This window comes from Ips typographus, linkage group LG16, assembly GCF_016097725.1.
Source record: "Ips typographus isolate SLU linkage group LG16, UJ_Ityp_2.0, whole genome shotgun sequence".
Classification (NCBI taxonomy): domain Eukaryota; kingdom Metazoa; phylum Arthropoda; class Insecta; order Coleoptera; family Curculionidae; genus Ips; species Ips typographus.
The window spans coordinates 5,112,073-5,400,430 of NC_138437.1; the positions used below are offsets into that span (position 1 = coordinate 5,112,073).

At 33.0% G+C, this 288,358-nt stretch overlaps 18 protein-coding genes and 2 long non-coding RNA genes across 39 annotated transcripts; 8 read left to right on the forward strand and 12 right to left on the reverse strand.

Annotated features, from left to right (window-relative positions):
• Positions 1–12,340: 12,340 nt before the first annotated feature.
• On the forward strand, positions 12,341–23,182 carry LOC145739138 (IDLSRF-like peptide). Its single transcript, XM_081994525.1, has 4 exons — positions 12,341–12,533; positions 19,687–19,804; positions 19,913–20,079; positions 21,113–23,182. Exons 1-4 carry the CDS (start codon positions 12,398–12,400, stop codon positions 21,304–21,306), a joined length of 615 nt encoding a protein of 204 aa, XP_081850651.1. The 5' UTR covers positions 12,341–12,397; the 3' UTR covers positions 21,307–23,182.
• A 1,870-nt stretch (positions 23,183–25,052) lies between these two features.
• Crk (Crk proto-oncogene, adaptor protein) lies at positions 25,053–30,942 on the reverse strand. 3 transcript variants are annotated; one of them, XM_081994522.1, is made up of 6 exons: positions 30,520–30,942; positions 30,061–30,183; positions 28,129–28,333; positions 27,946–28,074; positions 27,809–27,895; positions 25,053–27,756 (listed from the first exon to the last, which is right to left on the reverse strand). In XM_081994522.1, the coding sequence occupies exons 1-6, from the start codon at positions 30,552–30,554 to the stop codon at positions 27,553–27,555; spliced, it is 783 nt and encodes a 260-aa protein (XP_081850648.1). In that variant the 5' UTR covers positions 30,555–30,942; the 3' UTR covers positions 25,053–27,552. The 3 variants fall into 3 exon arrangements, with proteins under 3 accessions (XP_081850648.1, XP_081850649.1, XP_081850647.1); XM_081994523.1 differs by lacking the exon at positions 30,520–30,942 and adding an exon at positions 30,346–30,423; XM_081994521.1 differs by lacking the exon at positions 30,520–30,942 and adding an exon at positions 30,253–30,412.
• Positions 29,511–30,296, forward strand: LOC145739139 (uncharacterized). Its single transcript, XR_014180902.1, has 2 exons — positions 29,511–29,711; positions 30,134–30,296. It is a non-coding gene; the product is annotated as an uncharacterized LOC145739139 (long non-coding RNA).
• A 1,327-nt stretch (positions 30,943–32,269) lies between the features above and the next one.
• On the reverse strand, positions 32,270–42,654 carry LOC145739135 (uncharacterized). Of its 2 annotated transcripts, none has more exons than XM_081994518.1 (5): positions 42,512–42,654; positions 36,265–36,694; positions 34,090–34,465; positions 32,849–33,089; positions 32,270–32,792 (listed from the first exon to the last, which is right to left on the reverse strand). In XM_081994518.1, the coding sequence occupies exons 1-5, from the start codon at positions 42,549–42,551 to the stop codon at positions 32,641–32,643; spliced, it is 1,239 nt and encodes a 412-aa protein (XP_081850644.1). In that variant the 5' UTR covers positions 42,552–42,654; the 3' UTR covers positions 32,270–32,640. The 2 variants fall into 2 exon arrangements, with proteins under 2 accessions (XP_081850644.1, XP_081850643.1); XM_081994517.1 differs by lacking the exon at positions 42,512–42,654 and adding an exon at positions 40,825–41,100.
• On the forward strand, positions 38,067–52,282 carry LOC145739140 (uncharacterized). Its single transcript, XR_014180903.1, has 2 exons — positions 38,067–38,296; positions 52,043–52,282. It is a non-coding gene; the product is annotated as an uncharacterized LOC145739140 (long non-coding RNA).
• On the reverse strand, positions 45,131–114,935 carry LOC145739134 (lachesin-like). 3 transcript variants are annotated; one of them, XM_081994513.1, is made up of 10 exons: positions 114,792–114,935; positions 112,462–112,528; positions 75,754–75,883; positions 59,757–59,896; positions 58,835–58,858; positions 55,627–55,812; positions 55,243–55,567; positions 49,014–49,133; positions 48,790–48,960; positions 45,131–45,920 (listed from the first exon to the last, which is right to left on the reverse strand). In XM_081994513.1, exons 3-10 carry the CDS (start codon positions 75,830–75,832, stop codon positions 45,703–45,705), a joined length of 1,263 nt encoding a protein of 420 aa, XP_081850639.1. In that variant the 5' UTR covers positions 75,833–75,883; positions 112,462–112,528; positions 114,792–114,935; the 3' UTR covers positions 45,131–45,702. The 3 variants fall into 3 exon arrangements, with proteins under 3 accessions (XP_081850639.1, XP_081850642.1, XP_081850640.1); XM_081994516.1 differs by lacking the exon at positions 58,835–58,858 and having other exon boundaries at positions 59,784–59,896; XM_081994514.1 differs by lacking the exon at positions 58,835–58,858.
• Positions 114,936–125,420: 10,485 nt separating this feature from the next.
• Vdup1 (arrestin family protein Vdup1) lies at positions 125,421–129,521 on the forward strand. Of its 2 annotated transcripts, none has more exons than XM_081994519.1 (6): positions 125,421–125,625; positions 127,260–127,376; positions 127,986–128,203; positions 128,441–128,570; positions 128,630–128,883; positions 128,934–129,521. In XM_081994519.1, the coding sequence occupies exons 1-6, from the start codon at positions 125,505–125,507 to the stop codon at positions 129,105–129,107; spliced, it is 1,014 nt and encodes a 337-aa protein (XP_081850645.1). In that variant the 5' UTR covers positions 125,421–125,504; the 3' UTR covers positions 129,108–129,521. The 2 variants fall into 2 exon arrangements, with proteins under 2 accessions (XP_081850645.1, XP_081850646.1); XM_081994520.1 differs by having other exon boundaries at positions 128,456–128,570.
• Positions 129,522–130,381: 860 nt separating this feature from the next.
• On the reverse strand, positions 130,382–134,015 carry Shark (SH2 ankyrin repeat kinase). Its single transcript, XM_081994512.1, has 11 exons — positions 133,770–134,015; positions 133,511–133,651; positions 133,304–133,457; positions 133,054–133,252; positions 132,556–133,002; positions 132,361–132,501; positions 131,676–131,931; positions 131,338–131,622; positions 131,054–131,189; positions 130,842–131,001; positions 130,382–130,789 (listed from the first exon to the last, which is right to left on the reverse strand). The coding sequence occupies exons 1-11, from the start codon at positions 133,840–133,842 to the stop codon at positions 130,592–130,594; spliced, it is 2,190 nt and encodes a 729-aa protein (XP_081850638.1). The 5' UTR covers positions 133,843–134,015; the 3' UTR covers positions 130,382–130,591.
• Positions 134,016–135,294: 1,279 nt separating this feature from the next.
• Positions 135,295–138,727, forward strand: LOC145739017 (solute carrier family 41 member 1-like). 2 transcript variants are annotated; one of them, XM_081994295.1, is made up of 6 exons: positions 135,295–135,565; positions 136,616–136,925; positions 136,977–137,156; positions 137,208–137,499; positions 137,559–137,742; positions 138,091–138,727. In XM_081994295.1, the coding sequence occupies exons 1-6, from the start codon at positions 135,501–135,503 to the stop codon at positions 138,614–138,616; spliced, it is 1,557 nt and encodes a 518-aa protein (XP_081850421.1). In that variant the 5' UTR covers positions 135,295–135,500; the 3' UTR covers positions 138,617–138,727. The 2 variants fall into 2 exon arrangements, with proteins under 2 accessions (XP_081850421.1, XP_081850422.1); XM_081994296.1 differs by having other exon boundaries at positions 135,297–135,552.
• Positions 138,728–138,906: 179 nt separating this feature from the next.
• On the reverse strand, positions 138,907–142,236 carry Alg10 (alpha-1,2-glucosyltransferase Alg10). Its single transcript, XM_081994297.1, has 5 exons — positions 141,948–142,236; positions 141,697–141,858; positions 140,539–140,698; positions 140,338–140,480; positions 138,907–140,283 (listed from the first exon to the last, which is right to left on the reverse strand). Exons 1-5 carry the CDS (start codon positions 142,104–142,106, stop codon positions 139,537–139,539), a joined length of 1,371 nt encoding a protein of 456 aa, XP_081850423.1. The 5' UTR covers positions 142,107–142,236; the 3' UTR covers positions 138,907–139,536.
• A 321-nt stretch (positions 142,237–142,557) lies between these two features.
• Positions 142,558–147,663, reverse strand: LOC145739012 (BOS complex subunit NOMO3). The gene is made up of 13 exons (XM_081994283.1): positions 147,450–147,663; positions 147,251–147,350; positions 146,918–147,201; positions 146,696–146,861; positions 146,404–146,640; positions 145,668–145,833; positions 145,358–145,613; positions 145,126–145,301; positions 144,892–145,070; positions 144,121–144,837; positions 143,656–143,849; positions 143,352–143,604; positions 142,558–143,289 (listed from the first exon to the last, which is right to left on the reverse strand). The coding sequence occupies exons 1-13, from the start codon at positions 147,584–147,586 to the stop codon at positions 142,669–142,671; spliced, it is 3,486 nt and encodes a 1,161-aa protein (XP_081850409.1). The 5' UTR covers positions 147,587–147,663; the 3' UTR covers positions 142,558–142,668.
• A 248-nt stretch (positions 147,664–147,911) lies between these two features.
• Positions 147,912–159,925, forward strand: LOC145739015 (rho GTPase-activating protein conundrum-like). Of its 8 annotated transcripts, XM_081994292.1 has the most exons (14): positions 147,912–148,196; positions 152,762–152,913; positions 153,082–153,323; positions 154,016–154,143; positions 156,142–156,394; positions 156,450–156,629; positions 156,684–156,834; positions 156,889–157,233; positions 157,290–157,491; positions 157,545–157,755; positions 158,075–158,148; positions 158,205–158,893; positions 159,275–159,520; positions 159,573–159,925. In XM_081994292.1, the coding sequence occupies exons 2-11, from the start codon at positions 152,817–152,819 to the stop codon at positions 158,087–158,089; spliced, it is 1,824 nt and encodes a 607-aa protein (XP_081850418.1). In that variant the 5' UTR covers positions 147,912–148,196; positions 152,762–152,816; the 3' UTR covers positions 158,090–158,148; positions 158,205–158,893; positions 159,275–159,520; positions 159,573–159,925. The 8 variants fall into 8 exon arrangements, with proteins under 8 accessions (XP_081850418.1, XP_081850412.1, XP_081850411.1 ...); XM_081994286.1 differs by lacking the exon at positions 158,075–158,148 and having other exon boundaries at positions 147,913–148,196; positions 159,242–159,520; XM_081994285.1 differs by lacking the exon at positions 158,075–158,148 and having other exon boundaries at positions 147,913–148,196.
• A 340-nt stretch (positions 159,926–160,265) lies between these two features.
• LOC145739020 (venom protease-like) lies at positions 160,266–162,490 on the forward strand. Of its 3 annotated transcripts, XM_081994303.1 has the most exons (9): positions 160,267–160,615; positions 160,700–160,855; positions 160,911–161,051; positions 161,106–161,272; positions 161,363–161,472; positions 161,534–161,781; positions 161,841–162,016; positions 162,068–162,251; positions 162,434–162,490. In XM_081994303.1, the coding sequence occupies exons 1-8, from the start codon at positions 160,543–160,545 to the stop codon at positions 162,233–162,235; spliced, it is 1,239 nt and encodes a 412-aa protein (XP_081850429.1). In that variant the 5' UTR covers positions 160,267–160,542; the 3' UTR covers positions 162,236–162,251; positions 162,434–162,490. The 3 variants fall into 3 exon arrangements, with proteins under 3 accessions (XP_081850430.1, XP_081850429.1, XP_081850428.1); XM_081994304.1 differs by having other exon boundaries at positions 160,266–160,615; positions 161,537–161,781; positions 162,068–162,490; XM_081994302.1 differs by having other exon boundaries at positions 160,268–160,615; positions 162,068–162,490.
• Positions 162,491–162,660: 170 nt separating this feature from the next.
• Set (NAP domain-containing protein SET) lies at positions 162,661–165,253 on the reverse strand. 2 transcript variants are annotated; one of them, XM_081994306.1, is made up of 5 exons: positions 164,861–165,253; positions 164,609–164,795; positions 163,408–163,592; positions 163,208–163,355; positions 162,661–163,052 (listed from the first exon to the last, which is right to left on the reverse strand). In XM_081994306.1, the coding sequence occupies exons 1-5, from the start codon at positions 165,107–165,109 to the stop codon at positions 163,024–163,026; spliced, it is 798 nt and encodes a 265-aa protein (XP_081850432.1). In that variant the 5' UTR covers positions 165,110–165,253; the 3' UTR covers positions 162,661–163,023. The 2 variants fall into 2 exon arrangements, with proteins under 2 accessions (XP_081850432.1, XP_081850434.1); XM_081994308.1 differs by having other exon boundaries at positions 162,661–163,158; positions 164,861–165,250.
• Positions 165,254–165,494: 241 nt separating this feature from the next.
• Positions 165,495–175,381, forward strand: LOC145739016 (dual specificity tyrosine-phosphorylation-regulated kinase 2-like). Its single transcript, XM_081994294.1, has 4 exons — positions 165,495–166,833; positions 167,420–167,741; positions 168,261–168,481; positions 169,642–175,381. Exons 1-4 carry the CDS (start codon positions 165,886–165,888, stop codon positions 169,756–169,758), a joined length of 1,608 nt encoding a protein of 535 aa, XP_081850420.1. The 5' UTR covers positions 165,495–165,885; the 3' UTR covers positions 169,759–175,381.
• Positions 175,382–175,481: 100 nt separating this feature from the next.
• On the reverse strand, positions 175,482–180,197 carry Wsck (tyrosine-protein kinase Wsck). Its single transcript, XM_081994284.1, has 9 exons — positions 179,893–180,197; positions 179,686–179,828; positions 178,219–178,515; positions 177,938–178,164; positions 177,498–177,887; positions 177,212–177,449; positions 176,486–176,733; positions 176,220–176,433; positions 175,482–176,158 (listed from the first exon to the last, which is right to left on the reverse strand). The coding sequence occupies exons 1-9, from the start codon at positions 180,054–180,056 to the stop codon at positions 175,869–175,871; spliced, it is 2,211 nt and encodes a 736-aa protein (XP_081850410.1). The 5' UTR covers positions 180,057–180,197; the 3' UTR covers positions 175,482–175,868.
• A 303-nt stretch (positions 180,198–180,500) lies between these two features.
• Positions 180,501–182,542, reverse strand: LOC145739021 (mitochondrial import inner membrane translocase subunit TIM50-C-like). Its single transcript, XM_081994305.1, has 5 exons — positions 181,892–182,542; positions 181,535–181,839; positions 181,326–181,479; positions 180,947–181,273; positions 180,501–180,892 (listed from the first exon to the last, which is right to left on the reverse strand). The coding sequence occupies exons 1-5, from the start codon at positions 182,025–182,027 to the stop codon at positions 180,696–180,698; spliced, it is 1,119 nt and encodes a 372-aa protein (XP_081850431.1). The 5' UTR covers positions 182,028–182,542; the 3' UTR covers positions 180,501–180,695.
• Positions 182,543–182,684: 142 nt separating this feature from the next.
• LOC145739019 (uncharacterized) lies at positions 182,685–184,624 on the reverse strand. Of its 3 annotated transcripts, none has more exons than XM_081994301.1 (3): positions 184,494–184,624; positions 183,900–184,211; positions 182,685–183,845 (listed from the first exon to the last, which is right to left on the reverse strand). In XM_081994301.1, the coding sequence occupies exons 2-3, from the start codon at positions 184,197–184,199 to the stop codon at positions 182,889–182,891; spliced, it is 1,257 nt and encodes a 418-aa protein (XP_081850427.1). In that variant the 5' UTR covers positions 184,200–184,211; positions 184,494–184,624; the 3' UTR covers positions 182,685–182,888. The 3 variants fall into 3 exon arrangements, with proteins under 3 accessions (XP_081850427.1, XP_081850425.1, XP_081850426.1); XM_081994299.1 differs by having other exon boundaries at positions 184,458–184,612; XM_081994300.1 differs by having other exon boundaries at positions 184,462–184,601.
• Positions 184,625–197,664: 13,040 nt separating this feature from the next.
• LOC145738878 (zinc finger protein basonuclin-2-like) lies at positions 197,665–240,142 on the reverse strand. The gene is made up of 3 exons (XM_081993994.1): positions 239,992–240,142; positions 205,778–206,013; positions 197,665–202,126 (listed from the first exon to the last, which is right to left on the reverse strand). The coding sequence occupies exons 1-3, from the start codon at positions 240,140–240,142 to the stop codon at positions 198,974–198,976; spliced, it is 3,540 nt and encodes a 1,179-aa protein (XP_081850120.1). The 3' UTR covers positions 197,665–198,973.
• Positions 240,143–260,309: 20,167 nt separating this feature from the next.
• LOC145739244 (uncharacterized) lies at positions 260,310–282,757 on the reverse strand. Its single transcript, XM_081994698.1, has 3 exons — positions 282,289–282,757; positions 269,280–269,480; positions 260,310–260,479 (listed from the first exon to the last, which is right to left on the reverse strand). The coding sequence occupies exons 1-3, from the start codon at positions 282,322–282,324 to the stop codon at positions 260,333–260,335; spliced, it is 384 nt and encodes a 127-aa protein (XP_081850824.1). The 5' UTR covers positions 282,325–282,757; the 3' UTR covers positions 260,310–260,332.
• Between the last annotated feature and the right edge of the window lie 5,601 nt (positions 282,758–288,358).

The window sequence follows — 288,358 nt, forward strand, 5'->3', positions numbered from 1 at the left end:
GTCTTCGTAGAGTAATCATCTTTGTTTTTCTAACTTCTATTTGCATACATTCATCTCATTTTCTAGTTTTGCTGCCTCAATTTGCAATGTACTGCCTTTGACATTTTTAAATAACAACTTAAGCCGTTTATGATTTTTGTAGATGATTTCCGCAGCATTTGAAAACTGTTTTAACTTTTCCGATATTTATTAAACAGTTTTCAGTTTTGCAGGCAATTTAGAAGTTAGTAATAAAGTCATTAAATGTATGAAGATGTTTCTGTGGTGTGATTAGAAGCAATAATGGAAAAATCCTGACTAATTTTGGGTGTTATGTATATTAACATATGAATTGTTTTGAATTTTGATTACAATATCAGGCATTCAGCATTATCATTCTCTAATAATAAGGGAAATAAGTTTGTCATGTTCCCTTCATCATCTTCAGTGTTGTCAAATGGCGCTAGAACTTCTATAACAAGTCAGAAGAAAAGAGGGCAAGAATGTCTTGAGCTGGCTAATTGCCCAGAAATTTTGATAGGTGACCAAAAGCTAAATATATTTTAAAAAAGAGTTCATTTTGGTCCATCCATTTCACCATTTTTCAGGACTTATTGGTAGCCACATCACGTCATCAATCCACTTGCCATATAACTGACACTAAAACCAGATAATGCCTCCACAAAGCCATTTTTGACAGTTCTGATGTTAGATTTAAGGGATTGTTCTGTGTCTAACCAGCTGTCACAACTGTCAAACATAATTCCATGGAGTTGTTAAATGTACTTATTGCCTTGACTGCTATTGGTAATTTACTAAAACCTGTAAAATGCACTTATACCACCATGAAGATAATTTTGAGAATTTTAACGTTAGACTGGGGATTTAAGAAGGGTGTGTACGTGTATCCACCTCTCACAACTGTCAAACAGAGATCCATGGAGTTGTTAAGTGCACTTATTGCCTTGACTTCTAATGAAAAATTACTAAAACCAGTAAAATGCACTTATACCTCCAAAAAGATAATTTTGACAGTTTTGACGTTAGACTGAGGATTTAGGGCGTGGTTGTATGATTAATGACCTTTCACAACTGTCAAACAGAATTCCATGGAGTTGTTAAATGCACTTATTACCTTGACTTTTATTGGACAATTACTAACACCCAAAAAATGCACTTTATACCTCCAAGAAGCTAATTTTGATCATTTTAAGGTTAGACTTGATAACAATAAGAAAATAATTACCAAAACTGTTTACACTCAATATAAGCTGAATAAATACTAGCTATTTAGTTACTTATTAAAAATACGGAAAAACTAATTCACTTACATTTTTTCGGTAAACTAACTTTTAGAACACGTACCATACTCCCAGTAGTTTTCAACCTACCAGAATTATGGACTTTTAAATTGGAAATTGTTGAATTCAGTTTAATATGTTTTTAATACGAACTCAGTTTTTAGATATTTCCACTACTGGGTACTAAAAAAAAATCACGTGTCTCCTAGTAATGGAGATTTGAGTTAAGATAACTTAGGAAGGTCCTGAGACTCTTATACTTTAGATGTCAATGGAAATTTGTTTCCTAGTAATGGGAATTTAGGTTCATGTGACTTGGGAAGGTCCTGAGACTCTTCTACTGTAGATGTTAATGGTAATTTGTCTCCTACTACCCTACTTAGGAAGATCCTTAGACTATTCTACTTTAGATGTCTACTGTATTTGAATAACCTTGGTGCTCTCAAAAATAACTAACAGTCCAATATATTTTATGATTATAACTACAATCCAACTATGTCATGAGAAAAAGTAAGTTTTTCAACCAAAATCATAAAACCATTTTTCCTGCAAAAAAAGGTATGTTGAATATTCCATAAGACAAATTAACATACAATTTTAATAAAAGTAAAAGACAAACGTAAGAATAACTGTAACTGTTTACAAATTCAATCGAGCAGCCTACGCTTTGTCGATATGTCAGAAAATAAAAGAAAACCTCAAAAATATTTTCCTTGAGGGGAAAGTTTATTCAGGTTAATTCTGTGAATTGTAAAGGGTTTGCCCTTTATACACTATTTGTTAACCCACTCATTCCTTAATCTCCATTGAGGGATTATATCTACGAGGATCTGTTACTTTCACTTTGTAGTACAAGTTTTGTCCAAAATTAAAAAAATAAATTCTAATTACATTCTGTTGGTAGAACCATGACAGTTAATTGAAATGATTACAGTACAAACTTCACGTAATGAATCATTTTACTTAATGTTATTACCAAAGGATAAAATAAATGAAGGGGAAAGATGAAAACTGAAGTGTAGCACAATAAAGTTCGTTAATATTTTCAGATAACCCATTTAGACTGTATGTATAGGTACAGAAAATGATTAAGAAAACTCTCATAGACGTGGACTATACAACTACAAGGAGGATGATTGATTATTCGGATGGTAATGATTTTGCGTCCAGGGTTAAGCAAGAAACGAATTATAAAAGAAAAATAAAATTGGTCAGTATTATGAAGTGGGAAAAAACATCTGAAATACAGGCCGAATCTCGACAGAGACGAATTTATTTTCTATTAAGATCATATTCCCTAATTTATCATCTAGTTTATAGAAGTTTTCACGCATGATATTTGATCTATATTGATCGCTTTATTTGATTAAATGTTTCATTTGACCGAAGGTAAAATGTTAATGTTGTGTCAGCTGTAAGGACAAAGTTGGTTAATGTTAAGGACAGATAATTTGGAAAACATGCCACGTAGAGAGGGGAATAGTCCAAAACAGCACCATGGGGAAAGTGGTAAATTTGTTTCTATGCAATATTCAAATAAGGGATATTTTTCGGTATAATCAACATGAATATTCCGACTAACCCAAACTGGACGCTAACAATCTTAATAAAGGGATAAACCTAGACTAAATTTGAAACTATATTTAGTCAGTTGCGGCCTGGGTACAAAGAGTTTGAAGCTAATAATTAAAATCATCCACTTCAAAAGCACGTTCAAACAAAATGTGCTTTAGCTCGTTGTGAATGTTGTGTGAATATGGGATTAAATTTTGATTAAGTTTGAAATTGTCCCTCTGTTACTGATGGAACTCAATGTTACTTTCAATAGAGCAAAATTCTTTTTTCTTTGTTGTTTTCTAGTGCTAGTCGTTAAAAGTTATTTTGTTAATTTGAAGGCTTTGATATTACTATTGTTCAAGAATAATCAGTCTGATTCAAATCAATACTGATTCACTTTTTACCATACCTTATCAGACCTTGGTTGAATTATCAATTAAAAAGAAAATCCTATTAATTTCAGGAAGGAATGAATATACCCAGCAGGCAAACTTTGGACAAAAGCCTGAGAGTTAACAAAATTAATTGGAATTTTACTCGTTACGGCAGTGATATGTAAGTGAGTACTTCAAGTGTTCATTTGCCTGTCAGAATTCACATTTCTGTTAATTACTTTTATTTCAAAAGCGTACACATACCGGCAAACACAATGCGTGTCATACTGAGACAACAAGAAGTTTTATTACATTATTTCAATTTTACGACCTGTTTCCTGAATGTTGTTTAACATGCAAAACTTTTACAGGTCTGGTTTTACCTCAAACTGGAATGCTTACAAGGTTAAGGCTAGTTTACTGCATTATAATTTTACATTCATGCTAGAGACAGGATTTTCAATTTACCTAAATGTCGTTTTATGTGACGGTTTAGTCTCTAAAACTTGCTAAAGGCAGGTATGTATTTCAAAAATATAAATGTAAAATATCTACTATTTTGTAGTAAATTGTTATTAATCTATAATTAATTGAATATTCTATGGTGGTGCATTTTCAATCGTTTGTCATCCAGAGCAGGTAAATAAAGAAATATAATGCCACTCCACAAAAACAGTAATTTATTACAGAAATGCACAGATGTTATAAATATTATCCCGGCAAACGCATATAAATATAAGTCATGAAATCCAGCAATTTTATCCCTGCCAGGTGAAGATATAATACGTTTATCATGTTTATAAATCTGTCACCAATTTATTGATTTGTATTTCGGTCAAAATTTGTCGATCAGCTTATAACTGTGAACATAATACCACAGCGTTGAAACAAACAAAATTTGCTGAAGCTGGCAAAATTTTAAAATATCGCAAAGTTCTTCTCTTCAGTATTCCTACCTCAAATAATACACATTTGAAAAGATCAGCAGTTTTCTTTAATTAAGACAAACTCGGTTTTTAAGAGGGAAATCGCAATTAATTGTATTAATGTATTTCTTCAAATTTTCGTTCAGCGGTTAGCTGTTTATTAAACAAAATTTTTATTTTGATTTATTGCTCTGGTTAAAACAATTTACGACGTGAGAGTTTTATTGTTTTTTATACATTTTCTGTCCATTAACATGTTTTTACAGGAGACAAAAAATTATTTTACACCACAAAGGTAGGCATAACCAAATGGAAAATAATATCCAGTTAACCATCACTGGCATATTATACCTGTAATTTTGAGGTCAAGTTATTAATTATGATTAAACTGAAAAAACTTGCATTTTATAATTCCTTAAGAAACATTCTTCGAATATGCTTTATCTAGCAAGAAATGAAAGAAAGAAAAATGATAAGTCACAAAAAGTCAATAACAAGATTTTTTTAATGAAGCAGCATTTCTTCTTCTTTCCTTTCTTATTCTTCGTAGAGCACATGAACTGAAACTTAACTATCATTACTACCTTTGACTACTTAATCTGGCTATATTTTTAGTACATAAAAATCTTCTTATCCTTTTTTAAAACTAGTCTTATCCGTATGGATAATTCCTAATCCAAGAAAGTTATATAAATTGCATTTAGCTTATACATGACAACATATTGCCTGTTAAAATTCAAATCTTTAGAGTTAATGGAAAGACACGTTGACAAGATCAGCGCTGCTCGCTATTTATCTCAGCTATTTTTGCGAGATCACTTTATTCTGAGACAATATTATCATCCTCCCCTTTTGGATGTGTATCATTTTCGTACTTTGTTGCATTGACTTAGTTGGTGCACATGGAAATAAACATCAAAGAGATTAAAACCGTGGATTGAACAAATTAAGGCGGCTAATCTTTGAGTCGAGCGATAAAAAAAATAATGAAAGATTTTCAGTTCTACGTTTTGCTGCTCTTTGAAACCAAAATAAAGCGCCACGAGACAGATGCGGCACTTGGAGTGCTCTTGAATACATCAAAATCGTCGAAAGCCCTACTTTTCGCGGGCTATGTTTGCTCTCAGAGACTTTTAACGCAAAGATGCGATATTTTGCTTTTAAAACGCGAAATTTACGCCCTTTTGATGACGCACTCAACTGCAGGGACATAAAAAATAAGTTTAAAGTGCATTCGCGCGTATAATGTAATAGTATCTATATTTCTGTTTTACGAGCTTTACATGTAGCTTTTGCAGGTCTATAACGTAAACCATCATTATTACATGACTTCTCTCGAAATGCCAAGACAAATTTTTAATATTTCATTTACGTATAAGCTTCACTCGCGTTCAATTTGCATCTGGTTACAACTGGAAAAGAATAATCTAATTTGGGCAAAGACAGACTGAAGAAGGAGAGAAAAGCATTGCATGTCTTAGAAATGCTAAAATAATTGGCACAGTTACTCATAAAAAATTTAGGAAGCATTAAGATTTAATCTTCTTTCTGAGACATTCAGTTTGCAGTGTCGGGAGTTACAGCCGGTCTTAAATTGGCATAATTGAACTTAAAACCCGTAGATTCGTTGCTTTCAAAAACTTTTTTAGCGAAGATTATAAATAATGCATTGAATCGATCACTTAGCTTAGTGATTTATTTTTCTATTGCCGTCTGCAAGTGGCCTCTTCCAGGCACTCGAAAATTGCGATGGAAAGGAGACTAAAATAATTTTTATTTAGTTTGCGGACATTGGATTTAATGGTTTCACAGGCCTAAAATTAATTTTTGAAAAATTGATGGAAAAAATGTTCAGTCACCCTAAAGGGTAGTTTACATATCATTCATCATTTGGTGTAAAACCTGTAATTTTAAAATCGTTAATGGTGTATACCAGAATAGCACAACAAAATTTTGTCTTAACATTGCTTGAAATATCATTAAGTACAAAAATAATATTGTTGTTGCCTAATAAAAAAGCGCCCACTATCAAAACCCATTTTCAATAGATTATTATAGATTTTGAATGCAGCTGGTGTTAATATTTTATCATTATATCGCGCCGGTTTAATTAAAACTAAATTAATACTAGAGAGCATTTGGCTAAATAACATTATACTCCAAATTTCATTTCATCGAAAACAATTTATTATTAGCGAAAGCGATTGAAAAACCAATTAAAATTTTATACAGCTTCTATAAAATAAATCGAGTAAATTAATAAACACAGAAAGCCGAATGAAAGTCTGTGCAAGACAAGCAAATACACTACACAATCAAGATATAATATACACCAATTAGTCAACCATTATTTCATTACCACTCTATCATAACGTTCGTGATATTTTGGACAATTATTTCAATACAACTTTGAATAAATTCATTTCATCAGAGCGATAGCCTCATGTTACTTAGCTAAGATCACTTTATCCAAGTTTCCAACACCCGATCTTCCATAATAATGCCAATCCGGCAGATATTAGATATTTACCGTTAAACCAACTCCGCTTGCAACTATTTAGCTCTTCACTGGAGGCTTTTACCCTTTATTGATGTAACTTAATATTGAGTGCTCAATGGGTCTATCATTTTAAAAGGCATCAGTTTGCAACAAAAGCGTTATCAAGATATTTTTCAAGTCAAAATATGAATTTTAATATAGTAAAGTTGCTCTACCAAGAGACAAAATCTCATTTTTGCTAAGCAAATACTGTGTTTTTGTGTGTAATGAATATACAAAAGAGACAAAAAAAAAACATATTTTTCTCTTTTTCAAAGTAGTGTAGCCTTTTTATTTCGGTTGTTTTCTATGGTATTCAATTTCCTCTTCTTGTTTAGTTTTTTGACTACTTCTAAATAATCGTAAGTAGCTTTGGCCTTAGTACTCTTCATTGGCTCTTTCAGTAGATTTATTTTCTACTTAAAAAAATTTGACATTTTTTTCATTATTATTAATGCATTTTGATTTGGTTATGTTTACTTGGACATTTGACCTGCCAGTCAATAATATCTTTGTTTCGTAATTGTGTAGGGCGTGATTTCACTTTTTACTACCGTATATACCAAATGTATAGCAAACGTAAGTAATTGATTGTTTTCTATACAATATTGGGTGTAAATGTGATCATTTCGTATGTCATGGACATGTTTGTATTTACCTCAACCTTAAATTTTTTGCATTTTGACGACCACGTTTACATAAGTTAAAGCTGATCTCAAACTACAATTTATTGTGTTCTTTTTTTGTGGTGGTGTTAGATCATAAAGACAATAGTCAATTTTCCATGTCACGTGATTGTGTTTTTGAGAGATGTCAACTGCCTTTCACGGTATTGCAAGCTTAAAATTGCATTATCAACGTCACGTGGCATGGCTCTTGCAATTTCAGCTTTCACAACTGTTCAAATTTGATTTACCAAATTTTCAACGTTTCAACCACATTTTAAAAGTCACGTGACTGTTTTTGGGAGATGTCAACTAGATTTTACAGTGCTGCAAGTTGAAAATTGCATAATGAAAGTCACGTGACGTGTCTCTTACCATTTCAGCTGTTACAACTTTTTAAATTTGATTTACCAAATTTTCCGAAAATTAAGCTGTTTCTTTTTATGATCACGTGATTTATTTTGCCAAGTGTCAACTGGCCTTTACAGTGTTGCAGGCCGGAAATTGCTGTGCCAACGTCACGTGACATGGCTCTTACAATTTCAGCTTTCACAACTGTCTAAATTTGATTTACCACATTTTCAACGTTTCAACCACATTTTAAAAGTCACGTGACTGTTTTTGACTGGTCTTTACAAGTTGCAAGTTTATAAACTAGATAATCAAAGTCACGTGACATTTCTCCTTGCAATTTCAAAATTTGCTAAGTGCTTATTGGAAGGTTTAAAACTTTAAAACATTAACGTCAAAATATCAATTCATAAAGATAAAAGGAAAAGAGCCACCAAATTAACTTTTGTGACTTTGTGGTTTATTTGCTCATAATGACCATATTTAGAGTAATAGTTAATCTAATTTTCCCAGCTAACTTTTCTTCTTTCTTCAGCAAAACTAAAAAAAATATATATAAAACTTTATTTTTTTAGTTTGTTAAAAGTTTCCCTCAACTCTAAGCATTAAGAAAGTGTTATTTTGGCGATAAGATCGAGTCACCGTTAAGAAGATTTATTTAGATCGAAAGTGCAAATGTACTTGGTTTTTTCAGCATCTGTAAAAATTCCCAGTTTAATTACGTTACAAGAACTCTCAAACAAGCAATTATATTTTGAAAAAAGTAATATTTTTAGAAAGCTGGACAGTCTACTAATTCAAATTTTTATCAAATTGCCCTCGGTTGTCATATTTTTAAAGCAGAAAGAGCAAACTAGAAACCTACGTAGAGACTTAGTTTCACAAATTAATCAATACAGCTCTAAAGTACTTTATTGAGCGTGATGCAGATGGAGCTGACCCTCAAACATTATATCAATATGAGGGTAATTTGCAGATTTCTTTTTTAGAAAACATTGAGTTTTTCTGGGTTTCTGTAAGATGGACTTACATATTTCAAACTGTGTTTTGTTTACTTGACTAAATTATTCTTAAGAGTATATTTATTTTCTTTGTATGCAATCTGATTGGGGTTATAATGATCAAATGTCATAATGTTTATAATATGTGGTTTGCTCAATGGTTAGAGCCAAAACTTTGAGGCAGATTAGATTATCTCTGACCGTTTACTACGATATTTATCATCAAAAGGGCCGTACTTAGTTGAAAACAAGTTACCGTTAATTAAAAAAGTACAACACAAGAAAATTGTTAAATAATTACTGACTGTCCAATTGAAAATATGTTTTTAAGTACAGATTTCTGGGTCAGTATTTTTGCCAAACCTAAGACGGACCTGAAAGGGTTTCTGCGGATTATTAAGACAGACAGATGAAATTTCAAGCTTTCAAAGTTATACTTTAGGGACGTTTAACTTAGAACAGTTATCGTCTTACTACTCCAGTACAGCATTACTTACCAAAGTTTTCTGTAAGGTGTAATAATGATGTTTGTCTTTGCTGTCCAAAGTTATACCTCGTTGCATTATCCAAATGGGTTGAAGATTAATTATTTTAACTTTATCCCTGGCTGTTTGAGTTAAAGGAGTTTATTAATAATTCTTAATTAACTCCGGTATAGGTTACAGATTCCCAAGGGTTGATTATTAAACCCTTTGATCTAATAACCCAATAAGAGCAAAACCTGGTTTGCAAACTTCGATTAGTCCTTAATAATTTCCTAACACCTTTACGCATTTACTCAGGAAAAAACTTGGTTTACATTAATTTTAATTAAATTCTCCATTCTCTTATCTTTTAAAAGGTTTTTTTTAAATTCGGTTTAATCAAGGTGCTGTAAGAGTTTCTTTTACTTCTTGGAAAAAATATCCAGACTTAAGAACTGGACTTTAGTATCTCGTTTTATTTTTAGACGGTCGATAAAACTGGTGGGAAGTTTTAACTTTGGCTATTTTTCCAGGCTGTTATTCTTAACACGTCAATGATGTAAGTAGTTTAATTATGGAACTCGATATTTAATTAAACTCGCCCATTGTTTAATAAGGGATACTGAACCAGTAATAAAGAGCTGAAAATACAAACCATGAAATTTTATATATTTCTACTTGATATAGTTTTTAATTAAATTATGTATGGCGCATGTTTTGTCTATTTTGTTAATGAAACAGGTCTTATAAGCTTTGCAGCTTTTGTCATATTAGGAGGGGAAACGTTTTCTTTTATCTAAAATTTCATTACTTCATCCCCTTTAGATTTATTAAACCTTCGTTGTGGTTGGTGAGGTTTTTTTAACGATATTATCTGGCAGAGCCTTGCGCAACCCAGGAAAGTAAACACTTCAAAATTTACTTTAACTTAATGATAACCGCAAAGTTACTGTTTTGTTAAAAGCTTCTTTTGATTTGATGTCTCCACTGGTATTTTGTTGTATTACTTAGTGGAAAACGTCATCTGAAAGATTTTCTAGTAGTTTCATCTTTTGGATATGTTAGATGTGTAATTTTTCACTATATTCAAGCTTTCCTACTTTTTCCTATATGTGATTGTGGGTTCATTCAAAAAAAGCGCTGGTATATGGAGAGTATCAGTTCTGGTAATCAACATTTATGTTGAATAACTTACATACAATACTTGAAAATCACTTCAGCTGACCTTTAATTATCTTGTGCAATTTACTCATTTTTAGCACTGCCAGTGTACATTTCTGTAGCTGACCTTTAAATATCATTTTCTTAAGCCACGCCACGTGACTTAATAATGTTTGTATAATAGTCATGTGGAGAGTGTAAAAATAAAACGAATGGCAGTTATAACTTCATTGCAAAACAAAGTATTTCAAAGAGAATTGTATAAAAATCACAGTTTAGTTTCATATTACAAGGTGTATTCCAAGTTTAAATAATGGCACTGTAAATTTTGCCTATACGATTCACTTCTTTTGTCGTTTATAGCAAAAACGATAGAATTTAGACTGCCAGACATTGTGAGTGGCAAACTTATTTTAATCTCTAAATAGCAAAACAATACAATTTTTAGAACCAAAGAGTAACATCATTTCATTAAAAGACAACGTTTTGTAATTCTGACACACAGTTTTTAGGAAATATCTCCCTGAGGAGCCAGTTTAGGGCAAAAGTGCTCTAATGCAATCTTGTAGAGGATGAAAAATGGAAATTCCCTACAAGTTTCCCTTTTAACAGTTTTTTGATATTTTGTCAACTAACCTAGTTACACTTAGCTGAACTTGAACCTCTCCCATTAATTCTTTCAACCAGGTTTTGACTTCTAACCAGTTTATTGGTAAGATCACGTGACATTTCTGTAATTTTTGCTTTTTTTTTCTTTTAAGGTCACGTGGCTTACTCCGTCATTTTGACTTGTTTTAATTTTTTTTATTTTAACCAATTTCACAACTTTTCCTCCAGTCATCTTGAATGATGCCTTTTCTCAATTTTTTTTCAAAGTCACGTGAACACACAATTTTGTGTCACGTGACTTTTGGCGGTCATTTTGACGTTGTTTTTTTTATTTCAAAGTCTAGTCACCAGATTTTTTCCATCATTATTCGATCATTATTTTTCTTTCCACGTGTTTTACTACGTTTTGCCAATTATTTTTTTTATGCACTCTTTTATTCAATCGTGAATAACTAACTCATTTGACACATAATGTATGAACTTTTATATGTCTATGTATAGCCAATAAAATGAGCTTTCCAACGGTATAACTACTTTGCTTCTCCGGTTGAATTGTTTTGCCGCTAGAGGGCGTCAAAGTTGACCAATATTTTCTGTCATGCATTGTTTTGTTTCAGCCTAAAGAACTTCTTTATTTGATTGACATGGTAAGGACTTTAATATGTTGATGGAGAGCCAATAAAATGAACTTTATAACTAATATGTATACTGTTTAAATATTTATTTGAGATCTACCGATACTAATTGCATATGTCTTATTGTGTAAGGTCGAAACGTCATAATGTACAACCTTTTTAAAAAAAGGAGTGTATAAAAGTTAAATAAACAATACTAATACTAAAAACCAGCATAGATTTTCATAGTGTAAGGAAGAGAAGCAAAACAATTTTTAACCTAATGCGTCCGCTAAATGTAGTACTTTGTACCAAAGTCCAGATGTTTTACTTTTACTTGAAAATAAACGGACAATCATACCATCATAAGTTATGATAAGAGAAGAAGATGTGAATCCCTGCAATCTTGCAAGTTTTTTGCAAACACTTTCAATAATAATGTCAAAGACAATGTAATGATAATAATAAGTCTAAGGTTTTGGAATAAAATATAGTGCACACACGAAAGAAAATAAAAACATATTCCTTCATGCTGTCTTATTCTTTGCAGGCACTGTACAAGACAGTAACTAAAGCACGTGTAGGAGTGATAATAGAAACGTTGAAAAGAAGAAGCAACAACGTTTGTATAACAATCCTAATTGGAAAAAGCTGCAGATAAAGATTGTTGTCTTTCTCCAAGTAAATTTTTACGAGTGGGCACAAGTTGGAGGTTTTGGGGCGCAGCGCCGCCCCCAAAACCAAATAGAAAAAGGTCGGCAACAGCGCATCCTCCTGTATAAAGCAACTAGGTGAAACTGCACGAAGCCGCAGTGCTCAGTCGGCGACGGTCTTTTGGGCCCCAGCCACGGTCAGGATGGCAAGGGTGAAGTTTGCGTCTCCTCATCCTCTCTTTTTGGTGCTGGTTATTCTCACTATGGTCGCTGCCATCCCTCATGCTGCTATGGCCATCGATCTCAGCCGTCTTTATGGTCACGTAAGTTCGAAACGCGGTAAGTCACTTTTTGTTTACCATAATTTTCAAACTTAAATAGAACTCATTATTGCACGTGGTATAAAAGAAGCAATATGATACGCCAAAGCACAAAAAAAAACGCTTTCACAAAATGACTACAACTGCTCTAATTATAGGTTTTCCTTACGAGGGGGTAAAAAAGCTATTAGGTGTTTTTTACCCTCTTTTATATTAATGCTCCAACTTGTTGGGTGTCTGCATCAACAGTTGTGTCGCAGTATGCGATCGATATCGTTAATAGTATTCGTTTCCATTTTCTGGATTACAGTTGATGTTTACAACCTATCTCTCATGTGCTTCACATTAAAAAAAAAACCAGTAAATGTAAGCAAAACAATGAGAGACGACCTACTACAGGAATTTCTTTCATAATTTACGTGAGCTTGACACACCATTTAATACAATTTGCTTCAGAAATGAAATACTCTTATCGACTAAATTAATCGTCTCGTACCCCACTAAATTATGAAAATGAACTAAACGTAATCGATATGCTACGCTATTCTACATAGCGTTTCCTTTCATGACAATATTGCTCATTATAATTGAGGAATAGATCAAAGAGAATGACGCAAATGTGGGATGGTAAGATGTCACAAAAGTGTGATAATACAAAACTACTAACTACTACTATCAAATTGTTTCGTTACTTTGTTATAACATCTAAATTAAATGTGGTTTCCCAGCTAAAAACATTGCTGTGTGTTCATACTAAATCGGATGGTTCTTAGGGTGTGGTTTTTGAGTTAAAAACACTTGAAAGAGATATAAGGTTCAAAACTGTAATAATGGTTATATGTAAAGTTTTGAGTGTCATGAAGCTTCTGGAAAACAACATTCAAACTTACCACAGATATCAAACTTAGAATTTAAGCTTACCTCCACCTCATTACAAACTTACTTTAAAGTTTTTAAAATACCGCTGCAAACTCTAACTTTTCACTAATTCCAGTTAAAAATATATAACATCTTACTTTAAACCAAGTTTTAATAGCCAATTTCAAGTTTACCAGATTAAATATTTATACATTTTACTTTCCAAAACTTTGTCCAGACCAATTATTTCATTAAATTGTGTAAATTGTCTCGCAACCTTATTTTGTGAAAGTTTAAAGTTATTAGAATCCTGATACCTCTCTTGCAATATAAATTTAAAATGAAAATTTTCTTGCCACAATTTCCCGCCATGACAACCCACTGTAAATTAAATTGAAATGCAAATTGCCTTCCTAAACATGCACAGCAGTATCTCATATCCTATTAAATTATGAAAATTTAACTTAATAACTATATTAACAAAACCAGTTTTTGTTAATTTTGTTAAATCTATTTTTTTTTCTCATTCAATTCAACAATTTGTTCTAAACCTTTGCAATTTGTTTTTGTCTTGTTTGTTACATTTTGTAAGTATGTCTGTATTTTGACGATTCCAAAATGTGTAATCTTTATTATTTGAACATTTATATGAATAAATAAACCTTTTTCAAAAGCACGTATAGCAAGTGCCCTTCCAAAACAGAAAATACATCATTTTGCTCTATTTTCAAGTTTGACAAATACGACCTAAATTTGAAGTTCTACTGGAATAGGGGGCACGTAATTACCTAAGCAATTAAGTTATGAAATTGACTTAATTAATCCTCTACATGACTTGGTATCGAAGTTCAGGTCTTTTAATTTTACTTGAAAATCAACGGACATTCATACTGTCAAGGACAGTCATACCCTCATGAGTTATGAGAAGGGCATTCTTATATAAAGAAGTGAAGTAGCAAAAAAGGAATTTTTGCAGTAATTGCTATCACAGGGCTTTAGGCATAAAAGCTCCTGTACTTGTTTAAGGTAAAAAACTGAACTAAAGATTTCTAATTAACTAAAGTGGGTACACTAATCAATAAATACAAAAGTGAAGCATTCATGCATCTCTGTTTGTGCGTTTTAATTGATTATTGTTTGCGTGTCGTATTAATCCTATTTTTTCTATTGACTCATCACTGTATTTTTGTTTCGTTAACTGAACAGCCCTCAATTCTTGTTCGATCAGTGCGAATTCGGGAAATTAAGCTTCAGAGAACGGATTTGACATTGAATTGACCAATTAACTGATTCCCTGTTATTATTAGCTACCAGCACATACGCAATTTGCAGCTATTGTTACGATAACAATTCGAAATAACAGGGCTAGTTTAATCAGTTGGATGATTTCCTGTACCAATTGCAGGGCATAGAAAAAAAATGTGTGTTTATTTCCATCCACAAAAAGACTAATAAAGTGGGAATTGAAAAAATCTCACCACTGAAACACTATATTTACTTTGGCGCTAACAATTATGATTTTTTAAGTAACTTAAGGTAGGTAGGTTTTCAATTTTTTACGTTTTACATTACTTTTTTCTTTACGGTCAGATGCTTTCAAAGTATTTGAAAAATGTAACCTTATTTTACACCTTCACAGTTTTCACCTTTTACCTTTACCTACTCAGGTGCCATATTGAATATATTACGGTTAATAATGTAAGAAGGTTTAGGATTACTTTGTTCTTTGTCTATTGAAAGGTCTTTAAGTATTATACTGAAAGTCTTATCTAAAAAGTATATTAAAGATATTTCTTTCACTTATGCAGTCTGAACACATCCCAACATCATCACATTTGCTAATGGATTTTTTATAATCACATTGCAAATATATTAAATTCTGGCAACCAGCAGAAACACCGAAATCAAAGCTTTCATAAAGAAAAATTGCTTTTTCAAGAAAAAAAATTCAATTGGTGAAATTTAAAGACACTTAATACACACAGCAACAGAAACAGCAAAATGTTTTATTAAGTTTGAGTGGCATTTCAAATTTAGAGGTGCTAAAAGCATTTTTCGTTTACGTGGTATAAGCTACGTTCTCACTTTTATTTTACTTCCTGAATAAGCCATAATTGCTTCAGACATTTTGAACCACGTTTTGGTATTGATTTAAAAACAAACTGGAAATTAACTCCCTGCATTTAACTCGTATATCTTATTGTTATTTTGTAATAGAAAAGTTTAAACTACACAACACATATAATTATAATACAGAAAGCGATAAGGAGTTTTGCAATCCAGAGTTATTAAAGTGTAATTAATAATATTCTAGAAAACTTGATAGGATCAGATCAATACTACATTAAGAACTCCCAAGCTAGTAGTACATTTGTAAAACAAATATTTGGAATAAATTTAAATAGAAATTGGACAAATTACACAAAGCATTGTGATTCCCAGAGCACGTAAACTGGAAACAAACCAAGTTTAAATTTATTCAATAGAAAAGCACGAATAGTTATTATGTGTGTTTATCTTTCATTTACGGTTGAAATATGCTTTTATAAAATTCTGTAATGTTAAAAAATAATTTAATTTCCTTATTAGATTAGGAAGTTACAGATAATCCTGACACTAAAAACGATAAGAGGTAAAATCATATAATTTTGCAGGGTTTATCAGAATGGCACGAAGCTTTTGTGCTTTTTTTGCGCTGTCAGCTTACTGCAAGTAGAAAACGTAAACCCGTCCTCAAATACCGCATTTTCATAATTTATTCTTTTATTTTCGAACCCAGCACACTTTAAATAATGATTTCCGCTTTTTTACTTTTCCGGAAAACTAGAGCTTACAACGTGCATCACCAGCGAGTTTAATCCTAAAAACTCCTATCAGATCGTGTTTCCAGCTCGTTCATTTCAGCTTTGGAATTTAACTTTTTAGTCCTGTAATCGCTAAAAATAGAAAATAGCCACTTGATACGGTAACATTCAGTAGATTTTGTCGTAAAGGGTTTTATCAGTCATCTGTCAAATTCAGTAATACGGTGCATTTCTTATTTATGCCATACATACAGAAATTTTGTGGATTTCGTATTTCAAAGTAAATGATGTATAGCATTTGGTTTGACAAGTCCATTATTAAAAATTCGTGGAATTGAAAATGTATTCACGAAGTTTATTTCCGTATTAAGGATTTGTCACTCCATGTCCACGAATTGAAAAATAACTTCCTAGTACAAATACGTGTAGTAGCTATTAGAGCTCAATTAATCTTTTTAGATAAAGCTACAGCTATAATTCATGGAACTAGGAAGTAGGTCATTGAAACGCTAAAATTAGCAACTTTGAACTTCCGATCAGTAACAGTTGCAATCAAGTCTCACTGCAAAGTTGAATTACTTTGTGTGTAAATACGGTTATAGAAATTTCCTTTCATTTTGTTTATCTCCGATCTGTAATTAAATTTTACCGTTTCCGAAGATAAATATTTTGGCCCGAACCCCCAAATCAAAAGTAAACCGATTACAGGCTTAAGAGGTTTTGCTTGACGATAAAAAAGCTTTTCATTTTTGATTTTCAGAGAAAGAAAAATGGGGACTTGTGTAGCCAACCTTTGAATATCGGTTAGGATCTATGTATTTTACATATTTGTTCAAAAAACTTATTAGGGGAAGCAGGTTTCAGGGGTATTGTTAGTCTGAGTGATTTATTATTCATTGATTTGGAAGTTCTGATACATTTGGTTCTATTCAGTGAAAATACAAGACGGTTACAATCTCATTATTGTGTTTGTTTTCTGTCAGACCAATTAATTTTCAAATATGATTCATGGTAGGTTGCCTCTTTCACATGTGCTAATGATTCTTGCATCATCAATATGTAATAATACATACACTAACATGTTGAATGTAAAATCTACAGGCAGATGTTCCTTTTCTCACTATCATAATTTATATTTGTTGGAAAGTTTTTAATGAAGTAAAGACGGAAGTTTATATCTTTATTGGCCACGTGTATCGGATTAACATCTGACGATATTTGTTTTGTTATGTTATGATTATCAGACAAATATTTTAAAAAGGTCCATAGCAACTAAACTATTCCTGTAACTTTTTATTATCGATTTCATAACTATAAATATTTGATATGTGTGTGTTTGTGTGTAAATGTAGTAAAGGTTTCTCTTTCCCAGTTTTTTTGCTTTTACCCCCATTTCTTATCTCCATAAAACTTGGATATCATTATTTTATATCTTTTTCTGTTTCAAGTTTCAAGATATTCGAAACTATTCGATTACAATTCTTCAAGTAATCCTGTATAAGAAATACAATTGGATAAATCAATCAATCAGTCAATTTATAGAAAGTGGGGGTTTTGGGAATATTCTAGTTTGTGTAGTTTATAGAATATCATATTCTTATATGAGTGTATGCCAATATGAGTCGTCACAAATGTTCTGTCATAACTAACCAGAAAGCAATTATTTTTTATTTTTGTTGTTGTTCTTTTCCCACAAGATATTTGTTCAAAGTATAGTGTTCTTGCTTCTCTATAATCGTGCTAATAACACGTGTCTAAACGCTGTATAAGAATACCTGTTTATGAAGGCGTTATAGGATAGTATTGTAAGGCTGAACTGAAACGTTTTAAACCGTTTTCTACAGCATAGCTACAACCATAAACCTAGTTTTATAACGTTCTTTGTACCCCTTTTTACATATGTGTAATGGGCATCATATTATATCAGTACTAAGAATAATGTTGTATTTATACTTAATCATTTGAGGAGAGATCACATATCCATTACCAAATCTATGATGATAGAGTTGAATGGAGACTTTCTCACTAAAATGTTGTTTAAGTTTTCTTTATTTTAGAAAATATCTTCTAGAAGCAAGCTAACTTTTACCAGAACAACTCTTCCAACAGAGTTCTGGATATTTTTCTGCAAACGTACTTTGTTATTTAAGTAATAAAAACCTGAACTGAAATAATCAGTAAATTAACTTAACGAACACACGGTTATTAAAAAGTAAACATCAAACCAAAGTAAACATTATAGACCCAATACTACCAAAGTTTCTTCCCAGAAGATTTAATACATAAAATCTTAATAGAAAAAGTTTTAATAAAACTCGGGTCTTTCCCAGAACAAAAGGTGTTTCAATCATTTCGGCTAACCTGCTTTCCTCTCCATTACCTATTCAGAAGTCAAGGAGAGCTATTCTAACTTTATCCGCTTTCAGAAGTCATTTTTATAGTTAAGAGCATTCGTGTTCGTTTCGCTATAAAAATGAACAGTATCCTCTTTTTTATGTTTGACACAGTCCTTACTTCTTATTTATCTGTTTTTTAATGGTTATTTAATGTCATATTACTCCCTATTGCGGTAGAAGGCATAAAAGAAATATTAGCAAAAATATTTTATATAGTCGTGTGTAAAATGCAATTAGTAAACCAGTTAAACATAATTCTCTCAATACAAAACTTTAACGCTTAATTGCATTTTTATTTTATTTATTTCATTATGTTTTAACTAGGAATGTGTGTAAATAAACTAGAATTTAAATTATTGCAAAAATTCAACAGGAATAAATCGTGCCATAATTTGCAATTTACGAAACGTCAAGCAAATCGAACAAGGTTTTCGCTTTATTGGAATTTATTGCTATACCACCTGAATTATTTGGAGGCTGTCACCTCTCTTAATAAAACCACGTTCATAATTTCTGGTTAGAATAAGGTGTTGCTGAAAGGTTAATCCCATATATTTTATGGTTGAAAAGCACTTCAGCACATAAATATTCAAAATGTACCTCGTGTTTTAAAAGGTTAATTAGGGTAGGTGACAGCAAAATACTGTTTGCAAATTTGCAGATCTTTTATTGTTCTGGATTACAATAAATTAGTACACTTCAACCAAGCAGATTCAGGAAAGTTTCATATTGCATTGCTTGCTTGCTTATGAAATACAGAGTTAGAGTAACTCGGCAATATTTGCCATTAATTTGCTTACATATTAGAGAGCAAATTCTACTTTATGGCAATTGTGTGTTGTTTCACGATTAAGGTCAGCCAACTGTGTTTGTTTTACCATATACATTTAAAGTACTTCCCATCACGAAAGCATAATTGAAACCCTTAGTAATTACTAGAAGAGAATAGAAGTTTTTGACCTATTATTTTCATTATTTCTTTGTTGTTGTTGTTAAATTGATACCGGTAATGTTTTATAACTCTTTTTACTAGAGAAAAACATTTTACTGAAATTGGTGTGAAATTCAATTTTCTGCAATAACTGAACAATAAACTGACAAATCATTGTTTCAGGTGACGCTTGCCACCCTTACGAACCTTTTAAATGTCCGGGAGATGGAAACTGCATATCGATTCAGTATTTGTGCGACGGAGCTCCCGATTGTCCTGATGGATACGACGAGGATTCCAGGCAAGAACAATTAATTCCCAATTCACTCCATTATACATATATTACTAGAGACATTTAGTGTATAATTAATATACCGCGTAATTAATTTGAGTAATTTAATACGTGTAGATTGTGCACTGCAGCCAAAAGACCGCCAGTTGAGGAAACTGGAAGTTTCCTCAAATCCCTTTTAGCCAGTCACGGACCAAATTACTTGGAGAAGTTGTTTGGAAGTAAGGCCCGAGATGCACTTAAACCTCTTGGAGGAGTAGACAAAGTGGCTATAGCCCTCTCAGGTGAGACTTTATCTTTAATTATCGATACCAAAAAATTTCATATTACTTAATAGGTTTTGATTGATTTGAGTACTTTAAGACACAACTTCTGCCGAAGGGGGATGTGTCATATCTCTCAATAAAGTAATGCTTCTATGAAGCAAGAATATAAAGTGCAGACTAATATAAGGTTGCTACGTGATAACGTTGCGTCCTTCTTGGACCAGATAGACTACAAATGTGGGTAGGTTCTTGGGGTGTGGTCCGTAGTAAAACAAGGATCAAATTGCTGCACTTGTAGTGACGTTTCGAAGCTGACTGGGCTCTTCACCAGAAATTGCAAACGAGAGACACAACCTAGGATTCCTATCAGAAACCAAAACATCCTCAGGATATCCTCAGTCACACAAGTAACTATATGTTCAAGGGTGTCGGGTACCCCCCACAGTACTACCAAACATCCCCATCGAAATCCCAGGGATGTTTAGCAGTTGCATTTTTGACGCGGAACCTACGATCTATCGGATTCCGATGGGGATATTTGGCAGTACCGTTAGGGGTGTAACTCAAACATTTTTCCCCCGCCCCTCTGGAGGCCTACGTGGCACACCTACACACACCCCACATTCATTTTTTCGCTTGTAATTTCTAATGAAGAGACAAGTCAACCTCGAAACGTCAAGACAATTGCTCAAGCAATTTGATCCTTGTTTTATTACGAACCACACCCCAAGAACCTACCCACATTTGTGCAAAATAATACCACAAGAAAATAGCGACATGTAGTAAATGTTTGCATAACTTTAGGAAGAAATTCTTTATTACAAAATCCAAAAAATTACAAGTGAATTTCAATTTTCCTTACTTAAAAATTGACTAAAAAATACTATATCCCCCAAGACTCTTTAAATGGCTAACGCTATTAGTTGAAACTAGTTCCCTAATAGAAAACTCTGGTCCTTGAAATATATATGAGCTCCGAATATAAAGTGCTAACTTTCCCGAACAGCTTCAAATCCAATTGACAAACTAAATGGTTTTTTTTGTGTTTTAGAATCGCAAACAATCGAAGATTTCGGAGCAGCTTTACATCTGATGAGGGCTGATTTGGAGCACTTGCGTTCTGTGTTCATGGCTGTGGAAAATGGCGATCTTGGAATGTTAAAATCTTTAGGGATTAAGGATTCCGAGCTTGGAGACGTGAAATTTTTCCTGGAAAAGTTAGTTAACACGGGATTTCTGGATTGAGGTTGGCTTGACCCTGCTGCTGAAGTTGTTTATGCCCATCCGCAACCGCATTTGCCGTTGAGCAAACATTTTTACTCTTATCTTCATAAGTAAATGTCTGCTCGTAGGGTTGGTCATATTATAGGAGTCTTCGCTACGTCTTATTTCTTACCAATGAGGAATTAAGACGTTGTGTAATTGTGTCAAAAATTGGCGACCAACTAGTTGAACACCAATAACAGAATTATTGTTTAGTAACGTGGATTGGGCAAAGACTTTTATATTGCACAAGGACAAGCCATACATTATACTTAAAACACCCGGAATTTGTTAATATTAAGTTATTATTAGTAATCATTACAACATGAACAAGGGAAAGGAAATGAAAAGAAAACTTGACACATTTAATTGTTGAGCTCTCTGCTATGGTGGAACAACCACCTTGGTCACCTTTTAACATATTGTCAGCAGCAGTGTCAGTTTCAACAAATTTCCGTCCCCCTTTGACTTTTCGCAACTGTTTAGAGGGATGAAAATATACTAACCATTAATATTAGTAAATTGTAGCCAAAAACCCCTAAAATTTTTTTGGGGTGTTTAAGATGCACTACAACACAAAGGCATCCTTAGAAAGAGTAGGGTTAGAATTGTAGTTTTAGTAATGACAACATATCAAAGCCTTCAAATGTGGCATATATCCAAATGAAGCATTTAAGGCTTGACAACAATACATATCAATCGTAATTATATCACCTCTTAAATGGGTATTTTTGTATATTTTTTGTTTTCTACTGGCACTTTCTAAGATGTGGTTACACAAATATTTTTGACAAATAAGAGTTTTTTAGAATCGACTTCAAGCTTCAAATTGATTGTCTAGATGGTGTTATATAACTTTGACTCCCAATACAATTACTATCCTTGTTCGCACTACATATATTATATAATCTTAAGTGACAAACTGATGATATATTTGCAAAACTTCTACAAGTTTGGCATTTATACTGAAGCAAAACTTGGAATCGTTTTAATGTGATCGATGTGAAAAAATGTCAGTAAGACATGCCCTTTGTCAAGATAACGACCTGATTAATACCTACTTACACCATCTTAATAACAAAAGGCATGTCTTATCCCATTTTGAAAATCTCAACAAAGCACAATCATTTGGTGTACCGCACGGAATATATATCCAGATATTTTTAGTCATGTTACAAATATATATTTATCTCTATCTAAGTATTAAAGATATATATCCAAATGTATTTCTATTTTCTATCAAATTATTGACTTGGTATATTTTTTCAACTACCCTGCAACAATCGTTTTTAAAAGTAGCAACAAATCCTAGCCCAAATCGCCGTATCAAACCAAACAAAAACTACTTACCAATAATTGTTACCAAGTTCTGCTATACGCCAGAATGACGACCTTTTAACAATATTTGACGTATAGTAAACTACTTAATTAACTTTCTTTATGTATATTCCATTAAAGTGTTAATAAAAGCTCCAATTTAGCAGTTTTGTGAGCTCAAAATCAACATCCAACAGTTTTGTGGAATATTATTGCATCCTGCTAATCTTACGCTACTTAATTTTTGATTTGGATGCGATGGCTTGAAGTAACTCTAAAAGTCGGTAAAGTATAGTAATTTTTGTATTACTTATACATATCATACTTTTGTAACACATTATATAATGTATGATCGTACATAGAATAATTATTACGACAAAAAAGGGTCGGTCAAGTGTCATTAAGGCCTATTTGAATCATCGATTCGGGGATTTGGTAGTACTGAAATTCTTTTCGAATTTCGACTTGACCGATGCTTTCGATCCGGTTATATCGAGTTATAAAAATAAATTTTCTTATTAAATAAATATAATTCGTGAGATTTTCTGTTTTATTTCACATTTTTCCTACGTGGTAAAAAAACTTGTAATTTAAAAGCTGTACTGTGTTTGCTTTCTTGTAGTCCTAAATCCGATTATCTTATTGTATATCATATCAATAAGTTTTTAATGATAAGATCAATGCATAGCTATAATAAGTGCAAAATTGGAAGCTAATTAGATAAGGTGTTTCCTCAAAACATTCTCAGTCGATGTAGACAGGTTAGTATGTACAGAGAATTATTTAGCTTAATACCGTCGTGTATTATTACTGATTATGGTTTGATTAGTTTCAGTTTAGAGATGTTTTGTGTTAATAATCCGTTTATCCTATGAGATATTAATTTCTTACAGGCTTTGAAATATGTGTAGTGACTATATCACCAGTGGCTTTATAAGAGAAAAATTATTAGCAAAAAAGTATACAAGGTAATGTATGTATTAGTCATTGCTTCAGATACAGTTCTAAGACTAAATTCAATTGAAGAATTCATCATACCTTCTTTATTATTTTCATTCACTTTGCTTTATTCAGCACTAGTCAGAAAAATCAAACATTCAGCTTATCTCTATATTCTAGCATATTGCATATTTCCAGTTGAAAACAAATTTTAACCAGGACAGTTTTCATTTTCTTAAGTTTGTTTTTGTTATCTAATTGTCCTTCGTTCCAGGAAAGGCTTTTATTTCCTCTAAGGAGTTTAAATCGATTAGTACGCATCACAAAAGGGCAAATCTACTACCTACTGGTCGGACGTCTCTGATGAGATTTTAACTTTTTTAGAAAAACCTTTTCAATGAACCAAACTCTCAGGAACATGCAACAGACTAATGGCTGAAACAGTTTAACAAGTTAACTTACAAATACGACATAAGAACAAAAGAAAAAATAAATTTAATTTCAAAACATCAAATTATAATAATATAATATAATATAAATAATATTTATTTATGTTATATTATATTATTATTAGCTCCACTGCTAACAAAAAAATGTTTTCTTCACATACCTACTTTTTAGTTGATGTGTGTTTTGCTGAATTCTATAGAAATCTGAAATGTTTACTCCGTCAGTGTACTACCAAAACTTGAATGTTGCTAGCTAGAAACAATAATTATTGTAGTGTTTTGAAAGTGTTGATGTCCAGTGTCGCTTTTTTGAAGTAGTTTAGGTTAGGTTAAGTGAAAAGATATTTTTAAAGGCTGCAGACATAAAACTTTCGATGAGAAGAATAATTGATATTAAAAGTAATTATCAACTACGTTGCAGGTATGTCCGTTTTTAATATGATAATTATATCTTCTAGACCACATTTTGTTCCTACTTTCCTTTTAAGATTTTAAGTAAAAGAACTTTAATAGATAACAAGTGTCAGATTCAACTTACTAGTTAGTTATGTTATAGGTAAAATAATAGTAATTTACTTGTAAAAATGTACTTTTCATTACAAGAGCAAACTTCTTAATTGATGAACCGCAAGTAACTCCATATTTTGTTACTTACCAAGGTTCTGGTGCACTTTAGGTGCCACCGTATTTTTAGTTCTTTTTTGATGAAATCGATGTCAGATTGTTTATTTAACTTACTTTTACTAAAATAAGGTTGGATGAATCACTTTTTCGCAGGAAAACTCATATTTTACGTTATTTCCTTTCTTATGGCATTCTCCATACTAAACATAAATGACTTGTTTTTGATCGGTACCAGCACCACCAGCGTGAACATTTTGTTTGTTGTCTAGCAACCATATCAACGTTGTCAAACAGAACTGCTTTTCTGTTCAAAATTAATAAAATCATTCTAAAAAAAGCCATGCATCTTTTTCAATACATTTTTACTCTTGTACTAATTGTACTAAAAAAAATTAAAAATCAGCGTCATATATGTGTTTTATTATAATACACAATAAAACGTATACAGATATTTATACATATACACTTTTAAAGCGACAAAATATATATATTCTATTATGTATAGAATAAAACTGATTGAAAAAATAGTGAGATATGATATGTACTTAAATAATAATATGTTTCATACAGATGCGTGAGCGACAATACGCATATTCGAGGAAGCTAATATACTTATTATACTTAATTCCGTTTAGAATATTGGAACAGCCATTACAATGTTATAAATCAACGAAAACGCCTCCATGACTATTCTGGTTTGGGCATTATATTCTCATATATTATTCAACCATATCATACAATAAAATTTACTTAACTTCTATATAGAGAGCCCAAATAGATAACTAAACAAAAATTTAATTTTTTTTTACTATTAAATGAGTAAATTATTAGAAACCCATTACTAAGTTATGATCAAAAATAAAATCTTCTTCAAAAAATTACTTCATACGCAGTCTATAAGCAAGGCGAACGTTCTAATATACTGGAGGCAGTTGATTATTTCATTAAGTATACATCCTATAGAAGCTTATAGTCACTGGTCGTTTATGTTTTTATTTATTATGTTAGATTGAAAGTACTTGATGAATTCTTGGTAAGAAATATTGGTAAACAATAATAAAAACTCATTAACACTTTTGATTCAAATTTACAGTTTTTTAGGACCATTTCTGTATAAATCACATGAAGTCTATTGTCATTGCAGTCTTGAAAATTAAACTGAAATTACCCAGAAGAAGATATTTTTTACGACTCGATCATTATCCAGTACTCCCAACCAAGTAAATGTTAAATAAGTACTTAAACATTGAAAGCATATAAGCATCTCTGCCTACTCCAGGGTGCCACAAATTCGTGTGCAAGTATAGGGATCTCGAAAACGGTACGAGATTAGCTAAATTATGACAAAATTGCGTCTTATGAAAACTGGTGAAGATGTAAAGATAGAAAAGTGAGTCGTGGATGTCAGGAATTTATTTTATCTGCCTACTGAGGAACTTAAGGGCCAAATATCTCTCTAAGGTTTTGGTAGAGGATAATTAAACTAGCTACAATTTATCCCTTTAAACCTTTGCTGAATTCGGTCAAGGAAAAGACAATACAGAAAGTTGAAAATGTTTTCCAGGGACTCACAAGTATTGTCCCTTAATAATTGATATTTAAGAATATAAAAATAATTTTAAGGCATGAAAAACTTAATTAAAACAAAAATAAACCCTTTCAGTTGAAATAAAGTTACTGAATTACTTTAAAGTAATTTAACTACTGAAGAAACTGTAAAAGTAATTCAACTACGGGGAGCTCTGGACGACTCATCACTTTCATGGAAAAACACACTTTTTGAATTTGTGAAATATTTTGAAAACTTAAAAACAGAGGGAAAATTACAATTTTGTAATTTTAAAGTTATCAATTAATAATGTTAATTTTGTTATAATAACTTGGGAAATCTCAGTTTTTTTAGAATTCTAAACTCAAAACAGACAAACCACTGTTGAACATCTCAAACATGAAGAAGAAGAAAAGTGGCAAAGTGTTATTTATTTTCAATTATCTCATCAAATAAATGAACAAAAAAAAAATAAAAACTTATTTCCAGAATTCAGTTTTTCTCGGGTATCTCCGCAAGTAATCGAAATTTTAAAACAGCATATTATTAAAATCTCAATTTCCCAATTTTGCCATAATTTAACCAACTTTTTAAGATCCCCATTCTTACACACGAATTTGTGCCACCCGGTAAATTAAAATAGATTCATAATACACAACTATTTATCCTGACCTACATTTACAATTCGTTGGTTAATCAATCAAAATTTAGTCAGTACTATATCTACATGTTTTTTAACCATTTTATTACCGTCATTATTTGAACGAAGGATAAGATTATTGCCAGAAGTTTCAACAAATTTGGAGAAAACCTGAAATTACAACACTGAACAGCGCACACTTTTTCCAATTTCAACTAATGATTAATTAGTCTACAGGGTGATTCAGAAAGTTTAATACAACAAAAGAAAGATTTAAATATATTACCCATGGCTGTAAATGTAATTTTATTTATTATTTTTAATCAGTTAAATAAACATACAATAGAATATAAAATTTTAAGTTCATACTTACCTACCTTTTCAGTGACCTGTAGAAATATGTTAACTAATTAATCATTAGTAATACATTTGAAACAAAATTGCAGCAATAACCTCATCCTAAACATTTAAAATTATGACTGCCATACAGAGATACAAACCAAATACACTATTAAGTTTAAATATTCCATGCATTTCCTGATAGAAAGTATGTAAAGCATTAGAAATGCCTGGAAAACAATTTGTTACTCTAAAGCTAACCCTACTTTGAAACGGGAAGTAGTAATACAATCCGATAATAGCCGGCATTTTGATTATCTATCGGTTAAACACCGATTCATATACAGTTCTTACATTTATAAGTTAGATTACTAACTTATATCATCGTCCTCCAGAAACTCTACATGCGTGAAAGGGAAATAACCCACTTTGCCGTTGAGTTCTCCTTCCCATTGTCCATTAATGTTAGTTTTGAGAACTGTAATAATATCGCCTATTTCTAGTTTCAACGCAGTGTCATCGTAAGCGTTTGGAATTTTTTCTTGTTTCACTCGAGCTTTGGCAGGCAATTTTCGCTAAAATTTCCTAAGTAAATAACTGAAATTACAAGTTTCAGTATTAAATTACCTGTTTTGGTTTGGGTTTTGACTCAGGAGTGCTGTTTAGCTGTCCTTCTTGAGTCCTTGGAGCTTCAACTGGTGAACTTTCATCAATCTGGAAAACCCTGCTTAGTTCTGTCAAACTTACAAAACAAAACTACTTACTCTTTGGACATAAGGTACAGGAATGCATCCTTCTTCTCCATGCTTATTTCTGGCTTTCCACCATTGCTCCTCTTCTTTAAAAAGGACAGTTAAAATATCACCTTTTTTAAAACTTAAATCATCTTTTTCCTGTAAGCAAACACAACATTATTTTTCTTCCTAAAAATATTAAAACACACTTACTGCACTATCAAAATCAAACTTAGCAATCACTTTTTCTAATTTCTTCTTTGCAGGCCTGATAAGTGGTGTTGTATCCAAATAATGCACCTTATAGAAGCAGACTAGTTCTGGCAGACTTCTGAATAATTGATCCCCAATTCGGTAGTTGGTTTGATCGTTGTTGTGCATTTTGTTTATAATATAATGACTTACTTTGTTGTTTTCTCTGAAATTAATCAGAAAAGTTATATCACATCAATTTTTAACACACTGTATCTCGGAAGTGCTTCAGCTGAATTTAATATAAAGGTTTTAAAAGATCGTTTTTTATTTTGACTCACTGTAATTACTTCACGGATATACAGCGCAAAGAAAAATGTGCTGCAAGTTGTTATTTCGGGACATGTTTGGGGATTTTTCAATTTTTGGTTTACAAAAGGAATTACAGGGTGTTTTCAAAAAATACACACTTTTTTATAAATTACTCTGTATCTCGGGAATGTCACGACTAATTTGAATGAAATAAATCAACACTAAATGATTACTGACTATAAAGTCAGTAACATAAAAGACAACGCAAGGTAAAAATGTTACAAATACCGAACGTTTGCATGTTCTTATATGTTACCCTGTACTGCAAGAATACTGAGGATAGTTTTAGTAAAAAGAATTATATTTAAAAGTTTATTAAAACTTAAACTAGGGACTCTTCTGGAAGTACCCCATAAAAAATGGTGTTTTTTCTGAAAACATTCTGTAATTCCTTTTGTAGACCAAAACATGTTCCAAGATATCAACCAAACCCATGAAATGACATAAGAAAGAATTTTCTAAAATTATCTCAGCTATCAAATGCACTGGATTGAAGTTTAAAAAATTTGCAGCACATTTTTCTTTACTCTGTATATCTGTGAAAAAAATCTTTAGCCAAAATGAAGGATGGTCCTGATTCTCGAAAAAACGGTCTTTCTAAACCTATTTTGTTTATTAAATTTGGCTGAGGCATTTTGGAGAAACAGGCAGTTAAAAATTGACACATTTAAGTTAATTCAGTATTAACTAAAAATATGCTTATTCAATTTTCAGACACCCTGTACAACTAAAATGCGAGTTGTGTCTAACATAAGAGCTGCAAACATCTCCTAGTTGAGTCAGATATTTAATTTTATTATTTTTTGATTTCCTTTTTTGTAAAGTTGGTTTTTGAGTATTTACCAGGTAAATAACAAATATTTATAATGCTACTTTATATTGTTATACAATCTATTAATAGGTACTTAACTTAAGATAAGATAAAATTGAAACAAGACCATATAATCTCCAGAAATAAATTTCATCTGTGCAAAATTATAGTATATACAACCTTATTTTGACTAGTGTGATTAAAATTGTCCTCTATTTTTGCAAAGTGTGAACCTAAAAATGTCTTCTTAGGCTTCAATTTATATTGTCAATATAGACAAACAACATTTAAAAAATGCAAATAGTTAATTAAAATTATGAAATTATTATGTCTAATATATGTATGTTTTTAAAGACAGTGAATATTTTTATTTACACTTTTGATAACAGTTTTGGCATTGGTATGTTGACACAATACCAAAGTGAGTACACAATTTTAAGCAAAGCATTCTTTTTATTCTAGGCTAACCAATTCTTACCACTAACTTTTAACTGTAAAGTCATAACCAGAGAACTAATTATAACTATTCAAACCAATACTGTAAATGAATCTGCATGCATATCAATAGAATTTTCATTATCCTGTCAACAACACCAAACTTAAAAGTAATATATGACAAAATTCAATCATATATGGAATAATTGATAAAGTGTTATCAAATAATCTTGATATATGTATTGGCAAAGAGGTTGTAAAAATTTATATACTTATCAATAATAGTAGATAATCCCACAATTGATGTAAAAAAGGAAAAATTGAGGAATACTTACTTAACACACAAAACATAATCACCAGCACAAGTTATACTATCCCTAACTAAGAAAACTCCTCCTTCTTTTTCAGCCATGAGTAGATCTTGGGCTTCTAGTCGTGTTATGGCACCAAAGTACCAGCTGGAAAAAAATTATTTATCATGTAAAAAATACATATTTTTAGTTGATATATAAAATTGTGCTAGTTACCAAGGACGTGAGCAAGAAATATATGCATTTTTATTGTCTATAAACCAGTTATCACATTTAAAACACATAATGTTGAAGACAAACTAGACTTACAGACAGTTTGACTAGTATCTATACAAGCTTGGATAAAAGCATTGAGGTGACTGATTAGAAATGAAATTTTAGCTAACTGTAAGCACCCAGTTCTAAAATTGATTAGAATTTATGTTATTTGTTTATCAAACTCATTAGTACCTCAAACACTTTAAATTCAAATTAAGTACATACCTGGATTCATCCTCAGGATCAAATAAGTTATTCATCTTGTAAAAATATATACAACTTGATAAAAAATATATACAACAATACTATCACTTAAGAAATTGAACTAAAGGAACATGTTTGACCGAATAATTGAACGATCAAAGACATTTAAAAAACAAGTGTTTCTATTAATATAATTATTCTTAATTAATTTTTAATTTGGAGTTGCTCAACTAGCATTTTTGGTGGACATAGACCCCAACACCAACTAAATGGACACTGATGGCGGCCCCGCCAAAACATTTCATATTAATTTCACAAACGCACAATAAACAAAGAATATTAATTACTCGGATAAATCTTAACAATAATTATAATGTAGGATCTCTAGAAATTGTTAAAAACCAAAAATAACAAAATCAGTCACAAGTCACAACAATGGCGACTTTTCTACTGTCAAATATCAAGCAGTTGGTCTTTGTCAATGTCAATACCTTCGTAAGGCATTATGTAATCAAGTAGAGTTAGGTGCAGCGCCCCCTATAGATAAAAGTATTAAGATCAGAGTAACCTAGTAAATAGCCATGATTTCATTTACAAGTTGTCAATTATTACCATTCTAACACATGTTTAGATTGAAGTTCTATAATTTTTCTTCAACATCAGTTGGGAAACTTAGATTAGTGGTTTCCCAATTCCTCAGATGAACATTACGCAATTATCCAAAAAAAAAAAAAAGAAATGATCATAGTATTATCAAAGTTGCAGTGCAATGAGACAATTTGTAATAATAATATATTCCAGAATTAGTCAATTACAAACATTCAAGATCATTTTCTCATGGAGTTCTGGTCATATTTAAGAAAAAAGTAAAAAATTATTTAGCAGAACCAGAAGGCAAGAAATACAAAGAGTCGTTTTAGGTAGATAATTAAGTTAACTTACCTATCTACTAGTTAAGTTAAGTGATGGTAGGCAAATAAGCGTTTTGGGTGGCTCATACAATTCAATTTTGATGGACTATTCAGAGAGAAAGTTTAATATCCAGAGAGAAAATAAAAATTAGAAAACGGTCTTGCTGGATAACAGATTGGTTTTTCCAGTCAGAAAGGACAGAGGCAGATACACCATTATTCTGGAAGTTGCTATAGATAGTTAGAATGCATTAAAGGACACTGCATGAGAGAAGAATCGAAGTATACTTCTTACTTCTAGAGAAACCAAAGTAGTTCTGAAATGAAATTAAAGTGCTATTTACTTATTATGGATGGATCGATGACGTAGCCGTCTAAAAAACTAGCAAAACTATTGGAACCGTGTCCCATGCAATCCGAAAACTACTATTAAAATTTGATTAATATGGGTTCTCAAAAATAGGAAGGAATAAATTCTGATGATAAGCTATACCTATTGTTCCGTCTGTTTCATCATTTCAGCCTTGCTTGAAATATCAATTGCATAGGAAATGTTTCTTCTTTCTTGATGAGGAACCCACCTTTACTATTATTATGTACAGTTTTTGCTTTTTTATTACCAACATTATTACAATTTTCTATTATCGTTGCTTAGCACCAGTCTACAGAGCGATTAGGTTTATCCTTTACTAATTATGCAAGTTTGCAAACACACATTTCTAGAAATAATTAAATTATTTACTTAAGAGCTTATCGCAATGCACTTTTAATTTATATTAGATATCTTATCATTCTTTCATCATATCATAAACTGGTTCAAAACACATTTTACAATTATTATTGTAAAAAGAAAACTAGTATAGAGAGACACGCTTTATTAAAAATATGATATAAAAGTATCACATTTGAATTATGGTTTGAAGTATGGAAATAGTACAGAGGATTAGCCTCAAAAAAGCATTCACATTCACGTTGCGTTCATGAGGTTACGAGTTATAATATAATAATTATTATAAATAGAGCAATAATATATATTCAAATCTGTCATGGACAAGTTTAGTGTACTTTGAAGTTTAGTTGGAAGGTTCGTTTATATGCTAATGTAATAAATTCCTTATAGCTACAAACAATAAAACATTTTCAAACTACTAAAATGTTCAATCTTTGGTATATAAATAAAACTTAAAGGTTAACCATAAACAAGTAAAACAATGCCGCTTCGAAGATATTTTTACTGCACCAGTCTTTCCCTCTTGTTCTTATTAATTCTGCGCCCTATGTGGAGTAGCACAGTCCCGGACTTGATTTGCTTGAAAACATTTATTGCCTCCTTATGCGATGCACCATGCAACGGCTTATTATTAACTGCCAAAATTTCATCACCTATAAAAATTAAATATGTAAGTTTGTTTGCTTAGAAAACACAGAAATACACCAACCTTCTCTTAAAGTACCATTTTCAGCTGCCTGACCATTGGGGAAAATTGTCTTAACGTAAATCCCAATGCTTCCTTTAGGAGAATCACGTCCTCCAACTATACTAAAACCCAACGGTTTGGAGTTGTGGCCTTTTTGGAAAATCACCTGCCTTATAGTAAAAGTGTTACCACCTCTGGGTAAGGTGCAAAATTTGCTACTTTCTTCTTCTTCTAGGATTTCTTCCAATTCTTCTATCGAATTCTGTGAAAGAAAGTCACTGGTTAGTAAAATAAGAGTTGTAGGAGAGAGTTGAGAATCTTTCAACATTGGTATAGAAAGTTTTCAGTTCTTTTGAAGAACTTTGAAGTAATGCCTGTACAGAATTGTTAGTAAAGTAGTAACATATTGGTTGGTATGAACGTCAACATGACAATCATCCAGGAAAATCAACAGACTCTGGATGAATGATCTAGATAGACTACGTCATAGAAGTAACTGTAATTACTTCCTAGATATAGAAATGGTTTTTTAAAACCACTCCTGAACTCATTCTATTGCAAGATGAGTGAGCGATTATTACTTTAGGAGACAAAAACGCAATTATTGCCTGAATAACACTCTGTTTACTTGGCAACAGTGACCAAATACGAAAAAGCAGGTGTTTGAGACATGTAACAAAAGTGTAACCATGCGTTAAAGTATTGGTACTGTAGGTACTATACTAAATGAAATAACAGTGAACCCCTATATGCTGAATTTTATGTGTCATGCATTCTGCATTGTCCGTTTACTTAACTGGAACCTAAGGTTAAAGGTTGATAATTAATTACGAAACAACTCGTATATATGTATATCTACATTAAAGAATTTAGACTACCTACACACCATATTTTTTCTTCGTATTGTTGCATAAAGATGCGGTGCTAACAACCGTAATAGTACAATATTGCGTTAGGTGATTTTGAGTGTGGTTTGTGTGGGATGGTGTGTGGGGTATGCGGCTCTTTAGAACGATAATGGATGACTTTAGGTCTAGTTAAATGAATTCCGTCAGTTAAAGATAAGTTTGTTTTTATTTAGCACCCAATTAAGTTAATTGCAATATCTGTAATTTCAAGATGTTTTACATATTGATTGGTGTTGTTGTGTAGTGAACCAGGGCAGGAGTTGGGAAATTTTAGTGTAATAACAGGATTCGCCTAATTAAATAAAGTGGAAAATAATGTATCTAAACTACGGGAAACGAAGAACAATTGCATACCTGGTCACGTTCAAATTTACCGTCCGACGGTACTTCCGGTTTTTGCCTGACGCCTCCCAACTCGTAATAGCTTCTCGAAGTGGCCACTTTGAACCTGGTTTGTTTTTCCGCCTTGGTGCCTACAGTCTGTCTTTGGTTCCAACTGGGTGATTGTGACCTTGCCCGATTCAAATGTTGCTTCTGAAGCTGTGTTTTTGGTATTTTTATGTCGCAACTTTCGATGATGCTTATGTTTTGCGTTTTTGTTGGATGGGTGTGAATTGATTGGGAAAGGTTCAAGTTATGTGTGGGATTGGCTGCTACCGACCATCTGCGGTATTTTGGTTCCACATCGTAGTCAGGTGGAGGCTCGTAGAAGTATTCAGCACCTGAAAGACTAATAAATCACCTTTTATTTATTAAATTATCTGATACGATGGTTTATTCCTGCATACCATAAGAAAGTAATCAACATAAAGAGAAAACTGATTTTTGGAATTTCAAAACCACTAGCAAACATATAACACAATCTATAGAGTGTAAATTAAACAGTATTGTGACAGTGCTGTTTCATAGGATTTCAGTGGCAGTTAAGTTGTTTTGAATAACCTGCATATTGTCCAGATTTAGTAAACTTTATCTTTTAGCAAAAGAGAATAAATAAGCATTCCCGGCATATGCGAGCAGATTAAGTGATAATTTTGACAGCTGTCATGAAACGTCCAAAACTGTCAAAACCAGAGCAAATGTCAGTGTCTAGAACAGTTGTCTTGCAGTTCCAACAACAAAATGTCTTTTACAGCTTCACGGTCAGAATTGTGACAGCTGTCACGTGACCGTCCTACTCACCTGTATTCTTCAGTCAACTCTAAGTCAAAATTATTGTTTAAAGCAGTTTTCTTGTGGTATTTGAAATAAGACGCGTTTTTGAGTTTCTTGACAGTTATTTTGACAGTTGTCACGTGATTGATTGCATAGTATCCTAAAGTCACGTGACAACTGTCGTTAACGTCAAATTGAAATTCTCAATGTCAAAATAATTATCTCTTCCAACCAAAACTAATTCATCATCAATTATTACATTTGAATGGTGAAACCACTTAACTAATCAACTAAAAGTTGCTCTCTCACTGTGAACAGTGTGAACTATCTTTTTGCTTCAGTGACATTTTCTCGTCAACTGTCAAATAAACGAGTTATACAAGGTCAAAGAGTAAAAATTGTAAAAATATTACTTTAGTAAAACTTGCGTTACTTTGACGCCCTTTAGCAGCCAAACCACTTAATGTAGAGAATTTTTGGAAAGCTCTCATTGTGGACTATCTTTTGCTTGAGTGACATTTTGTCGTCAAGTGTCAAATAAGTTAGTTAATCAAGGTCAAACCCAAAACTGTCAATTTTTGACCTAAAACCGAGTTTTTGGACTTTTTCTTGTTATTGGCATTCTAATCAAGACTTTTTATATATCGTTGGAAAGAGGATAAAAAATGCTTTTCAAAAAGGATTTTCTAGTTTTCTCAGTTTTTTAGATATTTGAATAAATAAATAAATCAAAAAATGGATTTAAAAGTGTCAAAGTCAAAAAAATGTATTTGAAAGTGTCAAAATAAAAAAAAAACACTAAATAGTGTAAAAAGCTAAAATTTACACTTACAATAATTGTCAGAAGTAAAAAAGTTTCTAATCACTTTTAGGAGAATCAGCATTTCATGAATATTGCACGAAATCACCCAAATTACTAATGCCTTGTTTCTGAACATCAAGCTCTATCAGTACAATAGTTATCGGTCCCATATAGGTATTTATTTATTTCAACAACTTTAATTCGGTTTCCGACCTATAAAATTGTGGAACGGATAAGAATCGGACAGATATTTTTGTGGTTAGTATGCTGAAAACGATTTGGCCGCTTAATAGCATGGACAATTTCCATGACTTCTTCATCAGAAGAAAAGGAAACACTGAAACATCCATTTGATAACAAATTAACAACACAGAAAACAACAAATTACTAGAACTTTCAAAGTTACGTGAAGGTCCGTGACCGTCTGTCATATCTGTTAGGTTAGCCATGATTTTAACCGTTAAATACTAGAATTAAAGAAGAAGAAGTATAGAACAGGTTTGTTGAATTGTAGAATATAAGGAGTTTTTGGTAACACCATTTGTATCTAGTTAAACCTAGTATTTACTTACCTAAGATTCAAACTGTCTCGATGTCGGGACCTTGGTTTTCTCTCTGAAGCTGAATGGAATGATCTAGATAATTTCTCTCCGTTTGAGTCATCGGGAGGAGGAACGTAAAATGCAGTCTTTTGCTGATTATTGGATTCTTTTTTAGTACCATTTCCTACGTTATGAAAGAATTCCTGGACAGACAATGCTCGTCTTCTTCTTAGGCCTACGTGGATCTGGCTGAACTTCGCCCTCAAAACGTCCTGCACGGTGCTCTTCTTTGTGTTACTAGGCAGCCTTAAGGAGGAGGTAGTGTGAGGAGTGCTCACTAGGATGTGAGGACTACTTTGTTCGAGCAAAGCGTTTTTCGATGTTTCGGTGTTGTGACCACGCAAAGAGGCGCAGCATTGACGCAAACGTTTCCATTTTTGGGATATGCTGCCATTTAGATCTGAAATAAAAAAAGTATATTTTATACTTTAAATTGTCACTAATGTCATGCTTGAATTTCAACATTGTCCCACAATTTTTGAAATTCAGGCATGACATTTGTGATTTATTTTAACTGTCGATACCACAACAATGAAGGAACTTCCTATAAGTGTAGGTCAGTTCACATTTTATTTTCGGTACTAACACTAACTAAACTGCTCATCTTTAAAAACATTGTTATTTGGGAACTCAAAAACAAATTAAATTAAATTATCCCGAGATTCAAGACAAAGTACAATTGGTCTCTTATATAACACAAAACTTTAATAAATAATAAATACCAAGTGTGTCTGTTGCTAGGAAAATACACACCAAAGATAACATGGATATGTTTAGTAATCAAACCAACAAAACAAAGTAAACAATAAGAATATATGAGTAAACTAAACAATATGAATAAAACCAGGCGGGATGTGTAAAATGATGCAGGTTTCCTCATTGAAGATTAAATGAATAAACTCAACTGAAGCCGATGGAAAATAAATCCAGGCTTATACGTTATAGGAAAACATAATATTATAATCTAGCGAATCTATAAGATGTTATGAACTATGACACAAAGCTGGTTCAACATATTCAACCTTCTTTCCTTATTAAATATTATGATTTTCTGTTTTTCCTCATACAGTAGGAGTATTCTAAGTACTGTCTACTTAGTGCCATATTATTAAATTGATGACCAATTATTAATACAGTCATAAACAAATTGCGCACTCAATCAATCATAATTATACTACCTATTAACAACAAAACTTCAATACCTTTAGTAGTAATGAAAAATCTTACGTGCCTGGTAGCAGTTCACGGTCACGAAACCTACTCCACAATTCTATATTTATACATATAATGTAAGTTAATGAATAAGTCAACAACAAAATTATTAAATAATAATTAAGTAAAATATGTTGCAGGTACACAGACTGACCTTGTCTAGTCATAAATGTTTTTTTACTTTAGCGCATCTGTTAGTCATAAGGCTAGGTTTAATGTATTTAAATGGATTCAAATTTCTAAGGAGGCTTTATAGCTTTTATACATACCCCAACGTCAATATTTCGCCTGAAGGTAAATTCAGAAAATCAATCCGTTACAGACTTTATGATAAATTTCAGCTGCAACAAACAATGTAGGACTGTTAAATAGCTTATAAAGAAGCTTGAAGATACATTTACAAAGCAAACATGAAGAAATTTTACGCATATCGAGGAAGAGTCTTTGTTTGTTTGCATTTACGTTAAGCTAAAATTAAAACTCTGCTAGAGCTAGTTTGCAGTTGCAAAGCAAAAGCTCTGTAGTAAAATTAAAAGCTTTAGTCAAGTGGGCATATGATGGATTGAACAACTTTGCTTTGAGAGTTATTGTTAATAGGTGCAGTGGATGATAACTATATTGAGAAATTGAATAAAGTAGCACAAAAGAACAGGAAACGTTCAATATTACAATATCAGATTAAAGGTTATCCGTGCAGCAAAGTGTGAAATTGATAAACGAGTAACCTTTCTTTTGTTTCAAATCCACTGTCAAAGCAAAAGGTTAAATTGGTTTGCAACAGAATAATACCGTAAGTATTGACGTTGAAAGAAGAACTTGAATTTGTTGTCGCATTAAACTTAGTTTTTAACACACTTTAAAAAAGTTCATTCCCATGACACATATGAAATCGTAAAATGTTCACGTCCGCTCATTTGCTATTGTTTTAAAATACCATATGAATATTATAATATAATATCCTTTTCCGGTGGTATTAAAGGTAACAAAAAAAACTATATTTTCAAAGTGAAACCTTGTGAAATAATTACTAATAAATAACGTCCATTTCATTACAAAATTCAGCAGCAAGAAAAAATATGCAACTGAAAACCAAAAGTTAATTCATTCAGTAACGGTGTTATTAAATCTGGTAATCTAGACGTCATTAAATGGAATTACTCATCCCGTAATGAGCGGCATGGTAATGGTGATTAAGTACATCATGCATGCATGTCAAGTTTCTTTTTTGGACAGTCGCAAGCTATTTTTTCCCGTTGAATATTAACAATATTACCATAACAAAAGAATTCAACTCGATCTTAATCGGAAGTTTTTGATTTTCTCTATTTTTGCTATAAACTACTTAAGAGACAATCAAATTATCATTTTATTTTGGTATTGTTCAAAGTAGGAATTTGCACGTTTTAGATTTCTCACCACATATGATACTTGATATAATACATGATATAATATATAATCTACATATTCCAGGTATATACTCGGCATTTTTCTGTGAACTATACGAAATAATAATTCGTCTGGCATATGACAGGCAGCACTTAAATGGCATATACCTTTTAGAACATGAAGGATTTATATCTTAAATATGAGTATACTTTCTGTGCAATGCAGTATACGTTATTCAAGCTTAAAAACGAAGTATCTAGACTTTATTTTCTAGGAATGTTTGCTTTCTTACAGTTGAAATCTTTTTGAGAATATCTGTTAACTTACTGACTTCTTTTTGCACTTTCTTAAACACTCAACAACTAAAACAAAATTGAAAATGACTGTTCTGGTTTTACACAGAATTTAGATGTTCTAGACAACTTAAATTCGTCCAAAGTTATATTGAGAATCAAAGACTCAAACTTAGAATTTCACTGTAAGTTCGTTTTGAACAGGGTTGCCAGGTTAGGGGATTTTCCCGAAACCACCCCTTTTATTACTTCAACATTTCTAGTACAGTTTTACTTTGAATGTCAAATATCTCTAAAGAAAATTGTGTTGAGATAAAAGAAAGCTGAAACTACTGGTTATATTTTAATGTTTGAACAAACTTAATAAGTAATAGTAACTAAATTAGGAGCTGTCAAATTGTGACCCCTTCAATATTTCTAGTACAGCTACACTGTAGTATTTCATGTGAAATATCTCGGTTATTTGTAATTTCTGAAAGAAATTGTATTCAGGTAAAAGAAAGCCATTTTGACGTTTGAACAAACCTTGCAGCTGTCATGTTAGCTCGTCAAATCACACCTGTCATCTTAAAAGAAACAGAAAAAGTTTGGGGAATTTTTTATTTTCTCTGGGGGGAGTTGAGTTTACAGATGTGGCAACCCTGGTTTTGAATTTATGTAGAATTTTGATTCTGATACCCAAATGGGAAATCCAGCAAAGAATTAGACAAGCGCAACAAATGTAAAATAAAATTAGTGTCTAAAAAAAGTAGTGAAAACCAAAAAAAGAGCATGTTTTAACTAGAACTCACTGTAGTGGTACATTTACTATTTTTTAGTTATATATTTATATATCTGTTATTAACATTATGTGACTAACAAGTATAGTCTGAGGCATTTAAGTACAAAAAGTCTTATATAAATATGTATATAAGGGGCTTGGGCAGTCCAGAGTGTTTATTGACCTTTTAAATACAATCATGTGGTGGTTAATCACCCACTACTGAAATACGATCAGTCTGTGGTTTAACAAACTTTGGTTAACAGATATTTCTTGTATACTTTTAGGTAAAAGCAAGAATAAGCAACTGACGACCCTTTTATGACACAGTAAGCTGCAATTTATTAAATCTGCTCCTGGAAAGATAAGCTGATTGACAGCTAAGTAAACTAAAGCCATTTTACCGAATTACACAAACGTGAATGTAGAAATTGAAAAGCTTAGTCATATTTCAAGCCATTATTTCAGTATCATACCAAGCCTGTTCCAGTTCCTAGAATAACTTCACAATACATGTGTTTTGAATATGTATAAGTTTTTCGATTTTTGCACCATGTTGATAAGAGGGTAATTCTTCAAAGTTTTTTGTCGGTTTATGTTGCCCTGTAAATTAGAGGGTAGATAAAACAGGCTTTTATAGAGGAGGTATAATAAAGTTTTTTATTTGAACTTAAAAAGATCAGAAATTCCTTGAAGGAAGGTGCGTCTGTCTGGGTGTGTTGTGTTAATTCCCCTAAAGTACTTTTGTTTCAGTTTTCTTAGTTTTGTGTATTAAAAATAAAAGGGCGCAAAACACTGATGATTATAGTCTAGTGCATAGAAATGTTATTCTTCTAATGCGTGTTACAGGAATAAAATACAATTATAGGTACTGCTTACCGATATCCGAAAAGTCATTAAATAGGGCCTTAGAACACATAAAACTAGTAAACACCGCAGAACCGACGTTATTTGTTGAACCACTCTTTGAAGACTCGACGATACGCTAGCTGAGCCTAAACAGTAAGTCAGGCTCGTAATGGGTAAATTTAGTTTATTAACGGTACCCTGCGGGCATTATACCGGGTTCTTATCATTCGTAGATTAGTTTAGGCGTACAGGGTTCCTTGTGCGGGTACCCAGAAATTTGTGAAAACGTACAGTCCTGACCCTGGAGACTATGTCAGATCACACAGTAAAATTGTTTAACATTAACCAACATATCATGTCGATAACAAAGCTCACAGTGTGATTTCAACGTTATCAGAGAATCGAATATCCTATAAAACGTTCTAAATGGGTAATATTTAATGGTAAACATGAAGGACGCTTTTAATCGAAATAATTGCTAATTTTATTTAGTACATAAGTTACATAAACGTGTTGCTTCATATCAGAGTTTCAAGCTTCAAGAATTTTTTGGTAACTTTTCATTCAGCTGGAACACATTCTCTATTCCATTGATATCCGTTAATAGGTTATTGGAGTGGTAAGGGACTGTATTAACTAAATTTTAAATTTAAATTTCAAATGAGTTATAGATCTATTTACCAAAGGTTTTTCTTTAATTTGAGACAGTTGTTTCTACTGAAACATAATGCTAGTAATACTATTATCTACCTTTTTACATGAATATGTATTTGCAACACGACAATATTTCCCAACAGTTCAATATGTGTGTGTATATCCTACAAACTGTAATAATCTGACAAAAGTCAAAATGTCCCTGTTAAAGAACATAAATAAATGCAACTTTTTTTATTAATATTATAACTAGAGTTGTATTTATTATGTGTAATAATAGAGAAAGTAATTATAGTAGCAATAAACTTTTCTGGAAAGAAGAAGGTTTTTCCTTTAATTCCAGAATAAAATTTGTATAACTAGAATATTAAACATTGGATGAATTATATACCCTAACTTATATTATTACATAGTTTTTTTTTTCTTCTGAATCTCTAAGATCAACCATTTTTGAGATACCTAAAAAAGGTTTACTTTTTTACAAAGAATTTCAAATCCTTCCATCACCTCTTAAAATTTATTGCCATATTATGAAAGACCCTTTTGAGGAAAAAGTTTTTATAAAAGTCAGCTGGCCACATTATGGCGACAGCCAAATTTTATGACTTTATTGTATTAAATTTTACGGTAAATGTTCTTCTGGGCTGCAAGCCTTCTCAATTTTCAAGGAGATCTACTTATATTGAATTATATTGAAATCATTTGATCTTAAAGGAAATTTGTTACATAATTTGTTCCCTTTTCCTTACAAACAGTATAAAGTTATTAGCTGTAAAGAATGTGTATAGTGACATCATTCGCCTTTTACAATATGCCAATCACACTTACTCTTCATTTCCGGTTGACGGCTTAACATAAACAAGCATATTTCCTTAGGAAGTCCTGTTAGAACGATTTAAATAAATACCCAGACGAGAAACCACACTAAAGGGGAATTGTATAATCCGCATTGGTCAGGGGTGACTGGCACCCTCAAGTTGTGGTTTAGGGATTAAACTATCGGTTATGTTGCACCATGCAAGCCAAACTTCACTGGGATTCTACTAAACCAAACTAAACTTACCGGGTCCAGGGCAAATCACATTAACTGGGCAACTGTCCATATATGTATCACTAATTTTTTAAGTTGTCGTGTAACTGGGCTATACTTTTCAACCCCTATACGTTGTTTTACCCTCGCAGATGCGGAGGATGCTGTGTTCTGTTAAGAGTGGCAAAATATACTGCACAGACGCAACGGCCGTAAACAAGCACTTGAACACATCGAATCAATGAAAACCGTAAGGGCACTAAGGTTGAGAGAAGGGATGTTTTTCAGTTTACTTCTGGCTTTTGCTAATCTAAGTTGTTCTACCGTAATTCTTGTTTATTGGATTTATTTAGGGTGTTAATTAATTTTTTTGAGACAACAGTGAAAAACACTCATGCATGTACTTGTATTCCTTATCCAGTATATTTCAGATTTATTATGAAAAAAAAAGTTTTTTAGATTAAATTAATTAGTTTCCCAGAAATGTCAACCTTCTCAATAACTAAAATAATTCTCATTTTTTACTGATATGAACTATACGTGTTTTTGTAATGAGCTAGCTTATGTTGCATCCACCATACATCCAGATTAATTTGTACACACTAACACAAGATAGTAGACATTGATATTACAGATTTAAATCAATGTTCAATAAAATAATCGAAATTATGGTCACACGTCACTGTTGGTTAAATAACAGTTTAAATATTAGGAGATATTAGACTTAGATTTTAGAGAGTCTACTGCCGATCTTATATGAGCAGATCTATCCCTCTTGCCCTTCAGTAACTTTCTGGTTTGTGGCAAACTCAAAGATTGAATCATTTGAAGTTGTTCTTTAATTCTCTTATACTTTGCAAATCCTTTAAGTCTCCAATTGAATGCTATTATTACGTCTACTTAACTGGATTTGCTGCTCTCAAAACAAACAAGTTATGGACCTATTTACTTAAAAAAAGATTGGAACTGTATTGCTTTTAAGCATGATTTTTTTACTTTCATAGCTTGGAATACTCCAAAGAAAACAGCTTCACGTTACTTCTGTCTAAATTATTGCTCAAGGAGCTCTAAAAACATTTAATGTGAATTTAACTGATTGTGTACAGGCTTTAAGCAACTTTTCATAGTTTGATAGCTTCATGGAACAGTTACCATCATTGTGATAGCTCGAAATACATACGCAATAGAAATATATATAAATACAAAATACAAAATAATATAATTTAACACTGGTTGTATTGCTTTTATACTAGTTTTGTAAGTTTATAGCTTCATGGAGTGGTATATCCACAATAGACAGTTGTACGTCACCACTGACAAAATATAACTCATAAAACTATTAAATGCATAATAATATGATTTACACTGATTGCTTTTAAACAAGTTTTGTAATTTTATAGCTTCATGAAGTGGGACTAGACAGTTTACAAGGTTCTGACAAATTGAAATATGCTAAACAGATGCACGTCACAATTAACTGTCCAATTTCTATTCATGGACCTATAAACAGTATAAACAAGAATTAAATATGATTTGTACTGATTGTACTGCCTCTGGTACTGCCTTTAAGTAATGTTTTATAGTTTGATAGCTTCATGGAGTGGTATTTGGCAGTTACCACCATTGTTAGTACATTAACTCAGGTTTCAAAACGAAATGTGTTTCCAAATATCCAAAAGCAGTTAGTTATTGATTTGCTTATTATTGATTGAACTAACTCTGCACTGGAAAAATCGATTGGATACTACTTTCAGGGTTCTTGCATAGAGGACGCTGTATGTTGCATTAATCAAAAATCAAATTGCCAACACCACACACATATTTAAAAATTCAGGATATGTTAAGTGTTTTTTTACGCATAGATTATAGTTTCAGAAAAAAAAACAAAATTTTTCAGTAATTCAGAAAACTTCAAATTTATTTAATGGATGCTTGAGGGAAGCAGTATTCTTGATTCTCTGGTGGTTGAAATTCGCCCATCACCATTATGATGAGTTATCTGGTACCTAATCACTACTCAGCCACACAGGACACCATTAAAAAAATTGGTAAACTTGACATAATATGAGTCCATCAACGAGAAAGACCAGTCATGCCAGGCATACATTTGGGGGATCCCATTAAAATTTGCACAATTCTCCGATAAGATCTTCACCTAGAATGATTTTTAGCCGCCGATTTAAATCCTGCGGCAATCGAATATAAAATTGGACTAATCAGAGACGTTTCCCATTGAAATGTGATCAACTCCCACACTTAAAACTCCCGAAACCCATTTTTGTATACCGTATAATAGTGCATTGGAGTTTAACTAGTAAAATTGTTTAGGTCTGCCGGGTGATTAAGTGGTTAGGGTGGGTTGACTGGGGGTTAAAACGCAATTTTGCTGAACGCCACTGAAAATATTTACGTGGTGTAAACTTTCCCCTTTGACAATTAATTTTCTGGGGGGTGTTTGTTGAATACAAAATCAAGCGCGTTTTTTGCAAAGCGAGTTTCCACATTTTTATACTATCACTCGACATGTTTCAATTTTTCACGCGAAAAACGAACTAAAAAAGAAAAAATTTCGTTATAACATTCCGGAAATTTTTGTTCTACATTTAACATCGATTTACGAAGAGTAGAACTAAAACAAACCACTCTTACAGATTTAAAATAACTTTATTTCGCTTAAATATATCATATGTATATATAAACATTTTTCTGTGGTTTGAAACAAAAACGGAAAACAACAAAGAAACTGGGAGTTAAACAATTTTTACTCCCTTTTAAGATACCAATAATATTAATAATTGTTATTGTTACAGAAAGTTCATACGCTTCAATCGCAACTATTTGCAGCAACAAATACAGTTAACACGCATTTATAATTGATTTATTTGGTTTGTTACTAATCCTATAGTTATTGTACAGTGAACTAAGTCCCCAAAAAAGAATATTACAAATAATTACTCGCCTGAATTTTTTTGTGTTGTTTTGATTACAAAATTTTTTGGGGTTGAGCTGCTGAGACGTTATGTAACAAAAGTCACCCTAAAGGGAAACGTGGATAACAATTTCCACACACAATAATTAGTCTAAATGAGCAGTCTTCCTTACCTTCGAATTACTGATATTCTACCAAAAAGTCCCATTTAGTTTTTCTTTAATTAGAGCGAAAGCAAATCCATTTATTTGGCACATATCACACAAGTTTATTCACAGTGTTTGATTAATAGCTGTCAAAATTGGCATGATAATATAAAAAGCATCACGTAAACATAATTTAAACTAAACGCACTGGCTTTTGATTGGGTGTTGTTCACCCCCAAGTGGTTGTTTTCTATAGTGGAGGGACCGTGATAGTCGTTGTAGAGTCGTTTTTCTGTATTCTCCATTTCTTCAGTCAGTTCCGGTTGGTCGTATTCTTGGCTGTCTTCTTTTTCACGCAGTTCCATTTCTAAAATTTAAATTATTTTTTACAGTCGTGAAATCTCAAACGACTGAACAAACAATTTTAGAAGGAAAAAACAACTTAGAACGAAACCTAGCAAACTGGATAAAGAAGAATGTTTGGTGTTTTTATATTAAACCACGATAATAACTAATTCCGGATGTTTAAAGTTTCAATTGAGAAACTTGTTCCCATGATAGAAACTATATCAAATGTTAAAGATATTACCGTAAATGCTTCTTTAATTTGGTATTTTTTTGAAAAAAATTTGGACACCCTTGAAGAACAAAAGGTTTTAGAGGTATGCTCTAAACACTGTAAAATGTATGCTTGCTTTCGATTTTTTTGACTAGTTGCAGAGCTACAGGAAAAAAAACTGTTATAAAAAGCTGCCCAAAAAATTGCTAGAAAATACGGAAAATGTCCACAAGTGGGAGTAAAAACAAGTTTATTTAAAAAAAGTGCCATATCTCTAGTACTTTAAATAAAATAGCACTTTGCAAAACGAAGTGAAGTTTACTAGTAAAAACTTCAAAAGTCAAAAGTGAGATAACTTTGAAACCCTTTGAAGTAAAGGATTTGAGTTTGGCACCATTGAAAAGAGCAGGGGTTTTTCTATCAGATGCAATATAAATAATTGTTTAGACTTGTAATTCGTTGATAGGTGGTGCTTTTTACAAAAAATACTATTTTACTCCTTAACTCAAGACTTCATTAATGTCAAGATGAAGAGAACTGAATAGAGCAGATAGCAAAAATTGCTAGCGTTCTTCTAATTGAAGTTATTCACACAAAAAGCTATTTTGAATGATTTGTCTTTACTATCAAGTGCGCAAAGCATAACATGACATTCTTAAGCATGTTATTTAACACCCAATGTGAAAACATATCACGTGACTGCTTTCAAGTTTAAACTACACATTTTTAAAATCAATTTCTAATTTAATTTTAATTTTGCAAAGTTACGTAATTATTTTCAAATTTAAACTACAAATTTTCAGTCATGTGACCGTTTTCATGTGGCTGTTGGATGCCTATTTAACTTTTTCAAAAATGTTAGCTAAATATGAGAGCAAAATGCTAAATATTATAAATAAAGAAATGGAGAAAAATTGTTTTATACAAAGTTGTTATAGGTAAATGCAGCTTCCTTTAGCAGCACATTCAATGTGCTGTTGTATATGAAATTTTGAAGTAATGCACTTTTTTAATTAATTTTGTTGGTATTCTTCCTTGTGGACATTTTCCTAAACTGAAAATATTTTTTAGCGATTCTTTGGACTTGCAGAAGCTCTACAATTAACCGTTTAGTTAAAAAAAAAGTCTAGAAAATTTAACTTTAGTATTGGTATTAAGAATAAGACTAGTGGTTTTAAATTGTGGTGTTCATGAACGAAATTTAACTTTAAATTTAGCAGGAACTACTGACCTTGATTGTACATAAAATTCTAAATTTTCTTACAGCTAATACTAAAGTTAAATCTCGAATGTTTAATCAGCCTGTTAAAATTTAATTCGTGCTTCATTTATTGAAATTAATAAGCAGAAATTAAAATAATATATTTTTGCTATTAGGGCAGTAATGTTGGGTTAAGCATAAAAATTTGAGAAAAATTATATTAAAGTTTACCTTTCAGAAAACTGTATGGTTAAATTAGAAGTTTAATAAACACCCTTCTTTTTTAAGGTTATTAATACTAAATGTATTGGTAATGATTAAGTTACAGCTAGAGAGTTAAAATGTCTTTTATAAACTAGGCTGTGAATTAACAGTAAAATTTCTGCTTTTATTTGTTGCACTCTACCTTTTCCATTTTTTATCCTTTCATCTAAACTGCCGATTTTTTAGTATTCCCTCCCTGTCTTTGACTTTCATGCTTATTATCAGTTGAAACCAATACAAAGGTTCCTTTTTTATTTTTATTTCACAATGCAATATTTCCTTCCGCCTTTACAACTTCAAAAACTGCTTAGTACGATTACCTTTCCGTTTGGGTAAGAGTTGTGGAACGAACTGCTACAGTTTACGACTTATGGAAAAAAGTCCTGGAGTGTAATATAAAAAAAATAAACTTCCTTAAGTTTTAGAAACACATTAATTTGGGTTATAAATTCGCCTTTCGGATTCATTGACCCGAATTTATTTTTTAAATTTAATCGCAAAGTCTACTGACCTTTTGATGCGGTTGGAACAATCGAACGATTCCTTTTCGGGTAAGGACCCTCTTTAGGTTGTGCGAAAATTGATGTCTAAGTTTTAGCGAAAATTCGTTTTAAATTGTTAGAAAAATTGCGTGGATCTGACGATTACACCCCTGTATCCTGTCGATAACTCGCGATACATAAAGTAGTTGTTAAGTGAAATTTTCTCAACTTTTCTAAAAAATCCAATTTTATTTTATTGTAGCCAATTCCAAGAGGAAATCTCATCAACTTTTCATAGTTCCGACCCTATAAATCTGACTGTGAGTTCAACTTACCGTTGAGACGAGCGAATACTCCATTCGTTTTTGGATACTACCGAGTTTTCTTATGTTACTCTCTAACTTTACGCTTTAGCTATGATAATTCTGTGAACTGTTAAATCTGTTACAATATTTTTAAACTTTAAGTTGAAAACTAATTGCACTTTATTTCAAAATGGTTTGAATGTGCAAGTATTAATGGAATATGTGGAGTAATTAGTGGTGATTTAGCAATTTGTAACGGGGATGCAAACATATAATCTTAAGGGATTCTCTTTGAAGTTAAAGGTAAAGAGCTCTTATAATTTGAATCTCGAACCTTGATGTACTATTGAATCTAAGAGATTACCTTGTTGCTAGGCGAGGAATGGACGTTGTAACTAATTAAACGTGATAAGAGTCAAACTTACCGTATAACCGGATGTTGCTTTCAGCGTCTCCAATCGAATTTTTTGAAATACACTTGTATCCTCCTAAGTCAGATTTGTGAATGCGACGTATAGTAAGCATCATTTGGACACTGTAGTACGAGTTGTTAATCTCGGTCATATAATACTTATCATTGGAAATGATCATTTCACCTGCAAGAAATGTTTAGCAACGTTTTTGAGTGGGTTTCGTATGTCAAACTCACCGCTTTCTCTTGTCCAGTAGTTAATTGCCTTTGGAGAAGCTTCCACATGACACTGAAGTGTGACATCGGTATTTACAGGTGCTCCTACTAACTGGTTTGGCACTTGTATAAGGGGATGGACTGGAAGAAAGTTAACTTTTTTCAGGAAGCTTAAAAGTTAAATCGGGTTCACTGATTAATGTTTAAATAAACGTGTATGCTTAAATCAGCCAGTCAATAAAGCACTGATAGCGAAACACTTGGTATTGGCAAACGGAAACATACATGATTAAGGCAGTCTATTTAAAGGGTAAACATGTGCCTTCAACCATTAATTGCCTCACGGGTAGGGCTTCTAAACGTAAATGTAGCCTTTCATGCTTAGGCGGCACTGATAAGATGCAGGAATAGAAAAATAGTCTCTTGGTTTTGTAATGCAATTCCCAGTGACTTTAAAAAAAAAACTATTTCTTTTTCAATTTCACATTAACGATATAGAAGAAAATCTATTGATTCACTTTGTGGAAAATCGAAACGTTGAGGTCTGGTTTGTCAGCGGCTTTGTACGTGTATATATTTGCACTTTACGCAGTACGGTCTCTCGTAATTTATGCATTACATTAAATAAATAAATGTATGAAGTGTCCCTGGACTGAACACTCGCTAAATTGCCGACGGCTGTTAATAAGCTATTCAAATATCCAACATACTATTATGGAATTTTGTGGTGCTTTTATATTGTTTTTCCTGTATGTCTGTAATTTAATTCAATGGTAGATTTTAGCCATTTTTTTCTTTGAACTAAATATTCATAAATGATTGACGATTTGGTTATGTACAGAGTGGGCCAAATTGAAAAGAAATTGGAAAAAAAATGATCGCAAACATTGTGGTAATTTTGAAAATGTTATGAATGTTCTGTACTCGAGTTTATAGAAACTATTCTGAACTTTTAAAAATATACAGGGTAAAAAGTCCAATTTTAGCAATTTTTAGTTTTGCTCCAGGAGGGTTCCAATGCACATCAAATAGCATATTTATACCAAAGAACCTTAAATTAACTAAAATAAGAACAAAAAGAGCACTTTAAAAATTTTCATTTTTCAAAAAAATTTAAAGAATGGAGAAAAGATACAACAAAATGAGTCAAAACTTGGCAATTTTTAAAAAGATGACATTTTCCTGTTCACATGATTGTTGTTGACAGATGACAGAGAGTCAATTTTAACAGTGTTGCCAGCTGCAAATTTACATTGTCACGATCAGAAAACGTGCTTTTACCATTCCAGCTTTCTCAACTGTTTAAATGTAATTTATAGACTTTCAAGAGTAAATATGACATTTTCTTGGTTACATGATGTTTTTAGACTGACACAGTAGAGAGACTGTACATAGACTGATTTAGGAAAAGCCGTATAACTTTTGTATTAACAGTTTTTTTCTATTTGCAAAAAATAAAGTTGCCCTGTACAAGTACATGTTTTGAATGTGACATTTGCTTCTTAATTTTTCACATTCAAAACATGTGCCTGACAATTACATTGTTACAACATTTTGATTTTGGTTGATTTTTTGAGGAAAAAATAATTTATGTCTGGAACTATTCACTTTTCAATCAAGAGTAAATGTGCAACAGTTTCTTTGAATTATTGAAAGGTTAGGTTAGGTTTGTCTAAAAGACTGGAAAATTCTGGAAATCACTAAATTATAAACTCATTTTTGGATTTTTGGGATGGTTTCATTTTTTAAAAAACAAAGTTAGAAATATAGAGTTGTAGAATTTTCAATTTTAATAAGAAATGATTATACCCCCCATTATTAAACATGAACCATCTTATTGTATATTTTGATTCAATCTATATAAAATGTTTGACTGAGACTAATCATAGCTTATTTATTCAAAACAATTTATTTGTGCACAGAAATAGCCAGCGTTATGAAAATTTGTAAAAATCTAAAAAACCTTGTTGTCATAGTTGTGAGTGTAATGAATTTAGGTTTGTAAGTAAAACAGAGTTTGAGCCTATAACTTGACTGTTTGTGCTAATTTGATTCTAAGCAGGTAAAAATGTGAAGGGAATACTAATCAGCTATTGAAACTTTTCAGGAGCCAGTATAAGTCAAAGTTACTTCTGCTATTAAAAAGCCATTGGGGGCAATTATATACATTGTAAGTTTCGAATATGGAGATTTTTATGTAACTTGAGCCCTTTAATTTCTTGAAAAAGTATATACAGTTTAATGTGATATAGTTGTTATAGTTGAGTCGTTCATACAGCTTTGGCTCAAAGTCATCGTTACAAGCAAGCAAAACACAAAGCAAGTAGCGTTAAACCTCATTTAATAACATTTTTCAAAGATGCACGTGAGTTTTTGTTTTTGGTTTCCTCAATCAGGAAGTAAAAAGATAACGTTACAGTGTTATGGGTCGGATCAAAAGAAGGAAAACCTTCAAGCTTTACTTGATTTAAAATTAATTAAGCTCTTAAGGCTAAGAAGCGTGTCATGTTATGAAGGTAAGTCACGCAGTGGCGGTTTAATGAAAACCGCGTTGCTTCTTTCAACGAACTGTAATTAAAACATCCTTCGGGTGTCGACAAATATTTGTTAGGAAATTTTATTTAATGGCTAATCGTTTATCATACTTTTACCGTACATGTTCCACTGTTATATTCCGGCGATAGGATCAGTAAATCCAGATTTGCCTGGACCAGCTGCAATACTGATCAGTCCAAAAGCACTGATGAACAAAACTTGATTTAAATCGATTATTTTAATCCACCAAATGTTATTCGACTCTCTGAACAACTGAATAACTGCTACAAAACATCATATCATGAATATGGATGTACAATAGGTTGGGCTAATATTTCGCCGCCAAGTACACAATGGCTCATTATAAATGAAACCATAAATACAAATGTTGGCAACTTCAATCATATTCTGACACGTTTTATTCACTGCTGCGTGTAAAACGTTGCACCTCTTTCCAAATCACTCACCCTGCTGCTTTTGTTTGTAACCGGATTTTTTTTTTGTTTTTCTTTTAGGCCTGTGCATAACTTGACATACGAGATGATATGTGCTAGTTACACAATGGTTATGTCCAACTTATTGTCTCAGAACTCTTCATGTATATACAGGATGGTTTACCAGAAACTTCTATGCAATTTTTTTCAACTAGTAGATGTAAAGTAGAAAATGTAAAACTACTATATTGATAGTCTCTGTTTGCAAAGATGCTTAACAGTGTATTCTGAATTAATAGATTAAATAAACAATTATTCTTAGAGTAGGAAAGTAAATATTTATTAGCTATTTCCTGAAATGAGCTTTACGTCAATAGAAAGCACATTTTATTGGCTATCTATTGACATATTAAAGTTTATAAAAAGTGTTGCAAATAAGCAAGTTATTGATGATTGAACGGAAAAATGCACCAAAAAAGTGATGAAAAAATTGGTCAACTTTAACGCCTTCCAGCGGACAAACCATCCAACCTATCAACCCAAGGGGGGCATTTTTAGAAAGCTCATTTTATTGGCTATCCACTGACGTATAAAACTCAACCAAAGGTAGTGCAAATAACGGAGTTATTGAGGATAAAACGAGCGAATGCACCAAAAAAGTCAACCAAACCGTCCAACCTATTAACTGAAGTTGAAATATTTTTAGAAAGCTCGTTTCATTGCCTTTGACGTGTAAAATCCTACCAAAAATAGTGCAATTAAGCGAGTGGATTAAATGGATTAAACACCAAAAAAAATCGTCAACGTTGGCGCCCTCTAGTGGCCAAACAGTACCACTAACCAATCAACTTTTATACGTCAATGGAAAGCTCATTTCATTGGATGTCCATTGATATATAAAAATCTATACAAAGTGTTACAAATTCGCGTGTTATTTAGGATTTAGTGACAAGGTGCAGCAGAAACACTTTTTGACTGGTTAAGGGCAAGTTTAACCATGGAAGATTAAGTTGAATGACAATTTTTGTAAGAGTCAAATTTGTCTGAAACGCCGCCACTATCCTAAAGAGTTTTACGTTATGTTGGCCACTTAGTACAAGCGAAAAAAGACCGTAATGATTTTATTTCTACAGATTAATCACTGTTTTATGTTTGTGCTAAATATCAGGGCCGTACCTGTCCGATTTAAAAAAAAAAACTCAAAAGGAAAATATTTAGTTAGCTTTGGAGCCCTCTGGCGGCCAAATGAAGCAAAATATCAACACAGGCGGTCATATTTTTGGAGAGCCCATTTTTTTTCCATCCATTGACATATAAAAGTCAAAGTGTTGCAAATAACGAGTTATTTGACAATAAAGACAGTATTGACTGAATTTGACACACTACTTTCAAAAACTCGGTTATTTTCAGAGTTTAGTCAATTTTTTAAATAAGTGACCTAATACAAACTTGATGATAATCTAATGTTATAGGAATAAGGAGTGTTTTATTTGAAAAACTAGACTTTCTGTCCTTTTTTAGAACTGATTTTTTGATCACCCTGTATAATTTATTTTGACTTTTTTTGCACCTACTCTTAGAACAGACCTTGTTTAACACGACAATACACAAAAACCAATTAAAATTGTTTTGGAGACTAAAAATATCAAATTTTATTAAAATACTATTTTCAAAAAATTAAAACAAATAGCTTAGAAACAGCTACATATAGGTATATGACATAAATACACGAAATAGGTCTAGAATTTGACGTAGAATCAAAAAATCCAAAAATATACAGGGTGTCTCATTTAAAATAAGCAGCATTGATACCTACTTCCGGTTAAATCGTTGCACGCATATTTCCTTGTTTTTAATTAAAAAGGTTATTTGGATATTGTTGGGAATTACTAGGCATTATTGGCATATTAGGATACTCCTCGGGCAAATACATTTACTTTTCACTTAATACAAGGTGGCTTTTTGATTTTTAAATGAAAATCTACTATTTATATGTAATTATCGGATTCTGTCTAAATTTTGACTATCTTCGAAGGTATTGATAAAATTTGAGAATCTTGATCTTCTTTATAAGTTACCATTGGTAGTAAATCCACTGGGACCATTTGAAAACACTAAAAAGTGAGAGGGAATATATTGTGGGAACAAACAATCTAACGTAGAACTTCTGGAAATGGACAATTATGGTATTTGCGAAGTTGGGAAACAATTTCAATTCATGGCCGTTTCGGAAAAGTCGGTTACTTTTGGGGAAGTCAATCAATTCGGTTCTCTTGTTATCAGTTTCTGTTAGGCGAGCAACAATATGGTGAATAATTTGATTGCGCCCTAAAGTTTTATCGAGCAAGGGGAATGAATTTCAGCCACACACCCAGCCAAATCGGAACCGGTTCTATAAATATATTATGTGAAATCTGAAATTGAAAGTCATCTTTTAAAGAGCTCTAATGGTAGATATTTCCGTGTCCCGTTAAAAAGCGTGAGAATTTTTAATTCAACTGTGAGCACTTTACAGACTTATCGGATTATTGTTATGAATCACTGGCTTCGACCAGCCGAATATCATTTAACGTTTGGCGCGTTCATTTTCCACTGCTATAAAAAAAGCACCCCGCTTCTTGGATAATACCTCCTTTTTCCATTTTTCATCAATAATTTGTCTTGATCGTTTACCAATCATTTTATACTTAGATCATTCAGATATCAATGCAATTTAAAAAAGTGAAAGGAAAAATAAAACGTGGAAATGTTTAATTTTTTTGGAAAAAGACCCTTTCGACCATATATCAGTTCAGTTAACGTTGACGGTTGCAAACAAAAGGTACATCACATTAATCGTGAGCGATGTGTCGTGCGGCAAACAGAAACAAGGACAATAATTAAAATAGACACAAATATTATTTTGTAATGATGGATTTATAATCTGTTGTGCTGTTAGCAGCCGTGTTTTGCCATTCATTGTAAACTGCTGTTGTTTGACCCTACTGCTGCGTCTGCTATTTTGGCAAATGACACATGAATTAAAAACAATTGCCCGCGCCCATTGTGAAGATTTTATAACTGATTTGCCAAAGTGGGTACAAATGAATTATTAAACTCAGTGATACTCTCATTTCCTAATGTTTTCAAACTTGAAACTAACTCCTACACTCTGTTGTACAATCACAGTTGATTATCATATGAAATGCATTACTGTCAAAGTGGCGTTTCTGACTTGAACCAGGTTCAAAGATTGTACAACCGGGCTTTAACAACACAAAAAATGAATATTTAAAACTTACAGTGTACGTGTAGCATCATTCTCTTACTAACAGAAGGTGGAACTCCATTGGCGGCAATACAAAGGTAGGCTCCCATTTCAGACCTAGTGACTTTAGTCAGAGTGAGCACTTCACCATCAGAAGCATTGACTCTCTCCTTTTTTTCAGGGTGATTCCCTCTTACAAGAATAGTGCCTCCATCTTCTCTTCTCCATGTTACCCTCGGAGGGGGGTGACCTCTGGCCTTGCAGACAAGTTTAGCAGAACCGCCTTCAGGTACCATCATGTCTCCTGAGGTTTCTTCGTATATGATATCCGGAGGAATAACTACTTCCAAGAAGGCCGTCTAGAAATTAAATTATAGTTTTACCGTTTATATGTTTTCTCAAAGTGATATATTCTTGCCTGCATTTTCATGGGATCAGTGTTAACTTGACACATATACTGCCCCCTGTCCTCTCTTCTAACATTGCGAATATTAAGAGTCCACGTATTAAAATCGTTGTGTGTCACTGACAATCTTGCGTTGTTGGTTATGACGCTTTCGTGAATGGCTAATATGGCTTTGGTGTCTGCCTTTATCCAAGCGACCTGTGACATAATTTAATAGAGAATTATTACAGCTTTACTCATTTGTTTACGACCCCTTTATTCCCTTTTGGCTGTGGGCTTACAAAAAGCTCCATCGAGTAATTGAGGCCTTAACAGATCAACCTTCTTTCTGAGGTATAATTGAATATACTGAAGATGGATTTAGTGAAATGTTTTCACATGCAATGAAACGTAATCAGTCAAACCTTCCTTTTTATAGCTTTTGTATGTGAAATCTATTAACTTACAAATTGCACATTGCTCATTAACGTATGGATAAATTTATTTGCTTTGGTAAAGCGTAATCTCTATATTTGAGGTAATTCAGTAAGTATCATATTCAGTAATAAACGTTTAAACAGAACATTAATTCCACCATACGGGACGATTAATTAAAATATTATTATGAACGTTATAAATTGAAGTCGCATATTTCTTGACTCATTAATTAAAACCAGTGGAGATTTTGTTATTTAACCCCTAAAGGCTGATACTAAAAACTCCAACCTGGCAAAATTTGCTTTATAATGAACATGTACTAAATTACAGTTGACTGCCATATCCAGCATATTTAATGACCAGATTAATAGTGGTCTCATTACTCTTAAGTGGTCTCTAAACAGCGTATAATACTGTCACTAATGGTAACAAAATATTGCCATAAAGTATCAAAATTGTAGAAATGTGAAATCGAATGGTTAAATTTAAAATATGGAAAATGCAAATGTATGTATGCATGGATCTCTTGGGATTCAGCTAAAAGCCTTAAAGTACAGGATATTTAGCTTGACTTAGTAGCAGCATATATATTGAGGGAAAATCAAAAAGGTAAAGAGCTCATGCATATTTAGGGTGGTTGACATTTCATTCGGGGTTAGGTAAGAATGTGCCCTGTGTTAGAAAGGACCAGAAACATCGAAGGTGAATAATGGTGATCTTGTTTACATATGAAAGCTTTGCTGCTCGTCATATCCAGTTGATGCGAAACCTAGAGGCACAAATAAGATCACTTCAGCCTCTGTGCTATTCGATGTTTTCCTAAAGGACCGTATTAAAATATTAGAGGAAAATTTCGAGACAGTTTTACGTCAGTGGTGGGTTAGGAAACCCCCCTTTAATCTCTTTAATATAACTTTTTCAAATCTATATTTTCTTCTGAAAGCAAAACAACTAGATAAAAACAACCAAACTCCAAAAAGGAAATTCCTATAAAACAATTGTGAGACGAGCAATGTGGTGTGCACGCGCAGCAATCTCAGATTTCAGCGGCATGCTACCCTAGGCTATAACCCAGATGGGACAATAGCTGTAAAATTGAAACTTAATGAGGTGTGAACAGTTTAAATTGATATTTAAAAGAACCGAGATAACTTAGACTTGAACGGCAATCTGATTTAAGAAACAGTCTTTTCTGTAATGACTTCACAGTCTCAACTTTTTTCTGCTATTCAAATCAATGATTCGATAAATTATCGTAAGAATAGCGCAGAGAAATTACTTAAGTTTTTTAAAACTATTTGTATAATTTTACAATGACTTTATAATAGTTTGTACCACGTATTTTTATAAGTCAAAATTTAAGATAATTAATTTGAAAAGCATAGCGTTAGTGGTTCTGTGGGTTTCATGGAACCCGGACCCGCAATCTTAACGAACCCCCGAATTGTTTTATAAAATAATTACATGCTGTGAATTAATAAAACTAATACAAGTATTATAGGAAATATACTTCTTTCTGATGGATTTGCTTTTAGAAAAATTAAGTTCTAAGTACGGTGAAATTTACCTAGAAGATACTCACCAATTTGCTTATTTTAAACGAAACAACCATGCACCTTTTAAATTATTAAATTTCTTATTACTCCCGACTGTTTTAAGTATCATAATCTATATCTATATTCAGAATTTGACAGCTCCTAATTTGGTTTCTACGACAGCGAGGAAGTTCGCTCGAACGTCAAAATGTAACTTGTAATTTTGGTCTGAATACAATTTTCTTTAAAAAATCACAAATAACCGAGATATTGACCGGGGAATAAAGAACAAGTGAACAAGCTTTTTAAAGATGCCACAATTTGACAGCTCCTAATTTGGTTCCTGTGACAGTTAGGAGGTTCCTTCTAATGTTAACTTGTAGTCCAAAACTTCTCTTTGATGAGATATAGTTTTTACGAAAAATACACTAATAATTGAGTAAACCGACCTAACACTGTTGTGCACGTCAAATATAGAAAACTTTTTTGGTATACTCCCTTTTTCCACAGATTTTTAAATTATTTTGTGTTTTCCTACTTTCTTTAACTTTTTCAAGGTGTGTAATAACGTAATCATTTATACTATTGGGAAAAAAATTGTGAAGGTCACGTGACTATATTTAAAGTCTTCTGAAAGTCAGCTGACCATTTTTACCAATAAAAGACATTCCTGAAGGTCAAGTGATGTTTTCAAGTATCAAAGTCACCTACGAAGGTCACGTGACTCTACTAGAATAGTATCCTTGCAGTCCCGTGACCAGATTTAAAGTTAAAATGTTGTTCTGAAGTTCACGTGACTGTTTTCAATGACCAAATAGCAGCTTTAAGAACACTGTAGCATTTTTTAACGATTAAAAGAGATCCCAAAAAAAGTCACGTGATTGTTTTCAGTTATCAAATTTACCTACAAAGGTCACGTGAATATTTACTTAATACTTTAAAATTTTTTCATTTATGGAAATTTTTAACGTAAAAGAAACATCAAATCAAATACGAGGACAGATCATTAAGTTTGTAGACTTTGCAGTGTTTTATCAGTAATGGAAACGACGTTGGGGTTGATCACCCCTTATAAATAAAAAAAATATTTCAGTTGTTTTTAGTAAAATTGTTTCGGCCTATTTCTACGTATTGGAAAAATCCTCTTAGTTATTTAAACATTCAGTGTAGCATAAAAAACGAAACAGCTTTGTCAAAATTGTTTTACAAAGATTTGTCAAAATTGACATGATGATTATGGAGATGTGAAGAAAAGAGATGACACTTACCGAGGTTGGCGCTAATCCGCCTCCCTACAACGAAAAAGAAAATCTTCTTTTAATGTAAATTTGAGTTAGGGCAATCAAAAGACTATAAAAACAACTGCTACACCTATTTAACAAGTATATCGCTGCGATAAAATTATTTACACATCAACAGGGTCCATGCTACAATATTTAATTTCAAACTCTTTAAAACTTTTCTGTGCACTTATTTCATTCTTTAATTATTTCCAGAGTTTTTATAAGTCTCGGAAAGCTTTTTAAAACTTTTAGGAAATAGGTAGCAACACTGTGATTAAGTTAAAAGTTCAGAGGTTTGAAAGTGTGAACGTATATTACTAATGAGATTTGATACTATACACAAAACAACAAATGTTATTAAAATATAGAAATGTCTCGTTTTCTCGCTCTGAAAGAAAAACGTGCTGGTTACAGGAAGTTTTGTTTACCCTACTAAACATAATTCAATTTTTCGAATATAAAATTCTATATATAACATGCAAAGAATTTTGCAGGGTCATAACAGTCTGTCAGTCGATGCAGGGATAACAAATATACCAACTGACATGTACTGTAATTGAGTTCCTGTTTTTACGTTACCGAACAGATTATAGGTGCAGGTAAAATTTTATGTTTTGGTAGTCTTACCTTAAGTAAATAGAAAAAGGAAGATTTGACAGAAATAAACTCAAACACTATGTTAAGAAGATAAGTAGTGCAATGGTGCTTTTTTAATTACGTGCTTGGTGCTGGTGCATCGGTGCTTCAGTGCTCGGTGCTGGCGCTATTCAGCTCATCAGTCTGCTTTTAACACAGTACCCACAATAAAATAACAAAATAGTAACAAAAGTACTGTTTTAAAAGCAGTCTGAATTAACAGCCTTCAGCGCAATGGTGCATGAGTAATTATATTTGAAAAGATACACACCCTGGCTGTTGCGGAATCCCCACTCACCCTGTATCCTCCCAAATTATTAACTACACAAGTAAAAATGGCATCTCTCCCTTGAGGTACCGTCAAGTTTTCTAAAGGGTAAAGGAAGTCCGGTTCGAACCCCAACGTGGATTCTGAAACAACACAAACTTACAATTAACAATAGAACGGAAGCTGAAACTAATATTAATAATAATAATACCAGTTGTTTTCTCTTTGCAAAACTTTACTCTCCTCCTGATCTCATCCATTTTTTTTCCAGGAAAATATTTTTGTTTAATTTGTCAAATCTAATTAGGAAGCCTCCGAAGAAGGTTGGTAAGAGCGATACTTGTTCCATTATACTTTAGAATAACATTTCCAGTACCATGCCTGTTTGCATTGCTAACGCCGAGCACACAGAAAAGTAAAAATGTTTACTTATACTTCCTGTAATAGATGATAAACGGCAGCTTTTGGTAAGTGCAGGAAAGAAATGGACTCCCTTGCAAAGGGAGGTTTACTTTTTTTGTAAATTTTGATAGTTTCAGGGGGGGAGGGTTAGTTACCCTATCAAAAGTTTTATTCAAAAAACTTTAATAATTAAAAAAATCTCTTTCATTTTTAGAGATCACTTTTTATTTATTTTGTAATTACCAATAACCACTATTTTACGTGAATACCTGTTAGGCGTAAAACAAATATTAACAACGTAAATTACAAGCGCTGATTGCGGTTCAGCCTAATGTTCGCTTCTCTAAGTGCGTGAAATATAGAGCCAAACAAGTTTGGCTAAACTAGATGATAGCTAGGGAGCTGACAAGAAAAATTTCACTCACAATAAAATATCATTCCAAAAACAAAAATTATATTGAAAAATACAGCCAGAACTAATCGTGCCTTACTGGTTAGTGTTGTAGCTCTATTATTTTACGGGCTTCACTTCTGCTTAAAGCAGTCTCACAAACTGTAAAATGAAGGTATTAAAGGTAATGTATTTGTTATATGTTGCGGAAGTTTAGGTGGCGTAAGTGTAAAGAACTGGAAAATCCTTTAACGCAAGTAAAGTAGTTAATTTTGTGCCTTAATTTTTTGAGGTTTATTTTCTGGGATAAATTGTACCTAAGCGTAATCAAAATTTGTGGAATATTAACCCATTAACAGTGCAAACCAGTCTAATCAGAATATTTCTTTCAATATTAGAATATGTAGCTTTTTAAGGACATAGATTGAAAATTTACTGGAACATTTGATAGTTTGGATCTTTATTGTCCTGAAATCAACACAAAGGCCTTTCAGAAAATATTATGGAAAATTAATGATTCTGTACTATTCATACTAGAAAATCATTATCATATCTGTCAAAAGTCACTTTCTTATTTGACTGACAAGGTAAGAACTTTAACACGTCAATAGATAGCTAATTAAATGGGCTTTGTAAAAATATGACAACTTTGATTAATTGGTTTGACAGCTTGGCCGCTAGAGGCCGTCAAAGTTGACCTTTTTTTTAACTTTTTTGATGCAGTGTTTTACTCAATCGTAAATAACTCGCCAATATGGTACACTCTATGTAGACTTTTATACATCAATGAATAGCTACTAAAATGGGCTTTTCAAAAGATATGGCAACATTGGGTTGTTGATTTATTGGTTGGGCCAATAGAAGGTGTCAAAGTTGATTATTATAATATTTTTCACTTTCTTAGTGCAGTGTTTCATTATATGAACGTCAATAGACAGCCAATGAAATTGGATTTCTAAAGATATGACAACACTGGTTAATAATTTTCACTCATCCTAGAGAATCTAAGCAACTTTAAACAGTTTTCAAACTTCTGGTGACATTTTAAAGGATCAGAATCTACTAATGTTATTTTGGTATTTCTGACCTGCAAAAACCGTTAGAGAACCTCTTGTAATACTTTTAAAACTCTGCTTTACAGAAAAACACTGGTGTCTTTTTGATGTTTCTGAGCTGCAAAAAAAAAACTTCAAAACCAATGCAGTTTTTGTATATTTTGCTCTAAAATTGGTAGATTGCAAATAGAGCATTGCACACCATTTTACAATGTAATATACACTAATTAAATGCATGTTATAGTGGACTCAATGGTGGAAATCAAATGAAATTTTCAGTTTTGAATCAGGACCCAGTATTATTAAGAATTAAAGTAATCATGCCAAGCTAAATAAATAAACATTATTATCATTATTGTAGCTTATATCTTTGTGACAACTGCCTAACCATCTGAATATTGTGGCAAAGTTGGCTTATAATTTAAATAAAGATTTTAACAATTCCCTTCTGAAAAATTGACTTTGTCTAATTAGACCTATTTTACTATCAAAGAAGCAAGTATTTCAAAACCTTTGAAACAATCAATATGTTGCCTCCGGCACTTCTTTTGTAAGATTATAGCAAATTTAAACTAAACTGCAAACCTTTAAACTGCCAGTACTAACTAGTTAACTTGAAAATTTTAAACAATTTTTTTTTAATTATTGGAATATTGGCTTTGTTCGGTTAAGTTCAGGTCAAAACTGTAATTACTTTAACAGGCTGTTTTGCTAAGTTAATAAAATTTAAGCGTAATGTTGCACTACGTAATTACAAAGTTTTCTTGACGAATTTGTCCTTGATCCTTTTAAACAGAAGTTCTCCAGCGAAGCCTCGGAAATATTTTAATAAAAGTTTTTCTAATGAAGTATTTGCGAGACATAATTTCGAAGGAGTCACAAATATCGTCAAAGCTTTGCTAGACAATTTAAGCCGACTTAATGTCCGGGTGACGTTTACATAAATTTAGATAGAACCAGAGAGAAAAGGCATCAATATTATAATTTCTTTGGTGTACTGGGAGGCGGGCAGAACGAGCCTTCAGAGTTTTCCGAAGGAAAAACTTAGACGTGAAAAGTTTGGCTAGAGCAGGTTTTACAGGCTCGTTGCCTAAGAGGAAAAGTTTAGTTTAATATTGTTTGGTTTGACGTTAAGCCCGGCTCCTGTCACTTTCATCCTGACTGTTCTTTGGAGCAACGCGAGATGTTTTCTATAATATTTGCTTTGCTTTAGTATTTTAAAGTTATTACATAGTTTCGCGTATCTTTTTGAACTTCCACCGCTATCTAAAAGCATATCAATTTTTTTACATTGCAAATTATTTAGAGTCTGACCTACCTCAATTCAAAAGGCCACAATGTCGCATTATTTATGGGTGGCATAGTTGTGGAGTAGTAGTAGGAAAGCGTGAAAGTTATTTTTCCGTTATCTGTATAGAGGAACTATTTGTCATTGTCAAACGACAAAAAGCATAATGCTATTAACACCAAACGTTGTGACACTGATTATTTATAAGTAACTAATGAACAAAAATGTAGGTGGCAATTATTCTTTTATATTTACAATTATAATTTATAAGGTATTAAATGGGTCTGTGAAACCAAAGTTACCATTAAACACTTCAGTAATTATGTTTTTATTTAAGGTTTTATAGTACTCTCTAAGTAACATTTCATATTTTTTACTCTCATTGTTAGTCTTTACTAATGACAAAAATCTTCAAAAAACTTTCTACTAAAGTATTTTCAACTTAAGTCTAAAATTTGTTACGTGAACAAAACTTATGCCAATTACGAAGATTACATTTACATTTTACAAAAAATCATACCTTCTTATTATTTGGTTTTGCTGTGTTAATTTAAATTTCAAAGCCTTTAATCTTCGTTTAGTAGAGAGAATTTTTTCTTTATAACATGGAAAGAGAATTTAAGAGAATGATGAAAAAAAGGCTAATAAATGCACATCAAAAGCAATAATGAAGGAATTTGAACTGTTCGCAAATTATAAAATGACAAATAAATGCGTTTTTTTGGTATAAACAAGTGTTTTTTTAAAGTTCCATGGAGCAATTCTACAGTTCTGACGAAAATACAGGGTGGTCCAGTTTTAAATGTCAATAATTCACCAATCCATAGCCAATTAAAAAATAAGTTGACATTCATTATGTCATTTTCCGGAAAATAGGAAAATACAGTCCTTCAAATTTCTGTTTAAAAAATCGTTCTTTTTGTCATAACTGTCAGACCGTTGGAGCAATATTGATCAAATTTGGAACAAGCACTTTATTACACGTTATTACGGTCAAAGACCCAAAACTAACCCAACCCAACTTAAAAATTGTCTTGGAACCGGAAAATTCACTTAAGAAGTTTAAAAAATATTATTTTAGCCAGTTTTCATAGTTTCCAGACAAACTAAAAGACTTTAGTTTTGAAAATTGAACTAAAAAAGATAAAAATTTCAGAAGCTTAAAAGTTAAAAGTAACCAGTTTTCATGCAAATCGAGAGACTTTAATACTAAAAATTGACTTTTTATAATAAAAACTACTTTTTCAAGAATTTGTTACTACAAATTCATACATTTAAACCTTAAAAATTGACTTGAACCCCAAAATGTAACTGAACTAATGAAAAGTGACATCAGAAGCTTAAAATTTGCATTTGAAGTAAGTTTTCATAATTTGAAGGCAAATTTCAATATTTTAGTCTTGAAAATAGTCTTAGATGCAGGACATTAACATTAGATTCATGAAAATTGTCTTGAAAACGAACTTTTCGTGCTTTTTACTTTGCTTTTCATTTTCTTCGAATTCTGGACTATTTTTAGTGCTTCAAAACTGCTTTCAGCTTGGAAAATCGAGTTTCAAGACTATCTTCACCAAGTTATTGATATAGCAAACTTAAAAAACAATTTTTACATTCTTCATAGACTTAAAATGGCATTCCAAGCTTTGTCACTATTAAATCGACTTCTAGACACCTCAGTGCTAAAAATTCGAGTATTTCTTAATAAACTAGACTGTTTTTAGTGTTTTAAGACTGTTTTCAGTGCCTCAAATCGACTTCCAAGACTATCTTTACAAAATTTTTGACTTATCAGGCCTAAAAGCCAGTTTGTCCACTGACCATAATCTTGAAAATGTTATTTCAAGCTTCTTCACTATTAAATTGACTTCTACACTCATAGGTGCAATAAATTGTAGCATCTCTAAGAAATTCAGACTGTTTTTAGTGCTTTTTAAGACAGAAAAATCGAGTTTAAGACTATTTCCAAAAGTCAAGTTTCTTCAGTAAAATTAAAATAAAAGTAAAAAATTTTGGAACCAAATGCTACAATAATATTCTAGAGAACTAATTTTTAGAAATAAAATAGTCCGAAAATTTAATTTACTTCTAGACTTGTTGTCCAGACCAGAAAATTGAGTTGTACACCAATTAAAGTCTTGAAAATATACTTTTGGACTCTCTTTAGTCCTAGTAAGGTCCGTTCTAGCATTAAAAGTCAACTTTTATACTATTTTTAGTAGTAAAAAATGACAATACAATCTTTGTCTTGATTTCCGGACTTTTTTTAGTTCTTGAATGCCAGTTTCAGACACTCAACCAGGATGGCAGTCTGAGAAAGCGAATCATAAGACTATTCCTAGTAGTAAAAAAGTTTTTAGACTATTCAGTACAAATTTGGAATTTCACATGTCTTGAATGTTCAGTTTTAAACTATGAAACGATTTTTTAAATTGAAATTTGGAGGACTGTATCTTCCTTAGGAAACGTTTTTCAGAAAAATGACACAATGCAAGTCAACTTATTTTTTGATTGGCTATCAAATGGTGAATTATTGACACTTAAAACTGGACCACCCTGTATATCAAAGTGTCACTATAAGCCACGCTGTGAAATGTCAAATTATTCGTACATTTTTTTGAAAAAAAAAATTTCAGCTGTTTCTATGGTTTAGACAAGTAATCTTTGATGTTCATGTCGATTTCTATGGTAAAGTAGTTCAATATGATGAATTTTAAGATTCTTGATTTGTAAGTACCACTTACTTCTTGAGTAATTGCTTTTTAGACTGGATTGTACTTTGTATTTTCGACGGAAGTTTACTGTAGTGTCGAGCTTTTTTGCTTGAAGTTTTCGTCAGACGTCACATACTTAGTTTTGAAGCTTTTTCCGTGGGTAATAACTTGTGATGAACTATAGCAAAAATGTTTAAGCAAAAACCATAAAGTTCTGAATTTATGAAAGTAAAGAAATACGTAAAGTCGCGAAGAGGTGGTGGACAAGCTGACGATAAAGGTTGTCGCACTGAGTGTGCCCTTTTGCAAACGGGGCGCCGCTCGCTAGTCCTAGTTAATCTTTTGGGGGATATGATTCAAAGTGTATAAAGGGGAAGGTGGAGACATAGGGGGATGGAGACGTGGGTAGCTTGACCTTAACGTTATCGTGATAAACGCAGGGAACGCGTACTGACCGGCTAGCTTTATTGCCGACGTGACTTTCGCGCTTTTTCAATTTCGAAGCCGTGAGAGAATGATTGGCGCTCGGGGTGTGATTGCCACGATGACATATCGAATGGACAACCCGCGTTTTACCGACCGGTCTTGTTGACAAATGTTTGCCGATCTGGACTTCTGCTTGAGAATTGTTCTTTCTGTAGCCGCTCAACTCAAATCGACCGTGGAAATTGCCTTAGCGTTCGACGCGTCCAAAGGACAAACTCCTAAATTATAGAAAATCAAACTCATAAAATATGAATACAGATACATTTTCATGTTTCTACTATCCTAGATATTGGCTAAAGCTTGTTTTTGATCCCATTAAAAATAACTTAGTAGAAATTTATCTTATCTGCAGGAACTGAACTGAACATCTTTGTGAGGGATGTTGCATCCATTCTAATGACAAAAATTATTAAATAGGTGTTACTCACATTGGTAACTTAGTACATTATTAGGATTTACAGGGTGAGAGAGCATTATTCATTTTCTGTGTTAAGTTCTGTTACCCTTTCATCGCTGCTGAAGAATACTCAAAGTCAACAAATCTGGAGTTCGGAAAGTTTCCAGAGTTGTGACAGTTTGATTTTCAAATAGCTATAGATTATTAAGAGTGAGCATTGTTTGTACTAAAAATACATTTATCAATGTGTCATACATGTTAAAAATTATGAAAATTTATGCAGCACACACGAAATCATACGAGAACCAAAGGGAATACAGACATTCTGATTTTTGTAGAATTCATCAATTCAAAACTGGGATATCCTATTACGGTCCTAAATTCTTCAATCTGCTGCCTCTTACCTTTCCTGCAATTTAAAACTAAAATAAAAAAATATTTGATTGTTAAAACATTTTACTCCATCATTGAATTTCTTATTTCTTTATTAATGACTTTTCTGAAAATTGTTATAAAACGGTGCATTGTATAGATTTAATATTATTATATTATTAAATTCAGTTACTATTTTGACGTGTGTAAACCTTTTGTTGTAAGCACGAATAAACATTGTTTGTTTGTTTGTTTGATACCAATCAAAATTTTGACCGTTATAGACTATGTGAACTTTTAGCGGTTCTCAAAAGACAATCTTAAAACCCACATTTTGATCAAAACTAGAGTGACGTAACTGTTAAAATGTCAGAATTACCAGCTGTCAAAGTGAACCAAGTCGAACAACACCATCAAGTGGAAAGTTGTCTTTTATGTGTATAGAAACTTTTCTCATATTTTTGTATCTGCTTACTGTCTGTGACAGCAATTCAGATATAAAATATGTATCCAGACCAGTAAGCAATACATACCAAGTGATTTAAAATGCCTTAGTGGAAGTGCAGATCGAGTAATAAAATTATGAACGCGTGAAATTGTAACATAGGTGTAAGCAATGTTATTTAATATAGAGTTGTATGTGGTGGGTTAACGTGTGCATCCCTCACCGCATGCAGTAGAGACTGGAAAGGGTATTTAATTATGGTATAGCATTTATGGGTTGCGGCAATGTTCACAATCCCTTGCAGGATGATTTTGGGTCCGCGACCGGCCATTTTTTTGACGCAATTTATAAAGGTCCGGTTAATTGGTCCTAGGAAATTGCCGACTACTTTATAGATTACCTCGGTTGATTTTACTTGCCCCCGAGCAGTATTTTAATTTTAAAGACAGTTTAAACTCCGGTTTTGGCTTTATTGCAGCTCATCTGTAAAAACTTAAATTAATTTGAATACTCCGAGTTAAATACGAGACTCAAATTTTCCGCACATGTCTGCATGCTCTAAGGAAAAAGTTAATAGTTGCAATTTCTCTTAATGAATTTCTATTATTTTTAAAGTGCTCCACTCTGTAATTAGTATAAAACTACCACCTTAGTTTGCTTAACAAGCTTCTATTTTGATTTATTACTTTTCTATACAAAGCTCAAGAATTAAAAGATTTAATTATGACAACGTAGCAAGTTCGGTGATTACATTAGGAGTTTCGGGGCAATAAAGCAATTTATTAAAGGGGTGGAGTTTAAATCCAGGGCTGTTATGATTATGAGGAGCTAAAACAAATCGTGTGTACGTACTATGCAGCGACGGGCTCGTATTATTCACATTAAACTCTCTTTGCGGCCCCGTTTCCATTATGAAATTGTTTTAATTTCTAGCTGCATGTAGGCTGTTCAACGTTTTTGTTCCAACGATCTGAATAATTAACTTACCACCTCAGAATCACAATTTCACTACGTGTGCCACACATCAATGAGATCTTACCCTTTTAAGTTCTCACCTCGGCTCTTAATTAGCGAGGCTTATATTAACCGCCTCTACGATATTTGCCAAGCATTTATAATACTGATTTAGGAAGTTAGTCCTCATCTCTTTGCATTTTTTTATTACCTACTAATGTTTAAAAAATTTTATGTTTTATTTAATTACTTATCAATGTTATAACCCAATTCTTAATTGGAACAATGGAAAGTAATTAACTCTAGGTTCTTATGTTTGATGGAGTGTTTACTTTAGTTCCACTTATTTCAACTTGCATGCCACAACATTTATCATGGGGTTGCATATTTTACCTTGCATTGTGCACTTTAAACAATTAAAACTGATGATTTAAGTTTGTTAAATTTATAATGTTAGTGAAGAAATTTTAAGGTACTTAACCACCAATAGTTATGAATGTCCCGGGAATTTATGTGGGCGTTATCTAATATGCAGATGACACAACACTGAATGTGTAGCACCTCTAATGGGCCAATGTATCAGAGTGTCCTTAGAGTGTCCAAAATTTCCTAGAATTTAACTCTGATACGACTAAAATGGTATAGTTGGACATTCTGGACACAAGGTAGTCCTTTGGATTCACATTCCTGAATTGAATAAGGCATTTTGTACTATTGTTGGTATTCCACAAAGGATAAAAAAATAGGCAGATGAAAAGCAAAACACTTTCAGTATACACTATTTTTCAGTGCTTCATATATCCTAGGAAACAACTAAGCATTTATAACTCGTAACCTGCATAGTTATGAAACTACATTTGTAGATATTTGAGGTTAGGTACCCTGTACAGTACCTACTTGTATAATATGTGATTTATGTCAATACAGTGTGTTGAGTTTGCTGACTGATGTTCTGCCTTCACATTGTCTGAAGAAATATTTTGAGGTGTAAACCGATATCTCAGGAATGTGCTTTGGATCTGGTTGGTAAAATATCTTCACATTTAAGAATATAGAGAGAGGAAATTGCAATTTACAAAGTTCACAGTCCTACCAACTTACCCTTTTTGGCTCAGGGGAGTTATCAGACGTGTCAATGGCTCAACAGACCCTTACCATGTGATTAAAACAAGTCACATTTGTATTCGTTAACCATTTAAGTCACATTATTGAAATCCTGTAGAAAAAGTACAAAATACAGTAAAACAAAAATTTATGGAGGGAAATTTATTTTCTGGGACATGGGAGGAAAACTGAAGATACGCACAGACCAATTTTTAAGACAGTTTGAGAACCACTGAAGACACTGAGGGTTATCTCACTGATTTCTCACTCATAAAATGCAAATTAACCTTATTTTGTATTAGAACGATTTTCTTCCAAAAATGAGGGGTTTAAGACATTTTGAGAACCACTGGTGACACTCTGAGGTTTTCTGAAAGCTAAAATGTCAGAAAACAGTTTCAGAACCACTGATTTCTCACTCATTTCACTCATAAAATGCAATTAACCTTATTTCGTTTTAGAACGATTTTTTTTCCAAAAATGAAGGGTTTAAGACATTTTGAAAACCACTGGTGAGACTCTGAGGATTCTCTGTAAGGTAAAATGTGAAAAACAGTTTGATAACCACTGATTTCTCACTCATTTCACTCATAAAATACTAATTAACCTTATTTTGTATTAGAACGTTTTTCCTTCAGAAATCAGGGAATTAAGACAGTTTGAGAACCACTGATGACACTCTGAGGGTTGTCTATAAGCTAAAATGTCAGAAAAAAGTTTGATGATCACTGATTTCTCACTCATTTCACTCATAAAATACTAATTAACCTTATTTAGTATTAGAACGTTTTTCCTTCAGAAATTAGGAAATTAAGACAGTTTGAGAACTACTGGTGACACTCTAAGGGTTGTCTGCAAGCTAAAATGTCAGAAAACAGTTTGATGACCACTGATTTCTCACTCATTTCACTCATAAAATGCAATTAACCTTATTTCGTTTTAGAACGATTTTCTTACACAAATGAAGGATTCAAGACAGTTTGAGAACCACTGGTGACACTCTGAGGGTTGTCTATAAGCTAAAATGTCAGAAAACAGTTTGATAATCACTTATTTCTCACTCATCAAATGCTAATTAACCTTATTTTGTATTAGAACGTTTTTCCTTCAGAAATGAGGCAATTAAGACAGTTTGAAAACCACTGATGACACTCTGAGGGTTGTCTATAAGCTAAAATGTCAGAAAATAGTTTAAGAATCACTGATTTCTCACTCATATCACTCATGAAATGCTAATTAACCTTATTTTGTATTAGAACCTTTTTCCTTCAGAAATTAGGAAATTAAGACAGTTTGAGAACCACTGGTGACACTCTGAGGGTTGTCTATAAGCTAAAATGTCAGAAAATAGTTTAAGAATCACTGATTTCTCACTCATATCACTCATAAAACGCTAATTAACCTTATTTTGTATTAGAACCTTTTTCCTTCAGAAATTAGGAAATTAAGATAGTTTGAGAACCACTGGTGACACTCTGAGGGTTGTCAGCTAAAATGTCAGAAAACAGTTTGAGAATCACTGGTTTCTCACTAATTTCACTCATAAAATGCTAATTAACTTTATTTTTTGATAAAACGCTTTTTTGTGCACAAATGAGAGGTTTAAAAATGCGTTAACAATTTGTGATAATAATTTAAATTAACAAACAGGTAATAGTGGTAAGATTTTGTAAAGTTATTGTTCAACTTGACAAAGACATTGTTACGTTAATAAAATGTCACAATGGTAAGACCTTTTGTATGTCTAGATTATCATGATACTCTGTGCCTTAATAATCTAGATTACTAAGAGTATGAAGCAAAAATTAAGCATACATATACCTCAGATATGTACAAGTTTGAAACATTACAAAAAACATATATTTTACCGTAAAATAATTAGTTAGGTTAATCAGGGTTCAGTTAGGTATAAAATTATAAAACTCGCATCCGTTATCACTTTGTTAGTAATTAAACCGTGTCAAGAAAGATTTAAGCTAATACGTAGTAAGCATCATTCTGTGTTCACTGTAGAATTTTAAATGCAGAGAATTTCTAATTTGAAACAAAAGCACAGTCCGGTAAAGATACTGCTCGTAGTTATTTGGCCATTTCTTAGTTAATTAAGTTTAATGCGGTTATTTCTATTTTAAAGTTATAACATAGTTCGCATATTCTCGGGAACTTATTGGGGCTGGTTGGCTTGCTCAGCCATAACAAGTATAAAGAATCCAGCTGATGCTAAATTAATCTTAACTTGATTTATGCGGAGGGTTGAATCGTTTAACTTTCTCTTGCCTGTTTGCATTATATTCGGCCGCTAGAACTGTCATCGTTGTTTATGTGTGGTATTGCATTTAAAAATGAATTTTGTTAATAAACAAAAACTGCTCCTTTACTTCCTCTACTGACAGGACAAACAATAAAATTGAACTTTTCAAAGTTGAGTACTTTTTCTTAATTAATTATGTTTGCTTTGCGGGTTTGTTAGGGGTGACTCCAAGGCAGACTAGGGATAAGAAAATGAGCTCGTGTAAATGACACAGGCGGTCGGCCGCAATGTTACTCTGGTGTCACTCGCAGAGATCGTGGTAGACATCCACAGGGTCGGATTAAAGTTCGATGTCTTTAGGCTATACGGCCACCACCTGTCTTAAAAGTTTCACATCCACTCACCATGTGATCCTTATACTATGAAAGCGGAAGCATTTATGCTTATTAAGAATAGCTTTGATCTCTAATTTTCCATAAACTTTCATCAAATAAAAGGCGTAACTCTGTATTGAACTCTGCTGAATTTAATACCCAACATGGCATATAAAAAATTGGGATAACTTAGTAACCTAAATCTTGTAAACTATTGATTATTTTAATTTAAATTAACGAGTTTCTTTGCTGTGTTTAATGTAATCAATTTTTCTAGATCGACTAACGAATGTTTTAAATTTGTTTGGTCCATTACCGAGCCACATACACTGCTAAATGAGCGTGTTTTGTTGAACTAGAGTAATACGCGTCATTCTAGTGTCCACAAGGAATTTTATTTATAGTGGGTTTACAAATGAGTACCCCTCCGTAAAATTGGCAAATATTTGCATTTCATGCTTTATTTTCAATGTAAAAAATTAAAACAATGATTACGTGATGTTGCAGACAAATTTGTTTTGTGGAGTATTCAGTTCAATTGTAACATTAAAGCTCTAAATATGCTATATTTAGCAGAAATTACCATATAAACAGGCAAAACTATCAGAACTTAAACAAAGGGAGAGAGCTTTAATAGCAGCAATATGGCTCATTCGTGGGGAGTGTGTTTTGTGTTTTATTCATAATATGCAAATTATCACTTAACCGACACGATTTATTAGTGACAAATGATCTGGTATTGAGTGAATAAATGCAAATGATACTAATTAATTTACAATGACCACAACACCAAACATTTACGTACAATACACTGCAAGTAAGTTGAATTTTAAATTTAGGGATTGCATTGTAACACCAAAATCCAACGTAATTAGGAATCTGACACCAAAAATCATTGAAAGATAATAACTTAAACCCCATCACTTTGACGGTATAATCCACTTTCGACCGGATTTAGAGAATCTCTAGTTTTTCCGATAACGTCAATATGTAATTTACTGGTCCCTCTGATTGCTATTTATGGCACCGGACTTAGTGCTTTTTCAATAAACTCGAACAAACATTTATGAATCATGTCGTCTGATTCTCGATGATTTACGACCCAACTTTTCTCATTTTGTTTCATATACGCTGCTGCTTCTATTGGAAAAAATCCTTGTTGTAAGTGCCCTCACTATTTGAATGCATTTTGTTTTTTATATTATATGTTGCCATTTCTAGTAATTTTACACATTACAAGTTAGTGAGTAAGAGTAGGCAACAACTGAACAACCTGGAAGATATAAACCAAAATCAAACTTAAAATAATGACAAAATGAAATAGAAAGCTTTAAGAGGGTAGGAGTGAATAAAAAAGCTTAACGGATTATTGTTCAGTGTAAAAGTATAGTATATTCTTCAATGAACATGTAATGATACCTATTACTCACGAAGGTGTAGTTTTAAACCATTGAGTGAGTAATATCTTATAGTAAGTAGTTGTAGTAATATCTAAAGGACCTTAAATTAGGTGAAATAAGTACAAAAAAACACTTTAAAATTTTATATTTTTCAAAAAAATTTAAAGAAAGAATTAAAGAATACTTTTTTAAATTCAATATCTCGGTAACATGAAGAGCTAGAGAGGCCAGTTTTGGCTCATTTTGTAGTATTTTTTATCCTCTTTCTAATGGCGTTTTAGTGAAATCTATGAGTTCACAATCATTCAAAAATTGAAAAAATGCGGTTATTGCAAAAAGTGCAATTTTGGCAATTTTTTATTTTGCTCCAGGAGGGTTCCAATGCACAGCAAAGGGCATATTAATATCAAAGCACCTTAAATTAGGTAAAATAAGTACAAAAAAAGCACTTTAAAATGTTTAATTTTTCAAAAAAATTGATAGAATGGGGGGGTATTAGGGGTCTTTTTTTACTACTTTTTGAAAATCAATATCTCTGTAACATGAAGAGCTAGAGAGGCCAGTTTTGGCTCATTTTGTAGTATTTTTTATCCTCTTTCTAATGGCGTTGTAGTGAAATCTATAAGAGTTCAAATAAAAAAAAGTTACAATCATTCAAAAATTGAAAAAATACCATTTTTGCAAAAAGTGCAATTTTGGCAATGTTTCATTTTGCTCCAGGAGGGTTCCTATATACTTTTTCTCCGACTCTCTATGGTAAGTATTTACATTTGTTTGGTTTGGTACCAGACAATTTGACAGCTATAGCAAAAATCAAAGTAAGTTGAGATGACGTAACAATGTAATATAGAGGTAAATCAAAGTCTATGGACTTTTACGTCACCACAGAAAGCTAAATATTTTGAATTAGACAAATGATGAAGCAAACGTTATATTACTCTTACGTCAGTCCGTTTTACTTTGATTTTTGCTATATGTTGTAGGAAATTTTCCTCTTCCTCTACAAGATTATATTAATGTGTTTTTGCGTTTAAGGGTCTCCTTAAGGAGTTACAATGCAAAAAGTGACCAAACTGCTTTTTTAAACTAACTTCATTTCGACTGAAAAATAGGATTGCGTTATAACTTTTAATGTAATACAGTGCGTTTTTTTTAACGCGCAACATAGGATTTTACGTGTTAAATTTTTAAGCCCATGTTAGACCATTTTATTTTGGAACTGCAAGTCTATAACTTGACTGGTGTGTCTTTAGTACCCTGAAGCTTAAGTAAGTCTACCAATTTGGTCTAAAAAGTGATTAAAAACTGGAAAAAAAACATTTTTTTTCGAAAAGATTTTATCGTTCCATACTCCCTGTATGCATTGTTGTTCCTTGTTGTTTTTATACTGGCAGGGCAGGTAGCAGGTAAAGTGACATATTTTGACTGCATCACGACCCGACATCTTTTGAACGTCAAAAGGGCATTTTATGATTGTTTGGAATACTGTTTGGCTTCAAACGGAGGTCACTTTGAACAATTCACTTATAAAAATACTTCTTTTGTTCTTAACTTTCTTGATATAAAGTTAATGATCACCCTGTTATACTTTCTACGCCAAATTTTACCTGCTACCTGCCGTGCCAGTATCAAAAACAACAAAGAACAACAATGCATACAGGGAGTATGAAACGATAAAACCTTTTCGAAAAAAGATGATTTTTTGCAAGCTTTTTAACACTTTTTAGGCCGAATTGGTAAACTTACTTAAGCTTCAGGGTACGAAACAGCCACCCGTCAGGGTTTATACTTGTAGTTCCAAAATAACATGGTCTAACATGGGCTTAAAAATTTAACACGTGAAATCCTATGTTGCGCGTTAAAAAAAACGCACTGTATAGTTAAATGTGTTAATTTTTGTTTTTTTCATTTCACACAAGAACATTGGCATGAATCAATTTTCAAATAAATGAACAATGATAAAGTTGCGAAGACGTTTGTAATAAATTGATAGAAGGGATGTTGAGGAGGGTAACAAAGTTTTGCGGAATAAACTGCAACCATAGTGTGATATATCATATTCAAGCTTTTTGGGGTCGAGGCATCCACTTTAAACTATTCATTCGGTATTTTCACGTATGAAAGTGGTAAAAAGGGTTAAGGGAAATAGATGTGTAGGGTATATATTATTAAAGCAGGTTGTAAGTTGTTTTCTAGGGACAAATAGATTTAGTTAGTCAAGCTAAAAAGTTCTACACAATCGTAATCGAAGAAACATAATACAGTTAATGAAAAAGTTTGTCTCGGTCCGAGTTTAACCGAACAAGGAAGAGCTTCACCTCCAAACATAGACTATAACAATAAAATCGAACTTTACAGAAAATGACTTACCATTACACAGAAGTAATAACAAAACATAGAACAGCTGTGGGTAAGTGGAAATACTGCTAAAAGTTTGTGGCGTATGCATGATTGCTCGATTCAATCCACTTCACCTATTTGGACTGTGACTCCCATCGTCCTGCAAAGGACAGAATAAATTGGATGCATTATTCGATAATCTCTCTGCGAAAGAAAATTCTTAGATTAGTATACAAATATGAGACGTCGTCGTAATAGAAAAGCTAAAGCAATTGCACCTAAAATACATTTTCCCTGTACAGTTAAGTGTTATTTCCTACTCGTTCTGGGCTCTAATATTATTTCCCTCGAAATTTGCTTTTGCAATAACGACAGCCATTCAGCATGATGTGTTAGGTTAATAGCTAACAGACTTTCTAATTTACTTACACAAGAATACTTAACATTTATTATCTACAATTAGTCATGAAATATAAAATTCAGTGAAGAAACTTTCTTGACATAATTCAGAAATCGTTTTTGCCTTATTATTGGAAATTTAAGCAGCCAGACTGAAATAATTTTAATGCGAGAAAATACGTTCAGCTCGGTAAATGATCCTAACATTGCTAAAACATCATTTCTGGAAGCCAATTAAAATTGTTACGGGGGTGCAAGAAGTTTTTAGCATGCGTCATTTCGGTTTAACTGAAAGCTTAGGAATTTCAATTAGAATTTGTCACTTCTGGAAACGAATTAAAGAGATGAGGTTCAGTTAAAAATAAGGTTGAAAATCGTTTAGATAAAGCGGTGGATTTAAAATTATATGTAAAAATATAACTCAAAATTACATTTCCTTAAAGCAACAACATTTTTCAAAAATTAAAAACCGCCAACTTACTAGGCCAAGAGTCTTTTTAGACGCAGCTTTTAACTTAAACGAATAAATATTTGCGGAGCGAATTATCAAGGTTTTCATTTTTCATTCCCTGCAGGGTTAGTTATGTCATCCCGTTTTCCGTCTTAAAATTTAGGATAACAGAATGGTTATTTAAAAAGTGTAGCTCCGGGAAAAATCTATTTTTTAATTAAAAACGAGTGCCGCGTTGACTTTAAATAATTTTTGTCAGTCGGTCTTGAATTCAACTTCACTTTTAAGTATCGGAAATTCACTTTTGTTGACATTTTCGTATTTGTTCCCTGATCATTTATAGTAAATTTGTGTTTTTCCATTTTACACGGCCTTACCACCGAATAAACCACTGTTCTGTGATTTACCAGCCAGATAACATTTCCCACTATAATCAAACTATCAATAATGTGTTGCAATTTAAACTCGTGACAGGGAAAGGCACATCTGTTAGGCATGCGTAAAGCTAAAAAAGCGCATATTTTCTCAATCAGGGTGACATATATTTGTGTAAGACAAACACAGCATTGTGTCTCGTCCCTTTGAGGTATTTATCGTGTACATTAAAGAGCGAGAGCGGAGTATATGGTTAAGACTCGCCAAGATAATAGGTCCCTCCCGGAATGTAATATGCGAATTATACTTTGTCGCGTAAATCTCTCGCAGGCTATAAAGACAATATTAACTCGGAAGTAGCTTGATAACGTTATAAATGTGTAAGACAGAGGTCTTCAAAATGTGTACTTTAGCGCAAATTGTTGTATAGAAATTTTAATAAAAAACTTGTATCGTGTGCTGGTCAAAGTAAAGTTACACATAAATATTGCGAAACTATTTCGTAGAAGTAAAATAATAAATTATATTCCACTTTTAATTAGGAAAAGCCTTTGTTGGAGCAGAAGCGTACTAAAGTGTAATTTTCACTACATTTAAACCGGGACACGACTCATACACACATATATAGCTTGAACGTAAATGCACGAGGAAAATTAAAACACTCTGCATTCTCTAGGTGTGCAATGTATGATAATAATTTGAAAGTCATTCAATTTTGGACTAAAATTAAATAAAGGGTTTCATTTGAAGACCAAATCACAGTTTTTCCCTAATTTTCCTAATAAACGTTAGTAATAAATTTCTTTAATATAACACACCTTAAACTGCACCGTCCTAAATTGAATTCTTTTGTTAGGTGTCGTACTCTGTACAAACGGTTTTAAACTTTTGTGCTTTGAGCAAAATCAACTTGAATTTCCGATGAAGAAAAAGAACAAGGGCTCGATAATTTTTCAATAGGAAAAGGAAAAGGCCACCGTCGAATAGATATGCCCCCGAAAATCAATTAAAATTGTTGGAAACGATTAATTCACGGCGAGCTTTAATCAGTAGACAACATTAATTTTAAATTTGCGTGTTGTGCCTCCACTATCTTTACAGCTTTCAACTTAACGTTTACAAAGCTATGGCAAGGCCAAGATATATTACAAAGGGGGTTTTCTTGCTGCATTTTGATATGATTAAGGCTTAAACTTACTAGTTCAAGTGTTTATGTGCGTTTCTTTATTTTTAAAAAGTATATAAGGCAGTAGATATAAAAATTTAGTTTACTCACATGCAAACACCGATATTAAGAATGTTTTTTAAGTATCAATGTAAGTATAAACAGGTCAAATTAACGTAAATTTATTTTATCAAATTTTTTGCAGAAATATTTGTAAAGTTTGTTAAATAGGATAACCCAATTTTAATTATATCTGCCCTAAAGTTTTTAGTTTAGTTTTTAGTTATTTACAAGTAATCCTCCAGAAGCAGAAAAATGTATATTTTGCTACTTATAATATAAGAAACTAAAGAGATTTGAAGAAGAACTACGGCACATTAAATGAGAGAACAAAAATTGCAATTAAATGGTGAAGTGTCATTAAGGGTCATATGATTTGAAACCATTTGTTTTTTATACGGAATCAAAAAATGCACAACTAACAAAAATTAAAGAAAACAATATGAAAAATACAAAATTCTAATAAATGTAGATAAAATCACGAGAATTATATGTTTATGCCAATATTTAGTTCAAGTTTTTCAACATTTTTTTTACAAAATTGACTGGAAATTTAAATTTGACATTTTTCCTATCCACACAACTACATCTTTTGTACAGGGTGTCCCAATAAGCCGTGCACGCGGCTGTTCCTTGGAAACTATACGTAGTATGGCTACAAGATCTTTTTTATTAGTAAATGTGGCCAAGAGAAAATACTGAAAATAAGTTTCGATACCACTAAAATGAAAAATGTCCAAAACTCTGAAAATTTAAATGGAAAGGTATAGTAAAAATCTCATAAAAGTAATCCCCTATTATCTACGAAGAATTTTCCTATTTAACTTTTCTTACTATCTATTCAAATAAAGTGGTGGCTTTGAAAGAAATTTTGCTTTGAAAGCAAAAAATTAAATATCTCGAAAACAGCTAATCGTAGAGACTTTGTTTTTGCGGCGGTTTTTACAAAAATTGCACTTTCATCTTAGATATCTCGAAAAAATCAAATGCAACGGTATAGCTTCCTATAACCTATTCCATAAGCAATCTGCAGTGGAATTATGTAAGGGAATAGAAAAGAAATTTCTTTCTTCATCTTACTTTGACTTGCATGTTCTACTATAAGTCTGCCTTGTTTAAATCTTTGTTTCTATCCCTATCAAGTTACATAGTACCCCTACAGATTATCTATCGTTGTGTGAAAACTGCAGTACTCTATCTCTTTTGTAACGAGATATTATTGAAAAATCGTTAATAATAGCCGTTTTACAGTTATAAACATTACATTATTAATCAAATTAGAATACTATATGTTGCATAGGATTTGATGGATAAAATTTTTTTTTTCACACAACGATAGATAATCTGATTACTTATGGAATAAGTAATAGGAAGCTTACCATTGCATTTGAATTTTTCGAGATATCTAAGATGAAAGTGCAATTTTTGTAAAAACGTCCTTTATCAAAAAGACCGAAAACTAAATGAAACATTGTTTTGGGGCACTCTACAGGACAGAAAATGCTCTTTAAAATGCTGCAAAAACGAAGTTTCTACGATTAGCCGTTTTCGAGATATTTCATTTCGTTCAAAGCAAACTTTGGACTACTCCCACCATTTTTTTCGTAGCCATACTATGTATAGTTTTCGAGAAACAGAGCACGGCTTATTGGGACACGCTGTACAAATTATGGTTAGTTACTTCCATATGGGTTAATGGGGTTTAAGAACGCTTTAGAGAAGTTCTAGACTGTTTCAGTTTTTAAACTTCGCTTAAGTTAAAAGCAACTTTTTTCAAGTTTTATTTAGCTCTTTGTTATCATGTATTTTTTTATAATCTCTATCATCGAATCAACATAATATATTATTCAACATTATCATAGGGCATTGAAAAATAAACGTTCCCGAATAAAATAAATCTGAAAAGGATTGTGGTCAAACAGAGTTCGATTACCGGTTCTGCGAAATAAAATGACCACCGAATCCTGGGATGTTTGAACATTTCCTTTTCGTGTTAAGAAAAGATTCCAAGTTTTGTCCGCGAATACGTTTTCTTCGAGCACGTATTTGAAACACATTACAGAGTGCGGAGGAATGTTCCTTCGTTCCATTGGCGGAGAAATTTTAATTACGATATCCCTCCAAAAAAAAAATGGTTTCAATCCAGACCGGATATTCAGTAGGGTGGTAAATATGTTGCGTATGGTGCGAGAGTTTGCATTAATTCCAGAGCTTTAACATATATCTATTATTCTATCCCAACCGGTTATTGAGCAGTGAAAAGCTGGATTTCAGTTTTAAATAAGCCGACAAATAAAGCCGCCTAACCATAAAAATGATCAGAACATTCGTTTTTAATTAAATTAAGCGCATTAGCATAATAGTTTTACATACACGTGTTTGTAAAAGGTATAAGTGAGACAACTTCTCTTGAATATTCATTGCGGCATTTGTGGAAGATGGGTAAATTTCTATTAAACTAGAAAAAAATCAAACGTTTTTATTTGGGGGTTGCAAGAAATTGCAGTAAAAAGTAAGTGGATTAATAAAAGTCAAGAAGTTCCAGTTCAGACTGAAATTAATGACATTAAAATTATGTGCGGCTTAAATAAACTTTTTATTTTAGAAATGGAATTAAAAGCTTTTATTTGTGTAAGAGCCAAGATGGATAAGCAGGCGTAAAAGAAAAGAAATGCCATACAAAAGTCTACAACTTCCAGCAACTTCAAGTTGATTTGACGTTGCAAAACAGCTCGAATGAATAAGTTTAATTTTTCACCTGGACATTTAATGCTCATACAACTTGAAAAAAAATTCAAACGGCTTGAATTTCCAAGTTCTTTAGTAAGTTATACCCTCATTCATATTCTGACAAAATTAAACCTTTTCTTAGTTGGCTCCTTTGGAGTCTGTCTCCATTAGACTCAGAGATATTTTATTTGATCTTATCTTTTAATCGAATTAAATCTTACTACGCACCGTTAATTTACAATGTGTAAAATTCATTCTATTTTACTTAATGGCAATTCATCACCTTGACATCCTCACTAAATATTCGTCCTTCCCCCTTGTTATAAGACTTTATCTTTCTTTAACTCGTAAACATTTTCTTTACCCAATTTCACCTCTATTTTTACTGGATCTTTGATAACATCTATGCAGTAAAATTCTGTTGTTCATTTTCCTGTCTAAGTTACATTGTTGTGGAGTTGTATACCAATTTGTTTTATGAATAAGGATATAGTTATCACAAATAAAGAAAGCTTGTCATTCTTACCGAAGAGGAATAATTCTCGATACTTCGGATCATTTGAACCTCAAAATACTGATTTCTTCCAGATCAAATGTAATGGTGTTCGAAACGTACGAAAGTAATAGCTTATCACCATTACTTTCGTTTTATCTGCGTTAATTTTTAGACCACTTCGGTCGATCAGACAGACGTTGAAACAAAATTTTCCATACCAAACAACGATAACGACAGAAAGATATTGCAAAAGCGTAATAACAGTCACTAGATATTATACTAGAAAAACAAGGGGTCATAAGTTGCCATATAGGAAAGTTATTTAAGTAGCAGTAAACGCACTGGTAGAGTATGCTTAAAATTTACATAGAGAGGATCCGTATCTGACTTATGAACTTGCTTGAAATTGTAAATAGTTCTACAGCTCTTTCTCTTTGAATGACCTAGTTGAGCATTCCTCTCCAGTGACGTACACGGATAAATTGTTTGTAGCATGGCAAGGGAGAATGAAAAGAAATTATTCGTTTATTAGTTTTTCTAGTCTCACCAAACATCTTGAGATACATTGAAAAATTACTAATGAACACTAAAGAAATTGCTAACACAAATAGTTAATGATTCATAAATAGATTTTTTCTCTCAACACTTGAAATAAGTTTTGCTAGATTCCAGGAGAAAATATACTTTTTTTAATATTTTAAATCAAATTTAGTCAAAGAACACGAATGGCTTGTTTCAATTGACCAGCAGTTTAGAATAACACTATTTTGGTTTTGAATGTGCTGTTACTTAAATTATGATAATTGAAATGTGGAAAACAGATCAACCCAAAAAGCTTATGTATATTAAATTTCCCAGTCAAGTATCCAAGAATGCTGTTTTTTTTACTTTCTTGAAATAAGCTCCTATTACACTCTGTATATTTTTTAAATTACTAAATCACTTCATTTCAGCATAGAATCATCTATATTTCATACATCTCTCTTTACAAAAAAATTGAAAGGGTTTAGGTAAATAATCGGTCACACTTCACACAATCAACAGTGAATGACATAACAATAATCACTTTTTAAATGCTTGTTGTGACTGAAAGATGTTAAAATTTAAAATCAACTAATGAATTGCCTAACTGGTAAAGCTGCTTCGAAGAAAATAATTGTGGATCAATGCAAAGCTTTGTAGAAAGTTTGAAGCGCATACAACTTGCATTTTCTACAGCTAGTAATCTTAAGAGTTTACATTAAAATTAGTTTGTTTAGTTTAGAAAGTGGATTCATTTCAATAATGTTGTACTTCAATTTTTGTGGCAGATAACAGACGAGTAGAAGTGGGTTATGTGAGAAATATTTTTAAAAACCAGAAAGAAACTTTAAAAAAACTGAATCTGAAAGGAACAAGGATGAAAACCCGATACGTGTTTCTGGTTATTAGCTTCATCAGACATTATGTGCATGAAGTTTATAACCAACTGAAATAACCCTTAGAAAGACGTTTGGTCCCATTTGTACTATTACATTAATTCAAAGAATGCCAGTAAATTCAAGTGGTTAAAAATATGTGGCCCCCCACACAACTAAAGAAGGTTTCTTTGTTAATTTACTTCATGGCACGAAGCACTGATGGAATGCCACATCAACTGCGCGGAAATTGAGAAAGTATTGTAATAGGACGCCCTGACACTGTCTGAGTGACAGGCGGGGTCCTTTTTATATGTCGCTGTATTCTGAAGCCGACTTTTCCGAAATACTATTTTTTTTCAATATGAAGCCTTTAAAAATTTTACCGAACTTTCTGGTGCGAGTGTCGATTTTAATTAAGTATTCGCGACACGTCAAGTAACTAATTTATTTTTTCGAAATCGATATTTCCGAAGTTAATTAAACGGAGATAAATAGTGTCCGAGTGTCAGGGCCTTTGACGAAATTCTAATTTCGAATAAGAATTTTTCTTTTCCGAAGTCGTTTTTGTCTACATATCAGGATAAAGTTAGTCCAACATGAGCATAATCCAAGATAAGATACTTCTCTCTAAAGTTAATGTGCAGAAAAAACATGTTTTCATACCGGACTCGAAAATTAAATCGGCTTAAAAAGGATTCTTCTGGCGAGCATTCATAACAAAGCCAGATAAGTAAATTAATTATTTTCTTTTAACTCATAAGTTTTCAGAAGATATCTATTTCTCTTTGTTCTGTCTACAAGGTGAAGCTGTAACATTTCAATTGCTAAGGGTATACTGAAGCAAATCTTTCTTTCCACTTCTCCTCTAAAAAGAACGGCACTGCTCGGTGATTAAAAAAGAGATTAAGAAAATCAGCCGAACAATGAATAATCGGTCTTATGGTGGCGTAAACAGGAATTGAAAAAAACAATCTATAGAAGGGACTATAGTATTATAGGAATGGTAAAACGGGCCGGGGAAGCGAAAGAGGAAACGACTTTTCGTCGTGTCCGTTCAAAAGCCGAGAAGTCGATTAACGTCAGAGCAAGGGAAGAGAAATATAGTCTAAATTGCTGAACATCCAAGCTCCTTAGCTAGCGAAAGAGAATTTTACGCGCCAGGGTCCGTACACGCTCATGAAGATCCCATTTGTTTCATTTCCTTCAAATTATTTCTTCTGAGGGGTACATAATCTTAAAACTCCCCTTTATTAAACGTACCTAACAGCTATTTTAGACCAGATAATTGATATACTGTGTCAGCTCGTCTACGCAACCTGAAACTCTAAAAGTTTCTCGTGATAATGTTATGCGACCGTTAATATAATCTCCCTGTTTTGCATTGTCCTTTTCTGAGTAGCACGTCTTCAGTTGTAGCGTAATTCTTTTTAATGTGCTTGGTGATAATGTTGTTACGGATTATTTATGGGGTTTACAAACTAAAGTTTACAACTGTTGATTAACTGTAAAAGAAAACGATAGTACCAATGAAGGTTTCTAGAGCTAACGTTGTAAAAGAAGAACATAATTTGGTAAGGTGGAGAAGCTTCCAGCTGAAAAAAAACAAATCTGGGATGGATACTCCGACCTAAGGCTGTCAAGGAAGATGTTGGAAGAAAGGACTTTTCATTAGGAATCTTCCAAAACATAACATTGAGATACAGAATGGATGACATACTTAGAAAGTTCATGAAGAGCAACATGCTCATATCAGAGTTATTGTCATGTTTCTCAATGTTGACAATCTCAACAACTTTTGATAATGCTTTCAAAGATTCTGCACTTCTACCAGACCAGAACAATGATGATGTCCATAGTTCCAGAACTTTGAATACATTTCAAACAGACCTTCCAGACCGATAACTCAATCGTTTCCAGCTAATAATCCAACACGGAGATCATACATTTTTTGACAAACTTCATGATCATCCTTGATGATCTCCGTAAAAGAAGAACATGGATTGGTAAGGTGGAGAGGCTTCCAGCTCAAAAAATCAATTGTGTGATGGATTCTCTGACCTAACATGGAAGATTTTGGAAGAAAGGACTTTTCATTAGGAATTTTCCAAACCACGTCCAATGCATAACATTGAGATACAGAATGGATGAGATACTTAGGAAGTTCATGAAGAGCAACATGCATCATATCAGTGTTATTGTCATGTTTCTCAATGTTGAGAAATGTCATGTCAAAACATTCAGAGCTTTCTTCTGCATAAATAAGCACACACATAATCATTCTTAATGATCAAGATTCTGCACTTCTACCAGACCAGAACAATGATGATGCCCACAGTTGCCTAACTTTGAATACATTTCAAACAGACCTTCCAGACCAATAACTCAATCGTTTCCAGCTAAGGACCAATCAATAATTTCAACACCAATTACTCCATCTCTATCCTTTGCAGATCAACGAGTTTATTTCAATGATGATGACAATGATGAAAAATATTTTAGGCTGAACCAACTGTTATGGTGCAGCCAATTTACCAAGGGGAAGATTCAGAATTATTAGCAAATTGATCATTTTCCAGTTCACAACAAAAATTCTGGATTTTCTTGAAAAGGTCATATTTAGCAGTAGTATTTTTGACTTGAGTGAGGCTTATGACTGTGTCAGTGAAAATGCGCCGAATCTTTTTGTCATATTTGTCTGACAGACAATTTAGACCTCTTTTAGTGGCAGAGAGCAATGAAAAAAATCAATATGCTTTGCAGATGATACAAATAGGTGCAACTGTTCATACTTCTTAACCAAATCAATACTAATATTATGATTTTCAGAACTAAGTTAATCGTCTTCTTGTAGTCAATTGAATGGGTTTAATGTTAAGTCAGATACACGGTTTCTTGAAGTTCATCTGAACTTTTGGCTGCTCGTCACATATAGAAAGTTTCTTGCCAAAACTGAGTATGACATGGAATGAGAGTTACAAACACTTAATGAATGTCAACTGCTAAACCTTCTGTCAATAAGGTCTCTCTTATGGCACAAATGTGGCATATCTGCACAATGGATTCGATGGTGCAATATAGTTACTAGTATAACTGCAGAAATTTGTATATCAATTAAATATTCCTAATTATCTTAGGCGAGCTATAGGAAAAATGTGTTTTTATAAGGTAACACCTACTAAAGATAGATGGTAGGAAAAGAAATCATTATTTTACTATATGAAAGGTTCTTAATCTAAATAAAGAAGGAGCAGACAAACTCTAAATCGTGCGGAGGTGAACGAGGGGAAAATAAAAAAGATAAAAGCAAAATAAACGAATATAATAGATTTATTTTAAATAAAAAACCGTAAAGATAAATTTCCTTTTTGATGTTGCATAATTCGGTCATTATTCATTTGATCTCACTTTATCATCGGCTTCCTTGGTGTGGGCCTCGCAAATGATATAATACCATAATACTAACCCATCGTTTTAAAAAGGATATGGCCAATAAAAAGAAGTTAATGGGGGATTTTTATTTGACGATTGATGCAGGAGCGGCCTTAGGAGGAATAATCTGAAGCGCACTTTCCGTCCGAACAAAAATGAAATATGAATGAGGGTTAAAACCTAAATTTTACAGTTAAATACAACCATAGTTGTTTGACGTTATTAAGTTCACGCGAACCTTTTTAATAAGTAATTATTTAGGGAAGACGACCCCATATTAGTGCGAAACTGATTGCCATCTCTTGCATACTAATATTTCTCCAAGGGAAGTTTGAAAGCAGCTTCCTCTGTGAAGTTAGCTTAGTATTATGTCACAGATTGGAACTCAATTGATTAATAAGCAAATTGTGTCGCATTAAAGCTAACCCAATTAACTGAAACTTACTTTGACTTTACATTGCCAATTTGAGATCAATTAGAAAAAAACTTTTTTAATGGCAGAAAAAACGATAGGGCTGTGATTTATTGCGTATGGCGGGATTATGCTGATGATCGTAATTTCGAAAGAACCTTATCTAAAATTTGCACACTTCAGACGCTTTAGCTTCATTTCATTTTTCCTCTACTTTCTGGGTTTTGTTGAGCCAGGTGAGTAAATGACTGTGAATTTGCTTTTTACAAGCTAATTCAATTGATGGGTTAGCTAATATAGTAGAAATTAGGTTTATTGAAGTAATATCTCAAGCTGGAATGGCGGTAAAATATTTATTAAACCATAGGCTTGCGAGTGTAAGCAAACCAGCCTCTGAACACTCAACATCAATCGACGGGATTCGTTTGAAATGTGGAGATTTCCATTTATATATAGCCTTTCCATACGGTTTATATACATCCACTCTAATTAATAGCAGCTGTAGCATATATAAGATGATTAAAGCTATTATTGCGTGTGCTATGTTCGACTTTCCCCGATATGCATCTCATTGAATGCATCGTAAAAAAATCTATATTATTTTAAACAATCATTAATCAAATGGTATTCTCTATCTCCGTTCGTGAGCTGCTTAAAATGTTCGTGTTTTCGTTCTCCCTTAAGAAAATTTAAGTGTTATCCGCTGGGCCCTTGCAAGTCACTTCATTTTATTTAAAAATCCACCTTTTTGCTCCGTTAGTATTTGTGTTGACGCAAATGTGCCCTTCATACGATTAACGACGTGACACTTTTTATTGAAAAGAAAATTATACAATGTAACAATACTTTAAGTAACACACTTTTTATTTGTTAATTAATCGTAAAGTTATTTGAAATTTTAGAAACGACCTGAATGTTTGACTACACAAATAAATTTAGTTGTGAGTGTTGTGGTGGAAGAAATCTGTAAAGAAAGACATCGGTAGAGATATGAGATCCTACAGGACCAGAGTGATACGCACACACGGTATAGTAGTATCAGACCTTCAGCAAATTCCACGAGACTTGAAGAAATCTCTGGGATGCCTGTTGCGGAAGCTGACGGTCATCGAGTAACAAATGTGGGCTTAGAAGACTTTCCAGAAATATCCCTGGAGGAAATAAAAACAGCTCTGCGCATGATGAAGCACAGTAAATGCCCTGGAGAAGACAATAGGTTTGTTCGCAGAGGCAATTCCTGACTGGTTTCCAACTCAGAAGATTGGTTGAATGCCCACATGACTATGACGTTTTCTGATTTGTGGCCAAAGGATGTATCTATTTCTCTGATTACTAGTTGGAGATTCTCTCTGCGAACAGACCTAATGTTACAGTGGAAGTGTTGAAATTTGGAGGACGTAAGCTAGAGAAAACCCTACAGACTCTGCTCAACAAATGTCAATACTAGTTGTGCTTTTGTTCAAAAAAGGGGATAATACAAATCTACAAAACTGCGGTCCTATCAGCTTACTGTCATATATCTACAAAGTTTTAACTAAAATACTTTCCAACCGTCTTTCAAGAAAACTGTATTTCTATCAACCAGTGTAGCAAGCCGGGTTTCGAAGCGAATACAGCAGATCTCTCCATCTACAAACATTGCAAGCCCTAACAGTAAAAACAACAGAATACAATATTCCCATATACCTTGCATTTGTTCATTTCCACATAGCATCTGATTCTATAGAAACATGTCTTCTTTATATGCCCTCAACAAAGCCAGAATAGATTCTAGGTATAGTGCTCAAAGAACGAATATATGAAAACAGAAATAATCAAATTAAATCGTGGAGGGGATACAATATCGCAAACATGGGATACTGCAAGATAGTATATTGACTGACCAGTTCTGTTTATAGTCTATGTAAACGATTTACATATGGACCTAGACGACTGTCATAATAGCATAACGCAATTTGCAGATGACACTTACCTCTTAGTTGAGCTATTTTCTATTCATAGTAAACCCTTGTTGTAAAATCACGTAGAACTTAACAATAAGTTTCTAAGTGTCTACATTGACGAATTCTTAGATTGTGACAAACTCAACCCAGTCTGATACTGTACACGTAATGTAAAAAACACTCTGGACATTGAATTTTGCGAAACTTGTATGTGATGAGACATGGTTTATTCTTGCAGAGGAGTATTTAGAGAAAATAAAATACTTAGTGTTTTTGCATTACATATATTTGAGGTATTTCTACTAACTTACAGAAATAAACATAATAATACAGCATGTACTAAGAAAAGGCCAAATTCTGACAGTGCTCGTTCAAATGATGCTCTTTATCCTGTACATAGATTAACAGTATATGAGAATCGTTTTACATGGGAACGAAATTATTTATAAACTGGAAAACAGGATAAGGAAGAATTCATTTAAAATAAAATTAAAAGTCGTAATTAATATAGAGCTTTATAGTATTTGACTGTAAATATTTCTTTTTGTGTTGAAGTATTAAGTATAATAACTATGTGACTTAAAGAGAAGAACAAGATGGCGATGTCAAATCTGTCAATGCCAACTTCAGTAGAAAAATTGAGGGCGGACTAAAATGTAAATTACAAATGACTTTTACTAACTGCACAATTTACTTTTACTCTATTAAAGCAGTGAAAAATGCTTTAATCTACTTTCAGGTCAACTTTAACTGAGCATAGCTGGGAATAAAAAAAAATAAAATCACTAAAGGAAAAAGCATCAAATTCTTATAATGTATACGCCAGGATTTTTCAATTTCTCGTTGTTAAATGATCTACATTAGGAAATAATAGGTTCAATAAGTCACAGAGTTTCTCTAGGTTAGCGGCAAAGGAACATGGTGTCTGGTTCAATTTATTAATTAGAGTAGTGGATAAACTGTATGACCTCTGGTTGGGTTTGTAAACTTGGATATTTCAAACTGATTTCTATTGATGTTGCGAAGAGTTTTACCTTCTTTCCCATCTACAGTCTTTCACGTACTCATAGACGTATCTTATTAGTTTTATGGTTAACTAACAATTTAATTCATTAATTATTTTAGGGTGTAACTAACTAGTTTTGGGTGTTAAAAACATTGATTGTTTGGTATTAACAACGAAGGGAAAGTATGCATTTATCTAAGTTTCGAAAGCACGCCACTGCATAAAGCTATGTGTTAATGAAAACTTCCCTCGCCTCACTCGAATACGGGGTGACTAAGATTCATCGACAACGTCCATATCTTTTCCTCAGTTCGGCGGGATTTGGTTCGTCCAGAGTTTAAATTGTTGAATTCAGTTCTAAAATCAACAGCACAGAAACAAATATTTTCAAATCATCTTTTAATAGTCAAATTCAAAATCTCCATAACGGACTACATATACATATACATAGAGAAGTTGTTTAAATGTTTCTCCAAGTTAACTCCCGTTTGCAAAGCAGAAATATATATCTTTTGCCCTGGGCTCTTTACCAATCCAATTAAATCTAAAATACATGGAGGTAGTGGAATGTTTTCATTATAATTAAGCTACAGCACTTATTCACGTTTATCACTTTCTGCGTTTAATGGATATTGATTCGATTTGCTTATATGGTGGAAACGTGAATTTCAATGGTGGGAAATCACTGATTAAATGTGCTTTGAAGGTTGGAACTGCAGAGTTAAGAAAGGAAAATTGTGTACTGCAAACACGTACTATTCGTATTGATATTGAGCATACATTTCCAATTGCGATAATAAGAAGTGAAGAAGCAAATTTTAGAGAAGAATTTTACAAACATAAAGTGGTTCGATTTGGAAGCGAAACGAATGGGAACTGTAAAAATCGTAATTTTCCTAGAAAAACCCATAATGTTTCGATCGGCCAGCAAAATCGTTTATCCTTTAGGATTGCTTCATGTGACAACCAACGATCTTGCTTGTTTTCTTAAGATAGGACCATACATGAGTCTGCATAATGTAACCGTCCCTATAGTCATTCAAAGCAAGCTCTCTTATTTTTCCCACTTTCCTATTTTTATTTCCATTCGAGCCTTTTTTCTTTCCCGCCACTAAAACTACTGGGCTTGTAACAATAAACCTAAAGCATTGTGGTTTTATGATTTATGTACAGCTTTAACAGCTCTCAGATTTCTTTTATATGTGTTTTTGCACGTTTGCTATTTACCCCTTGCAAGGGCTAAACCTACGGTAACAATATACTCGTTGCACATCAAGCCTTTTAACAAAATGGGAACTGAGAAAACGCGATTTTTAATTTTTGCGTAAGTAATGATTTTTTAAATTAACTTTTAACTCACCGTTTACCTTTAATATATTAAAGCTCCCGCTGAAATGAAAAACCGCATCGGAGTAGAGTTAATTATGTTACTAGTGGATATTTAAGCAGGCTGGAATTAAATGGACATTAGACTAACCTTAAGCAAGCTCTGAATAAATTTTATAAGGTTGTTTTTAATGTAGATATTACCAGTTAATTCAAAAATGGCTAATTAAGAATAGTTTTGAAAGGTTCATTGATCTACACATGTAGTTTAGAAAATATCACTTAGATTTTAGAAAATATAAGTTAGATCTCAGAATTTAAAACTTGTATTTCAGTATCGTACATTTTATTTTAGAAAGCATGAGTTGTATTTCAAATTAGTCACTATTTCAGAAAAGGTCTGTTGTGACAAGTGATATTTCTAAAATCCATATCATGGTTTCTAAAATTCAACTGAAGCTTTCTAAATTACATATGTAAATGGGTAGTGATGGGTAAATTACCGGTAAAAATTTTACTTATTATATTTTATCCTTGCAAACTGTGTTTTTGGCAATTCAAACTTTGACAGCGTTTTTCTCCCTGATTGGGAAATTTTGTAGTGTTTTTTATGTCAGAGTATAGGAAATTTAATGAGGATTCCAAAAATGTGCTTAAAGACATGATTTGGTCACTCCAAGTGGGTTTTACTGGCAATTTTGTCCCTGGCTGTCCTTAAAATCGTGTTCAAATTTCAGATCACAATTTTACTGATTTGTTGCACTAAACCAGTTTTTCATAAAAACTCAAAACCGGTAAAAGTTGTTCCAAAAATGATCCTAATCAACTCCTTACATCAACGCTGTAAGTTTGCAGGACCGTTTTTGTTTCCAGTATACAGGGTGTACAATGTATGATGGTTCATTATTTATGTCATCCTGTACGCAATTTTTAAGCTAGAATTTTCTGCTTAACACTACTAAAAAGAGACCCTCAAAACGGTTCTTTTAAGTGGTTGAACCATCCTGAACTCCCAAAAATAACCAGTTACAGTTACAGCATGTTCAAATTTCAAATTACAACTACTGATTTAAAAATTTGGTGCACCAAATCAGTTTTTCCTAAATAACTCAAAAACAGTGAAAGTTACAAAAAATTTGCAAAAGGCTAAAAATGTTCTTAATCAACTTCTTAACACAGGACTGTTTTTGCTTCCAGTATACAGGGTGTGCATGAAAAGTATGGTGATTGACTGTTTTTGGTCTTGTAAAAGTAACAGTAACCTTAGTGAACCGTTTGACACCCTGTAAGTTGTTTTAAGGCTCGTTTAAGCTTGTCAGAGGTAAATTCAACTGACAGTTAACTCTGATTTATGGACTTCATCATATGTCACTTAAAGTAATAGCAATGTTTGATTTTTTCATGCTTAACCTTAGTGACCCATTTGACACCCTGTAATAATTTAATTTAACTGTGAGTTAAGTTTAACCAGGTGGTAGACCTGTCAAATTTTTTTGTTAATTAAGTTTCGCAACTTTTGCCTCTTTTAAGGCAGTTTTTGGGGTATCGGTTAAAATTACCTAAAGGGGTGTCAAAAAATTTAAATCAAACAATTCAACAATTTTGCCATACAGTGGAACACAGTAAGCTTAATTTAATTACATAGAGGAGCATCTGCTGCAGTTTAGGTAGCAACAGTTTGAGCTATACTGAGTTTGGATATTTATCAAAACTTCTCTAGAGTATTATAAACACTAAACATTCCAGAATCGAGGAAAGACATAACTGGTACTTACTTTCTCCAACTTCTTGAACGTGGCACTCAAAGAGGAAAAGCTATGGTAGACCAGTAAGAATTAAGAAAGATCAAAAAATCATTTGTATAACTTGAAATAACAGAGAATATAAACTGATCAATTTGCTCGTAAACTGTGTAAGAAATCATCTTCAATAAATCCATTATTTCTAGGTCGATTGCCGTTTAAAAGTCAATAATTCAGAAAATATGATTTTTTATTGCGAAGAATGCTTCCTCCTACATATCGGAGGTCCAATAAAATTGAAATGTATCCACTTCGCTTTTTAATATAGTTGGGTTTTTAATTTCGTTGTCCATAGCTTCGCAAAATATTCCGATATTAAATTTATGTTTTCCTCAGATACTTGCCTCTCCTGATATAGTATGTTCTTAGCAGTTTCTGCTTAGTTAACTTTAGGTTGAATGAAAATCCAGATCTTGGAAATGGATAAAAGCAATTTAAATATCAAAGAAAGACACAAAAACGGGCATTACTGTAAACTGGCCCTATAGAACATTTTTTAATTAAAACAGGTAGGAATTTTGCATGCACTTTTACTTTTTTTTTTTGGGTATGCAAATCCTGGCGCAGTTTATTACATTTTCCTAGGGGCGGTAGATATTGCTTCAAACTCGAGGTAATAAACCGAAAAACTAAATATAAAATACAATTGTAGTTCTGGCTACATTTATACCGACAAGATTCACAGAGATGCAGCCAAAATCAAGTCTTACTGTACGGTTACTTGTCAGCAAGATTGGGATACAGTTGGAAGAGATTCACAATTTTTATACTGCATACAAGTGTTTTGATGAAAAATACTGTTCAGCTGGTTTTTAAGTATTTTAAGGTCTCATAGTAAGTTTCCAACTTCCCTAAATGAATATATACTAAAATATATTTAAACCAGATTAATTCCTGTCTAATATTAATCTGTCTCTCTAACAAACTACCTGAACTGTCAATGTACAGGAAAGACCTCATTTTATAAAATATATATTTCTTGCAACTGTGAGAAAGTTGTGCCACTTCACCGAGTTAAAATAAATTAGACGATAAGAATTTCAAGGAAATGTAAAATTTTAAAACAGCTCGCCAATAGTTTCCTAGTTTTAGTAACCATAAAGATACCGGATCAACTTCTGAAATAGACTGATAGCGAGTCTGACTCGATTACTCTGAAATTTAAAATGTTGCTTGGTTTTTGACTTAACTTGTTCTGATAATGAAACTAATTCATTTTGTTTATGAATATAATTTTAGTCAAATAATAACGGAAGAAATAAGCAAATATGTTCCAATGGCGTTTTATACACATATAACAGAAAACTTTTCTAACTTACTAACCTAACTTATGAACAAATCAAACAAACAAAGAAAAAATCTTTCCCTTAAAATTTGTATGTATCTTCCACCTTTCCTGAACAAGCAAAACAAATATCATCATTCATCAGTAACAGCAATGCCTATAAATCATTTGTTTAAGAATGTCTTCTATCAACAATATTAACTGATATCTAGAGAAAACCCTTGTGAATTCCAAATACTCCTCAAAGCCCTTTTTCATACATTTCATTATTTACTAGGAATAACATTATTGTTTAGTGAGAACTTTGCTATATTTTTACATTTATCATTCATTAACTAGTGACTGGATACGTTTCTCTTTTGCTCTTCGAAAGGATGTATGAAGTAATAATTCCAAATAAATACACTGTTTTTCCTTTAACAATTGTTTCAAAAGCAAACTACTTTCTGATTTAATTAAAAGTTTCTTGTCTTACCTAAACATTCTTTTTGATTTCTACTTAAACTCTCACAAAATTTTTCGGATGCATTATTATTCGTCTACCATATTCACATAAAAAGGCTCTTTTATGTATTCTTGTTGCAATCCGAATAAGAGCAACTGCTTTGCTATTTATAGTGTTAGCATTTTGAAACGATTTCATGCACGTTTTTACAATATTTCTCTATATGGACAGCAGAAAAATTAATATAATCACAATGTATTTTAGATGTTTATACAGTGTGTCCATAAAATATGGAATAAATTGGATTAAAAATTATCTTTCAGAAAAATGCTGCGACACGTATGCTACTGTTTTTAAAGGCGCATTTTTTGAGAAAAAAATTAGATATACAGAGTGTCCCAAAATTGAGATATGATCTTCCAGTTGACATTTTCAAATCAGACCTTCAAATGAATTCGTGAATTTCTGGGTATTTTTCATGTAGCATATCCTGTGTTTGGTTTATTGTCGCAAAGTTTGTTTTTTTCCTAGACAATCCATTAGTATACAGGGTGTCCCAAATTTGAGCAAACTTATAATTTCTTAAATGGGATGACCCATTTTTTATTTGAAATCTACGTCAAATTCTAGACCTGCACTTTTCTGGAAAATCGTGAATAACTCGCTTATTTGAACCATCTTGTATATACGAGCCATATAACAAAAGAAAGCTAATGAATGGTCCTCTCACGTGACTTTGAGCCAACACGGCTAAGTTTCCCGGAGGCCGTCAAAGTTGACCTTGATTTTGTGTAGTTTTTGCTAAATATCTCAGGAAAAGGCGCTTTTTTGGTACCTGGTGCCGTTTCTCCTTGGAATTGAAATTGAACCTTTGAATTTATTTAAAGAAAAATTTTAAATTTTTAAAATAAACTTCCACTGCCTAAATTCCTTCAGGTTAATGATACAAAAATGACGTAAAATGTCATTTGTAATTTTTTAAGGGTGCCACGCACTGAAAACCGTCGAAATTGATATAATTTCCAGGTCATTCCCAAAACCGTGACAGTTGGGGCAAAATGGATGTCAGGGTGATACAGGGTATCTCAGTTCAGCGGGTGAGTACAGGGTGTCCGAAAAAAGTAAAAAACAATTTTTAGTTTCCGGAAAATATCTCAAAAACTGTGTAAAAAGCAAAAATTATCAAAAGCAAACCCTCTAGCGGTCAAACTATCAAACCAATAACCTTTTTTGAACATACCATGGAAAAGCCTTTCGTCTGGACTATATTTTACCTTCAGCAACTTTTTGTCGTTACTGTTAAAATAATTGAAGTATTTTAGGTTAAAGCAAAAGTGGTTAAATCACTTAAAAGGTTTGTGAAGCTTGACTTTGACGCCCTCTAGCGGCCAAATAGTGCAACCGATTAAGTTAAGTGGGCATATTTTTGGTAAGCTTACGATCTGAGCTATCTTTTCACTTCAATCACTTTTGGTCGTCAACTGTCAAATAAGCAAGTTAGAAAATTTTTTAAAAAAGTGCACTCAAATTATGAATTTAATTTATTTAATTAACGTTTTTTTATTATTATTGTACACTATTTTCAATAAAACATGTTATATTTTTCAACCGTTATTTTCTCGCAAACAGCTGAATATCGACAACTTTCATTCATTTGAATAGGTCTCAACTCGAAGGTCATATCTAAATTTTGGGACAGCCTGTATAACAAATTTTTCTTCAAAAATGCGCGTTTAAAAATAATAACACACGTGTTCGAGCATTTTTCTGAAAAGTAATTCTCTGAATTTTAATCGAATTTATTCCATAGTTTATGGATACACTGTTTATGACAGACAAAATAGCTGTTTCTATACTGAAATTTTGGATTTTTTCAATTTGTCAATTTTTGGCTTCTAGTGTTGATTTTATCGAATCAATAAAATACATAAAGCCATTACGTGCTTAACACCGGTCGGAGGCCAATTGTAATGAATCAATCTAGAAAAAAGCATTGTACTTCCCATCTACAGTTTTGTCGGACGCATAGGGTCCCGTACTCGCGATTCGTACACACATCGGAAAACCCTGATAAATGTCCGGAATTAATACCAACGATGATTAATGAACGGGACCGACCGATCAGGAACTGGTGCAGTTATAGATTACCATAACGTATATATACGTACATTTACTTTTCAAACGATGCTAACTTTTTATTTTGTCACGCTGTAAATTCGCCAATTCACTTTCATTGTAACACCGATCAATTGTACTACTAAAAGTGTCAGCAGATACTATATTGACAGATTCTTCTATTAAAATATGCTTGGAAATTAATTTCCCTCGATTGGTCAACATTTCCAAATTTCCTTTGGGTGATATTGAACAAACACTATCGAATTTCATCAGATCAGTTCTAATTCCAACCACATGAATGCAAATATAAGCGATTCTCGCCTTATTTTGATTGCGGCCAATCTATTATTTGAGACTGACACAATGTTGTAAGCAAGGCGTGGATTCGTCGGATTGTGAAATTCTGGCTATATTTGAATGCTCAAATTAATGTTGGCCAAACCAGAACTGCATCTTCGCGAATCCAATAATTCCGCGGTTGAACTAGTCAAGCAGAAATATTCAATTATTTGCTAGGATATAAGAACGTAATTAATTTGCACCAAATGGGATAATTTCGCCTTGTAGTTCAGTCAAGGGGGTGAATTTAAAAGATCCCTACAGTTGACTATCACTCTCGGGATGCATGTGCCTGACAGCCATCATTTTGGGAGTGCTAATAAAGAGTTTTTTTGAATATCGGGCCCCATAGTTCGGAAGCGACAAGCAGGAGTGGGCCTAGCCTCATCAGATAGTACGGATTATTGGCGATGACAGCATCACTGCGGTCATTTATAAGACCAAGGTCAATTAGATGTACACGACTTGATCTGCGTATGATGGCTGATGCTAAGTGACAGTTTTGAATTTTGTTGAGTGCTTTTAGTGTTCTTTATGAACGGCATAAATAACTTTCTAAACAGTTTTCTTGTTTGAATTTGTTATGTCGTATTTTGGTCACATATGTCAAAATCAAAAATCATAGACAGAATAAAATATATTCTACTATCTGGAAATATTCTATAATGAAAAATCTCTAGACTCTTCTAATAATCTTTCATCTCTTTCATCAATCTCAACATAATATTTAAAAAACATTATTTTTCTAACAAAAGGCTTGTCTGCGCAAGAGCCAAATCATTCTTAACAAAAGATTACATGGAAATAATATTGAACTACCGTCCTACCAGTGACTAATCATTCTTTGTAGAACTATGTTTACTAGGGTTACCTCTTCAGTGGTAAATTACACCAAAACTTGCTGATTTTTGTTTGCTGACTCTTCTTAGAACTCTCCTAGACATTCAACGTTTTTGATCTTACAAAACACGAAAACCCTTTTTAAACCGTTATTATATTAGAGGTGCAATTAAAGTATTATTGGAATCGCGAATATTTTAGCCGACTTCCGAGGATTTCGCTTTTTTTGCCAGATCTCTTTCATGGAATGCTGTTGAAATGCCCTGGGGAATTTTAAAAATCTTAGGGTTGTTAAACGTAATAAAAGATGACTGAATTATTGAAGAAAATTATAATTGAGTGTGCTGCTTTAAGTTTTATTGTGTTACGTTAAGTTAAACTTGTCATGTCAGAGTATTAAATTCTAAATTAGTCTAATTTAAATGTCGAAAGTTAAAAGAAATTCAGATGATGCTAGAAACAACAGTCTTTGCATAATTAAGTAAAGATAGTCAAGTTTCTTACCACAATTGTTTACATCTAATATTTCAGAAAGTACTATGGAAAGGTTGAGCATCGTAAATAACATACAGTTTGCAGACGATACAGCAATAATGGCAGAGAGTATAAGAGACCTAGCATTAACAGAGGAAGCTAAAAAATGGGACTAAAAAAGTAAAACCAAATACATGGTAAACTCAAAAAACAACATACAACTTACACTGGAAGGTAACCATAAAGGATATGTAAAATACAGGTCAATGTTCACAAATAGGAAATTGAGTTTGGCCATTAGATTAAGGTTATGTTTCACAATAATGAAAAATTCACCAAATTCCGTTGTTGTTTTTATGTCAAACTTCATTAACGTGAAACCTGTAACTAAACAACCATAATTATATGAAATCAAGTTTGAAGACAAATATTAGACACTGTTTTATTTAGTGCAACTGTTTCTGTCTAGATTATGGACAAGTAAGTGGTATTTGTAGAACCATCATTTGTTCTCCATCCTTCCATCATCTGTTGGTTGCAGCACTATATAACCTTCTCTAGAATTATATAAACCCTTAGAGTCCTTAAAATTGCTATATAGTCCCTAGACCTTCTCTGCAACCTGCTCAACCTGCTTCTCTAGAATTTGGCCTGAAACCTGCTTCACATGGATTAAAATAACATCAGCTATAAGAAATTGTCGCTGTGAGAAAATAATTTGTTAAAATTCGTTTGTTTTATGGGTTATTTCTCTTCTTACGTAGAGGATTTTTTTAAATGGACACTCAGAAGAGATTTTTTTAACTGGACAATATGTTTTGACTGACTTGTTTCTACTGGAACAACTTCCATAAGTAAAACTATAAATACAACAATTTCCTTTATTTACAAAATGAAGAGTGCAGCCACTGTGCTGATTTTAACAAAATTGTACAGGAAGCATAATCCCTGTAATTGAATCGTTTTAAATCGCTTCATCAACTAGAAGGAGAATATTTCAGTGAAACACAATTCGGTTCCGTAAATCAAAACAGATTTTGTCGGTCGAGTCATTCATGCCGAAACCCTAATATTGTAAATGCGAATATTTGGCTGATGTTTTTGTCTCGATAATAGGCGGGCTTAGCAGTGGATTATGTAATGAGAAGCAGGCCATAGTCACGGAATGATTCGCGATCCCAAAATGGTATTTGGCAAATATCCGAATGGCCGACTAAAATTAATTCCTCCGTTCTTAGACATCAATTTATATAATCCCTTCGGTGACATTTATAAGTCAAGAGTGTATTGTTATCCTGAAGCGTTGCGGCCTGGAGTATTTAAAAGCTCTGCTTATCAACGTGATCTCATGGGATCTGGCGTGTCCCAACGGGCTCAGCTCCGCTACAAACAATTTCCAGACGGAACGGGAAAGACCCTTATTAACATTATTTTTTATTTGTTTAGAAAACAAGACTGGGTTATTCTTTATCCGCTCCTAATTTTGCCTTTCAACAAAAGAATACAACCAACGCACTCCGTAATGGTCTTGCTTAATGCCACAAAGTGCTTCTTTTACGGAACTAATTTAATAACGTTTCTTTTGGCTCACACACAAAAATCACAGGTTGATAATGGCTTTCACCACTCATTTACTAACCCTTTTTTGTTAGACAAACTCCACTCATAATTTTTCAACTCAAATTTATTTATTTAACAATTGTTTTATTCAACTGTTAGGTACAACTCTATTGAGAGAATGATATCGTCTTTAGGCAAGCATTAAGCAATTAGAGCAAGTTAACCTTCAGGTTACCAAAATACACAGAAGCTTTTAGCAGAACCAAAAGTCATCTGTTGCATTGGATATCTGGCCTACAAACTTTCTGTCTAACCAATCAAAATAAACACCAAATATCATCCCAGGAAAATGAGCCATTTTGATTGGTTAGATACAAGAGTTGTGTTGTGGGTTTTATTGTGACAATTGGTAAACCCTGCTTAAATGATTTGTAGAATAACTCAACAAAAGGAAATAGACTCAGTACAAGCATGAAGATTTTGTAGGGGAGAGTACAGACAATCCAGAACACCTGTTCTGAGAATGTTGAATGTTCTGAGACAGTTAGTAGAAGTAATAAGCATAGCAGAAGCATTATCAAAATCCGGAAAGACATTTACCGCAATATGTAGAGGATCGTCAAGTTTTTGATAGTGACTTAAGGTACCGGAAAGGACAAATTCATAATGGTTGGAGGATTGGTCAAATCGCGAAGGTGACAGATAAAGAGGCTACAAAAAGAATGAAGAGCAGCGTTTCTAAGGAAGTCATAATAAAAGGGCAGCGCTCAGACTCTGATTTGAAAGTAATCAGAAGATGGTTGGAGAAGGATTTGAAACCGGATTGGCAACCAACAGTAAGGGGTTACTGGTTGCAGTGGAATTCGCTTCGACTGCGAGATGACTTAATTACTCGCAAATAGGAAAGTCCAGACGGAAAACGCTTTGTTTACCAAACAATAGTGCCCAATTCCTGCAAAGAGAATGTGCTGCGAGAACTACATGACAGTCGCGGAGGTTGGAGTAAACCAGACTTTGGCTAGAATAAGAGATCGATTTTACTGGATTAACTTCAGAAAGGACGTTGAGGAATGGTGTAAACGGTGTGACCAGTGTTCGTTACAGAAGGGATCCAGCACAATTCAGGAACTTGAGAAAGAGAAGATGAAACCAAACAACGACCGTATGAAGATGACACTGGACCACAGACCAGCTGGTGGCAATTATAAGAAAGGTGATGCTGTGTGGATGTTTCAACCCAAGAGGAGCGAAGGATCAAGTCAAAGATGGCAACGACACTGGGAGGGACCTTACAATGTGGTAAAAAGGTTAAACGACGTCGTGTACAGAGTCCAACGCAGCCCCAAAGGCAAGATGAAAATTGTCCATCTGGACAGACCCAAGAAATACCAGGGATTAGATGAAGCGGATCGGGACGATCAGCTTTAAGAGGGGGGAAGCAGTGTTACGGTTTGGGCCTACTATGCTCGATACTTCCGAACGAGCACTCGATTCGGGATGGAATCGAAGCGCCTCAATATCTGGCCGGGCGCGTGTTAGAGTAGGCCACAGTTAGGAAGCGACACCTGGAAGCATCTTTCATATTCGACGCAAATCATCAAAATTAATAAATAAATTTATTAATTGTTGAGTTAAACTGACTTTGTGAAAACAATATGTTTCTTCCTCAAAGCCAACTCTGCTGTGTCTTTCGTTAAACTTGTTTGTAAAATAAAAAATAAATTTTTATTTTAAATTGGTGACCAGGACACTTGGAATAATTATTCTTGGAGAAATTATTGACACTGCAGCTGGCTGTTTTTCTAAGCGGACGATGGGGCGATTGCCTGGTGGCAGCAGAGTCACACCTTCTCCATGTTCGGCCGTTTGCATTCGCCTCACGCCGCCCCAAAATTACAAATGGATGCCATTTAATTACATTGTCTTGGCAAGTAGTTATAAAAGTAACGGGGCGGCACAGGATGACGGAAAGCGCCTGTGCCTTTGCCGTCTGCAATCAGACTGATTTAAGAAATCGCGATTTACTATGAACCCGACTGTAGCGGAAGTTAACAGTAATTTCGTTACGGGCGTACAACTGCTAGCTGGTTTTCAAAACTTTCACGTTTCCTTTTAAGTGTAAAAAGCTATGTAAAACTTGGGTTGGGTTTTAAGGAGCATTTCCAGCTAAAATTATAATTACGCTCATCTAAAATGGCTTTGCTTAAATCTTAAACAATGTGGTACCAGAAACAACACATCGAAAAGTCATCAAATATTCTTTCAGTCTTATTTCACCCATTATTTAATCATGTCATCTTGAGCATTGTTTGCGTGTTTATTTTATGTTCAGTTTGTGTCTGAAACAGTCGAGTTTACTACAGAGACAAGCCATTTTTGTAATCTTCTGCACAAACATGCAATACTGCTAAGAAAAAGAAAAAACGAACACTAAAGTAACATAAGGGCCTAGTCCAGTGCACTACTTTTATTCTCAAATACTGTCTTTTTTGGCTACGTGGATGTTTTCCGAAAGGACGCAACCATTCACCATACCGAAATGAAATTACCACTCTATTGAGAGTATTGTCTATAGAGTGTTAACAAAAATTCAATTGTATACGCATAGAAAAGTCTGATGATTTTCTTATTACATGAACATGGCATTACTTACACCCTTTATGGACTAAATTTGATAGTAATTTGGAACATTTTGGGATTTCTTTTAATAAGACAGTAACAATTTCCTGGCGTAAAAAAGAGGTAAAATTTATTTAGAAATAAATATTCGGAAAAAGAATAATAGAAACTCTCGTCGCGGATTCGAAAAATGTGTTCATTCGAGATAAAACGGAAAACATTCATGGCTCCGGAATAGTAATTAATGTTTGGGCAGCAGCGTTGGGAGAGAGGTTGGAGTTGTAAGGGTGCCCGGCCATGCACTCTCTTTCATTGCTGGAAAGTGGCAAAATTGTACCCGGTTTACTTAAAACTGTCGTTTTTCTATAATCTTTTTTACAGTTTCCTTTACTACGCTACTAAATTTGTACCGTTTTTATTCGAACGGCAACGAATTTTGTTTCGACACGCCGGACGATTTAGTTGAAATCAATTCAGCTTGAAGGGGATGCGTGGTTTAGTATGTAGCATTATTAGGACATAAATCTTGACAATAAGTGGGAGCAAAAGTAATTTGAGTTAAACATTAGAGAGGAGCCGGATAATCCAAATTCAAGAATTTAAACTGGCGACACTTAGCGAAAAGTAGGACAGACAATAAAAACTAGGATAAAATGTGGCATAACATCCATCGTGCGGAGATATTTACTCATTTGCTCCCCGTAAATCCACACTCCCATTCTGATATCCGAGTATCCGAGGGCAGAAATACAGGCTACCAAACTAATGGCTTTTAATAAAAGCTGTGGACTATAAAAATGTTGATTTATTATTAGTTTGGGCGATAACTGTTCACAAATTTTTCCCTTAAATTTCTAATATTATGGGAATGCATAATTAAAACATTTTTCATCATTATTTAGCGCTCACCGCCACGATTTCAGATAAGTGAAATGCCATCCACATATTATATCACCCCGTAGGTAATTTGGACTCTTCTTTTTCTGATTAAATCCAGTATTTGTAATTTTACTCCCAATACTCACCTACGGTTTTAGTGTAAAATATGTACCGGAAACCACATGTGTATGAATTATACTGCAATAGCAGAAATAATTAAGAGAAGCTTTTAGTGGTATTGGTACCAAACCATTAACAAATGCACCTATCTCTTTTAGTCTATACTACCTAAACTTGTAAGTAATTTAGTTAAAATTTTAAATCGCAAAATGTCATCCTAATTGGCAAGTTTGACAATTGGTAAAACTTGTGGGCTTATTTCTGTCCGAACCAAATCCAGCAAATTCGTTGAACGTATTGCCTGAAATGTGGAGTATTAAAGTGTCGATGTGTTTCGATTATTAATGAATTGGTTTTTGCCTTTATTACAGACAAAACTGAAAATTTCCATTCATCCGAAACATTCAGATAGTGTTTATAATGCGGCATATTTGAGGGAAATTATTTTCAAATTTCCACCGGATTTGAACCAGTTATTAGTCGTTGTTTGCTAATGTCGCAAAAAATGAGGTCACACTAAATCATACGCGACTGGAAAGTTTAATTTATATAATTGAACCTCATTGCAAAAAGCACCTGTGGATGTCATACTTAATTAAGGTTTTAGGTAATCTAGTAAGTCGCATTTTCGACAGTTCTAGAATAACATAAAATCCCTTTATGAAAAAAAACTGACCGTTTTAAGCATAAGGGGTGAAGGTGATTAAATTAGTTCCACAAAAGAAGCACTTTGTGGAATTAGAAGCAACGATATGGACTGTGCTGCAACGTATATTTTCATGAGAGGGAATATTAGGATCGGACACCCGAAATAGTGTCTTTTTGACCGTGTAAGGAACACGTTATTACAATTTTCCTCAAGGTAGTTAATTGAATCTCTTTCGTAATAACTGTATGAGAAATTAACAAGAGGATAGTAACCTGCCTGCAGAAACTTTGTAAACTGTATATTTTCGATTGTTTACAAACACAGTTGACAATACCTGTCTACCCTTGAAATGACAACTTCAGACAACCAGCAGTTTATTATATAAGCTTATACCGTTACTAGAAGATTGGCAAATATTCTCAAAATTGGCTTTCTCTCCCACCCTGCAAAAAAAATCGTTATTACATCTGTCAGAACTCATTAAACAGTGCTGTAAAACTGTAAAATGTCAAATAGTCGTCTCTCTTTGAGCATTATCACTCCGCAAATTGTTATTCGTAATTTTGTGGAGTTAAATTTGTTGTGACATTAAATGACAGTTTAAGACGTTAAATTTGACAGTTATGACTTTTTAAAACGTGGCTCATAGTCAGGTGACACTTGTTATAACTATTAAAACTCATTCAGGGCTAACATACAACTGGAATAAGCAGATTAGTTGTACTTCTTTGATAAATCGCATTGCAAGTTGTATTTATAGCTCCACAGGTTTATATTTAACAAATGTGACATTTACAGTTACTTTGATTTGTTTTTACGTCATCTGTCAAAAATTACGCAGCTGTGGAGCAAAATTACCAAAATGACCATAAGCTGTCAAACTCCAAAACATGCTTGAAGGACTGAAAATATGTGTAAATATGCTGCAATGAATTTTATAGGTTAATAAGTGGCATTTTGACAGTTGTGACGTCTGGCTGTCCATTTTACCTACTCTGTCATAACCGTGACAACTGTCAAAACACGTTCCATAAAGCTGTCAAACTCCAAAGCATGCTTGAAAGTTTGGAAATTTATAGGTTGACAAGAGGCATTTTGACAATTGTAAGTATAAAAGTGTTCGTTGTACGTCAGAAGTGACAAATTTGGCTCCATGGAGGTGTAAACACAACTTACAGTGCAATTCCTCAAAGAAACACATCCGTTTGGCAATTTTTACTTTCAGGTCATTGGTGAGTGAGTTTAGACAGTTATGATTTTGATGGAGCTATAGATACAACTCACAGTGCAATTCCTCAAAGAAACACATCTATTTGGCATTTTACAATTTCAGGTCACTGGCAAGTCAGTTACGACAGTTATGTCAGCTGTCACCTGATGCAAGCAAAGTATTAAAGTGTCCCTTAACGTCTTAACTGTCAAATTTGACTCCAAGGAATTCCTTTATTAGCCTTTCCTTCATCATTCTCTTGGCATTTTCTCCAAAAATTAATTTCTGAAAACTTTCTAACTCTACACATAGCTGCTTAAAATTAAACTTATTGTTATCTGAACCACGAAAAAGACAATTTTTAATTTTCCCTGGCAGATAATAGAGAAAACATTGAGCCAAGTTCTATCACATTTCTTTGAAACACGTTGTGCATTACCAGCTTACTAAAATTGCGTTAATTGATTACAAGAAAGTTTTTAAAAGATCGACTAACTACTATTAACAAAAGATAAACAAAAACGTCTGGGAAGTTGTTTGCATGCAGTCAAACGGGTGAAAACGTGAAAATCGATATGAAGTTGATTGACAGGTCATATATTTGGGTAGCCCATGTCGGAAACTCTACAGGACCATGTAACACATTGTTTAGCATGTTGCGAGTAGTACAATTACAAGACCTCCGGCGCCTTTTGAGTGAAAAGGGTACTGCAAGAGGATCAGTCATAGAAAGTTGCGGTATTCAGAAAGAAATCTCTGCCGAGTAAACGGTTCGTTATATTTGGAGTTCGAGCGGGTAAAGTTTAGTGCATGAGGAAAGTTTAGATTGTGTACAAATTAGCTAATAAAATATAATTGTTGCATTATAAAAGCTGTTTTATAACGCAACATTTTGAACTTCCGAGTAGTTCAAGTAATGATCAAGAAGTATTATGAATTCAATTGTCTACTTATTTATTAAAACTGGAGAGTTGCCAAAATTGTGTAAGTACTGTCGCTCAAACCGAATATTAAATTTGTTTCTGATTTGTTCAATAATCCCAACAATGTGTAACAGTTTCATATAGGTTACTTACTCTAAGTTTCTAGTTATTACTCAAAGATAATGTTTGATTAACTCATCCAACTTTATAATGGGTTCACCAAAATACGGACTAAGTACTTTAGAGTGACGTTCAACTTATTTGTTAAAGTCAAGTTTTAAGGGTCCATAATTTTGTAAATATAAAATAACTAGTAAGGTTCTCTTCGAATCCTTAGTAGAAGAAAGTCTCTTTAAGTATTTTAAACTATACAAGAATCTCCCGAAAGAAGTTTCTCAAATCAGTTTTGCTGTATTAATTTACATGCAAAAGTTAATTTAATTTTTCTTAGCAACTTTAATAATTCACATTTAATCTGTCAACTAAGTAATTTCAGACATTTTTTACACTTCAGTACCTTCCAAAATCAACGTCGAAGCAGTATATCAGCAGAGCGAAAAAATAAATACCCGGACAAAAGCAATATGAACGATGTTACCAACGTTCGTACGCTGGCTCCATTGGCCGATACTTTTTGCACTTCTTTCTCTCCATTGCCGTTAAACTACCACATTTTCAGTGTAATAGCTTACTTTCCGCTTTTGCTAAGCACGCACGCAGATGGTTCATGCCCTGTTCCAAAATCGTGCCGACCATCTGACACACAGTATTCTTATCCAAATCAATTGCACTACTTTTCAATCGGTCCTTCGTGATTTAAGAGAAATATGTGTTTCGTCGGTCCACGGAGAAAGATTTACTTTAACGGCAGTTAGATTTATAATTGCTCCTTTTCTTCGGGCACAAAACTTTCTTGTGACTCTAGAAATCCCTAAATGTATGTTTGCTTGTTAGTAGCGAACTAATACTGTAATATGGTTAAAATTATCCACAAAAACTTGAGCTCCTATTTGGTGCTTCCATATTCAACGTCTTTAATTAAGACTTTTTTGTATATTCATATTTTTACCTAATTTGCTCTGTTGTACCTGACTAAAATACGAGGGGAATAAAGCAATAAAAAACGTGCTCTTGCTAAACTTTTCCTAAGCATTTAACTTAGGCAGCTGCATAAACTCCTGTACAGGAATTTTTTAAATAAGAATTGCACCTATGCATGCAAAAGGGTAAACTAAAATAATAACGAAAATACGATTGCGAATAGTTGAAATTAACTTTAGTCAGCGTTTCGTTAAAACTACCACAAGACCAGCTCCCCTTTAGTATTAGGGAAGTACAAAAAGATAATTGGGATAAACTTCGCGTTAATTCCTTTACAGCTGGAAAGTTTGTAAAATTGATACTAAAATTAACTACTGGGCTCTTGTACATTTTAATACAATTTAGTATTGAATTTCAGTACAACAATCTCTGTCTAAGATAAAACTAAAATATACTATCCCTTCCAGAAAAATATCATTTTAAAATTCATATTTAGCGACAATAAAATATAAGAAATCCACCAAAGCTGGATCCGAAAATAGGTTTATCGATATTTAAGAAAAATATTGCAGTCTGGCTTACGCTTAAATGGAAAATATATTCCCTCGATTGTCAGCTAATGTTCTCCTACGATAATTTTAATGTATACCGCTATCGGATCGAAAATGGAACACGTCTTTAGAGTTGCAAAACCTCATTTTGCTTGCATATTTACTCAAATATCACTAATAATACTTGTAAAGTAAAATGTCGATAAAAACTTGACATTTAAGATTCTCTTTGTCCTTTATGGCATTTTCGTTGAAAAATAAATCATTGACGTAAGCTGGCAGTCCTAGTTTTACATTAATTGTGATTACGTAATTATCTAGAAAATCAATTTAATTTCAGTAAACATATTTTGTTATTTATATTAATAGTGCGGATAAACTGTGCCTGTCAAAATGTATGATGTTTGGTAATAAAAGGTGTCAAAATAATTTTATTTGTTGACTTGGTTGAATCAAGATTATGTCTGTCTTATAGAACGACTTAAAAACCTAATGTAAAGATAAAATTAGTAAAGAGAACTTAGCAATCTAACTAATCTAAGAAGCATTGCACTAAACACTTTATAACATAGTAATTTCTTTATTTAGAAATTAAAACTCCTGTTGCATGATAGTGATATAACCAGAACAAAGCCAGAGCAATAAACATTGTTTTTGAATGAGCATCTGGCAGTTTGAAAACTTTCTTTTAGCAAAAGCGGTCAGTCATTTAAAGATTAATGTGCGAAATGTCCGCAGATAAAGTACGTGCCCAGTAGTCCAGTGGACAAGTTCATAAATCGATCAGATTGCCTAAAAAAGTATTATGTTATTTAATACAATATTTACGACTAGGAAGTAACAACTCATTTTTCCAAAGGGTGTTTTAAATTGCTAATGCTGGGAATAATTTAAAAAATTATACTAAACTTCGAAGAAGAGAATTTTGCATAAATATCGTTGCTACAACTTTTTGTAGTAGTTAATAATAAATTACATCAATCTATGCTAGATTTTCCTGATAGCGTTCTCAAGAAAATCGTGGAGGAATTTTGGTCATCGAGCATTTACTTGATGCATCGTTTATTTCCTCGAGCTCGACTTAATTTTAAAGAACAGGCATTAAAAGTTAATTCGGCCGTACTATGCTCAAATAGTTTTGAAGATTCCTATGCTAAATTGAATTACGCTATTTAATAAACTGTGAACTTAAAGTTTAATTGTTTCGGAAAGTTTGGGCGCATGAATGTTAAGTAATTAATATTTTTATATTACTTTGCAGATCCTAGACTTTGGTGGTTTAACTATTACTTGGCTTATAGTTGTTTACGTCTAATGATGTCTTTTCAAACAGAGGATAAAATCGAACTTTTTTATTAACAAAAGATCTTTATAAGAACATATAAAGAGACGCACGATAAAGTTGACAAGTTCGACGATTGATCTCCCTTAAAAAATTATCTCTAGAACGTGCAAACAGCTTTGTTCTCTCTGTAGAGTACCAAGTAAACAATTTATAAATGCCAAGATAAACGCCTTTCATAAATTCAGAAACGGGCTGACTGGCAAGAATGCCGCTGTTAGCAAAATATTTGTACTTCTAATAGGTATCTAACTTGTTTTTGTTTTCGATGGTTCGGAGCCGTTAACATTGTTACTTTTGCTTCACTCATTTGTTCATCTATTTTGCATTCTCCAGATGTACGCCGAATGCTTAAACACCACATTTAACGTTCCATGGCTTCCGAATCAATTTTATGATGCTAATGGACCTTATTTTGTAAGTAATGGTTACTTATTATTACCATAATTAAACAAATGTAAAAACAACCACTAATATAGTATTTAAGTGCAATAATTTAGTGTATACTTCTTGTTGTACTGTACTGTGATGTAATTAATTGAAAGTCGATGAACTAATAAAATTGAGTAACTTTAACGATTAAAAAAATTACCAAATAAATTGATTTTACACTTGGTTCAGTAGATAAACTATTTTAAAGTAATTCAATTACGTTCAGAGTATTGAACTACTTACATTTGTTCTAACTCAAAGCTTTTCGATAAACATCTACATAATACAGTTTACTATATTTATCTAATGTTGGAAGTTAGAATATGTTTTTTTCTGTCAACCAAATAAGCCAAAGGAGCTTTTTTGTAAAAACTGTTTTTAAAATTTGATGTACATCGTAGTTTAAATTAACAAAGTTGCAGTATTTTTCCTGAATTACCGAAATCTGATTTCAGAATTGACATTTGTCAATCACTTGTCACATTTTTAACAAATGTTTTCATTTAAAAAAAAAAAACACTTATATTTTATTTGTTTAATCGGAAAATCTCACTTTGCTGATTTCAAATGTATCTTTTTGCGGTTAGATTAGTTACTTTTGGGAAAATATACAATTTTATTTTTTTCTCTATTCTGGAAGCTTAATAAAATATAAACAGTCGTAAAAGCTGTTGTTAGGTATTTTTTAACCTATGAAGAGCAGTTGACACCTGTCAAAATTAGTCACATGACTTTGATAATCTAAGTTTTGAGCTTGCAACACTGTAAAGGACGGTTGAGACCTACCAAAACATCACCTACCAAACGTCACATGATCATACAAAATAGTTTGAACTGTGAAAATTTGCCAAATTAAATTTGGACAGTTGTAAGAGCCACATCGTTTATAATGCAATTTTGAGCTTGCAACGAAAATTTGCTAAATCAGATTTAGACAGTTGTGAAAGCTGAAATTGTAAGTGCCACGTCACGTGACGTTGGTAATGCAATTTTGAGCTTGAAACACTGTAAAGGCCAGTTGACACCTGTCAAAATCAATCATGTGACTATAAAAAAACCGCCTAAACCAAGAAAATTTCCTAAGTCTAATTTAAACAGTTGTAAAAGCTAAAATTGTAAGAGACACGTCAGGTGACTTTGATTATATGTAATTTAGAACTTGCAACGTTGTACAGGCCAGTTGTCAAAAACACGTGACATTTAAAATGCTAATATTAGTCAAATAATTCAATTGTTTGAGCATTCATGGCAAAAACACTGTTGACAACTACAATTTATATTTTTTAAAAGTAACCAACATAACCTCAATTTGTTTGACATATTTGAAATTAGAAAAAAAAGATCTTTCTATTGAGCAACTAAAATACAGGTTGATCTATTTAAAATAAGCAAAACATGTGTCAAAAACTTGACAAGCGATTGGCGTATGCCAATTTTGACATTTTTAAAAAACAATCACTCTGTACATTATTTAACTTATTTTCAGTAGTTCAATGATTTGTAATTAAATTAATTTTTAGGACTTTTTAAAATTGTTGGCAATTGAAAATTGAATTACAATTGGTAATTAACAACATAAGGTAACTCAAAAATTTTTTTCTAATAAAGTAATTGTTAATGGTATTAACAATATTATATAAGCTTGGTAAGAAAGACACATCAAATATCGCCAAGCATTAAATTTACCTTCAGGATGCATAAAATTGTCTTGGAGAAATACATAAGTTATAAGTGTGTCTATCGTTGTTATATGCAGCATATGCTATAACATATTATATATTTTAGGAGAGCTGACAATACTGTAATGTATTGAAAATGCCTTGAACAGCTTAAATATTTACCTTGGTTGAGTGAGTAATATTATCATTTTAGAGAATGTGCTATGAATATTGCAGCTGTGCGGTGAAGTATCGGAGATACGATGTCCCTACTATCCCAAGGGATTGGATGAGTATGGATATTTAAATATTCCCTTTTTAAATTGAAACTGTAGAAGGAAAGTTTAGGACTAGAGCAGAATGTCCTCTAAATTCCTCTTGTGCGGCGACAAAATCTCCTTGTTAAATAAAACTTTTTTAGGCGCCGTTTCTTAAATCAAAAACAACTTAAACATATATTTACGGTAAAAGTTTAAGAATATTGGGATTTTTGGGGAGCTGTACGGAGATTTTTAAAGTCAATTTAACTTTTTCTCTTTGACTGTTTAAATTTTGCCGCTTCTATACTCTTTCAAACTTACTTTTATTAGGGGAATGTTAGAATTTATTCCTAGCATCATTCTCCAGATAATTAAATATTGATTGAATTTTACCGGGTATTTACGAACAGATTGGACTTGAAAAATAAATAGGGATCACACTCAATTGAATTGTAAACTCTACTGCATTGTACCTTTGCAAACGAATTGACTAACTGAAATTATATCAAAATCTAATTAGTTCTACAATGTTCACCCTTGGGCACTGCAGAACAAAACATTGTAATATGAAAACAGAATGAATTATGAAAAGGGCAAGTAACCACCAATTATCAAGCCAAGCAACATAATAAATGTTTTTATTTTTTTTTCGTTACTTTAATACTGTAAAATAAGTTCCCAAGTTTATCAAAAGGCTTCACGAAGTATAATATTTCTCAGAGCTCAAAAATCTGCAGCTAGTTTCCTCATAGTGAAACTACGGCATTTAGCAAATTAATTTATTCCATTTACCTAATTCGTGTAACAAGTTCTAAGTAGTTTTGGGTCATAGAACTGTGTTAAATAAGAGAACGTAAAAAGATCGTAAACAATAGTTGTAAATTAATTAATCACAAAAATTGTTTTAATTAATTTGGTACTCACAAAAAAATTCAATTTTTCCACTGAAGTTTACAAACACATGTAAAGTTGCTAATAAACATTTTCATATTTACTTACCAACATTTACTCACATCCTGGATCAGCGTTGATGCAGTTTTTGTTATGGTCCAGCCTTGTTGACAATCTAGCAATACAAAATATATAGTTGGAATGCGAGTTTTACAAGCAAATTAACAGATTAGGAAAAAATAGTGAAATGTTATGCAAACATGCAACGCTTTTACTGTAGGAATGATGTGAAATGTTAATGTAAATCTTTTGGTTATCCTGGTTTATGAAAGAAATTTTAATTTTTGCTGTAACTTGTCAGCATTATTTTATTAACACTCTTAAAGGAAACTTCAAATTATCTTCAATTTACAGAAGTGTTCCACAGTAAAAGTAATTCAAAGTATGTTTTTTTTATTTTCCTGTAAACTAAATAGTGGTAGAATTTTTGTTAATAAATAAACAAACTTCAAAGTGGTTTTATCAATATGTGAGCCACTCTTATAGAAAGGGTTCTGTTATCACCGAATTTTTATTGTACTCTTCTGATTATTTCCTAATTTATTTCATAAAATTAACTAAAAATAATTCACACTTTACCATTGCCACTTTTTTTCTTCTGCATGGCAATATCGTAAGGTGCAATGTTTTGGTTTTTGGCAACTATCAAGAACATTATTGCATTTTGTTGGGGATTTTTCTGAATACAGTATATAACTGCGTGAACTGTTATTAAACTCAGAAACACGTCTTTTTTAGAAACCTATAAGAACTGTGTTAAACTGTAGTTTTTTCAAATTCTAGGCAAATATTGACAGTTTTGTAAAACTCACTTGAAGTAAGAAAAATACTGTTTTTAGCACATTTTTGGAATCCTCATTAAATTTTCTATCCAAAAACCTGGAAAAACCTTAAAAAATTTGGTACAGTCAGGAAGAATTAAGTTTGTAAAGTTTTGAACTGACAGAAACACAGTTTGAAAGGACAGTCAGAGACAAAATCGCCTGTAAAACCCACTTGGAGTAAGAAAAAGACTGTTTTTAGCACATTTTTGGAATCCTCATTAAATTTCCTATCCAATAATCTGAAAAAACACTACAACATTTGATACAGTCAGAGAGAAAAGCGGTGTCAAAGCTTGAACTGACAGAAACACAGTTTAAAAGAACAGTCAGAGACAAAATCGCTTGTAAAACCCACTTAGAGTAAGAAAATGATAGTTTTAAGCACATTTTTGGAATTCTCATTAAATTTTCTATCCTATAACCTGAAAAACACTACAAAATTTGGTATATTCCCTGGAGAAAAGCTGTGTAAAAGTTTGAACTGACAGAAACACTGGTAAATTACAAATACTGTGCAATTAAGAAAAAGATCTACTGACTAATCATAAAATATACAAGGTGAATTGAAAATACATTTTTAACTGTAACTGTAACACACTGTATAAATTGAAAATAAAAACTTATGAGACAGTGAACTGATGCGGTTTCTAAGATAAAATACAGCCTAACCTAACGTTGACCACCCTATACCAGGTGAGTCAACAATATTCAATATTGTATTCGTTCAAGAAATACCTCAAAACGTTGAAACTGGTAATTTTAGAAAATTTTAAGACGTATTGTTTTAAATTGCTTTTACTGGGTGGACAAAAAAATATACACACTTGATTTAAGTAATAATTTTTTTGCGTTAAAAACAGTCTTTTATGACATAATGAGGAATTTTAAAAATATTTTAATAATTTAGAAATTCAGTGAAATTCATTTTTTTGTTCTTAAAAAATATTGAGCAAAGTAATGGTACGTACTGTACAATAAAAGTTCTATTTTTTCCGGTAGTTTTCAAATACCTTGAATTGACATAATTTTGCGGTGAAAATCTCCATGGATACAATCTGCAGTATTCAAAATTTCCAGTAAATGCCAACAATTTAAAGAATCTCAATGACGCCTAATGCTTTAGGGATAAAGTTTCTCTTGGAAAACTGGACTAATTTCCGCTTTTGAAAGGAAAAATCGTTCGGTTCGACATTTCGTAAACATTTTTAGAATAATAAGTGTTTTGAAGAAAAGTTTAAAAAAGTACGTTTCTCACTTAAAATTAAATACCTGCATTATCATTTGAGTTTAGACCTAAATGAAGTATAAAAAAAAGTTTTTGGAACAAATCCTAGTAGAAAATAATTAAATTCCAGCACTGTTCCAAAATTAATTACGAAGTTAACCTGTAGCTATTTTTCACATCACGCTGTTCCAGTACAAAATTTTTACAGCATTTATTTGGTAAGCAAAAAATGAAAACAATGCTCTGAGCAAAACCACGTGGACGTAAAGCCACACACAACCACTAACATTCTTATGAAACACACAAAAGGAGATCTACCAAAAGCGTACCCAAAATTTGGCCGATGAAATTTGTTGTTGCAAATTCGCGAAACTCTGGCACAAGAAGCCTCCGAAAAGCAAACTTCCGCAAAGAAGTTGCGTGCCGTTTACGAGCTAAACAGAGCGAATTTCAGCTACAGAGTTCACCGCGAGTTCTGGTCAGGCACTGTGCCGAAATATACTCTAAGCGTGCCACCGCGTTTGAAGACGCGCAATGTTGCCGGCCAACTTTCAAACTTCAACGACTCTTGTTTTTTTTCCATTCTATTATAAGGTGAAACTCATAAACCGTGCAATTATGTTCGTTGAAATAAAGTGACAATCATAAATCACCGAATTATGAAAACAACCCCTCAATTAAGCAGTCAACGATTCGAGACATTCAACATCAGATTAAAAACTCCACAGCTACATTATTAATGAAATATGCAGGAGCGTTGCTGTCACATCGTAATACATAACTTTTAAAGTTAAACGTTCTATGTTACTCCTCGGGCAGATTTAGTACAGAACAATTGGGAATTCGTTCGAGTTTTCTTAAATTGGAGTGTTGAAACTGCTTAAATTATGTATATAAATAAAAGAGTGACCCACTCCTCCCAGTTGTGTTCCTCTAACTACAGTTAAATTGTTCTTGCATTAAAGGTTTTAGTGGCGTTTCGCTCAGGATAATTCATGCAAATAAGCCACTGCGAGAATATAAAAGATAATGTGGAAAGTGTTTTGTTTAGTGAATTAAACTGGTCAAATGGTCATGACAAGGTATGAATATTAAAATTTGTATTGCTATATTGATATTTTGTTGTATTATCAGAAAAATAGATAGCAGTAGTTTATATGGAAGTCCATATAAACATTGTGTTATTAGAGAAATAAATAGTGATGGGTTAATTAGTGGTCAATTACAAATACTGTGTTTCTGTGACAGTTCAAATTTTGACACCACTTTTCTCCCTAACGGTACCAAATTTTGTAGTATTTTTTCATGCTATCGGATAGGAAATTTAATGAGGATTCCAAAAATGTGTTTAAAACAATCACATTCTTACTCCAAGTGGGTTTTATAGGCGATTTTGTCCTTAACTGTCCTTTAAACCGTGTTCAAATTTCAAACCACAATTTCAACTGATTTAAATATTTGTTGCACCAAACCAGTTTTTCTTAAATAACTCAAAAATGGTGCAAGTTACAAAAAAATTGCAAGAAAAGTATGAAGGTTCACTATTTTTGTTACCCTGTACGCAATTTTTAAGATTTTTTACTCAACACCACTGGAAAGAGGAGCTCAAAACGGTTCTTTTAAGTGGTTAAAACACCTTGAACTCCCAAAAATAACTGAGTTACAGAGTGCTCAAATTTCACACCACAATTTCAACTGATTTGAAAATTCATACATGTTTATAGAAATAAACAACTCAAAACTCGTACAAAGTAAATCACTAATAATACTGGTATGTCATATAGTCTGAAATTATGATATAGCCAATATCAAGCCAATCACACTAAAAAAAAATATATTTTAAAAAACACTGGTGTATCATAACTTGTCAAATTATGAACTACCATAATTTAAATGTTAACTTACTGGTTTAACTTATTTTGTTGACACATTCTGTTAGCAAGTAGAATTTCCGTTAAGACCGATTTATAAATATCAAGTTTGACAATAGGAAACATTTGATTAAAAGTGTAGACCAATAGAATTCCGTGTGTGTTCAAAGGCTTATCCTGAAAAGAACAGAGTAAATACGATTGTTTAGGTTTATGGGCTTTATGAAAAATACGAGGAATGATAGCAGATACTTAAAAATAAGCATCCGCAAATTGAGGTAAACTTGGGATTTATATTGTAATCTAAGACGAAAGGTTGCCTGTCGTCGAGCGCGTGCCGCTTGATCCATCGAGGAAAATCTCAAAGTCGGCGCTTTTCCGGATAAATTTAATGTCGCAAAAAAAATGTTTGTGTCTCTCTAATGGCAAATACGTTTATTGGGGCAAGATTTTTATTGATTTTGTGGAGAAATAGCCGAGCGTAGTGGATGTTTTGTTTGTATACCTGCCTTTAACTGGGTGGAAGATTTTAATTTTAAGATCGATTAATTGAAACTTTAATGATTGATTTTGTAAGAGAGGAGTAATCAGTCTAGGGCAATCACTTAAAGGCTAATCATAGGTCAATGTTTTACTTTAATATATTAAACTTTTAGAAGGTTTGGTAATAAAGTGAGATTTTCTTGTTAGTTCCATAATTGTAACTCTCAAAATAACCGAGTAACGGGTTGTTAAAGTCCTGAATGCCAAACCTAGAAAATTGAGTTTTAAAATGTCAATGTCAAAACCACTAAAATACAGGATGGAGTCTCAAAAAGGAGTTTAAAAACAAAATGCCATCGAATAATGGCAGTTTTAATTTATTGTATTTCCGGATTCAAAATTCGCCATTTTGTTCTTTGAACTGGAATCATTTTGATGTAACAATGAATTACATTGTCTTTTTAAGGTTAGGTAAGTGCTTTCACTGCATTTTAAGTAAAACCGCCACAAACAATGTATTTTATACTTTTATGGTTGACAAATTTGAGAGTTATGACACTGCTATTATTTGTAAGATCTCGATTATCGCACAACTGTCAAAATTGACGGATTAGTAACTAAACTACATTTTCTTAATATAATTTACCTTGACTTGGACAAAACGAAATTAGTAAAAACTTCTTAAATAAGCTATTGGACTAGTTTGTATATACGAAACATCGATTCTGCGAATAACTTTGCTTCCTTTAATTGCAGTTTCAACCTTGTATGGTTTAACACTACAGTTACCTAACTATTTTCTACTTAAAACAAATTAATATTTTACATATTATTACATATCAAAATGAAAATAATAAGAAAAGAAAACGAATAATTTTGACGAAACTAATGGCAACGGGAAAGACAGAGATATGAGTAAAATAAGAAAAATATTGCAGTTTATATAAATTCTGATAATCCAATTGTTTGCTAGATGGTCTCATTTAGAAATCGACTTACTTTCCACTAGAACTCACTCTGTTTTCTATTTGATGTAATCGAATCCAATTTCTCTATGTTTCTTCCCTTAAATTTTGTTCTGTGGTTAAGGATATACGTTTGGGAAAGTTTTTAGTTTAATTGCTGTCACCTAAACATGCTATTTAGTAAAAATGAGGAAAATATATAGAAAAAAAAAATATTTAGAGTGTAGTAACCTACAGAGTAGCGCGTGCCGTCTGAGTCAGTGTAATGAAACCGTAACCGAGACTTATAACTTTGTTTTCCATGTGGTCGAGCCTTGTGATCTGGACTGAGAATAGAACGGCGCTGTATGCTTTGATGAAATTGCATTCCTGTGCAAATTTCCGTAAGCGAATGGGGGGCGCCGGGGCACTTTTGCAAAAGCAACAGTTACTCCAACATCGGGAGGCGGAGCCTCCAAGGCGCCGCTCCCACGTCGTGCTCTTGCCCTATTGCCATATTCACTTTTTCCATCTTCGCTCTTCAATTTCACTCAAATAACTTATCACATTATTTTTCTCGGGTGCCTTAATTTTCGCGACACTTGTTGTGTTGCTTTGGGGAATTCGTTTTATATTAAACAGCAAACACTCATCTCACTTTCTCTCGCTTCTGGCCCACTTCCAACTTTATTACCATTTTACTTAACTGATATTATAATAAAGCGGAGGAATAATAAAAATATTCTTTATAGACAATTGGAATAGACAGAACATGAACGAGACAAAACTGTACAGATATTATTTTGAAGAACATATTACACTGCTCATCCCTTAAAGCAAATAATAATAAGTGACTTCTTCAGTTCTGGAAACCAAATAATAATGTCGTTCAAGGAAGAAGTCAACTTCAATAAACTCAAATTTATTAAAAAATAAAGAATACAGTAGACGTTATTTGTTTCCAGGACAAATAATAATTTATCAAACCGCGTGTCAACTAAAGCTCTTTATCTCTTCACTTGAGTCAAGTTCAATTAAACTCCAATTTTTTAAGTGCCTGATAACTAATTGATTTAATCGCATATTAATGACTAAATTGTAGAGATCAACAGCCCACAACGTCATGAACATTGTAAATAATTGAATTTTCTACATTCTATATATTGTTTAGTTTAGATTATACATGTTATCTCATAGTAAATTCCGCGAATTATAAGTTACCTAAAAACTAACAATAAACAGAAAGGAGATAAGAATAAATAAGTAATAAAAAGTTGACAATAAAGTTGCTTGGCATTATACAGGGTGTCCAGTAAGCACATGATCAAAAGAGTATTGTGACATTTTTTATATCGAAAAATAACTATTTGACGTAATTGTCATTAAGAAAAAGTGTCTGAATTCACTGCTAGTGAAGGTATAAGTTCTTGTAAAAATAATCCATTTTCTAAAATATTTGCAGAACGTTTCTATAAGTTTTAATGAAAAATTGTGTTGGATTGTGTGGCATTGATCCTTTTTGAAGGCTTTAGTACTCTTGGTAAAATCTTGTAACATTGATAGTTCTTCTTCAAAAAGTGTTATCCTTTCTTCTGTTTTCTTTATACATTTACTTATTGCAAATAACGTGGCCATCAGTTATTTTCATAACTATAAATTAACTATCAAACTTTTATTATTATTATTATTCCTAATGACAATTATGTCAAATCGTCATCTTTTGACCTGAAGAATGTCACAGTACTTCTTTGACCATGTGCTTACTGGACATCCTGTAGAATTAAGATGTTGAAGGTTAATGGAGGATGGTTGTGTAAATTTCTTCTGGATAGGTCTTCTAGAGTTAAAATGTTTTAAGGGTCGTCTGCAAATTTTCTTGAAGGTAGCTGCAAGCGTTCCATTACTTGGTTTAGTTCATAAAGAAGTGAATTTAATGGATTATTTGAATGTCGAACTTTAGACAAAAAGCTCAAACACACTCTTTCTGTAACTTCCAGATTATGTGGAGCTGGACGACGAATATTGAGGAAAAGGATCGTAAATGGATCTAGTTTTCTGTATGGATGTGGAAGTTAAGCTTGGAATCAATTGTAATTCTCAAGTATTTAGCTGTAGGCGGTGGTTGTACAAGTTTTTAATATGTACTTGTGATACATTTGATAACCGATGATTGAAAATAATGTACCTATCGGATTACAGTTGAGTTGATGTTGACTTAATTGCATATGCTATCTTGGAACCTTTGCAGTTGGTTAATCATTTCCATCCTTTCTGGTGGCATATTAGTGCTGTATCATCTGCATATGGTAAAATATATGCAAGGAGTTGAATGTCTTCAGTTTTTAATTTCATTCATCAGAAACGGTGATAGGGTGCACTTTGTGGAACACCTTGATGGGCTGTAGAAATGTGAATTCATTTACTTTGACTTGCAAAAATGATTTAATGGAAAAATATAGCTTTTAAGTTTTAACAGCTTGTTTAAAGCAAAATAAAGGAAAGTGGGGATATATTTCTCAACTTGGTCTTGATGAGGACTTCAAATACCATTCCCAGAAAACTAACCTAACCTAACCTAAATCCTTAACAGTTTTAAGTAATTAGTTTTGATGGTCATTACTTGTCCAAACACATTGGGAAGATACCCAAGAATGATAATTCTAGTGTCACACACAACCACACCTTCAGTGGTTTTCAGCTGTTTAGCTTCAATTTATCAAATCTTCTCTACAACCTCTTTATTCATTCTTAAATTAAAGAGGTATGTTTACCGTACTCTCTTCTTCACTATTTTTAACTGCAACAGCTCTATGTTTTTAAATCATTATTGTTTCCAATTATCCTCCATCGTGTCTTTGGTTTACTCTTTAGCATTTTCTTCATTTAGCATCTGCATGTGGCAAGGTTATTATCTGAGTGTTCCCTTATTCCTTCTTAGAATATCTTCACTTCGTTATTCATAAAGTGGCAAAATTTAGCAACCTCACATCTTTGGAGTGTCATCTGTTTCAGTCCATTTTGGAGTGTTATGACAAACTAATCCTAAGCAAGAAAACAAAGCTAAATACATAAGGGAGTAAAACATCAAACAATGTAAGTCAGTGGGTTAATTTATATTTGGTAGAACATATTTATTGCCGAGTATATTAACACTATTCATCAAGCGATGTAGGGATCTTGATCGTTGTTTCAGTTCTATCTCGCGTTCATTACTTATAGTATATTAGGCATCTCAAGAAACCGCAATGTAGCCTAGCTGTATATCCCGCTGTTGCGAAGCCCTGCCCTTGGGTCTAACACTTTACTTAAGCGTTTTCATTGCAGAGGCGTTCCGCAAATTAAGGCAAAGGAAATTAAATTAAATTGAAAACAAAATTCTGCCAGGTTCATTTTCAAGCTTGACGCTTTCTCATTTTGGGCTGCATAGTCTAGTTCAGTTCCACATTCGATAGGATTTTTGTATGCAAGTTGCCCTAAGAGATGAGCAAGGCGACGCTGGATTTTCATCGTGATTCTCGGTGTGATCGCATTGTGCATTAGTAGAAATATTTGAGGAAGTTGCTTGTGCAATTATTACCTTAAACCCCAGACATTAGGAAGAAGGTATTCACGAAATAGCGTCATTGGAAACTTTAACTACTGCACGGTCACCTTTTCTTTGTAATTTATCCAGATCGAGTTCAACCCTAGTTATTCCTCTCTGTGTTTAGTTTACATTCCTGGCAACGAATAAGGTCGACATAATCTTTTTTCAACAACATAAAAATTTTCGTAACCCTTTTGGGATAGATCTTTCTTCAAAGAAATAAAAAGTGTCATCCAATATCACGAAGAGCCGCATAAAAAATATTGGCAAGATTATATATACCCCCAGAAAATACAAACAAAAAGAGTGAAACTCCGGTTTCAGTTATTTTTCACGCAAAAAAGGGTGTGTAGTATGTAGAAAGACAAGAATGACAGCGAGCCTTGCTCGGGAACTTGCCGTGGATTGAATAGTAATGGCATCTCTAAACTGAACAAACTGTGTTCTGCTTCCTTTGCTTTTCGTATTTCTTACAGACGGAACGAAAATTAATTCTACGGGCTATCCCTATTTCTGAATTCTATTGTTTCTTCATACTTTCACAAAATCAAATTCACAAAAATGCGTTTTACAGTTTAATAGGTTTTGTCAATAGCAAAATTGCCACGAAATTACACATTATGTTCAACAAATTTTTAAGAAATAAAAATACTCCTTTTAAGAAGCTACTGTAATGTATAAGAAATTCATGTGCAGTAACACTCAAAAAGTTCTTAAACTTTCAAAACTGACTTTATAGTTAAGTCAAAATATAGTATATCATAAAATTAGCTGTTATTACAGGATATTGCAAAAGGTAGGAAGAAACCTGAAGAAAATAATTTAAATTTTGGATACGATGTTCTCTGTAAAACATTCATCAGTTTGACTTTTTTGAAATATCTGGGCAATTAGCCAGCACAATCATTAGAACATATTCTTCTACTTTTCTCTTGAAAGGTCTCTTGTTTCAATCTAGGGCCTGGTATCCTCTATTTGATCTACCTTGAAGTATTTTAAACATTTTATAGTAGATGATGGCGATAGGCAATAACAATTTTTTGACTGTTACTATGATGTGCTCTTAATCTTTCTTTACACAAAACGTAAGAACGACTATTTTACTCAAACATTGGAAAGAATCCTGGCATGGTCTTCTAATTTAGACCATTTATGGTCACTTCCAATACCCTAATTAATTTGAGTTTGATTCTAAATTATTTAAACTGTTTCATAAAAATAAAATCAGGAATCGCATCCTGGAATTAGTTACATAAAGATCACCCTTTGTAATTAGGTTTGGGCCGTTTTAACTCTAAGCTCGTATTGTTTAACTGAAAGGAAAAAAATCGGTTTCGGAAGGAAAAATCGTGCTGTACAACAATACGCTGCCAGTAAATGATTAATGATTGCACCTGATAAATTCATGTCGCTTTGGTTTGATGGATGATCCGGAGATTAAACAAAGGTGCTTTCGGAAAGTTAAACACATCTTCGAGGTTGAAGTACGTTTATGGAATGGACGGTCTCTCTCTAAAAAATGGCATGAAAGAAAGTTTTTGATACAATTCTTTTAATTTTGATATTGACACATATCATCAAAAATAGTGGGAGTTGTGGCGATAAACTGGGAAGTTTGATGTTACATATGAAACCGAGCTGGAATATGTTATTTAGTCATGTCATAAATCGTAAGATTCCTTCCACGCTTATAGAACGTATTTTTTCCCATGTCTCGAGAAAAATGATTTGTCTCTAGTGACCAAACGTCGTCAGCCCTGTTCGATGAAGTGTAGCAGAAAACAGACCATTTCTCATAAAACGAATGGCTTGATTTTATGGCAGAACACTAATTTTCTCTCTCTTTGTTTATAGACCTGGGATCAAACGTTTTTTTTTCTGGTTCGAAAGTTCATTGCTCCATTTCAATGGACGTATTAAAAAGTCCAATAGATTAAAGGACACATTCCGTGTGGTTTTTAATCAAGAAATCGCTAGCATTGCTTGCGCCCTTTGTCAGAAAGAGGCAAATAATCAAAACAGTTTTGCTATTAAAGTTCGCGGCTAATTTCATTTCGGTCTCCGCTTTGCCAGACCGGAAAATGAACTAGCGGCAGCGTTAAAACAAACCAACAAATGAAGAATTTGAAATATCTTCCAAGTCTGACAAGGGAGAATCAATACAGGGACATCAATAACAGAAACAGTAACTTAACAGGTTAAATGAAATAAGCGGCACGGCGGCCACAATAACTTACCACCAATGGCGTACAAGTTGTTTCAAACTTGAGTGGTTGTCTATGGTGTTCCAACTTAAATATTACCACCTTTAATCTATCCACTTAGACCTACAACCATCTTTATTATATCAGTTTTTTGTGGTGGAAAGTGCATAATTTAGAATATCAAAATCATGGAAGTCCTGTATACGTCTATGGTCTAAACGGGATATTAACTGAAGTTTTGTTTCAACGTGTCTGCACTAAAAACAGAAGTCTTTTCGGAATTATACAATCATCAGAGATTATCCTTTTTACTGGCTATTTCGATTTACTGAACATTGTTTGTGTATTTCCTTTAGGTGATTTTCCTGGAACAACTTTTTGGTTCAAGTGATTTCTTGAATCACATTCATTTTAATTATGCGTGGCAATCCAAATTACCTAGAAGGCAGAAGTCAAGATTTCTATATTTATTCAGTATTCTAGGGCCTACTATAAAGAAGTCACGAATTCCATTATCCGAAGGTAATATAAAAATTCGACAACAAATACGGCATATGTATACATTTATTTTATCTGGGACGCGATGACATTGCGAGAAATCCAATCTAGGAAGTTTTTACTTCATATTTGTCTGCAAAATTTCTCATTTAACTTTCCAATCTTGAACCTGTAATTTGTTGTTTACAATTATAGAGTGAAACGATTTGCAGTACCTAGGTTTGTTAAACACTTTCTAACTAGCTTTAATATCGATACATGGAAGTTTCAGTTTTTTAGAGAATATGAAGCTGTGATATTAGTGAAGTGTCATTGTTTCTGAGAATTATTACAGTAATTAGGTACAGACCGCACTTGCTTTGTAAGACTTTAAGAACTCATTGTATTCAATGGTGTTTTCCTGAAAATTAATCTGAAAAGAGTCCTGAGAGATTTGTTCTCCAACAATCTTAACCAAAATGACTCATAGAAGAAAATAAAAAGTCCTCTTCTTACTCCTTTAGCCTCCTGAAGACTGAGGACACTTCTACCAATTTTTCGATTGACAGCAAGAGATTGATGACTTTCCATCTTCACTCAGAGTGTTGCTATGTTATGATTCTTGCACTCAATTAAATTGAATTGAAGATGTCACAATTCATTTATCTCTGAGAATACTTTCTGCAACTATTTGCTGAAGAGAACAGATTTGGTAGGTCTTGCTGAAGCAGGATAGTTTGACTCTTAGCTGTAATGAAGCCAATTATTTTCTGGAGTAGATTTTTTTGGTTTGAAGGTACGCCCTATTTACACTGTATTGTAAAAGGATATAATTGTCAGAATAACACAAACCGTCAAAAAGTCATTTGGGTATACATATAAGGAAACAAAGAAATAGAATCTCTTTTTCTTCCACTGATATGCCAATCGAATAGCAACCGACAGACACAGCCAGGCATGAATATAATATCCAGGATTTATTACTTATTTCTTACTGTTCTTCCATTAATGAGTGAAAAAAACTAAACATTTCTGGTACTCTTCACTGAAGATAATGCTAGACACATCTGCATCTGGTTTCGATGAATTACAGTTACTTATGACAATGTGCCTCTAATAAAATTGTATATCAAATCCGAATCCTAAAAGGGTAAAAGGTATGACAATTTGTAACAATAGAGTAAAATTTTACGATTTATGTATGCTGTAATAATTTTGCAGATTTTACGATCCAAATATAGCGGGCTGCTTGTCGTTATGGCATCATAATAACAACAACATTTTTGAAGCTTGTACCGCTTAAGATAGTTGTAAAAGAGAATCATCTGAGTACACACCTGTACAACCTTGGAATTCCCTCACCTTCGCACGAAATTAAGTAAGCAATGGGCGTACTGTTGTGCAGCAGCACCATTTTGGTCATGGCGTACCCATAGTACCGCGTATCTTTCGTCAGTGTTAACAAACTAAATGAAAAATGCCAAGAAAACTGCTTAAGTTCTTAATTTTGTTCGATAACACCTCGCTGTTGTACTTTCCCGGACAGTTTCTGTCCGGAAGGGTTCTTGTTGAGCTTCAGGACGACACACCTGCTTTAGGTAGGTGTTTAGTGATATCTTAAGACCAGTTTTGGTAATGTTTATAAATACTGCCTGGTGATGGTGATCTTTGGACATGAAGGTGTTCAGGTAGGCGGCTGTTACAACACCAACTATTAGTTAAAACCTTTTAATACACTGTCATCCCCTTTGCATAATCTTATTATTGTAGAAACTGTGTTATTGTTTCAAATTTTAGTAAATTCAAGTACATATCGAAACATTAATAGAAAAAGCCGGTCGCCTATGGTTTAAAATTATAAACAAAGAAAGTTGTTTGTGAAAGATGCGGAAGGTTACACTCGCAAATCTCCCTTGGTCACTAACAACAAAAATTTGTAGAAATCCGTAACCTACTTATGAAAGAAGAGGAACATTAAGTCTTGATCATCTCGTGTTCTCATTCAATATACGAGGTTAATTGGGTTTTACCTTCTAGATAGATATGATAGTTGTATCACAAATTCCTGCGTTTAACTATACATAAAAGCTGCTATAAGCTATTTTTTAAGTTTAGTCACATATTTCCGTTATAGTGAAGTGAAAACATTTCTTAGTAGTTTATTAAAATGTCCCACAGTTTAGTCACATATTTCCCTTATAGTGAAGTGAAAACATTTCTTAGTGGTTTATTAAAATGTCCCACAGGTCGCTAAAAACGGAAGTGCGTTGAACAACAGTGCACACCACCTGACAAGTATTAATTTATTTAAAAATATGCGGGGTAAACGAAATACGCACCTCGACCTTTAACAACCAACACAGAAGAATCCAAGGTTTTGTAAATTACTCAAATTGTGAAAACATTAAAATGAAACTAATTGCATTAGACTGGGATAAATTAACGCGAAACATTTTGTACAAGCTGATGATGTAACTAAGAAAGCCAAAAAATAGATTCTAGACAAGCAAAAAGTTATACTGCAAATAACTACAAAGAAGCTAATGTGTATTTTGTTTCATTGTCAGTCAGTTATAACTTATATGCTCTATAACTTCTGTATTTACATGTTTCTGAGGACGAAATGCTATATAGTGTGGACCATCTTGTACCATCTCAAGGGTATTCTGGTAGACAAATCTAATAGCAAATGTTTGATATGAAGTACAGACAGAAACACATCTCATGGCGGGTTATCATCTTTTTTTTCTTCTTTAAATGTACCAACTAAAAAAATCACTTTTTTTAAGTTTTTCAGAGATTTCAATTTCAATTACATGTCAAACCTTTTAAGCCTACACCTATTGATTTTCACAAATAGAAGTAGAAAGGACTTTTTACTTCCCGTTTTGTAATATCAATAATTCTTTCGCAGACAATTGATAAATTTAAATATTTTGTGTTTAACAGAGAAAATCACCACTTTACCAGTGTTATTACACATAATAAAACGTGCATATCAATCTGCGTGCCGCTGTAACAAATGCAGTAAAAAGTTACCTTTCCTGCTATTTTACTGTAATATATGATCTTAGTATCTCCATATAATGTCTAGGAAAAATAAAGAATTAGGGTGTAGTTAAAGTTATAACTTTGATACCTTTTATCCCAGAAACGAAGCTTCTACAAACCTAAGTTTATATTTATATGGACAATACCGTAAACTATTTTACAACAATGTTCATGATTTTAGGTTTACACTTCCATGTGGTAGGGGAAGGAGTAGTGAGGGTGCGCACCCCTCGTCAAGAACGTGTGTACGACAAAGAAAACTACATAGACTTCAGGATGAGACTGCTTGGAGAGCCTGGTAAGCCACACTTCTCTAAAAACTGTAAAACAAGTAGAAAATTATACAGATATATGAACAAGCTCCTAATTTCTGAATGAAATTTTAGTACTGCAAATTGGCAAAAATTGCACTTTTTTTCACAACCACACTCTAATTGAATTCTTCTTAAGTAGTTGAGGTCATCACAGTCAACGTAAATTATCACATTAATTAAGAATTCACATGAAAACTAATATAACCACTATAATCAAATAGAGTTTTGCCATGTCAACAAAATTTGTAGTTAACTTACTATATGTCTATATACTATCAAAATCTCATATCTTTCTATGATTTGTTGTGTGTAATGAGAAAGACACTAGAAACTTTTGTTAAAGCAAAATACCCTGTTTAACTTTTTTTACATAGAAAAACCGTAATTTATTGTGAAGAACTTTAATATACTAGCATAATTTGTATTGTCTAACTATATGCACAATCTTAATCCTCTTATACAACATAGAGTTAAGAAGTTGACCCAGAAAAGATTCATGGCGATGCTTTTATTGCCCAGTATATTTTCCAAAAACAAAATTCTAACACTATTTATTCAACTTATAGATACACTAAAGTTGTAAACTTTCATAGGTCAGGGGCCATCGATTCTATCACCTGGAATCCACAGCTTTCCTTTCAAACTAGGATTACCTTTAGGACTGCCCTCCACGTTTCTAGGTAAACATGGCTGGGTACAGTACTACTGCAAAACGGCCCTCAGGGAACCCAACGGGCTGACGCACAAGAACCAGCAAGTTTTTATAGTCATGAATCCTATAGATTTAAATTTAGAACCTGCCATTTTAGGGGTAAGAATTGCTTAATAGTTTTAGCTGCATGTTTTTTTCTCTTGTTTGTGTGAAAAATGGTGATGAGAACCTACCTATAAAAGTAGCAAATCCAGTGCACTATCTTCGGTTTGGAGTAAAGCAATTGTGTTGTATATAATTAAGGATAAATGCAATATGCTTTTGTATACTTCTCTTCACAGATATCCTTTCCTTGCATGTCTAATATTTGTTTGTATGCCCATTTGTCTAATTTAGAAAATTTCGGGACAGGAAACATTCAGATGCGAAGTGGAACACAAATTTGGAGTAAGTTGTGTTGGATCTGGATCTGTTGTAGTAAAAGTCGCCTTGGATAGGGGTGGATATGTTCCTGGAGAAAGTATAGGTGAGCATTACTCATCTTAATAAACCTGAAACTCATTTAATGAATGTTTACACTTAAAGGTGTGTCTGCTAGTGTACTGAACAAAAGTAGGGTGACAATAAAAAGTACAAAAGCAGCTCTGACTGAGACAATAACTTACATGGCCAGAGGGAAAGTAGTGCAAATGGAAAAGAGGGAGTTAGCCGTGTTAGCAAGGGGGAAAATCCGGCCTGGGGAAAGGGACGAGTGGGACAACGAACAACTTTACATTCTTCCTTTACCGCCTACCAATTTAAGAGGGTGCCATTTAATTAGGATTAATTACGACGTATTTGTAAGTTAAAATGTTATTTTACTATATAAATGTCAAATTTGTTTTAATAGTTCATAGTGGAACCAAGCGGACTACAAAAAGAGGTTAAACTGCAACTGCCCATAGTAATGGCCACTTACCCTATAAGGAACTCTGACGATGAAAATGGGAACAAAACAGGGACCCATTATCCCTCGACCTTACCAATATTCAGGCCATGGTTAGAAGATAAATCCCAAGACTAATTTAAAACATAATTAATTTTGCAATAGGATTAACGACGTATAACATGTGCTTTAATGAATAATAAAGCTAAACTTAACAGCTTAAAGAGTAAGTCATCACGTTTTTTTGAATATGTACATATTTAGCAAAGTGAGCTAAAACTGACTAAAAGAGCTGTAATTATATATGTCACTGTACAGAGTGTCACATTAAAATATTGAAAGATTTTAACATTATTGTAGTATCAATATATCAAGTAAAATGAGACACCCTGTATGTCAGTCGCGAAGATGTTCAAGATTTCTTTCGCAAATATATCTAAATAGTATAGTGTGATGTAAATATATATAACCAATGTTATAATGGGTTTCAAAACATTGAAAGTTGTGTAAATGCCCAATTTTGTATTAAAACACAACAAAAAAAACATTTGGGAACAATAAAAAAGTTTATAGACCTATTTTATTATAAAAAGCTCAAATTACTTTTATTAGACCCTTTTTTTCTTCAATTGGACGTAGAAAATGTAGACAACTTTGGTGGATTGTAATACCTATATGTCGTTCATTTTGCCAAAGGCAATTAAACCCCCATATATCCAAGCTTATTGTATAATATAGTTTTTTTCTGAAAATCGATGGCAAATATTTCATGTTTTGCTCTTGGAATATTTGCCTTATGTGCAAAAATCCTCCATAATAGATGGACAAAAATTTTGAAAATTGATTAAATACGTAACAAGTTAAGAAAAATGCAAAAGGGTAATCATCCCATAAAGAACACTTTGCTTGAGTCTGATATTTTGGCAACTGGCCATATTGAGACAAAGTACAAGAATCACAGAATACACTGATGAGAAAATATATGTTAAATATATTGACTAAATCCAGAATATCGCTCTTTCAAATGTGTGAGAAAATCTGACAAACAGTTGGATGTATATGGAAAATTTTACCCTCAAAAACCACTTAAAACGGTCGTTTTGTATATCTTCCTGTAAGTATACACTAATCCTGTAATAGAGTCAACTTCTTCAGCATTTGAAAAACTTGCTGGGTGTTGATAGAAAGTATCTCCTTTTATAATCTTATCATTGTTATTTGAGGGATGCACTTAATTATATTAGTGAACAAGTTTTGTCATGTTGGAAGATTACTTTTTATATAAAAAAATACATGGATACAGCATATTACAGATAAGTTTAAATTAAGAAACTTGTCCAACTTAAAGCTGAATCAACTGCCTTTTTAAAGTAGTTCCAAACATATGCGAATACTGAAGTAATAAAATACAGTTATAAGAATATAAATATATACTATTTAATAAAGTCGATATGGCAAAATATAAAAAAAACACAAATAGAATTTTAATTGCACGATAAACATGAAGATCAATGGAATAAAATATTGACTAGTCAATATACAATGTACAAATATTAAACGTCACTAAAAACAACCAGAATTGCTGAACACCATGTAGGATTTAAAAAAAATGCACAACAGGGTTAATCTGTTTGAGCTTCAGACATTATATTGCTAATGTTTGAGTATTCAGGACCGGACATGAAAAAGTCCGTCAGCTCTTTAAAAGTGGGCCGATTCTCTTTGTCGGTCTCCCAACATTCCAACATTTTTTGATAAATATAGTCAGGACAGGCGTTAGGTTTTTGCAGACGTCTTCCTTGATCTATCAGCAGTATAGCCTTGAAATAAAAGAAAATAAAATATTCTGAAATATTGAACACTTGAACGTACATCTGATCCTTTCATTTCTCCATACGGAGTTGCTCCGTAAGAGTAAATCTCCCAAATAGTTACTCCGTAACTCCAGACGTCACTTTTGTGATCAAAATGACCGTGGCGGTATGATTCAGGAGCGTACCATTTTAGAGGCCACCTACCTCCTTGGGCAGCTCTGTTAACAAAACAATTACTTTCCCAAATTTTTTCAAATATTTATAACCTACTTGTACATATCTTCATAGTCTAAAGTCCGAGATAAACCAAAATCACTAATTTTAGCTTGTGTTTTTGTAGACAAAAGTATGTTTCTAGCGGCTAAATCCCTGTGTACGAATCTATTTTCTTCAAGATAATTCATTCCTTAAAATATTTAAAGTGTATAATAGCATAAATACCTATTACATTTTAATTAATATGGTTACTTACTAGATACTTCAAAAATTCTCTTTGTAGCATAAAAATATAAAAATGAGGTAAACCACCAAACTATTGACGTAACAAGACTTACCACTGGCAATTTGATGAGCCCAAGTTCTAAACTCAATATCCGGTTTAATCTCATCGAAATGAGTTTCAATGTACTGCAATATTGAACCCAAATGAACTAATTCCTGAATCATTTGCAAAGGAGGACCTTCGCAGATTCCTAAAGATTTTATTATACAATCATGTTTTAAATTTCGCATGACTTGAGCTTCTCTGCGGAAATTTTCTTTATTTGTTTCCGAGTGTTCGTTTCTAAGAGTTTTTATAGCCACACTTATACGTTTTCCTTGCGGATCTATATAAATACCTATGAAAAGCTGGCATTAGCACATTGAAAACCTTTAATGCTCTATTAACTACCATCAAAAACAGAGGCAAATTCTCCTTTTCCTATTAAATTTCCTCGCACCAATCTATCAGGGTCAATAACATAGTCTTCTTGTTCATTATTTTTAACAACGTCATCGTTGTTGTTATTGTTGTTTGCTAAACTCATATCACTAACAAATGATATGTCATGGAGTTGGGGAGTTGGAATGCTTTCTTTAGGAGGCTCTTGTGGTAAAGCCACTTTAGGTCTGAGGAGTTTTAGGTTGCTCCTTTTTAAGGTGGCAATCTGTTTAAAAAAATAAGAAAATGAAGTTTTAATAATAAAAACTATAAATTTTTGTATGTATAATTATTGTAAATGTATTGAATATAATTTTCTAATCACTTGCAAAACCACTAGGAACCTAGTGGCTAGTGGTTGGTTGCAATAATATATCTACATAATATTTGGAAATTACTAATTGAACAAGATATTTGTAGATTTTCTTTCTTGAGCTGGATAAAATATTTCATTGCTGTACTGAAAGTTTTTTTACCAGAAACCAATTTCAGAAGGTATTTCCCACAGGAAGTCAATCTCAAACCTCAATTATTTGCTTTGATGAACATTATTAAAAAACTATAAATTCAAAACTACTGAAAGAAAAATTATTAATTAAAATAAAATTTTCAATATCATAATTTTCCCTGCTAAAACAAGTATAATAACACTTACTGGTGGTGCATCAGGTTTAGGAGGTGGTGGTACTGGAATTGTCAAAACAGTTGGTAAACCATCTGACAAAAGGCTGTAATACTCTACTAAATGTTCCAATGAGTTTAACAAAGGGCCATCATCAATAAATAAATAAGAATCCTATAAACCATGACCATGTAATATTTTGTGTGGTATTGAAGTAACAGTACTCACTTGAGTTTTAATCATAAAGTGACAAACTTTCTCATAATATAAGGTTAAAACATTGGCATTTTTTCTTTCACTGTAGCGTACTAAAAACACTCCTTTCTCAAGCTTGAATTGTTTAATTTTTTGTTCTGATTCCTGTCTATCTAAGGTGCCATGGTAAAATTGTTTTTGACTGATTTCTGGAGTGGGGCATTTATATGATTCTAGAAATGCTGCACATTTCGAGTGTCCTCTTCTCCTGGCAAGTTCAGCAGGGACCAGCCCAGATTTAGTTCTGGGATTTACTGGTGCATTAAAAGCCAACAAGATTTTAATAACCTCAAAATGTCCTTCACTTGCAGCTACATGCAAGGGGACTTCCCCACTTTCAGTGTTCCTAATTTGAACATTTGCTTTTGCTAAGGTTATCAGCAAGTTGACACTTTCAGTCTGGTTATGTTTACAAGCATACTAAAATTAAATTCACACTAACTTGTTTTTTAAATTTCTTCTGTTACTTACATGAAGTGGTGTGAATCCCATGGCATCTCTTGAATTTACATTTATCTGAGATTCAATTAGAAGAGCTAAAATATCATTTTGACCAGCTATAGCAGCTAAATGAGTTGCTGTTTGACCATATGGATTTTTGGCACCCAACTGGGTATAACCTGAATGAAGAAGCTCAGACACAACATTGCAATCTCCTGCTATTATAGCCCTGGATCAAAACAAAGTTAATGTTGACAACATTAAGGATTACCCAACTTACCTATGAAGCAAATTAGCATTTCCTAACCTTTTAGTTTCAGGTGGAGGCTGCACACCTTTTACAAACTCTGTTAAAACCAAACCATCCTCAGAGAGAGCATGTGTTTTATAATATTCTATAAGGTTCTCTAAACCATGGATTTTAACAGATTCATCTAAATTGAATATGTACTTAGTTAGTAGCAATACATATTTGACAAGAACTTACTAATTGAAAAAAATGAGTCCTGTTGGTGTTTCCTTATTTGATAGTTATGAACTTCGTCATCACAAAGAACAGAGAGGACATAATCACCCTGTGATGAAACACTATCCCTCACAATAAACAAACCCTTAATTTGCCTGGGATCTAAAAAACAATTTCATGCAAACCACCACTATGACTATTGAATTAAATAAACCAACTAATCAAATTTACTTAAATGCTAGATAATAAAATGCAAATACACTATTAACCACTTGGGTACCTTCTAAGAGCTTTTTTTCACCCTCTTCTCTTTTGATTTTTGGGTGATACCAACATGTTTCGTCCAAACTCATCTTCACAAAAACGTGTACTTATTATCACCATGAGGGTTGACCAGTCCAATATTTAACTCAACTCTCCAGAAGCATTAAAACTTATGCCAATATTACTAATTAGGGTATTACAAACTCAAACAAAACAAATTTGAGTGAGTGAATGAAATGAAATCACCCAAAATAAATACTAAACTGTCTTAAAGCAGTCGTTGTCTTGTAGGACCTGTCAAAAGTTTTAAGGTTAATGTTAAAAGGTAAATCATGTGATACAGTATTCTTTCAACATAGTGGGTCACGTGATTAACGTATGCATTCTATTAGCGGCAATGAAGTGAGTACCTTTCACATAATGCAGTCACCATGCGTCAAGAATTGTATTTTACCTTATAAGCTGTTATTATTATATTATTATACTAATACTTGAGACTAATTTTTGAACACCTTGTATATTAAAAGAGGTAAAGTCCTCATCATCCCTCTTAATAGACCTCACAGCTCTGAAATCTGGATTTTCCAGTAGTTAAAAAAAGTGATAAGTTAATATACAAGTAGTTTAAAAAAACAATATTTTTTTAAAAACTTAAAATCTTGTAGTTTGCGAGATTTTGAGTTAATTAAAAAAAAATTCGTTAATTTTTCCCATGGATAATTCCCATGCATCTATCAAACGAGTCGAAATCATTTATAGAAGTAGTTCATTTAATTCACGGATCAGTGCGTATCTTTTACTGTTTTCGAGATATTGGCAGTAATAATTTTTGCGCATATCCTATTGTGTGTAAATTACAGATTATTATCATCGTTTCGGCTTATCTTAAAAGCAATATTTATTAAGAAAATAGAACTAATAATCATTTGAAAATCATACATGTTTTTTCATATTCTGTTACAAAAAACTAAAGAATTTTTTTTTTAAGATGTCGTATGCATGTAATTCAAATGACATCTTAAAAATTAAATTTAATTAAAATTTAAAAAAAAATCAAACATCATAAAAAAAAATCTTAAAATTAACTGCAATTATATATATAATATCTCAAGAATGGTGGAGGTACACCAAAATATAAAAATTTGTATTTTCTGGCCAATATGTTTTGCAGTAGATTAAAGGTTCAATATAGTAAATTTGCCCAATTTTTACTACATCAGAGATAATTTGTACTTGTTTCCAAACAACCTAATTTGTTTTAAAAAGCTTTAAAAATATAATAACAAAATTGTAAATTATCAAAAAAAAAATCTGCATAACATCTAATAACTAATGAACTTGGCCTGCTGACCTTTATACAAAGATAGCAAATTCTAGTAGACAATAAAAGAAAAAAATTACGGAAGGAAGTTAAAAATAAAGACCTAAGGACGCGATAAAGTGACTCAAGGCCTATATATCTCATAGCAAATTCAGGGGCCATTTTTACGCATTTAAAGCATTTGAGGGCGTAATAACATAATGGCCCGTAATAACTTAGTAGCTATTGCGACCTAAAGTAGTTTGAAGTAAGACTTTCAATTGAAAGCTGTAAAAATAATATTTGCGAAACGAACAACGTTGTTTAACTAATCAAAGCACCTGATATTTTCAATTGTAGTGACTGTGTTAGTTGTTTTGTAAATCGTGACTGTTGTGCTTTGGTTTTTTTTTAAATGTATAGTCACGATATAAGTGCTTCTCAAAAATGATTTCCAAGCGAGGAAGCTATCTGTATATTCTGTACGGATGGATATGGGGTGAGTCAAATTTGTACGTACAAATCAAATTGGTACTGTTCTGGATGCTAACAATAAGAGCGTTAAGTACTTAAAATATATAAACATTAGAAAATAGGTCAGCAGTTACTATATGACCGCTACAAACAATAAAATTAATCTTATAAAGTCAACAATTTTTTAAAAATTGCTAAATCACCATAAATATACTAACTAATAATTTAATAATTATAGTGTGTGCTACCAACACAATCTATTTAACCGGCTTTAACTTTAAAAATGCTCAATTAAGGTTGACAAAAATATGTTTATTAAGGATGTTACGTCCCTACCTTAAGCTCAACGGTTTATTAGAGAAACCGACCCATAATATATAATGATTTTCGCCGCCTAAATTAAGATGAAGTACATATTTATTTGCACTATTATTTACTTGTGAAGCAAGCAAGTCTCGGGTAGGAACAAGGAGGAAATACTAAGTGTTTGTTTATTTTTTATGCTGTTAGACACATGTACAATGTGTCTCGTGATAATGAAATGAATATGTATTAAGTTAATGACAAAAAAGTTTGATTAAAACTCACTTTTATTGCAACTTTTTATGAAAATTATGAATAATGAGTTTATATGCAGGATACAATTAAATGTAATGAGACTAGAAACGTGCAAGTTTCAATAATAAGTTCAATATACCTTGACGATTTTATTGTTTTATATACATATATTACCAAACCCAAACCTTGGCGCGCAAATATTTTAAAACTGTATCGTAACCAGTGGTATTTTAATATGTTTCATTATTCGATATTAACAATTTAAATTAGTTCTTGCGACTTGAGAAATGTATCAAAATTACTACGACAATTTACAATTAAAAATTTTGCTGAGTAAACATAAGTAATTGACAATAGTGTATCCCTGAGATCTCAACTAAACATCCTGTTCAAGCTTCTCAACTATTATATTAACATTAAAAATGAATTACTAATGAGTTACAGAATGATCCACAGTAAAATTTTTTACATTATGGTACGGTTTTTAAATAAAATATATTTTATTGTACCTGGATGTCATAATTTTTTAGCAAAAACCGAGATGGAGATAACATGGATAACACCAACCACATACCAAGGGCTATGGATAGCACCGAGCCACAAACTGAGCTCTCCCATCCGACTCTAGAAATGTCAGTTATCGTCACAACTGTGGTGGAATCCGACAACAATGAAAACGACAATGGAAAACTTCCGGATATAGTTGCTGAAGCAACAACCACTTGCAATGAAACGCAGTCCGAAGAAACTTTTCTTTCCATCGCAATTCAAGTGTTTATACCATTTTTGATTGCAGGGTTTGGAATGGTTTGTGCCGGTCTGGTTTTAGACCGCATACAGGTAACATATGTCTGATTCTCAATAAAATTCCTCTAATGTGAGGATTTTCAGCATTGGCCGGTCTTTGAGGAAATATCGGAGTTAGTGATTTTAATACCTGCATTACTAGGTTTAAAAGGAAACTTAGAAATGACTTTAGCCTCACGTTTGTCAACACAAGCTAACTTAGGACATATGGACACCACACAACAAAAAATCAGTATTATAGTTGGAAACGTTACTCTTATTCAGGTATTACTTTAGTATCAATACTTCTACCATATCTGAGTGTTTTTTCCTTAGAGTCAGGCAATTGTTGTGGGCTTTCTTGGAGCGCTTGTAGCAATTGTCATGGGAGGAATCAAAAGTAGCGAAGTAGAACTAGATCACGCTTACATATTGTGCGCTAGCAGCTTAATCACAGTTTCTATAGCTAGTTTTGTGCTTGGACTTATAACTGCGGGTGTTATAATTTTCTCCAGGCACTGTAAAATCAATCCAGATAACGTGGCTACCCCCATTGCAGCTAGTTTAGGAGATATCACTTCCCTTAGTTTACTTTCATGGGTTTCCACCTTACTATATGAATCCATAGGTTCGATTATAGCCTCATTAAGCTAGTAATGACGGGTAAAAAACTTCTTGAATTTACAGGTCAACAAGACTGGCTGGCTCCTTTAATTATAGCTGGCTACATTATGGCAATACCTTTATGGGTGTGGATAGCCAAAAAAAATCCGCAAACTAGAGAAGTTCTACTTCATGGGTGGACACCTGTTGTAGGAGCTATGCTGATCAGTTCTATAGGAGGTCTAATATTAGATTTTATGGTGTCAAGGTGCGTAAAACTATTTTTTATCACATTATGTAGATTGGTAAATCCAAATTTACTTTCAAAACTGCTTGGGAAATTGGTATCAATTCATCTTCAAAAAATTGATTCAGAGACTTATGTATTATTACCATATATTGTCTTCACCTTTAAAATTTTCTGTTTCTAAAACATTCATGAAATGCTCGACTGTCAGGTTAGTCAAGTTATTCATATAATATAACAAAGACACAGACAAAGAAATGTAAGTAACATTCTAGGTACCTTTAGTAAAATAAACTTTGCACTTGGCTGTCAATTTAGAAGTTGATACTATCTCCTTTCATAAGTCCGTACAGAAATAAACAATTTCAGATTTGAAGGTATAGCAGTATTCCAACCTGTCATAAATGGTGTGGGTGGAAACCTGGTAGCAGTACAATCAAGTAGAATAGCCACGGCACTACACAAAGAAGCAGAATTAGGGGTGCTAACACCAGGAAACTCACACGACGAAGACGAAACAAAAAAGATATTCATCTCCCCCATGGCAGCCTTTTGTGGTAAAGACTGCCATGCTAGAACCACCAGAGTTTTGATGACAATGGTAATCCCAGGACACGTAATTTTTATTTACACCATCGACTATATCAAAGATGGAGACACCTCGTTGAATTCAGTTTTTGTGGTAGTTTATCTACTAGCTGCTGTCGTGCAAGTGGCAACTTTGCTTTATGTGGCTTACATATTAATACACTGGATGTGGAAAAAGAAAATCGATCCAGACAATTCAGCTATTCCATACCTGACCTCAGTAGGAGATTTGCTTGGTATTACTTTGTTAGCAATTGCGTTTCAGTTCTTGTATTTGGTGTCTGACCATGAAGTTCTAACTGAGTAATTATTTACTAGTAATGACCAAGCTGAAAGATACTTTTATATATAAGTAATATGCCTTTGTCGTGTTAAATCGTTAAATAATTTATTTTAAATAAAAATTAGTAAGTACCTACATTTGTTTGTATACTTCCATAAATAAAGCCAAAAACTTATCACTTATACCTAGACTCAGAAGTCCTATGTAGTGTCAGTAGTAACACTTTTCACAAATTTTAATAATGTCCTATTATAGCAAGAAACTTCGTTCCCCCGATGTACCCAAACTAGAGAGTTCAAAATTAAAAAACGCACTTGCAGAAAACAATAAAAAATGTATTTATTCAAATACCACAATGGACATATCTATTATCTAAACAATCATATGAAACTTAACGACACAATATAGACATTAAACTATCAACTAGAACCCTTACATTACTACAGTACGTGATAACACATTTCAAATATCACTAATGTGAAAACAGTCCATTTTAAAGTCTGAGGACCCTTTAAACAAAGCCTTGACAAAAGCAAAAATTGGGACAAATATTTTTAACTGCCCATTTTATTGACTTTTGAAAAACAATGGCTAATAAGACTTAGTAAATACCAGGTGTCTAACAGAATGCTGAACTAAGTAGTACACTTTTAGTTTAGTAATGGGGAAACAAAAAATACGTTGTAAACATTTTTTAAGAAAAAAACTGCAACAATTTTGTGTTCAAGATTCTGCTGAACCACTGGTATAAACTTAATAAATAACTAATAGACTAAACTGTATAAAAATACTTCAATGGCCAACAAGACAAAAAATTTAAGCACTTAACATTAATAAATCATCTAATCAGACTTCAAGAAGGAACACCCAAACCCCATTCAGTTTTGAATAGAGTTATACAAAAATATAATTTAAAAAAATAATTAAGTCTTTTATCGTCATTTTTACCACATAATCCGTTGGGTATAATCCATATCGGCCCAGAATAGCGTTTTAGTAAAAAAAATATTTAGTGTTATCATATTAATCACACTGTAAGTAACAAATTCCAGAATCACGTTAAATACTTCTGAGCCAATAAACTTCATTTTTAGTCTGAGAATTATGTAAGGTACTAAAAAATAGCGGATTTCCAAAAGTGATTGACTTGCAAGCAAAGTGGTTACACCAACAGTATAAAAAATGAAGAAACTTATGTCATGTCTGTTCCATATGGTTTTCACTATGACGTAAAGCGAGAAGATGTAAACTGGTATCAAAGCATACCTAAACCACCAATACTTGCCATAAAATCTACTCCAAACATAAAAAACTAAATGTCTGTTGTCTGCTAACAAGTAAGGATGAACTACAGTGTTAAAATGAACAATTACAAACGAAACTGCAATAAAAAAAATCATAAGCATTTTGTGGCGTACTGTAAATTGAATGAAGTTCAATACTTCTCCAACAAAATGAGGCCAACCAAAAACTAAAGAAAACAAACTGAAATAGAATATTTGTGGTAGGTTCATAGTTACATTATGAGCATTTCTGTCACCTACAACAATGCCACCATTTAAAAACACAAAAATCGCGAAAAATAATAGAATACTAATATAACATAAGGAATTCAGCCAGAAGCCTGCAGAAGGGTTCTGCAAGAGCCCCAAAGGATTTCTTACAGCATCTTTAAGGAATGGTTTAACACTCTAAAATTGAAAAATCTGTAAAGAGGTGAAGGTATTTAGTTTTGTAACCATTACCGTAACTGGAAATTTGCCATACACTTTTCTGTAAGGCTCTTTCAGTTCAGCCCATGCAGAATACAGTTCAGTCAATACAAATTTTCCCCCATACATTGCCACCACAAGAATGTTAGTTTGACGGCATATTACAGATAAAAAACCTTAGAATTCACCAAAACATTAAATTAAATTTATTTTAAAGTTTTTTTTTTCACTTACCAGCTATTGAGGCAGGAAAATGGTATCCTTTTTCATTAAGGATAATAAATAGTAAGCAAGTAGTTATAGAGACCACGTCTGTGTAGTAAATGTGTGCCAAAAAGTATAGTGGAGGGAGCAAAGACATTGCAAGTGCAGAGGATACTTTATGAAGTTCACCCTAAAAGGAGAGTTGTATTGACAACTATAAAGCATTTGAAAAGGTTCAGATGTAGTTTTGAAAAGGATTTTAAACATTAAAATTTGTAAATAAACAGCCATTATATTAATATAATAGTTATATTATATCTGACTTTAAAAACAAATCTCTTCCAACTTTTAGTGGATAATGATAAGACTTTCTGTATAGCATATCAGCATAATATACTAACATATACTACAAAAAGTACTGACTACACAAAACAATTAAAACTTGAACTGAACAGTAAAATTATCTTGTAATGATCTGACAAACAGGATGTAAAATGATAAGAACAACTCAAAGCCAGCTTTCAAATTCAAAGGCAGAACAGGATGTTGTTTTGTTAATTTTGCTTAATTCATACACAGAAATGATATGGCTTTTTGATAAAAAAAACATCACAGTAAGGTTTGAATTTTTTTCCTCAATAAACTTGCATCATTTGCTGTAAAATAGGAGTTTCTTGTTCCTTCAGTAACACTATGAGAATAGAGCAGCCATTTGTAGTTTACTAATGCCTCATTAGAAAAACTGAACTACAGAGAACACAAAACATATTTTTAATACCATATGGTATAGTAATTATTTTATTTCTTGGCAGCCTGAAAGAAACTGGTAGTGAAACTAATGCAACTATGTAAGGGAATAGAAAATACATTTTTTTTTATCTCACATATCTTTCTGTAAGTCTGTCTTGTTTAAACTTTGATTTATATCTCTATTAAGTTGCAGAGTTGTACCCTTTCTGAACTTTCTGACAAAAACTCAGCTCAGCTGGGTAAAACTGGTTTAATGTTAAGCCCAGTTATAAACAGTAAATAAGTAATAAAAGTTTATACACAATTTACAAATATCACTTTGAGCTGAACATTTTCTGTTTTTGCAATATTATCTAATAAAATTAAATCACAAATCTGCTTATCTTACATAAACACACAGCACACACCCAATTTTGTTAATTCAGAATAAAGACTTACCCTTATTCTTCTTGCAAACAGGAGATAAAACAAAACAAAATTGATGCATGAGAACAATAGTGAAATTGCTCGTAGCCAGAATATGGAGCAGAGTCCAAAAGGCCCCAATATTGCTGCACTGATCAAGTAAAGACCAGGTAAAGTGGTTACTTTTGGGTCCCACTAAAAAAATGTAATTGGCTTGTTTAGAATTAGGACACATGCAAAACTTACAGAAACAAACTACTTTGATTTGATTTTTGCTTACTTACCACTTTAAAGTTAAATTTGCAGTATTGTTCCCCTAAAGGTAAGTGAAACTCTTCATCAACAACAAGATTTGAGGTTAGGTAAATGTTGTAAAAAATAACACTAGAAAGAATAACGTAAGCTCCGAACACTATTAGCAAATATACCCTTGAAATCCGCATGGTTAATTTGAATAAAACACGATTTAAGAAACTTTATGATTCAAGTTTAATTGCAAAACACCTCTTCCCTTATCTCTAGTCTCTGGACTTCACAAACATCAACACCAACACAAATTTTTTTTAGTGTTATGTTATTAGGTTAGGTTAAGTTCACTTACGTCTCTTCTTAAGACTTAAAAAGTTTAACAATGGTCACGTGAGCACTTGCGGCACCTGAATGTATGTGTCATGTGTGTAACCGAGCTTGGAGGACATGTTACTTTACTCATTTTATTCTTTATAGATTCTCGTTTTTTAATTTTTTGCATAGAATGTTCAAGTCTTGTTTTATCTAAATCAAAATCTTATTTATATCAGAATTTTTTGATATGTTTCAGTTTTTAAAATGTCAGACGACCAAAACTATTTTGTACAAAACCTCCGAAAATGTTTTTAATAAAACACAGCAAAACAATTTATAAATACGTATATATTAACTTAAACAACAGACACAACAAATCATACAAGAATTGTACCATAAAAAGTTTGGAAAAAAAAAACAAAAAATGTCTCTATCATAAATTTAGTTACTTTTCTTCGATTTATGCTTTTTAGCATTATTGATGTCCTGCACAAGTTGATCTATATTATCATCATAGTCACTAACAGATTTGGTACCACTAGGAATAGGAATATAGGAACTCAAACCTTCGATATTAAAATTGGAATGTTTCTTCACTAATTCTAAAATAATCTGAATGTTGTAAACACCTAACAGCAGCAGTAAAACAAAAACAATCGTCCAGAGTGACGTTTGCTTTATAGGTTGTTCTTTAACGCTAGTTTTAGGGCTGAAATCCATTTCAATGTACTTGAACGAACTGTTCGCCCTGAAGTATTCAATTTGTGTTTTTCCTTTAACTCCATGAGCTGGTTCCAAGTGGATTGAGTACTCGGCGTTGTCAAGTTGAAGGGAAGGTAAATGGAAAAGAATTCCATAGTTCCTGTTTTTATCCACTTTAATATTTAAGCTATCCACAGAAGCAGAGTGAACTAATGAGGGGTTGGTTGATTCACGGTACAAGAGAAGTTTCAGGTGGCGGTAATGCTCAGCTTTGGTTGCATAGATTTTAATTAAGACATCAGTAATAAGCACGGGACGAAACACTTTAATGGTTACATTTTTCAAATCTTCGTAAATGTTCTGAAAATATTATGTAGACCCACTATATCGACAAACTAAAGTAATTAATTAAAACAACTTACATTGACAGTGACGAATTCAGGGCTTGTGCGTTCAACCAAACTAGAAAGGCCGCTTCCGACTTGGACTTGGATTCTAAAGCTGCAAAACGGCTGCAAACCCCGGATTCTAAATGATCCAGTCGCATCTGTAGTAGCCTCTTCAGTCAGGCCAGTGCAATTATCAACACCAGAAGCAATAACGTTAACATTCTCTACTGGCTCATTATTTACAGTTGTAACTTTGCCAAAAGCACTAAATGCCACACGTTTACCACTAAACAGAAAAAAAGTAAAGACTTGTAACTTAGAAATCGACAAAACTTACGTTAAAATCACATTAATTGATTCGCCTTCTTTGACGTCGATTATTTTCGAAGATGGTTCAAATTTGTACTCTTTCATCATGGGTCTTAAGAAATATTCGCTAGCGCTTAGTGAGTGAAAGGTGATTTTTCCTTTTGAGTCGGTTTGAAGGTTTTTTCTGTAACTTTCCCCTCCAGAAAGGGAAAGTAGCACTCCCTACAAGGTAGTTTAAGATCAGGTCTAACCACGCTAGAGATGGAACTTTCTGCGAAATTATTTTTTAGAACAAATGCCAAAAAATTAATTTACTTTAAAATAATTTTATTCAAAGATAATTTCTATAGAAACCGTGTTGTCAATATTTCGTTAATAAAAATGTATTTGAAAAATAAATTATTGACAATTTAACAAAGAAGATATATTCAAAATTATGAGAACATTTGTAAAGAAAAAATTCTTTGTGGAAAAAATGAGAAATGTTACATACCATCAAAGGAGATCTATCATCTTCATCCAGTACTTCTACACTGACTTCAGCCAGTTTTTGCGCAACAAACTTTCCACTCTGATCAGGGCCAATAAAAAAGTACGATTCCTTTTCGGCAGTAATTTTGTACTCAAAAGTGTTATCCAAAGGAGGGAACTTATAGTTTCCTTTTAAGTCACTTTTCACTGAATAAACCTGGTTATTTTGCAAATTCTCAACCGTAATCTGTACATCATTTAGCGGGGGTTCTATACGGCCCTCAAAAACTTTTCCCAATGCAGCCTTGAATTTATTGCCTTGATGAACACAGTCGGTTGCGCCTTGAACCTCAACTTTTTCAGGAGTGAAAACCAGTTTGTCAGACTTAGGGATCAAAGTGGCTATATCTACTGGTTTGAGCAACAGTTGAATTTCGTATTGGTTGTCTTTGAATTGGGCAGTTTTCATGATTATCTCGTCATCAATTTGGACTTCAACTTCAATAGCTCCGTAATTTCTCTCTGCGTCAATTGCCACGGTTATTGTGTGTTTTTGAGCATTGATAGTAACTTGATTTTTTTCTGCACTAGTGTCATAAGTTACAATTTTAGGATCAAACTCATGACAACTGCTTACAGTGAAAGTGTATTGGCCGGGTAAATCTAAGCAGATTGGATTGCTCCCACTGTTGACACTGATTTCAATATTCTTCCCTTGTTTTAAAGCTTTATAATTCACCTACAAACCGTAGTTTTTTTTAAAAATAATGTTTGTACCTTAAAATATTTTAACCTTAGCATCATGAGATGAAATGAACTGCAACAAGTAACCCTTTTGGGTAAATGGAGCCACTTGCACTTTTTCAGCATTAATATTCACAGTTTGCTTGGAAGCTTCCCAACAAAAATCATTCTTAGATAAAATAACCTCATAAACACCAGGGTGTACATCAGAAGCTGAATATACTGAGTCTGTAACAATAGGAATTTTTAGATAGCAAACTATATAAGCTGAGTAGCAACTTACCACGAACTGGAAGAATCAGTTCCTCATTACCAGTTTTTAAACTAACACTCAGACCTTTACAATCTTGCTTTTGAATACAATCTACCTTACCACTCACAGTTGATTTCAACTGCGAAAATACAAGTTTATCAACATTTTCATTAAAAACTTCAACTTTTTGTGTCAGAGGGAAAAACCTATAAAAAAAATAGTGTTAACACAAAATGCATCTCAAAACTCTATCACAACTTACTGCAAACCTTTCAGTCTATCCTCATCACTAACTTGCACACTAATTTCATATCGACCTGGTGCTAAATATTGGCAAAACTCTTGTTCATTAGTTACAGTCTGAATTAAGTTAGTTGAGCCAATTTGGCTGAAAGTCACTCTTTGTGGCTTGTCACTGATAACTTTACCACAAACTTTAAAAGCTGAAGGTACTAAATCAGGTAAAGTCGTCAAACTGGGGTCAATATTAAGGGTTCGCTCATTGAACTGTAAATTATCTAAAAGATTCATATTAATAAAATGGCTGCTGCAGAAGTGACCAAAGTATTAACCTGCTTCTGCTTTCAACTTGTAAGACCCTGTTTTAAGTTTTTCTAATTTATAACTTCCAGACTTGTCAGTTTTAGTGTATTCCACGCCATTAATGTAAACTTTGGCATTTGGAATAGGGTTGTTTTGACCATTGGTTACCCGCCCAGAAATACTAAATCCAATTACCTGTTATACATTTACATTTTTAGATTACTGTAATAACTATATTTCAATTAATTTTAACTTTTTTACTAACTTTACAGAATGTCCTGTTTTAATTGCAATTCAAAATGCCAACATGTATAGCAATAAAAAAATGTCTATTTAAGGCTTCTCTTAAACCTTCCTTGTGACTGATGACAAAATGTACAACACCCTGAGACAAATTTTTCTTAGAAAGCATCTTATTTCAATAAAAGAAACCCATTTAGAGCTCTACTTTTTCTGGAAACTGACCTAAAAACTCTTTTAACTTGCAACTGTAATATATGCACAAGTTGAACCAAAACAGAAATATGGTTCTAATTTATTTACAGGATCAAAAAGGACTTAATTATGTTTTGTATAGGTAATACCATTGTGACTTAAAGCATTGCAGTAATTTTCTGTTCACTTGGTTAAATTAAATCAACAACTCATCATTTACATCTTATAGGTAATTACTGCAAGAAATACCAGTTGCTATAATTCAGATAATAAAACTAGTATATATGTACTGTATTTCAAGTTTAAAACCCAACCACTTTAAATAAATACCTCAAAATTCTGCTCCAATACAACACTTCCATGTTTAACAAAAAACTCAATTGTATCAGGCTGATAATGAATGTTTTTCTCCTTATAGTAAGGAAGAACAAAGTAACTTCCTGTAGGTATTACTGGAAAATTGAATTCTCCTGTTGAACTTGAAGTGACTAGACAGAGAAATTGTTCAGCAAAAGGTATTCCATTTGGTTTAGATTTATCACAACCATCAACATTCACATTTTGACCCTGGAAGGTATTTTAATAAATTTGATTTTCTTGATAAAAAATATATAAATCAAACCTTTTGTTGAGAGAAAAGGGCAATAACAGTATTTTTTATAGGACCACCATCAGCAGTTACAATTTTTCCTTTCACATCATATCCTTGAACAACTAAACTATTAGCAACCAATTCTGTATTTCCTTCAGTTACTTGCACCTTAATAGAATCTTTATATAACTTCCACCTGTAAACCACACAGAACATTCAGCAGAACTAATAAATTAATCATGTAAGCATTACTTTGGATGAGATATAGAAACTACATAAGATCCAGGAAAAACAGGAGAGAAAGAGAAACTTCCATCCTGAAGAGTTTGAGTAATTCTGGTTCCTTCTTTGGACACTAATTTTACTGTGACACCTGAAGGGCCACCAGGCACACTTCCTAAACTTTGAACTTGCCCAGCTATACCAAAACCCTCAAAGACAAAATTTATGTCTTTTCCTGCACTACATGGGTCTGTTCCATCAATGTTTAACTTTATCTCTTTAGGGGTAAAACTCCATCCTGGAGGTGGAGACAGCTGCAAAAGTTAAATTGTAGCTGTAACTTTAAGGTGTAATCCAAATTACCTCCAACTTTAGCTCCCCTTTGTCATACAAGGGCAGAAAATAGTAACCATTATTAGGTGCACAGTTTGTACGGTCTTTTACAATTCCCTGTTTTGTGACTCTAGAAAAGAACATTTAGTGCCATAATTAGGATAAAGTAATTTTAGAGAATCTATAAAAATTCTAAAATAAATAAAGAGAAAAACATAACCTCACTTACAGTTTAACTTCAACTTTTGAAAAATCAATGGGTACGTGGCTTTTTATAAATCCTCCACATCCTAAAACTTCACTAGCTTTTACTAATACTATTAACTCTTTAAAAATAAATATAAAAATTAAATAAAAAACCCGCATTTTACAATTAATTATAAATTACAACCAGTACATTAATTTCTAATAATTGGGAGTGACTAAAGTAAAGAACCGACAATCGACAATGACAATGACAAATTGACAAACCGACTGGCCGTAGTAAGTCACTATTCTGTCATTCAAAATTCGAATTTTTTGGTTTGTTTACAACACAAGAAAAGTGATGTAGGCCCCAAATTTAATACAACGCAAGTGTACAATTGAATAATAGTTAGTAAACTGCATGACTGAACAAACCTTATGCTAAATTCCCTGTGACAAATGACAAATGTCATTGTCATTTTCAAATATTTGTTAATGTCTTACCTTGTCCTACCTACACCTATCAAAAAAAAATTAACTGAAAATGAATTGTTGCTTGCCCGACTTTGGTGATAGTTTATTTAAAAGCGTGTTCGGTGTTGTTTTCGTTTGGTAATTTTATCTTTCATCGTTGAAAAGTTTACGTATGCTAGTACTGCTTGCAGTGATTCATCAAGGTTATGTTACGTTCGTTTTGTCTTTACTCTTTACCAAAATTTGTGTTTTGACAAATGTGAGGAAACCTTATGTTTGGGTTTATTCGTGTATTTGAACTCATCAATTCAGCCAGGTAAATATTTGTTTAGTTCATTTTGCGTCATTAGTCGTGCTGGATGTGTTACTCAACTGTTGGGTGGCGGTCAAGTTTAAATAATGTGTTTCTAGGTTCTGATTTTGGCTCCATCAATAGTAGTGATGTGACTTGATATGCATTTAAATAGGTACAACGGTTTTCAATGTAGGGGTGTAGTTAGCGGGGGTGTCTGTCTATTTTAAGCTACTTTGAAAAGAAAAAAAAATAATCTGCTGACAATTTTTCTTCCAACCTAAACACAGCTGATTTTGACAACTTTGCAACTGATGATAATAGTTCTATTTCCTTTGAGTAGTCGTCAGACAGCAAGACTTTCAAACCCATAAAGGAAGAATAATTTCAGTAAAAACTCATGTATTAATTTAAAAATGTTTTAAACTTTGTACCTGGGTTTGTGTGTTTCTCATATTAAGGTAATTGTCCTGTTAACTAACCACTAGAATATTATTAAAAAGGTATGCAATGTGTATGAGAAGGTATCTAAAAACTGAAATACATTTTTCATGAAATCAAAAATTCCTTTCTATAATTTTTATGTATTGGCAGTCCAAGTTTGTATAAATTTACACTATTTGATATTGTGACAAATACTAGTTTTCTGGTTTGAAACATTTGTATGTTGATTATGAATTTGTTGTAAAACTGTTGTCATGGGCTTGGTCATTGACATAACAAATATTTATAAACATCTTTTCTGTGTCATAACAATAATCATACATATACATACTTATTAAACTAAACAGCCAGTATTGTCAAGGTTTTTCTCAAACAGTAAGAATTTTTTAAATGGTTTGGAATTTAATTTTGCCTAAAACTAGAAGGCAAACAAGAAAGTTCCAAAAACACAATCCAAGATTTGAATAGGAAAATTAAAAAATTAATATAGATCAATTAATGTAAGGTGTCACTTTTTGTTTAATGCCAAGGCTTGATTTAATTATTCACTTGGCTACGAGTAGGTATTTCTTGATAGAAAATGCAAGCTTCAACAAAGTAATTTTTTCAGTATAAAGAGTATGACAAATTATTAAAAATATATTGTGATGTTATTTATTACCTACTTTCCCAATATCATTCATGAAACAGTAACAAGAAACATCCATTTAAACAAAAAATGAACAAGTTACTGAATCACAAATAAGGTGCCAAAAAAATTATTACTATGCTATTAAAAGCTTTTTACAGTCAAACAATTGTTTATGTCTAAACGTTAAAAGTAAACCTCTTAATTGTTTAATGCTCTTTTTATATTGTAATGTCAATCAAGTTGTCCAAAGATACAAGGTTGGTAACAAATGAGGTAATAATTAGACCTTTGGATCATATATTAGGTCATTTATTTAATAATTGTAGTAGGTATACCACATTAGTGCAAGTTGGTGTAACAAGTTTGTACAGAATTTTACAATTTTATTTGTTTTAAGTAGGAATGGTTTTAATTGTCATTTTGTACATACAATGATATTATTTAAAATCTGCAAGTTAAGTGTTGTAGTAATTTTGCATTGTCTTATTATAATAATTGAACCACTCAGCATTCTCCTTGTTTATTTAGTTGTTTGTGCAGCAAGTGCATGTTACTTTCATACCTCAACAAATTACAGTTATGAATGCTATATAAGTATTATTATAATGTTGAAAACTTCCCCAGGAGCGCCTTTAAACTAATCCATTCTACCGTTTGACTTTAATCTTGTTCTTAATGCTTTGACCCAGACTTTGATAAATAATTAAAGCTGTTCTCGCTTAAATTTGCATTAATATCCTAGTTGAAATTTCTTTAATGGAATAGGCGATTCACCTTAATCACATTAGACACATATAAGCTATATGAAGCTTGGTTTCATTTCACCTTCTTTCATGATTGACTTATTCTACCAAATTGCAAACATTTAATTAAGCATATTATACTTTCTTGGTTCCTTTTCCTTTCACCTTTAATTTAACTGAGATTTGTTTTTATTGTGAGGTAACTGTTGAATGGAACCACATACCGTAAAAGCGTGAAAACAGTTGAAGCGGATCTTCTAATGTTGTAATTTATGGTTTGCTTGCAGTTTTCATTCAGCTTTGTTGATGTTTCTTTTGTAATCAATTCAGGTAGGGTTGAGTAACAGACCTATGCATGGCATCACACTGAGGGCCCACCCTATACCCTTGGGTAATATGTAATTAAAAGAAAATTATATAATTATTTTAAATATACATAGAAGCTTTCACTGCTCTGATGGTCTAAATAACAACAAGGTTATAAAGGAAATATCACTTATCGTTGAACACCTCAGAATGCAGTTACTTTTTGCATAATTTTACTTACAAGTGTAATTTCTCTACTAGAAAAACATGTTTTGTGTTGCTGCCATAAATTCTTGTTTTATGGCCTGTTTGCAATTTTTTTTTCTCTTTTGTAATTGCAAGAAGATCCATAAAAAACATTTTCTTGTCAAGGTAAATTAATTTCAATTAGATATTTTATTTATCAATGAAATATACAAAATAAGGTTATCAGTATGTCTTATCAAATTTTTGGTATTGTAAAATGAATCATTACACAAATATAGGGAGATGTCTATTTTGCTACTTAAAAGTTTAATGAAATATGTGAAGAAAGTTTGTGTTCTCAACCGATTCCTGAACAGCTAATTTTTGTATTATATCCTAGCAATTGTCATGAAAGTGTTGCGTGTTATTTATTATAACTTCCAGTTCTGCTATTTATTATTAAATAATACGTATTGTTAATGAGGCAAAAATTTTCACCTGGAATTTTTATTAAGGAACTTGAGCGCAAAATCTGTAAAGGGTGATCAGATACATTTTACTCTATTGTTAATTTTGATGCCTGGTCATATTACTGCATTTCTTCAGAATAGTCAAATTTTGTTTTGTTATAAGATTTCTTCACTCCATCAGTTCATAAACCGATTACATAGATATAATAGTGTATTGCTCTACACTTTCCAGGAACTTGCTTAATTAAACTAGCTTATTGTATTAAGTATTTTCCTTCATAAAGCGATAAGGTGAACAATACCTGATACTGCAACCTTCAACTGTTTTTGTCAAATATTTACATTCGCAGTATGCACACAGAACAAGGATTTTTCCTTGTAATTTCCCAAAAATAGAAAAATAATTTCAAAAATGATTCTCAATAATTATGGCTCCAAAGGCTTGTATACTATGTGTTTTGTTTTTTAAAAAATTAGTTAAAACTTATCTAATGCGATAATGAAGAGCGTACTTCACAGTTCACACACACTGCATTGTTTAGCGTCATTATTCAAATATATTCGCATATATTAACTATATCAAAACAACAGAAAATATGTATATTAAAGTAAAGCTTTTTCAGTTTTTGTAGTTATAAACAGTAAATTAGTCCTACATTTTGATGTGCCACTTTTACACCCCTTACTAGGTTTTTTTGAACTTTGAAAACATTTTATTAAGAGAGTACACAAAGGTGAGAGTAATGATAGACCATAAGAAGTAAGTTAATTGCCTTAAATGTGTCAAAAACTTTATCTTGACCTGTGTACAGGAACTACTTGCAAATTCAGCTTAATTACATGTTCTACTAACTATTAGTTCAATTTAGGCTACTAAACTGAAACACCCCGTATAAGAATTTGGCAAGAAGCAAAACTACCTATACAAGAAATCGAGTCTGTTCAATACACTTTCTCGTTGTGACCCCGAAATTTTTAGAAACCATTTTAATACCATAGTATAATTAGTAAAGCTAGTCATTGACAAGATTTGATTGTTGTTATATTACAATTTAATTTTGCCTTATAATCTGCATTAGTTTTAGTTTATTATTTATTGTACTTAACACAAGGTTAGAGAGTGTTTTAGTGGTTTAATGACCTTGTAAAGATGGAGCTTAGAGAGAAAACAAAAAGTAATTTCTTGTAAATTGTTGGTGTAATGAACTGGAGGCTGACAAACATTATTTCTAAACATATTTCTAACTCAGTGACGATTGAGCAAAACTTTAAGACGTAGGCAACTTGTTTCATTATACTAAAGCGTGAGTAATCGGCGCGTTTCCTAACTAAAAAATTTAAATATCTCGGTAAACTACACTACATTTTAAGATTAGACACATACGTGTGGGTTAGGTGTTCTACTTTACACAATAGCCGGTATTCATTGATAAAGTTGAACAGCCCAACTCATAAACATTTCGCAGTGTTGGATGGTGACTATGTACTTCAGTCCCGCATTAAATTCAGATTATTGTCTACTGATCTTTGACGAAAATTCAAATTGGTAATTAATTACCTCTCAGGAATTTGACAGTATTAGTGAACTTTATTATTTCTAAAATTGTGGTTAAAACTTTGCATACTGATTATAACTTTATAACAGAGAGAGATAACAGAACTTTTATTGCCTCAGTAATCTCAACTGTTTCCATTTAATACTTTTCTGAATTCAATTGTGTGGGCTGTGATTGTATATTATTCATCAAGTTGAAACATTTTGTTGTATCACTGTTTATTTTGTTGTTGCAACTGTTGGTTTAATTTCAGAATACTAACCTCAAGGAATGCCTCAACTGATTTAAATGCTCCATATTGTTAAGTTATGGAATCTGAAGATCCTTATAGTTACTACTTGGATGAAGTTAATGATACTCAACATGATATCCACAATCTAGAATTAGAAGAACACATTCCAAACGGTAAGTTTAATTATTCATTATGAAGTGCATAAGATTTTTAACTTTTATCACCTTTATTTCAACTCAAGTTTAAACAATGACATAATTGATTGTCAAGTTGTTTGATTACCAATAAACTAGTTTCTTTACATGTATTCCAGGAATTTGTTAATAATCCATCTGTTTCAGAGGCTGAACAAGCAACAGACTTTCTGGTTAAAGCTGGTTTATCGGATTTGAACCAACTTTACCAACAGGGCAAGGAAATTTCCGAAAATGTCGTAGTAAACTCGGTTAGGCAAAAGCATTTAACCGAAAAGCAGGCTCAAACTGTCAGATTTCGTGTTGATACCCTTAATAAGACTTTGCGCAGTCGTCAACCTAGGCGGAAACAGCGTCAGGATGTTAGGGATGTTGCTTGGAATCTTGAAGTAAGTTTTTCCATTTTTTATTTGTACATCTAGAAAGAATTTTTTGGTTTCATATTACCTATATTCAGATTTTTACTAACGTTTGGGCATACAACTCAAGAAAATTAATAATGTTAATGTTTCATGGTTTGAGGGGTACAGTATTTTAATAACGCCCATTTTCTTCAAAAATTAAAGTTCTTGCTTCCAAAAATACTTGTATGTAAGGTCGAAAATGAGTTGAAATAAGTAATTTTGCGTGTAATTAACTTTATTTAGGCCTATTAAATTGTGATGCATGGGTGATACAATAAACAGGGCTGAATTAAGCAAAACGCTAAGTCACTAAGAGTTATTAATTTAACATTATTTCTCTTGAAAATTGCGGAACAGCTGGCGGATTATAAAGGATTGTGCTAGTAACCTCTTGAATGTGAAATGGTATGCTTGAGTAGTATAGTAGTAAATGCAATAGACAGATTTTGCTTTTAATTGTTTAGAAAAAGGAAGAAAGGCGTTATGTTGGTGGGATTTTAAAGGGGAGTTATTGTTTGTTTTGCCAGAAAATATTTATAGGGAACTGCTCAATAATTTTTTGGGTAGTTTCAAATTTTATTTAATAGATAAGACATTGTAAGTGCTAAATAGGGTATAGAATATCCTGAATATCCAACTTTATTTACATTTTTTTATTTGTTTTTCATAATTTTTAGACGTCGAGCACTGGGACCAGGTCTCGGAGTGCAACTCCCGATTCTTTAGACTCCAACGACAACCCTAACTCACAAAACGAAGATCTCACTTCTGACGAAGACCACCAATTATCATCTCTACCTCCGTTGTAAGTATTGTTTTTAAAATCAATACTTTTGTGCACGTAATTTACTACTAAACCGTTTCACTATCGTATATAAAAATTAATCTGTATTTATTTTTGATTTTGCTGCACAAAAAAGTGGTGCTGTTCCAATTTAGGAAAAAGTATGAACTCACATTCTAAGGACGGTAGATACGTAGCTAGTGGGTAGGTTAGATGTTTTTGGGTTAACGTGTACGTTACTTTGCCTGAATCACTAACGGATATTTGTCGCATTATATTCTCAGTATGGAGTGGCTACAAATTTGCATGCAGCTAACATGCATTGCATTGCAATATGGTTAAAAAGTTTTGATTTCATATTTTGCTGTCTATTTTGCTAGTTATTAACCATCACACAGATAAGTGAAAAGTGATATATTTCTTGAGTTGCCATTTCTATTACATACATATTATGTAAATATGATTAGATATTTACATTTCGTTTATTGGTTGTCTCTGCCCACTTAAATACCAATCGCAAAATTTCAGACTAACAATTAGTCATATTATTCAACGTAAAAAATTATTCAACACCGATGGGACTATATCAAAGCTGTTATTTAATTACCTGTTGATATAGTAATAAATATGTGTATCAAGACTTTATTTATCAGTTGCGACGGTACTGTAATGAAATTTTAATTACCTCGTTGACCATTGGTTGACTAAATACACTGACAGGTATTATCGTAGAGAAGCTATGCATATTTCATTAGGAATTTACATTATCTTTTGCGATGTTTATATGCTATTATTTTACCGATGCTTTGAATTAGACTATTATTTGCAGTTTTCTCTACGAAGGAGGTGTTTTAAAGTCGCTCAAATGCCGCTTCTTACACTGCTCCGGTATGATGTTTCGGTTGTTGAGTTTCTAATACAAACATGCTTTTAGTGCTTTTGTGTAGCATTTGAGTCGTAATAACGTAAAATGTGTTTGAAGCAAGTTATTATGATTAGAGTGTGTAGCAGCCAATTTGGAAATGATTCCACGTGGAATCGTTGCATTGTTTGGGAATTATAGTTGGTAGAGTTTTTTTTTATTATTAACACATTTATTGTTATTGCATGTTAATAACCGTTAAATCAATTAGTTGGGTGTTGTAGTTGATTGTTTGTATCGTTTTTTACTTTTACAGGATATTTTTTTAAATTTAGTAAGTCAATTGGCATTACCGTACTACCAACACATTTCTTACTCACTTTGTTGTAAAAAGGTTTTAGTTTAACGAATAAAATATAAAGTTTAGAGAAATAGTTGACAGTGGCAAGCGTTTCTCGTAGTTTGTCGTCTTTTACTATCAAAAGCTCCTAAGTCTGATTTTTTAAACTTTAGAAGTGTTGAAAATTTTCAGTATTATTTAACGTTTTTTTTATCTGCAAGAAAACTCTCCTAAATAGGTAAACAACGCTACCTATGAGAACTTGTCGAAAACTTCTATATCTAACGAAAATAATTTTGTTACTCAAAACCTTCTATGCCTGTCAGACATAGCGTTGTAAAGAAGCATGCAAACAGCCTAATAAAGTAAGCTAACTACAAAATTCACTTCACAGAAGAATATGGAAGCTTTTGGAAAAAAAGAACGATTAGAAATAAAATAATAAGTAAAACCTAGAAAACCTAATTACTTCATAAAAGGCTGCTCCCTATTGAAACATCTAAATATGACCATCTCATGCAGCTGAAAGAATGGTCATTACCTATTTTACAACACGTTGCCTTTATGGACTAGTTTAAATTAATTAAGCCTTAAAACTTATTTTGAACGTTAATATAACAAACTTTTTTATTATATTGACAGTTATTCCTGTAAATTCATAATTTATATTTCACCCTTTTTAACACCTTTTTACTAAAATCGTGTTGACTACAACTTTAACATACTGTACTACATTCAGTATTCACTCAAATGTCATTAAAACACCTTATTTATGTTTAATTCACAATGGGTTGGTTGACAGTAGAACTGTTTTCAGTTCTGTAGATAATACGCACCATTCAAGCACAAAAACAAAGGTCAAGTCGACATCTAGTGTACCATTACAAAGTAAAAAATTCAACAAGTATGACAATAGAGGCGATATTGCCCACTTGGGATCCGAAAATGTAGTATTAAAAGGGTATCAGCCTCTAACCGAAGGGGGCTCTCCAATCCGACCTGTGAGAGAAAGAAGTGGGAGTGACCCTACTACCGAGGTGCACCTGCAACCTTTAAAAACGCAAAACTCGGTAAATATATCAAATTAACCAGGAGGTAATAGTTTTAATTTGGTAATTTTGTTAGGATATATTGGGGTCATCAGCTCCTAATTTTCATTCTCAGTTGACAAGAACTAGCAGTAGTATTCCGACAAATAACCATTGCAGTACTGTGTACATACGTCACTGCAATGAACCTAACGAAAATGAAACTTTAAGCTTTGAAGGACTGATTAAGCAAAGCGAAGTGAAGTACGATTCAGCGGTAGTAATTTCATTTGCTTAATTTTACATTTAGAGATTTATGGTTTAATTTCAGAGTTGGGAGTTGGATGATGGAGTGTATGTGGATGAGTTGAGTGATAGTGAATATCAGTATTTAAAACCACTGTTATATGTGGAATTAGTTGCCATATTTGATCAGTATAAATTAAGTTATCACAAAAAGAAGGCCAGTACTAAGAGTAAAGGTAAGGTTCGGGTCATCTTGGAATGTTTTATCTTACATTGAGCATATTGTAAAGGAGGAAGCGTTTTTGGAGTGAACTTATCTACGTTGGTAATGCGGGATATGCCAACACCAAATGACAACTCTATGGTGCCTCAAATTTTCCAAATTGTTATTAACCAATTGAACACGAGGTGCATAACAGAAGAGGGGATTTTAAGGCTGGCAGGGCAGAAGCAAAAACTCGAGAATTTATGCAATGAAATCGAAACTAAGTTTTACACAAATCCTGTTCATGTTCAGGGATTGCTAAAACAGGCCACCGTCCATGAACTGACTGGAGTACTTAAGAAATTGCTCAGGGATTTGCCGGACCCGATTTTTACTATGGAATTGTTTGATATGTTTTTCAAGGCTGGTTGTATGTTTTGTTTTAACTGGTTTGTAGATTTTGGTTTAACAGGTTTGCAATTGTAGCCATTCCAAACAACGAGGATCGGGTCAGGGCATTGAATTTACTAGTTTTAATGCTACCGATAGAACATCGAAACACTTTCCGAGTTTTACTGGATTTATTTTTGAACATTATTAAAAATGAAAATAAAAACAGGATGGGGCTTCATAATGTTGCAATGATTACTGCCCCTTCACTTTTTCCTCCAAGACTACTACTCCCTAAGTATTTTCGTTTTGTTCTATTTGTTTTTTTTATTTTATAGTTTTTTCTTGTAGGGATCGCAAATTAATTGATAAGCAGGTGACCAAGGAAGAACTAGCAAAACAAATTAATGGTGCGGCAGTGTGCTGTCGTAATATGGAAATCCTGCTTACAGCTGGTAGTAAACTTTGGACAGTGCCTGCTTACCTGGCTTTTCAAGCAAGAGAAGCTCAACGAAAAGCTCAAGTCAAAAAAGACATAGGAAAAGAAAAGGAGAGGAAAATCGTACGTTTCGTTGCCGAGTCAGTTTTGTGTGGTGGGGGAAGTTGTAGAGGTGATGGACAGAAATTGGTGTTGTCAAAAGTCGGATCGTCCAAAGCTTAATTTGTGCAATACTACTTTATACAAGGCGTTGAGTTGTATGGTTACAAAATTACACTTTAGCAAAAGGATAACCGGCTTTGTGAACCTATTATAGGTTCAACACAAAAATATAAATGAACGCCCTGTATATATGTAGTAAAATCCTCGCTATTGTTGTGCTACCCAGTTTTTGGTGGTTTTGGTACACTTAACGATTCAACACTTTAATTTTTTCCGATAGAGGTTCCCGTTTTAACTAGTTCATACACGGACAGACTATTAACATATTAATACACTGCAACTACATATATTTGTGTAAGTTTTTTTAGTAAAAGGTTAAGGGATAATATTATTTCTTTTACCTTTTACAGCGAAGTGGTAAAACAAAATTAGTGAGAAGTAGTACTCAGTACGAATCAGGTGCAATGAATCTACCCAGGATTAAAAAGGATTTTTACGAGTAATACTATTTTTAAGCAAATTAGGGACTTACCGGTTCTGCTTGAATTGCAATGTTTTAGTTGCAATATTTGTTCAGTTTATTCTACCCTACATTTAAATTTAAGTTTCATATTTATAACTTATTATTCTATACATTCATTCATACGGCTAAAATATCCATATGTAGGTATTTAAGATTTTTTTTAGAAATTTCTTTTGCAAAGCAATATTAGAGACGTTAAGTTTTATTTTCACATTTTTTCTCAGACTGTCAACTATGGCTTAGTTATATAACACAACCATATTTGCTGTTATGGTATTCGTTAATTTATAATAAACTTAAACAGCGCATAAACCTCATTACTTGCTCACTTTAATAAATGTGATCATAAAGTTATTAATGTTTGAGAGTCTACTGTTATATAAGAGTTATTTTTATGACTAAAAACTTGTGCCAAATTAAAAAGTTTTTTAAATAGTTTTGATGTTTTATTTTGTTTGATTAGAGGGGAAGAGACACTTGCCTGTTGATATGTCCCAAGACATGAGATTAAATTAATGTCATGATGGCAAAAAGGTGCTGTGAATGCTCTCTAATCTACAGAGAGTTAAGTTACTGGTAAGGAAAGAGAACAATTACAAATTGTAATTACCGTTTGTTATCTTATTTTGATTTTTCGTATATATATTCGGCCTTTGAAATGGAGATAAGTTAATGTTCTGAATTATTACCTCCTGAATGTTTTTTAACTATTTTTTAATGTCCACATTAAAATGATGTAAATAGCAATAATTTAAACTGTACGGATGTTGCGCATTGGTAAAGCAGTATTTAAATTTGTACTAAAAACCACAAGAATATAATATACTGCTAATTACTTTGACATCGCGCGCGTTTTAAAATTTTTAATTTGCGTAATGCAGCTACACACCTCAAATTTAATTATTCATCACTATATTGTCACAGATAACATAAATTGCACTATGTTCCGTTACCTAGTCTTGCCCCGGTCTCCCCCAGTAGACCGTCTGAATCAGCAAGACCGGCAAATTGGCGTCATGATGTGGATATTTAAACAGCGTTTCAAACCATCTAAAGGCACTGGTCTACTGATTTCCATATCCGTGGCCACACCCAGCCGTACGTCCCACAGGAAGAGATGTAGATGTTACCCTTACAACCTAATTCATTGTTTAACTGGTCGCCGAAGTGAAAAGGTCAAAAAAAAAGAAGTAATGGAGTCATGTAAGTTAAATTTTTCCCGCTTCTCTCTATTTTTCTCTGTTTCTTCTTTTAGCCCAGCATTACCAAGGTTTTCCCTGCAGTCAACGGCGGCTAAAGCCCGGGTGCTGCGCTTACTGCACCATGTTCGTCCCGACTTGCCCCGAGTATGTTACTCTATGAGTCAGTTTGGGTCTGCCAATTGTTGGAGGTGTACGTTTTCAAGGTGCAGTTTGGTGACTGGCCTCCCAGTTACCCGGACACTCATGTTCTGCTCCGCGAGGGGTCTTTTTGTGGTCAGTTGTGTATGATCACTTTTGCCCCTCGCCTTCGGCGACCTGTTATACACCTTTAGTCTACTACGTTAAAACGTGACAATATGTTATACATAAATGTTTATAAATAATAATAAAAGGATCGTTTTATTCATTTTGTTGGTCCATTGCATTTAACATGCATAATAATCATATTGAGAACGTATTATTTTAATTCCTTTAATAGGACTACTTTCGGATCACCCTATACCTATACATTTTAATAAAATTCCAATGATGCTTACATTGCGTTGTTTTTTTAGGCAAACAGCGCCATGAAACTAAAAACTCTATATAACATTTACCTACAGCAAATTTGAAAGTCAAAGATTTAAAATAAGATTAAAGGACTAATTAAAACGAGTTTCCTATAATTCTGCCGCTCTGAAACGAGTTGTACCAGTGAAAATCCTACAATAAATCGTTTGTCATTGACCTTACCAGTAACAGGAAACGCGCAAAGCAGATGCAAAAACGAAGTTGAAAAACTGGAATGTGTATAATTAGTGCTTAATTACCGTCGATATTTCTAAAGAAATCATTTCAAATTGAGCAAACGAATAGCGTAAATGCTGATGTGTTCGTTCGTGCCTTCATTGACGCTAGTCCTAGTCAGTCGGTTGAAGTTCGCAAATATTGTATAGTTGCAGTTCGGTTGATTGTTTACCTGTAAACGTTTCAAGTACATATCATGACTTAGTGTCTTCGGTTCGGAACCAAAACGAAACGACAATGAAGTCGTTTTTATTGTTTGTGCAAGTTTTAATATTTTTGTGTATAACCTTGGAAAGCCATGCCGAAGAAGGTATATATGATGTTTAATACATAAAATATATAACTGAATTTGAGTCCAAATATTAAAACAACTTTAAATATATGTATATTGCAGTGGGTAGTTCATGCAGCGTTGAAACAACAGGAGAAACAGGGATATGCAGGCTTTTCAAAGATTGTCCAGGAGCGGAAGAACTGGCTAAACAGAACATTAACGTACCTCTTTGTGGATTTCACCACCTTACTGTACCCATAGTTTGTTGTGTACATAGTGAGTGTTATCAAATATGTCATTAAACCATTTGATTAATAATTAACGCTTTCAGAGGTAAATAAGAAAAATACTCCAACTCCGAATGATTTGGGTATTGGAAGTGCTGGAGATTTCACTTTTCCTACGGATGAAAGACTTCATCAGGGTTTAAAGGATAAGTTAATATTTAAAGGATCAACTAAAAGCGAACAAAGTATTAAAAAATCAATCATTAACTATTAGAATACATAAAAAATTTTATGTACAGAATGTTCGGAATACACAGAAGACACAGCGGATGTGGTTCACGCACTTCCCCTGTTAATAGACGTGGAGCCTTTGAGCATAAACGTAACTAAATGCGAATTTTCTAATCGTGGTGTAGCATTAGTAGTCGGAGGAACTGTAGCTTACACCGGAGAATTTCCCTTTATGGTTGGTTGGTGTCCTTTAGGGTCGTTGAACTACGGCTTAAAAACTTATAGAAACAAGTTGACACTAAATTCACAACTTTTATTTTTTCAGACTGCTATAGGTTTTGCTAATTCTGAAAATCAGCCAGAGTGGAGATGTGGAGGGACGCTGATTAGTGACCGTTGGGTATTAACAGCTGCACATTGTACCTATTCTGTAGAGTAAGTGGGATTTAACTCAAAAAAAATAAAGTAATTGGACACCTGTATGGCTTTTGGATAGTAGTCCTAAATGGATCCGTCTGGGAGCTTTAGATATGGGCAAGGACCACGAAATCGCAAGAACTGATTACCTTATAGAGCGAGTAGTGGTCCATCCAGAGTACAGGTACCCACAGAAATATAATGACATTGCTTTGTTGGAGTCACACAAACGAATACAGTTCTCAGACGTTGTCAGACCTGCTTGCTTATACCCAAAGTCCCGTATTAACCAAACAACTGTTTCAGCTACAGGATGGGGACAAACTGGTATTTATTATAATACCGCCATTTTACAGTAACCGGTCTACATTATTTTCTAATAATAGATTATGCCGGACCAAACAGCGACAAACTTCTGAAAGTAAATCTGAACATCTACGACAACAGCGTTTGCACTAAAGCTTACGAAAAGGATATTAAAACTAATAGCCAACTTTCGAAAGGCATCGTGGACTCTATGCTTTGTGCTGGAGAGCTAAGGGGAGGCCGGGATACTTGCTTAGTATGATACACTTAACAGCAAAGTCAATAAGATTAATAATACAAATTATAGGGGGATTCTGGAGGACCACTATTCGTAAGGGATGAAGAAAATCAATGTAAATTTTATGTGCTGGGAGTAACGTCTTTTGGAAAATTGTGTGGCCAGGAAAACGTACCTGCTATTTATACAAGGGTGTCAAAATATATCCAATGGATCGAAAATATCGTATGGAGATAAGCTCAATATACAAAAGGTTGGTATAACAGGTTGGTTTCCAATTAACTACATGTAAATTTAGAAATACTGTCATCAAAAGGATTTTTAGTTTTCTGATTAGAAATAAACTTAATCTACTGCAGTTTTCTAGATCTTCATGCAGTGCATTTTTATTATATTGAACACACTGTAAATCCTGTTAAATTTACTAATTTTCAGATTGATCCTGTATTAGATTAAATAATTTTTTGACTGAATATATATTGGTAATAGCAATAGTTTTTCTATTAACTATAACACCTGTTTTTAAAAATATTTGTATGCAATATTTAAAGTGAGATGATTTTTGAATGTGATTTCATTTGCTTCTTCATGTGTCACATTCAAATCTCCTTTTCTTATTTGTTATACTCTCCGCTGCTAAAGGATTATCAGAAAAATCCCCAAACTGGAAAAACATATTATTCAAATTTTCATTAAATATCTACTTAAATTATTAGTACAACTACATATAAAAACAACAAAACTATTTCACACAGACATACTTCCATCTATAGCAAAAATTGATTTAACAATCAAGTAAAGTTGATTTCCACTAACAAAAGTCACTTCATTAAGAATCAAGACAAATCTGGATTAAATAACTTAAACAAAATTATTTTAATAATTATCAGTAAATTGTGCATTACACACAACAAATTATAAAAAAACTTAGTCAATATTTCAATAGCCACAATATAAATCAAAATTATTGCTAAAATTTACTGATGTGGAGGGATAAAAAGTTTAGTAAAAAGATGTAAGTGCACTTATCTTGCTGTCCTTGACCCCTTGCTTCCTATTGGCAAAAAAACAATTATAATAACAACAATAATGGTAGATCAACAAACAAATTATAAAAGGTAACTCAGGCCTGCCTGCCAGTCAATGAGCTGTTATGTTGCCTGGAAAAATAGAGTAATAAAAGATTTTATTTTGCTTGCACTAACTTACTTGTACTGCCTGATCCAGAAGGATTTTCTGAATCGAGAGGATCGTCGTTTTCTTCACTTGAACTGTCTTCTTCACCCTCAACGCCGTTTTCATCCTCTTGGCCATCAGCAACCAGAAAATACTGGATAGGATTTACCCACAAATCATCCTTGAACATTCACATGTACTCTCTTGATTAACTTAATTTTAGATTAATTTACTTTAAAATCCTCGGCAACATTGTCAGTGTAAGCGTCAACGTTATCAGAAAACCATGTAAAAAAACTTGTTCTGGTTGCTTCAAAATGTCTTTTCTTGCCAGCCTTTGAGCCTGAATCCTGTAATGATTGACCCAGGTGGACTCCATCCTTCCAATTTATAGGGGTGCTTTTTGATGTTGGCGCATCTGAATTAGATTTAAAAATGTAATAATTTTTGTTAAATATGATAATTATATGGTGTGCCGTTTGGGAGACTGAGAAGTTAATAAATATATATTTTCATTATCAGCTTATTTTTAGATTCCTTAAAACGTTACTTTTCTAGGATTGCAGTAGGTTTTTCAACTAGTTCAAATTTTAAGACCATAGAAAGCTTCAAGTTTTATTTGCATTTCTTTAATAAGCTATAGTTTGTAAGGTTTTAGACCGCTTTAAGATGATTTAGTCTTTCTAGATTCCTACAAATTGTATATTAAAGTACTAAAAGACTCAAAAAATCATCAGCTAATTTAGATTATGTAGATACTTTAAAACATTACCTTCAGAGGATTATCAAGATTTTGAAATTTTGTTTAAAAGTGTTATCATGATTTCACTTCAAACCTTCTGATAAACAAGCAACTGGCAGTGATTTAAAACAAAACATTGTGAAGCTTTTAAAACAGGAAAATACAGTATATTTTGCATTTCTCCAAGCTTATTTTGATTTGAAGAACTCTTAGCACATTAAAGTAATTTCAGAATGTGCCAGTACTAATAATTCTTTGAAACCTATTATTAAACTGCTTTATGTTATAATTATAACATTATAGATAATATTGGACTCTGTATGTATAGCTAAATATGATTACAATTAGATCACTATATTTTGATACATTCAAATTATACTATACTTGCAGGAATCATATTCTGTTCGTTTATTAAAATAGGTAATTATAAAAACTAGATACACACATAATTATTTATATTATCAAATAGGTTAGGTTTATATAACAAATAGGCAGTTTTGTATATATTAATAAGATTTTTGTCAGTCATGTTTTGCTAATTATGTTGAATCAATTTTTTTAATTGTCCAATATCTCTATTACTGGAGACTTATTTATATAAACCAACTATTATTTTGACTCCCTTTTAAGATTATTATTGTCACCTGCTTATGGGTCACCCTGTATAAAAATCTAATCTGAAAGCAACTTACCACTATCAAATATATATTCTTTGGTAAGTACAGGGTTATGAAAATAAGGGTTCTCATCAAAATAGAATTTAATTTGAAAACCCAGTATATTCTCAAACTCCTCAATTTCTAACTTTGTCAGGTGATGCAAACAATCTTCATCTTCTTGAGAGGTAAACAGATTGCTAATATCAGGGTGATTCATAATCTACACATGTTAAGGTTTGCAGAAATAAGAAGTTTGGTTTATTAAAGTATTAATTGAAAGGATACTGCAGTGGCCCAAAAATTTGGTATATTACTGATCAGTTGACTTCTTTTCTCAATGTGAGGCTTTCTGAGTCTGTTGTATTTTATTTCAATCTGTAATACTTCTTCTGAGGCCTTTTCATTAATGCCATCTAACTGATTCTGAATTAAATCAATTTCTTCCAGAGCCTTTTGAGTTGCATGATCATATTCAGTGGACCGGTCGGACTCTGACATCCTTTTGAATTTCTTGTTAACTGTTTCACCTGACATCTTAATTTAATACGAATGAAATAAATTTAAAAAGTTAATACAAATTTTAAACCATTTAAACACCAAAATAAAACTATTTACTACTAGTTGTTTACTACCAAATTTTTTATCTATCAACATTCAACATCACCACTCAAACAAACGTCAAAAATTGACTAATCACAAATCAGACTGCACGTTAGAAAAACGACGAATTGTATTGGTTCAAAAGGACGCCCTTATCACGTGATCCCTATCCATTATAGTATTAAAGAAGGAGATTAGACATTGTAGGTAATTAGTCAGACAAAGATACAAACAATACTGATTGATAATTCCACTCCACGTAGATTCGAATCATGATCGTTGACGTGATTCGTGATCTTTCATAACAGACAGACAGTTGTGACAGTAGAATCAAGAGACGACAAACAATCGAGCTAATTTGCTATTGGTGGTTTTTTGACAGAGCTGTGACTTTTGGGATCCAAAAAATATGGCTGGGTTGTAAAATACCAGAAAGCCTTTGTTCCTTTTTAAAAGTTTGCAAACTGAAATGGTAACAAAAAAACGTATTCGTAAGTTAAAAATCGGTAACAAGACCAAAGCTAAAATGTTATAGATACGGTTTTGTGGCAAAATTCGGAAGAAATCGGAAAAAGTGAGACTATATTTACTGATGTGACATTGTGAGAACGGGGGTGATAACCAGTGCATTCACACTATGATCATAAGGGTGCATTCGTGGCATTTGACCCAAGAAAAGAGGCAGTGAATTTTATTTTAGTGATGTGAGAATGTCTAGCGCTGTGGCTGTTAATACTCTGAAAATGCCCATGTCGCGAACACAGCTTTTTCCCTCACATACACAATACATCCAGGAAGGAGGTGGAGGCAACCTACCTCCTCTGAAACAAGGATCTGGCAAAGATCAAAGCCCACCCGTTGCCTCAACGGCTAGTTCCGCAAATTCTGCAATTCTTCCAGACCTAAATGTTTCAAGTTTGGGACTGCAATGTTTAAGTCGTGGTGGTACTTCAACACCTAAATCTTCCCAAACAAGTCTTGTGAGTCTAACCAGCAATGAGTGCAAACCCCGTACTATGGTAACTAACCCTGAGCAAGTAATGAAATTGTATATGAACAAGTTAACACCTTATGAACATCATGAAATTTTTAATTATCCACAAGTATATTTTATTGGAGCAAATGCAAAGAAACGTCCAGGAATTCTTGGAACTCCAAACAATTGTGATTATGACAATGATCAAGGATCTTATATTCACATTGTTCATGACCATGTGGCTTACAGATATGAAGTTCTCAAAGTTATTGGTAAGGGATCATTTGGACAAGTAGTTAAAGCTTATGACCATGCCAACCACATGCATGTTGCCTTAAAGATGGTTCGAAATGAAAAAAGATTCCATAGACAAGCTCAAGAAGAAGTCAGAATATTAGAACATCTTCGTAAACAAGACAAAGACAATACAATGAATATAATCCACATGTTGGATTCATTTACTTTTAGGAATCACATGTGCATTACTTTTGAATTGCTGTCTATAAATCTTTATGAACTTATCAAGAAAAATAAATTTAAAGGCTTCAGTTTGCAACTTGTAAGGAAATTTTGCCACTCATTGTTACTGTGTCTTGAAGCCCTTAATAGAAATAAAATTATCCATTGTGATATGAAACCAGAAAATGTGTTATTAAAACAACAAGGACGAAGTGGCCTGAAGGTATGTATCAATTATTTTTTAAACTTAATGTTTTCTAAATAATAGTAAGGTTATTGTTTTAATGGGGTCATTGCTGGTATTCTAAAATAAGAAGCTAGTGGATAACCAATCTTTAGTTCATTACAAATTTTGTGGGTTCTAATACTGAAGTGGTTTTAGTTGTCATAGATTAATTATTGTAATACTTTTGCAATATACTTTCAAGGTTTGTTTAATAATACAGTCTGAATTAATTTACAAATTCAAGTACTTTCAATTAGCAATATGACTAGTTAAACTGAAGTTATTAATATTGATAAAATGTGTACATATGCAAAAAAAATTGCTATTTAGTAACTAGTTTAAGTAGCAGTAATCACCTATCTTGGATTCCTAATAAACCACCATTGAAATTAATAAAATGATATGATTAGTTCAATTGGCCTTAAAAACTCATTGCATCATTCATTCAATGCAGTGATTATTTTTAGATGGCTATTTAAATTCAAACTATCTATTTTAAGTGTCTGATAAATACTTTAGAATCTTCCTTCCACTGATTTGCATTTTATGATTGTAATTTTCACTAGCATATTTAACCTTTCAGGTTATTGACTTTGGTTCTTCATGCTATGAACAAAGCAGGGTTTATACATATATACAGTCAAGGTTCTATCGCGCTCCTGAAGTAATTTTGGGTGCCAGATATGGTATGCCCATTGACATGTGGTCATTGGGATGTATACTGGCTGAACTTTTAACTGGATTCCCCTTACTTCCTGGTGAAGATGAAGCTGACCAGTTAGCTTGCATTATGGAATTACTTGGTATGCCTCCACAAAAACTATTAGACCAGTCACGAAGAGCTAAGAATTTTATAAGCTCAAAAGGGATACCCAGATATAGTAATTGTTCTACTATGGCTGATGGTAAGTTTCAGTATAGTTTAAAACTTAAGTGATTTTACTTGCTTGTGCAAGGGTTATCTTTGCAATTTACTTTTTCAATTATGATGGGCTATATATCTGTGATTATTATTTAGATAGTAAGTAGGTCATGATGATAATTCAAGTGTTATTACTTATCATATTTGTTTAGCTTTGTCAGTTTAAGATTATTTTGTATATTATAGCCTGGAAAGAGTTTAAGATTTTTTTTAGTGGTTTATAACCCACATGGTGGTTCTAAAATTTTTTTGATTGCATTGAGAGCATGGTGGTTCTAAAATTTTTTTGATTGCATTGATAAGCTAATGATGCTTTAAAAATACTGGCTGAAAATTGTTGTATTATGGCTCTAGAAAAGAAATTAGGTTTATTACTAATAAATAAGTATTTCAAAATTGTACCAAATGAGGTAATCCCACTGAGTCAAAAACTGCTCTCTATGATTATATGATATGTGGAATTTGTTATTACTATGCCTATAAAAATGGGGTTTATCAACAGGGACTGTAGTGCTCTCAGGAGGTTTAAGTCGCCGGGGTAAGCCTAGAGGCCCTCCTGGTAGTAAAGACCTGAAAAGAGCCCTAAAAGGCTGTGACGATCCCTTGTTTCTTGATTTTATCAAACGATGCTTGGAATGGGATCCAGAAACTAGAATAACGCCGGTCCAAGCGCTTCGACACGCATGGTTAAGACGACGATTACCTCGCCCTCCAGGTGAAAAAGTAAGCTAATTTGTAAATATTTTTGTTTATTCAGCTTGATGTTATGTTTCCCATTTTATGAAAGTTATTTAAATATATTTTTGTTGGATAGTATACTCTATAGGAAGTCTAAACCAATGGATCAAACAAATAAAAAAAGTATTTATGTTAATTTACAATCTAACCTCCAAGAATTGTATTAAATAAATATACACACCCTGAACAATAATGGATTGTCTTATCAAGCATCTGAAAAAAGAAGTAAAAATAGATCTAAAGACACTGGCCCATAAAAACTGTAAGGTGGCCAATAAAAGGGCTTTAGAGTCGTTATAAGCAAAATTATTGGTGTTTGCTTCTTTTTGTCTATGCTTTATGTGGTATGTTGCTAAACCTGTATTTTGACTTGTGCCAACTGTCACTGTTACTCAAAGCACAGTACCTACTAATATTCAAAGGATTATGTATACTACTGTATACTTGTTTGTTGTTTTTTTTTTTGTTATGGCAATACATTGCATTTCAATTAATCATGTTTGAAAATATGTGAACATTTCATTTTGATAGTGGAAAATCCAGAATGTTGGTTTTGTGATAGCAACTTGATAACGAAATTTATTGCAAAACTATTTTTGTTTGGAAATATGTATGGAATTCGCTGTGCGAGACTGGATGTTCTGCTAAGAGTCTATATAAAATAAGTTTTAACCGAAATTGTCTTGGGAGTCCTAAGAAAAACTAATTTCTTGGATCATCAGTTTGAAAAGAGGCGATTTTGTTGAAATTTTGGCGTCTTCTCGCATTTTCTTTACAGAACACTTTTACATTTGCAATAATTGATAAACCAAGTAATTTGAATATTTGATACATACATACATACAGCCTTCATACCTCCTACATATTATATTAGCATTAAATAGATTTTGAAGTGGAAAACCTTCATTATTTGGGTCGACGCTTTTCATCTAAACCTTAATTCGGCCTTTTGCTTAAAAGGTGGCAACAACTTTTCAATTGTTGTGGGACAAAAGTTGGCCTTCTTTGATACATTTTGCCGGAATTCGGCGATGTTAATTATCTTTCAGAGTGGGCGACTTTAAACAAACTCCAGTTGAATCATGAGTTCAGTCACGCTAGCTTTTTTTTACTACAATTTAGGTGATTGTTATCTTTAATTTTAGATTGAACAAAATAGCGCGGGGGTGTCAAGAAGTGGTTCGACTGGTGGACCAAGGACGCCAAAAACTCAAGCGCCGTTACAAGTGAGTTTTGGCGACGGAAATTCGGATTTTCCGTGAAAAGCGTTGTTATTTTTGGCGCTTTGGACTACCTACCGTTAGCTGCAATTCCAGCACTGTAATAAATATCGAAAGTGGTAAGGCATTATGTTCTAATTGTGCGCCAGTTCTCATGTAAGTTTGCAGGAATAATTATGCAGTTTTGATCCTTTTTTAGTCTTAAATTTTAATAAACCAGGGGCAATTTGACGTCAATTTACTGGTGAACAGCAGATGTATATTTTTTTTAATTTTCAACATTTCTATGCAAGGCTGATAAATTGTGATTTTCACTCCTGTAAATTTACTGACGGCATTCTACTTTAAATATTAAGTATTGCTTTTGAAACAAGCAAACTACTAGTGAATTATGATGAGTATGTTATTTTAAGAGCTCTCATTTTGATATAAGTTTTACTTTTTAAGTTGAAAAGTATTTTAATCAATATTGTGTGTCGGGTCTGTCTTTATGATTTTCCTACTTTTTAAATTTATCATTAAGTCAAGGCTTTGATTTTGCTCATTTATTGTATCTAGCTTAGAACAGGATTGACAACAAGACTTTGCACGTTATATATCTGCTAACTGATTATTTCTTGATTTAAATTGACTTAGCGTCCGCGACATCAACATGGTATCATGGACCATCTTTAAAATTGAAGTAATGAAACATATCAGTCATGGGGTGTACAATAATAATAATTAAGCTGGCAGATATATAATTCAACTACTCTAAGGCCTGATCGACTATTTTAAGTTAAAATTCGTCTCACTTTCTTCATGGTATTTATTTCATGTCCATTAGGAGGAATGATTGGTGTGCAATAGGTGTGTCTTGTTAGTAATTAATAGTGATTTTTTTTAATTTTAATAACGATACTGCCCCTCAGCTGTTTATTTTTGACTGTCAACCATATGTAGGAGACATAACTATATCCTGCCTAATTTCTATTAAAATGATTGGGGCTCTTCGAACATTCTACTTGATTTTTAGTCAACTTTGAAATATCCCATTATTGCTTAGATGTCCTTCAATTGTTTTTTTTTTCTGAGAGACTGAAGTTTTTACATCAATGGTTTTACACCAGCCAAATGCTAAGTGATTTCCTATTAAATATTTTTAACTCGGCTCAATTTTATCGATTGGTCAGTATTTTTTTTTATCTTAACCTTAATGGGTGTTGGGAGTTATTCTCATTATTAGTGGTGCTACAGGGGTGTTCCAGAAAAGATATTTTTATTTCTTCTCTACAATATCCCTGTATAGGCATCATGTATATCTTGCGACACACCTGTCATAATTTCTCAAAGTACATTCATGGGAAATAACATTAAATAACAGTGAAACCTTCAGTTAAATTTTAAAAGCACTTAGTGCTGTTCTTCTCAAATATGTTTGTTGTTGGATTATTGTGGTAAACGTTTTACATGAACTAAGTTTATGATTTTCAAAAAACTTCCTTATTTTTTACTTCATTCAAAATAATTTATAAAATGAAACAAAAAATGTTTTGAGTAAGTTCTAGTCCAAAGGTTGTTGAATGCCAATATTGTTTGATATTTAATAAAAATATTGATTGTAAACCAAAAAATAACTATTTTCGAAAATTAAAAGATTGTTAGTTTTTGCAACACTAAGCCACTTTATTTTAGTATACATTACTATGGGATCTCAGTTATTTGAAGAGATGTAAGGAAGATTTAATTGGGGAAAGTTGTGCAAATAAACCCCCGGAAATGAACATCTCAGCAATCCGTCGATAAGTCAAATGACACTAGTCCACGTGACATTACTGCCATTTCCAAAGTTTTGTTATTGCTCAATTTTGCCCCAATTTAAACTTCCTTGTATCTCTTCAAATAACCGAAATCACCATGGTGAGGCTCGAAAAACGGGCTCCCCGTTTTATGAAAACATCACTTTGTACTTTTACTTCGTACTGTATGTTTCGTTTGGTTACAAACTGTGAACAATTCTAACCGGTCCTAGCCCAACTGTTTTTATTGGCTTCTAGGGATTTGAGGAGATTCTTGGTATTCTCTCTTCAAACTATGACATAAGTCCCTCTCTCTCACAAAGAGTTGAACTAAGACGTTCGAGAACGTAAACAATACAATATATGAGGTAACACCAAATAACTAAAATTCCTTTTTTTAACAATATATTATTTAATTAAGTAATTAGTAAAAGGCAAGTGACTTTTTCAGTTAAATAACATTTATAAGTTTGATACATTGTGAGATAACTTGACACTTTAGCTACATTTCTATAATGTAACTCTCATCATTGAGGGTTTTTATTTATATGGAAAACTTTTGTCTTTCCTTGCTTCAGAATCTCGACAGTATTAATTGGAGTTTATGGTCATTGAGGTATAAATCTGCTCTTTCTGTCCTAAAAGATGGTGTATATTTTGCTAACATTTGAAGGATAGGCGTGTGGCCATTATTTTGAGTGCTCTTTCGTGTTGTTTTTTGTCTTGAATCAAGAAAATCTTTACAAAACTAGCAAAAAACTGCTTAATCTACAAATAGTATAAAATTTACTGAATTTACTTTCTTCAGTAACATCAGTAGTTTTCACACTTGGTAGACCCTTGTATATTTATACAGTTACTTGCAGTAAAAAGAATTGTTAATTAGAATCACTTCTCTTCAAGTTGTTGTAAGAAGGTATTCTAAGATATGAGAAGTTTTTTGAGCTAATTAATAAACATTGGCAAACAAGACCTTATGCAAAGGTTAGACATTAACTGTTATTTAATGTTCAATTTTATAACAAAAAAATGTAATCAAATACAGCCTTACCGTTGAAGTGAATGTAAATAGTACGTGATTTTATAGGCATAGCCGGGTATTTTAAAGAGCGCAACGATATTTGGGCTGAGTAGATATGTAAGAGACTTAGTATCGAATTACAGTCAACACAAGTGACTAGACTGAAAAAAAGTACTTTACGAACATATTTACTATCCAGGATGCATCATATAGGAGTCATGTATAATTTTTGTTAGAGCAGTGCAATTTAGAATATAAATGCTATATTATATTGTGACTAATCAACCCAGGTCTGAAAGTTTATACCTAATCAAAATGTGATTTAGATAAAATTTCATTCATGTACTTTTTACAAAACATTTACGTTTGGAGTGAGGTCTAGGGTGAGGTAGAAATACTTCTCTGCATGTAATAAATGTAGCTAAACAGTGGTACCAATTAGATACGTTTAGAAGTACCTATTTCAGTGCATCTTCAGAGCCAAAAACCCTGCCATCTTCGTATTGGGAACATTTTGCAAATTCTGATCATTTTAAATTTTACTGTTATTCGCTTCTTCTTCTTCTTCTGGCTGTGTAAGTAGAGTGCTTAAAGTTACCCAATTATTGGATAACTAATGGTCATATTGTACATATAATTTAAGAGAAACTAAATTTCAATTATATATACAGCTTTGGCAATCAGTTATGTTCGAAATAGCTTTAAATTTTATTACTGAAAGATAGTAAGGGATTGTGAGTAAATTTACAGTGTTCCTGCTTATTAGCTTTATCATGGACTTTCAGCCAAATTTCTGGGTGCAAAAATAAAGCTTTAAATTATGTGTTAAACAAATTTATTCTAGTTATCACACCCATTATAGTATAATGCATATATTTCCACGTTTATGTAAATTAAGGGAGTTATTTACTTGTAGAATTCATACTTAGAGGACATTTAGAAATCATCAGCAGTTACTCTGTGTTCAGTCCGCTTTTTTTCACACTATGGACTTACCCACAAACCCTTATATTTTAATAAATTACGTCAACAATAAGCTTTCTAAATGTTTGTTTGATTATTGTAATAAATTGGGTTTTTCTTTCGGTGAATATTTTTATAGAACAAAGAAAAGCTCTTACTGGTGTTGTGCTTCAAATATGTACTGGTAATCTAGCGCTTTACAATGTCTTCAAACTTAATGATGTAAATTGGACTTCTCTAGATTTAAGGTTAAGTAATTGTAATTGTTAGATTGGTTTGCATTTTGATGGGCTCGAATCTAATTTGATCGGACATAAGCGCACATGATTTGTGTAGATGTGCAAAATGCAACAAGTCGGTTCAGTCAAGTGCTGTTAGGTTTAGTTGTTTTGATACAGATTTTGTTGATTTTTAGCTCGTTTATGTTATGATATGGTTTTTTCGGCATAATTTCTTATTGAGTGCTCTTTTTAAATATAAGGCAGAAAGTTGTGACCGGTATTTTATGTGGTGATAGGTTAAACAAAAAATCAAACCTCCTAACTGCCTATATTATTATAATAAACTATAAACGTAACCAAATAATTTTGTTGTGCTTCACCACCTAAAACATTGAGTACAACTTTGCGACACAACCAAAGGGCAAACCGCTATTCAGAATTATATCGATAAGTGATTTAGCATGGCAACACGGTAAGTGATTAAAATTAGTGTAAATAGACCGTAAATAAAACGGCAGGAGTTTTTTAATGTTTCTGTTTTAGGAATTTTAAATTCTAGTCTCAAAGAAGCATAATTAATCCCAAATTGTGTAGGGTTACTTTCAATACTATGAAAATGTGGCAATGTGTTATTGTTAGTTTCACTCACTGTTAAATTGTTTTCTGCTATTTCAACTTTCTGAATTGCAGAAATCGTTCAGATACCTCTGATAAGTACAAAGCAGATTGATAAATGTCAAAGGACATACAATAAATAATTTAACCTTATGGTTCGGACAAGTGGTTTTAAAAATACTGCTTGAAAAATAGGCTAATTAGGGCTCTTTCACTTATGAAGAGTATAAACCGGATTCCTGAATGATTTTTGTAAAAATAGGTAGTCAATTATTTTTATAGTTTTCTGGCTTGTCTGTTATCTTTAGCGGTTTGCCCCCACAGATGTAGATATGTATTTTGATTGAATAGAATTTCATACCTTTCAAAAATGTCCAGATTAGCTGACAGACCAACCACGTGCTAAGGGTTATAGAGGTAGAGTGAAATGAGAATACATAAATAGTGTCACGAGTAACATATATAATTAAATTAGTTTTAGGTACCTAAATCTTTAGTCAAGGGGCTGCAAAATGCTCAGTTATTAGCCCCGCTGTGCCGACTGTAAAAAGGAGAAAATGCATTTATAAGTAGAGTCCAAAAACACACCGCTAAAACATTCAGTAGATTATTTTGTACGGATAATTGTATGTTCACATTATCAGAACAATAGAAATATTTATAAAAGTACGCTCAACAATGAATGCGTTTCCTTCTTAAAAAGAGCTTGATCTCTTAATTTCTAAGACTTGGTCGATTTTTTTGTATTACATACATTTGTGTAAATACAGCGTAAGTAAGTTTCTTGATCTTGGTTTGTTAAGTTTAGGTGAGAGTGAGGATTTTCTGCACGTTTTATTTAGATCGTTTTGTGATTTCCCTTTTTTGTTTTGACTTCAGATTATCACGAGCAAAACAATCTCTGATAGTTTTACTGGAAATTATGATCGTGTTCAAGTTCGCAACAAATAATATCTAACCTTGATAAGTTTATAACTGTTTAAATTTAGCAAATATGTGATTGTATGTAATTTTAAGTCATGTTTATATGTCACACTAATGGGATTTGATTAAATCTCCCTTTATTACTTTGTTGTTTTATTTTAATTGGTCCTAAATGAACTAAAATCCCTTCAAAGAAAAAAAATTTCCTTTATTTTGAAGAAAAGTTCAAAAAAACAAAAACAGTTTATGTAGTTGTAGCATATTTATTGCAATGTTGATAGAGTCCTATAATACATAGCTTTGATTTGAGTATTAAGTTTATTAGCTTATTATAAGACTGGTCTTTTTATATAATATATATAACCAAGCTGAAGATTACTAGCCTACTTAAGATAGTGTTTAAATAAAGCTACAAAAAGTCACCCGGTAAAAAAACACTTAAGTACAAAATAAAATAATCCAGATAACAGAGTAGGCATTTTCACAACCCTGTTGACATTGGCATTTTAGAAATACTTACAACTTCCTGTACTTTGTTAACTGGAACTACTCCTACGACAAATTTTTGGTGTTTCTCGAGAGATTCAAAAATTCAGTCTTGCATTAAAAGTCATATAGGACGGAATAAACTTAAAATATTGGTCTGGCGGAAAATTCCACGTCAGGATAGAATTGTTCATACTGAAAGCTGGAGAATAGTTTAAAACTCATGGCTATATCCAAGCTGTGCTGCTTTATGGCTTCTAAACACTCTGAAAGTGTCGAAAATGTTGGCCTTTCATCCGCAATTAACTGCCAACAATCTAGCATTATTTGGTACAGCTCATCTCCAACATATTGCAATTGTGGTAGTCTCACTCCTTTAGCGAGGTGGGTGAGAATCTCGTTATTATTAGAAATATTACCGTAAGGAGTTCCACCTAAATTGAAATTACAACAAAAAATAGTGGTTATCTGATTGTGTTTTTTGTATTAAATTACCCAAAGCAACAATTTCCCATAAAACACAAGCGAATGACCAAACATCGCTTTTAGAATTAGCAAAGTGGCCCTTAAGGACTTCCAACGAAGACCAACGGGTGTAATCAGGTATTTTATTATGGCTAAAATACTGTGCCAAACCGAAACTTCCTATCTTTGGTATTAAGTTATTAGTTAGGAAAATACTTCTGGCACACAACTGCTTGTGAGTTATCTAAGAAATGACAAAAATGATATAAACATCACAAAAAAACACAGGACCATACATTTAACGAATGTAAGTGCATCATTCCATGGCAGATTCCTATAGCAATTTCTAAAGCTTGCAACTCACTCATGGTACTGAATTTATTGAAAGTATTGTCTCTACTCCCTAATAGAAAGTCCTTTAAATTGAGCGAGTTAAATTCCATTACAATCACAACAACATCACGAGTTTCTGAAGTTCCAATTAAATTTACAATGTTGTTATGCTTAATCGTTTTAATTAGAACGTCCAGTTCTTGCAACATTCCTAAAAAAATGTCGTTAGAGATCATATTAGGCAGCTACGCAGTAGTACAGTTTAGTATTAAAAAACTTGTTATTTTTGAGTTAATCAAATAATGGAACAGTGTTATGTATCAATAAATTGTGATGGAGGAATATATTTTATTGGTTTATATCTAATTTCTGTTAATGTCATTAGGTCACATAGCTATTGTGTAAAATGAATCAGGACGGTCTAAAGTGTAAATTTGTAACAAAATGAGTGATGGAAGTATTTGTCCTTTCCTGTGACACATATTGCAGGCACAATAATGAATCTTTCCAATGCAAAGTAATAAACGGATAAAATTACATTATTAGGCGTTTTATACTGTTAAAAAATTGTAGCACTACTGAAACTTTGTCAAAACCAAAAACATATCTATTTTTAACACAATCCAAAAAACACTTTTAAATATCATTTTTAATAAAAATCAATTCTCAAATAATTGAACATACATTACCTTTTTTAGTTTCTTGATTCATTTTCCTGTCTTGAATGGTATAACAAGTAACTGTGGTCATATTGCCGTTTTCATGCAAAGTCCCAGTATTGACTTTCCCAAACTTGCCTACTCCTAGCAAATTGGCCGGTTCAACTTTTAACTGGCCGTGTGGAATAACTCGCACTTTTTGCTTTAAATTTCTGTAGTGTGAAACGGCAGGGGTATGCTCGTCGTCATTGATATATCCATTATTTTCCTGGAAAATACTTGTAAAAACTGAAAGTAACTAAACTTATTAACGTACCACTTCAATCATGGGTCCTTGGAGGGTTAACTCCTGGTTATCAGAAAGTCTTTGGCGGCTAATGGTAACTCTGTGTTTTAACATTATAAATCCAATTATTCCAGTTATTAACATTATAGTCAGAAGAACAATAGCGACTGAAAGACCTGTTACAACGGCAGAGGAGTCCTCTAAAGAATCGTCCCCTTGCAGTACGTTTAAAACGGAAATTCCGTTATTATATCCACTGGCTTCACTGTATGCTACTTTGGTTTCTTTTTTGTAAGTACTGACCAAACCAATTAAAATATTGTAGTTTATATCGGGGTTTAAAGGGGCGTTATAATAAAAGTGAACTCCATCTGTAGTGTATTTCTTACCATCACCGACCACAAAAGGTTTTTTAATTTGCTAGAAATTTTAAACTATACTTAGTATTCAGATGAACTGTATTAACATACATAAGGGAATATTTCTGCAGCAATATAATAGCTTAGACCATTCTTCTTTGCCTCATCATAAGGAAGAACAACATCTTGTTGAAACCCCATTTTTTCATCGGAATTTACCACCACAATCCTATATGCGGTAACAGGGCCATTATTATTGGTAACTGGAGAAAGTTTTATTTGCATTTTATTGCCTTCATTGCTTACGATTACTGGTTGTGGCGGTAAGTTTTCTGGATCTAGAAACAGCACTAGTTAAAATAATCATAAGTAGTGTTATCTGTAACTACTACCAGCTAATTTAGTATTAATAATAAGACTGGCTTTGACTCCATAACCTTCATCTGATGAAGCATAAACGCTAATATTATACTCAGAAGCTGAAAGAAGGTCAGATATTTCAGCCTGAAAGGTCTGATTGCCATACTCCCATTGCAAAGTGCTGTGTCTATATGTTGAAGAAGTTTGAAGAACCACTGCATTAACTACATAACCAATAATGTTAACATAAGACTCTGGAGCTTTCCAACTCAATCTGCATTTATTGCTGGTAATATTTGTTATATGGAAGTCAAGAGGAGGTCCTGGAACTAAAAGAATATTTTAAATATTTTTCATAAAATTATGATTTTTTAAATAATAACCAATATACTCATATACAAATTGTATAGAATAGCAAGATAATAAATAACTCTGTGAGGTGTACTACACTTGCTTTCTGAAGAATTTGTAAAAGAGAGAGAGAATCCCATTAAATATCTTAATATACCAAATTGTTAAAATATTGAATTACACCAAAATAATTTTAAAAATGCAAAATAAAATATAATCATATTACTCTGGGCAATAAAAAATATATTGTAAGTAAATATAGAAACATATATTTTTTCTGAAAAAACTGACTATTAAATTTGGTATAGTCCACAATCTAAGATTGAATGCAAAACTAAAACCAAATACACCTACCCAATAATTTAATAAATCAACAGAATATATACATAAAATAATAACAAAATATATACTGGCACACTTATTACTTATTTTATCCATCTAAAATGGGGGGGCAAGTAAAACCCACATTTAAAAACAAACTGTTGTTTGTAAAATTTTAAGAGTTTGTCTGAAAATAATGTTTAGTGTTTTTAAATCCAGGGAAGCTCCATAATACACAGAAACAAACATTAATTGGGAAAATAACCAAATAAACATGTTCAGTATTAAAATATGTAGGTACCTATAATTAAGACTGTTTTGCTGTACAAAGGCCTTATTTTGCCTGAGCACACAGGTTTGTTCTATGTTAAATAAAGCCTTTAACTGATTTTTTCAGTAATATTACCTATTAGAAGAACTAAAAGACAATCTCAGTAGAATTTTTACCGAAGTGTATAGTTCTAACTGGCTAATCAAATGTAGGCTTAACATGACTGTAAAACAATAAGTGTCAGTGTTTACTAATAGGCCTTCCTTGTCAAATAACTATCAGAAGCAAAAATAAACCCAATTGCTGTTGGAATGTGTAGATCTACTGAATACTGCTGCACAACAGAAATCAAAGTTAATTTGACCCCATTATGAGCATCAAAGTCAATAACATGTCCCAATACTAAACTTGGTGAATACTTGCATATTCTATATTAAATTACTTTAGTTGTGTCCAAACCCAATAGGTATATTATACTGATTCAAGCTATACAATTATTATATAAACATAAAAATACCAGCACCCATTTGAATAAAATAATTTAGTTTGTACATACCACTGTTACCAGTTGCATATACATTTGTGAATGATAAACCAGTACAATTTGCTTTCAAACAATGGGCATTACAAGTTTCATTTGAAATTTGCTCTGCCAGAAAATTACTGCAAGTACAAGATCCATCATAAAAGTTGAAGTACCTGGTAAAGATAAAGTACAAGTAATTATCATTTTACTCAAACAGTGTAATAAGGTAAATCTTACTTGTAATATCGTTTTAAACAGAACATAGCACATCCTTCCTCATTATGGATTCGATTCCCGTATTTGCTTCTGATTGTTGGAGCATTGGTAAAACACCCTAACAACTCATAATCCAAGCTATATACGTAACTTATGAATAAAAGTAAAACTAGAAATTTAGCCATGTTGCGTAGGAATCATCGAAATGGTAATTGTGTCCTAGTTAAGACCAAACACGGCAAATTAAAATTTGTTTATATGATTGACCTCATCATCAAATTTTAAAACAATCTGTTGTTGTTGGAAACCATTTGCTCTGTCAGCTGTCAATAGTCAAACGAGTTTCATGGCATCAAAAATGGAAGCGCCATCTTGAAGCAAAAAATGTTAACTTCTTCTTGTCATTGTTTTTATTTAAATGTGAGTAGGGTTTATTATTTGTAATTTATTAATTAGCCGCTTCAAAATTGCCAATACTTCTCTTCCTATTGTATACAAACTTAGAACAGAGATGGGATTACAATTTTGTTATCATTTCAATAGATTAAGTATGCAACCTCTGCCTAGACTAGATATCTATGCAAAACTAGTTTAAGGATTACTAATTGGAATGTAAAAAAACACACTACTCTGGGATATTGAAAATGATATTTTTGTGGTTATCAGAAAAAAATACATCAATTACTAGGTTTTGGTATGAAACAAATATTTCTAAATATAAAGTTTCATAAACAAAGATTCAACAGTCATAATATATGCGCTAGATAAAAAAAGCAGTTACCACATTACATATTAAAAAAGGTGAGTAAACTAAAATCCTTTTTTTAAAATGACTTTCTCAAAAAACTTGGTGTCCACCTAGACACTTTACTTTTCTCTTGTTCACGTTTGGCAGCTGCTTGAGCCTCTAGTTCATCAATAAGCCTTTTCTGTTTTTCTCTAAATGCCAGTATTGGATCCTCATATTTACTGTAAACTTTTAAAACTTCCCGCACATCATCAATGTTATTATCAGCAATAGCTGCAAAAAGAAAATACATTTAGATAGTCTGTGACACTCAGTGAAACCACTTACCTTTTAGAAAACTAACAAGATCTAGTAAGGAGGTGTCATCATCATTACCTCCCCACCTCTTAATACAGAACAAATTTTCTGGGTTAAATTTAACATTACTGCTGTTCCAATCAATACATATAACTTTACTTAAGTCCCTGTTTAAATTGTCTAAACTCTTTACATGATGGCCTCCACTGAAATGTGTGGCATCCCTGACTAGTTTATATGCTATTATGTTTTTGGGATCAATAGCCTCAATTAAAGGAAAAACTGTCATTCCTTGCTCTGCTGTATAAATGACAATTTCATATTGATCTTTAAGGGCTTCTAAGAAGTAATCCAACACTGCAATTTTACATATTTTATAAGCCATTTTTAGGTTAAGTTTGCAAGTTACATGGTCGCTTTTTAAACCTCCAACCAGTGTTGTAGGTCCAGTCAGGATGTACTAAAACATCAGTTATTTCTAACACAAGAGTATACTTTGGTTGTATATATGGATACTGCAAGGGATCTGGTAATAGTTTCTCTCTGGAAGGCTCTTTTATAAGCTGAAAATACAAACTATAACCAAATGATCAGTACAAAGTAATAAATGGAACTTACCTTGCGGTAATAATCAAGCTCCCTAATAGTTCTCAATAAATAAGCTTTAACAATGGAATAATCAGAAAACTCATCCCTTATAGGAACCCCATCTTCATCCCTTTGAGGTGCACCCAGCGTCACCACTAAATAAGCACCCACAACTGAAAAACTTATTCCAAAGAACATTAAAGTGAGTTTCATTGTGCGCCATGACTGTTCTCTCTGTTTCCTTGCTTCTTCCTCATCAATCTTTTCTTGATTAGCCGGGACAGGCTCTTTAGTATTGCTTAACAAGTTTCCAAGAGGCGTTTTATATTTTACCTCTACAAACCACATATTTGTATACTTGTAAAACTATCAAGACAGAAAGCTTACCATTGGAACAACACCTAGCCTGACATACAGTGTATTGTATGAGTCTATGGACTGGGTAGGTTCTTTCCTGAACAAGGGAAAACTGTCTAGCAACATTACCTAAGATATTTAAGGACCTAACTGAAAATCTGAACATTTCTTTCCAAAAAAAATTACCACTGCTCTGCAGCCTGCATTTACCTTAACATGATTCCGTTTATAACCTAACCTAACATTAAAAATATATTTCTCTTCCTTTTTCAATTCGAACTTTGACATTAAAATTTTGTGACGTTTGAATTTTACAATTAATATTACTACCATAAAAACATAAATAAATTAATCATCAGTATTTAATTTAAAAATTGCTCAGAAAGTTTCTTGTCTCGTCTAAATTAATTACAGAATCCTTCTTTTATACATACCTATTGTCTTTAATAACTAACACTCCCATGTCTGATTGATATGCAAATTTCTGTAATAATCAAGTACCCATTATCTTATACTTATTTAACCAAGGAGTGTATTAATGAAAGTGATTAATAATTAACTTGGTTACAAAATCTTTCCGTTGGCCGTAATTTATAAAAAATGTTTATAATCCTAAAAAGTTTAAAAAATTACAGTTGTGCGTCTATTTCTCTCTGTTTAATACAAATAAAAAATGAGAGAACTATACTATGAGCATATTTGGTTGCCTATGAATGTTTATTAAAGTGAAATAAATCATGAATAACTAAGGAAAAAAAACAATTATTCTGAACTAAAAGTACTGGCCCTAACTTATAAAAGGTTATAAAAAATCATACAAAAATTGCTTATTAATCAGAAACATTATTAATTATTATAAGTTATATTCAGTTACACACATGGGAATTCAATCCATTTTACCAGGAGCAGTAGGTACAAACAGATAGGAAAACACAACACTGAAATCAAGGTAAGTCCCTTACATCAGAGCTTAAGAGTAATTGACTTCTAGACAGATAAAACACACAAAGTAAACTACTTTTTTTGATCAAACATATCTGGTGTCCTCTCTAGCTGTCATGTAGTCAAAGTACCATTTGGCTTTATTACGTTTATTGGCACGGTGTCGGCCCCTCTTAAAAAACCACTGAGACACTTCATCTTTTATTTGTCCTTTTTTGCGATTTTCAGCCCTGGAGCTACCAAACAGCTTGAAATACCATTCTCCATTCAGAAGGTTTTGATTATTTTTTGTAAATGTTGATGGTTCCATAGGCATAGAACTTGTGTTTAGTATTTCAATAGTTTCTTTAACTGGGTTGTATTTGATGTACCATTCTTCATTAGAATCCATGTTTTTGACAGCTTTTCGAAACTTTTTGTGAAATTCTTCACTCTCCAACAAAAACTTTACTTTTTCTTTGATAACTTTTAACTGGTTTTTACTGGTAGAACTGGATTTATTATTAGTTTCTTTTTTTAGTTGTTTTAAATTATGTTTCTGTTTCTTTCTTTCCATGTTTTTTTCTTTCTTGTCTGATCTATAAGTCATTTTATCAGCTTCTTCCTTTGTAAGAAACTCATCTTGTAGTTCTGCAATCCTTTTCTTCATATGCCAATAAGCATCTGAGTCTTCAGTCATTTCTTCAATATTTAACTTTCTCAATTTTTTGTTGACACATTTTCCAATAGCTTGTTCAGCGTATTGTCCTTTGGAAAATTTCTGATAGATACAAAGGTCAATTAATGTGTAAGTTGGTATGTCAGGTACCAAATATTCTTCATTTGAATTTGTAATGTCAATTATATGGTATTCAGAATAGGCTCTAATTAATTGAGAACTCACAACTGCAAGAAGTGACATTAAAAGACCCATACTAATTTTGATGCCAGCACCTTCCCTGGAGGCTTCTCCATTACTTGAGCTTAGTTGTTGCTTGGTAACCAATTCTATCTGTTCATCTAAATAATTTATTTCTTCTTCCTCAGTGATCCAGTCACTATCCTACAATAAAATCATTAAAACAATTTATATATAAAATGAATGGCAAAAACTTACATCAGTTTCATGACTTTCATCTTGTGTTTCAGATATATCTTCAACTTGGTTTCTCATATCTTCTGAGTGCAAGTTAGGTTTGGAAGATTCAACAGTAGGTGTAGCTACTAAGGATTTTATTTGGCCAGCATTTTCTTCTAAATCACTGTCACATGTGTGATCCTTCAGAATAGTGATACTCCCATCAGAGTCTTCATCAGATTCTGCAGAGGAACTTAGAGAAATCAGTGTAACTGTCTCCTCAGCATTATCAATATCATTAACCAAAACCCAACTTGTTGAGTCTGATTTATCCTCCATCCTGATCTAAACCTAAATTAGAAAACTGATTAAATACTTATTTAATGTAAGTAAAAATGCTCGGTACTACTACTACTACTACTACATGTGGAAATACTAATTATAAGACAAAAAACATTTAATAATAGAACAAAAGTCAATACGCAATAATTTGACCCTTTGTTCAATGGGGGGTGTAATAACAATTTAGCGCAATGTAACAATAACGAGCTGTTTAGTTAATAGATTTGTTAAATAATAATAATCAATATAGCTCACTCACAACAAATTAGCAAAAATCAAAACACACTTTACCACAACAAACAAAGGAGAAAAAACACTTCGTCATTCACGTGGTTATATGAATCATATGATCGATTGACGATTGGAACAGTAGGGATGGACCATGTGTTTCCTTGTCACTTGTCATATTTTTGTCCTTTGAGTTGAGAGTGGCTTTATCTCTTTTTAAAATGTAGCACCGGTAAAGAACAGAAGATACGTACAATGTGGACGGATTGGACGGAACTGTTGGTAAAAAGTAAAAACTAAAAACCAAAATACACACACATTTTGAACAAACTATCTGGTTACGATGGTGACTAGAGTTTTGGGAACAGTTCAGTTAATAGTCAATTAAATGGAAGATTGTAGAGCATTGAACAAGTTTTATTTAAACAATTTTCTTTCCAAATGCTACAGATTTTATTAGTAATCCAAAAAGCCATTTAAATATTAACTTCGTGGTGTAAATTTTGAGGCGAATATTCCAGGAAGTTTTTCTGTTTACCGTCATTATTCTCAAATCTTCAGTCTCTGAAATACAGTCAAAAATGTAAAAACATTACATTTGAGTAAATGACAGTGACATTAATTGTTCAATAAGTTTTTTTATTAATGCTACCTGCTACCAACTTAATAATAACAGATGTAAGATAAGTTGATATTGATGGTAATCGCAGGATTAAATGTGTGTAAATACTTTGTTTTTGATTGTATCGTGTCCAATGTTTATTAAAAACTTATAATAGTGAAACCACGTCTAATAAAGCTAGTGCATATCACTAGGGGATGTCCCCTAGTGAGCTGTACAATGGGTCACATATGGCCTAAATGCTGCTCTACAGATACAGATACAGGTAGTGCATATATGTAGGCATCGTTTTTGGAGCTCCATGAATTTGACGTCACGATGACGTTATTTAACAGAAAAGTAATTTGACCAACTGTCAAAGTACGTCATCGTGACGTCAAGTTCGCTCTGGAGCGCCAAAACGAATGGGGCAATAATCTGCTGTTTTCCTGAAGGTTCAGTTTTAAGATTAAACTATTTTGACGTGTCACTTTACCAAATGAGATTATTTCCTATTTGCTTGGTAGTTTTGTACATAATGAATCCGTTGATTTGTTGCAAAAATGTTGTCTTCAATGATGTAATCATTTATTGAGTATTGATGAGTTTTTCTCATTGATGATTGATTAAAGTACTAATTTTAAAGCATTTTGAAGATATTTTACTAGGTGGTTCCACATACAGGGTGTGTCCCCCGACAAAAGACATCAATCGTTGTTAGAAAAACTTTTTGTGCTCTATTGCAGAGATTGTCATTTTTACTGTTTCAAATTTTTGACCCCTGTCAGAATTAAAAATGTGATAGGGTAGACAGACCTCAAAATATTAAGATCTCAATCTGTTCAAGAGCTACAGGCACTGCAAAGTGCAAACTGGGAAAATTTTATTTTCTAAATGCCAATATCTGGAAAACAATTGAAGACAGATATAGATTACTATTTAGGAGTTACAGGGTGTTCTATTTAAAATAAGCAAGTTGGGCCGGTATAACCGGAATTAAAAATAAACATTGAAAATATTTTAGTTGATGATGGGTTTGACATGCGGACTTTACTATCTTGCCAAGCTTTCAAAACTTTACTACATTAGTTATATTGATCGATGTTTTCTGTTTCTAGAGACACCCTGTAATAAAGTTGTTCTCCATAATATTTCTGTTTTGTCTCTATTCTGTTCCTCTAGTATCAAATCTGGACGCCACTGGCATATTGCGTTTTTGAGAAAATTACAAAATTAGTTTTGGCATACATTATAGAGGGACCAAAAAGAATTTAAAAAATCGTGATAAGAGGTTTGTCAAAATAATAATAACGTAAACAGTAGAAGGAGACGCGAGGTTGTTCAAAATAGCGTGAATATTGAGAGGGTCACGGGTGGGTTAGGTAGGTATAAACCTATTATATCAGGGTTACCATCATCAATATGTCTCAAGCCTTATGAACCTATAATTTTCAAAACTTCAACTAAATCGCGTGTTCTCATTTGGCCACGGGCATCTACTCTGTCTTAGTTATTAACCGGCTGTTGGTAATCTGAGCGAGCATTACCTTAATTTCTTAGCGTGTAAAGTGTTTTGTAACGGTGAATAACTTCTAAAACCTAAAAAACCGTTTACATTCAAACATTTCACTTTCCTTATATTCAATACCATCCTACTGTATGGTATTTGTAATCAGTCATTATAGTTCATTTTAGGCTACTGATACCTACCGATAGGTGAACTATTAATAATTGGAAGGTGAAAAATGTGCTGCTTTGATATTGTTATAAATGACTTTTGACGTTTAGAAGCATAAAATATGCATTCCAATATTGTCTTGGTAACGAGCTGAACCTACAGTTAAATTGTTGAACTCCGAACATGAAGCAGTAAAAAACTCAAACGGTTGTCAACTAAAGGTACCGCATTATGACGTGTCTAATAATGGGGTACGGGATTTAAAGCTATTCATGCTCGTGAGACTATAAAAAAGCATCAACATGTGAAATATGATGCCCCTGACACTGAGAAATAGCCTGAAGGAATTGGTCCCTTTTTATGAAATTTATTTGTCATTTTTTATAATGATATTCGAATATATTCTGGAAAGCTGCTAGACTGTAATGGATTAAAATACTTGTTGAGCCAACTTTACGTGAAAATGTACAGAAACCGTAATTACCATTTTCTAGTAAACATCATCTAACGGCATCTTATCGTATATAATCACCTCCTATTTGTTGTTAACACTATAATTGCCAAGGATGTCCCTCCTACCGTCAGTAATGAGCGTTTTTGATTGGCTTTTGTCTAAACCCAAAAGCGCTTCTCATCAATTGTATGGGAAGAGAAAATAAAATAAATTCCTTTGTCAAACATTCTACCTCTGCTTGACATTGATTAAACGATGCCTGGTCATCCTCGAAACACCTTGACTTTTTATATTCTGGTCGTGAAGGAATACTATTAAACTCCAGCCGTCCGGTGGCTGAACTCGTTCCGTGGACACCCTGTATATTTCTACCCCCTACTGATGTTTAAAACTACCTGCATTTCAAGCCTGCTTCCTGCGATTTTTCAATAAGGTACTCAATACTAAATATCCTGCCTGTTCCTAGATAACGTGTGTATTATCTATATAAATTATAAGTAAGACTTTATGGTCAGTAAATAACCACTTGTCGTCCCGCTAAGTCCAAGTTCTTTGCTACGGAAGTGCCAGATATCATCTCTGCTAAATTCTGGTGTCTCTGTCTGATATATGAGCCCATATATCACACTGGCTGATGACATCGGCTTTAGCCTTTATACGCCCTTATCGTGCCTTCATATATATAGTTTCGTAAAAACGCCGTTTTGGCTTTATGACTTTCGCAATCAGTGTTTCTGGTTTTATCCAGGCAATCACGACTTTTGAAAATTTGATAACACGTTCCTTGCTGATGGCAATTCTTCCATCTCAATTCTTATTATACTTTTTAGAGAATAAATGTGTTTTTTTTTTGGTTTTTAGTAATGAAATTTGTTTACCTTACCAGTGATCTGGAAATAACAAAAAGAGATTATAGAAAAGTCTCTCAGACAGTCTCTCGCATCACTGTGACAGTTACTAGGTTTGTTTCAAAATGTAGCTTAAAACTTCTACTTTCTTTTGTCAAGACAGAGTTTTTATGAGAACAACACTAATAACTGAAAAAATCAACATCTATAACACTGATATGCACGCCAAACTTAAATACAAAACTTTAGTATACTCCCACAGATTTTAAAGGTATAGTGCATTCCTCATAAACCCCAACTGTCCCAAAAAGGCTTAATATTTAGATAAATTGCTATAATCGGATTATATAACTCTCTTCAAATTCTTTCTTCTTTATCTATTTCCTTTTCTTTACTGTCATTGCTCTTTCCCTATCTTCTTTAATTTCTTTATTCGTTTCCTTTAAACTGTCACTTTCCTTCTGTTTCTTTAAAATGACTTTCGCAATCAGTGTTTCTGGTTTTATCCAGGCAATCACGACTTTTGAAAATTTGATAACACGTTCCTTGCTGATGGCAATTCTTCCATCTCAATTCTTATACTTTTTAGAGAATAAATGTGTTTTTTTTTTTGGTTTTTAGTAATGAAATTTGTTTACCTTACCAGTGATCTGGAAATAACAAAAAGAGATTATAGAAAAGTCTCTCAGACAGTCTCTCGCATCACTGTGACAGTTACTAGGTTTGTTTCAAAATGTAGCTTAAAACTTCTACTTTCTTTTGTCAAGACAGAGTTTTTATGAGAACAACACTAATAACTGAAAAAATCAACATCTATAACACTGATATGCACGCCAAACTTAAATACAAAACTTTAGTATACTCCCACAGATTTTAAAGGTATAGTGCATTCCTCATAAACCCCAACTGTCCCAAAAAGGCTTAATATTTAGATAAATTGCTATAATCGGATTATATAACTCTCTTCAAATTCTTTCTTCTTTATCTATTTCCTTTTCTTTACTGTCATTGCTCTTTCCCTATCTTCTTTAATTTCTTTGTTCGTTTCCTTTAAACTGTCACGTTCCTTCTGTTTCTTTAAAGTGTCTTTATTTGACACGTGCTAACTTGGTTACTAGGACAGCTAGAAATTTCGTTCAAACGTCAAAATATAGTACGTAGTTTCAGCTTTCTTATATCTTAACACACTTTTCTTTAAAAAAATACAATTAACCGAAATATTTTACATTAAATACAATAGTGTAACTGTACTAAAAATACTGAAGGTGTCACAATTTGAGATTTGAAAACCGGACTAGAACAATGTTGTGCACTTTCCTCCTATATGGAGTAGTAAGTGTCAGACCTAAAATCTCCAGTTATTTTCCTGAAAAATATTTTTCTCCAAGTAGAAATAAAAAAAATACCCTAAAGAAACAAAAATACTTGTTGTACACTAGAATCAACAATTTTGTATCTCACTTATGGTACCTAATGCCACAAATGGCATTTACTTTCATTTATCTGATCTAGTAAATCAGAAAAGAGTGCCATAAAATAACATTAATCATACTAGAAAGTCAAAATTGGAATGGTGTCATGTGAGTCAAGTGACTTAACAGAGAATGATGGTTGAGCTATTATTTTCAAACCACCGTTTATTAAAATATGATTTTTTTTCCAAATTGCAAATTTAAATCATAACAACAACATGGGAAATATTGATGGTAACTAAAAACTGTAACTCCAGGAGAGAAAGGGTGGCACAGTGTTACTTGTTTTCAGTCATCTCATCAAGTGGATTAGCATAACAAAAAACTAATTTTCAAAATTTTTCCGATATTTCCGGAAGTAGTTCCGGTAAATTTTTAGCATAATTCAAATCCAAATTGCCCAACTTTGCTTTAATTTAAACCTCCCTGCATTCCTTCAAAAAACCAGCAACATGGTGGAGCTTGAAAAACGGACACTCTGTATATGGACTTGCTTAGAATGGAATAAGAAAATAGAAGTCTAAACAGTGACACTTCACACAAAACTATCAATAAAAAAAGACAATTTTTTAAAACTGAAGCAACATTTGATCCTAAAAATCAAACATACTAATAACTTGAATCAACATGAAAGAAAAGCAAAGAAGAAATCCTGATTTTTAAGGCTGTCACTTTAAATTTCTTAGTGCCCTTTTGTTGGCGAAGATGACGAAACGAGTAAACGGTTCCCTAAGGAAAAATAAAATGTGGATGGTAAATCCCACAGGAAATACTTACTGACCTTTTATTTTCGATTACGTATGCCCCTACGAAAATTGCAGAATGTATTTTCAATCCTTTAAAAGCTACTGTCCGAGCCATTAAATGTCAAATACTTTATTTTCCATTCAGGTATTACGTTATGAATATTCCGGGACGTTGACCTTGTCGGTTTTGATAGTTTTCGATTTATTTAAAAAGTGAGTTCTAATAGTTTAACCTCAAGTGAGCTTCCCGTTATAAGTACATATTATATAGGGGAGAGTTGGTAATAAACCTTTTCTGACCACAAGATAGATTGTCTTTGAATAACGTACAGTCATTGCGATACTTTCCAATATTGCTTTCCTCCAGAATAGATAAGGGTTGAAACGTAACAACAAATCCACCCCCTTTTATTGTCTCGGTCTTTTTATTTATTTGCATTTGGATGTGGTCTTAACATTAGCATTTTCCGTAAATTTTCGAAGTCGAACGTAATGTTGCCCAACGTTTTAGGTAAATTGAATGCAATCCGTTTGGTTGAGGATTAAAAGTGTTAAACTGCCATTTGGCTGCTGGCCTAATGCATTAGGGTATCTAGTTTTGTGCTTTATTTAAATAACGAACCTTTGCTTGGTTTTATCTGAATTGCTTTGATATGTAATAAAAGTGAAGAGCGCTTTAAGATTAATTGAAACTTTTCTACTCCAACTGTAAATGCATATAACCGGTCAACTTACTGGAGCAATAAAATTATTAAACAGTTTTTTTTATTAAATTTTGTGTTACATATTTTAATATACAGGGTGTTTCATAAATATGTTTACTTACTTTTTAACTGAGTGTGCTCTCTTAGCATCTTTGTTGTAAAATACGAAAACTCATATAACTGGTAATTTACTTTAAGATTCATATGGGTTTCACAGCATTGGACAATCTTCTACTTCTAATCACAAGTTTCTTCATCTGCATACATAATTGAAAAACACACTGTACATATATGATGGATGAACTAAAGGGCATAAGATTATTGAGTGAGAAGGTGATTCGTCAAATTCAGTATTCTTCTCAAAACTTTCGTCTGTTTGGACAATGGCTGGAATCCTCGAAGGATTTGCGACAAAGAGGGTGCGAAACAATGAAAAGGAATATAGCAGGAAAAACCGGGAACAAAGTTCTTGATACGTATAAGATATACTTTTTCATCAATAACTCGGTATCGCTCCCATGAAATATGGAACTGCGGTTATGGATTGATATAAATATCTAAGATCAAAGAATTCCTTTGGATATGTGTTACCTTTTTTTGCAGCCAATTTGCATGTGTATTCGAAGCAATGATAATGACACTGGCTCACGATAAGTTAAAATTCCGTATCACTGCAGTTTGAAACCCCGAATTACTCAAGCGGTTGGAAATTATGTATCATTGTCGAATGATTATCAATGCAAAACTGAGGTATTAAATAACGTCTTTTTGTTTAATCCGTGATTATAAGGGACCACGCGGATTTTTGTCGGTGAGTGCGACTCGACATAGCTATTTGGAGAATAATGATAGACCTTTTACTGGGGTTTCAACGCAATTAATGCTCGAACGGAAGGTGCATGCGTAAAATTTGCAAATCGTTTGCAATTTTACACCGCAACAAAAAATTCATAGGTCTAAATTTGAAATGGTAATCCCGAGTTCAGGGCCCTCACCGAGACAAATTACCGGAAAACAGTTAATTAAATAAAAGGACTTTATAAATTTATTAGCTACTCGAATCTAAAAGTAATTAAATACATGTGTATCAAGTAAGTCACGGTATTACTTTATGGTTGACGTGCTGAAATGGCGATGTTATCTATTTAGAATTTATTGGGTTCTCCATGTTTATTTCCCTAGAACAAACGACTAAGCGTGACCCTAAGCCGCTGCTAAATGCTTCGACACTAATTGTGCAGGTATTCGAAGATGAATGTTTCTAAGGGTTTTCACATTAACGTTTATCCCTTCCTTGCTTTAGTAAAATTCACTATACGTTTGCAAGATCCTGGCTAAACTGCTTATAAGTCTATATTGTACTCCCGAATCAATTGATCAACCAAAACTTTAACCATTCAAACTCACTCACTAATTATCTAGACGCTCCAGATCTACTCTTAGTTTTGAAGATGTTGACAGTAGATAAAGCAACAAAATATAATTGGACTGTAAATTGAATTAGCATTACACAGTTGCAATTCTACATTTGAATCATTTGGATAACAGTGACTTCCGGTTATATTTTGTGATTTAGATTTAATAAGATCTCTAGGTTCTACGTTTTAGACAATTCATAGAAAGAATGCATGAGACATAACTGGAATTATATAGCGGAAAAAAATGCCTGAATAAGTTATAACCCTTGTTGATGGCATTCATAAAGACTCTTAACTGCCTACAAATCAAAACTGGTTAAATATGTGTATTAACTGGTAGACAATTCAGTTTTATGATTGGCAGAAACATTTCATATCCATTTTACTGCCTTTAGTAAAAAAGAACACCTCAAAGGGCTTTCTAAGTAGTTTTCTGCGATTGGTCCAATGCCTTATTCCAAGTAGAAACATTTTACCTAACCTAACCTAAAATTTTGAAGAAAAGGGTAGTCTGTCTGTCTTTGTTGGGGGCCTAATTCTTGAAAGTAGGGAACGGAATTCTCAAGAGAAGTGTTGATAGAATGTGACAGAAGAAGCTGACACTTGGCGGCTTCTGGTCACATTCTACAGGACTTTCTCTTGATAATTCCCTTCCCTCGTTTCAAGAAAACGCACCCAGGCCATTCGGAGGAGATGGGGTTGTGTTTGGTTCTAAGCCATACCTCCACCTCCATGCTATGCAGTGTTTTTAAGAAAAGGGTAGCAGAATGTGTTAAAATGATTGTGCCGGCTAATTGTTCAGAATTTTCAATAGAAGAGTTACTTAGTTCTTTTTTGCTAGTTCTTATCTCTCACCACATCAAAAGACATTGTTGGGTTTGTTTTCGACTGTTTTCTGTGTTCTGCCGTTGTTTTGTTTTTAAATTCTCTGAAGACGGTGGTAGATTTTCCACCGGACGTCAGTGGACAAACTTCAGTATAACGAGTTTAGCTATGTCTTTCCAAAACACTGTGTATTCAGAGATCATTTATTTGCACTCTAGTTGTAATTATAATCAATTTAGAACAAATTTCACACAAATAGAAAATGTTAATGCAAACTACAGCGGTTGGTTGAGTAGAAAGATGCAGATCTTCAAATTGTACCGTTCCACAAAACTGAAATTTGAAAAGTCTCCGGGCTTGTAAGTCCAGATCGTTTGGAAGAAGATCTTGGTTCATTTAGTATTTTGTTATATACCCATATAGTTTCGTCTTTTTCACTCTCATGTGCCACATCATATCTTTGGTTTACTTCTAACATCCCTTTTTCTTTTCTTCTGTCTATCCCATTCTCATGGTTTCTTATAATTAAACGATTTTTATTAACAAAATAGTTTCGACAAAATCCATCCAAAATTTTTGGGTGTTGATGAAAGGTACTAATCTCCAATATGCATGGGAGAGTTTTTTTCCATAAAATAGTCAACACTTGGGGGTCGTTATCTGTGAAATCGAACAAATTGTGTTTAACATGCACACACGCTGGGTAGGGGTTAAATTAGGGATTGAACGTGCCACTACCCCAAGTCACTTCCTGAGCACCTGGTTTATCTATAGGCCTATCATTAACACAATGTCGCATATTAATCACACTGGCTCGTTAATATAAGTGGCATGAAATAGGGCGTTAAATGCGTATGAATATATATGCGCAAGGTAGTTTTCTTTGAATTTGTAGACCTAATGTCTAGCTGACCCGAGGGCGATCCTCAAGATGACTATTTATGGTTAAATCACAATTAATTTTCAAAGACATGTCGAAAATTATATGTAATTTAACAAATTATTAATTGCTATATTCCCAGAACCGCACCGTTGACCCTTGTCAAAATCTGGCCGCTGGTCACACCGTGTTATTAGCGTGTCACACAAGTTTCACCTTTTCAGAGAACTATCTGCGACTGGACAAAATTAAAAATCCGATTTTTTTCGGACAGTCTGTATAAAATAATCTATCTAGTTGGTGGACTCGCTGCCTTAAGACGTAAATGGCGATTAATTAAAGTAAATGAGTTATTATATTAATAGCTTTCCTGAGTAGTAAGTTTGAAAGTACGTCACTGTTTCTTCCGTGTTTCTCAAGCAACAAAGAAGTTTTCGTATACTGCACCATCATTAACGAGTAATCTTAAGGTATAAGATATAGCTTAGCCCTTGTCGGACTCGTTGGCAAGGCAAAACGAAACAATTAAGCCGAGTTATTAATTACTGGTCAAGCCAAACAATTATTTGGCCGATTAGCTAACAAAGTGTTATAAAACAATAACTCTTTATAGAAAATTAAAACGGATTCAGTCAGTATCCAGTGGTGATTGGAAATGAATACGGCCCCCTGGGGCAGAACCTCGCATGCCCCCTCCCCGCGCAGTAAGTCACACAAGCTCATTATTTACAGGGCTGCGGGCCCCTTTGCCAAGACGGGCCTACGTAGCCCCCAAGGTCACCGAACGGATCGCTTCATTTGAATAGAACACACATCAAAGTCGTTGATACAATATTTCATTACATTATTGATGGCGCCTAAAATTTAACTTAGGCTTTTTCAGCCCGCATTTTAATTGTCTTTCGAGCCCTCGAGGTATGTGTTAATTTTGATACCAATTAATTCTTTTCTAGATCCACTGCAACTACTTGAACATGCTTTGAAAGTTAAATTGATAAATTAAATTTGTTGTCTCAGATCCTCTGTGATTACCGTGATTAATTCGGATTAAAGCTTCGTGACGTCCTTGAGGCCCCCTTACTATAATTAAAAAAAGCTAACTTAGTCTGATGGTTAATTGCATATATTGTATGTAATCACACGAAAAATTCAGTTCACACTCATTATTTAAGAATATTTTTTCGAAGTTGATACAGTGCAGGGTAGTTTCTAATTGTCCCATCAGGTAATGCAGATTGGAGAGGGTCAGGCAATGGTTGACAATTTTGACTATCGTCGATAGTGTGACGTACTTTAGTTTTGTGAAATCATCATCATCATTCTCAGCGTGTTTCGGTCCATCTTTGGACATATATGCTTCTTCAAGCTATTTCCATCCAGTTCTGTCAGCTGTTCTGCTCATCTATTGAACTCCCACTACTTTCGTCCGAATATTGTCCTTCCACCTAGTCTTTGTTCTTCCTGGGTTTCGATCACTTTCCTTGTCCATCTATTGTCCTCCGTTTTTATGAGATGTCCTGCCTATTTCCATTTTAATCTTGCTACGTGTTTAGCAATGTTAGTTACATTTTCTGGCGGATCATTCTCAGCATATTTCGTTCCATCTTCCTTTGTGCAATTTTTAGTGTGTCCATGAATTTGCTGTTTAGTATCCACGTTTCTGCGGTACAAGTTAACGTTGTTAGGACACATTGGTTGAAAACTTGGGTTTTGAGGTATTGTGGAAATTTGGTCTTAAATACATTATTGAGTCTTTGCAATTAGCTGATTCAATTGCCTATTAGCTGTTCCAAAATGTAGAAAGACTTCAAGAAGATCTTTCCAGTTGGTTCTTATTCAATTTCTCTTAGTTACTACACTCTAAAAATGCTGATGTTTTAGCCAGACGCTCTCAAGGAGCCACGGCCAGTAAAACAGTTGTGATTATAAGAACCTAAAATGTACAAGGAATACACAAAATAAAAAATAAAGCACTCACTGAAACTAAGAAAAAGAGCAATGTAATAAAATATCTGTCAGATTATATTCTGTCTGATTCTCGAAAAAGCTGGTGAGGTCAGACATTCTCTTACTAATGTCAAATAGTACTAGTAGTACTTTAGTACTATCGATCAATCTCAGAAATATGTACGTGATTTTATTCGTAGGAATGGACTTTATCACATGATGGTCAACTTTCGAGAATCGGACTCTGCACATCACTGGCAAACCAAGGAAATTGAGATGAGATTCTATAGAGGATTTAAGTACAGAAAGTATCCAGCAGAGAAGAGAGAAGTAATGTAGAGAAGGAACGTCAAACAATAATGGTCATAGCATTTTTAATCATACATTCATGATAGACATAACACCAATATACAAAATAAATGCAAGGAAGTCGACTGTTCCATGGCTGGTCCAAGATCTGCAAAAATATGGAACTGAATTCGTTTCCTAAGCACATCTAATCTAACAAAGCTAGCAGAATTTTCTTAGCTATTTGAAAGAACTTCTTGGTGGATAACATTCATTCATTCACTAGAAAGGTGATAAAGATGATTTCTCAAATTAGAATCTTGATCACCAGTACTGCACTAATGAGTTAGAGACATAATAGAGCGGAAGGTATGGTTCTAACGAAATAAGAGAGCTATTAGGATTTTGGATTGGACTCACTAAAGCAGTGGAGAAGCTCATGTAACGGCATGGGGTAGTATACTAAACAATAACGAAAAAATGATACTATTCTATTTTGCAGACCACCAGGTGATGGCAATCGTCCAAGATAAAGAAGATTTAGAATTAGTGACAACACTTTTTAGAGCATACGAAAAACATAGACTTATCGCTACCATTAATCAAAAATCAAATTCTTATTCATTCGGAAACCTAACATTAGTCAACAACGTTGAAATATCCATGACAAATCAAGAATGGGAGGAATTGCAAATGAAAAAATAAGAGAAATCATGTAAGTAGAGAAACCTTCAAAGAAGATAGCTGACATGATACGGACGCATAGAACGAATGACTGATGACCAGAATTCTAAACTAATTATGATATGGACTTCCTATTGAAGGAATAAAAGAAGAAGACTGAAAGTAGAATACATTCAGGGAAGTGGAAACCCAAAAAAGACTCAAGAAAAATCAGAATTATGAATAAAGTTCCTAAAACAGTAATTCACATGCTCCATAAAATATAATACCGAAGTGGGTAGAATTAGGCCAACGACCATAACGTCCTAACCTAATTTTTGCCAAATTCAATATAACATGACTCTTAATTTACTTTCCAGAAGCTGAGAACTTTGCACAAATTATTAGTTAGACAGAACTTTTCAGTGGTGAAGCCTTTTCATTTCCAGCAAAATGAAAACTTCCTTCAGAAAAAAACACAGTTTATTTAAACTTTAGTAAAAGTAATATTTTTTTAAATTTGTGCTAGATATTTTAAAAAGGTCCTTTTTACAGAATTAAATTTTGTAAAATGAACAGTTCTAGTATGAATTCTTCTTAAGAGGATCACTTCAGTTCCAAACTAACTTCAACATTAAAGCTGTTGACCTCCTGTGTCTTACCTTATATTAGAACTATTATAACTAAATAAACAGGTAGAAATAAGACACTTTTAAGGAAGTTTTAAGAGAGCTATATTTTATCATCATAGCCAAAGGCAATACATTTTTTTTCTGTACATGATGGGTGCAATAACAAAAAAAAATCATCAGTTAAACAGTGTCAAAAAAAATATTTTTTTAACCCGGACTAAAGCTTCATTTTGACACAGTTAGCACCATAGTACAAAATTATATACCCGTGAATTGCTCCTGCTTGCAATAAGTGATGGTTTTGCGTAATGGGTTAAAGAATTATTTTTTTTAATACACCCGAATATCGACTTTACAAAAATAACAAATAAATAACACTTTAAGAAAAATAAAATTGCTTACAGGTCGTATACGTTAAGAACGTCATTTAGAGTCCTTTTAATACAATATTTACATTTGTATATGAAGAGGCAAGATATATATAATGTTATTGCACATTTTAAATATACACTTTAAATATATATACAGTGTGTCCTGAGAAATTAACGCTACGTAAATTTTTGAGTTGTGATCAAGCAAAAGTTTCTCAGAATACGCTCTAAAGGGATAATAAATAGGTAACGTATTTTAATCTACATGGGGACATATATTGTATATGGGTTATTATTTTTTAAGCTGATAGTACGTAATGCAGAATTAAAACTCCTTAGCAGTAAGTTGATAGTTCTAAGTGAACTTCACAGAAACTGGCCTTGAGATGGAGAATATTTAATTCTGCATATAACCTGAAGACTTTCATCACAAATGCTATTAAGATGGCTTATAGGTAAGCCATACGCACATTAAAAGCGATATTTGATATACAACATAATTTTCCTTTAGGTTTATAGTATAATATCCCGTAATGTAGGTATAATTCTAACCCGTTAAACGTATAGGGACCAATTTGTGACATGTGCCTATACTAGTGTAGATTTTAAGTTCATTTTTATTACAAAAAATGAGCAACTTGTCAATCTATTAGATGAACATTACCTGATACATCACATAATACTAGAGATCACTAACTACCATACACATATTTACCAAAAAAAATGAGTATTTCTCGTGACTGGCTTAAAAATTTACAATACAGTTTTTGTACATTGATAATAAATTAAGGAAAGCAACTGGCTTAGGGTGTATATATTTATATAGTATATTTAACTACAAAACACGGACCACTCAAGCTAAACGCCATTAACCAGAGCATTTCATAGTTAAATATTAACGGTTAAAATATTACAATTAATCTAGAAATCACATTTCAAACTTTTTAATAAGTACATCAACAGACCAATCACCACCAAGGAGGTATATATCTCGAGGCAAGTCTGTAGTTATAACGTCACGACACGTCAGAATCTTTTTTCGCATGTAATGACTCGTTTTCGGAGTGAATGTTTCTGCGCGTTCGAGACATAAAAACTTTTGGACATCCTACAACAGTACATTTGAACATCTCTGACAAATGCTCCTTCTCACAATGTTCTTTGAGTTGACCTGGTGCTGGAAAATTACTTCTGCAAAACCGGCAGGGCAAGTTTCCTTCCTTGTCAGGAGTGGGGCTGTCTTCTTCTATGCAGTGGATATACTTTACTGGACTGGCTGAAGTAATTGAAGAAGGAGGTGGAGAAGATACGGGAGAACTAGAAGTAGAAGATCGTTCTTTGTTTGCTGATGTTCCTTTAAATTGCCCAAAATGACTAAAATTTCCTAGAGGAAATGGCAATACCCCAAGAGGTGGAGGTAGTACTAATGGAGGAGGAGGAATTCTATCTCCGTTAATTACAAGTTGATCTAAGTTGGGAGGTAGAGGGTGGGTTTTAAAAACTTCGTCAGCGTATAATCTCGCTAGAAAATCATTGTGTAGTGCAGGATTTGCGTTCCAAGACAATCCAGGATTGCTTTTGTCAGACGAAGTAGATAGTAATTTCCTATGTAAATTTAAATTAGCGCTGTGTCTGTCTCGGCTTCTTTTTGAAGGAAATGCTGCATTGCATCCATCGACATTGCACTTGTGCATAAGTTTCAAGTGCACATTTTGATAATGAGTCTTTACCCCAAAATGATTTTGGAAAATTTTTCCACAAGCTGTGCAGCGCCTTGGGTTGTCTTTATCAATAGGTACATCCATTGTGGTAATAAACTGGCCGTTGTCGAAATGTCCATACAACTGATTTTGACTATTTTCGTCCGGACTTTCACCCCCAGTACTACTACCAGCTGAAGAAGCTTGCGATCGAGCCGGACTGGGTGGTCCCCCGCCCATCATAAACCCCATTGGAGGGAACTGACTACCAGGATTGCCTAGCTCCAGGTGAAATCCTTTGGACATCCACTCATTAAAATTTCCGTGGGATAGGCTTTCCAAACGTCGTAAAACGTTAGATGAGTCAAAAGACTCATCACTTTTGTTGCTCTCTACTGAACTTGCTGGACGATCTTCAGTTTCTTCAGAGGGGTCGTATTCGGGATTGACCTTTTCCTTTTTTATTTTGTCGTTTAAAAAAAGGGGTGCTAGAGAAGTTTTGATACCGGTGTCAACTTTCTCCGGTTCATTGGCATTAACGTCTGGGCTCCGCTTTCCCAGATCTAATGGTAAATCACAGTCTTCTTCCTTCTTGATGTCGTTCTTTGCATCTAGCCTCAATCTTGATTCAGCCAAACGTTCAGCAAAAACGTCATTAGAAGAGTCCCCATCGCTAGTATTATCCTCTTGAATTGGAGCTACAGTGCACCTAGTTGGGTTTTGGCTTTTTCTCTTTCTTTTACTAGTTGGTACACTATTGGTGTCATCCCGTTGATTATGGTTAATAGTTAAAGAGCCCTCATTACTATCATTGTTACTTAAAGCTTCTTCATCTCCATCTGACACTGACATTTTCTTCCTTTTGGATGGCATGCTGAAGTCTTCAGGTTGATCCGATGGACTGGGTGGCCTCATTGGTTCCTTATTAGGACTAGGAGACTTTGGAATACTTTCTGGTTCAACTGACGGTTTACTTGAAGTTTCTGTTTTATTTGAAAGATCACTAGGTTCAACTTCTGATGTGCTGTATATCTTTTCAGGAGTGACGTCTTCGTAATCATCACCTCCTACTACCACTATACCTTCCTCGTCATCATCGTCTTCTGAGTGGATTTGACTAGAGGAACTTAAAGCCACAGCACTAAAATCTTTAACGTCGTGATTTTTGCTGTCTTCTAAGCCACGATGTATGCTTAAATCTAGCGTTGGTTTAAAGTCCATTCCAGCTAGTGGGTGGTATTTCATATCAGGTGGTGGAGTGAGAAGAGGGAAGGGTCCAAATGGATTTAGTGGATTTAAAGCAGCGGCAGCTGGAAGGGGAAGTCCAGTTTGGGGAGGGATTAAAATAGGGTGAGATTGAGCGCTTCTACCATCATGAGGGGAAATTTTTCTTCTAAGATGTGGAGAATGCAATTTGGGGTTAGGGTTAGCACTGTGTCTATTTCGCGATCTCCTGGAACTGAACATCATGTTGCAGCCCTCTACTGTACACTTATGCATCTCCCGTAGATGCACTGCTGAAAAGTGTATTTTCAACGCTCCTTTATCGCAGAAAGTCTTTAAACAAACGTTACACTGCACTCGTTTCTTTCCAGTAGCTGGATTAATAAATTGGGTACCTAAATTTAAGGGCAGCCCTGGTGATCCCCATTGACGTTTTGTAGGTGTAGAAGGTTTGCGCCCCGGTAACATTCGCGGATGTTTTAAGGTTTTTAGAGAGTCTCTATCGCGGCTGAGGTTCAAAGCACTGTGAGAATTTTCGTCAGCATCATCATCTTCATCACTATCATTATTTCCCATAAAGTGATCAGCACTTGAAGGTGATTTGCTTCCGCTAGAAAGTCTAGCGGACATTAGACTAGGAAATGAGGAAGCTACTAAGCTGGCTGCTGCTACAGCCATAGCAGGTGAATGGTGACTCAAAGAAGTGGGAGGAGGAGGTAAGCAGTTAGACAGAGATGTTGATATGCTCAAATTAAGTCCCATTGATTCGTTCTCGGATGGAAAACGTCGTCCTATATCAGGGCTGACGCGACTGGGGAAGGTTGGAAGTCCTGCTGAGCTCAGTTTGCGATAATCAAATGTCATGTTCTGTAGCCTGTTGAGGGGGCTACTGGATAAACTAGCTGCGGTGGTACTAGGAGGAAGCTGACTCATAGAAACTGAAGGCATTTTTAAAAATCCCAGAGGGTGCTTTTGATTAGGAGACATCACGTGGGGTTGCGAATGGAAGACGGCCGAAGGAACGGTCGGTGGTGATAGGCGACGACTTGGAGACATCGCCCGATGGTGAGGAGAGCGATGATTCTCCAGACGCTCCAGGGTGCGATCCTGAAGGGCCTGCTGTGCTAGAATTAATTGCTGCGTGATTGCTCTGGTTTCACCAAATCTGAGGAATTGTTGGAGGACCAGCGGCTCCTCCTCTGGATTACAGATGCTCCATCGGTCCAGAGTGCTGCAGTTTGGCTCCTGTAAAAAAAAGATTCCTTTATAAATGGCAGAGTAGCTTCATCTACTAAGTGCTTGATAAAAGCTGATCTGGTTTTAAATTGGTTTACCAAACCTCAAAATATATCTGGCTATTCAAAAGAGAAGGTCGACACAGACTGTATATTTTACATACGCGTTGTATAAAAATATACTTTCGATTCGATAACGCTAACGTTCTTGTTTAGAAACGAAGTCTGCAGAATGTCTCCCGTGCGTCCATAAATAAACGGGGTGATAGTCACCTGCCCCTCTCAGCCTTAATCTATATCAAACAAACAGCCAGTGTCTATTATAGGACTACAATTAAACTATCCTATTTATATATGAGTCATTAAACTTGCCTACCTCATTTCATATTCATATATGTTAATTTCATTCATGTTTAATAGTAATAAACTAAAACACACAAACGGATTTTGCATGAAAAGCTGAGAAGAAAAACACATCTTTGCAGGGTAAGTGCAACAGATCTGGAGACAAATTTTTATGTAAACTTTGCTGACTCTTATACAAAATGGCGGCTAAACAATCCCTCAAATTCGAGTTATTACAATTCTGTATATTCTGTATAGTAACATAATTCAATACTTTGATGAAAATGATATTGTTATTTCTGAAATGATTGTAAAAAGCTGTATGGTGGGCTTAGTAAATTAACAAAATATAGATTTGATTTACAAAGCTAAAATAAGCAAATGGAGTAGTATTAGAGCTAAATGCGAAATACAAAGTTTTGTTGGAAAATACTGCTTTGAGTGAGTGATTAAAGCACAATTTAATTTAATACAAACCAGTAAGTAATGAATATATGACTGGTAAAATTATGAAAAAGTTTTGTATTCAGAATTAATTCCGTGATTCAGTGATCTGAAATTTACAAACTGTTCGAAGTATAAAAAACAGAAGATATTTCTCAAACATATCAGTTTGATACAGAATGATTAATTATTCTGTAGAGCTACCTTAATAGTCCTACAACATCACAAATTGTCTTTTTAACACCTAATCACACTGACGTAATGTAGACATTGAATGAACATACACCACATGGCACTTACATAAATTTTATGTGCACAAACAACATTTTTACTTTCTCCAAGTTATCTTCTTAACTACACAAAAATGACTGTTTCTAGCAGAAATTATTAGCATTCGGTTTGTCGTAAAGTATGCAATTTGAAGACTTCCAGGTTAAAAATAATTATTATCTATCAAAAGTATATAAGGTCAAAAGGTGTCGTGCAAAACGTTATGTAAATAGTCGTAAAGATAAGAACCACATTTTGAAATATGTTTTCTCATTATTTTAATAAGAAATCGATACAAAAGAAAATTGATATATTTAAAAATGATGCACATGATCGTCATTTCATGACTGTAATTTAAACCAACATTTGGTTGATCACTTTAATTATTACAGGGAAAATTTGTTTAAAATTAAGTTAATAAGGTGTGGAAAAAATGAATATATTAATCAATGTTGCCAACAAGGGAAATCACCACATAACATGGTATAAACAGGCCTAAAATTCTATGGTTGACAGACAAATGACTGACATTTTGTTGATTTGCTTTATTTGTGGGTAACAAAGGTTGGTAAGGACTACTTTGGCATAAAAGTTACAGAAAAAGCTTGATATAATGCAGTTGTTTAATAACAATGTTTGATAGAAGTGAATCATAACAATTAAGGGATTTTTGAAGTTAAAAATTTTAATTCTAGAGCAATTGGCTTGTGGCAGAGATGATCAAGTATTTTTTTAAAATGGCAGTGTGAAATTAAAGCATTTTAGGATAGGGTAGGTTAGACTAAATCAGGGGACAGGAACATGTAAAGCATTTTGGAAATGTAAACATGGAACATGTAAAATCCACTTAAATTGATCTTTAAAGCATCAAATTTCGTTAAAATCTCGTAAAAATAAATCAAGTAATAATTTCCTTAATATAACCGGAAACTGAATCATAATATGAGCAGTTTATAACATTTTAAAGTGAAAAAGTTTAAAATTGACAGCATTTTTTCAAAAAAAAATCACTAAAAACAACTTAGAAAAAGAGTTAGGGTGGAGATATCAACAGTCAATTAGGCCAGTAACCCTGCAAATGTGTTTTTAAGCAAGTTTGGCGCAAACCTAGATATTAATATGATTTCAGGGTTTAAAAAATTGTAAACACTGTAATAATTGAAGATGGTAAACCGATCTGGAGTATTTGGAAAATTTTGCAGCAATTACAATACATCAAACATCGTTAAAGGGATAATTATTATTTTCCTAACAGTAATAGAATGGATAATAAGGCAATTTCAACTAGTTACAGATGAAATCACAGCTATTCTTAGCCGTGCAATTTGAAATAAACCATAAATGCATTTACAGCTAATTCTATCACACTATGACCTAGTGTTAATTGACAGTTGCAGTTGAAATTTTTGTGATTAGACATCAAATTTAAGGCAATCGCTCTAATAAATTTTGTTGATCAACATCAACTTCAAACTCAATTTACTAACTAAATGTTACAAAGGTTTGTGTTTTTGAAGTTTTTTTTTGGAATATTGGCCAAAACAGGAACACAATTGCTATGGTTGTTTAACCAAAGTTTTTTACGTTTAAAGTGTGTTAAAAATGCCAAAAATGGTGTCATTATCTTCAATCTAGCAAAATTACATTTTTATAATTTGTGATGACAATTTTGCATTGTTTAAACATTATGGTTGAGTGTGAATATTTCTGGTATTAATTTATTAAGTTTAAACATAATTAATAAGAAAAATTTGATGTAGTAATAGTGTGCCTTTTGTGGTAAATTTCTAAGATGTAAACCTAGAAAGTGCATTAAACTGGTGGCCGGGTGCACTACACTGTAAAAATGTGAATGTATTTTTCTTAACTTTTACTTTTCAGATCTTAGCACATTATGTGATGTAGTGTTTTTTCACTCTGACAGTTCACCCTTATGTCAATCAAGTAAAAAAGCAAAATTAAATTCAGTTAAAATATTAAATATTTTTTTTAATAATTATATTAGGTACACCTGCTATTTACATAAAACAGCATTAAAAATATTTTCATAATAATTTTACGTCCCAAAAATGGGGGACATTATGTCAGTGCTCATGAAAATTTCAGGACGCGTCCGCATAATTTAATTTTCAGGCCTAAAATGACCGGCTATGCTGGTAATCAAAAATTTGGGTTAATTACAAAATCCACAATACCCTGCGGTTATGTAAGTAGGATTAAAGTAAACAACGTAATATCTTGTGCACCGTCCGACTTGTGTTTCTTCCGTCGGTAAGCAATCTGTGTATGCTTAAGCATTATCACTTTTTTGGCGAATGTTACGTTGCCAGCGGAATGCTTAAATGCTTATTTGTATGAAATCATTAAATTTCACTTTTGATTTGTTGCACACGAAATTTTAGTGTGTTTTATAGATTAATTTGTAGCTACTACAGTAGCAACGCTATCGTGCTTTGTTAGAAGTTATGATACGATGCGTTTGCTCTTCTTCAGAATTGTTGACATAGAAGATTTTTAACTATAACTGGATTGACATTTAAAGTGCATTTTAAGCAGTTTTTTTCAGAATAGATAATTCAGTAGAAAAAAGAAGATGACTAACCTGCAAGATATATCCTCTAGCGTAATCGTCAATGGTCCAGCCAAATCCATGCAGCACTTGAAACACTTCTTCTTTTCGAAGCACAGAAAACAATCGGTCGAGAAGAATTTTAAGGCGAATCGGCAACGCTTGACATCCGTACAAGATTAAACTAGCTATGTCGAATGTTACATTCACATGCACCGGTTCAGGAGCACTGGTATTGAAGAGATGTCGCAGGCCCAACTTGTCCAATGCTGTAACAAAGGTGGGGGTAATTCACAGCGTGCGCACTAAAGAGGGCGGGGCTAACTACAAGGGGGGGTTGACAAAGGTGGACGCGAAGTATATAGGTGACGATACCCCTTCACAGGGACACTCTGCACCCCCTCTGTGTGATTTTGCTGATGCTAAGACTTGCATAGAGCGGTGATGTTATTCTATAGTTCGAATTAGTTCATTCGCCTTGCGCTCTCTGCATGCCTCCCATCGCCTTAATATGACTACAAATCAGTTGTTAATTACTTCTGACCCAGACAACTACAACTTGCAACTCAATAATCTAATAACAAAAACTGCAACTCACTTTTCTAGCAAGTTTTCAGAACATGACCATAAGCACCCAGAGGTCAAATACTCGGGTTTTTTAAACATTAAGCATCCACTACTTTTGTCACCAATTTTTTTTTGCATATAGATTACGGCTTCTATAATCCAGAGAAAAAAGAAAAATTGCGGTAAAATCACAATTTTCTTCAAAAAACTCCTATAAAAATTCAAAAATTTACAATAATTTGGTGGAGGAACCACAATTTCCAGAGATGTAGAAGCGGTAATTTTCGAGTAGGAAAATTTCCATTTTTGGAATAATTTAAGACATCTAACCGCTATTTGCACCGTCGTACTTTAAGCATAGCTTAAGTAAAGTGTGGTTTAGAGTGTGACTTTGTTCACCTGTACTGTCACAGTCTGACCCACACTTAAATTAATCTCGGCTTACAATTAAACTTTATTTGAATTGATATTGGATTGTTGTACAATAATTATTATAATAAAAAAACGAATTATTTTTGAATTTTCAGATTTTCCATTTTTTTTCGAAAAATTACCGAAAACTTTCTGAAAAATGTTGTATACCTAACCTCAACACTTTTCAAAATAATATGAATTTTGCAAAAAGGATTATTTATAAATTTATCCCTTCTGGGCAACACATTCCCGGTATAAAATCTTTAATTTTTCGGTAGTATGACATTTCTACTATATATGGTATACAGGGTGATCAAAAGACAATTTCAAGGGCTACAAATTGGTATATTAAACCACCCTGTAACTGTCAAAATAACAGAGTTATGGGCTGTCACAGTAAATACTGTCAAAATCGAACAACTCAGTTTATAACTCACTTATTCGACGTTTTAGGTAAAAACGCTATACAGGGTGGTTAAAAGAGAATTTCAAGGGCTGCAAATTGGTATATTGAACCACCCTATAATTGTCAAAATAACCGAGTTACTGACAATACAATGAAGTAGTTTACAGGGCGATTCAATAAATTTTTTAACATCCTTGTAATTTTCATTTTATACAAAAAATACCAAATATGAATCTTGTAGATATTTGCATATTCCTAGATAATCCATCAGTATACAGGGTGTCCCAATTTGACCAACAAACCAAACTTATAATTTTTTATTCGATTTTTGGAATCTACGTCAAATTCTAGGCCTACTTGATGTACAATGTTTGTATCGATATTTAATTGTTTTTGCTCTAGCAGCCTTACTTTGACCACTTCGAAAGCAAAAATTCCCAATTTGAGCGAAATTTTGGTGCACTTTTCCAGAAAATCGTCCATAACTCGCTCATTTGAAACACTCTGTATAAACACACTGTATAACAAAAGAAAGCTAATGAACGGGGCTATCCCGTGACGTTGAGCGAGCACTACTATGTTGTCCCGTTTAGCCGCTAGAGGGCGTCAAAGTTGACTCGTTTTTTGCAGTTTCAGGTTAGAGGTCTCAAATAATTTACCACAAATGCAAATTTAATGGAAAAATTTCCATAAATTTAATTTTCCGGAAATTTTACCTCCCTGAAGTTACCTTACTACGATGTTGTCAAATATAGGGTTAAATAGTTGTTACACAATGAGTTGTACAATTAACATTGCAGTACAATTAGTTGCAGTACAACAATTTATAAAAACAAGCTTTGCCACCTATACTATCGGATATCTATAATCGGATACCTATTTAGGCTACCAAACATATTTTTATGAATAAAAACAATAAAATTCAGTTGAAGTATTAAATATTAATAACTAATAATTCACAGAGGATAACTGATACTTGACAGTAGTTACGTCAACTTCAGATGTCATTCAATGATCCGCCTTTTTCGTTTGTTTACTAGAAGGGTGGATGAATCACTTTCGCACTTGGTTATTACGTAGATCATTTGGCAACATCGAACCGACACAGCGCCGAACAGCTGATTTCTTGTCTTGTGAAGTGTGGTTCTTCAACCAAATTATCGTACATTTTAAGGATTTTTATCGCAATTTTCTGAAGAAGTTCGACTTCTTATACAATAACCTCAAAGTCTTTTTAAAACATATTTATTTTGTACCTCGTCGGATGCCATTTTTATGCGAAAACAAAAGACATATTTGTTAAATGATATTCCAAAACCACATGAAATGGGTTCTAAAGACCAGTCGTCTATGCATCAGGAAGATGAATATACTAAATTAAACCGACTGCTGTGTTACGATATCCTGTATTAATATTGACCAAACTTGGTTAATCATCAAACAAAAGTAAATTTTTTTGTATATTTTGTTTTTATTTATATTAATTTATTTCGTTAAAAGAAAAATGAGTAACTCGTCTCAAGCAGCTCATAGCTACAACTTTATTGGATATGATATTTTTGATCAGAAAAGTCAGTAATACAATTTTTTTAGATGTTTAGTCAATTTCAAGAAAATTAACTGAATGCAATGGTTTTGTTAAAAAATTTACTGCATCTATGTTTTAATTTCTTAACATATTTCCTGACAAATTTTTGTGTGTCTAGTCTTTTCGGAAAATAATACTGAATAATTGTTACACTGGATTTAATGAGATATAAGATGAGTTAAATTTAGAGAAAGCAATTTTCCTTAACGAAAGATTTATGGTAGGTACATTCAACAATCTGATGCTTAACCCGATTCTTACAAAAATATATATACTTAGCTGATTACGGCTTACTCGCCTACTGTAAGCATACATTGGCCGTTTTCTGCAGCAACTGAGGATATTTATGCCACTGTTAAAACGCATTCCTGGGTGGTTAATCCAGTTTGCAATACCATAGCAGTAGCCAAAGTTTATGTGTGTGAGTGTCCTGATTAAAAATTCATGGCATTCAACGTGAATCTTCTTGGACATTTCCTCCGGTAAATTGGACGAACAAAAACTTTAATGCCGGACAGCAATTTTCCACAATCGACAATTAAATTAGCCATTTTACTTTTATAAGTTTACGCTTGGTGTCGTGATAAAAAAACAATAATTGGTCATTACATGTTGCGCTTTAATTACGGTCATTACGGATATAAAAACTAAGACCATTTTAGCGGTATTTTAGAGAATAAATACATTTCATTATATGGTCGAGTTCAACCTACTAACTGAACTCTGGTCTAATGCGTTTCACTGCTTAAAGATGGCGTGTGACCGTAGATTATTTAAATTTGCTAACTGCCCACCTTAACGCAGGTTTCATTAAAATTCTGCTCTTATAGTAAGTTTTCCCCAGACTGGATTATGCTCAAATCTATTATGTTCGTCAGATACCCAATTTCCGATTTTAAACACTGTCACGCAACACGTAAATTCTTGCAAAACTTACAAATTTAATGGTTACATTATTAGGGTAACTTGCTTCCCGACAACTCATTGCTGTGCTATTAGTGTGTGTTAACTGCATAAATGCCAAAACAAATGCGAAATTTGCATTGTTACGAATTTCTTGATCTAAAATTAGAAAGAGAAATTCAATCTGCGGCATACACATAGCAATATATAAATTTTAACCTGCTCAAGTAAGTACAGAGTTACAAGTTGGGTGGTCTTGAGAATCCGACAATAGAAATTTAAGCACATTAGGCTACAATACACAATGATTAGCGAACAAAATAGAGGCCCAAGATACGTTTGTTTTTAAATGTAATAAGTCCCAAACATTTGAACTGAACAAATCATTTGTATAATTTAAGCCCTTTGTTGAGAAGGTTAGCGCCGGCTTAAGGCAGGTAGCCAAAGTTAGTCAAAATTCAACAAAGGACATGCCAATTGACATTAGTAACAGCAAGTTCATCTCTAATTTATTTTCTTAAATAACCGAAGGCTCTTTGTACTCATTTTGTTGTAACTACCATGGAATATGAGTATGTCAGTTTCGTTTATAAAATTTCTCGTTACCACTGTTACCAGAGCATATGCAAGAAAGATTTCCGTTTACAGATGACAACCCATTCGGTTACACGATGTTCGACCTTGCAAAAAATATTGAAACAACAGCAACAGTTAAAGGATCATGAATATATTACTGCGATTTCAAGCATAAAATTGCGGTTTAATTAAGATGCATTTACAAAGGGATTTTTTCTCATCTCCTAATTCTCGTTGCGGTTAAGTTCCATCACTAGACCATTATCATCTTATGCCTTATTAACTTTGGTTACTTGACACAACTTTAACTACACGCTGGTTAAAATAGGTTCGTCCCGAGTAGGTACAAAAACTTGATCCACTTTTATTGGGTAAATACCTATTTAAATTTTATCAGCTTTTCGGTTAGGGTTCCTCCTCTTCTTTATTCATGCCAATTTCAAAAAATGCCAATTGAATACATTGTTGATAAGAATATTACTCTTGATACGCCTTTTCACTACGAATCAACTCAATTGGCTATACTAACTTAAGAAGCAATCAGATAGCTTCAACCAAATCCTAAAGTCATCAGTCTCTTTTAGTTGTCTCCAATACTGCCTAGTCATTATTTATTGAAATTCTATACGAGAGAGAACACGGAGTTTCTGAAAGCTTGTAATAATGGAACAAAATTTAGCATGTCGTACTGGGTGTCGTTACAAATACAATCTTGTTTTTTTACTAAACTACTTTTAGGCTGAAGGAAGATTTTGATTACAATTGTTGTAATAGTAGTTCTAGTCTTAAACAGTATAGTAAAAATATACAGAAATAATTTGGAATAATATAATATTGATGACAGTAGCGTCATAATTGGCGAAAATAGCTTGGTTTGGATTATTGATTCTGAACTGTTTCGAATATGGGTTAGGACCATTTGCACGATAATTTGTTCTGTAAATCAGTGCACAGCAATACTTATCCCATTCATGCAGATGGCCCAAATCAGTTCCTGAACGGTTCAGAATCATGAACCCGAACAAAGCTAGTTTTATACCATTCTAGAGAGTCAAAATTAGCAAATACATTCTATTTAAATCCAATCTAACCGAAGTACCAATTTTCAGAGCATTTTAACACAAGAAGCAATGGGTTTTCATAGAATAGAAGCATTTTATTAAATAAATTTAGCTATTTTTTAAATATAATCCAAGATTTGGTCGTTTTATTTTATATAGGTTGGACAATAGTCCAATCTTCCTTCATACTTAAAATAAAATGGTTTTCATCCAGTGAACCTACAAATTTGAAATGTTTTTGCATTATTTTTACAAAATTTGGAAAATTGTTAGTTGAAATAACTCATCATTGTGCACTAGAAAAAGACGCCAATACAGAAGAAAATCCACAAAAAATAGGTCTCTCCAACTCCATGCCAAAATGTAGTAAACTTGACATCCTATCCAGAGCTTTGATGTTCCACTCATACAAGACAGAACAGTAATATACAGAAAGTTCTTTTTTCCTCAAAAACTTATCACTACCCATGTATTATTGTCATAGTGATTGTATTTTAAAAATACTGGGATTTAGGGTATTTTGTGAGCCATAAATCTCATACTGCTCAAACGTTAAGGGTTTATGAAGCATTAGATTCATGATGTTTGAAGAATGGTTTTGAGCCTCAGGTTCTTCATTTTACATATCCAAAACCACAAAAATTGAGAAAGAGAACAAAACTGCTTTTTTATTTTTCCTGTCAAAGTGATTGTTCCCAAACCAGTCACGTTAATATAAACATCCATATACCCAAATTGCTTTACATATGTATGTATATAGTTTTTGTAGCGTTAATCATTAGCGGTAATAAACACTGCAATGACTGACACGTAGGAAGTACCAGTCGTTCGTTGTTCTGATAATTTCGTTCTAGTCTGACTCTGCAAGAGGTCCTCGTTATAAGTTATAAAGCATCGCAGCTTCGTCGTTCGGTGAATCGTTAATGACTACTATTGGACCGAAGCCGCTTCGTCTGAGACAAATTAGAAAAGAAATTTTGCGCCACATTATATTGTGTTTCTGGCAAGTGGTTCGTAAATATTTTTATTGCTTCGTGAATGAGGAAACCCAATAACAACTCTTTTTTACTGACCATCGTCTCACCCAAGGTGGCAGCGCCAGCAAAGACAATTGTGAAGCGTCGATATGTAAGAACGTGTAAACAGAAGTAATTTTCACCAATATTTCAGTGCATTAAACACACAAGTGGTCACTCGAAATTTGAGAAAGTAGTGAAATTAAATTTTAAGTTAGCAGTAGATTATAACAATAGCAAATAATCATTGTCACTTAAAAGAAAAATGTTTGGAAGATTACTTTTAATACAAGGAAAAATAACAGTACCTCTTTTACCATTGTGTGGAACACAGTGAGTTTAGTATAAACATGTTAAATACAACTGAATCTTAAATAATAGTTTATAAAGTGATGGATCATGTTCAACACCACAAAATAACCAATTTTACAAAAAGAAAAGATCATTTACTTAAACCACTTCAATGAAAGCATCAATAACTAAACATTCTGTTTGGTAGGAAGAGTGATATGCAATTAATTAAAGGATGATGTTGATGTATGTTTTTTCTACTCGCGTGCTTGAAAGTTCACTTTTTCGCACGCTTTTCAGTTTAGAGAACCTCATTTTCAAATCAATAATCAATATTTTACCCCTTAAGCCAGCCAGACACGTTACAGTTTGCCGGTGAAGTATCCTGCATACTAGAGCATATATATATTTTGAACCTTCGCAGACGATAGAACAAAATTATTTTCTTGGTACACTGTACAATGTAAATATTAACTATTTGCAACTTTCTGACTTACATACATTATACTGAAAGTTCTTTGAAGTGTGATAATCGAATTAATCCAATTATTTAGTTACCATTTAAAACCAAATTAATAGAAGCAAATTTGATCATCCTGTTTAACGCAACGCTTGACTTAGCATTGACAATTGCTGCAGACGCCTTTACTTTTGAAACAGCTTAAGTTTGTTTTTGTCCAATGTAATTCTGATTCATTAATTTTGAAGTTAGACAAGTTTTGTCTTTTTTTGGTTACAGAAAATACTTAAAAGCGATTTGACTAAGTTGAAGCACAATTAGTTTTTAATTCACTGAAAATAATATCAGAGAATTGATAAATATGTGACTACCACTGGTATGATGAAAGTCAAGATTCATTAAGAGCACATTCTTGTCGAAAAGAAAGACTTAAATGACAGTTAGAACTAAGTTCATATGTGAGGAGATTGAAACGGTACCAGACCATAATAATATATATAATAACAGGCTGTAATAATAGGACAGATATTGGTTCGGGCAGGTAAAGAACTGGTCGGCTTTACGGTTGCCGCTAACTAATTCCGTACCAGCAGGGAAGGCGGAACGATGGTTCCTGCGTGCCTGTCACTTGCCACCGCCCGACCTCAACCTCTTGAGGACCCTCACCGCCCCTGATATGTCCAACTCATCTACGATCTACGACGAAACCTTTTACTTAAGCGAGATCTCGTCTCGAAAATCTAATTGAGATTCCTTTCTAGCTTGTATCCGTGTAAGTACAACGTATAGGTGCCTTGCTTGGTATATTGCGGATGGTACGTCTCCTTTGTCTCGGTACCACTTAAGCAGAGCTCAATTATAAGGAAGGCAATCACACATTCCTTGATGATTATTAATTTTGTCCTGTCCCATTATACGTTCCTCACTTATCGTTACGTAAATCGTCATTGTCTGTATATGAAATGAGGTGTCAAAAGTTGTGTGACAATAATTACAACTTACTTTAAATGGGAATGTTTTGGTTAACAATCTACTGAGAAGATCGAAAAAATAATTTCAACTTTGAAAAGCAATGTCGTCACTGTTTTAACTGAACTGCTCTTCTCGCTTGGATTGAATTACTTTCATTGGTTTCTCGTTACGTCTTATTTGGTACTATTGCTTTTCAGAGCCCTCTGTATAACGCTTAAAACTAATGCTACGTGCATGCAAGTACATATTTACAAAAAAAATAGAGCAATAGACATAACTAGAGCAGTCTAGACAATTGAAAAATCAATTATTTATACTACACTATACAGCACTATACATACTTAGAAACAAGAGGGAAATGTCACGAAAGCTAACGGTGGTTACAAAATCATCTTCGGAAAATGGCTTTACAACATACTAGAACATAATAAAACGCACGTGGATCTGGATATCTGACTCAATTTTTTTTTGATATTTGCATCGTTGGAAAACCTTTCCAAATAGGTCTGTAAATGCCTCAATAAAAAAAAACAAACAAAACACTCTGTGTGGGTTAATTTTGTCCCATCTTTGCTTTACTTGCTCTAAATTTATTACTTCGTGGAAGCTCGTGTTTATGTTGTATTGTCTGTGAAGCAACACACAAATTGAATGCTACATTTGAAATTCCAATCATTCATTATCAGCTTCTCTTCACTTATTTTTGATACAATGAAAAAAAGTTATTGCACGTATCTCCATTATAAATTGTTTCAGGCTACAAATGGCCTAATTCCAATTTCCTTCGCATTTTTGGTGGAGAATTCTTCTCATTGTAGCACTGGTTCTTGACTTAGTTGAATACATTATGCAGAATGGCTATTCAAGTTTAAAAATAACTTTTTGTGATATCAATTCACTGCCAGACAAGTTTAAACAGAAGCAAAAAAAAATTTGAAACTACACTGATGCAACAAGAAGCTTTGGTTGGCTAAAGAAACAGATTGACAGTGAATAACATGAAAATTCAAATGGTGTTTTTTGACATGATCGGTTTATTTATGATTTCTGCTGTGTATGTCATACCTCCAAATAGCCAATCATATTGGACCACTACCGTTAACCAACACACTGTAGATAACCTAAAGGTTTACCATAACATACACAACATATTTTCTTCTATTAATTGTGAAAATTTCAATTTTCTGTCTTGCTCTGTTTAGAACGTGTACATTTTTGGAACTAACCTTAATTAACCACAAATTTCGCTCATGATGAACTGAATTTCAATATCAATATTTTTATACTGGTAATTCAAATTTTATTGATTATACAATTCTTCATTTAATAAATAAATATACTAAACCACACGTCCACAAAACCTCTTTCCTTAATCGTTTACAGTTTCCACTATTATAATATCTGTCACATTCAATAAGTTAAGCTGAGCTGCTTTTTGATCTTATCTTAATTTGTGAATTTATTTCGTTGTTTAGTAAGTGTCGTTGTAAATTGCGTTATTAATTTAATAGTCAAAAAAATGGGACTTAAAAATTTATGGTTATGACAAGGGCAAGAACAGCAAATTGAGCCCTTAGAAAAAGATTTATTATTACTGTCAAAGCAGCGAGAGGACATTAAAACCAGGAAGGGTGTATAGAAAGCTTTCAAGTCAGTGACATGAAGAAAATGTTTTAATGGACAGAAAACGAACTCTTCAGGGTGTAGATCGATTTTCACCCTTTAGAGAAAGCATTTTAATGGAGTTAGTAACTGAATAACCTTTGATTGTTATCGCAAACGAGACGCGGTTCTGTAATAATTAAAAACTAGCAAATAACAATAAAGATTTACGGTTTAAGATTAAAGTAATCGTTTATGCTGATTTGAAATCTTTTAACTGGCATGTTATCGTCCTTTAAGGGTATTTTTATTGTTCTGATCAATCCTTCCAAAGCAGCTTTCTTCGGGACCGTTAACTATATGTTTGAAAACCATATCAAAACGGAGAGAATGCCTGTATGGCGCTGACCTTCATCTGGAACGTCTACCTGCACTTATGAAAAATGCGAAACAACATATTAACGACCCTTATATAATAGAAAAATATTATCAAATTACACTATATTTGAAACGGGTAATTTTTCACCGTAGCTATGCTTTTTTAACGAAAAGAATTAATAGCTCAGTGTCAAATGGGTGTTCAAATTAATGCTCCTTTTAGTGTATTTGATTGTAGGCTGTTTTTAAAGAGAAAAGTGGATAATGATTCCCGCCTAGACATGCAACCTTTTAAGAAAAAAAAATATGCCAAGAAGATTTTGAGGTCATTAAAGGGGACCCAGTCTTAAGTGAAACATTTGAATATTCCAAAGCACTTTTGGTGGGAGTTTCTTTCATACAGCATTCACAATTCACATAGTCATGCTGAATCAATAGAGACCTATCGGGAATAGAGAACAAAATCCAGGAAGAAGCTGAGTGCCGCGACCCTGTTATCAAATACGGAGCAATGTTTTCGTTTTATTTTTTCCGCCTTTTCAAAGGGTGGACCCCTTTGTTAGGATTAATAAGCAACCCTTTTTAACTATACATATATATACAATGCAAGTTTTTCATCATGTCTGTATTATTTATGTTTGGATGACTACTTTATCTTTCTCCGGGCCCGGCTCTACTCCCAACGTCGGCCCTATTTTTCTTGCATGTGTCACGCGAATTCTGATTATTGCTACCATCTCTTATGAATTATCTCTAAATGTTACAATGCCCCTTTTTGAATTTATTTTTTTCTTTTTCGACACCACTGTCGATTTATGTTCGTTTTTTCTCTCCAGCAAAAAATTATACCTTTTTTGTTTCTCTATGTTTGGTCCATTACATACTTAACCTTAAATTGTATTTTGCTGCCTACTTTAAGTGTCAGTGGCGTGGATTTCGGAGCTTTTCCATAAAAACAGTACTGTTAGTCGAAACGTCGAACGTAAGCAGTTTAAGAGAAAAAATGCTATTTTAATAAAAAACATAACTAAAAAAACAACTTTTGCAGCATTTTTGTAACAAAGTTGTGACATTTTGGGTTTATGATGACGTACTTGAGTGTCACCATAGTGAACTGTCAAAATTTCTTTCATAGAACTGAGTAGTATTTAGAGCTCTACGAAAAGGATTTTAACAATTTTGTTAATGTATTAAAGCTGTCATGACGTAGCTTTGTATAAAAAGTTACATAGTATCAACTGTCACAGACATGCTAAGACCAAAAAATCAAAATTTAGTTATGATTTTCCATTTTTTAACGTACGACAAGCTGATGAATTATGTTACCTAAGTTTGGGTTATATAAAGAGTCTTTTGTTTAACCCTCAAAAGCAAATGTTATAGGTATTTTGTTATGCATAGTTTCTCTCTAAATTTTGTCAATTTCGTGATATTAAAATTTTTGAAAAAAAACGATTTTATAAAATGAAGTCATAATATAGATCTCAGAAAAGTAAGATGATCATAACGATCATAATTGAATATGTCAATTTTAAACTGACCTATAACAGTAAATAGTTATACTTACTTAAAAAAGTCAAATTTGTAGTATTTTGGTATTAGTCTTGTTGCATTAAATATTTTGGCTTGATTTTGGGTTAATTTACGTCCTAACGATTCGATTAATTATACGGGATGTTCAGAAAGTGTCTTCTCACAATTTAAAAAGGTTTGTGCTTTGCTATAAGTTATTCTTATACAAATATTTTACTAAAGGCACACAAGCATATAAGATGAATACCTTACATTTTTTAAAATAATTTGTTTTTAGTAATATGCGATTTAAAAAAATTTGGTTAAGAAAGTAGTTTTCTTTCAAGTACTTTGAGAAGTTATTTGTTCAAGTTTTTAAGTTGATAAGTTAATTTTTAGTTCATATCATAAATCGCAAATCCATTATCAAAAATATTAATAGACTAACACAAAATACTATCATCTGAAACAGATGTTAGTTAAATATGAAGCACTGTCATACTCTAAAATATCACACTAAAAATGATTATTTGAAATTTCAAAAAATTTCACCGTGTTTTAAGATGGTTAAACATAATAATATTTGATGGACAATAAACGCTAGTTTTAGAGTGAGTCGATCTAATGGTGTCAGACTTTTCCATCTGAATATTGAAATTTCACTTCAGGAACAATATTGAAAAATAAATGTGGCAACGTCATAGAATGCACTGAAGCTGATCCAAGAATATATTGATAAGTATTATGTAGAACTAATAAATATAATACTTTAAAGCAATATATACGTGTGCATATCGCAAATAAAGGGTGTGTCTATTGTGCGCGACCCTTGGGAACAGTCATATGACAGATGTTGTACCCTACTTGACACAACTACGGCCATATTGGAACGTACCCCCTCATAAGCTTGATCTCATATTTGAGCCACTCGAATCCACCATTACGATATAGGCTTGTGCAAGAGAGATCTATTGTTATTAATAATCAAATTTCGAGTTTAATTAGCCTTTATTATAATAGAATTAAATCAAACTGAATGGATAACATTCTACCGGGTATTGTCTACTTGTTTTTGTTGCGGACAAATTAGTAGTTTATTAAATTAATAAATCTAAAATTTACAAGTATCTAAAACCGGTAAATTGATATTAATATTAAAATAGGTTTGAATTATATAAATTCTCATTAGGTATTGGAGAGTTCTAATAGAGCAACAGCCATTGCTGTGGTGACATTTGCGTGACGAAAATAACAAAGCATGCACATGAACAATCGAAAGGACGACAGTTCGTTATTGGCTACCAGATTACGTGACAATAGCGACCAATCAGGGGACAGATAATCTCCACAAAAGGTGGTGTACCTTCGGGGGTTGATGCCGGCGGAGTACAAATATTTGGTTTTTATTTTGCTACCGTTTTTGGGTCTAGTGTCCTTGAACGGTATTTTAGCAAATTTAATGATGACTGACAGTATAAAAGATTAATTTCATATTTTCCCTCGAAAAAATGCCATTTGCTTCTAGATGATATTAGGTTCCATCCCCAGATTTTTCATAGGAGCGGACAAGGGTCTTTTAATCTGTATCAATAGCCCTTATGTTTAATCCGAGAACAAAGAATTATGAATACTCTTTTATCTAACAGAGCGTATGACGTGCTGCTTATATTTTGTATCGAATTACTCAACTGCTGTTTATGAAAAGATCCGCATTTTCTACCTCTCTATTTATTCAATGTCCACTTCAAAAATTTGTGCACAAAAAATGATATTTTTACGCTCAATTTACCACAAAATCTTTTCACATCAAAGAGAAATCGCATTCTTAGATAACATAACATACTTTCTAACAGAGGATGGTTAAATTTTTGCCATAACACATTTACAATGATTTCAAAAATATTACATTACATTACAACTTGCCATTATAGTAAATTTATTGAACATGATTCTCAAAATGTATATTTCTATAACACACTTGACATTGTTTCATATATTTTAACTCATAAGTGGTTTTCTAATCAGCATAGCCTTTGCCCAGAAAGAGACGAGGTATAATTTCATAGTAACTCATCCATTGGATTGCAATTTGTCCACTGACAGAAAATATCGCATTAAATGTGTCCGGGAATATTTTAGAACCCAAAATATCATTTGTGAGCTAGTACAACCATTTGCTCAAAGGGAGTGAGAAGGGTTGGAGTTAACTAAAATTGCGGTGGGTATATAACAAGGAGAAGATAAACAATGTAAGCTTTGGCTTGTGGCTTGACCAGAGAAAATAGGAGAATATTTTTGCGGAACAGTAGATTATATTATTTACTCTTACAGGGATATTTACTCATATCACGTAGTAGAATACCTCTAGTATATCCCAAAGTTTGTAAATCTATTGAATCAAAATAATTTATCCTAAAAAACAACATTGAATATTAGCTAATAATGAAAAATTACTCAATACTAGCCAAACTTGGATCTAAAGGTTTTTTCCAACTACAGAATGGATATGAAAAAAAGATTTTAATCTGATTCTTTGACGTTTTAGTAGGTAAGATAATATTATTTATACTTCCTGTCTATCAAATTACTAAAAACTTTGGGTTAAATGACTTTATATGTGTCTTCTGTATAAAAAGAAAGTTTTTTTAGTTGAGACAAATTTATTAAGTTATTTTATTATTGGACAGTCATTTCAAAAAGCTTTGGTAATGTTTAGTGTTATTAGGTATAATAAATCTTATTTAAAAAGCAATAAGCGTGAAGTCCTGTTTTAATATAAAATAAACGAATTTTGGATCATCAGTCGTGACAGGCAGGACATCAAAATGTCCCTTGTCACTGGTCCTTTCTCCATGGGGGTGCGTAGCAGTTTTTGTTCAACTCGGTTAACTACCTTAAATTCCTTTTGTGATGTGCCGACCGATGTGAAATCATATTTTTAATTTGTGACGCTTGCTCCACTTTGAGGAACATAAGTGGAACCTCAGGTAATCTTGAATCTACGACGTTGGCGAACCCCTATGCATGTGTAAAGCGTCTTAAAACAATATTTTTTCCGTTTTCCCTATCAACTCATGCCATCATGGGAGTGATATCTTTAAATTGTTTTTGGGTGCCCAAAACGCAATTCCGTGACGTAATATTTATTTTTGATAACATCAATCGACACCTTGACAACCCACAATTATCTGCAATAACGTTTTCGTTTCGTAGATAAAGCGACTGATATTGCGTAGGTACTTTATAGTCTATCACAAGGGTTTATGCTTGTCGATTAAAATATGAAAATGACCTGATTTTTAATTTTAATAGTCGCAGCGGTGGCCATTAACTAAATCGATTGTCATGGCCCCTTTTCGTGGGTATCTTTTGTCCTGCCGTTAATTGAGAGCCTTAATATATAATAGTAGGTAGGCTATAATAAAATGAATGTCTTGGGTGATTTTTAATGTTTGACCTGCTGTAAAAAATTCAAAAGGTAATAAAACGAAGGTAGTGTCTGAGAATTGTATTCATTTACGAAGAGATATTCTCACTTGTCACAGAGGAAGTGAAATGAAAGTTGGGTATAAAAGGTTGAACGCAAATGCTAATGTGGAATCTGACGCTATAGCAGGTGAACTTTGTGAGAAATGTATTCAAGATTAAGATTGTCACACTTAGTGGTTAAATCTACATATAATGCAGTGACATGTCGTAATGGGAAAAGTTGCCGGTTCCGGACAACGATCCGCATGCTTCTTGAACACAAGTTTCTATTAATCACTGTTACATCCCGTTAATTAAAGAGTCTTTGCATATCTAACGTCGATCTCGATAGATTTCTACCGTTTTTTTATTTTTTCGTACATAATTGATACATTGGTTTCAATCTATATACAGAGAAGTGCCACTTGTCAGCTTTACATGCAGATACTTAACCAGAAAAAAATAAGAAGATTATGCAAGAATTTTCAGTTTTGTAAATCCCAGTTCAGAAAGTATTATAAATTAAACTTGCAGGCGACTAAATACCTGCTTGCATGTGTCACGTCTCTAATTTTCCCACTATAGTGCCAATTTAACACAAGGCACTTCCTTTAATAACTTTATGAATATACAAGTTTTCCACATGGACGTTTAAGGGTCAGGTAGACCGTTTTTGTACGCCATATGTACAGGAAAGATCCACGTGATTTTTTAATATAAGCGCTTCAATTATTATATTTTAATAGCTTTCAGTAGCGTCTCCTGCTGCAAAGTCTGGATCTGGTCAATGTTAACACTAAAGGCCCACCCAAAATGTTTGTTTTAGTTTACAAACAATGCAATACTCTTTTAATTATAGCCTAATTTCGTTTCGTTCGCTACGGGTGCTTTGGCCGTTGCCAATTTGCTATGGGTGCTGTAGCACTCAGGAACCCACGGCGCCTATGGAGTTTGCTAATTTATTTGTACTTATAAATTTTTAGCTTATTATTAGCAAAAAGACATTTACCAATTATTGAGTAAGAACAACTTACTATTAAAGTGAGATTCCTTGTTTGATCTGTTTTGCCCTGTTGTGTTTGCTGATTCGCCTTGTTTTACAACCTCATCTTTTAAATACTTTCTTCTCTACCCCAATACTTATTACTTCAATCAAGTTTTTGATCTGAAATAATGAAGTTTATAGTATTTTATCCAAAACCATAGTACATGCAAGTGTACGTCACGTGATCATTTTAGTTCAATCTATAACTTCACTAAAGTATCAATCTAAACTTATAAACTTGTTAAGGGGTCATTTATTAACTGAATTAAGAATGTTTGGGAAACTTCACACCCCAAAAGCAAAAAGGTTTAAATTGATAAAATGTCTAATTTTTACTACTTTGGATAATTAATAAACTCTGGAAGCACATAGGCTACAGTCTGATTCACATACAACACATACGCATTTCTGAGACTGATCACTCAATCTTATAGATACATAATCACTATACAAAAGTTTTTGCTTCACAGAAAATATTCAAAAACATGGTCTCAATTGTCCTTTCTGGAGTGATCTAAACTCAACCAATTTAGATGAGATTTAGCTATGACATGTTGTTGTTTATCAACCAGTTCTTCTAATGATGACATAATTTGCGACGTTTGGAATGAGGATATAAAAGAGTAATCCTTATGCTGACACCTTAGGTCATAAATGAAGCCTGAAAAAAGCACTTTCCATAATGCAATCAGTTGTCGAATTTAGGAATTCCGTAAAGTGAGAAGAGAGCGTCAAGCATCATAAAACGATTGTGGCGGGCCGTTGCAAAAACATGTTAGCATACATTACACAGTGACAGGGCGGTTGGAGTCGAGCTTTGTTGTGAGACCTAGACAGGCTAATATCATCCCGAGGCACACTCGTTCAAGACAATCTCATTTGCTGTCAAATTGGAGCCCAAATCATTTTAAAACCGCGTATAACACACCGGTTCTTCTTCACAGACAGTGGCGTAACAATGTGAGGCTTCACCCTCCACAGAATGTTAGTGATGGAAAGGAGTCACTGGCTAAATCACTAAACTAACTTCTATTGGTTTGTTTAGTTACATTTAATAAAGCAAGATACCATAGAGTTCTGCTATAAAGTTCGAATGAGCCAATATTGTTCTGGACTGGTTATTAACCGTTGAATGGAACTTTAGAGCCGCCTCTGTCTTAAATAGAAATGCTGCATAAAAACGACGAATCGACTGGCTGCAATATTCTTTTGTCTCCTGCACATTGCTCTTCGCCCCCTACAGATCACCCGACTGGTTGTAAATTGGGTTAACGGTTTCTATTCCATTAGGACGGGTCGCGCACCGTCCTATGTTCAAAATAAAAAAGTGTGAAATATATGTTGGGTCGTCCCTGAAGACTTTAGGGATGTGATGTTCATCTTTTAAAGGGGATTGAAAAAAATTCATTTGACACAAATTCGACTGAAGTTGGGTAATTATATAATCAAAAAAGTTGAAGATAGGATGGGAATTAGATCCGAATTCAGCGTGGAACTAGGAAGTAGAGATGTAATTATCATTGCAATTCCAGGGGCAACATGTTTATTATACATACATCCATAAAAATAAACTAAGGTGAAGTGCCTTTAGCTCTCAAGCCAAAGCCCCGTACCGCGCTTTTCTAAAGTTCAAAATTTGTAATTAGTTTTTCAGAATCCGTATACACGTACAACTTTTTCTACCGTAGGACTGCGATTTTTAATTAAGCTTACCTCCCGTTTATATTCAGAAAGTGGTTTCAACCGGAAAAAATGTTCAATTGATATTTGTCGGACCACCCTCGGATTTCTTGGCCGGGACGATATTTATTCCAATTCAAAAATAAGGGCTTAATGAAACTTTTCAGTGTGGTGTGTGCCATAAAATATTAAATTTCGCTTGTGTATGGAAGGATTCCAAAATGGCAACCATAATGGCAGATTTGTTAGGGACTAGACATTATAAGAAGGGATTATGATCTTCCGGCAGAAACAATTACGCCAACGAGTCCATATTAACCCTTGCAGCTAAGGGTAGCCAGTTATGTCAATAACGGCGGATATTTGGAATTAAGGCAGTCTGTGGCTCTTATAACCCCTCAATTTTCGTTTTAGTTGCGTTGCGTTTCGTATATGTCAATCATAACAAGTTTGGCTTCTAAAAATGTGTATGTATACGTATGTAGAAACATTGAAAAATCAGTTAAACCCAAAAGTCATCACAAGCTGTTCATTCAATTAACTGAAACCGAAACAAAATTTACAATAGCTGATGTACCACCATCCACAAAAAAATGGCAGAGTCAAAATACACAGGCGAATTTAAAATTGAACTTCCGGTAATAAGGCAATATTTGTACAACCATATGTATTTTGAGCCAGTCAGGCATATATCGCTGTCTTTGTCAGTTACGATTAAAACCATTCCAACTTCCTATATTGTTTTGTTATGATCCACGTTAACGCCAGAACAAGTGATTGACAGGAAGTCATCTGTATTCAATGTGGAATGTCAGTGTTTGCTACCTATAGGCTGTTTTCGAATCTGGACGGGGATTACGGGCAATATCCCGTGTTTATTTTAATTTTCATTTTCAGGATGTGCACACAGCCTCCAGGCCAAATTAGTGTCCCAGATTTGTCGTCGTTTGAAATTTTTGTTGAAGCAGAACGCGACTGTTATTATTTTCATACATTGTAGACAACACAATGGTTCAGCTCAACCAAATCAAATGTAATATAATGAATCGATAAAAACCCACAAAGTACCTGATTAAATTATCTAATTCTCGGAATGTTGACAATATACCGTCTTCGCGGAAACAAAAAGTGGTACCACTGTTAATTGTCTGTATTGCTGGGTTGTACCATTCAATTGAGAACGAGTTATATACGTGGGTTCGTGGGAAACTGGGCGCGTTTATCTAACTGCTGTTCACGATTATACGGGGTGTGTGATAATTTAGCGCTAATGGTACGAAACCAGTGACTAGTAGATTAATCAGAATAGACAGCTGAGTTAATATAATATACGAAATATATCTAGAAAAGTGTATTTTGTCATTAACTGGCATCCTCCTCATCATTTTATGAAAATGTATTTAGGAACCATAATTGCTTTTATAAATTGTAATTGAGTCTTGAAATAGCAATACTCTATGTAACCAGAATTTTTTGAGCTTCATATAGACTTATCACAGCTACGCTGTCCTACCCCCCAAGTTTATGTCTTATTACAATTGGATGCTTTTATATACTTGTAGCTTTCACCTTGGCAGCTCCTTAAACTCGAAAAATTTTCTGAAGACATGCTGTTGCATCTTCAAAAATAAGAACCATGCTTTATTGACATCAATAAGCACTTGATTTTCTTAGTAAGGTCACAAGCAGTGATACCAAACATCCTTTCTGCTTTCCAACCAACACATTTGCTGGTGTAGATAATGAGAATCATTTACTCGATGTTCTATGTGGTACTTGTGTAAAAGCGGTTTGAAGAAGGTTATTAGCATTAAAATACTTGTTGCAATTGGAGTTGTTGATTGGTTTTGTTGAGGAACAATATAAACAACCACAAATGTTTTTTGCTAAGGTTTTATGGTTTTGTTATATAAATAAATCACAATCCACTGACACTTTTCGAGAAGATCACAAACTATGTAGTTATTAAATCATCATCATCAATAGCAGTTTTGAGTCCACTGCTACATAGGCCTTCTGTAAATCATTCCATTCCATTGTGTGACCATCTCGTTGGGGGACATCCTCGTTTCCGATATGTCTCCATTTCAGGATTTTCTTTGTCCATCTTCCATCTCTGACTCTGGCAACATGGACCGCACAGTTGCATTTCAGGGTTGCAATCCGTTAAATTGCGTTAGCAACACCGGTTTTTTTCCTAAGATTTGGAACTCTATCTCTCTATCTATTTGAACTTTGTTTATTACCTTTCTGGTAAGGGTCAGTGTTTCTGCTCCATATGTTAGAACCGGAAGCACACACTGATTAAAGATCTTCCTCTTCAGACACATGGGAATACCTGATTTAAAGACGTCCTTCAGTTTTCCGTAAGCTGACCATGTTAGTCGTATTCTCCTGTTTATCTCGTATTTATAAACAAAAAAGAACGAGTGTATGCCTAAATTTTTATAGGCATACACTTGTTCTATTTGCGTGTACTACCTTGAAGTGTTTTTGGCCAATACAAGGCTTCAACTCGTGCACAAGATTTCTGAAGATCCTGCAATAAGGACTATGTCATCTGCAAACCTTAAATTGTTAAGATAGTCCCCATTTATGTTTTCTACAATATTTTCCCAACTGTTGTTCTTCATGGCTCTCTGCAGCAGACAGTAGAGCGGTGAATAGTTTTGGAGAAATAGTGTCTCCTTGTCTAATACATTTCTCCAAGGTGATTTTGTTTGTGTTGCCATAATACATTCTGACTGCAGCTATTGCGTTATTATATATATTCTGAAGAAAGGTGGAGTAGCTCTGTCAACATGGAGGTATGCTGGATTGAGTCAAATAATCTTTCAAAGTCTACAAATATTAGTATCAATGGCTTCTTGTATTTTATAACTTTCTCTATCAGGGACTTTATTACTTGTAGGTTGTTATTTGTTCCAAAAGGCATTTTTTCTAAGTCCGGCTTGCTTTAGTGGTTGGTGAAAATGTAACTATCCCTTTTTATGCAATATTGTCATCCCATTTAGTCTAATTTTTAATTATTGTCCGTGTAATTATTTTCTATTCTTTATTTGTTATTGTTCAACATTTGTAACTAACTGTAACTTCTAGCTCCATGAGCCTATAATTACTTTCCCATATCATGTCACCTTTCTGATCAATATCCAACATTAGGCCTTTTTTCATTATCTTGTGCCATTGAATCTTTATCATTGATATTTTTTTAGATCACCGATATCAATCAAAAGTCCCCATAAAAAAGCGTAATTTGATAATATCTGACAAACATATAAAAATGTATTCCTAATTAAAATTTACCGTCTCTAATTAAAGTACCGTCACTGATATAAACTTAACTCAAACCATCTAACCAGTAAATTGTGCTGGTGTAACCGACAAAAGTAACGGTTAAAAATCACAAACATGACCACGCAAAGCCATTATTCCCATTTTCACACAAAACTTCTTAAAATGCACATGAATTTGTGATTAAATTAGACATTAGTATGTCTTAAAGTTGACTTATCTCTATATCTGCTTCGCTTGGTGGTCATCTTAATGACAATAGCGCCCTATCTTTGTGAAAAATCTGTGAATATATTAAAATAGCAGCAAGGACTTTAGTACCGATGTCTGAATTTATCTATGTTTTGTACACATAGGGTCTGTTGTTTAATTTTATTGCCTCAAGCGATTGAAGGCCATTTCTGTCTTAAGTTAGTTTTCAATATATTTTTTGCCTCTCTAAGGCAGCAGTGAGTGCAAGTCCTGGGTTGATATACCTTCATCAATAGGTCTAGCCCCCTGGTGGCTGAAATGTCCTTAAACATGGTCGAAACCAAAATTAATAACACTGTCGGCAGAATCACTTAAGACTCCCGTGGGGTTGAAAGGCGGTAACACAGTAAATATTCTTCAAGACTATCACATGGCAATACATCAGTTTATGTAGATTATAACCTAATGAGTCTTGCTGTGCTACGAATAGGATATAATGGATTTGGAAATAATAATTGCATTTTAAAGCGACAACAAATAAAGCAATAAGGGTGGTAGGGAATGCATTGGGGCCACCGAAACTCAATAGGAATTACTTACACATGATCGATAACTCAATAACAACCAATTAACCCTCCTTACTTTGATCGTATTTTTTAAAATGAAAATTCGTCAACAATTTCCAATGCGCTAACTCTGGTTTGGACATTCCTAGCGACGTGGTCTGTGATCACCGACCGTGAACTAATCGGCTACACGAATGATTAAATTTCAGCATAATTGTAACATGCAACATCCAAGGGAGAAGAGCAATTATCAAAGTAAATGTAGATCTTTGATATCCAACTTTCGAGCCTGTGTTGCTTTGTAAATATCTCTTAGAACTTTAGCAACACCAATGACGATTACAAAAAGGTTTTGCATGTGTGGGTAATTTTGTGAAAATCTGGATGTTATACAGGGTGTCCCGCGAGGTAAGGGACAAAATTTTACTACGAGTTGTCCTATGAAAATGCTTCCTTACCAAGATATGATTTTTTTAAATTTAATAGTGTTATTGTGCCGGAAACAACAATAATGCCGAAAAATAATTTTATGTAACAAAAAAATTAATACTACTGTGAAAATAACTGTTTATAATAATTGCTCAAAGTGTCCACCTTCACATTGTAAGTATAGTGTAGCTCTTTTAATGATGTGGCTGATAATAATCCCAATAACACGGTTGTTATTAATTTTACGAAGCAGTTCAGTCCTGGTATGTGATTTCTATGCATACACTAAACTCTTCATATGTCCCCACAAATAATAGTCCAAAGGATTTAAATCCGGTGAGCGGGGGGGCCAGGAAACTGCGCCCAATCCAACGTCCAGGAAAAGTGTTATTTAAATATTGAGTCACATTTCTACTACTGTGTAACCACATTTGTTGTCTTCTTTGAATCGGAATATCCTCTAACAACATAGCCAGTTCTTCTCGTAAGAACTGAAGGTAAATTGCCGACCGTCAAACACAAAAGGGCCGATTAACTGATCTCCTAACAAACCACACCAAACATTAACCGAAAAACGGTGATGGAAATTCCGTTCGATTGTTGCATGAGGATTTTCAAGCTACCAAGAATGGGAGTTTCTTAAATTACTGACACCGTCTCGGGTGAATGTAGCCTCATCGGTGAACAAAATGTCATTAACCAAATCCAGTATTAGATCTTGGGGAGCTGCTGATGGACGGATGAGAGAAGCATTTGGAAATGATCCTGTTACTCTCAGTTGATTAAAAACTCTTCCAAATACTCGTCTATCAGGTTATTCAGGTATTCTTGGATTTGGATACCGACGGCGGTATTCAACCACTGCTGCTCTACCACTTATCCTACCGTTACAATATTCGTATACTAGCAGCATGTCTGCATATTCTTGATTTGTGAAAACAAACATGACAATAATTTGTGTTGTGTAAAATTTTGTCCTTTACCTCGTGGGACACCTTGTATATGTGGGTGTATGTGTTGCAATAAAAATACAGGAACACACTTTTAAATGTTTTGGCAAAATACACGCAATAAATAGTAAATCATGCGTATAATATGGGAAGAAACTACCGCAACCTTGGGGCAAAAGGGAACATAAAGAAGGTTCTTGCGAATTAAAGTTCAAAAGCCGCCGCGACGGATACATCGTATACTACAATGCAACTTTGTGTATTAATATATGGATATTCCATGGTTCACTTCACTTGTTACTCAAGGATATAAATATGCTCTTTGTACGCCCCGAGAATCTCACATGAGTTGCTGCCTAAAAAGCGTATTGTTTAACAAATTTATATCCTCCCTACCTATAAGAATATTTTGTTATAACACCAATAAATTCAGCTCTAAAAAGTAGGTTATTTCGAAGTATGTTAACTGATAGAACACTGACAGATTGCATACGACAAGTAGGCATAAATCTTATGATTTGTATTTACAGAAATTTTATGCAAAACACATTATTCTCTCAGCGGGATCAAACTTAAAATAAATGCCCTATTAAACAGTTTAAAGACAGTTCATTTAAAAAAGGTAAGTGGCATAAAATTGCCTCAGTTTGATACGCGGGGCAAGAACTATCTGTAACTAAACCGTTATTTACTTTGCTGTTAATTTACTAAACTTAGATGTAAAAAAACTGGTCATCAGCTTAGTTAAAAACTGTCCTTGACTATTCCGTACTACACAATAGACTACCTCTAGCCCAAATCACTATAATTCTTTTTCAGTTAACTTGATGTAGACATCTTTTGTCTTACAGACAGCACTGGCAAGAAGGTCATGGTGAGTCTCCACCTGTCATACGTTTGAATCATTACATCGCATTGATTTTTTGCCCGAGTCGTGATCAGCATTGTATTCAAGGCAATAATAAAACCTCTTATTGTTAAAATAATTATTAATAGCCTAATAATTAGCGTTACAATAGTATTTCTCAAGACCAACATCGCCGCTTGTTAGAATATTTTAAATAAATAGCAATGACAATTTTAATGCCAGGATCTCGGTTGCTTTACCATTTCTGTACAGAAAAACGCTTAATCATTAATAAAGTTTGCGAGGTGCGAACATGATTGTCCTACCATCTGTTAAATCGATATTGGTTGTTCACACTTTACATTCAATTTTCCGCCCTGGATTTTTATTCAGGTTACATATTTTTTACCAAATTCTTTTGCACTGACATTTTACGGGTTACAATCTTAATGACAATGTTTCCTTTACTGCTAACTACACATTATATCCTGACCTTCGATTTTTTTAATAGGAAGGTACGGTAAGTGGCACATGTTTTGGAGAGCAGTGCGATTTTAGTAATTACAAATATTGACCACATCGCGTTTAAGCTGATGATTAGATAGTAGTGAATGGCATTTTGCTTTTTTTATATCTTTATTAACTATTATAATTCACGAAACAAGGCCACGCGATGCGCACAGATTACAGGAAGGAATTACCAACACCATTACGTCCATTACCACACATGTTAAGGACTGTCATGCAGACAGGAATTTTATTTAAAAAGGGAGTTCCACTTCAGTGAGCGTCGTGTTAATTTTGTCAATTGTGTGTCACAAACATAAGGTATTTTCAGTTTTACCCCTAAATTTGGTAATGATAATAGGGACAAAGGTGACATTTCTAGTTAACACTTTTGACCGTCGCTAAACATGCTACGGATTAAACCATAAAACGGTAATAATTGTAATAAACCTTAGGAAAAACTGCATAAAGTACCTACTGACTAATTATTTTATGGGCTTCCCTGTATGTAATTAAAAAAATTGAAACACCCATTTGATGTTGTTAAAAAATTTGAATCCAAAAGTTACTACTTTTTTATCATAAACAAGGTTCGTCAAAAACAAAATAAAATGTTCTTAATAAAAAAATTATTTAAGAAAATAATTCATTTTTATACAATATTTGCAGAAGTGATTCATCAGACAAAACATCACCTTTATTGACTGTAGCTTTTGAATTTTAAAGTTAGGAACATTCTGGATTTTTCATTTTAAACTACATCGAACGGCTATTTCAGTTCTTTAATTATAAACTAAAAATATAATAAAATTAAAAAAAGGGTTGGTCAGTCCCCAATAAATGACACTGTACGTCATGGTGTAAAATTATCAGTTTTTTAGTCTATATTATTAGTTCTATCTAAGTAGTATCTCTTGTAAGGTCATTAGATTATTGTGTATTTATTATTATTATACAGGGTGTTTCAGGGTTCATCCCTTGGAAAACTTAGGCAAACAATTCAAGAATATATCTGTACACAAGTACTTTGTTCTCGAGATACAGGGTGTTAAAATTAAACCTAACCTAACCTAATCATACGTATTTGACGATAAAATTTTTGTTTTTTTTTTTGTGCAGGTTACAGGATGATTTTTTTTTAAATTATTTGTATCCCCCACACACACACGCCCACATTTTTTAAACACCCTGTATCTTAAATTTCTGGCATTAGAATACGAGTGAATATCAACAATAATTTGTTTGCTCTTCAGAATTAAATTGAAATTTAAAAAATAGTTTTTATGTAATAATATGTAAAACCTCGTTAAAATAAATAGAGCATAATGCATTGTATTCGTAAATTTGTAATTTTTCATTCAACCTTGATTTTTTTGCTCTATTTTCCACAGTAATCTTTAGGTTTTTGTTACAACTCTCACCCTGTATAAAATCAACTGTCAATCTATTTTTACAAACAAGTGTGAGAGAACTCTGCATTAACAAATGTTCCTAGAAACCTCATCTCTTTTAACATTGAATAACTCAGTTATTTGATGTTTACTTTAGACACTATACAGTCTGTCCCAAATTCGATGCTCATCATTGGGATCTCAGTTATTATCAAAGGTACAAAAATCTTTAAATTAAAAAAGTTTTAAAGAATTACATCGCTAATTCAAATCTCTTTTGAAAAATAACCCAGCATTTTTTGTTTTCGAGATATTTGAACAAAACTGAAAAATGATGTTTTTTTCTTTGGCCATTATTGTGCAAATCGTTTAGTGGACAGCTGTCAAACTAAAATAAATATTTTTATGCCATGCGATACATTAATAAAATGGTGATTTTTTGGCCTATTAGATGATAATAAAATTAGATATGGCTTCCATAAGTAAAACAAAAGTGTCGATATAGCATTTTTGGGACAACCAAATTATTCTTCAGAACAAGGTGTCCTAACAATGTCGAAGTTTACCGGCTCTCCAATAAACAGTTTGCAAAATAATTGCCATGTAGGAAATCATCACAATGTTCAGTTTTTTCCAAATATCTTGAAAACAAAAAATAATAGAATATTTTTCAAAAAAAATTTGAATTAGCCATATAATTCTTTAAAACTTTTCTAATTTAAACATTTTTGTTACTTCAATAATAACTGATATAGAACAATAGAAGGTTTCATGGGCTACAAATTGGTATATTGAATCACCCTGTAACTCTCGAAATATGTAACCGAGTATTACTATTATTTCTAATGGCATGAGTAAGACTTACAGTATAGTCAAAATAAAACTAAGTATAAAAAAAACATATTAACCGAGTTACGATTTGTTATAATTGAAACTATCAAATTCAGTAAAATATGTTTTTTATATACCAAATTGTACCTCTTGAAATCCTCTTTTGACCACTCTATACAATGTCTATACAAATAGAGTATATAGACAACAACTCTTTATATTTAATAGACATTATACAGTGGTCAAAAGAGGATTCCAAGGGGTACAAATTGGTATATCGAACCACCCTGTAGCTGTAACAGCAACCGAGTAACGGTCTGTTAAAGTTGAAACTGTCGTATATAGGGTGGTCAAAAGAGGATTTAAATGGGTGGATTGTCCATATCGTACTAGTTATTTTGATCTTGTGCAATAAACACATCATATCCACACTTGTTGTATAAACGTTTGCTCTTCTTGAATAAATCTACAAATCGCATCAAATTTAATTTGATTGAAGTTGGATGAGTTTATGAATTTCCATTTATATAAAACTGAAAATATTGTCAATTAGACATGTCAATTAGATTACATTTTTTAAAAATATGTTTGTTACAACAAACTGTTATATAGTGCCTAGTATTTTATTAATACATTTAGCATACAATTTAAAAGTAGGATATCATTTGATCACTCATCGTAAAAAAGGCAGAGGTTTATAAGGAACCTTATAAGAGGAAATAAAAGTTTTCAAGCAAGCAACTTCCAAATTTCCTATAATTGGATTAACATGTAAACACTATACATTTTATTATAATGTTTTCTCTTTAAACTGCTCCATAATTATTCACTTAGAACGTTGTTCAGTTTAAGAGTTTTAAAACATAATAAAAATAATATTTTCTAGTTGGGTAATGCGTAGTTGCTCGTTATGCAGGGTGATTGATTAGAAAGTGCAAGTGGAGTAACAATAAAAGTAAAGTAGTTTAGACATTAGACAAGTACAAAAAGACTTTACATACAAAGACATAATTAATATTGTGGTGTAAGTAATTAGTTTGTTGGTCGTAATGAAGTTTGCTACATTGAAATTGGCGTGAGTAAAGCACAACTGGAGCCGTTATTACATTCAAGCTGGAGATTTAAAAACGATACCGGGTTTATAAGAGATAAATTCATTTCGCGAGCAGCGAAATGAGATCTCAATCATATCGGGCCGTTACCATTATTTATGTCTCGGCCAAATTGGTATATACTGAATAAAACAAACAAGTTCCATAATATATATCCTTCTTCACAATAAGACACCAAGCAAAAAAAGTCCACACACTAAATCAAAAAGCGTATGTTCTTAAACAAATTTTCTCGGACCGATAAATAATAGAGTGTTAACTCGGTATAAATTCAGTCGGACGTTTTACATTCAAAACACATAATAAATACACGTTCGGCGTTTGTAAGTCAAAAAAGACAGACAATGGGAGCCATTTGTTTTGGGGAAAACACATTAAAATATAAATCGAAGCAGGTATAGTGCGACACAATACGTGGTCTCCCAACCCACGAGCCTCCGCCCCCCTACAGAGCCATCACAAAACCCTAGGACACTTAACTATTTGTTACCTATTATATATATTACGAGAATCTATCAATTTATAATTAACCGCTTTTTCCTATAGTACCGCATTTAAACTTCATTAGTTTCCCTATGTCCTTAATGATCTTGCCTTACTATACAAATTATTCTTTTGACAATGTGTTACAACACAAACAATTAACTGGTTTTTTATTTTATTAATTACTACTTTCATTCTCGCATTTGTTTTGTTTTTCTTTTTTGTCTCTACGAGTATAATGGTTTTCATAAGAAAAAGTGTACAACCCTTGCATAACCAAATATGGGTCTTGGCATAAAAAAGTCAGGAGTCCTCTCTGACGTCCGTAACGTTAACATACATTTGAAATATTAAGGGGACGATAAATTTTTAATCCGGGAACAACCACGCAAAAGGGGGAAACTGGAGTGGACAATCCCAACCTTTATGTAATCTGCCCTTTTCTCTGATTCATTATCAACGTGGGGTTGTTATTGCGTGATCTATTGATTTTTTCGGACACGACTGAAAAGCAATAACCCAATTTTGTGTCGAGATATTAATCAGTGTAGAAATAAATTTAAAAAAACCATACATTTTATTATTAATTATTCTGGGGCTCACAGATGTCAGCGGTATAGAAAAGCGAATATGAATGTTGGTCCTAATTGTAAACTACTTAAGGGCCAATTTGAATTGTGAAAGCAGATGTTACCGGCAGATGCATTATATAGATATAAAATCGTTGTGTCCATCTCGGAATATTGCGACTCATGCAGCCGTCAACGGCACTACGGGGCTGCCCAATATTTTATAGACTATCATTAAAAAAAGAGACCTATGTTTTAAAACACCCACAAGGCCTTCGTTAATGGCCTGAGAGGCAAAATAAATTTATAGTCGAAAACCCTATTAGATTTGGTAAAAGTTTCGAAATTAAATTGTTAATGGGAAATTGTTCTGATAAAGACTGCAACGGGGTTGGAGGAAACAACTGTCAAGTGCAAATGTAAATAAGAGCAACAATATATGCGGAGCTAGTTACTGATGAAAATCTCATTGTAAGCCATTCCTTGCAGCTATATTTCAATTACAACTTACAAAGTCAATAACAGAAGCAGAAGATGATGATCCAATTTTTGACGGCTATTAGAATAATATCATGAAAATTCATCGAAAGCAAGGAAGTGGCATTACGTCAAATTTGCATCCGATTGTGTTCAAAGTTAAGCGGTGGTGCGGTTCATATTTTTGCCGGTCTGGGTACGGTATAAAGTGAAACTGACGTTCTCGCGACAGCGCTTTACATGACAAAGGACCACTTGACAGCCTTGTAAATATGTAGGGAATTATTCATGAAAATGCGATACGCGCGCCCAACTGACATTTTGATAGAGTTTCAAAGAAAGGAGCCGGCTAGGAACCGAAACGGAATCGACCGTGTCCCATGAATCTACTCTATATGCCAGCTTCCCCTCTGGCTCTTTTACACAACGTTAAAATTGGCCACAACACCGGCCAGACTTTTTTCACGAATTATTCAGAATTAAAACCTAGATTGGACGTCATAATCGTCAAACATTAATAGCATTCTGATGGAACAGCGACAAGCATGACCGTCATGACACAGCTAATGTATATAGTGCCGCCTTATTGGAAGCCGTGAAACACAGGGCTGAGAACACTTTAAGTGATGATACGTCATATTTAAGAATGGTGGTTGCGTCATCGTACTTATTGACCGTTCGATTTAAAAGAATAAATTGATATGCTGTACTATCACAATTGCTTCAAGGAAGCTTTTAATGAGCAAGGTTACTAATTTTTTACCCATTCCATCTTAACAGGTATGTAAGATATTTTTTGTCACCTTCTAGTATAATGAGCACTTTATTTCCAGAACAAATTAAATTAGAACAATAATTATCTTGACCGTTTGGCATAGTTTTAAGTTTTAGCTGGAATGAAACTGGTTTTGTTCGATGACGAAGAGAAGTGAGAAGATTTTAGGCCAAATCCCTTTTTCACATGGTGGTTCAGTAAAGAGCGTATGCTACGTGCAAATATTTATTGATCCTTTGTAAACCGGTTTCGGCCCTTTAGGCCATCATCAGCACTCAAATCTGCCGAGAGAAAAACAAGGGATAAAAAGTTGGAAAATAAAATAAAATGCCAATGTTACTCACTCGTCAGATCCCACATGTCCAGGGCTGAAGGATAGCCGATTCACAGGGTGGTCTCCGAACATATCTTTTTTTTTTTTTAAAGAAGAGCTGGAGTATTATTTTAGGTAAATCATACTAAAATACCTAAAATGTCATTGCAGGAGCTAAAATCCGGACTGTAGTTTGAAACTTGTTAGCAATACAAGCCAGAACAATTATCTATACCGAAGCTAAATTACTTACGAATCATGTCAATTTTGCGAGGTATTTTCTCAAAAACATCAAAATAAATTTGAGACGACAAAAAAGCCAGAATTTTCAAAATTTGCACAGACTGGAAAAGCAGAAGAAGCAATTATCAGAGAAAAAGTACTCACATACATGCTGCTAACTGTAAAATGGATGTGCAGGTGTCCATGAACAAGGATAGTGACCTGCACGAAAGATCTTCAAAGAATAACTTGTTCCTGCTTCAACTATGCTCCGGAATCAGAACAACGGACCCATCCAATCGAAAAGTCATTCTCAGAGGCAGAATTAAAAAAAAATCATCTGCTAATCCTGGATTGAAGAATAAGTAAGATTCCTACAAAGTGAAAAATGATTGAACGATTGAGCAGTTTTGGAAGATCATTCAGCACACCAAACGTAAGAAGAACTGTGGACTGTTGTAAACATTTACAAGGAAAACTCGATTGTCTATCAAAACTCAATTAAGGTTGTCCAGGAGCTGGTAGAGGACTTGTCGTAATTTCTGACAAGCAATTTGGAAGGCAGAGCATTGAACTTGCTTGTCATGGGACAAGCAAAGAAGCAAGACATCTGAATAGATAACCATTAATCGCTGAACGTTACAACCTTAATAAAGAAAGAAGAAAAATTGTTTTTCTGGACATGTTGGACATTGTGGGGAAAATAATAAAATATTGTACTTCTTCAATTTTAAGTTCAATATTAGACTTTTTGATAATGTGTTTCAGCTAAACAGTTTCATTCAGTTGTGTGCTACTTCCTGTTCTTCAGAGAGGCTTCACTTACTTTTTTATAATTTTAATGTTCTTGAAGAATAATAATTTCAACCGGGAAATCAGAGTCATAAACCCTTGACGATCAGATTTTTTAAGCTAAGAAGGATTTATAGAAACATTCCTGTCATCTCTGTTTCTTAATTTAACAATATAAAAAACCTATTCTCTGTGCGATGCCATATTTGAAGTCCATACATTATTTAATATATTCACAACACGAACAATAATCATCATTGTAAGACCTGCTATTAGCGGTTATTGTATGATACCAAATTTTTATTATGTTTACAGCTAATTAGTAACTATAGCTAATAGTTTAAAGTTGCGGAATCTACGACACTGGTAAGAAAGAGAAATAGAGAGAGAGGTAAGAAGGCATGACAGAAACACTACCTCGCAATGCTCTATTACCTTAGGCTGTTATTACATCTCGGAATCCATTTATGAACAACCTTGTTCCTGTTTAGCATTATTAGTTGGTTAGACAATTGCGTACTAAATTAACTAACGTAGTCTTTTATTTTGTCTTTTAAAAAGCGTCGGGATAATTAGAGCAATTATTCCCGAGTAGTGAGTAAAATTTGGATTTTAAGGAACCATGGTAAATTGGTAACACCACAGGCGATATGTTAATGAATTAAGTACAGTACCGTGCGTAGAAAAAGAATTAATAACAATAGGAAAGCTGGCATTTTATCAGATATTAGCCGGAAACAGAGATTAATTCCGCAATTACGAGCTCCTTGAACGTATAGCTAAATATGAAATTACATAAGCTGTAATAATGCGGTGGTGCGCAGTAATGGGTAACCATTCATCAGTGATTTTACTAGTAGAAATGAGTAGGTAACAAACCATGACAAACCATAGATGCCGCCTTTAATTATACAGTAAACACAATATAGAAATCTTGCTGTTCTCTTTCTCGCAGGGGGGCAACCTCTTTTATTACCATTATAGTAGAAATAAAAAATATTCCAATTAAGAAGGCTGCCGCTGATGCTATATATCAATCTATATAGACTCAGCATGGGACAGGGTTTCGAAAAAATCATTAATATCGAACCGAAGAAAAATAAATTATGGCAAAATTTTAGTTTATTGCTTGTCGATGTTTGATTCAATATCTCACACGGAGGTTTTCCATAAATTACATTTTGTACGACAACGAAAACATTCGTAGGAAGCTACATAGTTTTATCCTACTTAAAATAACTGACCTTTGAGTAAATTTTCTGAAAAGTCACAACGGTTACTACAAACAATTTTTACGGTCAGCTACTTGGACAAAAGCCAAACCGCTACTTGTTTTGATGGGTGCGTAACAATTAACAAGTTTACTGGTTCTTTTATAAAAAAATATGTTATTAGACCTTTTTATTATTATTAACACCGGGAAGTGCAGCTATAACACACCATTATTAATGGAAATATTATGCATGGCGCTATGTTTATAACGCGGTGTCATCTGCACACATTCAAAAAACGTTTAAGGTTTTTTACGAACGCTTTTATGAAGAATCCCTATTTTGAGTTTCTATAGATTTTTAATAAAAAGTTAATTATGCAAATTGATATGCTGATATATTATGGCAATATGCCAGTTGATTGCATAAGTGTTTTTGACAAATGTTCCATCAGTTGGTTTTAGCCGAATTGATTTTATAAGTGTTTTCTTTATTAAAAAGTAAAATCTCTGAAAAATGGTAGGTTTTATGTGAGGTTTACATAATGCAAATACAAAGTTTATCGAGTAGTATATTAAAAAGTTGAGAGGTTTTTGAGGTTTTTAAGTTTAGTGGCTAGTTCATTCTTATTTTCACAATCTGGAGTACAGTTTGAAGTTATTTGTTTCCACCACTTACATCTCAAGAAGTAATGGATATAATACTAGCTCCTTTTAAAAGTATTTTTCAACGCTTTAAAGTTTTTTATACAATTTTTTACTAGAATCTGCGAAATTCACTCTGCACTTACTTATTGAACTGACGACATAGATTTACATTTCTTCTTTACTGACTAAAATGTTTTGAAGACACAAGAATACCTTTTGTGTCCACACTGTACTTCTGCACTTAGTTTTTGTTTTTTGCCTTTATAAAAACTAAAAAATATAAAGAAAATAGCAAAAACTTTATTCAGAAACCTTCAGATGTAGGTACTGGTAGTTATCTGATCCAAAACGTAACAAAAAAGGTAATCACTCAGAAAGAAACCTCATGTGTTTGTGAGGTAATTAGTGATTGGTGATGCTTAACTTATTTGGTATTTTGTGACCTATGCATTAAAACAGCAAAATGTCAAATTCAACATATATTAAGCTAATTCTTTGATCGGTTACAATGATCACAATGCACTCCAAGGTAAATCAATTAATAATGAAGAAAAGGTAAGTTAACGGTTTCAATATGACAAAATCTATCCAAATTATCAATTCAGATGGCTGTTCTCATCCACTCCTGAATGTAGGCCTTTTCAGTTTTTCCCCGCAATCTTCTGGATCAATCACGCCATCTTTTTTGAGGTCTGCCAACACTTCTGTTGTACTCTCTTGGCCGCCAAACTGTTGATTTGTATGTCTATCTGTGCTCTGTCTTGCAATAGGCCAGCCAGTTCATTGCGTTCTTCTCCTGATTTCCTCATTTGGGACTTTATTTCGTAAACAAATTCCCAGCTGCTTAGCATGTTAGCGGGATTGTTTCGAGACTATAAGTGAGGACTGATAGAACACACGACTTGAAAATTTTTCTTTTAAGGTTTATGGGGTGTCCCTAGATCTAAGAATGAACCCGAGTTTGCCAAAAGCTGAGAGCTACTTTTCTAGGTGTTAGTGGGAGTTAATAATCTTTTGCCTGATTACTCTCTGGTGGTGGTCTTAAAGAAGGAGCCCCTCTGCAGGAACAGTGTCTCCGTCTCTCGAAAGATGATAGAGATGTATCAGGTGCTTTGTAGGAATATGGAGCTTTAGATGGTCGAAAAGGGCAGGTATCTCTCCTGGCACCAATTTCTCAGCAGGCCACAACTCCAGTTGTAAATAAAAGCACTAGAAGTCCGACAAAAGCGACTATGCTAGAATGAGTTAAACGAAGAGCGATTTAGCAAAGTGAAGAGCAGGAAACTGCAATGAAGAAAAAAGACCCCACCAGAGCCATAACCTCAAACTTCAGTAATTTGTAAACAAGTGTAAATAAGTGTGAAATCAAAATAAACACTAATGAATTATGCCAAAATCAGGTAAGTTACTAAAGAAGTTAAACCGTAACAAGAAATGTTTTCTTAATAAAATCTTAGTTTTAGCACTTATTACTGAATCACTTAAGAAGCATTTGAATATGACTTGTCCAAATTATTAGTATGTAGTCAAATTGTAATTTTAAAATTTCCACATTGCTAGAAGAGTTTTCAAGTGAAAATAGCTGTTCTAGAATTTTTTAGTCAAAATGGCATATTACAAAAATGACACGAGTCGTTATGAAGTGCAGAGCACGATCAGATAGGTAGAAAGGGCAACCTAAACACCTAGCGAGCGATTAAGGGAATCCTAGCCGCTACTAAAACTAGATTATTTCAAAAGATAAAACCCAGGGCCGACAAAGAGAACTAATATACCCATGTTAAAGATCCTATCGGCACAAAACACTTATATTCTTGTCAACGCTTTGTGAAGGTAATTTGTTTTGGTGGCTAAAAAATCGTTCCTAGAAGTCATTAGGGTTTTGACACCCAAGAGAGTGACTTTATGTTATTAGAAATTTGGATGGATTTTAGCGGTCTGCGTTTTAAACTGTTGATGCCCCCAAAAAACAGCAATCAGCAACAATTGACTTAAAGCCCCAATTATATGACACTGTTGGGTAGTGCTTTGTTCTTTTTCTCTCTCTTTTTTTCCCGTTTTTCACTTAAGGCACAGGGAGACTTTTTAGGGGAGAGTGAGTCTTTTACAAGCGACGAGGGTGTTTTTTATCTGGCCACTTTGTCGTGGTGACGTCGAGTTGACATCCACTTGTTGAGTTTTTCTATAGACCGGGAAAAGAACAGCGGGTCTTGTGTTATTGAAGTAAATGACTGTCAGAAATTCTCGGAATACCAATTTAATGTTACTTTTAAGCAAGATGAGAATAACAAGTGAATTGTTGTCGTGATTAGATTGATACTGTCAAGCTGTCTGGATGACACAACACTTTTATTGTCAACCGCAAGACATGATTCAGCCGTCGTGAATTAATAATACTGCATGACCATGACCATATGATGTGGAAGATTTAACAGTGATTAAAGAAATGTCTTCCAGTGTGAACTTGAAAAATACAATAAAGTTTTTTTCCTACGGGTATGTAATTACGTGAAAGACAATCAAAATAATGATTTGCTTAGAAGCGAATTAAAATGACCGAAGTAGTAAATAAATCATTTGTCATTTTGTCCGGTAATAGAAATATCTACCGACTAGTCAACTATAATTAGTGTATATTAAATCGCCTCAAGCTGAGTTCTTGGACCGGGAAAAAACCGGTTGATTGCATCACTTGTCTTACTATAATAATTAAACATTATTATTGAGGTTGCGTAAGATCTATGGATGTGTGGAGAATCTTGAATCATTATCATTTTCCATTTGTCCCGTTGCGGGTTTCTTTTGTGCCGCGACAATTGTGCTTTTGATTGGATGTTATAGACCTGCGATCAAACCTGTACTGTATATTGTTCACTATACAGTCTAAGGAAAAAGTAGCCGTCTTGCAGTTTATGATATGGGTGGGCTACTAAACCACACCACTACAACCAGACTACAATAATTAATAACCATCATACTTTCAAGTGATTTCTCTGTTCCTATTAAAACTAATAAATGATCTAACGTAACAAATTAATTACCGCAATTTTATATAATATGTAATTGCAAAATATTTTTATCAGTGCACATCGCCTTTGTTAACTATTATTTTACTTCGTGATTCCATGTTTGTGCATTTCACTTATTTGTTCATCAAATGTGACACAATTTGATGTTCTGAAACATCTGGTGGGTAATTTTGACAACGTCCTATCAATCTGTGCATACGTGTCGGAGTAATACGGACAGGGTTCTCGGGTAACAAAATTTTAACCATGTGAGTGTTAAAAGTTAACGAAGCAAGTGTGTATGGACACATATCTGATTTTAAATAGGAAACCCCAAACAACAGTCCTCTGTACGAAACAAAACAGAAGTAGAAATGAGCAGCGCTCTCCCATTTCGCTGTTTTAACGCTTTGCTCGGTGTTTATAGACAAGAATTGTTTGAAGTATAGTGCACAATACGCATTGTTTTAGCTAAAATACGACGTTCATTTTACCCTTCTAAGTCTGCCGGGGGTACTTTTATTGTTTTAGGGGCTCTTTTTCTGTTAAAACAATAACAGTTATACTTGTAAGCATATAAACTTTTTGATCTCGTAATGTCCTATTAAGAATTCATTCCAAACCTGAAGGGACCTTTATTGTCATGCGGAAATTGGTCAAAATAAAAATAAACTCTCTCACCCTACCAAGAGCCCTCATAATAGTTTAAACTCCCGGAAAATATGTGTTACATTACACGTGAAAAATTAGCCATCTTGACTGGAACTGCAGGTGATTTACCAACATGGTTTGCAATAAAACAAAAGTGAAGACTTCTCCACATAATAATGAATGTCAACTGTTGTCTAAAGCAATAAATCATTTAAAATTACTTTGTGAGTACAGTCAATTTGCCTTTGCGTAATATGATCAAATGCTGGTAGGCAATCAGGATTTCTTTGTTCAAATAATTTTAAGTAATAAATAGGTTCGTGTGTGATTAGTGGACGATGTGTTATTACCTTGCGTTCTTCCCCTTAGATATTGCATGAATAGATAGACAGACCAGTGGCGTCGAAAGTAACCTATTATACAGAGTGTTTTACGATAAATGCGTCATATTTTAGGATTTGATTACCCTAGTTTGCGTCCAATCGAACAAGTTGTACGCCACTGTTGTTCCAAAAAATGCAAATTCTGAATTCCTTATTCAATTTAGAACAGAAAAGGTATATTGACATTTTTTGGTATGTTTTTTCATTTTTGACTAAAATATAAAAAATGCAAAATTACCAATACATTTAATATTAAATCTTCGACTTTCTTCAATATTCAATTTTCAAATTTTGATTGTTTTATTGAAAAAATGGCAAGATTGTTCCTATTGAATAAAAAATATAATTTTTGAAAAAATTAAATAAGTAAAAATTTACACATTGAATAGTAAACCAAGTTGACGATTTAGTATTGACTTTATGGGTACATTTTCTTAATTTTTAATTTTTTATTCGAAAACGTAAAGGTGTACCGAATACCAAAACAGATTTGCATTTTGTGGAAAAAACAGTGGCGTACATATTTTTTATGCAAAAATATTCAGTAACTTGTTTGATTGGACGCCACTAGCAAAATTGTGTCTTTTTTATTGCAAAACGTGCTTTATCGTTGACAGTTGACACCTACAAAGTTTTATGACAATACCTGCAGCTGTTCTGAAGTAACACCCTGATCTCCACAACAAAACATCTTTAGGTTTATATAGAAAACTAGAGTTATTTTTTTATGTTTAATCAAACCCTAAAATATGACGCATTTATCATGAAACACCCTGTATAGTCAGTTAGTGCAAGCAATTTTTTTTCTTTAAAAATCTCGGTAAAAGTAGCATTGTTTCAGTCTGATTTACTATTACAGTGAATTATACTATATCCACCTAAAAGCAGACATCTACAAACTACAAATTTCTGTAGTGAAACTTATGATGTGGAATTATTCTGAATTTTCTTGTTTTTTATCTAAAATTTCCATGCAATTTGAGTTGCACAGAGTTATTTGGAGAAAAAACTGTTTCTCACAAATTCAAATGCACTTTGGTTTGTAAAACTGGAATCAGGTTGATGGAAATGTAACATTTTTGCATGATTTATGCAGACTGTAATATTGTAAAAACGAAAAAATTAGAAGAAATTCTTATGCCTCGTTTCAAAACGTTTATAAAAACAGTCAACACAATACAAATAGCTACACACTGCACCAAAACAAGAATATTTAGATTGTGTTTGTCGAAAAATTGAAATTTGAGAAATTCTAAATTCTAACCCACTGCTTCATGGAATTGTTAGGTTAGGTTAGGAAAATTTCAGAAGTTGTGCTAGATACATGTATGTATTTGAGGTTGTCCTGTCTGCTGAAGTTTTTATATCTGCAATGTTTTAATTACAACTGAATTGTATTCATTTATCACTTTATCAACATAATATGCACCTGACAGTTAGCTAAACTGATTTATAACAATTGGTTTGTCAGCAATAAAAGTGTGACATTAAAAATTGTCTTCCCAAGCTTCTGAAGTAAATTTTTGTATTGTTTAAGTGAAAGAAGCTCAAATTTCGAAAATGCAAAAGTTAGAAATTTTCTTGTAATGTTCAAAAACAATTGTCATACTTGTAGAATTCCAAATAGGGTTTCCATTCTTTCAAAAGTAAGAAAACAATTTGAACCGCAAATTTTAGGTTTCTAAAATAGTTCATCTGTTTGTGAAATTTGAAAAAAAAATTGCTCATCTTTTATTTTCCTACCACTGCTTTTCAACGTGTTCGGTTATCTTACATTTAGAGGAAATATGACCATCTGAAGCTTTTCTGATTCTGCTAATTATCCAAGACAATTTTTGTTCTTTGTCAGACAAACGTGTTAAAAGTAGGCTTCAGTCTAACCAATGAATATTACAGACAAAAGTGGGTTTTATTACTATCCTAAATTGCAAAATAATCGATTTATCAGACCTGTGAGGGTAATAAGAACTGCTTATAATAAAACTGATAATAAATTTCCTTTTGCTTTTTTGCTTGAGATTTAAAAGATATAAACTAACACAGTTAACAAGCATTAAACTTAAGAACTGCTCAGACCTCCCAACTTAAGTGTGAATATATGCTGCAGAATGTTTTACCAACCGCTAATACTATCAAATGTCAATCTCATTTTACTGTGAGAAGCAAAAAGGCGAGGTTAATTAATTGGAACATAAACAGTTGTGTGTTTACAATGTAAAAGATGTTTGACAAGTTAGTACTTGACATTTTCCATGTCTTTTCATGCCCTTCTAACCTTGAGACAGCTGTACGAGATTACGTTGATGGTTATCAGGTATTTAAAATGTTCTTTCTGTGATATGAATCTTCAAAGTCAGAAAAAACGGTTGGTTTATTTAATAAAATTATTAGTTTTTACAATACAAATCCACCGCGGGCGGTCGACTCATACGGTTTTCTCTAGTCACTGTTTTATGTCATCCTGGGCAATAAATTTAAATACGTCAACCTCATCAGTAGACGAGATTTAGATTGTGTTCCTATAAATGTGTAATGCACAGGTTATATTGTTGGGTATTATAAAAGCAACCTATTCCGGCTAGCTGCTAAATAATGCAACTTCTAGGAAATATCACTGAAGTCGCAATTCCCCTATGCTTTGGGGTTGGAGTGACTCGTCTACGTTTATCAGAATTCACATTATTTTCCTGATTGAATGTCATTTTTCTTTAACGTTTATAAATGACTCTGTAGGAAGTGATGTTAGCCACATATTCAGTTAGTTAACTTTCCAGGTAAGGTTTACATTACACCGACACTAAAATGCGTAACACGTCTGAAAACATAAACCGAGCTAAGTCTAATTTTAATGCCAAACCGTTTAGATTTGTTTATTAAAGACCATTTAATTGTCAACTTATAGGTGTAATTGAAGAAACAGTTATTTCGCCACAATTCTCGTGGAAAATCGTAAAGCCTAAAATTGAGCTAGACAAATAAACAGCGGATCGGCAGTAAACATTTTTATTTTAGTATATTTTTCCGGCGCCTTCGTCCTATTAAATTTCTTTTAACGTAAAGTAGTGTAAATAATCTCAAAAAGCAATTTACCCATTTTGTCAACGGTTCCAGTTTTAAACAGCCTGCTGCATTAGGATCGTGTAAACTCAATGTCGAAGGTGGACGGTGACAACGACTCATCCAGGCAAATGCGTCACATGTTTACTTTACGTTGTTGCCAGCAACTTCTGTATCAATTACATTCTTTACATTTTGGGAACGTTTTTCTATTTATTCTACACCGCAAAATGTGAATGGTTTACACAATAAGAGATTTTGTGTGTGGCTCCCAAGTTTTTGACCCAAAATTTGACTAATTTTAACTGCACACAAAGTTTACAAACTTTTTCATTGTAAACAGCGTATTTCCGAGAAAAACTTCAGTAATTAGTATGATTTTGAAGCTTACATCAAAACCTTTTAGTGGCCGATTACACCACCTTAAGCTAATTTGTGATTGGAATGTGACAATTCAGATGCGAAAAGGTCACAGCCAAAACAGGACTTAACCTAAGGTGTGTTAGTTATTACTTTAGAGTAATCGACCATTAGTTTTTTCCACTAAACTATATTTTAAAAAATATAAAAATACCATCAACATGATAAATAATATAAACTCTCATAAGAACAGAATCTGTAAGCCTTAGAATGTTCTTTTAAACTACTACCTGTTATCCAATGGAAGGAATTTTGAATTTTTGACATCGTAGAGTTGTAGAACAACCCCTTATTTAGTTAAACAAATTTTTTCCGAAAATTTTCCTCCAACGGTAAAAAGGGGGGTCTCCAAGAAAAACATTTTTCATAAAATAACGATAAATTCTTATAAAACATGTTTATGTTAGATGACTGAAAAAGCTGTTTTTTAATTTCAAAAAGATTTTAAAACATAAAAAAAAATTATCGGAAATTAGTAACCTAACCTAACCAATTCTTTTGAGTCATATAAGCGCAGTTCGTGTCATAGAAAATAGTAATTTTCTACCTTTTTAAAGCATTTGCAAGTTTTTTTAACGTTGAAAAAATTAAGAAATTTCTTGTTTTCTTGTGTTGTATAAGGTGCGTGTGACCAGAATAATATTTTATTATTATTTTTAACTACTAAAAGTTTTGATTTTCAACCAATTTTTGAAATTTCACAATTTCTCAAACATTGAAAATGTTCAAATTTAGCATTTTTTTTAGTGGTACAAACCTAGGTTGTGTTATACAAAGTTGTCGTTTTCGACCATTTGCAAGTTTTTTTAAACTTTGAAAATGTAGTACTTTTTTGGAAAAAATAGAAAGTTAATGAATGGGGCTATCACGTGACGTTGACAAAACCGGGCTAAGTTGTATCGTGTGGCTGCTAGAGGGCGTCAAAGTTGGTTCGGACATCGGTTTGAGTTAGAGGTGTAAAAACATTTTTAAAGGGAAATTTGTTTGGAAAGATGTTTTGATATTTGAAAATCGTATTTAACTACCTTAATTAGTTTAGGTTAATATTAAAATGTCATTTTATATGGGTGCCATGTCTTGAAAACTGCCAAAAATACCCTAATTTCAAACTGAGTGACAAAATGGCGGCAGTAACCACAAAAGAGACTTCAAAAAAAATCAGAAATTTACCGTTTTTACAACATAAGAAGCTTTATGGGTTGTATAAAGTTTGTGTAACCGCAATTATATTATACAAAGTTTTTAGATTTTCAAAATTTTTGAAACTCTTAAAATGCTGTATTATTTTGTTGTCGTTTTCGACCATGTTAAAGCATTGTTAATGTTTTATAATAGAAATAACTTTATTATAGCATATCAAATGCCCATTTTTAGTAGTGAAGGGGTTAAGATCAGTTGTACAAGTTATGGTTAAACTTTAAAGGTTAACTGTAAAACGTCAACGCTAGTTTTAGTTAGAGTGAGTAGACTCCACTAGCAAAACTCTGTATAATATGTTAATTTATTGCTTTCTGTGATTGTCTAAGTGGCTTAAATGTAAAAAATTTGACAAGGCAATTTACATTTATTTAGTTATATTTTATTGTCTGTCAGGCAAATGTTATAGTTTCCTTATGAGGGTATGAGTAATTAATACATTAGTTATGACATGAGTGGTGTGTAATTTTGACTTAAAGAAACTGCAGATTTTGTTCACTAATTTGGTTGATGCGTGTTCTAAATCTGGACTGTTACCGTGTAGTAGAGCTGTTCGGACAAAATGTTTAAGAGTAGTTGCAAATATTTATAGTGAAGAGAGTGCTTGTTTACTATACAGTCAGATATATTAAATTTGCCTTTTACGTCCACTTAGTTGGTTTATCCATAAGATAATCGTTTATAAAATAAGGTAACTGGTAAACGGCGTGTTTAGACGACGTGGCAACACCGACGCTGATCTGAGACCGTTTTGGCATCAAATTGTTTACAGCGTCGTGGCGCACATGTCGTTTTTTATAAACAAATCGCGACAGGCGTTATAACACGCGTTCCAATAACTGTTAGGTCCTCACCGACGACGACAATTCCAATCTAAATATAGATCTAACACTAATATTTATTTTGGCAGTCGAGCGTCAATTTTTGCAGATTCAAAGAATTCCTCGGTTTTTAATCTAAGCAGAATGACATTTTGGTTATGCTGAGATAAAAGCAGACCCCCATCAATCAACTTGTTTTTCCGTCTTTAAGGGAGAACCGCGTAATCTATGCTTAGATTCGTCCCCAGTTTCCAAGAATAATAAATACGAAATATCGTGGAATATGGAAAAGTTTTTTGAAAATCCCTTAGGCAATACAGCAACTTTACATGAAAGAGTTGTCAGCGGCAACGTTCAGACTGATCGATAATGCTTTTCAAGATGAGATTCAGGAAATATTTAATTATGCATTTTGCGATGCCAATTATTCGGCAAAGTTTATTAAATTAAATAGCTTCCCTAGATATTGCCCCTCCTTATTGGAATTTTGCACAATCATTAGTGTGATGTAATTTTTATTCCAAGCCTAGACGAACTAAATCTCCAGATTAAGGTAGCCAAAATACAAAGCATAATAAGAAGGCTCAGTGCTTCTTGCTAATGTATTCTGGTCCGACATTAAAAATTTGAATTTACATTACACTTCTTACTAATGGATTTTTAATTGCCTCGGACAAATTATTCGTTACGGTCAGGGGTGTATCTGACAGTACTCTTTGTTTTACGCTTATAACTCATTGGCTACTAAAAACAGGTGCGACGCCATTTTTATACTTCACATCTCCCACTTACAAACCATGTAATCCGGACCTGTAAAAATATAATAAATGTCCGGATTAAAGGATTCCAATTACATTACCGTAATCAAGAGCACGTAGCCGTGTCAATTTTAATAACACAAATATTTACAATTTTAATAGTCTGGGTCTTGATGGGCCGCTTTTCGTGGCGTTTTAGACCACTAGTTATGTATTTAAGAAGGGTGGCAAGCTTGTAATTATAAACAAATTAGGCGGTGCTTTGGGAGGCACACTTACAACCTCGTGCATATTTTCCCGCATCATTATATATCCCTTTGAGTTTTTGTCCGATCCAAAAATTGTTTTCGTAATTTCTGCTCGTAATTATCTCAGAAAGGAGGCTTTGGCGTGACAAACTACAACAGCATACTGCCTTGGACAAATCACCATTAAAATGTAAATTTCAATTACCAGTTTGGTCTGGAATTCGCATCGGGGAAACACTATATCTCGTTAAATATCAAAGATCGGTATCGGGAACTGGATTAGCCAATAAGAAAGTGGAACGGACGAGAGATAAATCAGGAAGAGGTACTAGATGTCCCTATGGACTTTCGAATTCTAGATACGCAGTCAACTCCTTTTCCAATACATGGGATTCTCTTAAAATATATATTACTTCGTTTGCTCGAATCTAACACGTTTTTCTCATCTAGTTTTTAAATTTACATTTTACACTAAGTTCCAAACTTAGAACAGATTGTTTTTTTGAGACAAAATTTTAGTTTTTTTTTATTAAACATTACTATACAAATATTAACTACAACAGACATTTAATTATTAATTTTAGCAATACTACAGCGGATAAATTGTGACTATCCCGAATATCATTATTTAATTATCTCACTGTCTTATATTTAAATATTCCAATACTTCCGGTTAGCCTAACTGAAGGATTAACCATTTTTTACCACCTTCTTATGAAGAAATAATCGCCTGGATGAATTGTTTAGAACAATGATAATTTGGATCTAAATTTTTGTTGTTAAATGTTATCAGTTCTTTGAATTTAGTAAATTTGGTCATTATTAGAACTTTTATCAGTAGATTACTAAATACCTAGATACACTTCAAAAACAACACTATTTAAGTCCTCTTTTTTTTAAAAACATGTATAATAAAAGTAAATAAGGTAAACAAAAATGGGTTTTATTGACATTTTTGACAAGTAACTAATAAAGGCTATAGGCATAAAATCAAAATTAGTATGCTAGTGAAGTTTGTCGTCAACATGAGATGGATGTTAAGCAAAAATGAGTCTGAAGTTCACTAAGTTTATTTGATTTTTTACCTTTTTAATTGTCCCACTATATTCGATATTGCTAAACAAAAAAGTACTCCTGTTTAGAGTAAGTTAAAAGAAACTTTTTTCATATTTGGCTGGCGCATATATTATGAAATATATGTACAGGTGTAAAAATTTCAAAATTACAGATGGGAATCCTATGATAAGGAGAGAGAGTAATTGCAAATCAATGTTCTAGACAAAGCTGGAAATAAACTTTATTAACTGACATGTGTCAGTGTCGATGGATGTGACGTCATTTAACAGTTGGTCACAAAATTTTAATCAGATTTTCTGATAAAGTGGTCACGTGACCAATTATTGAATGACGTCACTTACAAAGTTATGCTTCGTCTTCTTATTATGGGATTCCGATATGTATAATTTTGAAATAAATTACTACTAAACTAACTAACTTCATTACAAATACAAGGTACCAAAAACATTTAGTGTTTCCAGCTGTCAATTAAACGATTTTCAAAATATGAGAGAAGTTGTAAAAGATTTCAAACAATTTCAATGCATTCCTGTATTGAAAAGCAGCGTCTTCAGTTTCCTTTCAAGTCTAAGATAAGGGAAGCGTTAACATATCCGAAAATTTCTCATTGCAAACATACCACTGTATAAAGTTGCGATGTAAATAAGGTTAACATACGGACGTACAAGTGTATTCAAGGGTAGATTACACTCCGATTAGTAAATTTTAGCATTAACTACCCTAAAATTGGGTATTAACCACAAGAAAGTGTTTAGAGTAATGTTAGTCAAGTCTCAAGATTTGTTTGACTTCTACAATTCAGAATAAACTGAGATTTGATATTGTTATATTAGTTATTTCATTTATGATTAAGTTTCAATATCAATCCTCCATATACACCATTTTTGCTCAAATTTGTAGACACTTTGTGACTGTTGTTATTTGCCACTCTACAAAACAATTACAACACAAATTTTACTTTATGCTGGTGGTCACTTCTAATCCACTTTTAATCAAAATGAACTCGTTCTTGAAACTTGGAAATGATTCCTGATACCCCATATCTTTCCCCTACAATCGTACGTGCTATATCTGTCTGAGCCTGAAATCAATACTTTCGGGGTTTCTAAGATTTCTTTACTTTTTGGTTTTTATACAATACATACAGAGTAAAATAATGCAGTGACAACATCCCTCTAGAGAAAGGGTAAACAAATTAAATTGAATAATTTAGAAACGTCTATTACTTAATCCTTGGAAGAAATTACATCGTCGCGAGGGTAAATCTATAATAATGCTGGGGTTTTCTTCGGGGGCCGTTCCCGAAAATTTGCCAATTAAAATTGATGCCATAATTACAAAGCCCGCTAAGAAGTTCTTTCCGTTCTTTTCGCTCAAATTACGCGCAAATTTAAACTTAATTTCTGGCATTTTCGCAAAAACGACAACGGAGTTAACTCAACAGCCAATTGTTCAATAGAAACACGTAAATTGTTGGCTAAAACATATACAGTGTAATTAAACATTATGAGATTAACCGAAGGAAGTTCTTAACTTTAATAGAACATTACGACAATCAATGTGTAACCAAGCATTATTATCCCATTAGCCGAAAGTTAGAGAAGTTTGCTTAAGGCTTGCGAATTCTGTAAAATGGCATCGAGTTGGGTTGGGGAAGACAATATTATTACATTTCTGCCTATTTGAGGGTTCGTTAACTTCACAAATTGAATATTAATACAGCTAGATTAATTAAGACTAACTCAACAAAATTAAGTTATAATCATTTAGTTTCTTAATTAAACTGTCTGTATGTGTGGATTTGACAAATTGTCTCGTTAAAACGTCTTAAAAGTTAAATATACAATTTTAAGGTCGTGGATTATCAGACCCTTTGTTTATCTTGTTCAAGTTAACTGTAAACTGCTTTATTAGGCCAATCCTGGTAGGGATTTGAAAAGTTGAGTAGACTAGTTTTGGTGTAAATGAAGTAAACACCGTATATACAAATATAAAATTTGAAAAAAAATAAGGTTCAAATCGAGTAAAAGGGATCTTAAAAGTGAGGATATTTATTTTGGGGCTCTTGATTGAAATTCTCGTCTGGCGAAATATTTTGATAATTAAGAGAACCGAAGCATAAAAAGCAACCCACATTGGTAAATGAATATCAAACAGAGCGGTGTTTGATTTGATTTAAGGGAATACATAAATATGTAAAGGACGCAGAGGCCGAACGGTCGACAGAAGAGGGGGACTCCCAGGAGAATTTGAAATCGCCGACCGCAGGCGTTCTCGAATCATAGATTGGAAAAGGGTCAAAAAGAAAGGCCAATTAACATAGAACACCCTTCAATAGCAGCATAGCCTAAGGTTTGTTTCTGCAAGCAGGAGGGCAGAGGACAAGGTAGCATCGCGGTTAAGCTAGAACTGTCTCTCCCAAGGGGTAACGAAACGGTATATCAGGAACATAAGCTAAAGGCAAGGGTTAAATACTAATACAATCTTAACCCTCTCTGAATAACAAAGCCCGCATCCGTTCACTCTGCTACCTACGACTCTCTTAGGAAAAAGCGCTCCTGCATATTTATCATAATTAACGACTTTTATGGACGTCCTGAAAAAGAAGATGAACCGAACGAACAAAAAGTGTGATTAAAATTACCTCATCACCCTTCATTGTGCACAAGGAATGTTCATTAAGCTTCCTGACCGCCGTTTTGCCTTTCAGCACCTAGAGCAATACTGTTCCACATCATTTTTATTTATGAAAATATCAAATCAAGATAGATTACTTGACAACAACTCTTTCACAAAATTTCTTTCGTACAAAATGCATTTGCCGTCTAACAACCTTTTACACTCTTTTCATGCGAAACTACAAATTCACTATTATTGCCTTACAATGGGTACATTTTTATTAACAACTACATAAAAAGAACACTGTTCAAAAATATTTACTTAATTTTAATAAACGAAGAAGCTGATGCTAAACATTTTTTGGATCCTATCACTGAATTGTTTACAATTTTTTTTATGAAAATTAGGTTAAATTTGATTTGGCTTACCTATTTGATCCTAAAGGAGCCACTGCCAACTTTTCCATTAAAATTACACTAATATTACCGTAATTTTAGTAAATTAGTAATAATTCAGTAAAATTACTTTTGAAAACTGATAAACTGGTTGAAACGTTTTCTGAACTATTCCTTGTTCTACTAGAGTAGTGATGCTAGAAACAAAAATTGAAGACACAATATTGAAAATAACCTAAAACTACCATTGGTGCTGTTCTGTGTTGCATTATAGTAAATCTTAAGATAAAGATATACCAAAGGATTCTGCAGTGAATATGGCTGAATTGACTGGGTTTTTAATTGATTCTTTAGGTGATGGGAATTTGAATTTTCCTGGAGATATTGCTACAAGAAATAAAAACTTTTTTCATATCTGATTTTCTCCTTTAACTACGTTAACGTATTCTTCATAATCTGCTCATCTACGATAAGCATTAATAAAAAGGAAAATGAACTTTATAGAACGAACTCCAATTTTCAATTGCTCATTTAAATCATTCCCCCTACATTTTATATTACAAGTAAAAAATAAACAGAAGCAAAAACACCTTAACGGCAACAGCCTATTTGACAGATGACAGCAATCTTTTTTTGCTGGATTTGGAATCAAACATATCCTTATTAATAATCGCTTATTGACATTTGATGCCTGACAGGCCTCAACTCTGTCAAAGTTCAAATTGTGTTTAAAAGTTATTAAAACATAATGCAGTTTTGACCTTGAAAATTATCTTAGACATCAACTTTTACCTGTCAAATTTAAAATTGAAAATATTTAACTTAAAAAAATAGTGAAAGCAGTCACGTGACCCTACTGAATACAGTTTTGAAATTGAAAATTTTCTGGGACGTCAAATTGAAGCTGTCAAAGTTATTACAGCAGTCACGTGACACTAAGACAAATTGATTTTGCAAGTGTCAAAATTCAGATGTTACCATAAAACAATTGATGTTAAAAAATAATTAAAACAGCAGTCACTGACTCGAGTTTTAATAAATGATATTTGAAAACCTCCTCATGGTACCGGGTGTTTTCACGATTCCCATCCCTAGTTGTTCAAATGATAATTTTACTTTGTAGCTGGTTGGTGTGTTTGTAGCTTTCTATGCCTGTCAGTAATATGACTAGATAAGGATGGAACGACCTTACGGAATACCACTCACTTATCACTGAAAAACCGAAATTTTGGAAAAATAAAAAAAATTGCGGAATGAATAAATTATTTGTACTAAAGCAAAAATATTTCTGGGTTAATTAAAAACGACTTTCCTACCAAGTTAAAAGTACTTAATTTCTAGACTTTTTAAGACATCAAATGAGTCCTCCTATTTTCCTCTTTCTCTCCGAGTCTACTACAGGTGTTTTTTTTTGACTTAAATAACAAAGACCCTTTGAGATTATGTTAAAATAAAAGGTCTAAAAAGAATAGCTGACCAAATTTATAAAAAATAAATCTTAAGGGATAGAGTGAGGATGTCATAAAGAAAAATGCAATTTAAGGCGAAAAAGCTCATTATGCGGCAAAGGGCCATAAAGGAGAGATCCATAATTGTCGAAAATTCTATACGAGAAAATGGCAAGCAGTATATCATACATACGGAAGCCGAGAGGCTCCCTTGAGAGAAATTCGGTTGAGACGTCGCTTCGGCCATGCATAGACAATGGTCAGACGGACTCGCATTTGACTATAGATGACCACTAAACCGTTTTTCGAAACTATTGAAAATTCATATATATTGCTTGCAGGCGTCAGCGCTGCCAGAAAAGGTCTTCTATTCTGTTTTGGTTATATTCTTTAAACCCCTGTCAGTGTGTAAATCACATCATCCGCACCAACGCTCTAACATAAAACAGTAGGTACCATTGTCTAATCAACACTGTCAATATGGATTATGCTAAATCTTTACTAGTAGCCACAAATGAGAAGCTACAAAAGCTTAAGTTTATAACGGAGTTGAACTATTATTGGTGCAGACAACCATGACCATTTGGAGTACGTGTCGTCTATAATTCAACTATGACAGTCCATTATTGGATAAGTTGTACCGCTCCTACACATTTCCTAACCAACAAACAAGGAGATCCCTTTAGTAATGACATTCACAGATTGATTATTTACCGAATTGTTATTAATGGACCTTAGGAATCCTCAGATTTTGATTATTATTCTTTTTTATTTAATCGAATTGATTTATTATTAAAAATCTCTTGGGCACGTCAGTTTTATTAATCTAGCTACACTGTTAATTTTTCCAACTAGAAGCAGAGTTTTAAAGTAGAAAATGCTTCCAAAAAGCTCAGGATTACCAATCTGATAAATCCAGTCGTCAATTCATTGACAGGGGTCCCAGCTTTAGTCCCTTTTTAATTATTTGCGTATTGCGTGATAATGTAATCCCCCACAACATTGACGAGATTCGCCAGTTCGGCGCGCCACAAATGAAAATGGATTATTTCGATCATAAATGCTGTTATCTGGATTGTTTTTCTGCCAATAGTTAAATGCTAATAGATCCATGTAAATTCGATTTTTTATAACACCAGTTCCATTCTTTGAATGGGGCAATTTAGTAATTGTAAAAGGTGGCCTCCATAAATCATAAAAGTAAAGTGGTTGAGTAAGGTAAATACTAACTGGTAGGGGGTATGTAAACAACATCAATAAACGCCGAATGGCAGCAAATTGCAGACTAATAAAAATATCATGTTTTCAAAGGCATAATACATACATGCAGGTATCGTGACTGCAAGTGCACATATCAAATCAAAATGAGCTTATCTGAAAACGTGATCTAAGGGACATTAAACGTATGGAAATAACATAATGTTGGTTGAGGTCGAATATTACCCACACTTAAACCTAACTAAGTTGAAGCATTCGGAATTGCAAATTTGCCGAAAATCGACAGACACGAATACGAGAGAGGAAATAAATAAAGGAGTAATTATACGGTGCCACCATTTAAACGATTGATTTTTATCGTGTCTTTGCATGAGTCCCATGTGCTGAGATTGAGATAAAGCTGAATTTAAATGAATTTTTGTTATGCTTCTTATTATGTAAATCGACCCAGCAATTACTCTTTTAGCAAAAAAGTTAAATACGTCCTGTATTATTTAGGAGTTTATTTACTTGATATGGCATTTAAGCAAACCAAGTAACCTTGTTTAGTTGATTACTAAAAATACTACTCGATATAACCCGGATTGCTCCTTTAGAGTTTAATCATTTAAATTAAGATGGCAATGTTTACAAGTTCGAGACATTCCTGATCTATTTCCAAATAAACCTATTTTAGGACACATTTCTGTTTAGATGTTCGAATTAGATAGGTGAGAAATGTTTTTACTTTTGATTATTTTCATTGACACATAGTTTTTATAAATTGTTTGTGTTTTCACAGTTGACTCTAAGTTCTATTGCCACCCAAACACTATTAAAAGCAGCATTAAAACCGGTTTAAATTTATCTTTATTTCCACAGCGCACCAAATTGGAGATATTCGATCTGTTAAAAAAATCTGTTGCCGTTGGATTTTCCTGGAAATCCAATTTAACTATTTACACAAAAACTCTGTAACGCTAAAGTTTTCCAGTTATCGGAAAAAAATCACTCTCAAAACATACGAATTGGTTACGACTTTCTCACAGATGACATATTGCTTTGACCGAGTCGGCTAATCCATAACTCTTGACACTAACCTTATAATGCCGGGGGAAGCAAACTGATGTCGCCTCTATAAGTGACGTCATTCGTCAAGATGCGATCTTAATAACTCTCCCAGATTTCGGAAAATTTATTCCCCAGATATTAGACCGTATACGTTATATGATTAAGTACTCTAAGAAATTAAAATCGACCATCTTTATTGTTTGTTATCACAGTTAATTCGTCAATGCTATTGACACAAATTTAGCCATCATGTATAAGTTGATTAGAATATGTTTATACAGGTATATTTTAAAATTATCAGGAAATCAGCCATTATAAATGAATGAGCTTGACAAAAATGGGTCTGACGTAAAAATCTGATTAAATAGTTCTAATGGCGTTTTAATGAAATCGATAAGAGTTCAAATAAAAAAGTTACAATCATTGAAAAATTGAAAAAATTACATTTTTGCAAAAAGTGCAATTTTGGCAATTTTTTATTTTGCAAATTAGTACAAAAAAAGGACTTTAAAATTTTTCATTTTTCAAAAAAATTTATAGAATGGGGGGTATTAAGAGTCTTTTTTTACTACTTTTTGAATGTAAATATTTCGATAACATGAAGAGTTAGAGAGGCCAGTTTTAGCTCATTTTGTAGTATTTTTTATCCTCTTTCTAATGGCGTTTTAGTGAAATCTATAAGAGTTCAAATAAAAAAGTTACAATCATTCAAAAATTGAAAAAAATCCATTTTTGCAAAAAGTGCAATTTTGGCAATTTTTTATTTTGCTCCAGAAGGGTTCCAATGCACAACAAAGGGCATATTTATACCAAAGGACCTTAAATTAGGTAAAATATGTACAAAAAAAGCACTTAAAATTTTTTTTTTGCGAATGGGAGGAATATTTTATTGATGTAACAACAAACAAAAAAAATTTAATCGAATTATCCAATCATGTAAAAATCACTTTACGCCAACTTTATTCTAATTTTCTGATGCATTACTTAATCAATTTTGACCAGATTAGAGGAACAATCAGTCTCTTGTCTTGTCCTTCTTAGTTTAACTGTTTTTGAGTTAATATGTTAAAGATATAAGTTGATTTGGTTATCTAAATTTTATTGGTTTTCACTGCATTCCAATTGCAAAATAACCTTACCAAAATATCAGGGAAAGGAATGAAATAAAGTAAGTGCTAGTTTTTTTTGATTTTACAAAATATGGTTATGATTATTTCATTCAAGTAATTTAAGAAAATAATCCAATTTGTAACTTTAGGAAAAAAGGTTATCAGAAATAAGTTCATCTGAGCTTGTTTCGGTACGTAATCTGTTAAATAGGTAAAAACTTTAAAACGTCCTGTATACGTTTTCAAAAGCGAAGGGTAGTTACGGAAATGGACATACTAGACTTGTTTAAACCTTTTACTCATGAGTATATTCTCCGTAGATAGTCACTCCGGTAAATTGACATATTAGTTGTGCCAATTGGTTCAATTGTGAATAATACCAAATGGCAGTCACAACTGACAGTAATGACGTAAAAAAATAGGACAAGTGAAATATATGTTTTCCTTGTCAAACACTTTACAACAATAATGAAAAGACAAGGAAAAGGTTTGTCAGAACAATCTCAACCAAGGGATGCTTCTATAATTTTCTTAGTTTCTATCCCAACGCCTTAACTGATTTACTACAGTCCAAAACTATATCGAAAATAATTACAAATAACTTAATCAATTTTGGACCATTCTAAGCTTTTTTGATATGTTCCTTACGTCTATACTATGATATTTCCTTGGATTTTATAATTATAAAATCAGATTTGTTAAGGATAAATTGCACGGTTAAACCGCACTTTTCCAATCACTTTCATTGTCTATGGTTTTCAGTTACGAAAACTAATCAACTCATTTAACGACCCTGAGTGATATTTGAATGGATAAAAATGCGTCGTTAAAAGAATATGAAATTTTGATATTGAAAAAACAATCAAAGAATAAAATGAAAAAATATCCGCGTGTCACCCTGGGGGTTGTAATAAAGACTGGCTAAACTGTCTGGCTGGAAATTTAATTTAATTAAAATATAATACTGGGAGATGTAAGGGAATCAGTTATTGAATTACTGCATGCAACTATACAGCTATTAAGGGCCTCAATTTTAGACCCTAAACGTATTAATGTTTGTTTTGCGTACACCCTCGTCCTTCAAATGTGTCACTGGCAATGTTCAGAAAGGGGTTCCGAAGGTGTATAGGGTGACACTAACATTTTGACATGTTCGCTGATCGTTAAAGAGCTTAGATGATTGATATAGTTTTGTGTGTATATATCACACTTGTTTTGTACGTTCAGTTAAAGCGGAACGTCATTGATGGTCTAGCAATGTGTGTATGTGTGTGTGAAATTGCTAAATTGACTTGAGGGGTGAATAAGTGGGTAATTATTAAAAAGTGGATTCTCATCATCATCGACAGCTACAAATGTGGTTTAGTGCAAGGGTTTTGAAACTTTGAAACTTATAACTATAAAATCTGAGATTCATCTCGTATTCACTAAATCGATGGATGGGCACAACGTGACCAGGATGCAAGATATCATATTTATGCCCACTGTCCGATGATGGGAATTATGCAATATTTTTTTCATGAATGATAGGATATTCCAAGGGTTGTAAAATTTAAGGGAAAATTTATTTTGCTACATTCCGTCACCTCAAGACGAATGGAATTAAAATATTACCAAGCGACTTACCGTGGGGAACCCAACTATGCCCGCAGCTTTCGCAGTAACGTACTCGCACTCTTCCAGGGACGAAGTTTTCACATTTACAGTTGGGAAATGTGCAACGAATTACCTGGAAATAAATATTATAAATGTTAAGAGCTGCATTCAAATTTAGTTAATTCAGGATGCAAAAAATTAATTCAAAAGGTTTCTTTTCTACAAATCAGTATAATTGTAAAATATTTTTAAATCTTCTCCTACTGCAATGTTTTAAGATATTTTAAAGTACAAATTGTCTGAAGCAATCCAAATTGTTTGCAATTTTAGTGTGGTACTTTAAAGTAAAAGTCCGGCCCTGTGGCTGACCAGTGTGTGTCGAATATTCTTTAGGACACTGTTTTCATTCTAGGTGTCTCTGAATTATTGTTTACTGCATCCCGAGTATTTATTACCTGTTGTTCAAGTGCGGTTCCGAACAAAGGATATTCTTTAGCAGAAAGCTTGTTAACGTTTACCCATACGAACGATATTTCATTTTAAATAACAATGTTTATATATCATTACAACTGACGAGGTATATTTAGATGTTCGGGTAATAACAAATCCTTTAATGATGTCTCAAAGCTTTTTTATTGCTTGCTGTTGATTAGGCGCCAGGATTGAGACTTTAATGTAGTGTCACTAATAACGAGCCCTTTTTCAAAGCACATATAAATCCTTATAAAATCGATCGTATCCTAAGGGCTTATTACAGTCTTAGCATGTCCACTACGAACTATTGGAATAGAAAGTACGATGGGTCGTCTTATTGCCTATAAATCATGCTCCCCTCGACTTTTCCCCGATACTAACTGTATGCCAAAAATTTACGCTTCTTAAAATCCATGTTAAAAATATTCAAATTGTTGCTTTTTAGTGTTCCCTGTGGCCCTATTGAGGTTGACGTCAATTTTGCTGACGCCAAGCTCTCTTTGGGGACCTTTTTACTCTTTCTAGACGCTAAAAGGATAAAATTAATTTTTTAGACCCTATTACAATTTGAGAGTGTCTCAACAACTAACGAAATCACATTAACAACATTTGTGGATATTTTTATTTAAACGTAAATGGTGGTGTCGATGACGCCTCATCAATTTGCCAGTGTTATGAAAAGGACGGGACATAACTTTTTTGAAGTAAAATGAGATATCGGTAGCGCGATAAGTGAATCAACAAAGGGAGATCTTCAGCTGAAAACGTGATCGATCATCAACCTTCCTGCTCCAATAAGAAAACGAGCACTTTAGGAAAATTGTTGGTAAAAAGGTGGGGCTGAGATTTCCTAATAAGAGTGTAACCCGCCTATATGTAGATTCGATTTTGGACTGATGGCACGCATCGTTAGTCTGATCAGAATTAATGGATTAATGCAGTATTGAACTGTCATCGCTAATATCCTCGCTCGATAATGACAGTTCGGTGGGTGCCAGAACATTTTCAGTTGGATATTTATTTGCATAAGTCTCTACATAATTATTAGTTGGTAATGTGATAAAATCGAATAATTTTATAGTCGTCCGAAATTATTCGTGCTGATCTTATCGACCTTTTGCACCGGGTTAAAAAATATTCAGGGCGTGATCATTCGAATTCTTGGACTTTAGATCACACCGGTGCACTGGTCAATATTCATCAATTTGTATATCTTACTGAAAAAACCGGAATGGAGATTTGACAAAAGAGAAGACTGAAGATGTCCTGTCTCCTGATATTATCAACAAAAACAGTAATAATCTCATTTGTTTCAAGAAATACAAATAAAGTATTAAAAATTATAGATATGGTACTTTGCCAGTGTTGCCACAGTCCTAATTGTTTTTCCGCTTAGTTTTTAGAGGCCTTTGAAACTTGTAAAGCTTCTGGCAAATCTAAATAGATACTGCAGACAACTGGAAATTTTAAAATAAATCTTTACAAGCATTTTTAAAGTTTCTGAAAGTTGGATTGGAATTCAAAATAATCTTAGAAATGGTTTTTGTATTCTGAATCGAAACTAATTAAATTTACTTAATTTTGCATGTTATTGTAACTGCTTAGATAAGCTTAGATTGCGCTATTAATTTTAACAGCAACAATTGAACAACAATAGTTAGCAAAGTTGCCTTATTTTTGTTATCTCTTTCCAAAATTGAGGAGGGTTTTTTCCAAAACTCCATAAAATTGTAGGAAAACATATTTGATTTTGTTGAGTAATTGAGTTTTGGAAGACCTTCATGATTGTAACGTCGTTTGTATTGAGTTTTGCTGCTTTGTAAATGCCAACAAACAACCCCAAAAAGTGTACAATTCCATGTATAATTTATATTTAGTTATTTTGGATTTGTTGAGTATTGAAAAAACTTCTCAATTGTTCTACTAAAACCGTCTTTCGGAATTACCTATTTTAACACCCTGCATCTGTACATTGATTTTTATATACAGGGTGAGTCAGTTTTTACTAGCAGGACTCCGGCATTCAATGCCTTATTTTAATATCAAAAAGTAAAGAAAAAGACCTTTTTTGAGTATTTTCATCAAAAATTACAGTGTTAGACGACATATTTTTACATAACATAGTTATCTTAAAATAAGTTGATGTGTTGAACACCAGAGTCTTGCTGATAATAACTGACTTTGTCTAAAGAGTCTTCACGGAAAAAAATCAGCACAAAGTCAATAGAGCGTCAAAAAATTCTGATCCATGAGGAAAACATCACACTGTAGAATTTTCGACCATTTTAGACTACCGAAATCTGCAGCTCATTAGACTAATGGTCCAAATTTTACTAAATCCCCTCCAAAACTGTAGGAGCTGTCTTGAAAACACTAAGAACAATTCAAAACTTTGACACCTTGTATCTCAACAAGGAAGCTATTACCGGCATATGTTTTCTAAGAAACTGTCTCACCCTGTATATTTCTGCTCTATTCAGTATGGCTTAAGTACGGAATAGAAGGAGACCTTGGACTGACGGTAGGTATTCCACATATCCCAAGGATAAAATCATCAATAAATATGACTTTGGTAGGACATTTCTCACTAAGTTGAACAAGAAAAGAGAATTCATCGCTTACCAGGAAAGAGGAGCAAGAGTGTTTTTGGGTCAAGAACCAAATACTCTGAGTTATCCACAAAGTGAATGACAAAAATAATTGTTTGCATTATCAAATATCAAAAAATTGTTGAATTTATTTAAAAAAGTTTCCACATATTTCGAGTGCATGCGGCGACGACAATAGAAATAAAATAAATTCCAATTAAGGCTCCAAACTGGAAAATATTTTTGTAACCAATTTTGACAAGCTGCATCGAAAAATGTTTGCTTGTATTACGGTCATCAGTAAATATCTAAGTAATTTCAGATTTATCGAGTTTCGGCTTTCGCAAATGTTACTAAACCATAATAAATTGTGAGCCACTTTTCCATATAATGACGATAAATATCCAGCGACATAATCAATCTTGCGGAAATAGATCAATCACAGACCCAGACCCGTTGTCTGATTTGCATACCGGCATCGGCAGAGAAGATGCTTTTAAATGTAAAGACAGCCCAAAGTAGAGGGAGAGGGTCGACCCAAGGGTTTTTTGCCCAATAATTCCTTCACAAACTGAGAGAAAAATATGTTCCTATAATATCAAAACAGTGGTCATCTAAGTTTTATGAGACGTTTTAAGGCACCAAAGTCACTCAAAAAATCGTAAAGTCGGTTCGTTTGAAGTATTATGAGGTTGGAGCCATTAAAATTCGAATTTGTAGTGTAGCTATAGTCAGTGATATTTTCCTTTTAATTAGACAAATAACCATTTAACTATAGGCGTCACGTAATATTCCTTGATATACACTTTTAAAATGTGTTAATTAGCTGAGAGACTTTAAAATGACAATTTTAAGTAAAGTAAATAAAAATAGAAAGACTTCCTATGATTGAGTCCATTTAAACTGAAGCTATAATAGTTCGGGTAAACATTTAGAAAACTGTCACAGTAGGAACTTTGTTTTGTCGCCTGTTTGAACAATTAAATAGGTAACCGAAATATTTTTACCAACGCTCTGAGATTGTTTACCGACTATTTAGCGTAAACAGTAATAAAAATTGCGTCAATTCTGGTTCCGGATAATTACTGTTACCATTATAGGTATATCAAACAACCAAATAGCTTTTGTTCAATTAAAATAATTTGACTTTCCGAAAGCCCTTTGAAGTAACGCCATCAAATAGTATTTTAAGCTATTCACAGTACACCTTTATACAACGTCAAAATGTTTTGCATTATCATCAAAGAACCAGAGGCAACTAAATCTGTCCCAATCAAGAAGATGACTGTGCTGAATTCTTTTCATGAAATCACATTGTCACTCTTTCAATAGCGATGTCAAACTGCTGTGCTGCCTAACGGTTTATATCTGTTCAGTTTTAGTTAGGTATTTATTCTCAGAATCATTATCTAGAAAATTATTGCTGTTGTCCAGTGTTCACTATTCATTAGGAAAATCATTTGCTTGGAGGTTACAAAAAATTGTATTTGTTTATAGATTGAGGCAAATTAATGAAGACAATCGCTATTGGTCCGACGACACGATAAATGTTTTGACACGCATCGGTTGTTTATAATTCGGGGTAATAAAGTTTTTTACACATTGTAAATTATTGTAAATTTTTCGTCTTGACTCAGGCTTGTTAAAATATTTATAGAACATTTTCACAATCTAGTCGCAAATATTGACGTACGCCTATTGTAGGTGTAACCAAGCCGTTTGCGAAAAATAACGAATTATTAGAATAATATTTACAGTAAACTAATATTATTTCATTATAATTTACTGTCACAGAATAACTTATTTTTGTCCGCCATAAATTAGGTTTCGCAGCACCCATTTATTTTTCGTCAGAATGGTTTTGTTTGTTTATATGAAAAGGTATGTTACGTACGGTTTGGTTTACCTGTTAGCTTACAAATTGCACCTTACTTGCGACATCACGGCCACAAATAGTCTCACCCGATTTTTATTTTAATACTCATTTTCAGACAAAATGGTTTATTTACATTCGTGAAAGCTAAATCTAAATAGAACGACGTTATTTACTTAAAAATCATCAAGCTTATTACTATTTGACAGTCTACGTTCTTCTGGGAGTAAACACAATAGATTACATTTCTGAGAGAATACAAATGTTACTTTAACTATGACATTTAAAAAAAGTGTCACAAATGTCATTTTTTTTAGTTAGATACAAAGCGTTCTTTAATAGTGGCAGCAAAAGACTGGAGCTTTATTGTTTTGGCTATTTACCAAAAAAAAAACAATATTTTTTGAACTAGATAGTAAAATTGAATTCATATAAATAATTTACAACCTTTCAAAAATTGGAAAAATTACATTTTTGATCAAAAGTGCAAACTCCATAAAAAATATGTTCTCAGGGGCCTCTAAAGATTTACAAGGTAAAAAGAGCCACAAAAAAATGTAATTAATAATAGTTGTAGAAAATTTCATCCTCTACAAAATTGTATTAAGGTGTTTTTGTCCTTCAGGAGCCCCATTAAGGATTTACAACATTTTACGAAAGATATAGCACACAGTCGTCTCCACAATACTAAAAATGACAAAGTATTGTCTAGAGAACTGTGTGTCATTCCCTACTTTTCGTGGTCTTACAACTCCACTGAGTGATAATGGATTTCCCTTCCAAAAAGTTTAAATTATTTCTAGTAAATGGCATACGTCAATAACGTAAAATTTCGCTCAGTTTACAAATAATAGCAAAGGGATCACCATTATTACGTCACTGCCACTAAACTTGGGAAGGACTTTATATACTTCCCTTCCTATCTGATTATCATCTTCTAACTGATTGAGAATTCAGCTGGTATACCGGGTGTTTCAGATACTAGGACACATGTTTGTTATATTTAGGCAATCATAACTATTCCTTTACATTAACACGTTGTTAACAGCGTTCCTGATAAAAGCTAAAATATACGTTACCTGTAGGGCAAAAGCAGATTTTTAGATGAAAAATTTATTTTGCGTGAGAGCAATCCGATATCCTACTGAGCAAAAGTAAACCGTACACAAGTGGTTAATAGACTTCATGTCGAGCCATCTTCTGCGTAAATACCGATATGATTCAAAACAGTGCACTATTCTTTACCGCGTTTAGATGATCTGTTTGTAGGGAAGTCACGCTAAATCCTCAGGTAAGCAACAATAATTAATAAGCGTTTTTAGTGGATTTGATAAAAATGTAAGGTTATTACAGTCTGATATTCAATGATAAAGCGGAGCATCTCATATAACAGGTGAATGGTGAAAAGGTCCCAATTAGTAGTAACCAAGACAACCGGAACATCGGCAGCGTAATCTAAAGGGAAACGTGCATATAGCCCCGTATGTCTGCCATATTTCAACCCCATTATCCATATCATTTAATGGCAAGCATCTACGGAAAAATGGCGAACACTATTAACAACGGTACATCGGATATTATGTTTACGAAAATACGAGGAGTGAATCAGATTTTAATTATTGCTTAAGAATTGTTTTGTTAGATGATATTGAGGCAAAAAGCTATTACTAACCAGTCTGAAAGTGAAGAAATAAACTTTTAAGTAGGGAATTATTTGACACGAAAAGACAGGAAATTGCGACTCTGTTCCGGATTTAGTGCAAAGGCCGGGGAATCGGTCCCTTTTCAAGATGGCGATTCACTAATCAGGAAGAATGGGCCGCACCTGTGCGGGGATTAAGACTTACTGCCCGTTGTCACGACAGAGGAATATTACCCAATCAATCAATAAACAAACAACATATTAAAGTGACCTTTATGTCCACATTAGATATACTCGGTGTCGTAGAAAAAAGTGGGCGATAATTTTGACAAGGTCGCGGTCATGGTTTAGAAGTTATCATCGAATAAACACACATGGATTTTTATTTTCTTGTGTCTGACCTATAGCCTTGAAAAAAGTATTGCACTGTAAACAGAGATGTTAATGAAATCGTTTTCGAATATAATTACTTTCGAACTAATACGAGCAGGATTTGGTGAGTAAGAGATCGTAACTATAAAGATGTCAACTGGGAGATACAGTACCGGCTGTCACCATCTATAATAGAAGCGGAAAATAAATAAGCCGTATGAATCCACACAACATCCCCGGATAGGAAGAAACAATATTGCGGCGGGCGCGACAAACCATAAATTTGAGAATGTTTCGCACCATTACTCCATATTCACGATATCTGCTTGTTCCCGTACATTATATGGCTTGGCTCTGCCGCTTCTTGCCCAACTTTTAAATTGCGAGGGCATATTGCAATTTTCGTATGAACACCAGCCAGGCACTAAAAAATGCCACAGCACTTATTTATATACCCGCGGTTTATGTTTCTTTCCTTTATGAATTTTATTAAACCGCAACATAGATCCAACCCAAATTAACAGACTCATCTAGGAAACTACAAGCTGAAAATCGAAATTTCATCGACCGCGCTAAAGGCTACAAAGTGCTTATAGAAATAATTTATCGTCCCCATTAAAACTCCTAAATTATTAAACTATACGGTCGTTATAAGAAATGAAATATTTGATCTAACCCTTTCTATCTGGTTCGATTTTAATAATGTTCACAGTTTTGATGGGGCGGTTAGATATCATGGGAATTTCCACAACCCTTCAGGTGCAACTTTTGATAATGGAAGAATGACTCTACTAGATAATTAACCCTAGTTAATGTCTCTTCTCTTTTTTAACACGTGACAAATGGTTCCAATTTCTGTTAGAAAATAATTACTTGATTTTTTCATATAAAACACCATGTAAATGAAATGGAACTGTTGTTAGAGAATAACGTCACCATAATGAGATAGATAGATATTTATTACAAATGTGTTTACATACACACATAAAGCCTTTTCAGACATGTAACTTGTCAACAGATCGTGAAAAGCTGAAATCCAAAAACAGACGGTTCTTACATCAAAACAGCCAAAACCTTACTCATGGAGATGTAAAGTACTGTTTGCTGTTATTAAAATGTGTTTTATACGTTGGTGGGGTGAATTTTGACAGACTAGACTACATGTCAAATAGACTTTAGAAATGGTATAAATTTGACTTTGAAACGTTGTACACTGTTTTTTTGGTCTAGGAAGATTCTTAGTTAGTTAGATTCATAGCATTTTCTTCTTAGTACGATTTCTGCACTTCTAAGCACGAAAACTGGCTAAAGAACGTAAAATTACATTTTCAGACTACTTTCATGTTCCTTCGATTTTTAATTGTACTTATTAATTCTTTTATTCTTATTTTCATTAATTTAATGTCTATTTTGTTTGTTTGTATGAAACTTTTAGAGTTATATTTTAACCTACTTTTGCTAAACAATATTAAATTCTGTATTTTCTTTGGTATCATGTATATCGACCCATTATTGTGTTTCTCATTATATTCAAAGTGTCAAAAAAAATGCAGACTAATTCACTAACCACAGATTACTTGAAGAAATGACATCACAATTTTTGGGTAGGGAGCTTGGATTACAAGAAATTAAAGTTTCTATAAGTTTGGTTGCAACTCCTGAAATACTTTAATGTATGAAACATTATAATGTCTTCCTTTTGAACTACCTAAATTCTGTCAAATTTAGGAAGCCAGCAGACTACCATAATTATTTGTCTGTATGTGCATGTTTGTAGTATTTAATCTTGTATTTGTATTCTCTATAGGATATTGTAGTTTATTTTGTAAAAACATTTCGAGATATTAAGGTCATACTTTCAGATGATATTGAGCCATAGTTGAAATTGAATTTTACCATTTTACCTCCAAACATTAACAAAATTGCTTTAGAAGAGTTTAGAATATTTTTCCTTAACCTAAAGTAATCTTAATCACGTACTTACAGTGATGCAAAGTTTAGGATGTTGGAAATTCTTCCTATCCGGTTCACCTTGCCATGATCCTGTTGGTTTTAAAATACGAACTGTTGTAGAGGTCTCGTTGTTCTGGCCAGGTGAAGTTGACTGGCTAGAGTGAGAGTTTGTGGGCATTTTGGAGAAAACTGAATTTTCCGGCTTGAAAAACCATGATGCCACTGAAGCCCACTGCAAAAAAGTTCTGTGATTACATTAAATAGAAAAGTTTGTGAATACGTTGTTCCAAAGGCAATTTAATTAGGTTGAAAGCGTACGTTTGTTTTTATTTGAACTGCAACAAACACTGCGTTCTTAGATTATCATTATTCTTCCATTATCCAGTCAAGTGTTTGCCAATACAGCTGAGTGTTCCACACAACAAATTTTTATTTTTTCTAAACACTAGAGGCAAAGTTTCATTACTCCACTCCATGATAGAAAAGTTTTCTGGAACTAGCTGACTTTCATACAGCGCTGGTTATTACTAAAGTTACAAAGGAATTAGTTTCTTAAGCTGTTAGCATAGTTAGGTAGTTTGAACTGCAGTAGTAACAACACTTCTCTGTCTCGGAAATCATTAATATAAAACATTTATCGAGGTGAGAAAAATAAACGTATAAAGTTGAATGATTCTAGTAAACTCTCGGAACCAGACAAATAACAAGGTGATCGAAACCAAGCCAATTTGTCGAAGATGCTTAATATCACACCGAATGAATGTGTATTTTTGTATCAGCTTAATGCATGCACTCGACACGTCAAATTGTTTTAGTGACATCTGTACGACCCGTGCGTTAATGGTGGGTGTGATGGTTTTAGTTTCGATTACAGCTTTATGTCACTTATACGCCCCTCGTGATGTGATTTCGCAATTTTAACCACGACTTTCAAGAAAAATATCGAACGAGATGACTGACTTAACTATTATTATCACTCAACTTTAAAACGCTAGAGGCATACCAGAAATATTTTAAGATTATGTCAAGCATCTGGCTCCTTTTAGTCTGTGTTTGCAGGCACCCCCGGTTTATTTTCAAACTACTCCGTAATTGAGTCAGGAAATTATTATCTGCATCAGGCACTCTTATTTTAAAAATTACTATCATCATTTTGAATGGATATACAATACTCATTGTTACTACTACTCGGGTTTTCGAGGATTCTTTGCATCTGTAAGGCTTTGCATGATATAATTTTTATTTTGCTTTGCTGTTAATCGATTAATTTGATTTGAGAGTTAGTTTACTTTTCCAAAAAATTATATTAATTAAACGAACAATTATTTTCTTTGTTTAAAAGCAAACAATAGTGTACTGAATATTGACGATTTCAGTCGTATGGTATGTTTGGATAAAATTGGACATCCTGTATAATTGAATGAAATAAGGTGTGTTCAAGTAGAAACAATTTTTAAGCTTCATGGTAATCAAAAATTTCAGTTAATTCCCACTTCTTAACTGGAGTAACCTATTAACTGTACTTTTTGGTTGTGCAATAGTAACCAAACTTAAATAAAATAACTACGTTAAAAAAATCTTTAAGTACATGACTAAAAATGGTCCAAAAATCATTATGGGGTACATCAATTAGCTGAAAAAATCGTGGTAAAACAGAATCAGTGTTATAGGGGCTACGAACGGGGTAGGGGCCTTGTCCAAGTTCATCCCTCGTTAAAATGTCAGACTCCCCTCTTTTTATACCAGTTTCGTGTCTAATAAATCCCTTTTGCTCGCCATATGCCTGGTTCTTTATGAGCTTCAATTACTAAAAATGCTTATATGTGATTTACCTTGTGTCTTTTTTTAAAGTAATCCTCTATTTTGTTGGATTATTTTTAAATGTGAAACGGGGATTGAGACGACAAAATAACAATGAAGGTCAATTTACAATGTTGCATGTAATATTTGATAACGTTGTAATCCGACCTTTTATATTGTTACCTCTATTATAATTCTGAGAAATTTTATTTTGTTCAATAATGTGTATAACATGTAAGATAAGTGGACAGAAATTAGTTTTGTAACTGGAGTAGCAAACGTATTAAAAAATAGTTGGGAACGAGTAACGATGTAGTGGTCTATATTTAAAATCTAAACTGACACCAAATGATACGCGGTCTCCGTTTTAAATTAAAAATTGACAAAGAAAAATAAATCTGGAGGCAATTAAAGAACAATGAAATTACTTACAATGACTCTTCAAAATTTTAGTTCTTGACGTGAAAAGGGCGAAATTGAAAAGGAATCGATTATATAGAGCTAAAAATCAAATAGATTCCTTTAAAAGGAACATAACAATAAAAGTGATATTTTCGCAGAGCATAAATATAATAGGGTTGTTATGTTGAGCACCTAATATGGGGGTTGGTACATAATTATTAATCCCTTCAACGCAAAAGGGTTAGCAGAGCCCGTGGGGTGGGAAATGCGCCATATTTGATCAATAATTGAGTTAAACAACTGACGAACGGTGGTATACTTACTCATCCCTGTACATTTTATAATATCAGTGGTCGACAGAGTCATCGCTTTTAAACTCTCTGCGCTTCGTTTTTTCATCATAACGTTAAAAATTTTCAGCAAGACTTGTTAAGTAATTTAAATAAAAGAGTGATTGATAAATTAATATTTGGAGCTATCGCTAATGACCAAACATAACACAAAGAAGCAAAAAGTAATTCAAGGGAACATGTATTTTTAGACACTTTTATAGGTGATAATTTGTGATGTTGTCAGCTAGAGGGCGGAGTTTAATGGCACGATATTGTCGTTTTATCATTAAGGGTTTTATCGGGCTGGTACATCAAAGTGCACCTCGTTTCGACCACGCCTCCATTACAGACATCTCTGTTCCGGCTAATGTGCCCTTATTGATAAGAATCGGGTCCATTAAAGGTACCAGTTCTTATTTTATTAGTGATGGCTCGTCGGCCGCTCATGAATTATTGTCGTGCCGCTAATTGATGGCTAAAATAAATCTATCACGTCTGTTTTGATGACAACCATCCCTATTCCTGAAAGTTTCTATTCACGAAACCCCCTTTCGACGAGGCAACCCGCGCAAACGAGCTTTGACAAATTAACTGTTGTTAAGTTGAAATTTTAATTCGGTTAGAAGAAATTACAATCTTTACTAAATTTGATACATTAATTTCCATTCAGTCCTGTTTTTATGTTGTTTGTTCTCGAGTAAACTTTTTAATCAAGTACAAAAATATACACTCATTACTATGTAATCTAGATTCATTTTGAACATACCAGCGTTACGTTAGCTTGACAGTGATTTAGAACAAATTGTTGTTTGTTTACCAAACTAATTATTTTTGAGTGCTTCAATATTGTCATCAATAAGTAAACTTTTTAAATCAAAAATCAATTTAATTTGCACATATCCGGACATTCATAATGTATTTTTCAGTCTCAGTATACTTAAATTGAATGTGAATGATTCATTACATTTAGTACAGACTTATATGGACATTAGTGACCTTTATGGGTACAGTAGTATGAAATTAGTTTGGCAATTGTCTAATTTATTTATTTGATTTTTAGATTTATTTTTTGTTGATTATAATATATTCAATAAACCTCTAATCTGAATTATATGTCAAAACTAGAAAATTCAATCTAACCACCACTAAGTTCTACCTCATGGAACAACTAGTTTTGTGACCTCTTTATTAAGATTTTTATTTTTATTAATACAATAAATATAAAGTTAAATTGTTTACTTAGGATAGATCAAGTACAACCTAAAAAAGTTTGACTTTAGACTATAGATATAGATAGACTATATTTCTGACTAGAGTAGGGCAAATCTGAGAATTTTTGTATCTATTTCTGAACTTTCGAATTAGCAATTTTCTTGTGTGGTTATATAGCGTATTTGACATTGACAATATTGTAATTTGGTGTCGTGTCAAACTGTCAATGTTTTTTTGGTTATATTAGTTCTTTATTGACTCACTTATATCACGATTTTTGATGTTATGTCTTGATTAATTTTTCTGAAAACGTTTTTTTTTCCTACCCCAAAATTTTCTAATTTTGGAAAGAAGAAAAAATGGCTAGGTAATTAAAAAGAAGAAGAAAAAATGGCCCCAAAACACTGGGTTAATTTTTGGTGCCACATTTTTCTCTGATTAGAGTAGTTTGTTTTTGGTAGCTTAGGGGTTTTGCCCCATTTTCTTTAGTGATTAAAAACAAAACGAAAAATTACGTCAAAACACTGAGTTATATTTTTGGCACCATTTTTTTAATAATTAAAAGGAAGAAGAAACAATGGCCTATTGCAATATTGCAAACCATTCTACTACTTTTCCATATACCTTTTTTTAAGATCATCAGACCGTTTTTCATTCGAAATTAAATGAAATTTCCTAAATGGGTTAGTATTATATGAAACTACAGTGGCGTATATAGTTTTTTAAATCTGCACTCCACAGGCAATAACTAACTTGACAATATGTATTTTATAAGAGGTTAGGTGATTGCATTTATTGGATTTTTTTTTGACAAAATGTATAATTATATAGATTAGGGTTGTGGTTTGAACATTTCTGCCTTATAAATATTTAAAACAAAAAGAAGATAACTTCCTCTGCTTTTTAAAAAAAAATCCTGCAATATTTGCACTATACAGAGAAAGAAAGTCATTGCTTGTATGCTGTACGAACTATGGATCCAAATATATTTTGTTACGAATCAACAGGAAGTAAAAACTTTAAACAAAAATCAATATGTATTGCTTTCTTCACAGTAATTAAAGTTTTGAAATGTTCCCTTCTTATTATAAACTAACGTACTACTATAGTGCATTTTATTTGTGAAATTTTGTTAATATTTACTTAATTTTTAAACTTTTAAATCATCATACTTTGACTTAAAACAAAAGAAGTCCAAAAAGGTAACAGATTCCTTGGTGTATTAGAGGTAAAATGAGTTGGGTGGATATTTTTAACCAACCGTTCAATGTTCAATGAAAATTCCATGTTATTATGCGACACGAACAATAAATCAGTTCTCATCGCGCCTACATTATTTTCAAACCTTCCTTTCGTATGCTACTTATAGGTAGCACTTGTATTCGTTACAACAATGGATGTTTTCAATACATCAAAAAAGAATAAATTTAGCCGAGGCGAACACTCCTTGTATGCTAAACACTTTGCGGCGGGTTGATAAAACCCGGTTCTAATCAATTTTTATATGGGTTTCGGAAAAATATTTCATCCTTGAAGAAATGTGTGTAACCCAATCTTCTTTACATAGTTGTGCTTTTTTGTAATGGCTATTTATCAATACTGGGTCTACTTTCATAATTGTATGGAAAATATTCTGTTGACATACTAAAACAAATACAAAGACTCGAATTTATTCGGTAAATAACATCAAAAACTACACTCACAACTATCGCATGACCGATTAAATAGGGATTTGTTAAAAAGTCATTGTCTTGTCAACATATCACGCCGTATGTCGTTCGTTTAACCGAAGACAGGGTTCACAATTTTCCAGAACGGTTCAGTTCGAGAGCGTGTCACGAACATTTTCATATTAATTGCTTATCGAACATGTGTCCAACCTAAACAAGCAATACCCTTTTTTTCTTTACAGTTTGACAGCTCTGCGGTTTAGGTTACGAAAATAACAGTTGTCGTCTGCTTTTTAAAGTCCCCGTTGTATGTCGTTAATTTGATGGTAGATTGATGTTCATGTATTTAGTTAACAACAGTCACAAGGATGACTGTTTAATAACATAATCAGACACTTCGAGATCTTGCTAAAGTTCATCAGTTGAAATTTGATAATTTGTATACAGCTGAACTGGAAACATTTTAATATTTAAAGAAGTAGTTTTAAGACCCTTAACAACCAAAATATGTTTTTACTAGACTTTAACGAAAACTCAGAGTAATTATTGTCTAACATTCCAAAAAACTATAAACAATCTTAATGTACTACACTTAATGATACAGAACCCACTTAATGATAGAACTGACCAGGAATGAATGATTCTTTAACCCTTCAAAGTATAAACAAGCATTCAATGTTATATCACTACTGGCGTCATATCTAAGACACGTGATTAATATTGGCTTTCCTAATATAAGACAATTGCCACATATTTGAAGGCTGAAGAGCTTAAATTCGAACCAATTATTATCATCTGCATTTCTATTACAAGAACCTAATTATTAAACATAATATCTTTAAGTTAAGTTTTAGGGGTGACAATGCACTTTATGGAAGCCACCAGCTGGGTCGACTAAGAAGGATTCTTCCCATCATCAGTGATGCAGCTGTAAAAAAGTTCGTATATTTGATCATATTCAAGAAGCAGGTGTTTTGGAGTTTCTTCCTGATCTTCACAGAATTGACAGTCTCTATGTCTTCTCAAAGAGCATTACTTCGAGAAGACCTTCAATTTGTGTCGTTGTTGGCTTTCCATAAAAATTTCATTAAAGTTATATTTGCTTATAGTGATTTTCGAGTTCATTGCGATTTGGAAGCATTTCCAGCAGACGACAAAGGTCTTTTGGTTTCCATCTTAGATCTTAGATATTGGAAGGTTTATTCATATTTTGATGGAGCGATCAAAAATAGTACAACATGTATGTGGAAGTAGAATATCTAAATTCTTTCTATTGTAAAGAACTGCCGTATGGTGTTCTTGCTCTAATTAACGTAATTTAGTAATTCAAGGTTGAACAAGGCAAAAAAAACAAAGGCAGGTACACTAACTGCCCTTTTCCAATGTTTTATTAATTATATGGCGGGATAACGATTTAGTTGTCATTTAAGCAACTCTTGCGTGTTAAGAGCCTTATACGATATCCTACAATTACTGAGAGCGCAACTTTAAAACGGCAATTTGATGGTTTTGCTATTATGTTTTTTCTCTTCCACGCCGTTTTATTATCATTTTACAGGACCCTTATTATTTAAATTTGTTTTTAACGTTTGGCCGCAACACTCGAATTGCCTGCTACTAAAACAAGCATTTTCATTTACCCACTTGATAAGCTAATATTCAACATTGGCATTTATTAAGTAATTAAAACGCAATAATTAATCAATATTTGTTAATAATATATCAGTGCCTAGTTGTGATAGGTAAAGCATTTAATATAATAAACCATAACCTTATCCAAAGTTACATGATGCAATTTATCTATAGATTCCAAAAATTTGGCTCCGACACTAAGGTCGAAAGGTTAAAGAGGCAAACATAATTTATTGCTTAAAATACTTACAATACTTGTCGGCCTTATCTAGTTAGAGGGAAATGGTGAATAAAAGTCTAGCAGTGATCACATCGACAACATTAATACTATCTTAGGCAATTCAAGGTTAGTTTTTGCGTTCATTACTTTTGCAAACAATTTGTTTATATCTTAACAAGAGGCATTATCAGGTTATTGTCTATACACCATAGAGATATCAAATATGATGCACTAACCAACATCCAATCCCGTTAAATTGATAATTAGAGAATGCAAAAGCAAATACAGGATTTACAAATATCTGTTACATAAATAATACAAGGGAATTAAGGATCGGTCATAGCGATTATCATCAATTTCAGCGGTAATAAATTTAAGTGAATTAGCATTAAACGTGTCTAAATAGAGGCTGATTAAATGGCGTCCAGAAATAAATCATCCTCCTATCTTACATTAAATTCTGGTTTAATGTATTCACAAGTTAATGCCGATGCCGCCTGGTCCTGGTAACGAAAATCACCTTTACTTTATTGCGGATTTTTAAATCACCACTTGAGGAAAATTTGCATTTTAATTTCTTCAGTCAGTAGGAAAAATGTCGTTAGGTGTTTAACTGATGAACGTTCCTTAAATAACTTTTTAAATTTTGTTTTCAGATTTTCAGTTCTAAGGCAATATGACACATTTTCCAAATTATTTTGAAAAAGAGACTGTTGATGGAAAATTCCATATACTGGACCTCCTGCATCCATACTGAATATAAAACGTGTAAGAAGAATATACTAATAACAATTAAGAAGATTGAAGAACTTTACAATTCATCAATTTCAAAATGAACAAAAATCAGAGCTGTCAGCGCAATTACTCAAAAAAAGTAATTGTATTATAATTACCAACTACTCTAAAATTGGTGATTGTAATTCAATTATCAATTGTAAATAGTAGTTGAACTACTACTTGGACATAAGTTAAATAATGTACATAATTATTGGCAAATAACACTAATGCATGGGTATTTGGGTTTATGCAGAAAAGCTTATATGCATTGCCAAATATATATACATAGTAAAAAATGGCGGAGGCCCCTACAAATGTCCTAAATCTAATTCCAAAAGCTACCAGAAAAGCTTCAAAGATTTTTTTAATTTTCCAAAGGCCTTGAGTATCATTTGCCTGCTGAATACGTTGCCTAAATACTATTGAAAATCGTTCAAATACTGCCAGATGCCTTCTACAAGTGTCTTAAACTTAGGACTTTTATTAAGTTCCAAATGCCTCTAGAATTTTGGATTTTCCAGTGGCCACTAAATAGTACTAAAGGCCTCTATAAGTGTTTTAAAGATTTTGAAAATCATTTTGGAATTGCCAGAAATCTCTCAATATTGCTCAAAATTTTCTTCTATTTTCCTCTTCTTCTTTTTGGCTAAAGCTGCCAGAAACTACTAAATTGACATTGCCAGAAGTGTTCTTTGAACATTTTTTTAAATTTTCAGACGGTTCTAGAATGAGAAAATTAAGTTTGACAGAAACACATCAGTATTGACATTTCGTGACACTGCTGTATAAATTTGACAACAACCCTTATTGCTACTGGTCATGTTAATTTCTTGCAAATAATATCATTTTGTTGGTTAAAAAAACTGTCAACATGGTACTATGACTGGACAAAAATAAATCGTATTCCTTTGAGTTAAAACAAACGTAATTAACCTCAGAACCAAATATGTACTTCAATTACCTACTTTCAATATAGTTTTGTTATTCTAAAAGTATTTAAACTCCTTACTCTGAAAGAAATTGTTTAACTTTAAAACTGCAAAATCAATTGCAATTACTTTTATTTAGTATCAATTAGGGTTATTGTTTTTTAAAAGTAGTTTACGTTCTTCAATTAAAGTTATCCAACTACCTACAGCTTTGACAATAATGGACCAAGTTCAAATGTTTCCACTTTTCAATGCAGAACGACAAATTTAAACTAGGAAACGTATGTAAATTCTATGATGACTATGCATGAAAACTATTTACAGTGCATCATTATTTCTTTAAAAATGTATCATCTGCGTAAAGGGGGTGGACTGAAAAAGTAGGAAGTATGGAGTTCAAGAGACTGTTGAGTTCTTTGCGGCTTACCAGACATAAAGGTATAGTATTATTTAAAAGAGAACCTTTTATTTGTAGTGAGCTCATCTTGTAATGGCTCCCATTAAATTATTTCTGGTCTGATTGTAAGAGGGGGCAGGTGTCTCCGGTCCCAATATGGCGACACATTATGGGTTGGAAGGGTTGAAGCAAGCTGAAGAGAACAAACAGCTAGGATAGTTATAGATTTTCTGATCGCGTGATTTTACGAGAACGAATACATAGCGTGAAGGACTACGTTATATAACGCGAAGCTATTACTAATCAAACTAGCATTTGTTTTTTCAACAGTTCCAATATGTGTCGCTTTCCAGTATGGCCAAAAAACACGCACACGGGTAGCAACGATAAAGGTAGGCTTTATATCAGCTATATTAATATAACTTTATTATCACCCGATGCTCTCTTCTACATATTCATGCCTTCCACGTAAATACAGATGCGTGTTAACATCCCATCATTTCACAAAGTTATAGTCAAAATTCAAAATATTAGAACGGGACGATTGGTTTAATTAACATCAACACATTTTAAATTTTGTTCTTTATGTAAGAGATATTTTTCATTCCTTTATTTTTGGTGTCAATTTAAAAATGGTGGAAAGCGTGAAATTTATATAGGGCCTGGCATATTTATAATTACATTGCAAAACCCTAAAAACTAGATTAGCAATCTTTAAGCTATTTTATTGCTTTTGATGGATAGGTTTGCACAACTATACCGTTGCGGAATTTTGCATTTTCATAATTAAAAATTGTTGAACTTGCCTCAGCCACATAACTGCAACCACTAAAAAACTACGAGCTGCACGAACTCAATCTCTCGAGATACTGAACGTCTTTACACCCTGTATATTATAGACGTATGGTTTTATTATACAAAAGCGGGCACCTGGTCATTGAAAGAGCTTAATTTACCCAGGGCCATGTTGGATCTACCCATCGTGTGACCGAAATATAAAAGAATAAAAAGTTCCTCGATTAAACAAGTTCTGTCCAAGCAGAGGACCCTGAAAACTATCGAGATATTAAGCGAAAACTTGTCCTTCTCGTCTCGCTTTATGGTTATGTTAACGCAGCCACTAAAGGATAACAATCAACAACAATCACCATGGTTTGTTATTGTGATCAGTGACAACTAGAATATTAACAAGACACTAAACTATTGACGCTAATCACACTCGGCCCAGTCAAGTGTATACAGTTCTGTTTTTATACTTCCATGGGCAGCACCCAAGCAATTTTCAATTTATTAATCGAAAATCCTCGCCGAGCTTATCATTATTCTTTATCGAATCGTTCTTTTGGTGCTTTGTGCCTTACCGGTCACACAATTTACAATTTCACAAATTACTTTAATTTTCTCCAAAAGAACAAATAAACGCTTTAATATTAACTTAACCAGACTCGGACAGTTTTTCAATTTTTAGTCAATCAAGAGTTTATATAACTAATAAAAGACAGTCTATACAGTTTCTTAGAAAGAAACATGTTAGTCAAATTATCCCAGTGGTTTAATATTAGAATTGCGAACGCAATGTTTACAAAATTATGCTGTTTATTATCAACGTTAAGTGAAAAAAGCGTAAATTGTTTTAGGATAAACTCACATCCCCAGTAATAACAAAATATCGTTATAAAGCACGCGGGTTAATTACAAAATTTATAAGGTACATTTTCGGAAAATATGCCTACAATTTTTTTCCAATAATATTTCTATTAATGTAACCTTAATTTATTACAATTATTACATAATAACTCCGATTTTAATTAAATACATTTATTATTCTGCAAAACAGTTTTTGTCAGGTCTTTAGATTAGATTCAGGATGAATAAGTAGCTTATTGTTTAAGTACATGGACTTAAAATTATTATGTAGAGAAGAGTTTCAGTGTTCATATGTTCAGAATAAGCATTATACTGTTAAGTTTTAAAATATAAGAAAAAATGGAGCAAAATTATAAAAACACAACTTTTTTGACTCTTTGTGTGTCCATGAACATGGAACAAAACCAAAAGGTTTTTCAGAATATCGATTGTCACACATTGAATTTCCACACTTTGTAGCTTAGAGGAGCCAGCCTAGAACTGCCTGCTGACAAATGTCTAACATCAACTAACACTTCTAAAAATGTATAGGTAAATTTATGTCACACCTTGTATGCTGTTCAGATGTCAGCGTACAACAGGCTGGTTAATATGATTACATTTAGGTCACCCTGTATTAAAATCACATTACAATTTATCATCTACTTTTCAACAAAAAAAACTTCTAATTTAAGGGCAAAAAATAATGAGGACAGTAGCTCTCTCAGCTGCTGTTAATATACAGGATGTACAATAAATATGCGGCAAAAAGAAGACTCTTCAAAATGTCAAAAATTACTACAAAGAGTAGACATGATAATAAATTGTTTAAAATATGTTATACAATTAATACTTTCTGGCTCTAAATTCAATTTAGATATAGAAGAATTCTGGAAGCTTAAATAGAATGTTAAACCCTTTTTTTGCAGAAAAATCAACAACTTAATATGGTTGTATAAAAATACAAGCGCAAATAAAAAAAATTAATGTTAAAAAATTCTCGTTTGGTATGCTTATAAAATAAATTAAAATACCTTACAGTACCCCACGAAAATACCTGCATATCACGGTCAATTTTATGCTATTCAGTTTAATTTTAGTTAGAATTCCGTTAGGAAAACCTGGAAAAGTGTAATGATGTCCAATTACAATACTCTGCACTAAAATCTAACACATTTTCTCTATAGATGACTTAATGAACTAATATTAAAACTTTTTATTACCCCTATTATTCAAAGAAAATAGGGGTTTTAATTAGCGATTTTATAATATCAAGTTTAACTAAAATTTTCAAAAAATCGGAAACGGAAAGAAATTTTAGTAAAAAAAATGTGCTAATTTATATTTATCGTTTCGATTTTCTGTCATGGCATTTGATAATACTTAGTTTGGTTAGCAGTCATTTCAAGCTTGACACTTAAAAATGTTGCAAAGTTTTGTTCTATGTTTTAAACCTAACCTCACCTAGAAATCTTTAATTTATTTTGTTTAAAAGAAACTGCTTATTTTATCAAATTAAGCTTCTACAGTAACCAATCACTTTGCAGAAACCTACTAATCAAACCACGTAAGAATTACAAAATGTATGCACAAACGCCTTAGCTTTCTGTGCGTTTTCGAGATATTGTAGAATATTAACACATCCTTTAATCCTTCCATTCCTAAAAAATTGACGTTTTTAGGTCGGTAATGAAATGCAGCAAAAAAACAAAGAAAACTTAGTATTGCAGGCCAACTTATTGATGGTGAAATGTATTCAGGAAAGCTAACTTTTTGTCAAAGTTCTTTATTTTTAGGTGACGTGTTTCAGTGGTTATCCTATGTCGGTGACATTCAAATGTTTACACAGAATATCAAGTATATACAGAGTTAATGTTGTATATACATTTTGATAAAGGTTTTATTGGTGTTAAAGTATACTGTCAGCAATTCTTTAGTTGTTCGATAAGTATTAGACTGAGATTGCCAGTCAAATATAATTAGTTCATTATCAGTTATGGTGTCGTGGTTAGAAGTAAATAAGATAATTGCCAACAGACTTACATTTAAAACAGGCCGCAAAGGGTGGGAAGTGCTCATGCTTTCAGAAAAGAGAATATCAAACACTGCAAAACACTAGAACAATTGTTTATGAGTCTATACATAACATTGCCGTTATGCCCGATTTCAAAATTGGCGGCTAATTAGAACATTCGCTCCACTGGACAAGTAAATTGTGACTAAGAAATAAAACAAATTAGGTCTATTTTAGCGAAGCAATGAATTTTATTCAATACGGTAACGCAACGCATGCCTTAAAATTCATCAGCTTGCACCGAAACAAGCTCACGCTGTTGGATCGGGCTACTACTAACTTATACGAGGAGCTTCCTTCATACCGGCCCATTCGACTCCGACCGAATGCTCACGGTTAAAAACGATATTCTTCTCTTTAATTTTATTTAAATATGTACTCGCAATTAGGGATCCACTTAGGCAAAACATTTAACTTTCGCTTACGTTCGCTGTTCCTCCCCTACGCCCTACACTGATCTGATATACAAACACAATTATTTCTAACGGACCTCCTGTCATTTTGTACGCGACTCCAATCACACATATCTCTTTCCTACGCTTATCAACTCAGACAATTAACAAACATTTATGTTGACATCATATTATACGCTTTTCAAACACTTCATTTTAATTGGAAACCATTTTGTGGGAACCATATCACCAATGTTTAACAAGAAAACATTTTTAGAAGACCAACATTTTTATTTTAGAAAAAGGAATAAGGCAAATTACGATCACAAATTATAAAATTGCAAGAAATACTCTCAGTGCAAAGTTATTAAAAACTAAACCTATTATTTGCCTGTACAAACTTAAAATTGAACTAATACCAGGTTTTAGTGGAAACTTGCCGAAGTTTCCATTGTATATTTACAACAAAAACCAGGAATAGTAAAAACTTCAAATTATAATTTTTCTTTTTAACCCTTGAATGGCCCTAGTAGTTCATTGGAGCATTGAAAAAAAAATTATAATAATTTTAGTCAAACTTGACTTTTAGATTCAGTGACTCCAAATGTGTAAAAACGAAAAACAACCTAGAACATTTGACTTTTCAGCAATTCTGGTTAAGTGAGCATTTCTTGAAAACCCTGTTTTGGCTGTAAACCATGTTTTCTTCCTGTAAATTGGGGGTCAAATATAGTAACCAAAAACAGACTTTATTTAAACCACTATAATTAAAAGAACATCAATGTACTCTCTACTTAGTGTACACTATATTATCCTGAGTTAAATGTTTTATTTAGGTACGTCCTCTAATTCGAAAAATATGCTCAATTTTGCTGTATAATCTACAAATGCTTTGTCAACGAATTATAAAATGTCAAATTGCATTTTTTCAAAGGTTATGAGATATTTAGACCAGATTTTACAATACATTGAATCAACGTTCTGACCACGTTTTAACGTTTTTTTGTTGATTCTTGACTGAGTTGAATTTACGTTGAACAGAAAACCGTGATTATATAATTAACCTAACCTAACCTAACCTAAAATTTGACAGTTATAGGTACTCATATGTCGGATTTCCAAGTGACTGCAATGTTTCTTAATCAAAGTTGAATCAACGTTACACACATATCGTTTTTATACCACGTTTACATTCCTAATCTTAACGTTTCCTAATCTAAGAAAACCCATGTTAGGTTACGTTTCACTACAACGTTTCTTTGACGTTGTTATGCTTATTGGATGATAACATTAAATATACGTTGATAATTTGTTGCAAACGTTGAATTACATCAACAGAAGTAAATTAAAGCGACATTTTTACTTTATTTTAACGTTGTCTTCTTCTAAAATCAACGTTTGCTTACGTTTGAGTATAACGTTTCTTCATTTACAAAGACTGTTCAAAAAATAAACCAAATTAGGATGACGTCAAGGCTTCGACCATTTGCTTAGTTGTAAAAAGAAGAATTTAATAGAAAAAAACATTTTACAATCGTGTTTACATTTAAAAATATAATTTTAAATAGTTGAGCAGCAAAGCTTTTAATAGTTTTACAAAAATATCAATAATACACACCAAAAATTAAGTAAATAACGTTTAATATAGTTTCACCATAGAATTCAAAATAGGCCGAATTCGTTTGCAGTGTTGCTATTTATCTTTTTTTAATAAAAAATATATAATTTATTTCATTTTACCCACCGTATTTACCCTGTATATATACAGTCAGGATTATACAGGGGGTGGTTTAGATAGTTATTTTGATTATAATATGAATAATGACGCATCTAAGCATCATTTACAACATTTAGAAATTTGTAAAACATAATGTGAACTTAGAGCAAAATGGCTTGCACCTTAGTTTTTCTCTATTTGAGGTAAAGTCAATTTGAATTTCAAGTACAGTTTTAATTTTTTGAAAATTCCAAAAAAATCACATTTTGACATAATTCGTAAAAAATTTGGAAAATAAAAAAGAAATTGAATATGAAAATTTTCCATTTTTGGTCCCTATTTTCTCGGAAACAGTGCACGCTAGATGTGTCATTAATTTAACAAATATTTCTAATATACAATAGGCATTTCCAAAAATGCGATAATGTACAGGGTGTCCATTTAACAAACTTAACATTTTAATTACATTAGTCTTACACCCACCAAAAATTTTTATTATTCCAAGAGAGTTCAAATGCAGGAATACACATTTCAGATTTGTTAAAACTATCTAAATTCATGTAATAAATAAGGGTAATACATAAAAGTGAACAACGTAAAGGGCTTAAAACTATACTGATGGTAATTTGAAACTAATTCGCATAATCTCTGAGAATGATGTGAAGTGGATTATAAAATACACATATGTATTTAATCTAGGTGCTTGTTATAAGAGGATCATAAACATAAACCTAAATAAAATCTTCATATAAAAACTTTACCATTTCAAAACTATAGTGTTAAGGCAAATAAGTAGAAATTTCGTCTCTTTTAACAAACTTTAACAATGTTTTTACTAAAGTGTATCATTTAACTATAGTAGTGTAAAAGTATAATAATTTTAGGTAGGTTTGCTCTAGACCAAAAAAAAATAACCTTGCATAAAACTAATACTATATAGAGGGCGTCAAACGATCTCGATCGAAGTCTGAAGGAAGAAGCCCACAAAAGCTCATTTGATTTAAACAGAACCGTATTAAGCTCTGGTGCAATCCTCTATGTTTTTTTGTGAGTTCCAGATTTGAAATGTTTCAAGGTGGAAGTTTGAAATTTAATTTTGTACACTGTCTGACACTGTGACCAATTGTTTCTAAGTGTACTTTTCATTTCGTTTTTGCCAACAGTGCAGAGATGTGGATAATTTTTAAAAAAAATGTAAAATAGTCCGTCTCTGTGTGTCCGGGTTTCGTAGGGTCAAGGGTCGCTTGGACGCCGGGCGTGTCGTCAGCTGCGTCTCCAACCTATGGTCCTAAGGACGTCGCGCAGGCGCCACCGTCGCGACAAGTGACAATCGTCTATTCAGTGACAATTTTGCGCTGACTCCGCCTTTTCTCCGCATATAACATTTGATTGAGTGTACATAAGACTCAATTCCGTCCTACATAGCGATTGTAGCACTCAAGTCCGGTATATAAGAGAGGTTTGCATGTGGAAAATCTATATTTGTTCAAGGAGTTTAAAAATACCAGCTTGCAGCAAACATTTGGAAAGCAAATCATACAGTGCGGTAGTGGTAAAGGTCTAAAATAAAGGGGCCGATATCGAGTAGAGGGATTGAAAGAAGGGCACAGGGCCAAGCACGAACTAGCATAATGTATCCGGAGTTAAACCTCGCTGTACGCCGTCCGTCTGTATATTGAATAGCGTTAGCTAATGCTTGGCCACCAGAGGTCGCCTCAAGCCGGGACTCGGAGGCGTATTTCAGGTGACAGCGGTCGCCGCCTCGCGCAAGCGTCCTCATCTGTTGGTGACATCCCCACTCCTATGGTGACATCGCGACAGCCCGACCCACCTGTATCATTGGCCCCGATGTCATCCAATGCTCGGTCCACGCTTAGACGAATGCTTACTCGGTTTTTAAAATTTGTCATTTCTTTCTTTCTTCAATCGCTTCAGTGGCAACGCGCCAGCAATTTTAAAACAACTATCTCTCTTGCTCGCTTGTTTTCTTTACTTGTTCCTATCTCTTTATTGATGTAAAGAGGTTTGTAATGCTGTCGCCGCACTAGACCGGCTTCTATTGCCTTTATGCCTTTATTTAGATTTACGCAGTTAAATAAGGGATTGCAATGTGTAGGTACAACTATATAGATAAACAATCTGTAAAAATGTACTACATCCAAAAACACAGTATAGGTATGTGAGAAGCCTTCATTTGAAACAGTGATTCGTTTTAACCGGAAGTAGATGTCAAATTGCTTATTTTAAATGTAACACCCTGAGTATTAATGTATTTTTGAATAGTCCTATTGATTTCAAATATTTTTGATGTCATGTCATAACTTAAAGCTATGTGCAACGGTTTTCAAAATATTGACGTTTGAAAAATGACATTTTTAGTTTTTGGAGTGTCATATCTCCTAATCTGAATAAGATGGAGCAAAACGGCTTGCATGTTCTTATCTTAACTTTTTGAGATCTATTGCGTGGTCATATTAAAAAATATGACAGGACTCAATTTTTTTTGCTTTTTGACACCTGTCAAAATTAAAAATATTACCGATGATAGATCTCAAAAAATTAAGATGAGAACATGCAAGCCGTTTTGCTCTATCTCATTCTGGTTAGGAGTTATGACACTTGAAAAATATTTGAAATGGATAGGACTATTCAAAAATACAATAATATACAGGGTGTTCCAACTAAAATAAGCTAAAGTCTATTCCTGGGCTAGCGGCAGTGACGTATAATAATTGTCGTTATTTGTCTATTAGTTGTATTTTCGGTAACCGAAAATGTCTAAACAATACAGTGAGGGCAAACAGCGGTTGAAAGATGTTTCATGTGACATACAGAGGGTTGGTTGTTGCTTACATTACTTTGCAGGTTTACCATGATACCATCAAGAAAAATGACACATACAGTCCAGAATCACTACCAACACCAGCCTGCACAATTCAAGTAAAATAATAACGAAGGTTTTATATTTTGCTTTTTACCAGCTTAACCTCACTTTTGTGAGTCTTGTCAAATCGGTAAACAACTGTCAATGTCAATTGTCATCCAATATGTTTCTATCCTTTGCTAACCTTAAAAACACACTGATGCCACTTCGGCTAGAATGGAGGGTAGTTGACATCAACAAGTGACAGAAAATATGAAAATATTTCTAAAATATAACACGCATCGAATTTATCTTATTTCCAACATTTCAAATTTCTTTCAATATTGAATCCTAATTAACTTTTAATGAACGGTTTGGGTGGCGAATCCTGTATATAAAAATAGCTTGAAATAGAAATCTCAAAGGCCGCATTCGTTTTCAAGCTCCATGGAGCGAGCAGAGCATTTCTGACGTCAAAAACGCTCTGTTCGCTCTTAAAAACGAATGCGGCCAAAGGCTCAAAAGTGCCTTTTGCTTAAAATTTGTAAAAAATAAATTTTTAACCCTTACTTAGAGACACACTAATAATATGACGTAGGACAATCTGTCATAACAGAATCAACTAATATTATACAGGAAGAAGGCTTTGTTAAGAAGGGCTTATCCAAATTACACGTAACAACTAATTTTTCATTAAATAACTGATAAAATGAATGAACAAATGGTAGTTCTACCAACTTGTCCAACCAACAGCTGACGATGACAGTTTCTTAAAGTCCCTTAATTAGGCACTCCAATGAAATGTCAAAAACAGCTGATCGAAACTTTTGGAAAGGCAAACACGGCCATATTAAACACACTTTCTTATGAATACTGATAGAGTTTTAGCTTAAATTTAGTTTTACCAAAGACTTTCAGTTGAAATTTTATAAAATGCCTGCATTTTGTTGTGTTATGAATTCTGAATCTGTTATGAGAAATCTGTTGATACGGCAGATGCGCAGTTCAAGTTTGATTCTATAGTGTCCTATGCATCACGTCCTTGCCAAAGAATTAATTAGTTACCA

Coding starts and splice junctions, on each gene's coding strand:
- LOC145739138 (XM_081994525.1), top strand. CDS start 12,398: ATGGCAAGGGTGAAGTTTGCGTCTCCTCATCCTCTCTTTTTGGTGCTG. Junction 12,534..19,686: donor TCACGTAAGTTCGAAACGCG/GTAAGTCACTTT, acceptor TCATTGTTTCAG/GTGACGCTTGCCACCCTTAC. Junction 19,805..19,912: donor GGATACGACGAGGATTCCAG/GCAAGAACAATT, acceptor TAATACGTGTAG/ATTGTGCACTGCAGCCAAAA.
- Crk (XM_081994521.1), bottom strand. CDS start 30,320: ATGTGTTTTAAATGTGATAACTGGTTTATAGACAATAAAAATGCATAT. Junction 28,334..30,060: donor GATTATGTTTTGTGTGTTAA/GTAAGTATTCCT, acceptor GATTAATTTCAG/AGAAAACAACAAAGTAAGTC. Junction 27,896..27,945: donor CTGTACCTTATGTCCAAAGA/GTAAGTAGTTTT, acceptor AGGGTTTTCCAG/ATTGATGAAAGTTCACCAGT.
- LOC145739135 (XM_081994518.1), bottom strand. CDS start 42,551: ATGGACAGTTGCCCAGTTAATGTGATTTGCCCTGGACCCG. Junction 34,466..36,264: donor CGAGACAGTTTGAATCTTAG/GTAAGTAAATAC, acceptor GTGATTTATTAG/TCTTTCAGGTGCTGAATACT. Junction 32,793..32,848: donor AAATGGTACTTTAAGAGAAG/GTTGGTGTATTT, acceptor TAATTTTTATAG/GTGATGAAATTTTGGCAGTT.
- LOC145739134 (XM_081994513.1), bottom strand. CDS start 75,832: ATGCATACGCCACAAACTTTTAGCAGTATTTCCACTTACCCACAGCTG. Junction 55,568..55,626: donor CTGATCCCATGAAAATGCAG/GCAAGAATATAT, acceptor TTTAATTTCTAG/ACGGCCTTCTTGGAAGTAGT. Junction 49,134..55,242: donor AATGATGCTACACGTACACT/GTAAGTTTTAAA, acceptor ACTTTCTTCCAG/TCCATCCCCTTATACAAGTG.
- Vdup1 (XM_081994519.1), top strand. CDS start 125,505: ATGCCAAGAAAACTGCTTAAGTTCTTAATTTTGTTCGATAACACCTCG. Junction 125,626..127,259: donor GGACGACACACCTGCTTTAG/GTAGGTGTTTAG, acceptor TCATGATTTTAG/GTTTACACTTCCATGTGGTA. Junction 128,884..128,933: donor GGATTAATTACGACGTATTT/GTAAGTTAAAAT, acceptor TTGTTTTAATAG/TTCATAGTGGAACCAAGCGG.
- Shark (XM_081994512.1), bottom strand. CDS start 133,842: ATGAGTTTGGACGAAACATGTTGGTATCACCCAAAAATCAAAAGAGAA. Junction 133,458..133,510: donor GGACTCATTTTTTTCAATTA/GTAAGTTCTTGT, acceptor TATTCAATTTAG/ATGAATCTGTTAAAATCCAT. Junction 132,502..132,555: donor ACTTTATGATTAAAACTCAA/GTGAGTACTGTT, acceptor CATGGTTTATAG/GATTCTTATTTATTTATTGA.
- LOC145739017 (XM_081994295.1), top strand. CDS start 135,501: ATGATTTCCAAGCGAGGAAGCTATCTGTATATTCTGTACGGATGGATA. Junction 135,566..136,615: donor ATATGGGGTGAGTCAAATTT/GTACGTACAAAT, acceptor ATAATTTTTTAG/CAAAAACCGAGATGGAGATA. Junction 137,743..138,090: donor TTAGATTTTATGGTGTCAAG/GTGCGTAAAACT, acceptor AAACAATTTCAG/ATTTGAAGGTATAGCAGTAT.
- Alg10 (XM_081994297.1), bottom strand. CDS start 142,106: ATGCGGATTTCAAGGGTATATTTGCTAATAGTGTTCGGAGCTTACGTT. Junction 140,481..140,538: donor TTTTCCTGCCTCAATAGCTG/GTAAGTGAAAAA, acceptor GTGAATTCTAAG/GTTTTTTATCTGTAATATGC. Junction 140,284..140,337: donor ATGGCAAATTTCCAGTTACG/GTAATGGTTACA, acceptor TTTCAATTTTAG/AGTGTTAAACCATTCCTTAA.
- LOC145739012 (XM_081994283.1), bottom strand. CDS start 147,586: ATGCGGGTTTTTTATTTAATTTTTATATTTATTTTTAAAGAGTTAATA. Junction 145,614..145,667: donor CAAGTTGAAAGCAGAAGCAG/GTTAATACTTTG, acceptor TGAATCTTTTAG/ATAATTTACAGTTCAATGAG. Junction 143,850..144,120: donor ATGATAGATCTCCTTTGATG/GTATGTAACATT, acceptor ACTACCTTGTAG/GGAGTGCTACTTTCCCTTTC.
- LOC145739015 (XM_081994286.1), top strand. CDS start 152,817: ATGGAATCTGAAGATCCTTATAGTTACTACTTGGATGAAGTTAATGAT. Junction 153,324..154,015: donor ATGTTGCTTGGAATCTTGAA/GTAAGTTTTTCC, acceptor CATAATTTTTAG/ACGTCGAGCACTGGGACCAG. Junction 157,756..158,204: donor AAGAAAAGGAGAGGAAAATC/GTACGTTTCGTT, acceptor TACCTTTTACAG/CGAAGTGGTAAAACAAAATT.
- LOC145739020 (XM_081994303.1), top strand. CDS start 160,543: ATGAAGTCGTTTTTATTGTTTGTGCAAGTTTTAATATTTTTGTGTATA. Junction 161,052..161,105: donor ATCAACTAAAAGCGAACAAA/GTATTAAAAAAT, acceptor TTTTATGTACAG/AATGTTCGGAATACACAGAA. Junction 161,273..161,362: donor CCGGAGAATTTCCCTTTATG/GTTGGTTGGTGT, acceptor TTATTTTTTCAG/ACTGCTATAGGTTTTGCTAA.
- Set (XM_081994306.1), bottom strand. CDS start 165,109: ATGTCAGGTGAAACAGTTAACAAGAAATTCAAAAGGATGTCAGAGTCC. Junction 164,796..164,860: donor CAAATTTTTGGGCCACTGCA/GTATCCTTTCAA, acceptor TAACATGTGTAG/ATTATGAATCACCCTGATAT. Junction 163,053..163,207: donor TTCTGGATCAGGCAGTACAA/GTAAGTTAGTGC, acceptor TTTTGCCAATAG/GAAGCAAGGGGTCAAGGACA.
- LOC145739016 (XM_081994294.1), top strand. CDS start 165,886: ATGTCTAGCGCTGTGGCTGTTAATACTCTGAAAATGCCCATGTCGCGA. Junction 167,742..168,260: donor TTGTTCTACTATGGCTGATG/GTAAGTTTCAGT, acceptor GTTTATCAACAG/GGACTGTAGTGCTCTCAGGA. Junction 168,482..169,641: donor CTCGCCCTCCAGGTGAAAAA/GTAAGCTAATTT, acceptor CTTTAATTTTAG/ATTGAACAAAATAGCGCGGG.
- Wsck (XM_081994284.1), bottom strand. CDS start 180,056: ATGGCTAAATTTCTAGTTTTACTTTTATTCATAAGTTACGTATATAGC. Junction 178,516..179,685: donor ATATGCAACTGGTAACAGTG/GTATGTACAAAC, acceptor ATATTCTTTTAG/TTCCAGGACCTCCTCTTGAC. Junction 177,450..177,497: donor AAGGACCCATGATTGAAGTG/GTACGTTAATAA, acceptor AGTATTTTCCAG/GAAAATAATGGATATATCAA.
- LOC145739021 (XM_081994305.1), bottom strand. CDS start 182,027: ATGTTCAGATTTTCAGTTAGGTCCTTAAATATCTTAGGTAATGTTGCT. Junction 181,480..181,534: donor AGCTTGATTATTACCGCAAG/GTAAGTTCCATT, acceptor TTGTATTTTCAG/CTTATAAAAGAGCCTTCCAG. Junction 181,274..181,325: donor GAGGTTTAAAAAGCGACCAT/GTAACTTGCAAA, acceptor GTAAAATTGCAG/TGTTGGATTACTTCTTAGAA.
- LOC145739019 (XM_081994301.1), bottom strand. CDS start 184,199: ATGGAGGATAAATCAGACTCAACAAGTTGGGTTTTGGTTAATGATATT. Junction 183,846..183,899: donor ATGAAAGTCATGAAACTGAT/GTAAGTTTTTGC, acceptor ATTTTATTGTAG/GATAGTGACTGGATCACTGA.
- LOC145738878 (XM_081993994.1), bottom strand. CDS start 240,142: ATGCTAAGCAGCTGGGAATTTGTTTACGAAATAAAGTCCCAAATGAGG. Junction 206,014..239,991: donor CAAGAGAGTACAACAGAAGT/GTTGGCAGACCT, acceptor CCTTTGTTACAG/CATTGGACAAGTTGGGCCTG. Junction 202,127..205,777: donor CTAGAGGATATATCTTGCAG/GTTAGTCATCTT, acceptor TTTTTTTTACAG/GAGCCAAACTGCAGCACTCT.
- LOC145739244 (XM_081994698.1), bottom strand. CDS start 282,324: ATGAGCACTTCCCACCCTTTGCGGCCTGTTTTAAAT. Junction 269,481..282,288: donor CTTTGCGGCCTGTTTTAAAT/GTAAGTCTGTTG, acceptor ACTTTTTTGCAG/TGGGCTTCAGTGGCATCATG. Junction 260,480..269,279: donor ATCCTAAACTTTGCATCACT/GTAAGTACGTGA, acceptor ATTTATTTCCAG/GTAATTCGTTGCACATTTCC.